This window comes from Trematomus bernacchii, unplaced genomic scaffold (genome assembly GCF_902827165.1).
Source record: "Trematomus bernacchii unplaced genomic scaffold, fTreBer1.1, whole genome shotgun sequence".
Classification (NCBI taxonomy): Eukaryota; Metazoa; Chordata; class Actinopteri; order Perciformes; family Nototheniidae; genus Trematomus; species Trematomus bernacchii.
In genome coordinates, this window is record NW_022988098.1 from 4,376,124 (window position 1) to 4,664,481 (window position 288,358).

Here is a 288,358-nt window from a genome sequence, read left to right on the forward strand (position 1 = left end):
AGGATTTGTAGTTGCAGGTAGGCTGCCTGATGCAAACCTCCTTATGAAATGCAATTGTGGGCAAAGTTACAGTAAGGTTTCAAATCAGAGTGTGATAACAGCTGGAAACTGAGCTCAGCTATCTTTCATCACTCAGTTATATTCTCAATCTCTTCAATATTGGAATTTGCATCGACTAGATCTAAAAAAAAAGCATGTTTATGATGCACCAAAAGAGAACTTCAGGTAAAGTTGCACAGTCCCGTCCAAAGCGCTCTGCTTCCATCTAGTGGTGGTGACAAACTAAAACTGTTCGCTTTACAAAAGAGAATCTGGATGCCACACTTTGAAATCCTTAAAAATAAAAACAAATTTATTAGCAATCATCACAGCGAAAGAATGCATGACATCTACAGGAGCATCTGTTGGAATAAAAATGCTATATCTTATTTACAAACTCTGCAATTGAATGTGAATTAAGTTCTGCACATGCAAATTGCAAATAGGGTATATTATTATAATAACACAGGTAACAAAGCTTTTCCACCCCGCCACCCAAATGTACAGCCCCCTCACTGCTGCTGTGGTCCCAACTATACGATCACCAGACAGAACAATGGGATATAATAGTGTCTGTAATGGATTTGTAGAAAGAATTACAGTGAAATGCAGGAGCGTTTGGGCCTGCATACAGCCTCATAGCAGAAGGGATCCAGAAACACACACATTGATAAAAGATTAACTGGCCAAGCAAGGGCAGATAAGTATTTCTAAAATCATTATCTTTCGTTAAAAAGGAAACAACTTGCCAGGTTATACATCGCTTTTTGAGACAGCGTTGCCCTTTGGCTGCTAAGGCTTCTAATAAAAAGACATCAGGATTCAGAGGAGGGCGCTAAATGCTAAATGGCATCAAGCGTCCACCATCTTCTGTTCTCCGTAACACTGGCTTCCTGTTATCCAACCCGAACAAAATGGGGATAATGAAACGGATACTGGGCACACTCCGACTGTTCAGACCATAAGAGTAAAACTAAAATCATTCAACAACCTGAGAACAGCAAGAAAACCTTTTCAAGCTACATAAAAAACATTCAATGACGCATGAACCAAAGCAAATGTAACATCTTCTCAATTACCTCATTCCGTATTTGACAGTACTGCCTTTTTCTCAAGACATCATAATGAGATCACAAAACATAACATGATTATCGCAGTGTGGCTTTAAGTGTAATCAAGGGATTTATGCTGTGTCTGAACCGAGTGTTTATTCATAATAGTGGGTTAGAAGTCGCATTGGGCAATTACTGTCTGTTGGGAACACTCGCTCAGCCGAAGGCACTTATAAAACTCTGATGACCTATTTTAGGATTTTTTTTGCCTCAGACAAAGACAACACTTCTGTTCATCTTTAAGTTATGTGTAAACATTGACTTAAGTCACTTAATAAAATGGATACCAGCAAATAAAATGCAGGCTGCAGACAGTGGGAAGATTTCATTAGGAATTAAAAAGGTAGGGATTAGCATAAACTTGCATAATTATTTGGCAATTAACTGTTAAAAACGACAATAACAACCGTGTCATGTAAACACCAAATGTTGACAAAAGGATGTTTAGATGTGGGATTAAAGGAAGTCCATCTGGGGAATATCACACTGACATCATGAGATTCTTGCAGAAGCTATTTTAAAAAGCCAGACACAGCATGTCCATATAAGGCATGACGGGTACGAATAGTCCACCTTCTCAGTACTGAAACAGCTTCTTAAATCTCCTGATATTCGGGTGGGGGTAGTGCTGTACAAGGGGGCTACACCTCTATGGTAGTGTACTGCGTGGTGCGGGGGGTGTTGGTAGTGAGCAGAGCTGGATAACTTCACAGAGGCAGAGGAAAGGATGGCTGTCGAGGTCCCATGAGCGTTAGGGGCTGAGGCCAGAGCTGCAATGGGGCGAGGGGGGGGAGGGCCTTCATCTTCAGCTTCTTCGAGACTTTGAGTGTTGGATGAGCCACTGCAGCGTGATATCTGAAAAAAAAGGGAGGAGGGGTGTTTAAAGACCGCAGCAGGGAAGTACAGATGTAGAATCATTTAAAGTCTGGTATGCTCCTTACCTATATTGTCTTTCTCTTTGCAGGAGACGGAGTAGCAGCAGATCTCCCGGTCCTGAATGGCAGAGAGGTTCCTGGAGAAGGAGAGGAGGAAACATGAAACCTCCGAGTACAAATGAGAGAGTCGTGTTAAGGCTGATGAATAAAACTCCCAGCGATACAGATGATCCATTACTTCTATCAAAACATTTGTCTTATGGAAAAACAGTGACAGCACTGGTCAGCACATGCTAAAAGGGAATTATTCTTGTAGTAAAACTGAATGGGGAAATAACAGATAAGCTCAGCTAGTACATCTGTGTATACTTTTCACTCCTACATGCAGCTCATTGCTCCGGTGTATTCTAAAAACAGTTAACTACAGAAGAAAAAATATCTGCATTTGGTGATGACTTTCTTGTTTGCACTGCAGATGGGCATGTTCATGAAATGTAATCAATATTAGGGATGATACAAGAACCAATTCGTCAGTACTGAGTCGATGCTTAAATACTGAAAACATGACGATAATTGTTTTCTATAGTACCACAGTGCCCGGTGGTAGCTACATGACTGGAGCCTAAAAGGTGTGATAGGAAATGCATTTGGGGCGCAGTAAACTCACAATTGAGACATCCAGGACGCACCCTATTTTCTCACTGATACCGATGTAGAATAGCTATTAGAAATGTAATTATAACCCGTTCTTCTTCTTCGAGTCCGTAGCAATCTCAAATGTCGTTCTGCCAGTATCGGGCACAGGCCACAGCTGATGGAGGTAGGTTCTGCCAGGTCTTCTGGACTGCACCGGGGGGCATCGGCACATTCCAGTAAGTGGGACATTGTCTGCACTGATCCACAGCTGCACGTGTCTTCTGTGGTGTAGTTCCACACTTTCATCAGTGCTTTGCACCTCCCCTGTTCCACACGCAGTCTATTGAGTGACTTCCAGGTTGTCCAGCCAAGGTCGTGGCCACTAGCAAGGCTTTCCGTTGGTTTGATTCCTCTGTCCAGCCATTCAAGAGCTCGTGTGTCATGTCTTTGCCATTCATCTTCCCAGATGTTGGTCCTTGCTGCTTGTTTGGTTGTCTGGAGGGGCAGGACTGTCTGCACAAAACTGGCTCTGGATCGGAGCCTGCGTGGGGGTGCTACATGGCCATGCAAGGGGTGTCTGATGTCTGTCTCCTGTGTTCTCCGTTCATCTTGAGCGATACCCAGTCGTCTGATGTGTGGGGGAGAGATGCCGGCTAGTGCATAGAGGCACGGGACAGGTGTTGTCTTAACGCATCCCGTGATGATGCGGCAGGTGTCATTCAAGGCTGTGTCGACCAGTTTGGTGTGACGTGATCGGCTCCAGCTTGAACAGGCATACTCTGCTGTAGAGAAACACAGGGCCATGGCAGTTGCACGGATTGTTGGTGGATCTGCGCCCCACTTGGAGTTCACTAGTTTGCGCAGGATGTTGTTGCGGGTGTTGATCTTGGCTTTGGTGTTCTCCAGGTGTTTCTTGAAGGAGAGTGTCCTATCCAGTGTAACACCAAGATACATGGGATGCGTGTGGTTGGACAGTTTGTGGCCATCCCAGGTGACGCTCAGTTCTTTTTTTTTTTTTAGCGTCTCGGTTCCTCAGGTGGAAGCTGCATAGTTGGGTTTTTGATGGGTTGGGTTTCAGGTGGTTGTTATTGTAGTAGCTTGACATTTCTTGGAGGGCACTTTCAAGGACAGGCTCAATCTTCTGGAGGTCTGCTTGTTGGGTGGTGATGCAGAGGTCGTCTGCGTAGATGAAACGCTGGCATTCTGGGGGTAATGGCTGGTCGTTTGTGTATATGTTGAAAAGGAGGGGGGCCAGTACGCTACCTTGTGGGAGGCCGTTCTTTTGGGCTTTCCACTTGCTCCTCTGGTCATTTAACTGGACGTAGAAGCGCCTGTTGTTGAGGAGGCTTTTTATGACTTGACACAGATTCAGGTCACCAGTCATGTCCAGTAGTTTCCTGACCATTGTACGGTGTTGGACTGTGTCATAGGCAGCAGAAAGATCTATGAATGCTGCTCCAGTTATTTGTTTTCCTTCAAACCCATCCTCAATGTGTTGGGTGAGGTTGAGTAGCTGTCCAGCACAGGAGCGGCCAGGACGGAAACCAGCTTGGTCTTTAGTCAGCTTGGTGTCTATGAGTGGCATGAGGCGTTGGAGTAGCAGCCTCTCGTAGAGTTTGTAAGTGATGCAGAGGAGGGAAATGGGTCAGTAGCTCTTTGGGGATGATGGGTCTTTGCCGGGTTTGGGGATTGCAACCACTTTGGCCTTTCTCCAGACAGGAGGGATGGTTTTTTGTGCCATGCATGTGTTCAGCATCTCCAGGAGCCAGGTCTTTCCGTTAGGTCCCAGGTGCTGTATCATCTCTGCCAGTATGTCATCAATCCGTGCTGCTTTTACGGGTTTCAGCTTACCCATTGCAGTTTCGAGTTCTTCTATGTCGAAGGGTTTGGTGAGAGGGCTGGCTGGTTGTGGTTGGTCTGATACCACTGTGCGATGGTGTTCTCCTGTGGGTTGGCGGCGGTGTTGGTTACGGCCGTTGGCCACCAGCTGTGATGCAACCGAGTTTGCTGTGACCGTTGTGATTATGGGTGGTGTGGTGTGGTCTTCGCCAAGACGGCGGATTGTAGCCCATGCCTTCCTGCTGTTATTTGTCATATTGGTGTTCTCTATAATTTCCTTCCAGATTTTCCTTCGTTCTCTCCAACTTCACTGATCAGGGTCTCTCCAAGTTCCATGGTGGTAGAGGAGAAAGGGTCCTTATTATATTCCTCATAGTAGGCTTTCAGCAGGTCGCTGGATGTTTCTGATAGCCCAGGAATATACTGTGTCTGGCATCCCCTGGGTATGTGATGTCTGGCTGACCTTTTTAATAAGTCTGTGAAGTTGGAGTAGTTATTGGGAAATGGTGGTATGTTAGATATGGAATGCTCCATCTCCTGTTGGAATGACAACCAGTCGGCTTTCCGTAGGTTGAACCTCCTGCGGAATGGGAGGGTGGTTGCTTGGAGAGCGGATCTAACGGTGATGGCAATTGGCCGGTGCCGGTATGGGGGATAGGTTCCAGGACTTCCTTCTCAGTTCTGGATGCAATGTCACTGCTTACGCATGCGAGGTCTGGGTTGTATCCTCGTTTCCATCTGGCGCTGTGAAAGGATTTGGGTAGTTTAGCGTTATGGATTAGGGTCAGGTGCTTGGACTCAAGCCAGGTCTCAACTTCATCTCCATCTTGGTTGTTGTTCTCATAGCCCCATGATGTACTGTGGGCATTGAAGTCGCCGATGCTGATATGGAATCTCCTCTTGCATCTTTCTGGTAGTTCTGTGTACAGAAAAGGGGTTGCGGGTGGTTTGTAGACTGATGTGACAGAGACATTTGGGGGGGCAACTGTGATGGTTTCCATGTTTCCTTCCGTAGTGTGGGTCCAGACTTCCTCAATCTTGAGGTTTGGTCTGCTGAAAACAGCTGATCCATACTGTCTGTGTCGGGTCTCAGCGACCAGTTTCATTCCAGGGATGGTAGGTCGGTGTTGTGCAGGGCCGATGTGGGTTTCCTGCATGCAGAGTATGTCAAAGCGATTGGCCATCGTTGCCAGTATCTCTGCCTTGCATCCGGAGAAACCTTCGATGTTGATTGAGACGATTGACAGTGCGGGTCCAGAGAGGGGCAGGTATCTGTGACGCTGTCGAGATCCGGCAGGCATCTTCATCATTTGATTGCGTAGGCAAGTATACAGAGATTGGCCTACAGGCAGTATCAGATTATATCCTCTCGGATGTATATCTCATTCAACCAGCGTTTCCCAGGCTGCACCACGGGGAGGTTTCTGTATGTGCAGCCCGTTTAAATGATCTTACAAAAAACAGCATCCTAACAGTGATCAAGGAGTGAATCGTCTCCATGGTACAAATCGGTATCAAACGTTGTTGACCGTCACTGGAATCGGTATTGACTATTAACATCCCTACCTTACTATGTTCTTAAAATAAATGAGTTGTATTTTGAACCTACGTTTTAAAATCTGGATTAATAAGCTGTTGCAATGTTTGAAATACTCTTAAGATATTTGTAGGAGGACTATCTATATTTAGTGGTCCCAATAATCCTTCTGACACAGATTTGTATTGCAATGGTTTTCGCCTTGACGTTTGTGTAGGATTATCCACAGAACGCATTAGTCTTGAGTGACTCACATTTTTTCAATGAGCTGCTTCTCATCAAGTGCGTTCGGCAGGTCTCGTTTGTTGCCCAGTACTAGAATCTGAAAGAGGAAGAGAACGAGAGAAAGGGCAGATCAATATCCAGCACAGCTATGCATCAGCATTATCTCAGTGTGAGCAGACAGTTTAAAGGTTTTCTTTCCACCATGTGTTTCACCAATCACAGAATCCTCACTGTGCGCAAATGACCACTTAGTGTGTCATTAGGGCTGAGTCACTACAATCCATGTATTGCATCATTACCAATTAGGGGTTTGATTCCTGAGTTACTGGACCCTCTGAAATCAAGAAGAATCTGTAAGGTCACGACAACTGTCCACTTACAGGAATTCCTTGTAGCTGTGGTTTCTCTAAAAGGTTGTGCAGTTCGTTTCTGGAAGCTTCTACCTTCTCTCGGTCTGCTGCGTCCACCATGTAACTGCAAGAGGGAAAGAAACTACTTAAAGAGAGTTTGGTCAAAACTAAAATAGCTGATTCACTAAATAAAACATTTAAATTCTTACAACATTTAGTTGTACACAATAGAGTGGTGCAGATATGACGTATTTGTATAGACCTTGAAGTTAGCATTACATGGGCTCCCACAAATAAAAGGCAATGATTTTGAAATATTGTGTAAACTAAGATCTGTGACGACACACAGCCGTATCCTATTGATTGACATACATTCAAGATAGTTAACAGGTTTTGTGCAGCAGGATAATCTTCATGTATTAACACCACTTTTATAATAGTCCAAGCTTGAATGCAACATGACTTTGCATTAACACCGCTAAGCTAATGGCGGCTAATTTGATGTAAAGTAGTCTCTTATAGCCACATGCAAGCAACCGCTGTTTTGAAGACACGTATAAGCTTCAGAAGTTACCCAGTGGGGTGTTTAGTAACATTTTTATGTCTAAAAAAAAATGAAATCTCCTTAGCTTGTGTTAACCACAGACCTTAGTCCAGGTATCAAACCAAAAACTCGTTCAAAAACATTGAGACGAGGGAACCAGGAAGTGCAGAAATACTCATTCCAGCACCACTATCATATGGAGAGAGACCAAGCCAAATATTACCATATGCAAATAAGAATTGTTTCTCATTGGATGTACCATTTCAGTTCAGTTTTTCAGAATACCAGTAAGTTCAGGAAGCCAAACAGAATACGTGCGGTCCCAAAGGCCACCTGCTGTACTTTGTAGTGTCCACAAACTTACACAATAGCATTGACTCCTCTACAGTAGCGCTCCCACATGCTTCTGAAGCGAGGCTGGCCCCCTATGTCCCATATCTGCGGGGGGGAAAACAACACACACAGTCAGAAGACCAAGGCCTCTGCAACATTTGTTTCATATATGAACCAGTCATAATGTTCCAGGGTGCAAAGCATAGAGCTCTACACTGTGGAACATAGAAATTCAGTTTAAAAGTGAAGTAATTCAGCTGGACATGTGTGCTCGTTAGCCTACCTTTATCGTCACATTGCCTTTAGTGACCTTCCGCATGTTGAAACCGACTGTGGGAATCATGTCTTCGCTGAACTGCCCTGACTGCAGAAAAAGAAAGAATGAGAAAGTTCAGGTTAGTGAATACTGCAACTCGCAACTGAAATAATTAGTGTTGAAATGGTTTTAGAAGCATTCATGTGCACCAAATTAGTCTCTTTTCAGTCTTAGTCCTTTTTAAGTTCAACCATCTCTGCATCAACAAATAAAAACACATGCCAGTATGCTTTAAGCTTAAGAGAGTCACATGAAAAGCCTAGCGAATCCTTTAACAGGAAATGATTTGATTACACGGGTCATTTTTAGCTGCTTGATATTTCAACACTTGGTCCTGAACTCCATGACTCATGATAAGATGATGGCATTTTGACAACATACAAGCTGCCTGTAACCATCCAGTGCTTTGTTGTTAAATGCCAGACACTAGCATTATCCTAAAACCCAACTCCAAGTCTGATACATATAGAAATTCAAAATATTCCAGATGACTTCTATAGCCTTGTTTGCATGGCTGACATCGAGTCTGGGCCTAGTCCAACAGTCTTAAAAGTAAAGTAGAAGGCAGCTTTGTTTAAAGCTGATCTCAGATCACCTGACATGACCACAAAAGGGCACGGAACAAGTTTGTATTCTTGAGAGGAATCCAGGAAAAGGGAGCCTATTACAGCACTGAGGCCTACAACATGACTTTCCAATAATACAGTGTGCTCTATCACCAAGAAACAGAACAAAAACACAACGTTTACCCCAAAACCACCCATAGCTAAACAAGTATTTAAGTATCAACAAGTCTCACAGTGCTAGCTATGACATGTGCCAGTTGGTGGACTCAACAACAGAGGAATATTTTAAAAGGGAGGAGGTATAAACAGGTTCTTTAGGCTTAGCATTCAATAGCATATTCCACGCAAATCTAGCTATTTACCAGTGGTGTAGTAGTAACTAAGTACATTTACTCAAGTACTATACTTAAGTACTATTTTGAGAGACTTTACTTGAGTATTTCTAGGTTTTGCTACTTTGTACTTCTTCCCCACTACAACTCAGAGGTAAATCGAGTATTTTACTCCGCTACATGCATTTAATTCCTTTATTTACTTTGCAGATTCAGATTAATAATGTGAAATATGATGCATTCAAGTGTTCTCACAGCTGGTAAAGGTGCAGCTAGTTTGAATGACTTTGTATACGTGCAGGGTAGCTTGTGAATTTACTCCAGGTGGAGCTAAAGTCTGATTTAAGGGTTGATTATATTTCACATTATTAATCCAAATCTGAAAAGTAACTAAAGATATTAAATAAATGTAGTGGAGTAAAAAAGTACACAATTTACCTCTGAATTGTAGTGGGGTACAAGTAGCAAAACATTGAAATACTCAAGTACATTACAAGAACCTCAAAATTGTACCCAAGTTCAGTACTTGAGTAAAAATTGACTTAGTTACTTTTCACCACAGCTAGCCATTTACCTAAATCTATAATGATATAGATAGCTTGCCACATGCTGGTGTTATGTCTCCAGACCTCATCCACTTTAATTAACCCTACCTAACATAAGATTTCTAGACCAGTCTGTTTCCATGTTAACTGGTTGCCTGTTGTCATATCACTGATGTTGACACACCGGCGGCTATTACACAGCACCTCGATCACATGACCGCTTCATACTTGTATGCGCAGTCATACCAACAACTCCGTCACTCTAACCAAAACAACTATTAAGCCAAACCATAACCATATGATAATTATATGTTCAAGACACAAACACTACTTAGTAATGCAGTCATGCACTTTTTGAACATTTTAACACATTTAAAGACAACTTCTCCCAGGTAAGGTGCTAGTCTGGGCCCACACCGACAGTCTTACCGCTATCACGTTGACGAAGGTAGTTTTCCCGGAGTACTGAAGTCCCACGAGCGTGAGCTCCATCTCCTCTTTCCAGAAGATCGCGCGGAACCAGTCCAGGAGCCTGTTTATCATAGCCAGCATGTTGGTTTCTCACGTTATTAGTCGCAGTGACCGTCTGGATGTGAAATTGGCTAGCAGTGCACACAGGAAGTAGCTGCTGCTGCTTTGTCATGTCATGTGATCCAAGTGTTGCTGAGGAGTGCACGGAGCTCACGGGAGCGCGCAATGAAAGCGGAACTATTTTGTAGACAAACCAGACAAACCAGTGTTGGAAGAAGTACTCCGATAATAAAAGTAGAAATACTACAGTATAAAATGACTCTGTTACAAATAAAAGTCATGCATTCAACATTTTACAGTAAAAGTACAAAAGTATATTATTACCAAAAGTAAAAGTCCATTTGAGATTCTGGTATTTGTAATTACCTGATTATTACTATTGAAGCATAGGCTACATGTCGTTAACACCGCTGGTAAAAGTAGTGCTGGATTTTTTTAACTTATAATTCGTTTATTTATTACTTTATGTTTTGTATTAGCTAATAATCTAAATATGTAAAGTAACTAGTCACCAATGTTGTCTAACAAATGTAGTAGAGTAAAAATTACAATATTCCAAAATGCAGTTGAGTAAAAGCATCAATTACCGTAAAATGGAAATACTTAAGTACTCCCAAATTGAACTAAAGTACAGTACTTGAGTAAATGTACTTCACTAAATTACACACTGACAATAACTTAACCTTTGTGAGGACAAGTGTGTGTTTTTAGACCGTCACTGACCTTCTCTGTTGGATAATTCAGGATTTTCCGCACATCTTCAAGTTCCTCATTTAATATCAGCAAACATTCAACTTAAAACAGACTAACGTTTCAACACTGATGTGTCTTCATCTCTAAAGACAAAATGCAACCACATATAGGCAACATAGAACAGGTGATCAGTTTTTATTGGATAATTGGTTGAGCATGATTTAAAATCTATTGGATAATGGATCCAAAGGTGGGAGTTGCCAATGTCAAGTACCATCCAATCAGAGCTGGAGAAAGTATTGAGATTATTTATATTCGTAAAATTACTAATACCCTACTCTAAACACGCTTACGGATAATGGTCCTGCATTAAAGCTTGTAGGCTAATGTATGCCTTTGTATAATCCGGGAAATGTATTTGTTTTGTAAAAAATGTACAGTGAGAATTGTTTGGAGTCCAAGGAGGCATCTTTACAATGCTTTTGTCCAATATAACAAAACAAAAGTTATCATAACTGAAAGAAAAGAAAGGTCAGTTGCCTCTTCTATATTTCCTCCAAATATGACAAGAATATTATCAATGTATCTTTTCCACAACTCAAACTCAATAAGGGATTACTCAAGGGCAAAATAATGCACCTGTTGATCCTCTTTTGTTTACCTTTTTATGATTTGCACAGTTGAATTTATTTTAAACCAGTAATTTTTATCCTGAGCCAAACACTACACAAAAGTCTAAACGATAAGCCTATAAGACTAAGAGGCCCTAATAGGCTTTTGGGGGGTTTCTCTTTCCTGTAGTGTGTTGTGTTTTTATGTAATTGGTCTGCAAAGGCTGAAATCCCAAAGTTCCCTCAACACGCAAATCATTGTATGATCTGAACGATTTAAACAAAGAGACAAATGTGAACCATGATGGACCAAGAAAAACTCACACAAGGCTATACGTGGTTTATTTGAAAGGCACAAATCAAAAGAGGCACAGTTATCATGGAACTGGAAAGCACCACGGTCCAGGTACAAGTGCTTTTCCATCGTTGTTTATTTAACTCGTGCTGTATGAGCAAAGTGTCACTGTGGCTATCTTCAAGTTTTTATTTTTTATTTTTTTATTTAACCAGATAAAAACATTGAGATAAAATCTCATTTTCAAGTGATCACAATCATTAAAGTGACCAAAGTGTTCTTAAACTTGACATATAAATCGCAGCAACATGACGTTCTTTCACATTTGTTCTTTTATTAGGCAGCGTTAAAAAAGCATTATCACCCTGCAAGTGCTTGATTCCCTTCTCATTGAATTTAAAATCACATGATCATTCTTTTTGATTTAATCTGCATGTAACCATGATGTGGAGTTTAGACAGCGAGGCTCACAGTCAGGTGGGGGGGCAGCCCTTGAAAGAGAGCGAGGGATCACATGAGTGAGAAAGAGTAATTACGAGTGACATATCACCCGTTCATTGCTTATTATTATTATTATGATATATTATACAAACAAATATGCATTTAATAAGTAACACATGTAATTACCTGTGGTCTGACGAGTGTATTGTACTTCTCGGGGGCTGCTGCACTCATTATAGTCGTGTAGACAGTAATTCTGGGGGTACAATCAAACACAGTGCATGAATTATAAAAACAAACTGTGTAAAAGATCATTCAGAAATGAAACCATAAATAATAATGTATGTAATCAAACTAAGGGTTGCACGATATGAGGAAGATCTGCAGAAAACTGTTAATAATAAACAGAGATAACAATATTACTATTAATAAATGAACTTCTTTTAAAAGTGCTTAAACATTCAATATACTTCTAAATTGCAACAAATTGCTTTTTGAATTAAAAAAAATAGTAAAAAAGGTTTTCCATTCTGGGGATTTAAAAATAGTTGACAACACAATCAAACACAATGCAAGAAAATGTAAAAACAAGCTGTGTGAACGATTCTTTAAAAATAAAACTATAAATAATAACATATGTAATCAAAATGAGGGCTGCACAATATTCGGAAAATATGTCATTCCTATTCATGAAAAGCGAAAACATTACTTTCCGTAAGAGAATAGTGTACGCCATTCTGCGTTTGCCCTGCTTAAAAATGCTGCTAAATAACAGCAACAAGTGAAAAATAATCACAATAATGACGATAACAATTTGAACAAATCAAATCTTTATCTACCAATAAAAAAAAGGATAATCGTTACATAATAAAGTACCTTTTTTTGTGATACTGATCTTTTTACTGTTGCAAACAAATTATGGATTGCATTACGGTACTGTAAATAGTGCAATCCTTCTTTAACCTTCAATCTTTCCATTTAAAATGTAACTATTGCTGTTCCATATGCTACTTCCTATTTGCTGAAGAATGTCAAACAAAGGCCTATTGACATTATTGCTGAGATAGGCTGAAGGGCGCTGGTATGCACACAGCTGGCCATCTCAGCAGCAGTCATGTGATTCCTTGAGACGGAGGCCGTTTCTCAATCGCGAGGATATTGGCTTCCAAACCAATATTTCAAGGATGCTACGTCATCGAGTGCCGCCGAAGGACTGTTCCAATCTCCAGCATACTTGGAATGCCACCGAGGCCGCGTCCTTGGTTTGGGGGAAATTTCGAGGCTGCACATGGGTAGACTTCGCGTCCTTAAAATCCCCACAATGCTTAGCGCATGGACCAATTTCCCCAAATCTGTGGAAGATGTAAGGCGGGGCCTCTCATATGACGCACACCTGCACACTTGCTAGCCTGTTCCACTCTTTGTTTTCCGAATGCCAGGAAGTATTCTTGCCTTGCATCTGAAGCAAGATGCTCGGCTCGGCTGTGCTACCAAGCCAGCATCCTCGCGATTGAGAAACGGCCAGTGAGACGGAACAGACAGTGATCTCCTTACCCATTACACACAGGATACAGCGACAGCACCTGGAGGACAAGACTCTGTTAGAAATCCATACATTGGGTTCAATCTGTCAGTATCTTGTGTACTTCAGCCTCAAATATTTATTAATTATCCATGCTTGCCTGATAAAGTGTCTCCATGTTGATGTGATCTTGGCCAGTTTCATTTAGTGCTTTGTTGGCTGCGTCCCTACAAAAATGACAACAGCAGATTAGACACGGTTACAGCAACAATATTGTGAATCATGTGAGATGACTCACCTCCGATGATCCCTGGCTGGAGGAGGAAGCCAGTGGTCAAAGTTCGTCTCCACTCTGTACCATCTGAAACAGGAACAAGACGTTTTATTATTCAGGCACACACCACATGCACACCTAAACGTCCTTTAGTGAAGTTATCAATTCATTTGGTTGATGCTTTCATCGAAAACTACATACAGTAGGTGAAATACACCTACTGATACAAACTTAGAAAAGATAAAGATACAAACTTAGAAAAATGCAGATGCGTTTGCTTCAAATAAGCAAAACAATCGTGCTGGTGCATTAGTTCAAACGGGCTAAACTCATGAAATGCTAACTGATATGGATAGTGAGCTTGTTTCACAATTTTGGAGCCAGGATGGCAAACTATTGCAACTATTGACTGTATTTAAATATCCTCTATACCAGGGGTTCCCAAAGTGGGGGTCGCGAGATGATTACAAAATAAAAATTGTAAATAAAAAATAATAATAATTATTAATAACGTCGTGTGCATAGACATTTTTCAGGGGCGGACTAGCCATCTGTATAATTTCCCCGCAGCGAGGCTCCACCCGTTGATAATCCACTAGCGCAGTGTTTCTCAAACTTTTTCATACCAAGGACACTTAACCAATAAAAAAACACTCACGGACCACCTAACTCCACAAATATCCAAAAACAATAGGCCTGCTTACCACTCCAACAGTACATAACAGCCTAATAATGACAGCTTAACCTTCTCTGTATCGCCTTGTCACACAATAAATCAACAATACAAATACAACTACAGATCATAAGCATTTTGTTCAAATGCGATTTAAAATGCTCGCAGGTTTTACACCTCTTATGAAATGTAGACTACATTTATTACGGAGTTTATGTCCGAGACAACAGACTACTGAGAGATATGCAAAACACACCGCATGTAGTACGACACAAACCTCCGCTGTTTTCAAAATAAAATACAGTAAAACTATGGTCGCAGGTCCAAGTTTAACTCTGAGGCCTGCATGGTCTGCCTACAAAACAAAAATAAAAAAACGTTTATGCAGCCCCAACCACAGCCTCTGATCATCAACAGACTTCATGCAATGCTTCATTGGATGCATATATTAGATAATAATCTCTATCTCACTCCTAAAACATCTAAATCTACTTTCAGCATGGATAAATGTTCATGAAATACATCCATTGTTTGTTTAAGCTTCTTGAAAATCTAAAAAACACATAGTTTTTCTAGAACAGATTACAAATCACCTGAAAATGGTACAAACAAGTGGCAACATGTTTGACGAAGGTGTTGCGCTGGGCTATATCATGAATCCCCCCCCGTTGACAGGGGTCGCCAGTCTCTGGCACCGTTATTTTGGGGGTCGCGGGCTGAAAAGTTTGGGAACCCCTGCTCTATACGGATGCACTGTTTGACATTCAGTGTCCTTTATCAACTCCTGATTGGTTTCAAGTGTTTGAGTAAAGGAGGGACATTGGGATGGACCTTAATGTACCAGATTCTCCTCAGATCCTTTATTTTGCCTACCCTCCATTGATGGGATTCAGCGGCCAGATATCAGCGGGGCCGGTTCGGTCCCTGGTGATGACGGCCCCCTCCCCAGCTCGCACCCCCCCCACGATGTAGTACACCCCGGTGATGATGGGAATCTTGGCAAGACGCATCACAGCATCCTGAAAGTCCTCTGCTTCCTCCAGCGTCTGTAGGTGGCACAGCCGCTCAGTTTCACTTCCTCGTACAGTAAACTTCCTCTTCACGCTGACTTTCATACACACTCACCTCGCGTACCAGCCAGCTGACCGGGGTCCGCCGAAAGAGGAAAGCAGAAACCACATTCTTCCACCAGTTCCACCAGTGTTCACTGCCTGATGAGCACAAACACACAGACACGAACACACAAAGAGACAATAAAGTCTGAATGTTGCACCATTTCTGGACACAACTGCTGAAATTAAGTGTGGTCTGAATTGCTGCAATGATCCATCAACATTTATAAAATAATCAGTAATAACTATTGTAATGATCAATGAAGTTATTTTTCATGCAAAAATTGCAGAAAATCCTATTTTCAGCATCAAAATTATGCCAATTTCCTGCTTTTTCTGTTATATATCATAATAAACTTCATATTCCTGGGTTTTGGACAACAAGAAAAAACATCTGCATATATCACCTTGAACGTAAAAAAACTTGCATGGACATTTTTTCTCTATTTTCTGATATTTTATAGACCAAAGAATTTGCCAAAATCAATTCATCTAAGAAATCTGATAGGAAGATTAAATTGAAGGTAAAATAATCGTTGGTTGGAGCCCTAATGGTGTTACCTCGCTGGTCACCAGAGACGGTAAACTTGTTAGGACTCTGTCCCGTCCACAGGCCAACGTAGCCAGCAAATGAAGTTCCACGGTACGCCACCTGTTTGATTGCAAATAAAACGACATATCATCGCCACATCGTTAAGCAAGGACTTTTATTCAGTTTGAATGTATTTCCTGATTCATGATTCTCAGCCATTTGTGAGGTATAGCTTGAGGAGGCACTAGAGTTCTTAAATTGCTAGGAAGACATACTGTACCTTTCCGTTCTTGAGGAAAATGACATCCATAGTGAGGTTCCTCAGAACATCATGTGGATAGTCAAGGTTCCTGCCGTGGTACACAGTCCCATTTGTGTCCTGAGCCACGATGCTAGTGCAAAATCTAAAGAAAAGCTTGTTCAGAAATTACCTTAATCCTGCAGACATTGTCTATAATAAATGTGTCATTATGAATTGAAGTCATACATACGCAGATATTTCATAGGCGAAGTTGAGAATGATGACGTCTGAGATGCTGCCCCCCATGAGAGCGGCCATGCCTCTGATCTCCCCTGCGTAAGGCTGAGGAACATACTTCTCCAGGGCCATCACGATCGGGGTGACTGCCTCATGCACCCATTTAGGAACCGTAGTGCTGCAACAAAAAACAAGAAAGCCTGTCTGTGTTAGCACTGAGACTGGAAATACACACAATAACACATTAACCATTAACTCAGAGGGTAGTTTACTGCTGATATAAAGTATTTATATGAAGTAACTTCCTTTTTATTGAGTTTTCTGCAAACAAGGTACTGTCGGTGAATCAAATGTAGGACAAGATAGATAGATAGATAGATAGATAGATAGATAGATAGATAGATACTAAAAATTACAAAATAATATTTATTCAGTAAAATGTAAATAAAGTGAAGCATGATAATAATAAAAGTAATTTAGGCTAATGTATTTAGACTTTAAAAAGGCAAGGTTAAGGCCATAGGTATGTTGGCTTTATAACGCAACTATTTGTATGCAACTTATTTTTAATAAAACAATTAAGCCTCCTTTTTGTGTACCTCCACTGATCACGTTAATAGAAAGTGAAACCATGCATTTTATGGCTCTTTAGTTACAAAACAAAGTATAATTTGATGCTAACAATACTATTATTACTAAGCCTATTTATAAATGACAACTGAAAAACATCACCTACTCACTACTCATGACTGTGTGCTGCAACACCTGGTAATAAGTACTTTCTAGAAATAAAACTTCTAATACTTTTGATAATATTACACAACAAGCAATGCAAAAAAAGGAAGCTCTAACTTACTCAATGACTTCCGCGGCGGCTTTCTTCAAGTACTCTACGTCGAAGGCTTTGGAGATAGGAGCCCACCGCAGCTCGGGGTCTTCGTCCAGGCTGATGTTCACGGTGACCGGGCTGAACTCCCCCCGGCAGGAGGCGAGGAGTCCGAGCAGCAGCAGCCCCGCAGCCCGGAGCTTCATGACGGGTCAGAGCCGAGGAGCAGAGCCGAGGAGCAGTCCGAGCTCCAGCCGATACTATAGCCTACTGAGTACTACTGATATACCACTGGGTTACAGCCAGTCTATGGTTACAGCCAAAACTGTAAGGTTACTGCAGCCGAGAACCAGAGGGGCACTTCCGGCACGAGGTTTTCAAAATTAAAGCGCAGTTAACGCGCAGGTAAGGAACAAGAACGAGACTTCCCATCGGAGGGTTTCAGAATAAAAGCTGATCAATATGTAGGCTACAGAGGGGAATTGCAGGTAGCAGGCTCGAAAAAGAAGGAGATTTCGATCAGTGTTATTTATTATCGTTAATTACACATTTAAGATTTTAATTTAGATGTAATCTATTTTACATTCTATTTCTTATCTATGCTAGTCTACACTATTTGTATGTATCCACTCTGTATTCTATGTGATATCAATTTTCTGAGACTATTTTACAATTCTCTGCTGTGAAGCACTTTGGACTGCAATTCTTGTATGAAAGGTGCTATACAAATAAAGCGTATTATCGTTATTATTATAAAAGCTCATGATCAGGTCATACTCCTACAGTTCACACAAAAGTGTAGCTTATGTGAGCAATGGATTTTACTGTATTACAGGCTTAAGGAATTAGCAGTTGCGGAAAATGCTGGTGCAATGCATTGGATACTGTATAATGTCGTTTTTTGTATTTAATAAATTAAACTGCACAGATATACTCGCCTTTATCCTACAAACATATTGGTACCACTTTACAATAAGACTACCCTTATAAAGGGTTTACGAATAGTTTGTAATTCCTTTATTAATTAGGTTGTGAACACTTTATAAATCATTAATAAGCTTTTATAAGACATGAGATAAACAGGGCAACTGTGACCGGTTGCTTGCCAAATAGTGAGCCCACATTTATCTGTACTGCTAAGCCTTATATTGGCTACTTAGCTTACTTCGTCTTCTTCATCAGCCAGCATCCTTGGTATCTGTTGTTCACGGAGTTGATTCTCACTAAGTAGCCAATATAAGGCTTAGTCATCTTGCCAAATAGTGAGCCTGTGTTGATGTATGAAAACTATGTTAGAACTGGTTTATAAATGGTTCTTAATGATTAATAAAGTGTTTATAACCTAATTCATAACCTAATTATAAACCCTTTATGAATCCTTTATAAGGGTAGTCTTATTGTAAAGTGGTGCCAACATATTTAATACACAAGGAGTTCATATCCCTGGGAAAGAATGATCTACTCTAGTAAAAAAAAAACATATTTATCTCAAAGCATTAGTTATGTAATTTTATTTTAAGGAAGAAAACAAATAGTTATTATTTTAGGGAAGTTAATATTAATTTGCACTATTGTGTAAAACAAAAATAGAATGACACAAGTCAATGCTTCACCCCTACTGCTTGTACTGCAAAGACAAAAGCAACACATTGTACCAAAAGTATCAACAGGAGGCTTATTATTATTTACTGAATGATCACTTTCACTGTTATATTAGTTGATAACTATTATTAATGCATTACCATGTGAGCAGTAGTGTTGGTCAAAGAGAAGTTAATTTACCTGCTTTATTTACCTGATATAATCATAGTCTGGTTTTTGACATATTTGAACAAACTATTCTTCACAATCATAGCTTTTTCAAAATGTAAAGGAAAAAGGTCAAACACATTTTTAGGTGTATCTGTCTTTTATTATAGTATGCTTTAAGGTCATCATGTGGGCCTATTAAACTCTGGGTGTTAACAAATACAACCAAAATACAGAAAAACAACATGTTAGCATTAGCAGCAACACAAACAGAGGACAAGTTACACATATCACACAAGTAACATGGCTTTCAGAATATTAACCCTCTGGACTGTGAACAATTCACTCTACATTTCAGACAAACAACTCCTTTTATTATGGAAAACATTTCCCCTAACCGTTCATTTCTTCAGGCTCACATTAAACATTAGAAACATTTCAGATCTTAGAGTTGTAGCAGCAGTTTGGCTAGCAGTATGGAAAGAGAGATGGCCTTATCTCCTTCTGTTGTTCACACCCAGCTGACAGGAGGCCTATATGTGTTCAGCTTGCTATTATCAGCAATAGCACACATAGCTATAGCTTGAAGTTAGAAGGGACACATGTTCTATTGTGACTGCATCAGGCTTGTATAAGTGACACTCATTCCTTACCCGTTAGCTTGGTTACAGTAAAGTTAACCTGCCCCACCCAACACCACCTACAGAGAAACTAAGGAAAGTACCATACATGTTTTAACAATATGCATTAAACATGTTATTTGAGTGTTTATGTAAAGGTTTTGACAATCGGACTACATTTTTAAGCCAAGTTAAAAGTTGAGAAACCACTGGAAGGAAATTCAATGGCAACTTTGGGACAGTTCATTGGGTGAGAACTCTGGAGAAATGTCCACTTGATTGTCCACAAGAATAATCCAACTGAATGATCCAAGAAAATAATCCAATGTCCTTCAAAAAAGTGACAATATAATCCAGGGAAAAGCAATGCTTGGTAAAAAAGAAAAACATCCAAAAGGTAAAAACTCACCCCCAGGTAAGAAGGTAAATCATACTCTGCTCAATCCTCATGGTCCTCAGAATCCACTGGTTTCACATGGCCGTCAGCAGCTCTTACTCCTCTGTCTTTCCTCACCAAACTCAATCAAACAAACATCCTTCCCCAAACAATCCCTCTCCCTTTGTGCCACCAGGCCACGCCCCCTTACACCTGTGGGGAGCAGCTCACCTGATTAACCCTTGTGGGAGGAGCCAAGTTATAGCAGGGGAAGCAGGACACATCGCATCAGGGGTTTTCCCACTATTATAAAGTATATCCCTTCACTTATGTGTGTGTTGGTGTCACAGATCTCCTCAGGATGAAGAGAGGTGGTTTCACAGCTACAATCAAAACTACTTCTCGGAACAGTTTTCAATACAAGTCATTGTAAGCTTTTTCTTCGATGACTGGAAAATGTGCCCAAAAACGTGCCCAAAAAGTCATGAATGTGTATCATAAATAATCCATGCTTTCACTCACTTTGCATGTCAAATAAAATGTTGTATTGTTGCTATTGCTATTAAAGATGAATTAATGTAATATATAGCCACAATATACATGTTTTTTTTTCAGATCTACGTTTAGGACAAAAGGTTGTTATTTTACCTTTACCTTAAAAATATTTTGAGCCTCATAAGAAATCAGATTCTCAGACATGCTGATTCTCCGCACCGCCTCGTCCACAGAGCCCAGTCTGTTCTCAGCTTCAATATCCATGGAGGACATATCCTCACTTAATCTCCATGTCATCAGCAGCCAGTGAGTCCTTTGTGACACCAATTTCAAAGTTAGACTCTTATCAGCAGCATCTCAATAACAAGGTCATTCATTCCTGTGATTCTTGGAAGTCAGAGTTTATCTCATGACAGGCTTTCTGGCTGCCTCTTCCACACTGCTGTCAGTGTGTTCTGCAGAAGTCATCAGGGTTTCCCCATCGAGGCTCCAGACACACTGCACCGGCTGGATAACAAATACGAGATACATTGAGATAGGATTGGGAATGACAGAAAACAAACAATGTGAATAAAGATTCATTTCAAATATAGGCGCATTAAGCTTAATTAACACCATCTATAGATCCCTCATCACACAAATTCTCACATCTCTTCATTGGCTCCCAATTGAGTGTATTTCATATACTGTTTTCTCATATACAATGATCAGAATCAGAAACAGGTTTATTACCAGGTAGGTTGACACATACGAGGAATTTGACTTAGTGTCATGGTGCAGACATAAAAGTAAATTATGTACAAGGTCTTGCCCATTCATGCATTTCTTAACTCTTGCATCCATATGCTGCCTTCATTTTCTGTGGATTAGCGAAACCCTTCTCTATAGCAGCTCGTAACAGTTAAACTGTATGTGTATGTTTATTATTCTTGTATCCGGTTCTTTTAAGCACTTTTAAATGTTGTTTGCTATAGCAATACACTTCTTACCTTCCTTAATGTTAATCCCCCTGCCTCTTGGTAAACTATTCAGGCTTTTCTATCGATATATCTGCCTCAAATTGTGTCAGCTATCTTTATGCTCCTGTGGGATTATAAACTCACACCCAATTTAGTTTGGCCACTAGGGGGCAGCAGAAACAAGCTGTAAACACAACAGTGTCATGTTTTATTCATACTCACTGTATGGGTTGTTCATTTAAACATCTGGGTGATAAAGCTAACATTAGCATTAGGTTTATCTTCCTTCAGCAATTGAAACAAGGTCTTGTTATAATTGCTGAATGTTTATCCATATTTTCCTTCCCCGAAATATAATTTCAAATAAAATCAAATCAGGTTTTATTTATATAGCACATTTAAAAGCGATTTTTGGTCGAGCCAAAGTGCTGTACATGTAATAAAAACACATGACTACAATCACAATTTGACTTACTTCTTAATGCTCCAGTCTGTTAACTAGCTTGTTGCTAATGTTGTCTTTTTGAAGTTTGCTGCTAAGCATGAACTGAGCAGAACCCAAAGGTTTCACGTTCAGTGGGGGATCGGTAATCCCCTTTTATTGTCTTTTAATATTTGCCAGAAGCAGTCCACGGACTCTGCATTGACAGCTTCTTCGGGTGGCAAGACTCTGATTGCTAGATATTTTTGCTCAATGTTTAGAGAATTAGCTTTAAGGTTGCACGACTTGTCAACCCATTTGTGAACGGAACTGACATTTTTAATTGAATTGTTGGATGTGTTATCTATTTTTGTCGTAGCACAAATCCGAAGAAAGTCAAAATGTGTTAATACATTTGAAAGTTAGTTTTAATAATCAAACTATTTTTGGGCACATTTGACTTTTTTTCTATAATTCATTATGTTTTAGGGGAAAAAACCCGACTCATATGTACCCCAAGAACAAAGTATGATAAGAAAATGGCTGAATCTCAGAAACTCCAAGGAGTGTGAAAACAAGATGTCATACATTACATCTCATGAACACAATGCGAGTTATTTTCTCTATGTTTTTCAAAATGTTCATGTGCTCTAAAGGCTGAACTGTTAGATAATTGCCCAAAAACTTTAACAGAATTCAAGACTAAACACCAATCAGAAAACATTTTGTTGCATTTTTACTTATCACACTATATATGTTCTTTGGGCACAAATAAATCATTAACATATTGATAAGAGCGGCTTTTAATACTTCCTAATACACAGGATAAAACAAAAAGCAAGATACAGGCAGTTATATACTTCTACTTTTTACTGATATACTTTTAATTGGGGTTCCTAAAGGCTGCATGATGTTGTCTATCAGAGATTTATACCGTGTGAATAATGTAGCCAGTGCAGTAAGAAACACACCTGCCACTAGATGGCGCTGCTACTGCATTATTGAGCACATGAGCAGGCCTTTGAAGAGAACATCTCTGTACTGTGCTGAAAATATTTCACTGATCCGTGGAGCAGATTCCAAAACACTGTTGTGATTACAAGAAAAGGAAAAAAGTCATTTCCACATATCCCAGAGAGGCAGGTGGTGAGCATATGATATAGTTATTTATCATTTTTTAAATTACAGAAGGAAACAGTAGCCAAAAGAAGCAGCTGAAGGTGGAAGAGACGGGAATTCCATATTATTAAAAATGAAAGTAGATCAAATACATTTAGTCTAAAACCTCAAATACCATTTCCATCGAGTTTGGTGTCAAGTTGCCAGACACATGTTTTGCTCCTACTCAGCACTCTTTCACTAGTGTTACTGTGTTACAATAGCTGCCATATTGTATAAAAACTATTTAAACGGTATGTGAGAGAAGTGACTAAACCACTCAATTCACATTCAGAGAAATTGTAGATTTTTACACGAAACAAAAAAGTTATTATCTCCAGTTCTGAAACTAATACAGTTGATTTTGATATTCATGAGTAAGCTAAATATCACTAAAACGTACTGTGATTAGCTCAAAATTGCACTTAAGACAGTAAAATTGTTATAAATGTAAAATATGTAATAACACCCATACAATATTTATTTGGAATGATTTACAGCCCGTAATCTAAGCCATGCTATTGATTTACAGAGGCCGCGCTGCTTTATGGGTTATGTAAGTGTTATGTAAGTACAGTATGTGTTATTATGACGAGCTGTCATGTTGTCTGGTTGCAACACGTTTCAGCAGCAGGCAGTGAAACACAAATTCCTCAGGGAGAAAAAAAGCTTTATTAATATTTTAATATATATATCAATAATACTTTATATACAAAATATGTACAACAAAACATCCTTTTGTTACATGTCAAAATAAAAATCCCAAGTACCTCTTTCTATACAAAACTATTATTTTTGTTTGAGCGTTACATTCACTCTCTCTGCCACAGACACAACATTTAAAGCAAAGAAACATTTGAACGCCTGCTGTCGTCGTGTCTGCGTCACACAAAGGCAACAGCTTGAGCTAAAGACCAGGCCTTAACTTGACCGGGAATTTGTGGGCAAAATCTGGGTTAAGCACAACGCTATATACTGTACACGTTCTCTTGGCATACAGCAACATTTCTACCTCAACCATCCTCTGGTGGCGATACGAATACACTCAGTGGGTCATGTATCAAAAATAGAGATGTATGAGTAGTATAAACAAACATAATTAAACAAGACATCACTTCACAGGAACTTTATCTAGATGCACAAATAGTCATGAGACACAAATGAAATCGTAAAAGCGCGCATAGCCACATCACTTGTCATGAGTGACACACCTCGTTCAGTGAACACCCTGAATTCTCTGAACACCGCCAACTGTTCATTTAGCTGCAAGGGATCTGAAGGGTCTAAAAGAAGTCTTTTGTGACGCCTCTCAACAATGTGTTTTTTTTGGTAACATTCTAGTCTAATCAGTGGTTTGTAGCAAGTTACAGGAGCGACAAACACTGAAGGTAGATCCTCTACGATAATTCAAGCAGCATCTACATGGGGCTTTTTGTTCAATCTTTTACATTCATTACAGAGTGGTGTCTGTGCAAAAACAAGAAGGTCCAAATAATCTTGCGGGGCCTTTTTCTGTGCCTTACATTCTGTGTTTACCTTGGACATTCAACACCGAGTGCGGAGTAGACGAACCGTACAAAAAATTGTGCGCACTCGTGTCTTTAAACTGATCATCTTCACAGTGTTTACAGGGGATCTACGAGTCTTCACGTTGCCCCTAAAAGTCCTGGAGACCATTCTGGTTCTGGGGTTAATGTTCTGCCAAACATCGGCTGTGGGTTTGAAGGGATACCAGTGCGTTTGTTGGCCTTTTTCTCAATTGGCCAACCATTGAACCCCTTCAACATTCAGAGGGCAAGATTCCAACAGGAACACAGATCAGTTCAGTCTTTGGTTTCCAAGTTCAATGGAGAGACCTGCTTTAAAGCTTTGTGAAGAGCGGGGGAGTCCTGGTAGGATACCGGAGATCCTGCCCTCCCGTGAGAGGACATGTCTTGGGTCAAGCTCCCCGGAGAACCGCTCATGCCCGGGTACATAATGGGCATGCCCCCGGGGTACCAGCACTTCTCCAGCATGGGCAGATAGGCCGCCGCTGCTGCCGCTGCAGGGGGGATGAGGTAGAAGGGGAGACAAAAGGGGGGCTGGTTGGGGGAGAAGCTCATGTAGCTGCCGGGGCCTCCTGCCATGTGACCGGAGAGCCCCTCGTCCTCTGAGGAGTCTGACCTCGACTTCTTGGCACGTGGCTCGTCGCCTTCCTGCTTTATGGCATCAGAGGTCGCCTCGGATGAGACATGCTTGCGCCCCCCCTCCTTGGCGTGGCTCTCTGACCACTGGGCTTTGGGGTCACGCTTTTCATGTTCCCCCCCATAGCCGCTGTCAGTGTCTGTGTCACTGCCGCTCTGCTCCCCCGTCACATGGGGGTAAGTCCTTTGAATGACGGGTACGCAGTTCTTCGCTGAGCCCTCAGACGCCCTCTGGGGCTCCCCGGCGGGTTTCTTCTGTTTCTCCGAAGCTTGAGGGATGGACTCCTCCGGGTGAAGGCTGCTCTGATGGTGCAGGACTTCGGCTGCTACCTTTTGGATGTGGCTGATGACATGGGAAGGAGTCAAGTCCCTGCTGCTTTCTTGGCTGGCCAGATAGTGGAGAACCTCTTTTGCGCACAAGTGGAATCCGGATCGGAACATCTCCTCGCTGTTCTCCGCACTGTCGCCTCCATGATCGCCTGAGTGAAGAGAACCACGAGGTTAAAAATAATCTTTCCTGGAAGCACTTCTGATTGATGCAACAGAGCCGTCTGGTTAATGAATAACATCTGTTGTGTTATTTACGTACACACAACATCATGCCATCAAACTTACTGATTTGCAGGTCGTTCTGCAGGGCGATGATTTTCTGCTGCTGCTGATCCAGGAGGCCACTCAGGGATTTCACATGCTTCAGAGTGAGCTCCAGCACCACAGCTTTCTCCAAATGACCCAGCGTCTAAAACAGGAAGACCTTCGATAAGCATGTTGATCTTTCTTATGTAACACATTCTGCAGCTGAACAGAGGACAAGCATCCAGCAACCGGGAAATCATGCAATCTACGCACGCACAAATGTAAAAAAAAAAAAAAGAAACCTTGAATTGATAGATAATAAAATATATAAAATTACTGTTATAAATATAATATATGTTGATCCTATCAATCCTATTAAAAGGCAAAACTTTGATATTTTTTAGGACTCCTAAACTGAACAGAGGCTGGAGAAAACAAAGTGCTGAGCAGAAGAAACATTCGGCGTGTCAGATTCCCGGGCTGTTAGCAGACATGCCATATGTAGAAGATAATACTCACTGTAAGCTTAAGATGTTCTGGCAACAAATCCTTCAGCTGGGCGATGCATTCGTTGATTCTGTCACGTCGTTTCTTCTCGATGAGTCGGTGGGGCAACTTGTATGTTTCCTGCAAAAAGGGTCAAATGTTGTCAGTGAAATCCAGGCGCTTTAAACTGATAAAGGCAGGAATATTCATGCATTTGGACTTTTATTTACCTTGTTCTCATCCACACGCTTCATTCCCCTCCTGGGTTTGTACACATAGATGGGAAACTCGATTCTTTGGCGACAAGATAACAAATAGTTAGTCTTTAGTTTTTTTATGTGTCAGGATAAAAAGTGGAAAAGAACTGAATAACATTGAAATATTGCTCTTACCCTTGCATGTCAGCTATATCCATTGATGGGTGTTTTGGCACACAGGGAGGCGGTTGCGCGCTGGTAATCCTCTCCATATTGCTAAAAGTATGAAACCCGAAGAAATGAATTTTAAAAAGCCTTCAAAACGCTCCAAATGTGTGTCTGCAGTCGCGACCAAAAATCATAGAAAAAAACCTAAATAAAGGCAAAAGTATAATGTCCTGATATCCCGGGAGTTGGGCAGTGTTGTCACCCTGAGGTCCGGACTGTAGATGTGTGTCTGGGGAAGCTCCACGCCCGGCTGGATGTGTGAGAGGAGAGAGGGTGGGTTCTGACTACGTGTTAAATAAACCCTGTGACTGCAGGCACGTCTCTGGGCTGGAGACACACACTCAACACCGTCACATGAGCCTCACGTGTTGGACGGCGCTTTCAACTGCTCACCCTCCCCGCACCACACACACACGCGCGCACGCACACATCATGCACGCGCGCACCTCCTCCCCCAGTCCTGCTGCTGGAGTACAACCCATTGGTGTAGTACTCCTCCACGGGGGCTGAGTCTCGTGTACCATGCTCCGGCTGGCGGGGCGAACCGTGTTTACAAAGACAGAAAGTAGAGCAACACTCGCTGCTCGACGGTCCAGACGCAGAGGAATATTATTATTTTAAAAGCCTTTATGTTGAATTAAAAGTAAAAAGAAACAGAAACACTGACGTCATTATTAAAACGTATATATATATATATATATATATATATATATATATATATATATATATATATATATTTTAGCATTTTAACCATGAGTTAAATGGCTGTATACACCACGAGATTCATCGACGTCATAATAAAGTCAACCCTATGTCAGATTTGGTTTCTTGTCATCATAAGGTTATGTTAGACCACACCATATATGTTGTTTTTACGAAGCTGGATAACAGAACTATTTAACAAAACAAAAATATATATGATAATATTAGTAATAACATAATTATCTTACAATAACTCAAACTATTTGGTTGTTAATACTGAGGACTTGTTATTATAATTATTTAGTTTCTTTTTAAATGTTTTATTATAAAAAATGTCATTTATTTATTTTGTATTATGTTTTGTATTGCATTAATAATCTATGAACTTTAAACCACCTGATAAAAGTGTTTTTCATAAAGCAAATAACAACTATTCGACAACAACAAAACTGACGACGATACTAGCAATATTAGTCTTATACTATTTCCAATGGTTTAGTCTTTTATAAACACTGTGCACTTAAAATATCTACTTTTAATTATTTTAATATTATTTTGTTATTTTTCTCTATGTTTAATTGAACGGACGAGACGCAATACTTTGCTCACTTTTCCTAATACGTTAGCAATAAACATTACATAAAACATACAACCTATTATAATCTCACAAAATGATTCAAACAATGTTTTTAATGCATGTTCATGTTTATTGCAGCGAATTGAGTGTGTGGCAGGGCATGCGTCACGCGCTCTGTAAAGCCTTGTAATTTAATACTGTGCCCTCTCGCTGTGTGGCACGTGCACCTGCGGCGGGATGACATTCGTTTTGTTGTGTGTTTTTTGTATAGCTCCTAAGCGCTGTGCTGATAGCAGTAAATCCTCTGTACCTGCGGGCTGTCACGTTGAGCTCCTCACGGCGGAGGGAAAAGCCGAGGAGTGTATTGGGGTAATGGGAGCAGCTCATCCCTGCCGATGACGTCACTGCGGAGATAACCGAGAGTGCCCGAGTGGTCGCTCGGTTCCACGCGCCGACGTCCCGAAACACCACATACACAGAGGGGAAAACAGGTGCAAAACAAAGGTGCGCCATACCGGAAATGAAGGCGCGGGAAAGGGTCAAACTTTGTTTTAAACCCTGATTATTAAAAGGTGGAGAAAATATAACAAGTGTCTCTAAAATCCTCCACTGCTTTTGTTCTGTTGAAAAGAAGCAACAATAAATAACATGATGTAAACAAGGGGGCAAAGGTGGAAGAAGAATCCTACTAGTACTAGTTTTTTTTAAAGTAGCAAGAGGCCTACTAACTAGTGATGGCGAAGCCAATTGGTTCGCTCATCTCATGAGGCTTCATCATGGGCTTCATTTGAACACAAACCCCCCTGTTGGTCAAAGTGTGTAAAACAGGCAGATTTGACATCTCAATAATGTGCTTTATCTCATACCGAGTTCCCAATGAGTAAAGCCTTAGAATAACTCTAAACAACGAACATAAAATCATATTTTCATGTTAACAATATTGTATTTATTCCAGTTTAATGATTGTGATTGAAAAGCCTAAGGAGGCTGGTAAACATTGCAAAGAGGGATTTGTATTCCTTAATAATATTCGTAAACTTAACCATGTTGTAGCCTGAGAAAGGCTAAACCATATCAAAGAATACATTTATTAACTACATTATGTCATTTAGCTGTATACACAAACAAAAAATAATTATTGACCAGTCGTTGAACCAGGGACCAGGGACGTGCACAGACATTTGGAGGGGCTATTGCTCTAAACTGCAAAAAGGGCCAGTCATGTGGTATTGAGGGGCAGCGAGGCTTCGTTTGTCATCGGTGACGTCACTGGCCCAAAACGATACAAGCCTCGATACAAGCTTCACAAAAAACTTCCGGGAATACTTAAACACGCTCCGAAGCCTCGGCGCAATACGTAACATCACTACTACTAACGTGTTAAAATAATATTTTTGAAAAACGTTTAAAATCCTGCATTCAACATTGGACTTTGGTTTTAAAAAAAAAAAAGATTTAGCAACAAGATATAGTTTAAAGGTGGGATAGGTAAGTTTGAGAAACCGGCTCGAGATACACTTTTTGTTATATTCCATGGAATGCTCTTAACATCCCGATAGCAATGAATATCTTAAGTGCTTTGACAAAAAATCCATAAAAAAAATGTCATCTGTGGAAGCCGTAATACTGTAAAAAGCACGACCAATCATTTTAGCCGGCCCGGCTAAAATAACTGGATGGCCTACCTGCCTGTCAGCCTTCCATCTGTGCACAAACTTATCTCGTGCCCTCATTGGTCATGTGCGCGTTCGTGTGTGTTGGAGGAGGGGCTCTATAAGGAAGTGGCAGATTTTCTCCGGTTGTGTATTTTCAAATTCTAGCGATCTCGAGCCGGTTCCTCAAACTTACCTACCCTACCTTTAAGTACAACAGTAAAAGTATGAATGCAGAATGGCCCATTTTAGAATACAAAATGATTGTATAATATGTACACAATACATGTATTCAACTGTTTATGACTTAATTGTTGCTGTTGGTACAGGTTGGGGTTATTTGAATTACTTTACATGCTGCTGGCCGGCTAGACTATAATCATTTATTTTGAATCTCTAACCTGCAGAGTAGCTATTAATTTAAGCTAAGTAACTGAATAGAAAATACAATATTTGCATCCAAATGTTACTATAAAGTAGTATTAAATGGGAATACTCAAGTAAAGCACAAGTACTTCAAAATTGTATTTAAGTTTAATACTTGGGTAAATGTACTTAGTAACTTTTCACCACTGTTGAACCATTTTCCTTTGAAATGTAATGGAATATAAAGTAGCTCTGGAGTAAATGTGCCCAGTTACTTTCCCCTATACTGCGAATAATTACCCATGTTGCTACTGTGACAATGAAATGATTATGTCACGATAAAAAGTTTGAGGGACAATGTAGTTGGCAAGAATCTACATTATGTTACTCATATGTTCAACAGATTTGATCTGATTCTGTTAGCAGTTTTTTTTAACATTCAATGTAAACCTGTGGAGGAAATAGGAGCACATTGATGAGCAACATGCATGCTCTCACTTCAATTTTAGTTTGACTCAAAGCAAAACAGCATCTTGACTCAGAGTCATTTACACTGCATTATTCTATGTTGCACACATGGTGAGAGAGACTCATCTGAAGACGAGAGAAGCTTGATAAATACTTGGCATGCAGAGAATCCTTATAGAAAGTCCCTATAAATCATATGCCAATTTAAATGCAGCCGATTATACACATTCCACTCGAATGCTGGTAGTTTCCCTGAAAGCTAAAACTTAATTCAGGACAATACAGGTTATATTAAAACTGGAAAACACCAGCTGAAATTCCTGCATCTGATTCGTGGAATTTATTTATATATTTATAGTTGTATCTAGAACAACATATACAGTGTTCATATTGGAACTGTTTTCTTCTATTTGATTTAATTTACTAAATTAGATTTGGGTAAAAATGTACAAGGTTGTATAAATAACCTTCGAGGCTGAACATTGTTAAACAATAAAGCCATTTTTTATTTTATATGGATAACTACTAACAATAAAGACAACACACATTTAAGGATAATTACATCAATTTTAATAAATAATTCTACTTTAATATACAAATAGACAGTGCTTAGATCTTTAGTTAATCTTATCATTCAGTTGTTTTTTCTCCAACTCGTTTTCTATACAAAAGCGAAGATAAGCAGCAAACTTTATGTACACATAGTAGTCAAAAAAAAAAAGCAGCATGAAAACCAACTAATACATTTTAGAGAAAATTAAAATAAAAGTTAGAGACTCAGCAAACATGTGTCAGACTTTAAACAAAGACAGAAACAGGCACAGTGGAACATGTTTGCTGGACATTATGCTAATGAAGTTTATTACAGTAACATACTCCTGAGCATTTTGTAATAGCGTGAGTGATACTGAATAAATCACACATTCTAAATGTCCTTTGGAACTGAATTAAACAAGAAAGCAAATTTACCATAAAATAAGTTAGCAGTGAGATATGAAAACACTTGATTTACACTATTGCTCTCACACAATAAATAACTATCTCTATAGAGGGTGGTAGATGTAATTAAGGAGGCCAGCTTATATAGTATTATCTCTATATTTGAGTAAGCAAAGACAACTACTCCCTATTTAATCCAGAGAAACAGAAACAAATTGGCTTTTAAATAAGACATGATCGATTGAATCAACACACCAATGAGGTTGCATATTTAAGTTATTATATATTGCACCACATACAAAAATAAGACATTTAATACTGCCCAGAATAGAAAACATTAAAATGGGACTAAATATCCTCCTGTCCAGTTCATCAAGTTCAACCAGTAAAGGCCATGTGTTGAGAAATCCCAATTTTCTTTTTTTCTACGTAGAAAACTTTTGGCACCGTTTTTCCGACCGGACTGAACAGAACGAGGTGAGTGAGCGTCACTTTTTTTTGCGTGGGGTAGAGCTACACATCGCCTTATGACTACCTATGGTACAGTGTTTCCCTACCGTTATTATGGATTACACTCAGTGCGGTACGCGTTATATGCAGAGCCGTCACTCAACCTTACGCGGGCTGCTGGGGGTTGGCGTTCATGTGCTGAGGGTGTCCCAGCAGACCAATCCGCTGCTTCTGCTTCCTCTGTTCGGTCATCTGAAGAGCACAGAAAAAAAAAAGACACATTTCCCAAAATGAATCCACCATTTTCCTCATCTTGGCTACATCCTCTGTCGATTTTACTTTACAGAAGCGAACACACGGCGCACAATGCTCCACTGATTCTTTTGAAATCCTTTCAAGCATCGTCATCCGCGCTGCTGTCTGTGACCGCTGACGAAAGCAGCACAAAACAATATACTAATACTGAAACCCAGTGAAAAGAAATTTCAAACATCAAGCAAAGCACATGAGTCATAACACAGGTGCTAACCTTTTTAGCGCCACAAACAGAAAGGGAAATTCTTCTTTCTGCCAAGAATTCACTTTTTCCTTTAAGATAAGGGGAGCATTTTACACCTCGGCACTGAAACACAACAATATTAAGAGCGAGAAGACAAAGTGGTCTTGCAATGAGTGTGTCAGGAGGAATAATTCAATGTGTTGCAGAATATATCATTAAAACACATCAGTGGACGGTGTAAACTCAGTTAGCGGAAGAATAAGAGCCTTTTTTTCAACACTATAATTGTCTAACTTAGCCAAAAGAGAACATCAGTGCCATGTTCTCTCTGAGAGGAATCAGCATTAACGTGACTGCACAATCATACTTGTTGAATCGTTGCTTCATAAAACAAGTCAAAAACAGGCCTTGCACATGTTGGATTGGGACTGAAATGTGACGCTACTGTGCCCTTCACAGCTTGCAGCAACACAATAATCATTTCCCTCTGTCTGGGTCAAAATGTCTCGGTAACATTCACTTCCTCACACGTAGTTCTCATTTCAAGGGTAAAGACATTTTTACTATTCTGTTTACTAGAACCGCCGGATTGCAGCAATTGTGCAATAAGTCTCATGTATTCTTAGGCAATGAACGGGCACTTTTCTGGTCTAAGTGTTTATTTTGCAAAAGTACTCTTTTAAAAGTCATTCTGAATTACTAATTTATTAAAGGGAGGGAAAAATAAGGATAATGTTTATTTTAAAATGTTGAAATCAAAAGTGTCAGGCATAAGGAAACTAAATGAGATGAGGAAGATGTTTTGGTTGCATTCTGAGAAGAAATTCTGAATAATATTATAGGAAAAAAGCTGAAATGTTGAGAATAAACATGTGATTTCTACCAGAGCAGATGAACTGAAAGCTCAGCTGTATTCTCTAAATATCAAAAAATGTCTAGAGAGTTTGACTTTGTTCTAGAAATGCAAAAAATACAAATAAATATGGATGTTCCTCCCTTTTATTCCCCTTACTCTGTAATCTCACTCTGCGGTCTAATGAAAAGCTATTATTTTGAATAAAATCACTGAATTCTGTGCTCTGGTAAATTCTGATTAAATGAAATCAATGAAAAAACAAACACTTAAAAAAGAATAAAATGAAATCAGATTAAGAGCCTCATGAGCTGTGTTGTGATTTGCTGTATGACTCACCACCTCATGCATTTAGAAAGTCCTGCATCTAAAGGGCAAGAGCTGCAAACAAACAAACTTTGTGCAACGTCTGCTCTCAGCATCCGTATTGAAACCCCATCAATTTCTTGTTACAGCTGAACCCACCTGCTCTTTGAGCTCCGTCAGCTGTCCTGACAGGTTGCACACCAGCTTCATGGTGGACTCCAGCTTCTCCTGCAGGCTGCGGATCTCGTTCTGCTCCCCGTCCGCATCGCTGCTCACCAGGGACATGGCCCGCATCCGAGGGAACCAGTCCAGGTTGTGGTCCTGGGGAACACACACCTGAGGGGTTAACAGCAGCCAACACAGTGACACTGATGCATCACATGCTTTATGATTTGTCTTAAGTCCATTGTAAATTGGGCAGTTGAATTCTCTGCCAGAAATATTACGTTTCTATAATTTTCAGTAGGATTATGGAAAAACGAATGGCACCCCTTTCATGAAATTTGGTGGAAGGATGTAGCATGGGCCATCAAACTACACAAAATATTTAGTTATTTAATTAAAGGGGCCCTATTCTGCTCATTTTCAGGTTCATATTAGTATTTTGTTCCTCTCATGTTTACATGCTCTAATGTTCAAAAAGCTCTTTATTTTTCTCATACTGCCTGGACAGCACCTCTTTTCACCCTCTGTCTGAAACCAGAGCCTAGTCTGCTCTGATTGGTTAGCTGTTAAACAGACCGACGTTAACCCTGTCTGTTAACGTCGGTCTGTACCGGGGGGGGGGGGGTGGGGTGGTAGTGGAGTACAGAGCTTCGTGACCACAGAGCGTGTGAACGTTGTGATCAGCTGTTTTAGCGCAGTGCTGCTGTACAGACCGACGTTAACAGCAGCCCTGTCTGTGCACACGGAGACCGACTCTGTCGTCCGGTGATCTAACCGCCTTCTGGAAAAGCTTCACAAGTACGGTCGGTATGCAAATGCGCTTTGTGACACAAGTGACGGTACGCATTTCAGATTCTTGCCGCACATGCGTACCTGCGTACCAGTTATGTGCACCCCTGCCTATAACACACTGCACAGGAAAGGGAAAACCCAGAAAGCAAAATAGGGCCCCTTTAATTACGCAAAATAGGACATTTTGGCCTGGCGGACGTCTACTCTCCGAGTACACATCCTTTTATTATCATTCGATTAAACTGGAATTCTGGAAAGAAATGGCTTTAATTTCTATGTTTTATTAGAAAAATGCTTCACACATTTGGCATCAAGAGTTAACAACTGACAAGCTCTATTTGATTAGTGTTCTTTAATGTCTTCTGCTTTAATGGCTGTGTGCTGTGATTTGAAGACTATACTATAAAAGCAATCATGAGGGACTTTCCATATTTTAATCACATGGGATGTGGGGACATTCTTCAAATCACTGTAAACAGGCCGTTCACTCATCGCTGACATGTTTTCCATCACGTCTACTCGTACCTTACGTTCAAGCATGATACAACTTACACAAAGATGTAAAACGGAGATGAGAAATAAATGTCCTAATTTGACTCGCATCACACGCTGAGATAAACACGAAGCACTTGAATTCTCAAGTGAGGCAATACAACTATCATTGGCTGTTTCATTAAGTGCTGAATAAAACTAGCCACTCTATCTGGAGGTGAGGTTTATTTTTAAGTGTGTGTGGTGAGTTACATTTGTTTCACTTAAAGCTCACCTTTTATGCTATATTTGAACAATATATTACAGTTTCATATCTATGCAAAACATGTCTCTGAAGTGTTTTGCTCAAAATATCAAACAGATCACCCATTGTAGCCCTGCCTCATAACCCTCTATTTCAGCCCTGTTACTAAAGTGCTGATTCTGGGTCTGTAGCTTCAAATGCAACCGAGCTGCTGCTGGCCACGCCCCTTTGAGCTCTGAGTCTGTGAAGAGAAGAGTGTCTAACAGCAGAAACTCGTGATTAAACGCCATATTATGTGCCAAACTACATCAAGGATTATTTCTGAAACAGTATGGAGCTCAAACACTTACTCTCTCGTGGGTTTACCACAAGGTGAGTACCTTTTTATATCTGGCTTTTTTACACATATGTTCTCCACTACAGCGGTAGCTCTGAGTGTTAGCGATGTTTGCTAATATAAAGACAGACCATATTACATCAAAAACACATCGCGCATTGTTTCTGATACAGCACATTTCCAATAGGGGACGATAGGTTGGGCCGTGGACTGAACGTTGCCAGGAGTTCAACGTAAAGCCAGCCCACATTATAGTAATGTCGTCATGACCGCAGCAAAATCTGGATCAGCTCTGTTGAACCTCCATCTTAGAGATGTGGGTACGGAGGAAAAGAGAGGTTTTTTTTGTCTTACACTGTGTGAGTCTCCTTACACACCGGGGACACGTATTTATGTATAAAAGACAGAAAAAAGTGCATTTTGCATAATAGGTGACCTTTAAGAGTACACGTTTGATATATAAGATGAAGTACTGATTCGTTCGTGTTAAAGTTAATTTGAAATATCCCCTGGCATGAACGACACCTTTGATTAGGGACTGCTGACTAAAGGTTAGAGATGTTAAAGCTTGGCATGATGTGGGCACGATCACTTTCAGTATGTGTGATGGTGTAAACTGATTACAGTAGTTAGGAACGAAAAGGCAGTTTACATAGTGGGAGGTGTGAAAATAAAATATCTTAGTCTTGGTTGTAATTTTTCTGCATGCGTTTTATACGTGATGAAATAATGAAGCAGAGTTATTATTGCGATTTTTATGAAATCACACTTACACTATTCGTTCTGGTCGACATTGTTTTAGTTGATACATTTAATTGATTTACATGCAGTTACTAAATCTCGACAGGATATAGTAGTTTTCATTATCAGTGTTGGAAAGTCCCGTTCTTGGACTTTCATTTACACGTTTAAGGGATTCTAAAGAAGCAATGCCTCTGTGTAAACCACTTTAACGTACATTAATACCTGTCATACTGTTTACTCTCCCAATGTTGTATCACTGCTGCTGCTTCACATTCATAGCAGAGAAAGAAAACAATATATATGGCCAGTCCCTGTCTGTCTACTCTTATTTATCTAAAAAAAAAAAATAATGTATATTGGAAAATCACCATATATATTTGTGATATTAATGTCTTAAAAATTGTAAAATCCCTAAAGGCTGAATCCACAAACATTAATACCAGAGGAACAAAATATTATAATAATATATTTATGCAATCCCTTTCCGTCTACTTTATTTATCTGAAACATTCTGTATCTATATCTTTGAACTGAAGAATCGCTGGTTCATGTCCCGATCGGACCAGTGTGGACTGGTAGCTTGAGAAGTGCCAGTTCACCTCCTGGTCACTGCAGAGGTGCCCTTGAGCAAGGCACCGAACCCCCCACTACCGCTCCCAATTTCGCTGTGTGTGCTGTACTGTTTGCATGTACATCTGTAACAAAATAAAGAGGGTTTCATCCACCAATTCTTCCTAAACCGAATGAAATGGATCAAAAAGTTAAGGAAAAATAAATTGACTTTCTGGTTTGTATTGGAAAATAAGACTAGTATTGAGAACCAAGTATTACATCAATACCAACAATTTATTAAGGTATCTTGAAATCTATTTTATTGTACCTTTCATGCACTTTACTTGTATTCATAAGCAACAGTGTCTCCACATGAACCCAAACACCGAGCTCAGGGTTCACTCAGGGCCACTCGGCTGCATTCTTTCACGCTCCCATCTCCTCCGGCACTCGACCACCACATGCCATTGTTATTGAGAGCTGTCTGAACCTGCTTTTTTAAAAGGCCACAGTCATGGGAACGCATGTATGTTTTACACGTCTCTATAGTCCAGTGGTTCTCAAACCTTTTCTGTCAGGGCCCCCCTTTGGAGAAAAAAAAAAAGTTGGGCCCCCCCCCCCCAACACAAATTGTCAGGCTCAGTGGCAGCGCCAGAGATTTATTTTGGGGGTGCTGTGGGGTAGCTTGACGTTTCATAGAGGGTGCTCAAACATTTAGGGTTTCCCATTGATGTACCGGTCGCTACAGTGGAATTTTCTACTGCAACAATCCCCACGCATATACACAGTGTACCCGCGACTGTTACAATGAAGGCTCGATAATCAGCTCACGGCATATAGGTGTAAGCAGGGGTAAAGTGCTATTTTTATAGGTGGTGTGTGGACCTCACATAGGGCTCCCCGGGAAGATTTTTAAATATTGAAGTTAAAAGCATCAATCTGGTGCACTTTGAGAGCAAAATGAAGAGATCTATGGATACCTCTCTCAACACCCATATGAAACAGAACTGTAAACAGATTTACTTTTTCTTTATGGATATTTTACAAATCACCCTTTTAAACTTTATTCTTTTTTTACTCTCATATAGTATTTCATAGCCGTTTTTCATTTATTCTCTTATTTTTTTATAACTATAATAAACGTGTGCCTCGGAAATAATTGTTTACATTAATGGCCCACTGAGAGAGTCCTTAGGTCACTGAGGCTCTCAGTCTGACAGGAGAGGACTCTCCTCCACTTTGTTGTTGAAAAAACTCCTTATATCCGTTAGCGTAGCTCGCTAGCACCAGAAGCTAACAACAACGATCTCCGGTACCGGTGCGCTCTCTCTCTCTCGCGCACGCACACAAAATGGCTTGTTCCACACACACACAGAGCCGAGCTTTAATGAAACACAGAGACCCAGACGTAATAGTACTGTACTGTATCATATTATTTTCGAATCAATAATTTTTCAAATTATGATTTTCTTTGTTTAATAACCATTTTTCCTCCTGGTCTGTCATGCCTCTGCGCCCCCCAGGGTGGGCGCGCCCCCCACTTTGAGAACCACTGCTATAGTCTGTCCTTCAATCTACAATATGATGCAGCATGAATGAAAGCAGAGGATGCTGAGGTTGACTGGCTAAAAACAAGCAGAACTGGTCTGGAAAAGTCCCGGAGGTTTCAGTGGTTGATACGGGGGCGTTGGGGTTGAGGTGGCCTTCAGAACCACAAACCAGTCCTGGTTCAGAGGCAGACAGAGGGGAATCACACAGCGCTAAGATGATGAACAGCACACATACACACACACACACAAATACACACATTCTGAGAAGAAGACTGCTGTTAACAAGTTCCACTTTCTGACTGCAAAGAGTCAGAGGCTGTGTTCACCTCGTTAAACTGCCCCCATACACCTTCATTCCTGAACCCTTTGCAACTATACTAATATACTTTTGTATTCCTCTCAATACATGTTTAAGTACGACATTTCTATCATTGCAGTGCTTTCATTTATTTTACAAATCAGTCTGTGGTGTTATTACATACAGTACGAACTCAATGCAAAGAAGCCCTGGTGCAAATGAAGAAAGTGACACAAAATTCAGCCAATCAGGGTTGAGATCAAGCTCTCAGGAAGTCTGCTAAGTGTCAAAGCAAATTGTCGTAGTGCCCAAACAATCGTACTACAATTTCTGTGTCAGACAAGTGAAGCCACTTGGCTCAGACATACTCCCATTGACTAACATTGGGAAATAGACTTCTGTAAATCAGTGTGTATCTTTTTAACGTTATAACAGCTAACTGAGCCGGGAGCGGACGTGACGCTGCCGTGACGCTGCCGTGACGCTGCCGTGACAGAAAGAACAGGAGGCTTAGTAAAAATACAAGTGTGTATGCTCTATGGGCCCAATGGAGGCTGAAGATTGGCTGGAGATAAGATACAATGTAAGATTTAAATGTACTTTATTAATCCCAATTTGGGAAATGTTTTTGTTGCACCAGCATAAAACAAAACAAGGCATTGCTCATAAGCTCTGGGGAATTTTGTGATCAAGAGTCAGGCCATTTTGGCTTCATGCGCAACTTTCATAGGAATAAACTGGGTCCTGCTTCCAGAGCTATACCCAGTTCTTATTATACATCCATGGTTGAATTTCTTGACCGTCACTGACGTACTGAAATTGTTGAATCAGACAAACTGCACCATGACTAGCACCCAAAGCTCTACCGCACCTCAAATTTGAACAGAGACCAGACACAAATCTATGTTTATAAATGTATGTATACAAACAATAGACTGTTCATGGTATAATCGATAAGGTCACTGCTTTATTTATGCCTATATGACATTATTTTGAGTGTGAATGGAGCAGCTACAATGGTAGCTTGAGTAACGTAGCCTGAATGATCAGATTTCCATTCAGAAAACAAGCATTTTGAGAGATTTTAGAGAATAAATAATTGAGGATCGAATACCTTCACTGTGACCTGTATTCAACACCCTAATTTCTGCTCTTATGCTTGAAAAAAAAGTATGAACTAATCATCATTTAGGGGTAATTTCCCCATTTTGCATCCTGCCGGCCACAGGCACACGTGTTGTTGTTGCAAGCCGGCCCTCTTTCCAACCTCAGTGTTTACAAATGAACCCGCTTCCAGTAAACTGAGAAGTGAAGCCACGACTTAACACTCCGGTTCAATGGAAATGACGGAAGTACATTTTTCATTTTTAAAACCGCACGGCCATGAGAGAGAAACAGGATGCTGTGTGGTTACAACAGCAACAGAAAACGTCACAGTCATGCCACAAGACACCTGACAAAAAAAATGCCTAAAAAAACCTCATCTAAACATAATGTGCAATACTCCGATCTTTTAGTGTTTATTTCCCACGGAGGCTTTACATTGGCTTTCAGGCCTGGGGCATCCTGCAGTGTTGAGTGCAGAAAGAATGACCTTTTTGTGAGCAGAGCATCATGTTTTTACAGCTCAGAGATGACATTTCACTCAGAGCCCTCCACCATTGACGTCAGTCCCAGTCATTGTCAGAGTGATCTGAATTCTACACCCCCCCACTCTCCTGTAGCTTCTTCCACGCTAATGCACCATCAAATAAATCGAAACACGGTGGGCAAGACGCAGCGCACATCGGAGGGATTCTATAAATAGTGTGAGAGACATCGGTAATAGGCTGTGTAAATTACAGCAGCAATATGTTCAAACAAAACAATCAAAAGAGGTATAATAGAAATGTATATTAACTAAATTGAGCAGTTTGATTTATACATTTCTTTAATGTAACTTTTGTATGATTTTATAATCCTTACAAAACCCAAAGCTACGAAAAGTGTGGGTAAATAAAAATGTTAATATATAAAATAAGTTAAATAAGTTACTAACTTTAATTAAGTTAAAACTGTACAACCAACAGGTCTTTACATAAAACTGTGAGTTAATTTACTTGCAAAATAATATTTTCAATTTAAAACAATTATAAGAAAATGCATTTTTATTAAGAAGAATGTCTTACTCACTTTTCACTGAAGTAAAGTATCAAACCAAATCAAACTCAACAGAAGGCACCAAAACTCAAAGTACTTATTATTGTATTAATGTGTGTATTACAGCTGGTAGAAGTGAAGCTAAATGAATTACTTTGCATACTGCAGCTGGATATTTTAACTATATGTCAATGTTTATTTATTCATTTTATAAGTCTTTTAATCTTTAAAATACATCCAAAAAGAACAAAACTAAAAAAGGTGCAAAATAGAAGTAGAAAGTAGCGTAATAGATTAGATTAGATTAGATTACTTTATTGTCATTACAAAATGCAAGCACAGTGTAACGAAATTAAGGAGGGTCTAACCAGAGTGTAAAACAGTCAGTTATATAAACAATTATCAGAAGTATGTACAAAATAAATGATAAAAAAAAATAAAGGTAAATAGATGGGAAATGTATAAATAAGAATAAATACACAGATAATAATAAATACAATGAATACAGTACTGTATATAAAACAGTAATGTACAAGGATAATTGCGCTTCAGCACAGCACACGACAACAACTACTGTAGGCAGTATGGGACAGCGTGGGGTTCATTGTAAGTAATGGGAGGGAAACTACCTAAAAAATGTACCTAAATACAAACTTGTTTGGATGTGTTCACCATATTGCACATCGTAATGGTTCAAACTAATTGAATTGATTTCTGCTTAGTCTTCACAATCTAAAATGTAATTATTTCGAAATTGCAATTTAGCATGCGTTTGTGAATGTTAAGGAAATTAAATTAAATCAATCAGAATCAGAAACGGGTTTATTACTAGGTAGGTTGACACGTACGAGGAATTTGACTTGGTGTCGTGGTGCACACATAAAAGTAAAACAAGAATTAAAAAAACACAGATAGCGAACTATTTTAACACTGTAATAACATTACAAAAAAATATAGTAAAATATAGTAAAATCTAGCAGTAATTTACATTGAAATAGAATGCAATAAAATATGTGCAGTAAGCAAACCATGTTGTCCCTTTCTCAATCTTGATCTTTGCTGTCACACTTAAATAACTAAAAGAGCATGCTTGGAAACAAACATCTCTTTGGGAACAGGACAATGCGGCCGAGCATCAAACACTTGCATGTGAAGCTGGGAGTTAATGTCGGGGATGACTGGGTCAGCTGATGGGTCACGGGGTCTTTCGCACCATGTGTGTGCATGCTTCGCTCCGCCGGCCCCTAAAGCTGCCGGTCAGAACGTGACCTTAACAAACTCCTTTAGGCTCAGTGGGGTGTAAGGTTAATGGGATGGAGGATGGGGGTTAATCCTGAGTCAGGTGGTTCCTCACAAGACCGAGTGCAGCAGATCGAGGAGAGGAAGGCAGCGGAGTGTGTGTGTCTAATGAGAAACTGCGTCAGAAAGTGACAGCAGAGCAAGTGCGTCAGGAGAGCAACCACTTCAGAAGAAAGGGGTTTTCCTCTGGCAGTTATAGACACTTATACTTGCTCATAGGTTATGAGGTTATGATGCCACCAAATAAACAATCGGGCAATTTCATTTCTGTTTTTTATTTCCACAGAGATTGTTTGGTTGAATCCACTGTGACGTAAAAAGCCAGAATTGACGAGCGTGTTTGTCGTTTCGTGTTTGTAGCGTACAACGCGAGTACTTATTTGTTGAGATCTCAAAATGTTTTTCCCACCATATCTTTGCTTGAACCTGCTACAGCTTTCTTTATTTTAAATCAGTTTAATTGCACTGTCTGACGTCCTGTTTTTGGATTTAATATTAGAAGAAATAACCGACAAAAGAAGATTATAGTACAGTATAATACACATATAGTTTATGATGAGAGGTCAATCAATTCATTCATTTAAATGAATTATTTACATATGGATTAATAGAATCAAACATATCAATGCACTTCTATATGCATGGAAAATATATATTTTTTATAATTTATTAATCTTATAAACCTGTTAATTTGACAATCCTAAAATATAATAATAATAAATCAACATTTTTTTAATAAAACCAAATAAATGAATAAATAAATCTGAAATATAAGGAAACACACTTTTTTCTTTGATGATATAATAACTATTTGTATTGACATTCTTTAAGGAGATATCCTCACACTGCTGCTTAACAAAAGCATGCGGCTTGGTCCCGCTCTGCCTATCATGAGCTGATACGCAGGGTGAGATCTGTGTGTGCTTAATGATTAAAGCAAGGCATGGCTGCTTCGGGGGATTAACACATTTTATGCCAATGGCAGACTCTGCCTGAATGCTAATTCTCCATTCACTAAATTGACTGATGTGATAATACTTTGGAAGGATTCAAGGTCACGGAGGCAGGAGATTACATAATGCAGTCCTGAGAGAAGAGAGGTAAAAAAACACACTGCCCGTCGCTGGTGGAGAAAAACAAAAAGCTGCAGCGATAAATTATTTTTCCAAACCGTAAAGCTGATATCTGGAGCCTCAGCGCCTGCAGTGCTGTTAGCAGTGAAGGTTAACCTCAGTGGAGACCACAGCAGCTGATAATAGTGTTGCACGGTGCGTCTGCATGTGTTGTTTCTGAAGCAGGAATGGTTTCCCACAGAGGTCAAAGAGGTTTATTTTGAAAACAGGGGGGCTTGAACAATGGAGGATTTGTTCACAGAAAGCACATTTTATTTAACATGTAAGGATTCATGTGCAGGGTTATCAAGATCCCTCCGCTTCACGTTTGATTTTAAGGTTTTCTTTTTGATTAATGACCGCCTCGTTGCACATTATTACACAGCCTCATACTAAATAAACCAACGACTTGACTCCCAATATGAATAGAAAATGATTTTATTGTCTTAAAAAGTATCTCAGTGCTTCCACTAAAAAGCAAAGTCTTTAAAATGGCGGCAGCCCTTATTGAGGTTTTCTGTAACTGTTCAAGTCTGTTCACATATTCTTTTCCACTAACAAGTCCTTAAAGAGTCCATACCGTGTTAATGTTTACTTCCTGTCTGTCTTCTTCTGGTGATTTCTCTGATGTCCAGCACTCTGTCTTTTAACCTCTTTCCCACTCTGCATTGTCCCTCCTTAGCAACAGTCATTGTTTTTGCTTTACAGCAGTGTGTTATCAAGTATTACCAACCTCTGTCCAAATTGACCAATCAGAATCGACTATTGAACAAAGCCGTGTAATACGACCTTTATATATACAGTCTATGAATACGACCCTATAATGGCCCCTGCTGTGAAGATGTGAAGGTATTGAATGTGTGTAGGACTTTGAAACAGATCAATGTGTGTGTGACGTCATCCTTACCCGCATCATTTCGGCCACGTAGCTCTCCGGGCCGGTGTACTCTGTGGAGTCCTTCACCTTCACTAGGACGATGAAGAACAAGTAGTGCCACATGTTGTGCTCCACTTTGATGTGTTCTTCGAAGGTGACCGTCTTATTGTCAAACTTGTCTCTCTCCAATCCTAAAAAATCACAAGGATACACCACAGTCACACACCACACATCCCAAATAAACACGGTGAAGAAACACTCTTTGTGTCGCAACATGATGTAACCGCTCTTGTGATCTAAAGAAGGATGACTAACTGAAATTGTCTCACAAGGGAATGTACACACCAAACAGGTCAGGTGAGTTCTGCTGAAAATGTCTGTCACAACAAATCCCTCTAGTGATGTTACTGTAGTTCAATGAGTAGCCAATGAGTGACTGTTTATTGACTGATGAGGCCAGTGTCTGTGTACAGTCTAACATGGTCAAGAGAGTCAGACCCATCATGCAACAGGAAGAAACACCCCTCCTCCGCAGCGGCACGGTAGCAGCAGCACTGCCATGACTAAACATTCATTCTGGGAAGAGGAGGCGTTTCGGTGTTTATGCTACTCGGAAAAAACAGCCCCCATGCTTCACAGCAAGCATCACGCTTATACAAGTGTCGTCTCAGAGCGGACCCCTCCTTTCATTCGTCTTGATTTCATTATCATTTGCAAACCTCAGCATTCACACCTGCTGATGACACTACACAGTTTTTAACAGTTGTGCTTCCCGCTTTGACTCGAATGTATCGCGGTTGGTGTTTCTGCCTTATTACATTCTAAGAAGGGATTTTGACTTCCATAGAGTGATGATTAAAATATGTGCCAAAGGTCGTGAGTCACTTTCTACTTAAGTTGACGAACCACAGTGTCGGTTGTTACTTGATGAGTAGCCAGAATACATTTAATGATGGAAAAAGTGACGGCGGTTATATGATCTTACAACAATATATGACCATGCAGAATAACAGTTCTTTTTTATTTCCCTCACCGCAAATGAAACAGGTTGTCTTTAAGATTTCCTCTTTCTTCTGCTTCTCACTCCTCAGGTCGGCAAATGTGTCGATGATGACACCAAAGATGAGGTTGAGGACGATGATGATGACCATGAAGAAGAAGAGCATGTCGTAGATCACCCGGGCTGCGAAAAGAGGCTCCTGTTGGAGACAAACAGGAGAAGATGTGTTAGAACAAGCTAAATGAGCTGGTGTTACCCTGTCATTAGTCATCATGTATCACGTATCGACCGTCAAGCACATTTTAAGCACATTTTTGAAATGTAGCAAAAAAGAAATGTGACAAAAACAACAAATACATATATATAAATTGAATAAATGAATGTTGGAGATGGAAAGTAAAAAAGGGGGGGAATGGGCTATGCTTCATACATTGCTGTAATTCGCTAGTAAACAGAGAAGTAGAAGTAAAGGTTTGAAAATGTAAAAGTCGCACTGGCCATTTCCCCCATCTTCTGGTATTTGTTTTAATTGGTTCAAGTTAAAATGTTTATTTCATGTCAGCTAATTTCCATGCCAAGTTTCATGCTATCCAAAGACAAAGCTAAGTTATTGCAATGATTCGAACGCATGAGCAGTAACATTTTGTCTTCTTTACTCTTACATGTAGGTGACTGAATAAATCAACACTAAGTAAGTTATATTAGTCATAGTGTTTGTTAACATAAGTAGAAATGAGGTATAAAGTGTTCTTAATCCTACCTTTGAGTTGTAAGATGTTACATTTAATTTCTAAAATATCTGTCTTATCAAGATTACAAAATCTCCAGTATGTTTATTGAAAAACCAAGCCCATTTACATCCAATCCTGATGCTATCACTGTGTTAACACATCGCAGTGAGTCATAATGCAATCTCTGCACACAGAATGAGGTACGAGTACACGAGCCATCCAATCAAACACAATCCGACACAACTGAAAACAGTACGGAGAATTCACATGAGTGTGAAGCTAGCTGAGGTTTATATAAGCATGTATGGGTCAAGCTTCAGATCTGACACATGTTGTGGTAGTGCACGAGCTCGTCTTCATCCTGGATAAGTACCATTAATGCTTTTTTTTCTGCCGTGTTTGAAGTTCTGAAAGTCCCCTACGCAACCTCATGACCTCAAGTCTTTCTCTCACAGACAGCCTCGTTAAGCCTGCTGCTCTCATCTGTTGCATGGAATTAACCAACCATTTTATATTTGCTTTATGCGGTCAAAAATGTTATGTTCTGTACTTTTTGAAGATTTAATTAAATAAAATGTACTCATTAAAACGTTTACTTTTTAATTTGTATTATCAGTGTTCTCCATCCACTTTAATTAAACTTAATTGAATCTGTGGTAAGGGATTGTGCAGGCATGTGATGTGTGTGTTGCATTTCAGTGGCGAGATGTCCATGACTCCTATAATCCAATAGATCTTAAACTACAACAAAGAGGGACAAATTATGAAAAAAAGGCTCATTTAGGACATTTAATTATACTGTTTTTGAAAGTCTTATCTAATCTTGGATGTGATTTTGTCCTTGTCGTGTTCCTGTGCTTTGTACCTCTTTGGATGGCTTCCTCAGGACGTCCCCAACACCTCCTCCACTCCTCAGGCCGTGACTCAGCACCGTGACAATGCACATGAGCAGCGAGTCACATGACCGCTCCTTGTCCTCGATCACCACCGCCGACGGCTGGATGGCAACAGTAGCTGTGGAGACACAACGATACTGTGAGATATCTGTCATTTCTTATAAAGAGAGTAAGTCTGCATGGCTATGACCAGCCAATGATGCCTTTAAACTTAATTGATAAAGGAGAGGATCCATTTATGATTGGTGGGTAGAGTGAACAGAAATGGTACTCAATCAATGTTTTGTTACTTTAGTTATATTGACTTATGTTGTTTTTTACACCCGTGTCGAACATGCTTAAATGATTGGATTACGTTATTATTAACATTTTTTATTTCATTGTTAAAGCTGATGCAACTTTTATTCTTAATTCTTCTTCAATTTAGATATTTAACGTCATAGTGACATCACTACAGTATGTAACACTTGCGCTAATATGGGCTAGTGCTTCAACACATTGTACGTGATAGGTTAAGGTTGACCAATCACAACAGAGCTAACCAATCAGAGCAGACTGGGCTCTTGTTTCAGGCAGTATGAGAAAAATAAAGACCTTTTTGAACATGATAGCAAGTAAACATGTCACAGTAGAGGCACAACATACAAAAATGAACCTGCAAATGTCCCTCATAGGGCCCCTTTAAAAAGGCCCGTTAATTAATTAAAGTGCCATATATAAATATAATAATATCATTATATTTACTCTTAAACACAGTTTAATCTCTTAAAACAAAAAAACAATAAAAACCTCAAACACCCCAAGAGTAACTAACCTAAGAAGAACAATTTATTTACAAAAGAAAACAGTAAAGTTCATGTTCCCAGTTAAATGTAATGTGTTACTACCCACTAAGAATTCAACTACACAAAAAAAATGGAAGATTTAAGGTCCGATACAATCCTAACTCACTTGAACCCTAATGTCACACTATTCTCAGACTTAAGGAGGGGGGTCTCTGGGGAAATAACATGTCTGGGAATTTCTCAACTATCCTCTAAAATACAAGTCACCAGACTAACATGGCCTGGTGAAGCCCAGGCGAGGTCGCGCCGCTGTGAGGACTCCGCATGGTTGGCTGATCGATTTTTAAGGTGCTGCATGTGCTCTTTGATTGGAGGCTTTCCCCATCAAGGTCAGTCGGTTTGCAAATGTTCGTTGTTTTGCTGTGAGAAGCTATGTGCGCCTTCACTGAGTGCACCCATCGACCAGCTCATACCTGATGGCAATTAATCCCTTACCTCTGACCCCAGGCCCCTACACCAGTCTAAAGCCCTGGTGTTTCCCCCCCGGCTCCCTGAAAGCCCCCAGTTGGTGCAACCGGGTTAAATCCCATGTGACCGCCCGGCTCAGGGGGACGGATCTCCTGAGTGATTGTCTGTGAACACACACACACACACACACACACACACACACACACACACACACACACACACACACACACACACACACACACACACACCACGACACACACACACACACAACACCACACACACACACACACACACACACACACACACACACACACACACACACACACACACACCACACACACACACACACACACACACACACACTACCACACACACACACACACACACGACCACACACAACACACAACACACACACCAGCACACCCACACCAACACACACACACACACACACACACACACACACACACACACACACACACACAACACACACCCACACACACACACACACACACCACACACACACACACACACACACACACACACACACACCACACACACACACACACACCACACACACACAACACACACACACACACACACACACACACACACACACACACACACACACACACACACACCTCTCTCTTACCTTGCCTCACAGCCTCTGTGGAACAGTTCTCCCCATTCTCTTTCCGGCAGACTCCACCAGAGAATAACTCTCCCACCATACTGGCTCCATGCTCTATAGAAATAATTTTTTTTAAATGTAATTAAATAAAAAAGATATAATAATACATATCATTTGAAGGTATTCAAAGACACTTATATACAGTTTAAAATTCATAAAAAAAGAAACAGTAAAAACATTAAGATACGTTTTTTTATTTGAATATAGACAGATTGGTGCAGTCACGGATGTGTTTGGGAAGTTATATCCAGAAAGAGTCATAATGCATCTACATACATATATGTGTGTGTGTGTGTGTGTGTGTGTGTTTGCTGCAGAGAAACATTCCTTGTTTCTTCTCTTAACTGTCCCCGGGGTCAGAGAAGGACGAGTTATTTATGTTCGTCCCGGTTAGGGAGTGAGAAGTAACAACCTGTTTCGTACCTAGTGTTTTGTTGGGTATCCTGTCGACATTCAGAATGAAGTCGTCTTTGAAGAAGATGTAGCCCACGATGGAGAAGAGGTAGACGAGGATAAGAGCCAGCACGGCTGTCAGGAGAATGGAGCGGCCATTGCGGGTCACACTCTTTATTACGTTCAGCAAGGTCTCCTCTCGGTACACCAGATCAAAGAGCTGGAAAAAGAGTGGATTTAGAGATTGGATTACAATATGTTCAAATGTGGACTAAGAATGACATTTTTCTGGTTTTTGGTTATACATTTGGTAAGACACCCACCACCTAATTTAATTCTCTTTGCCAACAACTATACATTAGATATGATTCATCTTTTTTTCGGAAGTGCAAGAAATGCAGTTAAATGTACAGATATACTATAAGTATATAAATATGACACATAACGAAAAACGAAAATATATACAATATAAACAGTAATATTAGGCATGAACTATGTTAAAAGTAGTCTTATATAAAAAACACTATGAAAGGTAGTGGAAAGTTTAATATAGACACACATAAATATCACACACTAGTTTTAAGTATTGACACTTTTATAAATAATATGAATGAAATATAAGTATGCGCCCAGTGTACAAAGTTTTATAAATAAAAACAAAAATGTATAATGTAAATAAAAATATGACCAATGTGCAAAGTCAGTCTCATGGTTAAATGATGTTGGTAGAGAATAGAGACAAAATTAAAACCTAGGGCCTATATGTCCAAGTGTGTTTTGTGTGTGTTCACGTACCAGCAGGCTGTAAAAGAAGACATGAACGAAGACCCCCAGGCTGCAGATGATCAGGTAGAGCAGGTGGTACAGGAACTCCACATCCATGACCATGGCCAGGTAGCCCCGTGTGAAGGTTCCCCGGTTTCCCACGAAGCTCGTCAGGAAGATTATCTTGTTACACAACTGGAGAACAATGGAGAGGGGATGTTTTTCATTGATAACAAAAATAAAGTGGATGTGGTTAAGTGGTACAGAACGTCTCAGGCTTATGCATCTATAACAGTGCCATTTCTATTAGCATCTGTAATGCTACCGCAAGTTAAAGGGGCCCTATTATGCTGATTTCTAGGTTCCTATTTGTATTTTGTGCCTCTACTGTGTCATGCTTTGATGTTTAAATCCATTTACATGCACAAAAACCTATACTACAAGAAAGGGAAAACCCCAAAAATGAGGGCCTCTTTAAAGAAGTGTGAAACGTGACATCTTGATGAATGCTTGATGTTGCTCTACACTCCTGGTAGTCGCCGTGTTAAACGTGTTTAATGTGTATTCAATGTTTGGCATGTGACTGCGCAGTTTACCAATTCCAGTCATCCATCTGCTATGCAATAAAGCATGTATAAATAAATGTGATACTGCACGTGAGGTCTGTATGATCCTCATAGCAGGGAACACACTTACATTGAAGCCCCCCAGCAGCAGCAGCGTGGGCTCCAGGCCGACAGAGAAGATGAGGCGCAGGATGGTGGAGGCGATGAGCGCCCGGATACCGTGAGGCTGAGGAAACACGATGACGATGGCCAGAGAAACCAGCATGGCCATCCACAGCAGGGCAGAGAGGTGGGGCTCCAGGGTACCTGAGGAGGAAGGAGGTCACATCAGGGAGGAAGTGTGGCTCTTTTCTTTTTCTGTTTTCGGTGCGTGTTTTCTAAATGGAGATCGGCTAAGCTAACGTTGTATATGCTCCGACCGTCCACACTCACAACAACGGCCTATACAGACATAAATAAACCAGCGACTGTACTCGCCATGACACAGGCAGTCTGTGGTTTGTACTTGTTTAACTTTTGTCTAGTTTCTGAACAGATATGAGGAGCTGTGAGCTCTGAGTGCTAACAGCTAACGGCTGTGTTGTTTTTCTGTGGTTCGCATTGAAGATGACGTCACGGCTCCGCCTACACTGCGTTACTATAGTTACTGCCCCAGCTACTAAACTGTAATGGAAACGTAGCATAAAGTGAGCCAGTCCTAACAAGGCCTAACTATACCGTACTAAGCCGAGCGAGGCCCTGCAATGGAAATGTGCCATAAGACCCCGTCCACACGGAGACGAAAACGAACCGAATTCGATATCAAAAAGTCTTCCATCCACACGGAATCGGCTCAAGAAACGTGTCCGTCCACACGAGACCGCTCGACCCGCTGGAGACGCTGTAGTACATATGCCAGGCCTGTAAGTGGCGCTGTACTTCCGCCACAAAATACACCAAAAGCAGCGAATAAGACCCCCCGAGCATGGTTGCCATGGTTGCCCTTCTGTTTATTCTCCTCGGTGGATTTAGCAACGTGTAGTTCATGTAATTCTCCATGTCCACTTGTTGCTGATGGTTGTGGTAGAGGAGCTGTAGATTCTGCACTAACATCTGTATCATGGTCAGTAGCGTCTGGAGCACGGAAGCAACCCTGTGATCCGCCATTGTTGTTGTTGTTTGCAAAACACATCAGCAATGACGCGGGGGTGAGCAGCAGAGGTGGGGAGAGGCGGAGCTATGGCGTCATCGTTATCAGGAAATGATCGTATAGGGCCGTACACACGGAGCCGTTTGGGCCCCCAGAGCGTTACGTCCGCAGATCTACCCACCTTGGGATGCGTTATCATTTGAGGGCTCCGTTTCTGTGTTTCCGTGTCGGCCTCATGTGGACGAACCGTCTATACGATAGAGAACTGTAGCGGATACAACTCGTTTCGAGCCTAAGAAATCCCATTAGATTCGCTTATGACAACAATTGTTTTGGAGTTATATTATAGAAGTAGAGCCTCTCTCTGTTTGTGTATATGTTGGTTTTTACACAACAGTTATGTGTTCATCTAAATCTATTATTTCATCTTCATGAGCACACCAGGCACTAACTCAATGCCCATCTAAATCCTATTTTTAAATATTAAAGTGCATTTATCTGTCGTTTTCTTTCCACTGAGGCTCTTAAACAGCACTCAGAGAGTCTCCCTACATCCCCTCCCTGCTGAGGCCTCCTTCTTCACGCCTCTCTGTGTACAGATCACATGACAGGTACTTGTTACATAACCCCCGGTTGGCTAAAAATACACTTGCCTGGAGCTGAAATCACCGGGGATGGTCCCGGGCGCAGCATCGTAACGCGCTGCCTGGGCGCCTGGACTTGGCAGCGAACCCAGACGCAGCAGTTTGGACGTCACACACCTACAGACTCAGACCATTCATCTCTCTCGCACGCTTACTCTGCAGCCAGGCGGAGATAGAGAGACTGACCTTTACACTAAAGCACTTACTGTACACTTCACCGAATCTAAATACAGCCTGACGTTTGCTATGTGATGAAAACTGAGATTCTACTTTACATGTGTGAGCGCCTGTGACAGGGTGGAGGGTCTGGCACTTCACCAACTTCTGATCTAGGGATACCTGACTCCACACAAACACCCAGCTGACTTAAACCACAGCACTACCCTATAGAAAGGACATAAGTTATTCAAGGTGCTTTTTTCTAGGGCTTCAGCACATCAGACCTCCACTATGAAAAAGCTCCTAACCACAGTTTATCTTCAAACAAACCACCTAGAGGAAACATCCACTGGCAGCATGTGAGTGCAGCTGATACAACAATGTTTAAGGGGACTTTCAGTGTTTATGTCCACTATAAAAATCTCCGTAATAAATGGATAGTTTGAAAGCTTTGAAGTGCGGTTGTTAGACGTACTTATCCACAGTCACAATCAAACAGATTATGACCCTTATCTAAAAAAACATTCTTGTTATTAAAGAAAATATGTAAAGTAAGTATAAAAGGACACTTTCACTGCAACAAAACTGTCACCCTTCTTTCTAAATGAGTAAATTGGAGGGACACTTTGAAGATTGTAAATTATAATTTCTGTAGATGGTGGTCCGCATGCCGACATTTGGGAGAAACAGGAAGTGGTTACCTCAAGGGGGGCTAAGCAATGTACTTCTCTGGATAGGGGTATCAGCAAAAAATGTATGGCTATTATACTTTTTTTTTGAAGTAGTGTACGCAATATTTACAAAACTTTTACCACTTTACTATACTGTCATGCAGCTCTTTACGACAGGGAACTGAAGCTGGTATATCGATCCAAGCTTTTGCTAAAGCCACCAGACTCCATTGAAACATTTATTAATATTTTAAACTGCAGAACACAGGATTATTTAGTCTGTCACTGTCTACAATGGTTTGAGTTTGCGTATGATGGGATGGTGTTTTAAAGGCTTAGTAAGCATGAACACAAATGAACTAACTAATTGAGACAGCTTTAGACCAGAACAATCCTGTCTTCTGCAAGGTTCAACTTCTGTATTGCCCCGAAGGAGACCGATTGCTTTGAAGGTAGAATAGATAACAACATAAATTAACCTGAGAGGTTGGAAAGGGCTGACAGCAAGGTGAAGGCGTGAACACATTCCAAATACAGAAAACACTTGAAATGACATGGCTCTTTTAAGTGGGCTTTTCTTTTATGAAGCAAGAATATATTTCGCTGCTGCTACTGTCCACAGCAGCTTTGCTCCCGTGTCAGTACTCCTCTGTTTCTCCAAATGTAATGAAACTGCCAAGGATACAAAGACTATGGATAATAATCCCATCAACCCCACTTAAAAGCATCCAAACTATCCCTTTAACCTACAAACAATGTGCAACCTGGAGAAGGTCACGTTTTTTGTTTCTTTTTCTAAGACTTCAGCACATCCGACCACTACTTGGAAAAGCTCCCAACCACAGTTTCCCTTCAAACAAACCACGTAGAGGAAACATCCACTGACAGACATGAGAAGGAGGCGTGCAGCTGATACAACAATCAGGGGATTTCCTGGAGTTTAACTTCCCCATACCATTTACAAGCATACCTTTAAAAGCTATTAAAATGTCTTAATTAAGTCCAAATTAAGTTCACTGGAGGAGTCTGGATCTAACATGGTTTACAGGCAGGTGGCTTGAATATTAACAGGAAGCTCATGTGAATTGGGGACACAGTGTGAATGTGTGTGTATGCATGCGTGTAGACATTGAATATTCACCATTGAGCAACTTAACAGTGGCTGAGTTTTTTTTTCTTTTTACACGACTTCACTGTCCTGGAATGAACTGTTAAGCTCCCAGAAGACCTTTGACACTTGAAACCCCATGAAGTTGCTGGAGCTATGCTAACAACCTCGGTTTTTTTTTTTCTCCCTCTCTTCTATACCGCTGTGAGGAAGTTCAAACAAAAGGGACCTCGCCGTTTGACCCCACATAGAACAATTGAAAGTGTATGCGGATCACAATGTGTGTCTTCTTTCTGCTACTCCGCACTGGAACAATGCAGGCCTTATTGGCTGCGGCTTTTCACATCCCCACAAATACTGCCCTCAAGGAGAACTAAGAAAAACAACTGAAAGGATTAAGAGAAAGCAAAACAAACAGAAAGCTGAAACTGCATGTGGAAACATGCTCCGGTTGTCACAAAAAGCATTCGGTTGTGCAGGAATTGGTTTCACTTAGACCAGGGGTCTGCAACCTTTTTGACCAAAAGAGCCATTTTGCCCCCTTTTCCAACTTTTTTTTTGTCTGGAGCCGCAAAACATATTTGATAGCTTATAAAGTTGTATATATTGTTATATCAAAACTACAGTTTTTTATTATTTATTACATTATAGAAAACTGTTTACCTCTAATAATAAACAAAGAACTCTGATAAGGAGAATACAAAGAAATACACAGGCCTACTTTAAAATAAATTAAACACAGCACTTGGGGAGTCCTCTGCACATTTCAAGAAAATAAATATAATTAAAATTGACCCACTTTGAAATAAATAAAACATATAGCTGCACCCTAAAAAGAGTTAAAGGTAGGGTAGGTAAGAATGGAGAAACCAGCTCGAGTGCGCTAGAATTTGAAAGTACACAACCGAAAAAGATCTGCCCCTTCCTTCAGACTTCCTTACAGAGCCCCTCCTCCAACACACACAAACGCGCACATGACCAATGAGGGCACGAGATAAGTTTGTGCACGAGATGGAAGGCTGACAGGCAGGTAGGCCATCCAGTTATTTTAGCCGGGCCGGCTAAAATGATTGGTCGTGCTTTTTACAGCGCTACGGCTTCCACAGATGACATATTTGTATATATTTATTGTCAAAGCATTTAATGTATTCATTGCTATCGGGATGTTAAGAGCATTCATGGAATATAACAAAAAGTGTTTCTGAAGTGAATTATCTACCCCACCTTTAACTGATTGAATTATGACTGAAGATCGTCAGCTGTGCTCCTCTTCCGTTTTTTGCCTTGATACGTAAAGGCTGCAGCACCTTTGATAACTTCTCTCCACATATCAAACATACCGGTAAGCCAGCATCGTTTGCTGTGAAAGCAGATAACTCTGTCCACGCAGAATTAAACCCTCTGTGTTCCTCCGATACTTTTATTTTCTTTGATTTATCCAAAGTTCGCTCATCGAGCCGGGGGTCAGGTTATTCACCTGCAAGAAAAGGCGCTGGCGCGGGACCGTAGCAGGATGTGACGCATATGTTAGTTGACCTAATTAAAACCGTTTTATTTATGTTTCACAGTATCACCTCAAAATACAAGATACGAAACATTTTCAACCATGCAAGACAATTTAAATAGTCCTACAAATACTTTTATTTTATTTCCTTCTTATTTTTGTCTAAGCTCAAGGGAGCCAGAGCAGAGGGCTTAAAGAGCCGCATGCGGCTCGGGAGCCGCGGGTTGCCGACCCCTGACTTAGATGTATGCCTTTGAATTCATATTATTTCTCTAAAGTCCCTCCTTGTGACCCAACACCAGAGAGGATTTTCCCAAATTAAATCTAGACATTTTGGCCACCTGACACAGCCTGACTGATCAGGGGTTAATATGGTTTTGGGTGAAAAGGTCAAATATGTTGATCCCAGAAAGAAACTCAATTACCTTGTTTTTTAGGTTTTGGAATTCCTGGAAGAATTAGCTTATTTTAAATGAATCGTATTAGTCTTGCTTTCTAATGACAAAACTCTGACTTGGAGAGTTGTTTTGTATGTAATGTATACATTTATCAACATATATTTAAGAATGCAAAGTAATTTGAACTCTCCAGGGTCAGATATTTGTTTTATTATGATGAAAACCAGGATTAATTGATATTTTATAGCTGTCCAGAGATGATAATTAACCAATTTTACCATAATGAAAGTGACAGAAGGATAGGACGATGAGATACTGAAGTAATGCGGCTTAAATTGGATTTTAAATATGTATCTTGTTTTTACAAAAGGACGTTTTGCAAATGTTTGTTTTGTGTTTTTTCTTGTGTGTGTGATGTGTGTCTTGAACAAGTCTGGGGTGCAAGTCTTTTAATCAGATAATAACATGTTTAACAAATGTATTCTGGCCATTTCAATCCGGTCGTAGATGCAATTTCTCAACTCCAACTCCATCCTTGCTTCTCAAGTGGCTAATCGAAATGTAAACAATGTTTTTTCCGGGACATTTGTTTATCTGGATATCCGCTGGACAGAAAATTAACTCTGTCAGTCCGATAGTCGATGGGTTGAGAGATGATAATGACACTGACCTTTCCTTTTCCTGCACCAATGCAACAGGTAGAACATTCAGATCCATAGAGGAAGATTGAATTCAAGCAGGCACTGTTATGGCTTTCGTAAGAGTAAAGCAAATTGAATCTGCATCTTATCATGTAGGTGTCACTTTTAGTGGTATTCTCCACAGTGAGAAGCATGGTTGGCATTTCCTGCTAGATTTTCTGATAGTATGGGGAAAAAGGACACAACCCTATCAAAACCTGGAGCAGTGTGAGAATGACACTAGAAATCTGATAGCATGTTAAGTCAAGTAACAAAGGTCAAGTATCCAATAACAGTTCAGATCCTTACAGCCAAGACAAATCCATCTTGGTCCTTTGTGATAGCACCGCAGGTCGAGATTATTATAATCTTCCGTTAAGATTACATTCTCTTCACACCTTCACACGTAGTTAAAGTCACGTTGGGAGGTGTGAGGCTACACCCAAACCACAAGCACGAGTGCACATAGTGTTCTGTACACAATGACAATGAATAATGCATCTTAGGTCTGTAATTCTGATCACATGCCAACTGCTATAAATACATGCACTCAATGAAAACATGTTTGGATGCTATTGCTCAAGTCACATCAGGAGGTATACAAGGAATCACGTGTAAAATCCTCGGGACTGCACTCCATCTTCTGTAGAGAGCTCTCATTGATTGATTGAAACAGTTAATGATTATTTTTGGAGAGTCAGTTCTTTGAAGCTCGCATAAAGCAGATATGAAGTCATGGTTGCAGAAAAAATCTCCTACAATGAGTGCTTCAGAGATTTAGCAATGCATGCCTTTAACATTGCTTGATTTAAGATGGACATTAAAAAAGAAATGACGCAGCAGAACCAGATATATTGTTTATTTGAGTCTACAAATGATTTAACCTGGCACCTTCATTTGCCAAACAGCGACTCAATCGCAATCTGGCAAGAGTTTAAGGTGTTTTGCCAGCTAATGTAGCCTGGAGCGGCTAACCACAACCAGAGATTGGGAGCTGGCTACAGAGGTCTGGTAAGCTCACTCTTTTCTAACTCCAAATGTATGAACATGTTTATTTTGGACATGTTCTCTAACTAGTAACTTTTAAAATAAATCGCAATCAGCTGTAAAAAATCACTGCCAATCCGATCTGTGTCTCACCTCTGAGACATGTTTGAGTCCAACATTTCTCAGGTCTTCATATCGGTCTTCAAAGACAGTGTTACCATTCATTGCATTATTAACAGATACAGAAGAGAAAGGTATTGCCATTTTCACACCTGGAAATCACTGTTGAAAGGTTGTGTCTGCCAGTTGGCTTCAGAAACTAGAAACTATTTATAATCCTTTAATACAAACAAAACTGTATACAGCCTTAAATGTACTGCTAGCCTGGGGTAGATGAGGCAACACTAAACCACCAAGGTTTTACCAAGAAGGCGTAAACATCCAATTTCCTTTATCTTTAATCTTTGCCGCACAGGTTTCTGGTGAAGCACAATATGTAGGCCTCCTGACACACCCCTGTCTTTGCCAGTTATTGTTTATGCCACACACTCACATTTCCGGAGCTGTTAAAGTCGCACTTATCGTGTTAACCGCATTGCACGTAAACAGAAGATCTCATTAACCTTTTGTTCACCAGTAGTAAAGGGCTTAAAGGTCCCCTATTATAGTGTTTTTCATCAATACATTACAGGTCTCAGATATATATACGAAACATGTCTCTGAAGTGTTTGGCTCCAAACACCAAACAGATCATTGCAGCATCCCATAATCCCCTCTGTTTCAGCCCTGTTTCAAAAGTGCTGATTCTCTGTCTGTTACTTCAGATGAAAATAAGGAGCCACTCCCCACGCCCCTCTGAGAGATATTTGGTTACAAAGAACACAATGGTGCTCTAGGAGGAGATTCAGGTGATAAGGTGGGGGGGGGGTTACCTTGGTTGGTTACTGGCTAATGGTGACACAAGCCAAAACATCGTTATGACATCACAAAGTGGCCAAAATCTGATCAGCTCATTTTCAGACAGGTTTTTATATAAATGGATCAGGACAAAAAGAGAGAGAATCTTTGTTCCTGAAACTTTCAGAATCTCTTTACACAGAGGGGACACATGTTGATGTAGAAGAGACATGAACAAGTGGATTTTGCATAATAGGTGACCTTTAAGGAAAGATTTAAAAAGAATAGACTTCAGCAGACTGACCTCCTCGGACGCCCTCCAGAGGGTAGAAGAAGGCCACGAGCAGGTTCATGAGGACAGCCAGGTTGAAGGAGATGCTGCTCCAGAAGGACATGTTCCTGGAACACCAGTACAGGATGGGCTGAGCTGGAGAAGGGTGTTGAAATTCACACAGTCATTAACAGTGCAATACACCAAGCATAATGTATCTAATAACGTCACAGGAATTAGCAGTACATCACACGACTGATCTGTGTTTCACACCACAACATAATTCATTTCCTAGTCATTTTTAGTCAAATGGTTGTATAATTGATATTGATGATATTTTCTTTCATGATTGGCTTCGCAACTGTCTGTCATGTTTCAGCTACACTACTTATTTTCCATCTTTTATCAGCGAGACAAAGTTGAGTGCAGATTACTTTGATGTGAAAAAAAAGCATTACATTTCTGGTGAAACACAATAATCAAACAGAATCAGAAGAAGTCTGCATGGTGCCTTTCTCAGCAACTGTAAACAAAATAATTCACTTCTTTGTCATCTACTTAAGTACACAAAACCAATTGTCATGCACATTTCACACACAGCAAACACTTTCCACACGCACACACAGCCTACTCAGACCTTGGTCAGGAGATCAGTATCGCGCCAACGCTATTTTGAGCTGTTTATGAGAAAAGAAGAACTGCCAGGGGGGACTTTTAGCAAGTCACTACATTCATCACAAGTGCTTAGCATAACATAGCGGAACAATATGATCTACTGCTGTGATGATTCATTTAGAGAGGAGAGAGGTGATGATTGTTGTCACGTGAAATCACATTATACACAAACTGTCCTCCTTCAGGCCTGACCACGGGACGAGCCACAACACAGTGCTACTTCACAGCAGTAACTGACAGAATCAACAAGGGGTGCAAGGCTCTAAGGAAAACTCAACATAGAGTTTAGTCCTGTGCGACTGTACTATTAAAGGGTAGTGAGAAAACAAATGCTTAGTTTAAAATGTAGAAGACATATGATATTCCTCGTATACATTTTGAGAAGCTACAAGCTGCAAAAACTCCTTTCCGGTCCTGAGGAAAAGTTCAATCTGAAATAGGGTACACTGAGACAATGATCCGGACAAGATATCATGCTTTCTTCCGTTTGAAAAAGCCACACAACCTCCACGAATAACACCAAGTTAAACAATGCAACCTTTAAATGTTGACTTTATCAACATCCATCCATCCATCCATCCATCTTCTCCCGCTTATCCGTGGTCGGGTCGCGGGGGTAGCAGTTCCAGCAGAGCCCCAAACTTTCCTTTCCCTGGCCACATCAACCAGCTCTGACTGGGGGATCCCAAGGCGCTCCCAGGCCAGCGAAGAGATATAATCCCTCCACCTGGTCCTAGGTCTACCCCTCGGTCTCTTCCCAGCTGGACGTGCCTGGAACACCTCCCTAGGGAGGCGCCCAGGTGGCATCCTTACTAGGTGCCCGAACACCTAATAAGGAACGACTTTATCAATATAGTTAGCTAAAATAAATAATAGTTAGCAGTGCTAACCTTATGAGTTTGGGTAAGTTAGCTCGCTATGCTAATGGCGTTAGCAAAAATAAAGTATGGTTAAAAGCTTAAATAATTACATTTAGCTTTTTGACATTGTTTTGCTTGTTGATGATGTCCTGAAATTAGCAATAGTTTGCTTACAACATCAGCTTAGCTAGGTAACACTAGCAAAGTCTTAGGGTTAGTACAAGTGATTTGTTGCTTGACATAACATTAACTAAATGTATACGTTATAGTTACATCAAATATTATGGAGGTTGTTTGGTGTGTGTTACAATGTATTAGCTATATGCTCTGTTGGCAAGGTAGTGCAATACCTTGTCAATCTAGGGGGGTTTCCCCCTGAACACACATGATAACACACATGACTTTCCCACCATGGGTCCTATTGATGGAGATGGGTTCAGCGTGGGACAGGGTCTGAGCCTGGAGCTCTGCAGCACGATGCTATGGAACATTTCCCACATAATCTTTTTCTGGATCATCTGTGAACAGTTTCTCCTGTCTTATGTTGCCGATCCCTCACATGCTGACATGGGAGCTACTGTATCCCGTTTCCACTGAACTGCTTTGATGTTTCCTCAGTAAGGTTGAGCCTGCATGAGCTTTAAAAGTAAAAGATATGAAACTAATCATGACCTCAAACTGTCAGGTGGATAAAACAGATTGACCTATTAATCCTACTAAATTACAAATCGTAAGAACATCAAGAGTGAATCCTGATTTTCCCCTGTCATTTTACAGCTATCTTTGCTGTCAACGTTTACTGTTGACTGTCCTAATTTTGCTTATAAGACAGGAATACAAATAAAAAACGTCTATATCGTTCTCCAGACAAAACAAAGCATTCTACACGTGTGACCTCTTTACACCAGTTTCTCAATGCTTTACTGTTTGCAGCTCTAAATTCCCTTTATGACTAAAATGAGGGATTATGTAAAGGTTAATACTATACTACTTAATCCTGTCCGAAAACAATTAATTTGCCTTTACATGTTTCCAGAATTACAAAAATAAACGCAGTCATATCAGAATACAGGAACTATATGTTAATTATAAAAATGAGACAATCTCGTGAATGGGCTTGCAACAAAAGACGGTTGGTGTACCGAACACAACTACCGTGTTTATCATCCACTACATCACACTCAAACACATCATTCTCTCCTGGCTGAATAAAACATCTCTATAGAAAATATGTTGTCATGCAATCATGCCTTACATTAACTAACATTGTTACAGGTGTCACAGTAATTTATATAACGGTTCTTATCAAGGTGTACATGCTCTCTCCACTTCCACTCCTCCAGGGTTCAGAGTTAAGGGATCAGAGTGCAGCCCCTTTCTCACATTCACATTTTTAGAGTGAGTTACTGGTCTTTGTTTACAATTTATTGTGGTTTAGAGAAATGTGTTAATCCTGTTAGCTCATATGTATAAGCATTACAGATGGATTAGGCTTCGGTCGGCAGCGATGACGCAATTGGTAACCATTTGAAAAAACACAAACACAGCCTCGATGACAGATTTCTAGTTAAAGTGGACCTATCATGCTATATTTGAATAATATAGTGTAGGACCATACGCCATAAGGCATATTTATACTTTTTTTTTTTCAAAATACCAAACATCATGCATTTTAGCCATGCCTCATTTCGCTCAATTTGAAAAAAAATTGCTCTGTTTTTGCAAGGGCTGATTCAGTGAGAACAGCACCACCTACAGGCCTGGCATATGTACTACAGCGTCTCCAGCGCTTTCGAACGGCAATGGCCGTGGCTGTCTCCTCCTGATTGGTGGAGTTGGCCCAATAGCCGTAGCGCCACCGTCCTGACGTCAGGACAGTGTTCAAATCTGGATCAGTTTTTATCAGATCCGTTGCAGCCCCTTTTTTAGAGATTTGGGTATGGAGGAAAATAGAGAGGGTTGTGTTTTCTGACACTTGGTGAGTTCCCTGGAACACCGGGGACACATATTCATGTATAAAAGACGTACAAAAGTGAATTTTGCATGATAGGTCCCCTTTAACTTTAAACCAGGTGATGATAAATAGTTATACATTGTTATTATTAGTTAACATTTTTGAAGTCAAGTCAAGTTTTGGCCGTAGAAATCGCCTTTTGTTGATTTATGCAGCTTAACCGTGAGACTTTTCTGGTTTGTACAACTGACACATGAAATTAAACGTGCGAGACCTGAGGGCGTATCATCTGAATGCATGATTTGTTTTTGTCGTCATATTTTGAGAACCCGGAGTGCCGAGCACTGTGCGGGTGTTATTTTTGGCGTGTGATCTTTATCAAGGTTTTCCATGGTTCTCTCAATGTTTACGCCACAGAAATAGAAGTACAATGCTTTATATTCCCTGCCTTAGCTTTTTAATAACAAGTCTCCACTGCAGACACATGTGTCATAGGTGGCTAAAGCATTTTTATCTAATGATCACATTAGAGGTGTGGAGGAAGTTTGGGAAATGTTACTAAACCTTAAGTTGGCAAATTGCCAAAGTGACATCAGGGGAATTCTGCCTCCTCTTCCTCTTCACACAAGAATCCAAGGTCAGATGGGGTGAGTCATTTATATACAAACGATCAAAAGTGGAGGAAGATATATTTTGAAAGTAAAAGCAATAATACCACAGTGTAGAATTACTAGTTATTAATGGGCTGTTTTAAAGTTCAAAAATCAACTAAAGTACATTTTTTTATGATATGAATCTGCAAATAGTAAGTAAATGATCTATGTGAATCTGTGCTGTCTGTGCTGTTTTTCATCCTCACCCTGTTGCTGTTGAACTACTGAATTTCCCCACGTGGATTAATAAAGGTCCATCTTATCTTATCTTAAATGTACAATATTTGATACTAAATTGAAGTGGAGAAGAAGTATATATTGCTATAAAAATGGAAATACTCAAGTACCTCGAAACTGCACTTGATTACTGTACTTGAGTCAATGTAGTAAGTTACTTTCCAGCACTGCAAATGATCATCTTGTGGGTGATTTTTTCCTCTAACCTAATATTTATATATGTGAAAGAGCCTTTTGGAAGAGGGGGTTCCTGCAGGGATGAAACAGGACAGCGTGTAAACCATGAAACTACAGGATATAAAGAGTTGAGGAAATATACGCACAGGGAACCGTGTTTGCGTCTCCAGTTGCCTCTTGGGTGCCTCGCAGCTTCTTCTGCCAATTCATCTCATTGAAGAGATCCTCGGAGCTCAGGAAGAAGTCATTGATCTTACTGCCTTGCTCGTCGCGCTCCGTGGTGTAGTAAACACGCAGCTTGGACTCGTTTGTGAGGAACTCGCAGATGTTTGGCACGGGGAACACGATCTGCTCCATGGTGCGATCCAGACGGACAATCTGCAGCAAACCACAGAAACAGACAACACACACTCTCTGAGACCAAAACGTTATGAACACGTACTGTTCTCTTTAAAAACACGTGTTTACAGATAGTTTATTCAAGAGATCTTCCTTGTTATTGTCACATACTGTACAATACAAATAAAAGCACTGTTTCCTTTAGATGGAGGCTGATAAACTGTGCAAACAACGAAATAACAGAACAGTGTCAACAGTCAGCATTCCTCCTTTCAAGGAAAGCGTGCACAAATTCCAAAGGGAGATGGTGGACAGCACTTTTGGCATTTTTGAGACTTGAGAGCAGAGGCCTGTACTACGAAGCCGGATTGTCGCTTAGCGAGGTAACTTCAGGGTTAACTCTGGGTTTCCGGTCCTACGACGCTGGTTCACTTCTTAGCGGGCTAGATCTCCATGGTAACTTATGCTGAACGGCTAACCTGCTCCGGTTCCAGGATAAGAGATCAACTCAGTGAAAGCACCGCCTGCTGACCAATGTGTTACCAATATTAGTATTATTTTTAGTATTTTAATATTATTTTAGTATTATTTCAGGATTATTTTAATATTATTTTGGCATTTCCTGGAGTCGTGCGTTGTATGGGACACAGGCAATGGTCTTAAAACTTAGTTTTTTAAAAAAGAATAATAAATTCCTAATTGTGACAAACATGGTGAACTCCAATTGTTAAATATACACACTGCGGGATTTGATCAACCCCAGCAGGGCCTTCCTGGGGTGAGGGTGTATTGTGATAATGGCCGAAACACTCGATGAGCCCGAGGTCCACAACTGATGATGTGTCAAATACAATTATTTTTTATCTATAGTTTATTTGTTTTAAATTTAATATATTATAATTTTTTAACATAAGGTAGGAATTTAAAAATATAATTTAAAAATAATTCAGAATTTAATCTAATATTTTAACATAAGATAGGATAACTACAAAATAGATATATAGTACCTTATATAACATCTTCTTTCACTTTTTACCCCTGCGGTTTACTCTAAAACCCCTGATCCTTTACCCCCACCCCCCGTTTCCTTCTCCTGGTCTATGGGAACGGGTTACAGAGATGCTTAGACAGGCAGGGGAGTGCATTTACGTAGACACGTGGTGCCTCCTTACCTCTGTTCCTTACCCTGTATCCTAATGTTCACCCTAGTCTAAAGAGAAAGCATTCTTGTATGCCTTTTCATCTCTGTTTCGTACTGCTTTCTTCCTACCCCGTTTCCTCTAACTATTCTAGGAGAGTGCATTTACGTAGATACGTGGTGCCTCTCTGCTTATACTTTTGACTTTCTTTCCCTTTGGGGAGTGCAATTACGTGAAGGTTAGACACGTTGTGCCTCTTCATTTGTGTCCCTGTCCCCTTCTCATAATTTCCACCCTATTCTAAGGGGAAGCATTCATGCAATGTGGTGCCTTTTCATTTCAGCTTCTTACTTTGTATTTCTTCACCCCTTTCCCTCAAACTATTTTAGGAGAGTGCATTTACGTAGACACGTTGTGCCTCTCTTCCTCTGTTTCTTACTTCTCTTTTCCTACCCCTGTTCCTCAGACCTATCCTCAGGGAGTTGACACGTTGTGCCTTTCTAAGGGTCAAAGTTCATATGGCGAGGGATTCCTTTGAGCGACACGCGCCGGCCCGTGCCTTACCGTGGACTTCTAATAGAACTGCTCGGGTCTTGATAGATTGGGTGGGGAAGTTCAGGAGATATTTGTAGCTCAGTGTGCGGAGTTTGAAGCTATCTATTACAGGATAAAGGAAATACAGAAAAACTGCCGTTGCAGGAAAGACGGCCGGCAAAAATCAACCGACTGTGTGAACGTGAAAATTAATAGAATATCACCTCCCATCTTCAGAGCAATCTGACTATTATAATATTAGCGTTAAGAAAGCTTACTTAAATATCTGCCACAACATAAGTAACCGGATCAAAGTAACATTACGTACAGTCGGCGGCATCTTAGCGAGAGCACGTTTGTTTTGGGTTGGTTAAGCCAGATCACTCAAACATATCCAGGGTATGTTGAACTGGATTCGTAGTACAGGCCTCAGGCCAACAAACACCTCATCATATGTCTCGTGTCAATGCAAAAACATGTAGCAATTCCCCCGCAGCTGACGTCCTACAATTTATCTCACATAGTGTGTAGATAATTGCAGGGCGGCGTTTCTATTTTACTTTGGAGTGAGATTCAGATACGGTGTAGTCGGTGCATTTTTACAAGACTTGGGTTGACACCCCTTTTGGGAGGGGTTTCTGTCGTGTTGCTTTGTTTTGTTTTTGTGGGTTTGAACTTTGAGCAGTATGATTAACGAGGGAAGTGTGGCGAGAGAGTTGAGAGTTGGCTGCCCTGCAATAGCAACATTTTAATAATTTTTCGGTAAACCTTTACAATTTAAAAAGTGCTAAAACCTGAGGGAGCTTGCTGATATATATTCATTTTTTTCCTATGTGTTAAAACATGGATGTGCGGCATTAGAGCTTGTAAAAATGTCAATGTTTCACAAGAATTGGTAGCTGACAATTTCGATTCTTTTTCAGTAACACTTCAAAGTAAAAAAAGTACTAGGAAAGACAGCAGGATATCCTAAACGGCACAGCACACTACAGTTCAGGCACAGTCCTGTCCACTGACCTCAATCTGCGCCGTGTGTTTGGCGTAGAACTCCAGGGCCTCGTCGCCCTCTCCGTACGTTCCCCCCGGCTTCAGCATCGCCTGCAGCTCCTTGTTGTGACGCGCCAACTGAAAAGACAACAAACACCATCGAATCAATGATAAACAGATCCATCACATCATTATGATTATTATTAAAAAAACCTATCTTTTAATTTGGGTTAACTTTGAATTGTCACTAGTATCATTGTCCATGTTTTACTGTATTTTCTTTCTGTTTTGCTTTGATTTCACATTTTTCATTTTCTTTTTTAAATTGTTTTATTTTAACATATTATCACTGTATGGTTTATCTTGTTCTGTATTCATTTTAGTATTATTTTAATATTGTTGTTATGTTTTCTGTAAAGCACTTTGGGCTGCTTTGTGCATGAAAGGTGCTATACAAATAAAGTGTATTATTATTATATTATGCGCCGCTTTCCCCTTCTACTGCACTTTTCCTTGTACATGTGATGTTTTGGTGTTGTTGTTTGTTGTTGTTTGTTTCCGTTAACTGTCAAGTGGGAACAAAGTATTTTTTTGGACGTTTTTGTGTTTCTCTTATTTTCCTACGATACTGTTATGATTGGCTGTGAATAAGAAAATATGAAGGACAGACCATCTATTTCTATTTATAATTATAATTTTCTTCTCCCTGCTCCTTTTTGGGTATGGTGTGTTTATAGAGACATGTTTTGTAAATAATTGTTATACATTAAGTTGTGCATACCATGAACGAAACAAATAAAAATGAAATAAAGACTGTTATCAGAAGTGTTTGCCTTTCATGTGTTCACGCATGGTAACTTGTGCACGTGTCGCCTCTCTGAGCCAACACTGCCCCTACTTAACGTCCGGGTACAGTACGTGCTATTTATTCTTCCTGTGAATGCACAATGTTCCGTGCATTCAACCAAAAGGCTGCGGGGGGTGTATTGATAGCGGCTGTTGCACAACTATAATTGCAGTCGTTCCTTAAATCACGTTTTCAAAAAGACACTGTGGCTATTGAGCGCTGCAGAGCCTGAGGGCTACTGAAAGAGAGGAGATGAGTGTAGGGTGGCAGAAGTATCACATGTCTTTAGCTGCCACAGGAAACAACACACTTACAGTAACGCCACTGTAAATGCATTTATGCTCTGCATCATGTTGCCATGCATGTGCTACTGAATTAACACACTTCCTCGCTGATTTTACAGAAAGTTAGTGGCTTACCTGATGCGCTAAGATGTAGATATTATGCCCGACGTTGCGTGGGGAGGCAGCGTGCTCATCCTCTCCGTCCTCCCCCTCCTGCGGCTCCTCCACCTCGATCTCCCCCTGCATGTAGGCCTTTTTGATCACTTCCACCTGCGAGAAAACACACCGTCACATAACATCCATTAGAGTGTAATAGTGATTTGAATGATATCACACGCAGCAGCTCTCATGTTGTATTTGGTTCATATCTCTCTGGGTTTTGTGTCATGTTGTAATTGTTTCTGTCTCTCTGTGTTTTGAGTTGTGTGTGTCTTTGTAGTTGTTTCATGTCTCTTTGCTGTATTTTCTGTTTCTTTGTATTTGATTTGCATATTTTTTGTATATTTCTGTTCGTTTGCATTTGGTTGTAGTTGTTTTGTCTCTGTGGTAATTGTTAGGGCTGTTCCAGGTTGGCACATGACTCTCTGTAGTTTTCTCATGTCTCTTTGTTATCATTTTGTGTCCCTTTGTAGGTGTTTCGTCTCAGTTTGTCGTCATTTTTGTTGTTTTGCGCCTTTTAAAGACTCTTTGTAGTCTTTTCCTGTTTCGTCTTAGTCGTTTAATCTCTCATGTTTTGTCTCTTTGAAGTTGGTTTAATTTTCTTTAGTCGTATGTTTTCGTTTATCAGTTTGTTTGTGGTCCTTTTGCCCGTTCCTGGTTGGAAAGTTATCCCTAATACTTACAGCCCCTTGGCCTCTGCCCGGACCCTTTTAGTAATCCATCCATGAAGACCTTGTTCTCACACATGTATGTACTGATATGTATAATCCTTTACTGTCAGGGTAATATCATTGTGTTTTATTAAAAGGTCTCATTTATTTAGAACCCAACAAAACAGAAAATAGGGCTTTGTGACCTGATACTGTAGGAAGTTTCAAAAACAGATCCTTACAGGATATGTGAAGGATAATACACACTGTCACAAAACATCCATGTAAGACTCAGAAATGTATTTGCATGATGTCTCACGCACCAGCTCTTTGGGCCTCATGTTGTACAGGATCCTCTCTGCGTTCTCGCTGTCATGGCGACTCTCCATAATTGCAAGAAGGAGCTTGGAGGCATTATTCTAGGAAAAGATGAGAGCACAGATAAGAGCACAAACAGAATCAGGTTCATTTATTTCCTAACAGGGGAATACATTTATCACCATTAAAGATGGAAATCTAATATGTAAATATTCTTACTTTTCCCTGTGGGCTTGTTATGTAATTCATAATGGATTACTTAGTTGATCATGTGTTGAAATGAAATATTTGGCAGACTTTATTTATGTCAACACCGTTTCATTTCCTGTAATTACTTGATCATATCTCAATAATTATGTTTCCAGTAATGTAACTGCCCAATTCAATGATTCATTTCTCCATTTAAAGGTGGGGTAGGTAAGTTTGAGAAACCGGCTCGAGATCGCTAGAATTTGAAAATACACAACCGGAGAAAATCTGCCACTTCCTTATAGAGCCCCTCCTCCAACACACACGAACGCGCACATGACCAATGAGGGCACGAGATAAGTTTGTGCCCCGATGGAAGGCTGACAGGCAGGTAGGCCATCCAGTTATTTTAGCCGGGCCGGCTAAAATGATTGGTCGTACTTTTTACCGTACTACGGCTTCCACAGATGACATTTTTTTATGGATTTTTTGTCAAAGCACTTAAGATATTCATTGCTATCGGGATGTTAAGAGCATTCCATGGAATATAACAAAAAGTGTATCTCGAGCCGGTTTCTCAAACTTACCTACCCCACCTTTAAATGTCACTTTTGATATTCGAATCTCTCACTAATTTTAAGAAATATCTCAAGAGACTAAAACGCCCCTTGTGTAACATTTTTGAAGTGTTTATCTTCCCCCTTTAATCAATAATGACTCACTTTGAGCTCCAGCACCAGATCCATCCTCTTCTTGCCGAGGGGGTTGATGTCATTGAGGATGAGAGCGATGATGATGTCAATGCCATTGCATTCATGAGTGGCAATGCAGTTCTGAGGAAGAAGGAAAACAAGTTCAAATGTGGACTGAAAAAGTTGTATTAAAGGGGCCCGATTATGCTTATTTTCAGGTTGATATTTGTATCTCTACTGTGACGTAAATAAACTCCCCTGTTCTTGGGATTTTAGCCTTTGCCGACCATTTACATGCACAAAAACCTATATAACACACTACAATTAAGGGAAAAGCATTACAGGGCCAGGAGTCACATTGACTTCTGTTTTTAGACAGTAAACACAATCTGTATTTTATTTACCAAAAGGTCGAAATCTTAAAGTGTTTAGCTTTTCAGAATTTGAATATCTATCAGACAATTATATATTTAATTAACATGCCTTTTCCCCAAAAGAGCTACAGTCAGTCATGAATATTTGGCTTTGAAGTCACCAGACAGATATTTTGCCAACAATATGCCACACCACAAAATGAAAAATGGCTTGTGGCCACAAAATAGTTTGGGGCAAATATGCTGGTACCATTTAACAAAGACACTTAACAGAGTTTAAAGTAATGCTCTTCCTTTTAAGAACAAAGAGTTTAGTCTAACCCTAACCCTTCTAGCTGTTTGAAGGAACTGAAATCAATTCAAACGGCGACTGCTTTTAGCCACTTGCTCGTTAAGTTATGCCAGCTTCACGCTTGCAATAAAATGAGCCCACGGCGGCTCGAACAGAGGATGCCATCGTGATGTGAGAAGAACCAAGCCATGCTAATCTGTACCAAAGAACAAACACAGGCAAACAGCCCAAAGAGAAATACTGAAGGATAATTAAAGAAAAAACCTAAAAAACCAGCAGCACTTAAACAAAAAGGTCACTTTGATATAAACTGAGGATTATTATCTCTGCCAGGTAAACCTTTATGGGATCATGCGTTTGGTCGCCTGTGTGTAATTTGTGTGTCCGCAATTACTTTGCATAATACTACTATACGCTGAACGACCTCTCATGGGTGATTCAAATGTTTCAAAACTGATTGTGTTTACTGTTGTATAGCCTGTATATAGAAGGGGCTACGAGTGTTTAACAACAGCGTCATAATCATGAGGACTTTCGGGTTCAGCCGGGCTGAAAACTAGCCTAAACTGGTCTAAACTGGTCTAAACTGGTCTGTTTTAGACCACATTTTTTGTGGCTCAAAACGTTTTCTTTTCAATTTAAACAGTAGCATCTGCTGACTAATTATTTACCATCGTATGATTCACTATATTCGGCAGCAATACAAGATGAATAATCCTCCCCTAACCCTAACCCTAAAAGTACTTATTTTGTGAAACGGCCCATTTTTAAATAATAAAGGATTATGATTGTTGATGCATTATTGTGTTTGTCCTAGCTTGTGAAGGTAGAGCTAGTTTGAATTGCTTTGTCTACGGCTGCTGGATATTTTAACCCATAATTATATGTCAATTTGTTTATTTATTAGTTGATATTTATATTTTTGGCTAATTATCTGAATCGGTAAAGAAACTAAAGCTGTCATATAAATGTAGTGGAGTAAAAAGTACAATATTGGCTTCCCAACTGTAGTGGAGTAGAAGTCTAAAGTAGCATAACATTAAAATAATAAGTACAAGCACCTCAATATTGTACAGTTCTTGAGTCAATGTACTTTATTATATTCCACCACTGGTTAAGGGCGTCTGTGTTTGCTTGCATGTTCGTGTTATTTTGTATTGATTGTTGTGCTTTTATCTTAATGTGTGCATATGTATAAATGTGTCTGTTGATTGTGTATTTATATATAGGATATACATATTTTATACATATTGTAAGGAATAAAATCAATATATATGTGGCGTAACTTTAAATTAATAACACTGTTTTATTCTGTAACCGGATGTTCACGACATTGTCGACACACTCGACTTCTGGTCTGTTCAGACGGTGTTTGTAGCATTAGCATGTAGCTAATATTATTTTGTGTACGTGAATATAAGGAGAATGACACGTGGTGTTGCACACTAAACACACTGTCTTCCACTCTCACTTATTGACGCTGCAATACTATTATTAGGGAATGTTTAGATGACCAACAGATATTAGAAGATTGTAAAACATCAGAAAACGACAGGACGTGCCTTGGACCCGCCCCCGTCGACGCTAAGCAAATAGGAGAAGACTACAGATGATAAATACGTGACACAAACAGGAAGTCGCTCTCTTTTTCCAGCCGTCCATCACAGAGACTGGAGGGAGCACACTCGGGCCTGAGTCACTCATTGCAAATTCATTGTATCATTGTACCATTGTTTTATTAAACGCTCTTTTCAACTAATCCTAAAATCAGATCGTAGAAAACCCAACAATATTTTTATATATATTTGTATTTTTGTATTCCAGATTGTGGGAAACGGCATTTCGATCTCTCAATAAAGTTGACTTTGACTTGACTGTGATGTTCTGTGTCCCTCCTCACCTGGTTCTCGTGGCAGGGCCCCTGGCAGTACTCCGTCAGGCTCTCCACCGTCTGGTTGATGAGTCCTACGTTCTTCTCGTTGATATAAAGTCCCAGCAGCCCCAGCCCCCCTGTGGTGCTCCCACAGATACAGTCCAGGAACTGAAGAGTCTCACACACCAGGTTATAGTTGTTCTTGTTGTTCTGGTTGCGCAGAAAGTTCTGGAAGTGGATGGAGAAAGAGTATACCGTAATTAGGCATATCCCTTTTCTCAGATAACCATGTTAGTGCTTTTGATTTGGGATGAGTCATCCTCCAAGCTTAGGGAATTTAAAACATTTCTTCCAGACATTTTGACTTAATATATTATATATAATATATAAAATGTCATGGAGCTCATTATAATGCATGTAAGACCAGGAGGGTTATTTTACCCTCGTTACCGTTACAATTACTATATACCTGTACAAAAATGTAATCAGTAACCCAATCTAAGTATAAAAGTATATATAATAATAAAAGAGTAATATGATTAATTTCCATTTCATTTCGATAAGCTCAATACCAAACGCAATGCAAATAAATAAAGAAAAAATGTCAATAAGATGTTTTTTTTTACGTGTATTTTTATATGTATTATGTAAGACAACAAAACAATGTGAGTTTAGTGTTTTAGTTTAAAATATGAATTCAAAGCAAACAGTATTTTGGTTTTAATAAATCAGGTGACCACCTACTGCATGAGAAAATACATTTTAAATAAAGCAGAATGAAAGTAGTCTTAATGAAAACCAAAAAGGAAAATCAGGCAGTACGTCTACCTGTAAAACATATTTTTTGATGCATTGTAATCCTGCAAGTAATCCCCGTTTTTGAAAGAAAAGTTTATTCTTACTTTAACTGTTAAGGATTACAGTTACTTTTTTTGTATCCTGCTTACGTATTCCAGTTACATTTAACCCGTTACTCCCCCAAGTGTAAGACATTACAGCAGCTAAAATATTACTCCATGTCTTTGCAAGCAACAGAAACATTTCAGTGAATTGATCATATGTGCTGCATTGCTGGCAGGAAACCAATATCTTACACCCACGCTGGGTCAGAAATGGACGAGACAGAGCGGCTCGGCACGGCGCTGACTATCATTAAACCCTGCCCGGGTGAGAAGTGCAAACTGAATCAGTGCAAGAAGGAAGTCTCCTGTCTGGGTCTGCCGGAGCTACAGCCATTACTTCACAACAACACACTCCTCATAGCGAAACCAGACCAAGACGTACCAGATATGGAAACAGCTGCATCAGGAAGTTCTGCAAATGGTGCCTTATTTTCTGACACGGTTTCGTTTCTGTATAACCGAGTGTGGTGATTCAGAACACAGGTCAGGAAATGTCATGGGGCGGCGGGGGTTTAGGCAAAACAAACAGAAACAAAACAACAAACGGGTCGTTGCGATGGCCCACCTGCAGGTCTCTGTTGTGGTTCTCGCAGAGCAGCTGCATGAGGCGCAGGATGGGCTGCATGATGGTGATGATGACGCTCATCTCTCCCTCCTCCTGGCTCTTGTCGGCCGGCGGGACGGGGGTGCCGTCGGCGGCCGCTTGGTTCTCTTCGGCTTCGGCCTCGCGGCGGTACGTGGTGAAGGCCTTCTTGGTGACGACGGTGGCCTCCACCAGCTGCTCCTTCACCTCCTCTGTCACCACGGCAACCACCGGCACGTCTTTGACTAACCGCAGACAGAGGAGAGTCAAACACAGACCATTGGAGATGAGACACAAAACCCCTTGTGGGCCCCACCGCCTCTATTACTGTACATAGGAGCAAGACACATGTGAACTTAAGTGTTATTGGGGCAGTTGTTGTTGTGGTTTTGTGTGTCTTTGTAGTTGTTTGTGTCTCTTTTTTAGTTAAGTGTCTATTTGTAGTTGTGTTACGTCTAATTTGAGTTGAGTTTGTGGTCATTTTGTGTCACTTTGTGATCGTTTATCCTCTTTTCATGTTGTGTCCCTCACACTTAGAGCTCCTAGGCCTGTGCCCTATGGACCCTTTCAGTATTTGAAATTGAAAAGACACAAATGTCTGTACAGAGTCATTACATTTTTTCTACGCTTTTTTTCATAGGAAATGTGACCTAGATTTATTTATATGAATGATTCATTTGCCAACATTTCAGACGAATAGGGCTCTATGACATGTTACTGTAAGAGGTTTATAAAATATATGTCTAAAGACACACACAGAAGACGACAGAGGTTTATTTTCAAGTGTGATGATTTCATGTGACCCTTTGGAATACGATCTCCCATTTCCAGTCGGTGGTAATCTCCTGACCTCTCACCTTTATTGCGTGATGGCGTGTCTTTGTCTGGCGGCTCCTCTTCCTTCTTCTTGCTGCCGAGGTCGCTGGTGTTGACCGACACCGTGGCTTTGATCTCCTGCTGCGCCAGCTTCATGCGCTCATAAAACACCTTGAAGAATTTTTCTGACTTATTGTCCCCCGTTAAACGTTGGAAGAAAGATTTCTGGAGAAGAATAAGAAAGTAGAGCATGTGAGATGTTCATTTTACTCCAATTACTCCACCTTTTTTGTCTTGCACTAGAGATACTAGTACTCAACTCTTTTTGATCCCTTATTCATAAAAAAAAAAAAAAAAACTAATGTTATGTCAAAATGCTAATTCAAGTTGGATACCAGCATTTCTTTTATTCTCCTTAATCAAAGAGCAAGGTCTTGAAGATCAAAGGGCATTTTTTATTAAATAACTGCCACTTCTTATCATTGTGTCTTGTAAGGTTTCTACACCGTGTTGACAGCCAGAGGTTCAGTTAGAGGCAGTTACATAAGCCTCCGCTCACCGTAAAAACCTTCTGAAAAGGCCGCCCTGGGCTCACCTGATTTTTGGGATATTGACATGCAGCCAAACTCAAATACATGCACCGACAAAGACAGAACTACACACCCTGCAGAGGACACACTACTGTAAATGCACAGAAACAAAGTGCCAATGCGACGCAGCTGAATAAACGTCTTGATATGATTTGCCTAATTTCCGTTGCAGTAAAATGTTATGTGGTTGCACTACAATACACATTTCTGCTTTTATGGGTTTTTGGACTATGCAACAATTCAGCATGAGTAAGATGCTTGCTGAATTACACAAATGGCAATCTTGTCAGTAAGCCTCATGTGCATGGAGCTGTTGTTTTTCTGCAACAGGCTCATATGTTCTGTTCCATTTTCCCTCTCCACAATCCCTCCTTACATAAGACCTGTAATCAGCCGAGTGGTTACAGTGAGGGCACACAGCGCCACAGCTATAAACGCTGTTACATCAGCCTGTGCACAGCCGAGGAGAGAGTGAGAGGAGAAGGGAGAAAGGAAAACCCTACCCTGCTTTTCAGCGCCAGAACAGAATGAAAGGAGTGTGTGGTGTGGGAGCGAGGAGGGAGGGATGGTCCCAAAATGGCAGGAGAGGTGTGTGTGTGTGTGTGTGTGTGTGTGTGTGTGTGTGTGTGTGTGTGTGTGTGTGTGTGTGTGTGTGTGTGTGTGTGTGTGTGTGTGTGTGTGTAGGGGGGTTTGATGCAAGCAGGAGATATCACAAACATAGATTCTGGGGCTGTGTTGAAAGCATGTTACATAAGATATCCAGGTTTAGCTGAACTCAGATACGTTTCTAAAAGAGAGAAAAGACCTGCATGAGGAATGACTTTAGCTGCATAGAAATGATTTGATACCGTAACAACCTATTTAGTGAGAATCTGCAGATCAAATCACCTGACAGGTCCCAAGGGTTGCAGTGCACTTAATGCATTAGGCAAATCCGAGTTGTTTTCCTTCTCTTTGTTATGCAACAGTTTCTTCCCGCTTGTCTTGCAAGCTGTTAACATCGTGTTGTTGACAAGATAGGCTCATTCGCTGATAGTGATCTGATTAAGAGACAGCAGTGGACTTATGCAACCGGGCTGACTTCTGCAGACAACAGACTACTGCAACTCCCTCCTGGCTGGTCTACCTGCATGTGCCATCCGACCTCTGCAGCTCATCCAGAATGCAGCGGCTCGTCTGGTCTTCAACCTTCCTAAATTCTCCCACACCACACCGCTCCTCCGCTCCCTTCACTGGCTTCCAGTAACTGCTAGAATCCACTTCAAGACACTGGTACTAGCGTGAATGGATCTGGCCCTTCCTACATCCAGGACATGGTTAAACCATACACCCCAGCACGTGCACTCCGCTCTGCATCGGCCAAACGGCTCGCTGCACCCTCACTGCGAGGGGGACCCAAGTTCCCATCAGCAAAAACACGTCGGTTTGCAATCCTGGCTCCAAAATGGTGGAATGAGCTCCCCATTGACATCAGGACAGCAGAAAGCTTACACATCTTCCGGCGCAGACTAAAAACTCACCTCTTTCGACTCCACTTCGAGCAATAAAAGTACTAACAAAGTACTTATATACTATCAAAGCACTTATATACTAACAAAGGACTGGCTTATCTAAAGCCTGTTGAGTAGCACTTGAAATGTTTTGGCTCTATGAAACCTGATGTACTTATATGATTCTGTTTTCTTCAAGTTTGTATCTTCTTGGTCGAATGCACTTATTGTAAGTCGCTTTGGATAAAAGCGTCAGCTAAATGTAATGTAATGTAATAATGTAATGTAACAGCTCCAGGACAGCAGCTTTACAAGGTTACCGTATTAAATAAAACTCATGACTGCGGCCGTAAAAACTCAATTTCTTTACTGATCGCAATCATCTCGTCAATACTTCTCTGTTATATATGCACAGAAACAGCATGCAACTGTTGCCCCGTGCTTTGCTACCAGTCAGTTTTTGATATTGGAAGTGATCTGGTATCTATTGGTAGTCTGAGAAGTATTGATCAATCATGTTGAATTTAGCTAAAACATAAGCACAAAATAGATGGAACAAAAATGCCCAAATGCAAATTCTGATACCGTCGGCCATCAACTGATGATAATGTTCTTATTAGCCTTAAAAGTTTAATGTAAATGTAATTTCTTAAAGCAAGGTACTGAAAGAAATGAGTACCAGTGGGACGGGAAGATGCACTTTCCTACACAAGGAAACCTGTTTCATCTTTGATAACAACCTGTTTGAGCAATCCAATTTACCCTTAACTTCTCCCCATTGAGTCATTCTGCAAAGGAAATGGTCAGTAAGCCAATCAGCCGCAGCTCTCGCCCTGAGACAGCTTAGCCTTGTACATGTCTCACTACAGAGTCATTAAGCCTCCTGGGAGCTGTGCTGATCCTGTCAGTCATGTTCGGCACATTATGTTGACGTCTCCTTTTCTACAGATTCAACATGGTGGCCTCCTTCCTGATTATTCTGCTTTCCTCCTGTTTTTATTCCCCTCTCCCTGGCTGTCAGCTGCCAAACCGCTCCTGGCATCAACACGTGCCGCTTACGTAAGGCCTGTTTACACCAGCAGCTCCCTCTTTTCTATTTTTTTATCCGTCTCCCCCTCTCGCCTTTCTAGCCTGACACCTTGGTGAGTGACAAAGCCATCTCTGTGCTCATTGGAGGGCTTTCAATGGCACACTCTGCCACCAGCGGTAACCACGGAGATTCAGTCAGACAGAGAGGTTTAAATGAAAGTGAAATGCACGAGTGAGTGTGTGTTCACAAGATAATCTGCAGGCAACGAGCCAAGAAACGTCAAATGAGTTCAGCAACAACAACAAGAGTGTAAATTCACTGATGCCACTAAAAGGCTGCACTTTTGAAGGGGATTGAAGTCATTAAACTTCTAAAAACTTTTTTAAAAGAATACCCTGCCCACTTTGTAGTTAGAAGAGTGCTGGTTAGCAGAGATGGGAGAAGTACATAGACTTGTACTTCAGTAAAAGTAGAAGTACCAGAGTGTAGGAATACTCTGTTACAAGTAAAAGTACTGTATTCAAAATGTTACTCAAGTATAACAGTATTAGCATCAAATTATACTTAAAGTAACACAAGTAAAAGTACTATTTATGCACATTGGCCCAATATAAATTACATGTTTATATTACAATGATTGATCATTAAAGTGTTATCCAAGCTAGTAAAGGTGCAGCTAGTTTGAATGACTGTGTATACTGCAGGGTAGCTTGTAAATGTTACTCAAGGTGAAATTAAAGTATTTTTTAAGTGTTGATTATATTTCACATCATCAATTTATATTTGCAAATCAACTAAAGGTAGCCTATTAAATAAATGTAGTTGAGTAAAAGTACATGATTTACCACTGAGTAAGTATCAAACTCAAATAAAAAAAATAAAAAAAATACTCAAGTAAAGTACAAGTCCCTCAAAAATTGCACTTAAGTTCAGTACTTGAGTAAATGTAATTAGTTTCTTTACACCACTAATGGTAAGTTGATGACACTGATGCCTGGAAACCCACTTTGCAGGAGCTTTTTAAAGCTTTCCAAGTAGAAGCAGTAAAGTGAACATGAACCGTGCAGAGGTAGGTGTGGTGGAGGGGGGGGGGGGGGGGGGGGGGGTAAATCACAGGCTGAGGGTATCAGGCGTGCCACAACAAGCCCGGTGAGTCAGAGCGGTGGCACCTGTTTGGTCCTGTGACAGCTCAGGATCATCAAGACAGTGGAGATGGATGGTGGGCTGGGAGGTGCGGATCTACCCTTTTTTTTCTTTCTCTCTTACATAAACACACACAAACACACACTCTCTCAAAGGGGGCTGTTTTTGGAACAAGCTCTGTAGTTTCTAAAAATATCCAGGAGTGTGTACGTGTCGGTGTGTGTGCTAATGGAGTGCACAGATGAGTATGCAACAGAGTAGTTTTAGGGCTATGATACAGTCTGAGGGCCTGGTGTCTGCTTGAGTTTCACTATAAGTGTCAGAGTGTGCTGCTTATCGCTGAACAACAACCTGCAGGGTGTGAGCCGACGTGTTAGACAACATGAAGGCTTGTCTATGATGATAGATGCAGGCGTGGTTTATATATGATTAAAACAGGTACAGTAGGTCATTAATCATATATGATAAAGATTAGCATATTTGCATCATTGTATAACTTCCTTGTCAGATTTCTTTGTAAGAATTGTTGTTGTGTTAAAACCCTGATACCAAGTCTTGTGTTTCTATGTTACGTATTAAGAAAAGGAGCTTCACCTAAAACATGCAATGAGCTAGGACATGCTAAGTGAATAGAATAATACATTTTTTCAGTGTATGGGCAGATGCTTAGATGATGAAATAAAAAAGCCTAAGTTAAAACCAAGTATTTCATTAACTACAATTATTTTTGACCCACTTGTGAATTAGTATTCAGGTAGGCTAAAATAAGGAAAGGGCTAGCAGCACCCAATAATGCAGTAACTTCACTAATAATGTAATACAATGTCCTGACTGATGATTTTAGTTTAATGCATATTTTTCTGATAATCATAGACTGTAAATAGGAAGTGGACTTAGTAACCCTGCAGCCCCCTAATGGTTTGTGCACTAGGGTTTCTATGGCATCTAATTGTAGTCTGGCCGTCGCCATCTTGGCTTTTTGACACAAAGAAGGAACAACAAGAGGGTGGAGTTCAGTACAATCACACTTCTATGAACTTAAAATGAACTCCTGTGAAATGGATAAAGTCCTAAGGCAAAAACAGTGTGCTTTTGACTTGTCAATCACAGGGTAGCCCCGCCTTAAAATATATCCTTGTTGTCTATTTTAGTCTAAATTGGACTATAATGCACCAAATACTATATTTATGCTAACTGCATTTCATTGTCTCAGTACTTGTACGCTGTGCAATGACAATAAAGATGAATCTTATCTAATCTAAATGTGAGGAAAACTTGCGATTGAGACCATAAACTCATTCGGAAAAAGATTGACTAGCTATCTAGGCCATGTTTGCAAAAATGAAATTACTGTCAAATAATAATCTTTCAGGAGGCATGGCACTAACAGTATTATTAATGTGGTATACTTTCACACTTTCTGAGAAGCGTTATCCATCGCAATATGACATCGCCAGTATAAAACCCCCCAGAAATTAATGTTATTATGCTATCAGTGATTGCATTTTTTTACATTATTGGTCAAGTAATTCCATTATTTAGTTTTATTACATTTTCGATCAGGTCGAGTGTACATTTTATCACGTTTTCAGGAAGTATCTATTTATTTTGGCAGGCTGATAAACATGTCTGTGGAGGGAATTAGTGGTGGCCTGTTTAGTGTGTTTCCCTCAAACATCATGTAGGGGGAAAGCCAGGTAACAGTGTGTATCCTTACCCGTCCCTTTATGTATTCACTAACACAGTTACCGCCATATCAGGTCCAACTCCGTAGAGCTCTGGATAAATTTATCTTAAAGCTACCCAACTGCTCTATCTTTCTCTCCTCCGCTCAATTTTCCAAGAAATGTTGTCGGCTTGGCTACGACCCTGGATAACCTCAAAAACAAATAAACAAGTCTGCTTACAGAAACCTGTGAGCTTGTTTTTGTCCTGCTTTCATTAAGACAACAAGAAACCTTCTGTCCCAAAAAGGGGGCAAGGCGGCCTGTCGTTATGTAACACAGGGAAATATGGTGCATCTGCTGATATGTTGTAAATTCACTCTGGACCATGATTGTTCAACAAAGCTCACTTGTCCCTGCGCCATGCCGAAAGAAGGAGAAAAACACCTTACTTGAATCCTGAAACAAGAAGCTTCTTTATAGCCGTGTTTCTTTCAAGCCGATAAACTGATGCAGCGTCCTCATCAAGTGCACTTTGAGGTTATTTTCAACAAGCACAGGTAAAGTTGAAAAACGTTTTACCTGTGCTGTTAGAAGTTGAGATATGTATTGCCATTTCTCTGTCTATTTGCAAATAACAAGGTGCTTTTTACCAAGAAAGCCAAAGACTGCAGGTTTTATTCCCCAGTGTACTGCAAACCAGGCCCAGGTTGACCCCTGTTGAGCATCTTTTGTCATTTAAATATGTATTTTTTTTAAATGTATGTAATAACTGGGTGTATTTAGCTATGTTTTATTTCCTGTACACACACAAAATGTTGGACTTTTGTTCACCCTGAAGTTATTTTTAAATGTTTTTCCATTTTACCTTTGAGGTTTTTGCTCGTGCATTAAAAGTGTTTAATGACAGAGGGTGTTATACAGTATTCTGTATAGTCCGTAAAACGCCCTTAGACAAATGTATAATTTGTGATATTGGGCTTTATAAATACAATTTGATTTAATAGTTTTGACTAACAAATGACACTACGGATAAAAACTGATTAGCCCCCAAGCTAGCAACAACAACAACAAGCTTTTTGAACATCAAAGCATGTAAACATGTCACAGTAGAGGCACTACATACAAATATGAACCTTAAAAATCAGCATAATAGGGCCCCTTTAAGGTGAACTGACTTTGAATGTGTTCCAGCTATTTGAAGGTAAAAAGTGAACACCCACCGAACAACTGACAGGGTCGCCAGGCTTTACAGCTTTACTGGAGGATAACCTGAATTGAAACATGATAACATTTGCTCCAAGAAGACAAAGAGCTTTGCAAATATTAGGCTGGGGGGCACAAAACAAAACAAAACAAAACAGTTCCACGCCCAGTTCAAAGTGCACGCCCCAGGCTACTCTCAGCAGTGGACACTGACCATCTGACCTAAAAGAAAGGTCCGTTGCAACAACAAATGAAGTCGATAAGTCACCTGAGATGATCTGTCCTAAGGGAGGCCACAGGGAGAGACTTCTCCTCAGATAGCACTACTGAAATATATTGGAACTCTCTGGAGGCCTGTGGGGATTTACGCCTTTTATTGCCATCTTTTAACCAGCGAAGCATGGTGTTGACAGTCTGAATGTTTGAAGGCCTCGGGCTCTGGCCTCCGTTAACCCCGGCAGAGAGGCCGGGAGCAGCTTACATAACAGGAGTCAGGCGAGTACGAGAGAGAGACAATTAACTAATGACGTGTTTCAGTAAATCACACTTTGAGGTAATTATGCTCACACAAACAACAGACTGTAAAATGCTGCCAAACAACAAGTTTAACCGTGCAGTTATTAAAAGCACTTTTTTTTTATTTAGAAAGAAATCTTCATCATGATCAGTTAGCTTAACTGCTAGTTATGGATTTAAGCACCTGAAAATAGTGCACCCGTTTCTATTAATCAAAAATGAGTGACAATCAGAATCGGAATAGATCAGAGGACTCAGACATATTCCCACCCTAAATAACAACACTATCCAAATAGGGGAGTATTATGCAACAAGACGGTTTAAGCAACACAACACAAAAGTGCACACACACACAAACCACAAAACCAGACTCCACTGAAAGACGGCTTCCAAGCAGCTCGCATTGGTCACAAATACGTGCATGCACGTTTTCTAGTATGTAGACACACGAGCCCGCATGCACATTTGTCTGCAAAGCTGAAGTAATGCAGTTGCAAACACAGCGGCTCTCTACCTGTCGCTGGGAGGTCTGCAAAGAGTTGCCTTGGCAACCCCTGTCTGGCTGTGGGGAGGCGATGTCGCATTTTGTCCGCACAGATTTGACCTCGGAGAGACTACGGTTCCTCTTCCTCTCTGACTTCCCTTTCTCCTCCACATGGCCTTAACTGACTTTTACGCCAAAACTTAAAGTGTTAATAAGTGCAAAACATTGAGATGCTATCTGCAACCGATTGTGAAACCCTAACACTAACCACAACGTTAGTTTTTTAAATGTACCCATTGCTGTACTGTCAACAGAGTACTTTCCTTTTTCCTACTCCAAGTCCTCCTTGGCCACTTATTTTTTCTGCCTTTGGTGGTGGAGCTCCAGGGGAATAACTTAAATTCTTTGCAGCACAGCTTTGAACCCTTGAGATAAAATCTTCCTGTTGAGATTCTGCTCATGCCTCTGTAAAGAAAAAGCTGTCAGGAGTCCCATTTAATTGCAGGCTGGACGTGTGAGTGTTGGACCTCATTAACACTTTCCTCTGCACCACTTGTGCTTTGAAGTGTTGTAACCAGTGACCAGCACTCACCTGAATGACCGTGTTGCCCCCCTCCAGCAGAGCGATGGCCAATAGGATGCTCTCCTGGAAGATGCGGTCGCTGGTGGCGTTCATGATGAGGTCGATGACCAGGTCAGAAGCCCCTTCTTTGTCCAGGTGGCACTGGACCTCGGCCAGACTCAGCTCCCCTCGACCTCCCACCCCGGAGCTGACAACTGTGGACGCAGAAGTGAATTATCATCAATATTAAAATGCTGATGTATTCAGATTTCAGTCAGGTTACATAATAGAAGATAGGTCACAATTCATTATCATATTTGAATACTTAATGCATCTATGAGTTTGACCATTTTGATCATACTGCAGGCTTTATGCATTTTAATGGATGTGTTGTGACAAGATGAAAAATTATGTCATTATAGTTATAGCCTACTAAAACTATGAAAAAACGCTAAAGATAACACCTAGTTCAGCTAAAAAGGAAAAGTAAGATATTGAATGTGCACTAGTATCAGTTAGTAAGAAAGCCAAATGAATTACGCCCCCCCGCACACTTAAATCAACCAATTATAGGTTACTGGGAAATATTAAGAAAATAAACCACATTTTAAATGTAGAAAATTGTTAAAATTCAATATAGATACATATAACAACTATTAAATCACCACATTTCTATCATTATAGCCACAAAAAAAAAGGAGACGACATATTGCCCAAAAGAGTCTTCAAAGTGATCCTATAATCAACAGTGTGTCCATACTTCTTCTTGGATAAAGACAAATATCTGTAATAAGAGGAGGAAGGCCTGAAGGTAATCAATGCCATCTGCTGATGACTCATCCTTGATTACAGTTCTGCTCAAACAGCTGGTTTGCTAGATAGCATCAAGTTTCCAAGAATCCTGAACAGAAGCACAGCTGACTTCGTATACAAGTTTAATTGAAGAATTGAAATGTTTTATGCCCTAAGCTAAATCCATTTAGTTATGTCAATGGAGCCCTTGCACTGCAAACTTCCAGGAAGGCCTACATAAATATGTCATCAGTACTTCAATAATTATGGCTTTAAAGAAAATAAAAAGGTCCAGAGGTTGTTTAAAGCAGGCTTATACTATATATAAGAAGATGGCGGCGCGTGCGGACGCAGCGGCCCCTCGCTCTCCCGATTGATTGTTGTGCTTTTATGTATGTCTTAATGTGTGCATATGTATAAATGTTGATATACATATATACATATTTTTATATATATTTATAATTTGTAATCGGGATTGTGGGAAACGGTATTTCGATCTTTCTGTCCCGACACACAAACTGAAAGATTGACAATAAATTTGACTGACTATATGTAGCCATATAGGGAAAAAAAAGTGTTTGCAGCATGGAATAAACAACAGGTGTATTTTCTATCCATCCGCCACAAATAACATCTGATGGCACTGCAGCAGCGGTGAGATAACAGCACCCATCAGAGCCGTCTCTGGCTGTGCGAGCCACTGAATCAACAACACATCCCATTCTAGACGGAGCATGGCTCTCTGGTCGCCTGGCAACAACACGGCCCACGTTATGCTGAGCAGAGAGTCAGTATGCTCGGAGGCAGAGCCGAGGTCCAAGGGCTTAAAGGAGTACAAGGCCATGGCTGTGAATAAGATCTCTTTTTTTTTTTCCTTTTCGCTCTCAAGCCTTAGAGATGAACGATGACTCATGGCTGTGATGAGACTCGTCGGCATGAATAAATGTCAGTTAGGAACAATCTATTCGATTTGTGAATGTCAGTCTTGATTGAGGAAAGATTGAGCAAAGTATGGATGGCGAGACGGCTTTTTTTTTTTTCTTTCTTCACAACATATCTATGGTCTTTAAATGTGTTGCTGTGAACCCGATGCACACATGCCCATGATTGCCCAAGACTGCAGATTAACGATATGTGATCCAGGTGGGCGACCGTGTGAAAGCCAACTTTAGTCAAGTGTTACCCAGCGGAAATTGCGCCTGTCGATATGACTATGCAATCTGTGACAAACATTTCCTACGTGATAAGACCTTCCACATAATCTGACAACACTTTCCTGTGAAATGTATTGAATGATTTGACATTATTTTAACTCACTACATTCACAACAGGGACCGATTTTCTCACAAAGAAATAAGTAGAACTTTTGGAGTACATTTTTTTCATTTCCATTATGCTAATTCTCAGGCTTTATTATGTTGTGCCCCTCCTGGGACATGTCTCCTTGCTTTAATGTTCAAAAAGGTCTTTCTTTTTCTCATACTGCCTCTGCTGCAGCACCTCTTTTCACCCTCTGTCTGAAACCAGAGCCCAGTCTGCTCTGATTGGTTAGCTGGCCGGCTCTGTTGTGATTGGTCAACCACTCAGAGATGTCCCACCCCTCAGCCTATCATGTACAATGTGTTGCAGCGCTAGTGGTACATAGTGATGTTACCAGAGGTGTGGACTCGAGTCACATGACTTGGACTCGATTCAGACTCGAGTCACCAATTTGATGACTTTGGACTCGACTTGACAAAATCACAAAACACTTGCGACTCGACTTGGACACCAATGACTCGGGACTTGACTTCGACTTGAGCCTTCTGACTTGAGGTGACTTGATAATTTAATTCAGAGGTCTCCAACACGCCGATCGCGAGATGCCGCTAGAAGAGCAGAATCTCCAGCCGCTGCAACTCTTGCTGAGAATCCTTGCAGGCAGGGGCGGGTCTTTATTTAGCTGGGCCACCATGCGGCCAATCATATGTGAGGACACACTAGGATCATACCATTATGTGAAAGAAGGGTGGGGGGCAGACGCTCCAAAGACAGCAGGTGTAGTGGTACAGGCCAGCTACACAGAGCCACGGGGAGACGGATTTAAATGCAAGCGCGTCGGAAAAAGTCAAGAAATTAGCGAAAACCGAAAAAAGAAGCAGCTTCTGGCTGCATTTCAATGATATTGGAGAAAGCAAAGCTGAGTGCAGGATTTGTAAAATGAAAATAACCTTCAGAGCAGGTTTTTTTTTTGGTAACCACTCAGGATTTATTGTCAGAGGTGGGAGAAGTTCAGATCTTGTACTTGAGTAAAAGTACCAGAGTGTAGGAATACTCGGTTACAATAAAAAGTCCTGCATTCAAAATGTTACAAATAAAAGTACAAAAGTATTAGCATCAAAATACAGTTAAAGTACCACCTGCAGAGGGATCTAGATTCAGGTGTTCTTTTCCCCATAGAGACCGCCTCGCTGCACATTATCCCTTGCATAAAGATAGATTGTGGTTCCCTTATAACATGTTGTACACAGTGGAAATAAACATTCTGGTTACCTCAACATCAGGGATCTTATCAATTAAACTCCTTCTGAATCAAACCGTCACGGTAGCATTACCTTACTGATCCCTCTTACAATAGAAGAAAACACGTTACTTTACCAGCAGAGAGAAAATAGATTATTACAGTATTAATGTGACTAATAAAGAGCAGTTTAATTATTAAGTATTATTCTGTTGATGGGTGTCATTACATTTGGTGAAAAGCACATAATGACTTGTTTAAGACTCGTTTTGTCAAAGTTTAGGACTTGGACTTGACTTGAACTTGCCCATCCTGACTTGAGACTTGACTTGGACTTGAGCACAAAGACTTGAGACTTGACTCGGACTTGAGCGCAAAGACTTGAGACTTGACTCGGACTTGCAAAACAATGACTTGGTCCCACCTCTGGATGTTACTATAGGCGCGTTCACACCGGAGTACTTTTCCCACAATAGTTCATCAGAACTACGATATATTTGCGTTCACACCAAAAAGCCCCAGGAACTAAAGTAGTTCAAATTAGTTCATCTGACCCGCTTTTCAGTCCCTGCTAGAGAGCAGGGACTGTCGTGGGAGAAAATAGTTCATACGTCTGATTGGCTGTGCGGAATGCAAACCACGCCCGGTTGACTCTGAATTTTTTTTTGTAAGCGGCCATTGTATTTGCTCGCTTCGGCCAGCGCACCCGAAGAGATTACTTTTGTGAAAGCAGTTATTATAGCAACACTAAATAAATCATCGGAGCGGTGGAGTGATGAGGATGTGTCGGCGCTTCTGGCGATTTACTCGGAGGACGCGAAGCGCCGCATTCAGAAGCTTCTACTGAATGCAGTTTCCGTGGCTCAGCAAAGTTAGCAGACCTGGCAAAGTCATGTCGGGACGACTACGAAGGTAAAATAAAATACATGCACTGCACTGTTTTAATCTGCACAATACTGGTCTTAGATGTACTTTTATTTGCTCAGTAGATCGAGCTAGCCATGCTAGAACTTGCTATCATAGGTCCAAGCTGGCTAACAACATCTAGCTAGCTAGCTAGCTAGCTATTCTCAGCCGTGCCCGCTATGAACATGTTTTGACTTGTGAATAAGTGTGCAATGTTCTGTAATTTGCTTCACTAACTCATGGCACTAATCGTGTGTTTCAGGCGAGGTGTTTCTCTCTGGATGAGAAACTAGTTTTCCCCTCCGGGATAAAACGATAATATAACGTTAGCAATTAGCATGCTAGCTGGACATAATGCTACCTCTAACAATACATTGTAGTTGCTATAATTTCAAGTCATTTGCAACATTCATTCTACATGTTAATGGTAAAAGCTTAAACAGTTGATTACCTGCATGCCACAAAGACTGATGTTCTAATATATTTGCACATTTATTGATTGTTATAATTGTACTCAGCCATGTTATGTTAGATGTCAATCCACTTACACTGTAACTACTCTGGCCTTAAAAGAAGGTTACACATCTAACTGATGTCCACTAATCCCTATAAAACAAAGTTCAAGCATACATTAAGCACAAAACAATAAATAAGGGCACTTTGATATTTATTTTTTATATTATTTGATCCTATCTTTTTTTTTGTGATCAAATTTTGTATTTATAAAAGAAATGGTACAATCAATAACATAAAATGCAATACATTACAAAAACAGCACAAAACTAAAGAAAGAAACAAAACCCAGTGACGTGACGTCCCTCCCCACCCACCCATCCATCCAGATCACCATCCCCATTAGATAGTTATCCTAATATGCCCTTGAGGTTCACAATGAGCGAAGTCCACATCTCTATTGTTGACTCCTTTGCCCCATGTACCCGGGCTGTCGATATTTCTAGATACGATATGTCTAGATATGTTAGAACCCAGACCTTACGTGAGAGGGAATGGGGAGGCTTCCACCGAGTCGCAACCAATTTTTTTGCTGCTGTAAGCCCGGCTAATAGTGCTCGCCTTTTGGTCAGGGTTAAACCCAGGTTGGACAGGTCGTTTAAGATAAGTGTGACAGGTGAATGAGGCACGTTAGTCTCAAATATCGCCGAAAGGTTAGAGGCAACCATCTCCCAGAATCTGGCCACTGGCGGACATTCCCAGAACATATGTAAATAAGTACCAATAGCCTCTACGTCACAGAGTGCAATTTGGATCAGCAATTATTTTCATTAAACAAAGCTTCCTAGGCGTAAGGTAAACTCTATGAGTACAATTATAATGTATGTGCTGGTGGTCAGGATTCCTAGAAGCTATTAGTATATTGGACCAGACTTCATCCCAATCAAACTCTGGATCCAGATCTGGGATATCGGCCCTCCATATCACATCTAACGCCAGAGGTCTATAAGCGTGTTGTGAAATGAACCAGTAAAGTTTGGAAACAAGGCCACTTGTACCTCTAGTGGAGTGTAGAATGTTATGAAGCGGGTGTGGTGATAGAGGACTTTGCAATGGAATACCGCTAGCCCTTAAAGCCGACCTCAACTGTAAATAAAAGAAAAAGGAGGAACGAGGTAAATCAAATTCTGTACACAGCTCCCGAAACGAACGCAGACCTTCATCTCCATAGACGTTCCCCAGTATATGAACCCCTCTCACTTTCCACTGAGGAAACTGAATGGGATGGCCACCAATCAACAATCTGGCATTGTTAAATAATGGGGAACATGGATTCCATGCATAGGGGCAGCCACATAGTTTCTCTACCGCCCTCCAGACAGACAGCAATTGTGATATAATGGGGCCGAACCTGCAACGACACTGCGCAATAGGAATGTTCGAATACAAGAGATCTTGAAGGGTGTAAGGATGCACTAGACTCTCTTCCAGGGCCCGCCATGACACTGATTCCTCAGACTGGAGCCAGGTTAATAAGGGTCTAAGCGTGAAGGCCCAATAATAGTGTTTAAAATTTGGGAGAGACAAACCCCCGGCCTGTCTGTCCCGCTGCATTGTAGAGAGCTTGATGCGAGGGCGTTTGCCTTGCCATAAAAATGTCGTCACAGCTGTCTGTAGCTTGCTCCAGTACTGAGTTGGTGGAGGAAGAGGTAGCATTGAACTAAAAAAATTAACTCTGGGTAGAATGTTCATCTTGATTATTGATACACGGCTGCGAAGTGAATTAGGCAGAGAAGACCATCTATCCAAATCAGAAATTATTTTATGAAGCGTGTTACCATAGTTATGTTTAACTATTGTCTGAATCGAGGGAAAAACGTCTATCCCCAGGTATGTAAAAGTTTTGACAACTGGGATAGATGGAGGGACAGGGGCATTGATCATTGCCTGGTTAAGGGCATCAAAGCAGATTTCTGCCAATTTATCTTAAACCCAGAAAGCTGACATATCGATCGACAATAGACAGTATTCTTGGGATACATTGTACAGCATTGCCCAAATACAATAGCACATCATCAGCATATAACGAAAGATGATGATGCGTACCATTAATGGAGATTGGGGATAACGTGGGTGACTGACGAATGGTCTGTGCCAGCGGCTCAAGTGACAGCGCAAATAGCAAGGGGCTTAGCGGACAGCCTTGCCTTGATCCTCTCGAGATAGCAAAAGATGGGGAGCATACCTTGCCTGTAAGCACCATAGCTGTTGGGTTTTTATATAGCACCTTGACCATGTCAATAAAAGGGGCGCCAAAGCCCATTGCCCCGAGTACCGACTACAAAAAGGGCCATTCTAGACGGTCGAAGGCCTTCATTGCATCAAGTGAGAGAACTGCAGCTGGGGAAGGTAGATGTTGGGCCCCATCTATGATGTGTAATAGCCTCCTTACATTGTCAGCGGCTAGCCTGGATTTTATAAAGCCTGTCTGATCGCTATGTACTAGATCCGTCATGTGAGACTGAAGGCGCCTAGCCAGCACTTTGGCATAGATCTTTACGTCAGTGTTTAAGAGTGAGAGGGGCCTGTAACTAGTACACTCTGTCGGATCCTTGCCTTTTTTAAGAAGCAAGGATAACAGGGCAGTGTTGACGTCTCTCAAAAATGAACCCTCCTTAATAGAAAATAATATCATCTCTACAAGCAAGGGGCCGAGCAAGGGCCAAAAGGTGAGATAGAATTCGGGTGGAATACCATCTGGGCCTGGCGACCTGCCCTTACGCATGTCCATTACTGCTTTCTCAATTTCGTGGTGTGTGATGGGGGCATTCCGATTTTCAGAGTCGCTGACAGAAAGAGACTCCGTTTGGATATTATTTTAAAAATCATCGCATACAGATTGGACAAAGCCACTCTCCGAACTGTACAGATCCTTGTAGAAAGAAACAAAGGTGGTGTTCACGCTCTTGGGATCGGTTAGAACAGTGCCATCTATAGATTTAACACTGAAAATATCAGCAAAATGTTCATTGGTCCGAAGCCTCAAGGCCAGCAGGTGGCTAGGTCTGGCGGAGTGGAAGTAGTAAGTCTGTCTGGTTCTGTGCATAAGAAATTCTGAACGGCGTCTGAGGAGAGAATTAATTTCTTTTTTGATCAGGTCTTTTTGGAGTGCAACAGAATCGCTGTAATGGTGTTGTAAGTTAGCATCGAGAGCAGCATACTTTAGTTCTAATGCTTCCAATTTAGCTGCACGTTCCTTGTTTCGGGTGGATGCGTACAGAGTGGTGTTGCTTCTAATAAAGCCCTTCGTTGCCTCCCACAAAATTCTCGGGTCAGACACTGACCCCTTGTTGAACCCCAAAAACTCGCGGAGGTTAGTCTCAAACTGAGACTTGTATGTTTCGTCACGCAGCAGTGAGGAGTTAAAACGCCATCTGGGAGCTCTAGTGGGGACAGCCCTAAGTGTAACAGAACAGTAGATGGGTTTGTGATCAGTCCATGTAACTGGTATATAGAAAGCCTTTCGAACATTATGAAATAGATCTTTGGACGCAAAGAGAAAATCTATCCTAGAAAAGGATTTATGTCTACCTGAGAAAAAAAAGAGTAATCTTTTATGGAAGGATTCATCACACGCCAGATGTCTATCATATTTGTTTGGGCCGCCCACCGGCGTAACGCATCAGAAGCGAGACGTTGGTCTCTACTCTCAGCCCCACCCGTTCTATCCATGTTGCTATCCCATACTGCATTGAAATCTGCGCCCATAACCAGACGAAAGCCCGTGAGATCCCGTAGAGTTTTGGTTAATTGGTCATAAAAGCCAGCCTCGAAAGTGTTGGGAGCATAGGCAGAAATCAATGCTATATTCTGCCCGTCCAGACAAATCTTGGCAATGGCCAGTCGCCCCTCCTTGTCCGTCCAAGAGCCGATCAGATCAAATTTCAGCTTGCGCCTACAAACTATCATCACACCCTTGGTCTTCGTAGGAGCAGACGAAAAGACAATAGGGTGATAGAGCCTATTTGCAAAGCGGGCCGCATCCTTGCGGAGTAAATGTGATTCCTGTATCATGGCAAAGTCAATATTTTTCTTGTGCAAAAATCCTAAAATAGTGGTCCTTTTATGTGGGATATTGAGTCCCCTGGCATTAATGGAAATCAAATTGAGATTAGTCATAAGTAGAGAAGTGTAAGAATACAATATAAAGTATAGTCACCTCAACAAGCAAGAAATGGTGATCTGGATCCCAAAAAAAACCTTCCCCAAAAAAGAAAAAACATAAAACATAAACAAACTCAAAAACAACCCAAGAAAAGTGAGGAGATACGTCCCTCCTCGACATTCCTGATAAGTCCCTAACTGGACAAATAACTCAAATCTGGGAACTCTAACTGCCTAAGAGGGGCAGCACCATCACCAACCATTAGAACAGGTGATATCTGTTAATTGCTAGACAATGATCTAACGAACTGCTGAGCAACGTGTCAGCGTAGTGAGTCATCAGAACACATGCAAAAGATCCATCACAACATCAAATAATCAAGAGAAAAATAAAAATGTGGGCAAGTAACGTAAGAACATAAATAATCAGTTTACTAAGACACAGTCCGCTGTCCATGATAACACTTATAAGTTTATAAAGTTCTGATGCACTGCATAGCCTTCTTCGGGTCGTCAAAGCGGTGCTTAGCCCCACTGGGTGCAGTGAAGGACAGTACAGCAGGGTATCCGATGCCAAACGGGATCTTAGCCGAGTGAAGTAGCCGTTTACATTCCAAAAAGGAGCGTCGCCGATCTTGCGTTGCCTTTGAGAAATCCTGGTAGAAGTTTATTTTATGGGACTTCCACCTGACATCTCCGATTTCCCTCGCGACGTTTCTTATGTGCTCCTTTTGCTGGAATCTCAGGAAACGCACCACGAAAGGTCTCGGTGGAGCCCCGGGCCTGATTGGGGCTAGAGACCTGTGAGCACGCTCCAAATCCAGGCCCCCAGGAAAATCCGTCTGAAGGATGTCCGATAGCGTTGTCTTCAGGAAGGATAAAGCATCTTTCTCCTCAGAATGCTCCGGGAATCCATAGATGCGTAAATTCACCCGCCTATCCCTATCCTCGTATTCCACCAGCTTAGCATTCAGCGTTTCTACCTCCGACGCTAGGGCTGGCGGAGAATTGCGGCGCTGGTCTTCTGTGTCTTCCAGCATATCCAGCCGGGCCTCAGCACTGGTAATTCGGGTAAGCACGTCGGCTAGCTTCTCCTCAACAGCAACAACGGCTCTCCGCGTTACCGATAGTTCTTTCCGAAGGTCAGTAAAGTGCTTTGTTTGGTCCTTAGATAGCTTTTGAAGAAGCTCAAGAATCGCGGTGTTGGTCGGCTTAGTAGCAGCCGAGTTCAACACCGTAATGTCCGGTGAGACATTCGCAGGCTTCGGGCTAGCATTAGCCTTGAGAACCAGGTGTTGTTGAGTTGCATTAACTACGGTTTTCTGATGTTTTTTAGTATTCGGCATGTTTAAATGTAACAGATGACTATTGGGACTAATAACTTGTGACCGAGATAAAAAGTATCACTGATAGTGGGATATTTAAGCAAAAATAAATGGTGATGGCGCCGGAGCCACGAACTTAAGCAGCCATCTTCCTCGACGTCCACTCAAGTCTGAATAAATAAACTTGACACATAAGTGACATACAGGTGGCGGTGAGTGTTTATGTGCGAGTGTCACTCCTGTAAGAGTTATGTGGCACTGTGTGTGCTCTATTTGATCCTATCTTATCTTCTACTTTACACCTGCATTTTGGACACTGTCCCTGCCTGCACCATGTTCAATGTTGGACAATGCTGTCTCGTTGTTGCGATTAAACTGATCTTGTATCTTGCTTATTTCACCTTAGGAAAGTGGGCACGCGATGACAGCTTCCTTGACACCATCATGGCGATGGACTGCTGTGCCATGGTCAGCAAGGAGAATGAGGACCTGCGTGCCAAGGAGATGCACGACGAACGGCTGCTGCATTCGCATATTGTTATTATGTTATGTTATTATGTTGCATTGTTGGAGAAGCCTGTGACATAAGATTTTCAACTGCATAATTACTCTGTAGCTATGTCAGATTGACAATAAAGAACCTTGAACCTTGAACCAAGGCCCAGGAATCGGACGACCAGCTGCTCATGGTGATGCAGCGCCATGCTGACTCGGCGGCGCTCCAGGTGGAGGTGTCGGCGCGCCAGGTGGAGCAACAAATTACCTTTCAGGCTGGGCTTCTGGCAGTGCAAAGCGAGCTGATTAAATCCAACAGGCCTTCAATAAAAAAATAAAAACTTGTCGTCGTTGATAAACTGTACAATGACTTGTTGGGAGGCGTGTGGTGCAGTGGTCTGGTGCGTTGGTGTTCGGATCAGGGGAGCACAGGTTCAAACCCCACTGCAGTCAACATGTCGTTGTGTCCCTGGGCAAGACACTTCACCCCAAATTGCCTACACCTGGGACAGTTAATTTTGTATTATTGTGATTATATATATATATGCCACTGTTATTAATACTGACACTTCACTTTGCACTAAGGTGTGTCTGCTGCTGAGCCTACCTATTGTTATTATATATATGTATATATATATGTTTTGATACTACTGACACTTTATTTGATATTGAAAATGTTAACTTCTATTTACATGCATACGACACACCTGGGACAGCGTGATGCTGTTATTGATATTGTCTTGAGTGTGCAATAAAAGAGAACCTACATGGCGATTAAACAGAGCCTGTATCTTACATTTTTCATTACATTTCATGTAACTAAGCTTGCTTATTATTCTGATACCATCATGTTTCATCGGTTATAAACTGGCGAAGCTTTATTTATTGTGGCTTTCAAAAAGATAATTTCATTGTATTTCAAAATGGCGTCCAACACAAGCACTATTTATTTATAGAAAGATAAATGGTTAAGTTTGTTATTACCAGTGTTGTGAGTTAAATATTTTTAATTAATTATAGTAAGGGAACATCTTAGGAGTTAGTGTAGTGAGTTTCAGAGCAGTGTAATAATTATTTGACCTAAAACTAAATGTTTTTATGAACATGGGGATTTGCTAACTTTTGATTTCCCCCATTTTACACGACACAAATGGAGGCCACTATGGGCCAAAACTAACACGTAGGTTTCTGTAGGGTTCATGGCAGACGGATGCAGTTGTTCTCAGGAGGATATATAATAAAGGTGTGTTAGCTGCTGAGCCTATTTAGTGTGCATACGACACACCTGGCACAGTTTATTCATTTCACACGTAGCGTAGCGCGTGCATGTCGTCGTCCAATCCTTTTGTCAATCCTTCTTAACCGCCTTCGCTTCCGAATCAGCATTGCTATAGAGTGGCGAAGTCACGCCCACCTACTTCCGGGTAATGGGACCTTATTTCGGAAAAATTATGCATTGAAGTCAATGGGGAGAGAAAACTTATCTTTCGATCCCGTTTGAATTGTGCCATGAATTACACATATGATGTTTGTCAATCTTAAAAAAATCATTTCCATGTCAAAAAAGTCACAGTTTGTCTTAAAACTGTTGAAATATAAGACTTTGAAAAATACGCAACTAGAAAGACTACAAATCCCAGAGTCGCGTAAGTGATGTCACAATAGCTAAGATCAGTGCCATATAGATATAATCTATCTATATGGCACTGGCTAAGATAAGATAACTTTAACAAGATGCCTGTGTGCTTAGTACCAGGTTGTTATTATACCAGCAATGGGTCTTGCTCATTCTTTCGCTTCCCGTCTGATGAAAGAGGAGTGTCTGGATCAAGCTAGCTAGTAGCTAGCACGTTAGTTAGCATTACAGCCGTGTCATTTTTATTAGCCTTAACATGAAGTAACATGAAGTAACCCAACATGTTAAACAGTAAGAGTAGTAGTCATATTTCGTGAACCCTTTGAATAGTACTGTCACCGGTGTGATCATTCTATAATACACAATTTAAGCCCGGGGGAGAAATGCTAACGCTAACGTTAGCATTGGCGATCTTCTCTACTTCATGCTATCTGCACAAATGGTTGACATTAAACATTAAAACGACCAGGCAGTTCAGAGAGAATCAAAGGAAGGCAGGCAGGCAGCTTTGCATGACATTCTTCAGGACGTGTTTCATTGTGGTGATAGTGAGGATAGTCAATCGTTTTGCTGACAGTAGTGACGGCCATCTTGGTGACGTGTGTTGTTGACCAGAGATGTAGTTCATTGAGCGTTTCACACAAACAAATGTGTTACTTCACAGTTTTACAACACTTTTCTTTTTTTTTTGACTTGCAAAATTATCTTTTAAATTGACAAACATCATATGTGTAATTCGTGGCACAATTCAAACGGGATCGAAAGATAATCTTTCTCTCTCCATTGACTTCAATACATAATTTTTCCGAAATAAGGTCCCATGGAGGTCCACCGGAAGGGGAGGGACTTCGCCACTCTATTGCATTTGACTGGTCGACGATCTGTATTTGTGTTTGCTTAAATAACGCAGACGAAGCTCATGTCTGAGGTCGGAAGGTAAACAGACGCCTCATTTACAGCAAGTGGGCGCGGGAGGTTTTTCTTCTTCTTTTTCTCTCGGTTTTTTGGCGGATTGCAACTTTAAGGTGCATACCGCCACCTACTGTACTCGCCGTGAAGTTGTTTGCGGCCTGCCAGTAAACCCAAAGCAGAAGAAGAAGAAGTGACGTCAGCGGTTCATTTGCCTAATCCACCCCCAGGAACTCATTTTGGTGTGAACGCGATCTGCTTTAGTTCATCAGAACTAAAAGAGTTCTCATGAACTATTGTGGGAAAAGTACTTGGTGTGAACGCGCCTTATGTTACAGAGGTAAACAAAGGAGTCCAATGGAGGCGTTTCGACCGCGGGGGGGGGACACACTACAGGAAATGGAAAACCTCAGAAAGCATAATAGGGCCCCCTGATTGTAAATAAATCATTCAATATCAAAACTAAATAACTGATACAAACATACTAAGTTCTTATTATTATCCATCCAATCTTGGACACCCTGAAGGATCCCAAAGCTTTGGAAAGCATCTTTCGTGAAGATCGTTCACTTTCAGTTTAGTTAAAGTTTGAATGGCCTGACTACAGCTGAAAGGTTTCACAGTTCTCTCTATCACTAAACATGTAGCAGCTGTATAAGCTCAACTATTTTAATGTTTGACTTAATTTAGTTTTGTGCTGTGCATTTAGCTTATTGTCGCACTGAAGCAGTTTTCCAGAGTAAATCATTCAAAATCAATTCATCTTATCTTTATCAGCATAACAGACACTATTGTTACACAAACACACACACACACACACACACACCTGTAGGTGTTTTCCCCGGCGCTGCAACAGCAAGTGGGCCGTTGCTGAAGGTTGTGAGGCTATCTCTCCTCGGGCCAGATTTCACGTTCCCGTAATATCGATTGACCAAGATCTGCCGCAGAGCTTCGCCCTATTAGTGAAAATGGGTGTTAGAAGATTAAACTTAAGTTACAATGTCACAGAAATTGATCAGTCACACATGGAAAACACCACAATATAAAGCTGTAATAAGTTACACGTTTACATAGAAATCTCTCTTTTGCAGAATGGATTTTTTTTGTTTCTTTTAGAAATTCTAATTTCTGCTGTACAGAAATCAGGTATCAATAGAAATGTATACAAGAATACATAAAAAAAGAGTGGAAAATCATTGGAGGCTAATCCTGAAAAGATACCTCTCTTTGAAAGATCTCAAAACACAGCATCTTCATATTTGACCTTTGCCCTCCAACCTCAGTCAGTGATGTTCAAAGGCGACACTGTGCCCTCTCTCATCTCAACATATGCTGACAGTCAGTGTTTACCCATATTGGTTTGATGTAAATCAATGCAGCGCAGTCACCTACTCAGCCCCTCCGGCCCAAACATGTCACAAAATGTCAAAGAAGAGATGAACACCCAGAGTTCAGGTCCATTCGTTGATGTGCCACACATGTTTCATATCGTATAACTGACAGGGGAGTGAGTGATGGCCATGCTGTGGAGCAGTGTGACTGTGAGGGCATCACAACAGTCAGTCAGTTGTTGGCCTGCAGCGGACCACAGCAAACCAAACGTTAGTACCTACCCTCCTTTGATCCTCCAGTTGCTTCTGGGGCTGGTTGGGATCAAGCTCCTTAAAGGTGAGGTGAGTTAGCAGAAAGCAATAAAATGTAAGAAAGAAAAAAAAAAGGCAGGAAAAGGAAATTTGGGAAAGAAATTAGAAAACAAAATAGGGTGTTAATACAGTGCAAATTAGTTTAACTTCACTAGCATGCAGGAAACAAATTAGATCGTGCAGTTAAAAGGGAAGTGGTTGTGTCAGGGAACATGCGAGGGCGAGTCAAAGTCATGCAAGGCTTCATGCAAAAAAGGACTGACATTTATTCTAAAACATCATATACCTATGTATTTATTAGTTAAATATTACATTTGGATGTCATTTTTCCTCAACTTTGTACACCCAGATGACCACTCTTGACAGTCCAGTGTGAGACAATTCAAACATTGCAGTCCACTGGAGAGCCTCCTTCATTACTTTACAGGCGAAAGAGCCAACATTATTTACATAAGAGCATGACAAAGTGCCAGAGGGGGGGAAACACAAGCCATGAGAGGTTACATAATGGAGCCATGAGTTGCTGACACACACTGTAAGCACCAATCTGGCATGGAAAAACACCTCACCCATGACTTCAACCCCCCTCCCACCCCACTGAGAAAAGGTCAGAAAACTGGAAATTATTCAAAAACTAAGAGGTGCGAGGAAAGATGAACGAGAAGCAGGAAGGAGAGAGGGAAAAATGATACGTGGACAAGTGGGAGGCGTCTCACATACAAGGGCCGATAAGTAGCATCATTCAAGCTACACAGAGGGAGTGGTATGCATGAGGGGGCCCTCAAAAGAAGAGGTATTACATAGTGATGGGATGTGACACTTATCTATAAAGATAAAGAGATGTGTGAAGTACTGTAACAATTCACATGTATCAATGGGTTTGCAGGCCAGTGGTGAGCAGACTGTAAATTCACTTAAAATCTGAGACCTTCCCTCACAGCCTGAAGAAGGATATATATGAAAGATTTCCCAGCAACTCTAAAGGATACCAAGTTACTGCACACTCCCAATTACTTGCCTAAATTTAGCTTTCCAATAGCGCAAACAGTGTGCAGCTACCGTAGAGATACTTTCTTGAGTAGACAACATCAGCTAATCCTTTTAATATTAAATTGTCTAACTTACTGTTTGCAAACAACTTCATCAGGTAACACTACAAAGCAAGCAATGCAAAGGCAATGTATTGTAGCTAAGTAACAGCTAGCTGGCTTAGCTTGCTAACGTTATCACTAGTGAAATACTATTTGAGTGTTTCGTGTAGCTTGCTAAACAACTTCACAGCTAACATAACCCATGACAGGTATTGATTTTACAAAAGGTGTACAACTAACAATTGTTTTCTAGTCAAGAGGAAGTCAACTAGCTAACTGTAACCATAGCTAAGCAAAGTTAGCCAGCCAGCTGAAACTTAGCTGCATGGAATAGATCTGCATTATCTAATCAATTATTCACAAATAATTTGCAAACAGTAAGCTAGTTAGAACCATGGAGCCAATACTTCAAATAAAATGAAGTAATATTACGAACAAAAACAATATTCTCAATAAATGATTATGATGTAATGTCACATCAGTGTTTTGGCCAGTACCCAGTATGCTCAGAAATCTTACTGCAGGTCCTAAAAGGCCACTGGTTTCACTAATAAGGATTTTCTGAAAGTTCTACATGCGCTACATGTAACACTGAACATGGGGGTAATGGGATGAAGTACATATGGGACCCATATTAGCAGTCAACAGGCTAATAGGGGTCTTTAACACACCTCAGCAGGGACTTCAGGCTCGGGTGGAGGTGCCAGCTAATTGGAAATAAAAGGATGATGATAGTCAGAGTTTGAAGATGTTGAATTAGTCATGTTGCTTCTGCTTCCAAAGAATAGCAACTTCCTTAAAAACAAACCTCTTGTCCTTAAATGGTCCCTATTTTCTCATGTAACTTTCTATATGTGGCTTTCTGATGCTCGCTAAGATTGCCAGTCACATGCAAACATGCACATGTGTGTGTGACTTAAAGAGCCAGGGGGGGGGACAGAAAAAGTACAAAAGATTGTTGATTCCCAAGACCTTGTGGAAAATGGATTGCTTGCAGTATGTAGACAATTATTTGATTTCAGCGTGTCTCGTGTCTTTATGGAGCTAGTCTAATTGGACAGCATGGATGATGAGCAGCGTTAACCTTTTGCAGCAAGAAAGCAGAACCACTGTTTTGACCTTCACCGCACTATAGGCTTTTGACTACAATGCGACACTGTGTTTAGTAATCTGTGGTTCACTATTAACATCCTGTTGCAAAGCGTGGCGGTCTGTCACTCTGCATGACAAGAAAATGCACACTCATCGGTTTGCTGATATGTACATGTATCTCTGTGTGCATGTTGGTTGATCTTAAGGAAACACCAGAGTTCATTTTGATCAAGCACATTAAGGGCACTCATTAAGGGCACTCATAAGGGTACACACTGTACAAAAAAAGTGTTATAAGTACATCGTATCCTTGTACGATATGAGCTGCAATGGGTTATAAAACTGAATGATTGTCAGTACATTTGCCAAACGACTGGAACAAATAAAACAATAAACCTGTTTAGTAAAAATAGGTTGAACTTTAAATATTTAACTGTGTGGATTGCTGTAGGTAATGGCAAGACTGTTATATAGTATGAACACATTTTTCAATTATAATAATGAAGCATAACTTACAGATTTAGTTAATTAAATATAAAATAAAATTGGATGATTGCCTATACATTCAGATTACAGTTAATACAGTTTATAGAAATCCTTAATATATACACACAACAAAAAAACCTCACTCTAGACTCTAGAGATATAATCTATTGTCACAAACTAAATAAACAACATGCAACCTCAATTGGACATACGCAACGTCTCCCTCTGAAACCCAGTCATGATGGTTTATGCTGATTCATTGTGCAACTGGACAGGAATTTCCCTCCATCAAGCCCACTTTACGTCAACACATAGATTTCCACAGAAAAAAGGTGATGTGAGAATGTTTCATGCATGCAACTGAAGCTATTTTTGACACCGCCGCTATCCTCATCTAAATCAGTTCAAAATGTAACCCGTGGTGGAAAAAAATAAGGGCAATATGTGAAACCTGACCTAATTAATATATGTAACTGTTAACCACGATCAACAGCTTGCTTGTGCTTCTTTTGGCCGCTTAAAACATTTGCATCAGCTGGATGGCTTAACCTAAAAACTGTCAGCAACAGTTCCACTGGTTTTGCTTTCCCAGAATGTGTGATAAAAACCTCCAAGGTCAAGTAAACACAATGGGATTCAGGGCAATTGCGAAAAAACAGGAGGCAGTTAAGGTCATATTATCTCACTGACCAGAAAAATCTGTATAATCATCAGGGGATGTTGCACTTTCCTCAGGGAGCTCCTCTGTTTACATTGTGATTACTGAGAGCCTTAACTCATATCCCAAAACAGACACACTGCTTTACCTCACCTCACTGGGAAGTCATAGCAGAAATTGACTGTTCATAATCAGTCAATCCTCGGGGAAAAGGGCTAGTTTTGTATACCACTCTGCTGACAGTATAACATTGGCCTGTAACAGAAGCAGACCTGAAACAATTAACAGCTGTTATGTTTGCTGAAGTGCACACACACACACACACACACACCACCCAAAGTAAACCCCCAACTTTCCCATGCCTAAGTTGAAGTTCACCATGCTACCGTCTCCTGGAAGATATCTCAGCTGCACTTTTATAGCCAATAACCACTGAAGGTTACACATCAGTGGAGAGTTTAAAATTCCAGGAAAACGGAGAAGGGGAAAAAAAAAGGGGAAAGAAAATGTTTGGCTCTTATGTAACTGCTTCCTGAGAGCTGGCTGGAGCCCAAGAATCGTGCAGCATTAAGTGAAGGAAACTGGGACAGCGCTGTGTGTTGGTGAGGCGCATCGGCAGCTCCCCCTGTTGATCAGGAAAGGAAACAACAGCTCAGAGTCTCCTGGCTTCAACCACAGGAGGATAAACCAGGACAAGCAGAGTCTATCTGAGGCCAGGTTGGCAGAGTGAGTGATGGGAGTGGCAGCTGGATATGTTGCGCACTGGCGAGGTTAGAGAAGGCCAGAAAGTAGAAGAGAAAAATGTCTCACAACTGTAAGTAAAGGAATAATATTTGTCAAAGGAGCGGTGTGCGAATGTGGTCAGAAATATGCACAAGAGGAACTGGTTATCTATAAATCTCCAGCTAAACAAATAATATCTGGTCGGGATAATGAGTAGATAAACACAGATACTGTAGAGAGAGAGCTTGTGAAACACACAGGCATAGAAATAGCCCCTTATATAACGGTGACTGCACATATGTGTTACGTGCTCAGCAAGCAGCATTACATCGTGAGAACATGGGGCATCATTTCCATCTGACCCCTGCGACCTCCTGTCTTTTCACAAACAACGGATCTCACATTCACGTGAAGAAAACACACTAACACATGCAGCGAGTGATATGATCAGGCCTGACAACGAGGGTGGCAGGCCGGGTCATGCCTTGTTTTCCCCGGGCTCGCATTTTATCGCGCTTCTATTTCTGGAGGAATGAGATAACCTCTGCTAATGGGGGAACCGCCGCTCTGCTCTATCCTGCTCTCTCACCACTCTCCCAGCATATACACACACACATACACACAAGTATGATGGGGTCTGTCAAAGAGTAGTGAAACTGACAGCTGCACTCATTCCTTGAGACCTTTGAGTGGGTGTGTTATGGTGGGTCAGAGAGCAGCAGCAGGCTAAATGCTGGGGTTACATAACAGCTATCATGGCAGTTTATCTTGGAGGAAGTTGAGGTTTTGGTCTGCCTGTGTGTCTCTGTTTGTCTGTCAGGGGAACTGTACTGTACGCTGCTGTTAATATAAGTTTGCATGAATGAGTGACATGCAGCATGTGCTGGGGAGGCGAGCGAGGGAGTATGTGTAAATACTTAGGATGCATATGGGAGGAGTTGGCGAGACAAAGAGCTGGTCTCTGAGAACAGCCCTGTTTTTGTGGAATCCGGGGATTTCCATCGCTACAGCATTTGTAAAAGGGGGAGGGAAGGAGGGAGAATGAGACTGAGAGACATAATAGAGAAACTGAGAGCATATCGCTTCCTGGCAACTCTGGAAAGACCCTTTTCCGACAATTTCCACATTTCCAGAACCAGCATTGTGTTGACTTCCCTCGCACTCACCATGCTTTTGATTAAGTGTACCGTCTCCTGCTGGTACAGATTCTCCTGCTCTGACAATACGTGCTTTTAGTTTTGATCTATTTACTGATTTCAAGAGAAGCTACCAAGAACACTTTACAGTTATCAAAAGAATCCCAACACAATGTCCACAAACTTTTTTCCGAGCATTTAACTATATGAAATAGCTCATCATAGCTGCTCACTAGCTGTTTCCATAGCGTCCTAAAGAGTTCTCATCTAAAAACCTAAACATTGTGTAAAGGCTAGTGGCTATCTTAAAGGAGCCCAATTATGCAAATATTCAGGTTTCATATTAGTATGTTCTGTCTCTCCTGTGACATGGTTACATGCTTTAATGTTCAAAAAGCTCTTTATTTTTCTCATACTGCCTGTGCTGCAGCACCTCTTTCCACCCTCTGTCTGAAACCAGAGCCCAGTCTGCTCTGATTGGTTAACATATTTGTATTGGTCAGTCGCTTAGAGATGTCCCGCCCCTTAGCCTATCACGTACAATGTGTTTGAGCGCTAGCCAATAGAAGAGCAAGCTAAAGGTGAGTGGAATAACTACTGGTATGAAAAAAGAGAACTGAAGCAATCTAAATGAGAGGAAACAGAAGCATGGACAATTTATTTTAACATCTTTGTGACTTTTACATTTACGTTTACGTTTGTTTTTATTAGCAATTGAAAAAATATCTTGTTTCTAAACACAACCCCCCAACAAACTATGAATAGAAGTCTGTGGGATTTGTTCCATCCAATGGTATTTGTCACCATTGAGGCGTGAGATATGGTTCCTCTGCAGACACACCCAAAATCCCCCAACATCTCCTCCCTATCATAAACAGAAAACCGGTTTAATCCGCTTCCTTAAGGCCAGAAGTCATGGCCACACACATATTTTTGCAATGCTCCAACATGACATACACACCACTCCAAACACTGCTCAGTGTGTTATGATCTGTTAGATGGAGAATCCCAGCTATATATACACTCACACCTGCTCTTGTAATGGTGGCGAAGGGCCACCATCCATCATAAAGGGGGCTGTGTGGCATGTAGATTAGGTGACAAGCAATATAGAAACATCTTATTGATGTTGAGCAATTAAAATAATGATAATATCAGAGATTATCAAATCAAGATAGTCAATTATGAACTAGATTACCGCCTCACGGTTGTAAATGGATTGCATTTATAGAGCTTTTTGGTCTAAGTGACCACTCAAAAGGCTTTAACAACACAAGTCATCGTTCATGCAGAGGCAGAGGCTTCCATACAAGATGGCACCTGTTGATCAGGAGTGAGAAACATTCACACACACACAGTAGGAAATGCTATAGGGAGTGTTTAGGGTGCAGTATCTTGGCAAAACGAACTTGACATGTTGACCACAGGGCCCAACAGTTGCCGTTCATATTCATGTCGGTCCAAAAAAAATCACAACTGCATAATTGTATCATAATGGACACTTGTGTGACAATTTCCATATTAGCATGTACATGTCCAAAAACATCCAAAAACGTGACTTTGATCCCCAAAGTGTTATCCGTTCAAGTGGATGTTCGTGTCTATTTGAAGATGGCGTAACCTATTTCTGTGTTCATGTGACTGAGAAGCTACACATATCTTAAATGTGACGAAGTGTGAGCAAAGTATGTGACAGTGTGTCAATTGAAAAGAATGCAACCAGAAATTGTCCCCCTTTGTTTCACGGAAACTTCAAGGCCCAAAAGTCTCACACCATTTGTGATGAGCAATCTTAGCTGCATATAGGAGAAGTAATGGACAATCTGTAAAACTGTTCTGCTACGAATACCTAATGAAGTTACTTCTTCTCTAAGAAGTGCACTCCATTACAAGTAAGTACATTGCCATACACTGTACAGGCACAACGGACAATGTTAGCTTGACATGCTATCAGTATGCTATGTTTTAACATGGGTGTTAACAAGGGGCGACTCTAACAGCCACAGACAGACTAAAATGTCTATCGCAGCACAAGCATGGTGTTAGTGGGAGACAAGTCTAAAGTACGTCACAGTAGTAAGTAAAATGATCAACCTCAGCCACATCCATCTCATCATCAAAGGCAATCAGCTGCAAGAGAAGAGGTATAGGGAGCAGAGAGTTAGTGCGGCGGGTTGGCGAGTGAAAGCTCGGTCACCAGAGTGCAAATGTGAAGCGTGACACAAACACAAGGAGAACGTAAAGTTAGTCAAGAAGAAAGCATGTGAATATATGCATAAACACTGTTTTACAGTATTGACCTTTAAGCCCATATATATTGTCATATACACGTATATATTGTACTATAATGTGAAAATGTTTTACTTTCAGTTTTTTGTTTATTTAAATATGTTATTTCATATTTTATATTTTATTGGAGATTATACTTTAACCATTCATGTTTATTATATTTTATTGATTTAGTCATTATTTAATTTGAAATGGAGCAACTGTACAAACCCAATTTCCCCTGGGATAAATAAAGTATTCTGACTTATGAAGCATTTAAGGTGATGGTAAAACTCAACACATAGCCATTAAATAAATGCGGAGGTCTTTTTTTTATGTGTCCGTTTCTTTTTGTCATAAAGCTGCAACAACAAAAGTTGTCGTAGACAGGCGCTCCCATCTCAGCCTTCAATCAATAAAAACATGTTGCTTTGAAGATTAAACAAGCAGGCTGAGGGTTTCATCAAATACACATTAGTTCCATTAGTAGCTAATGAGGTCATTAGTAATCAATGAATGCTAGGTAACATTAGTGTAAGGCATGCTTGATGTGACTGTTGGTGAAGATGTTTGATACGAGTTACTTCAATAGATTTCATGTTTTAAAAGTTCCTTAAGGAAGAAAGCAATGAGGGGATGGTCTTTTTGATTAAATATCAAAAACCTACACAGGTAGGATTAATACCTACTCTGCTGCAGTGACTTTAAAACTTACGTATGGATATTTTTTTGTGTTCAGGCTCCAGAGGCAACCAAGGAGAGCTCAGTTTCTACCTTTATTTTTACAGTTTTTCTGATCTTGTGTCTTCTAAAATGCTTGGTGCAGTGGGACAGAGGGACACTGTATATCCTGTGAAGTCTTTTATCTCATGTGGGGGGGGGGGGGGAATCTAGGCCATGACTACAAGCAGATGATGAAGAACAGGAACACAGAGGGTATTGTACCTTTTCCCCATAGCCCCGGTCTTTCGTCATCATTTCCCTCAGTGTCTGCAGCACTTTGATGCACAGGCGCTCCTCGTTCTCCTCCAGCAGCTGCTTGGTGTGTTTGATCAGCCTGGTCAGGAAAAGAGAAAGAAAAGTACGTTAACAATCGTTAAAAACACACAATTTCAATATTTTGTCTGATATCCGTCATCATACACTGATCTTGTGTTAGCCCAAAACAACAGATTTGGAGCATGAGGTCGTGACATTTTAAAAACACATGGATATGAGTGAAAGTGACCAAGTGATTAACTAAGCTTGTGAGTGTTGACACACTTTTCCACAAACTAATGTACTCCACAATGGCTGCCATAAGTAGAGAGGTAATCCCTGCAAAAACAACAACTCTGTCTCTCGCCGGCTTCCTGTAATCCATCAGAGTTCTTATCAGGCACAACAAAACACCAGGATGTAAAGGAAGGTCTCACAAATATGAATTATAATTGTTGGAGCCATTTGGATTTTTTTTAAAATTATAATGAGGATATATAAAAGGCATATTTTGAGTTGTGTTTACAAGTATGATTTATTTGAGAATTGTTAAGCCATTTATGTAATAATGTTTTGAAATTTCTCTGATCATTTTGATTACAGTTTTTCTTGAATAGACCTTTTGTTGTCACTGATTCGCCTGTATTGGGTAAGGCATTTCAAATGTGTTAAATGTTTGTGAACAAAGAACACTTCAAATGTTGACCCTGGGTGCCTCTAAACTCTACCAACGGGCCAAATTGGCAAACCTACTTCGATATGAATCCTCCACTTTCACATTTCTTGCGAGCTTCTGTGTTCTCGGGGAAGAGCAGCTCAGGACGATGGAGGACGTCCACCAGCACAGAGAGCTCGGCCTGCACCAGAGGCCTCAGTCTGTCCTCCAGCGCTGACACGATGTCCTGCAGAGCGGAGGGACACACACAGAGAGAGAGACACTGCAGTTTACCACAACACTTCGTAATCACTTACTGTTGATAGGAAGTCGCCTTAAAAGTGAAGTCAAAAGCCTGTTTTCCTTCCATAACAAGTAGGTTACTGTATACCAGGGCTACACAATGTATCAACATTTGATCACAATCGCAATTTAGACTGGTGCAATATACAAATCACAAGAAGCCCAATTATTGATGATAAATGTGAAAACAATTGCATTTTTAAATGAAGAATTGTGAAACTGCTGAGATATCCCCGTCTACAAATCATATTCTACAGACTTACAAAAAAAATATATATATATGTTGCCTTCAGATCCTCTTAAAAAAAAAGTCACACAATAATCATTTAATATAATTTTTAATGATTGTAAGAATAATGATAAAAAAAAGTATCAATCCCTCCAATATCTTGAATCATGTCGTGCACGGCTACAATTAATTATCACGCAATATTAATATGCATTACATTTTTAAGATATTCAGATTAATATGTGGTGCTGAGATAAAGTTATACCACATTTTCTCTCGACATCTGTACATGCAACTACATGCCAGAAATCCCGGTGCTATTAACGTCATATTATCTTCGAAATTGCACAACAACTAATTTAAGAGAAACCGGGGGAGATACATGTCCAGTACATTACATGTGAACTGCATTTAAAAGCAAACCATACGTATGATGCGACCACCACGTCCCACTTTCCCACGCACTTCCTGTCACATCTGGTGCTGATTAGTGTGAAAATGTGAAAATAAGTGCTGGGATACTGTGATTAAATGACTGTGTGGGTTGTGTGGTGAGTGGCATCACAAAAGAGAAATTAGTAGGTGTTGAAGAATACGTTCTAAGAAATGCTGTTCCTTGAATAAAGGCTAAAAAGAAATTAGAAGGAAATCATTTTAGGAACCACATTAACCGCTGATTGGAAATGGGTTGGTTTAGAAAAACTTGGCAAATTGACAGTATTACAAGTAGTCTCATGATTGGAATTGTTTTTTTTTTTTTATTGAAAACACAATGAGATGTCAGCCTCACTCTCACTACATGCGTCTCTGTGTGAGCAGAGGAACCAGCTGAACCGAAGCAGACGGGTCAGAGATTTCTTAGATTTCCAGTGAGTACTGAGTCACACATTACAAGAAAACAGGGTGTAGCCATGACTGAAAGCAGGATGTATTTAGAAACCACTTCTACAGTATTTTGTTTGCACTGGAATATTACCAACAACAACAACCACACACGTAGCACTTAATGTTACACCTACGGATTAACAGTCAAGATGTAACGCTAACTAAGCTAGCCGGGCTAACTCTTAATCCTTACCGTAAACATACAAGAAGGGGAATGAAAGGATATGAATATATCCTATATAAGCAACAATAAAAGATATCATTTATATCAACAAGAAGTCTAAGTGTTTCTGTTAATAATGCAATTAGTGCAAAAAGTGCCGAATCAAGTGTTAAATGGAAGTGTAATAGATTACATTATTACTTATGTACATGAAGTAGGTTCATTTGTATTGTATATGCATTATGTCTATACACAGTTTTATACAGCGTCATTAGATAATAGAAATAATTTACATTTAAAGAATAATCATATTCATGAGTCATATTTATAGGAATAATCTGAACAGTTTGAGGGTTTTAATTAGGTTTTTTTCCCAGACATGAATATAAATACAGCGTTATACAATGCTGTGCAGAATGCCGTTCAAACTATCTGCCCTATTTTTTCTTTTTTTCAATTAAGGCTTCTCTGTGCCAGACTGACAATGTCACAAATTACCGTTTTACCACTCCAGAAAGAACTGTATGTCCTGTTCCACTCTGCCCTCAGACGTGTCGCTTGTGCACTTCATAAAAGCCATTATTACTTTCCCTTAATTAAAGAGAACATTTTATGCTCATCTTCAGGTTCATCTTTGTGTTCTGTGCCTTTGGGATTTTAGCCTTTGCAGACCATTTACATGCACAAAAACCTACAGTATATAATGGCGCATTTCCACTGCAGCACATAGCACGGTTTAAGCGTGCCGCGCCAAACCCGGCCAGTTTTTTGTTGCGTTTCCACTAGGGGTAGTTCCGGCTAACGGGTACTTTTTCACAGTTTTTCTTGCTCTCCGAAATCGAGGTTCTTTCCGGGCCAACAACCGGGCTGAGTATGCTAAACTAGTGAGAGAATCGCTGGCAAGGGGGCTACAACTACAACAAAATGAACATATTTGACCGTGATTTAATTGTAATACACGTTTCAAAATGATGCCGAAGTAACAACATACTGATACCGGTTAGTAAAAACCATGAATTAATGCTTTGACAAGTCTGCAGACAGACGGCAGGCGAAAAACCTTTTAAAATGCGTGTTTTCTGAATGAAGATCGGCTAAGCTAACGCAGTATATGCTCCGACCGTCCACACTCACAACAACGGCCTATACAGACATAAATAAACCAGCGACTGTATTCGCCATGACACAGACAGTCTGTGGTTTGTACTTGTTTAACTTTTGTCTAGTTTCTGAACAGATATGAGGAGCTGTGAGCTCTGAGTGCTAACAGCTAACGGCTGTGTTGTTTTTCTGGGGTTCTCATTGAAGATGACGTCACGGCTCCGCCTACACTGCGTTACTATAGTTACTGCCCCAGTTCCTAAACTGTAATGGAAACACAGCATAAAGTGAGCCTGGCCTACCAAGGCCTAACTATACCGTACTAAGCCGTGCGAGGCCCTGCAGTGGAAATGCGCCATAACACACTTCAGGAAAGGGAAAACCCTAAAAAACATAATAAGGTCTCTTTAAATGTTTATATTGATAATGTACATAATACGCTATGCTTCGCTACCTACCTGTAGCCTCTCAATGATGTTTCTGTAGTCTTTGGAGGAGGTCAGGCCCGAGTCTCGTCTCGTTGTGTTCTTAGCAGAAAGTCTCCAGCTCAGGATGCTCTTCTGCACGACATTATTGGACTTGACGAACAAGTTGTTCACCTGACTGTCCAAGTCCACCGGGATGGCAATGGTTCTGCTTTTAGCTGGGTGGAGGTAAACACGCAGATATGTACATTTAAATGCTTTTATCATGGGTCAAAAAGTGCATTTTCTGAATAAAATAACAGAGATCGGTGGAGATGAATGGGTGGTGTGGTGTCAGCCCAGGTTCTTACCAACGTCTGAGAGAACTTTAATGCAAGCCTCCACTGAGGCCTTCTGCACAGGGTTAAGCCAGTTACAGTGGTACACCCTGAATACTCCTTGGAGAAGTTGCACAAATACTGGCTGACGGGTCTGTGAGACAGAGAGAAAGCTCATTAAATAGAGAGTAAGGTATAAAAGAAAAGAAAATACGTTATAGGACAGATTGAGGAGAGAAAACTGTGAAGAGAAAATCAGAACCAACAAAGTGACTATTGTGTTCCCGGATTAGTTTACTTTTATAACCCGAGTGCCAGAGATGTTAATGTGAGGATACTATAGCACCTATGGTGGAAGGGTCCAGTAGGTCAGCTGTTTATACCCAAATAGAGAGCAAATCTCATTTCTACCACCTTGATACTCTATCAGCTGGTCACCGCCCTAGAGTACAATAAATACCTCTGTCATCTTTCCAAGCATGGCGTCCTGTTGCGAGAAAAAGAGGATCGTGACGTCATCATGTATTGATAAAGCTCAGTAAGCAGAATTCTCAGAAAGGTAAATAAATGGGGGATCAACCACTTCTACAGGGGGCAACTTGGAACAAAACAACTCCACATAACCAGAATACAAGGAGTACATTGGGCTTGAACTGTAATGCTACACACCACCTTTACTGTACGAGGGATTTGGAAATCTATGAAGGGTGATGGTCATGATTTACTGGGAAAAATGTAGACCACAGGACGGCCAAAACCTTGTGCAACACACCCACAGATCTGGGAACAACAGAGACTGTGTGCTGACTAAGCTCTGAAACCGTAACAACCCACACAGTGAAGATACTCCTTAAAGATACTGTAGATAAACACCGAAGGGTTGGGAAACTAAATGTGGGGGAGTTTCCATTACTCACATATATGCGGCGAGCCATCTATACAGAAAAAAATATTGAATGTTAGGTATGTGAGCAGGGTTTCTCATGTCAAACAACTTAATGAGGACATATTTAGCTCATGTTCAGGTTCATATTTCTATTTCGTGCCTCAACTGTGACATGTTTTAATACATGCTTTAATGTTCAAAAATGTGCAGCAGCACCTCTTTTCACCCTCTGTCTGAAACCAGAGCCCAGTCTGCTCTGATTGGTTAAGATAAGATAAGATGGACCTTTATTAATCCCCGTGGGGAAATGCAGTAGTTCAAACAGCGACAGGGTAAGGATGAAAAACAGGACAGCACAGATTCACACAGGTTAATACAATTAATAAAATCAAAGATACAAATAAAATGAAAAACTATGAAGTAAGAAATGAATTAAAATGAGCACATATACATATTGGGTCATATAAACTCTGAAGTAAGAAATGGCCGGCTCTGTTGTGATGGGTCAACCGTTAAGAGATGTCCTGCCCCTTAGTCTATCACATACATTGTGTTGGAGCTCTAGCTAATAGAAGGTCAAGTGTTACATCGTGATGTCACTATGTTACGGAAGGACACCAACTTAGGAATTTTAGCCGTAGCAAACTATTTACATGAATAAAAACCTATATTACAAACTACAGGAAAGGGAAAACCCCAAAAAGCATAATAGGGCTCCTTTAACTTCTACTGAAATGAACATATACATGGTGTTATAGACTTTTAATTGCATGCTGCTTTTAATAGCATATTTAAAAATGCGATGGTCATCTTTCCAGATTACCTGCAGGCTGGTGCTCTGGTCAGAGAAAGGAGAGCTAAAGAAACATGTGACGATGCTCATGACCGTCTCCGTTACGTAACGCTCCAGTATGGTATCTGCATGCTTCCTGTCACTGGTGTTGTTGCACACCTAAGTAAAGGACAGAAAAATGTATATTAGTGTGACGCAGACACATTGGATCACACTTCCTGCATGTTGGCGACAGGTAACATTATGTTCTTTGCACACTGTGTTGACGTAATCACTCAAAACGCATGACGTTATGTAAAGCACTCTCCCCTCTATTGATCATCTGATAGCAGAAACACAAACAGGTTGCAGCTCACCCGACAGATGTCCACCAGGAAGTTCTCAAACAGCTTCCACATATGGTTGGAGGTGTAAATCTCCTTCATCTCCACCTCTGTGTCCACATAGCAGTGGTTCAGGAAGTTGATGTAGGCAATCTTCACCTGTTCGGACACAAAGGAAAAAGCTTTTTAGCTGAAGACACATTCATGAAGTCTGGCACACGGCAACGTCCGCCAATTCCCTCGACATGTTTTAATACAAATGTAGAGTATGCTATACGGGATGCACATGCTGTGTTGCTGTATACACTTTTATCTTTATTGGTTTTCTCTGTGGGGTAAAAACCTGCATCATGTGTCAGGCCATGTGTGTGCATCGCTGTGTTTGCCCTCACCTACTTCTGGACCTATTAGCATCATTGTTTTTGTGCACATTTATGACTTTAGGCTAAAAGGACCTCTCGTAGCTGGTTCGCAATTATTTGTAAACATATTCCAGGGAGGCTGTGGCGCAGTGGATTAGTGTGTTGATGTTCGGATCAGGGGAGCACAGGTTCAAACCCCACTGCAGTCAGCATGTCGTTGTGTCCCTGGGCAAGACACTTCACCCCAAATTGCTCCTGTGGGGATTGTCCACAGTATTGAGTATGTAAGTCGCTTTGGATAAAAGCGAAAATATAGTAACAAGTAAAAAAAAAGAAAGAATGTAATATTCTTTTAAACTGTCATTTACTGCTGACATCTTCCTCCTCCTGCAGGGTTAATTTAGCTTAAAACATCAGTTTTTACGACCATTTCTTACCTTTTTTAGGCTATTATCATTTTACCCATTAAATATTTATCATATTATCTTTTTTCATTATAATCTCACCTTGTTCTTGGACTTTAATTGGTTAAGTTGGCTCTCCCTTTACAGCCTATATTTGATTGATTCTGTATCGTGTTATCCTTATATTAATGTATATTGAGAAGTAGTAAACCAATAAAGTTTCCTTTAAAGTTTGTTTTGCCATCAGGTTCAGGGTAAAATTATGAAGACTTAGGTGTCATTGGTATGCATCAGTGTTCATGTTCAACACTTAGACATGTGCAGACAGTTTTAAACCTCATTACTCATACCTCAGGGATACAGTCTTCATGTGTGACCACCCGTACGATATCATCCAGGGGCAGCAGGGAGTTGCACTTGATCTCGGTGTAGACGTTCTTTCCCTCCGTGCAGACGGCCAGCAGCTCCACCAGGTGGATGTGGTACATCAGGTGGCTGTTTTCATCCATGCGGTCCCGCTCTGAACGCATCATCTGGACCAGGGTCTGGAAGGAGGCCCGGTCGTTGTAGAACACCAGGACGTCCTCGCCCGAGTTCACCAGCTGAGTGCGGGGAGTAACAGTAGAGAGTATGGTCTTGTTAACGAAATGTTACAGTATATCTTTCAACCTTAAACCTCAGAGTGGTGTAATGATGACTTATTTTTCTAGGCTAACCCAGAAGTACGCATCGCCAACAAGGGCTCCCTTGGCAAAAAGCAAACTGTATTTTCCATTGGATTTTGGAGGAAATAAGATCTTTGGCAAACACACATTCTTAATACTTTATGCAACTGATATTTTTAAAGCTTAAATGCAATGCACAGAAGCAAACGTTATGCTTAAAATGAACTACATTGCGGTTACCTGGCTAAGCTAAAAGCGGCTAATGTTCGCCGTGATGACGTTTAGTGTTCTCACTTAGCCACCTGTTAGCAACTGCTTTTTTTAAGACCATAAAAGACTTGGAGCAACATTTGAAGATCTATTAAGCTTGTGTTGATCCAACATAGAACATTGACTTCGAGACGAGAGAGCCCAGACGTGCTTAAATGCTAACTCATTTCTGGGTTAAGGACTCACTCCTTGCACCACTCTATTACAATAAGTACAACCAAGGGTGTAACTTTGGTTTGAGAAGTGGGGGGGACACAAAACAGGGGGTCCTCCGCAATGAAACATTTTTCTCAATTCAATTCAATTTCCTGCCTTTCTACGAATATATTAGGGACTATGGTGTTAAAAAATCCAAGAAAAATGTGTAGTATATATAATGAGAAGATTTTTGTCTTTAAATTGAAGTTAAAAGCAACAATCTGGTGCACTTTGAGAGCAAAATTAAGAGATTTATGGATACAGCTCTCAACACTCATATAAAACAGAACTGTATACATTTCAATACTCCAAAAACCATTAGAATATGCTCACAACCAACAACACATAATTGATATACTCCTCTCTCCTATCTTAAACGTACCTAGTCTGCATTCTTTCTTTTTATGTATGCATATTTTACTAATCACTCCCCTTTTAAACTGTGTTTTTTAATTTTTTTACTGACATTGGAATGATTTCTTAACTTATTTTGAACAACTATATTTAATAGATGGAAATATTTGTTTACATAGATGACCAAACTGTTTGAGACCCACTGAGATAACTTCGACTAAAGTTTACAATCTAATCACTCAGCGAGTCCTTTACATCGGCTAAACTGACGTTATCTCAGCCTCTCAGTCTTAATAAACACATTTGAAAAGTGGGGGGGACACAAACGGGATTTTGAAAAGTGGGGGGGACATGTCCCCCCTGTCCCCAGTGGAAACTACGCCCATGAGTACAACCACTCTTTTCATTGATATTACCAACACATCTGTCTTTCTGCTTTATTTTGACTCACTATCTCCTCTATATTATTAGCATACACAGATACAGTATAAAGATCATAGGACCCACTTCGGCCATCACGATGTCCTGACACTTCTTGATGAACTTGTTCTCGGCCTTTACGATGGTCTGCAGGAACTTGAGATATTGCACGTGTCGCCCGTGCGTCTCGGTGCAGTGGACAAAGTGCTGCACCACTCGCTCGTTGATCTCACTGCACAGCTGGAAGTTATTCATGAAGATGTGCTGCATGGTGATGGCCTCGAGAATCTGATAGAGTATCAAAAGGAGGGGCAGAAAGGACATTTTAGATTTGTTTTTCCAGAAGATAGTATTTTAGAAACTGCACGAATCGATCCCAATGAGTAAACCCGAGAGGCCTGTTTTACTCACCCCTGGGTTGAGAAACAAGTTGATGTGTTTGTGCATAAGAATTTGATTCTGCTGATTTCCTGCACAGAAATTCTGTAGGAACTCATGAGCCAGTTTCATGATCTCCTCCATTCTGACGTCCTCCCCCTAACGCAGATAACACAGAGTTATACTTTTTATTTACTGTACATCAATCAGAAAAGGGCAATGTCTAACAACTATGAAGGTCTTTAAAAAGGGATAGTTTACACTGAAAAATAATTATACCTGTAGCGCTACAGTTCATGAATGTTGGATAGATGTCTGCCTTCACTTGAATAAAATGGAACTAGATTGCCTTCCGTTGCGGTGCTCAAAGCTACAAATAAAACACATCAGCAATGTCTCTTTCTGGAAGTCATGACCCAGAGTTTCAAGATAATCCACAGACCTTATTGTGAGCAGTAGATGCCCACTTCCTTCTGTGCGGTGATACTGTTACGGTAAAAGTTAGTTCCTGTATGAAACTGCTCTCAACGATGTTTGTTGAATATTTTGAGTGACCAGGTCATGTTTTCTGGAAAGATACAATACTGTTGAGTTTTGTCGCTTTGAGAAACGCAAACAAAGTGCTCTGTTATGTTGGAGGAAAGGACGACATCTCTACAGCCAATATGTCCAACACTCGGTAACTCACTCCTCCTTTAGGGCTGAAATGTCCCTTTAAAAGCTTTCCTATTATTCTGCATATGCTAATAATATAATATTCAGCCGCAGTGTTGCACCTTCTCATAGGGGATCTGCAGGAGCTCCAGCACGACACTGTGAGTTCCCATGTTCCTCAGAAGCCTCTGCTGCTGCTTCCTGCTCTTCTTCCCTGAGCTGCCCTCCTGGACACACAGCTTACTGAGACGCAGCAGAATCTGAAAACAAACACAAGAGGGGTTTCAACTGCAGGCAACAAATCAGTAAAGACATAAAAATACAATATTGAAACACAAATAAACGTACCTCTTTTACAACCCTGTAGTTGTAACTGCTGGTGCTTTCTGAGTCCTTCTTGTCTGAACCAGGGGAGTCTCCCTTTTAAATAAGCAAGGATAAGTTAGGTTGTATAGCCTTACTATACCACTATCTATATTGGTATATTCATTATTTGTCTAAATGTTGAACCTTCTTTTTGTTGTCAGACTCTGAGGGTCCGTCTCCGTCCATCCCGTCTTCTCCTTGCCTCTTATAAACCCACAGCTCGGACTTCTCTACGATGGAGCGCAGCTGGTCCAGATCGGACTTGATCTGCTTGTAGTTATCCACATCCTGACTGGTCACCAGCAGCTGGACCTACATTTAGGGGGAGATTTGTATACATTTAAACCCAGAAATCCTTACATTCATCCAATTATCAGTCATTAGAACAGACAGATATGGAAATAAAGTAGGTGTGAGACGTACTTGTTTGAAGGCCATGAGCACCTCCTGCCTCTGGCTGAAGTGTCTGAAGAGCAGGTGGAGAGCTCCAGACACCAGAGGAGGGTAATCGTGCATGGTCAGGTGCAGCAGGACCCTCAGGAATGTACGACCTCCGTGGTCATCCAGATCTAGTGGAGTGTTCTCCTCACTTAAAAATTCAGAGGAGGAGAGATTACATAAACTCTTTCTTGCTTTATCTTATTTCAAAATGACTCAGGAGAGAGACTAGGAAGCTTTTGATTACCTTCCGCCGAAAATCCCCTCGGCCTGTTCTTCAATGTTCTCAAAGTCAAAATTTCCTGGAGTCATTCAAACAAAACAAAGAATCCATATTTGAAGGAAATCAATTTCAACATGTATATGTGACAGAATGTTAAATAGCTCTAATATATACTTGTCACAGCAGAAAAAGCAGGTGTACAAAATGTAATTGCTTCTCATCTGGCATCTGACCTGTGACATTATTGGAGCCGTTGGAGGCGTCTTGTGGGTTGTTCTCATCAAATTCACGTTTGAATATACACAGCAGGCAGGAGATCCTGTAGTCTAGCCGTTCATTCAAAATGAACTGAAGGAAAAGTAAAACAAGTCATGTATAAGTATGCATTATACATACAAAAGTGTTTGCCGTCAAGCAAGAGCCAGTTTCCTGAGGTCCTACCTGCAGAATCTCGATGACTTTGAGCTTGGTATCCATGACCATGATGTCCTCTCTCTCTGGTTCCACCTGAGGTTTCACCACGTCTCCCTCCGGCTGATGAGCTGGCGTTGCGGGCAACAAGCCGCCTCCTCGCAGCACCACCTGAGTCATCAGCTCCCCGACTCCATGGATGGACTTCATCACATTACTGCCAGCTACAGCACACGCAGAAACAGAGCAATCATAACAATTACATCTACAAGAATTATGAATACTTGTGTGGATTGAACCTATGTGTGTTTAGTTTGTAAATAAGGCATAATTGACTAAACATTTCAAATGTATTTAAACACATTATTACTATATTTAACAGTATTGTACTGACAAACCCATAACCCATTGTTAAAAACACAATATTACTACTATTCTGTTCTTTGATGTATGAGAGTAAATTGTGATCTATCTTTATTTTGCTTGCAGGTACTGTATCTGTACATTACTGGCAAACAAGAATTACACCAGTATTAACATGTAACATGTCTGAAACTAAGGGAAAGAAACTGAAGAAATGACTTTCTTTGTGGGTTGATGCAACATTAAACACTCTTCCCTGATTTACAGGATAGAGAGGCGAAGTCACGCCCATCTACTTCCGACCCATGGGACCTTATTTCGGAAAAATTATGTATTGAAGTCAATGGGGAGAGAAAGATGATATTTCGATCCCGTTTGAATTGTGCCACGAATTACACATATGATGTTTGCCAATCTTAAAAAATCATTTCCATGTCAAAAAAGTTTGTCGTAAAACTGTTGAAATATAAGACTATGAAAAATACGCAACTAGAAGGACTACAAATCCCAGAATCCCGGTCCCGCATGCTGGCTCTTACGAACTGACTAACTCCCCTTGTGTGTATGTACAGCTCTCAACATGCCCAGACTTGGAGTGATTTTCACCTCTTTTAATACTTTTCGCCTCATTCTGAAAGAAAGAAGTGAAATGTGCCAACGTGACGGCCGTCTTGGTGTGTGGTGCGAGATGGGAGATGTAGTTCATTGAGCAGTTTCACACCAAAAAAAGTGTTACTTCACAGTTTTACGACACTTTTTTTTTTTTTTTACTTGCAAAATTATCTTTTAAATTGGCAAACATCATATGTGTAATTCGTGGCACAATTCAAACGGGATCGAAAGATAATCTTTCTCTCCTTATTGACTTCAATACATAATTTTTCCGAAATAAGGTCCCATGGAGCTCCCCCGGAAAGGGAGGGACTTCGCCTCTATAGGGAATAAGGCCTAAAGGAGGTGGATGTTTACCTTTGTTTTCCTCTCCCTTCTCCATCTTGTTGATGGGGTAAATGGTGTTTACATGAACGCAGTCTAAAATGTTCAGTAAGATCTTGGTCAGTCGGAGCAGGTCGCTGAAGTTGTAGAAACCGAAATATATGAGGTTCCTCGCCAGGTTCACTACCTATGGACAAGATGAGATCGAAGATTTATTATGTAATCAAACCAGTGGGACGCCTTATGTGTTTATACCATCGATAAAGGAGGCAGTACCTCAAAGGTTAGTTTGTTCTTCTCCCTGTCGGCGAAGGGGATGTTCTGTGACACCACCTCCCTCAAGTAGTTCTCCACAAAATCCATTGTGAGGCAGAAGCGCTCTTTGATCTCATCCCTGGTGGTCCCATCGTTGTCGTAGCTGGGTAATCAGAGGAGAAAAACATCTTAGAGGGTGCTGGGACGTCTTTGGAATGGATTACAAGTTAATTAAAGTATTCACGGGATGAACATCCATAACATTCATCTGTTTGCAACTTAAAAAATTAAATAATTATCTAATATATCATATTACAATTACTTGTATATAGACTATTCTTTTACTATTTCTATTCTATTCTATTTTATTTGTATTTACTTTATCTGTTTTATTGTGTTGCAGTGTTGGAGGAGCCTGTGACCTAAGACGTTCATTGTCATAACTACACTGTAGCTTTGCACACATGACAATAAAAGCCTTGAATCTTGAAAAACCCACTCATCAATAGCAATCTGAGAGGGGATCTCCGACCACAGACGGGCGTATTTGACAGGCGTGACCTGCTCCTGAGGGTCTCGGTCCACATGCATGTGCAGCATGAGGCGGCAGAAGGACGCTCGCAGGTCGAAGGGAAGATCCTCATCCGACATGCAGCGCAGGATCAGATCCACATCCAGCTGACCCGAGATCTTGTTGATGGCCAGGTACTGACGGTCCAGACACATCCGGGCGAAGAGGTTCAGCTGGCACCTGGGAGCAAGCGTTTAGAGTCATTATAAGAGCATGTTTATTTGACAGCATTGTCATAGTGAATATCATTGAGTATTACTTTGTGACTATGGGGTGTTTTTCAAAAAGCAATGATTTGGAGTTGAACATCTAAAAACAAAGTCAGAAGATGATGGTTTGGTTATGTACCATTACATTAAATGTTTATGATTGCCACTTCTAAATCAGACATGTGGTTGTTTTGTTTTGAAGCCCATGGGGGACTGATTATGTTAACTTGAAAAAAATGAAAGTGCAATAATAGTCAACATTTTTATATTTTTCATAATTGTACACTTGTAGTCAATGTCACACCCCGCTGTACATCAATATTACAATTTTAATTCAAGTTTAGAAATAAGCAATATTTAGGTCAAGCTCAAAATAAGATTTTCTTAATATTTCAACCAAATTCACATTATCATTTTATTATAGTCTCACTTCAATAACTTTGAAATGTACTGCACTGGTGTATATAACCTTACTTTGACATACACTTCAATCAAAGCAATACGAACATAATCAAAGAAGTCACCTGTAGTAGCTGACCACCTCCTGGTCGTCCTTCTGGCCCTCCTTAGCATCCTGAGCTAACTCCCTGACGCTCTTACTCCGGATCTCCTTACAGTTGTCTTTCCAGAACAGCCAGACCTCCTCCTCATCCTCGGCCTCCAACGGACTCTCTCCATTTACCACCGGCTCGATCTCAAACCTCGACAGGACCAACCTGGTGAACACAGCAGTTTGTGAGTGTTAGTCAAAGTCAACTTTATTATCAATCTTACAGTTTGAGTGTACAGACAGAGGGATCGAAATACCGTTTCCCACAATCCCAAATACAATAACAAGATATATAAAAATATGTATATACCTATATACACACAATCAACAGACACATTTATACATATGACACATTTAGAAATAAATAAAAGCACAACAATCAATATATACAAATGTATGTATGAGAATGTACATTAGTGCAAGATTGTCCATAGCAGCGTGAAAAGTGTCTGGTGCTGGATTTGAGTGTCTGTGTGTGTGTGGTGTTAAAGTCCAGGTCCAGTGGGTTATATCTCAGATTAGCAGTAAAACTAGCAGTGAATAAAAATGAGAAGCTAACTTTGTTTCGATAAGGATGTCAGCATTGGAGGGGTCCAGCACAGCGGTGCAGATGAGCTCCTGTGTCACAGGGATGGACTTCTGCATGGACACGCAGAGATCTGAGAGGTAGTCCAGAAACCTGGGAACAGATTACAAGAAATTGGATGTTTCAATTATTTATTTACAATGGCAACGGATGAGTTATGAGATATGCATGTTCAATTGTTCAATTATAATACAGGCTTTAAAGTAATTTAAGCCTACTTTGTATGGTGTTTGTGTCTCTTTCTGGTCGTCTTCTGTCTTTTATGATGTTTTGAGTTCTTACGTTTTCATTTTGTGATAATTTAAAGTCTGTAATGTGGTCATTTGTTGTCACATTTCAGTCTCTCACTCTTTCTGTCCAGTTTAAATGTGAGGTCATCTTTGGCCCAGACTCCTGGGTCAGCCTGGTTCAGATCTCATCAACGGCCCTTAAAGGTCACCTATCATGCTATTTTTAGGCAATAGCATAGGTCTCAGATATATAAAAATATATGTGTATAAGTGTTTTGCTCAAAATACCAAACAGATCACCCATTCTAGCCATGCCTCATATCCCTCCATTTCACTTCCTGTTTCAAAAGTGCTGATTTGGGGTATAAAGCTTTACAAAAAAAAAAAGATTGATTAAAATAAAAAAGGAGGGGGCTGAGCTCATGCGGGAGATTGTACCGGCAGATTCTGCGGTGATAAAACGCCATATCATGGATTATCAAGGATTATTTCTGAAACAGTATGGAGCTCAAATGTTTTCTCTCTTGCCGGTTATACCACAAGGTGAGTTCCTTTTTATTTCCTGCTTCTTCACACACATGCTCTCCAGTACAGGTTAGCTCTGAGTGTTAGCGATGCTAATGTAAACATGCACCGTCCATATTACGTCCAAAACAGTCGGGCATTGTTTCTGATAGGGCCGTGGGTGCCAGCCTACATTTCCGATATTACTTCATATCGGACGCAAATCTGGATCAGCTCCGTTTTTAGAGATTTGGGTACGGAGGAAAAGAGAGAGGGTTATATTTTCTGACGCTGCGTGAGTTCCCTGACACACCGGGGACACATATTTATGTATAAAATACAACAAAAAGTGCATTTTGCATGATAGGTCTCCTTTAACAGGACTTTAACATTTCACAAGCAGTGAGCTGAACTTAGCTAAGGTCACGCACAAGCAGTTCCACTCATACTATTAAACGCAATTAAACGCCTGCAGCTAGTCCAGAACGCAGCTGCACGTCTACTCACTGGCCACAAAAAGCGTGACCACATCACCCCAATTCTGGCCTCACTACACTGGCTTCCAATTCGGTTCCGAATTTATTTTAAACTCCTTTTATTTGTTTTTAAAGCACTAAATGGGCTGGCTCCGGCCTATATAGCTGAACTCCTCCAGCGCTACACCCCAGCCAGAGCTTTAAGGTCTTCTGACCAGCTGCTGCTGGTAGTGCCCAAGACCAGGCTCAAAACCCGAGGGCACCGAGCCTTCGCAGCAGCTGGCCCGAGGCTCTGGAACACTCTGCCCCTCCATGTGAGGTCGGCCCCGACCCTAGGGTTTTTTAAATCTACACTAAAAACACACTTCTTCTCTCTGGCCTTCTAGTTAGAGCGGAGTACGACTCCTGACTTTTCCCTGTGTTTTATTTATTGTCTTTTATTTTGATTATAGAAATGTGTTTTTATGTGATTGTAGTTATTACATGTACAGCACTTTGGCCCGACCAAAAATCGCTTTTAAATGTGCTTTATAAATAAACCTTGATTTGATTTGATTTGATTTGATACTCCTCTGCACACATGTGGATGAATTGACATAGCAGCTGTAACACAAACCAATCTGACCCAGACTGCCCACACCCACTGCTCCTATCCCACTTTATGACACCAAACGGTTCCTCTCCCTTCCTTTGAGCCTCACCTCGGCTCCCGGTTCTTCCTCACTAGAGTCACAAAGGTGTCTATCTCGGCAGCAGTGATGTGTTTCTCCAGCAGCTTCCTGTTGTTGTGGAGCAGAGCTGTGATGGTGTCTTCTGCCAGCACATCGTATCCTATCTGTTTCTGCATGAAGCGGAATTGTTTGGCTATGTATTCCTGAAAAGAAAAGGAACCAGGTTACAGCTAAGAGAAGGCCCGAGTATCAGGAGTGACGTTGTTGTGACCACCAACCTGGTTCTTCCTGTAATCCTGCTGGGAATGGCGTAACACTCTGTAGCAGAGCCTGCAAATGTGTCTGAACGGAGCGTGACGTTGGTCTCCGAGTTCCTCCAGCCGCAGCATGGGACCATCGCCACTGTCTGTGAAAGGGGCTTGGAGGAGTTTGAAAATCTGGAAGGGAAATGGAGAATTTTAATTGCCAAAAAATGTTGTCATCTTAAAATGTTAGGTCTGAGGTTTAAAACCAACCTGCTTCAGGATGTTCTGCTCTCTCATGAGTTTCTGTCTCTCTCTGTTGGGTTTGTTAACCATGATCTCCAAAACATCCTGCCCACTGTTGGGGATGTCCACCACGAAGAAAACTAGATCCTCCAGGAGCTTGGTCACAAACCTGAAGAGTACAAGACCATTTTAAAAACAGGGATCCTTTGAGATATAGAGCAGCTACATCAGTGATATCTTGGTGTTTTTTTATTAGATACTCACAACTACATACATAACAAACCGTCCCCACTTACCTTCTCTCATTCTGTGTAATGGTGCCCCTTTCGAGCTTCCCAGCGATGGAGGCCAACACTTTACTCGCATCATTGGCAAAGTCTAAATCACGCACTTCAGCTGGCGGCACCGGTACGATGGCAAAAGCCTCCTTGTCTTCTTTTACTGCTGAGGTTCCAATCTGAAAAAATAAATAAAATGTGTTGGTATATCTTTTCAGTCATGCTAAACATCTTTATCTAGTCATCAGCTACTCACTCGTAACATAACAGGCTTCTCTTCCTCTTTGTCGATGGGGTTGTTGGTGCTGTGGACCCACGTGTTGGTGCACAGGTGTCTCAGCCTCACATAGGAGCTCCTAAAAGGGAAAGAGGAACAATGATGAAAAGATGATTAAAAATAAATGAAGCTGCAAGGCACTCAACAGCCACTCGTAATATCAAAGTGTGCTTTTAAGGAGTGTACCTGCTTTGAACTTCTTTGAACTTTCTACTACTGGACATGCATTGACAAGTATGACTCAGTATCTACATCATCCATTAGTAAGACATGTTTTTACACAGAGTGGTGCAGTGATGACGTATTTTTGTAGGGCAACCTGGAAGTTAGCATCGCAAGGGCTTGGTATATTGCTCCACATATTTACACAAATGTGTGATTATTGAAGTCAAATGCGATCAGCAGAAACAAAAAGCTAGTTATGCTATAAACTAGGGCTGTGCGATTATGGCAAAAATCATAATCACGATTATTTTGGTCAATAATTGATATCACGATTATTAAATACGATTATTCATTGACTTTGAAAACATCCATTTATTGAACTTTTAAATACAAATAATAATTTGAACAGTATCTTTTTAACTGTTGATTACCCTGAACGTATAATTCAACTGAAAAACCAATACAAAAATAAATGATACATAAATAATATCAAAATAATAAATACCAATAAACAAGATCAACAAATATTTTGGAGCGCACTTCAACAAGCTACTAAACATATATAAATATGATAAATACAAAAACATTTGATCAAATATGTTGCAGTGCAGTCACAACCTCGCAAAGCAAAATAATCGTTTTTTTCGATTATGTTGTTTTCGTAATTGTGGCAGGCCAAAATCGTAAATGCGATTAAAATACGATTAAAATACGATTAATTGCACAGCCCTACTATAAACTACATCATGGTTCCATGGCTGCGTCACCACCGCTAAGCTAAAAGGTGGCTAATGTTCGGCGTCATGATGTTTAGTCGTTTATTTAGTTTTTTATAAAAAATAAAAAAAAGTGTTGGACATTTACGATTTGAGTTTTTACTGACATATTTTATGTCAAAGAACAAAATGTGGAAATCTCTTCAGCTTGTATTAACAACAGACCTTATATCAGGCTTCTAACGAGAAATATGTTTAAAAAATGGACTTCTAGACGAGGGAACTGGAAGGGGTAAAAAGCTGATTAATTTCCTGGTTTAAGGACTCATTACTGTACCGCTCCATACAGGCAACATAAAAATACAAATATAGGCACAACAGCGCAATAACATGACAATACAACCTTACAAAAAAAATGGTGTGTGTGTGTCTCAAAGGTCAGCAGCAACAAGTCATGCCAAGATTAATTGTATTTATAGAGTTCCTCAAAGACATACAGTAAGAGTTGGTAGATACATGACAATGCGCATTTCGTCTTCACTTTCTGGTTACATGTCACTTGTTACATGTCATGGTTCAAATGCATTCAATCTAACCCAAGTTGCACAATAACACAAACACATTATCCGATCGTGGCAGACCAGCAACTTCTGTGTTCTGCAAAGTAAATTATAGTTTTTTTTATCATTGAGGTCTGGTAGCTTTATCTAGAGCAGAGATAGCAGCTTCCCGTCAGAAAGGGCTGTCTGACGGTAAGTTAAGCGGTGAACATAATCTAAATATAGTGTACACTTAAACTCATGTTGATTGTTTTAGGTGGGCTTTTATTTTAGGTGGTTTGAACATGTTTTCTTCACAGTGTGAATTGACCTACACTGACTGGATACGTACGTCACACAACCCCACAACAAAACATCCAAACTATCTCTTCAAAACAGTTCAATCCTTACACACCCTTTCATGACGTTTAGTATGACTGTAAATCAACACCTCTCTGACAGGGTGCCAATGAAAACAAAAGATTATGATCATAAAAACAGGATGTATCAGATTGCATCACACAGGTGCATCTAATAAACACAATAAGGTGGTACAGTGTGTACCGATATCACTTTCTATACTCAGAAGTAACACAGGAGCTGGACTTGTCAACACACTTCCATGTCAGACACAGCTTCTTCAGCCAAGAGTATGGTGTGTGTGTGTGTGTGTGTGTGTGTGTGTGTGTGTGTGTGTGTGTGTGTGTGTGTGTGTGTGTGTGTGTGTGTGTGTGTGTGTGTGTGTGTGTGTGTGTGTGTGTGTGTGTGTGTGTGTGTGTGTGTGGAGCCTTCAGGACAGACAGCAGACAGTAGACGTGGTCTTGGCAGGCGTTACGTAAACGCCCACTGAAGCTAACAGGCTTACCTTTGTGTACCAGGTTCTCAGAGGGTTTAATTAGTCCCATGGCTAAACTTTGAAGCGCAGGGTTATTTCAGGTGGGAGTGGGAGGAGCTAGCAGTGTTAGCCCGCGGCGTTTCAGACACGCACCTGACTGCATCACACAAAGGAGGCTTTGACGAGAGGCCAGGAGAGAGCATCTGTTTTTATCTGATGCGCACTGACAGGGACAAGTGCACCATTGTTGTTTTAGAAGCACACACACACAATTCTGTCAACAAGAAAAACAGGAACAACACAGAGGCTTTTTTACAAGTGTAAAGTATCATACAAAACACATCATGACAAAGCACTTTTTATAGCCATAATGTGTAAATAGTTCATTAAGAGTTAAGCTCTAAAATCATCAAAAGATAATTAATTTGCATGTGTGTATATAAAAAAAGAGAATTTAAAAATGATATATTGCATCACAGCTGATAAGAGGATAACATTATGATTACATAAGTAAACTATTTAACAGTTTATTGCACCTTTTACAATTACATTTACAAACTATTTTAAGTGTTTGTTCATAATTAAAAAAATAGAATTGTAATGGTTTTGGAAATCCCCTGTACAACTTCTATGAACATTACATAGATAAATAGAACAGAAAGGAATTACAACCATTACAAAAACGTTTAATTACCTATCAAAATATTGTTTCTAGGTGCTTTTCAAGTACTTATTAACCATTTTACAAGGTAGTCTTCAGCCTAAACTTTATAACTAACTCAAAAATATTTGTAAAGACAGTGGACAAACCAATCATCCATAGTAGCCATCTTTTAACACAAGGAAATCAAATATCAGATCATTTTCATACTTAGTGAAACTGAGGTTTTAGTATGTTAAATGTTGCTCTGTCAAATATATAATTCAGTATAACTAATTCAAAACTAAGCTGGGAGAAGAGGGCAGATATTTCATCAAACATTTAACTGCAAGATGATTTTTTTGTGGGTACACACATACGCATTGTTTACAGACACTTGTTTGTAGTTTTAGCACAGACGTGCAACAAAAATCTTTCATGGCATTTTGAAATGTTGTGATTTCCCTCTTGTGCCCACTTTCCATGCCTACTTTCAGATTGATTTCAATGACTTCCTGTTGCATGCTGGGGACTTTCCTTACTCTCCTTGGCTACTATCAAAACATCCAGAGGTGACCGGTACTTGGATGTTCACAAAGACGCACAACACGCAAAAAACACAGCCGTATTTTACGAATAAGTGAAAACACAGACAATATATACTTTGATATCTTAAGTGGGAATGTAACTAGGTGTAGGTTTTAGGTGGTGATATTAGATGATGAGAAGTGCTTTGGTTTTACGTTTCTATAACTTGTTTTGTTATAGCTTTTCATTTTTGGGGAAATAAAAGACACTGAATTGACAATTTAATGGTCAAAGTCTGCATGAAAGCCAAACATCTGCCCAAGGTAAAGCCACAAAAGTAATACACATTAAATCCCTACATAAATAATAAACCCAATAACTATGACCACACTCTTCAGAGTCTTCTCATGTTTTCTGTGATCTAACCAAACACACAATAAGTGACCGGAAGAAATAACTGGAAACGCAGAAATAACATACGATACAAAAAGTGTCCATAGAGACAAAACCAAACAAACCCTCATCCCCTCAGACACTACTGCCTTCTTAGTAATCTTCCAAATTCCCCTTTGAGTCAGATATTTTCTACACCACTTTCATTTGTTGTAGTCTTGACATCACTGTGGTCTTATTGTTAACACAATGTGTCATTTCCTTCTATTTCCAACATCCCTGGTGTTATTTTTTCAATTAAAAAGCAGAAACATGGTTCTCTTGTAGACACGATGTCATGTTTACCATCCATTCTTAGCAGTCTCCGGAAGGTGGGAACACTGGTACTGGTATTCAACAGCCCTGATACATTTTACATTAACAAACCAACACTTTTTTAATTATGTGGATGTACTGTAAGTGGAGGAAGGAGTAGTATAATTTGTGTTTCCTAAGATAGGGGTTGTATCAAGTACTTATTCATACTCAAGGAGGTTGAAACTCCCTTACACTGCAATGCTTTGCTCTGGATTTGGCAGCAAATGTATTTTAGCCTCCTTCGAAAGGGCAGATCCCAAAAAAAAAATCAATAGCTGTAGTGTAAGTAAGTGTACATTAATGCTATATTTAAATATGTCTATTGCTTTACACTATGCTGCCTTGACTGGTTAATGTGTAGGTGTTACTGATTGACTTTGGTGAAAATCAACTAACCCTTTAAAACACATAAAGTCACACAAAGTCACTCCTGACAGCTTTTCTAAACTGGGGGTGCAATCACCTTTACAGTACAAGATCGCTTTCAAACGGTCAAACTATCCCTTTAGGTCATGTCCTACCTCTGTGTGATATCTGAATGATATTTACATGTATAAAGACCCTAGGCCCTTCAGAGGAGTGTACTGAATGGTTGGTGATTAACTATACGGTACCTGGGCACCATGGAGTCCCCTCCTCTCAGAGTGGTGGGGTCCAGCTCAAAGATGGAGGAGATGTCCATGCCGTCGGGAACCGGCACCAGAGTGTACATGATCTTCTCCTGTGGAGCTCGCAGACGACCCCGTAAAGCTTCATTATCCGCATCCAGCTACAGAGAGAGAGAGCAACAGCAGTCAAACACAAAATATATAAATCATATCAATCCACAACTTTGATAAGGGGCAAAGATAATGCATGTTTTCACTCTAACGTACTACTATCCAGCTCAATTCACGCCTGAGCTCTCACTCTTGACTTATTACTGAAAACAAAACAATAAAATATTATTACTACTGACTTTTGGGTCTTATTGGCACAAAACTACAGATCCATGCCTGACCCCTAATGGTGATTCATTTTGATTGAATCAGCTGATATGGTGCTTTGGTGACACACTGTGGGGAACTACTGCTACTAAAATAAATGAAAAAACAGCCCAAATAAAAGAGTTTGTGATGATTGAGGGTGCGAAAGAGAGAGAAATTGGAAAACAAAGCAGCAAAGACATTATGACATGTGCAGTATATGATTTTTGTGCTGATTGTATGACAGTACCTGGAAATTAAAGGGTGAAAAGTCCACCACCTAGAGCAGAGAGCAGAGATGCAGCACAGAAGTGAACAGATTAGATAGAAGTGGGGAAACCAGCGTGACAAAGTGATCAGAGGAGAAGAGATGAAGTCTTACTGAGGAACGCTGCTCAGCACTCTCCTCCTCAAAGTCCTGATTCACCTGGAAAACACACTCACATGTCAAACACCCTCCAGAAAATATAAAAAATGTGGTCACTGAACCAGGCATCCAATTGACCTGAACGTCTACATCACAAAACTCTAGGTACAAGCATGTCATAGTTCTTTGCGGATTCAAACTTTAAAGGTCCCCTATAATAGTGTTTTTCATCAATATATAATAGGTCTCAGATATATACAAAACATGTCTCTGAAGTGTTTGGCTCCAAACACCAAACAGATCATTGCAACATCCCATAATCCCCTCTGTTTCAGCCCTGTTTCAAAAGTGCTGATTCTCTGTCTGTTACTTTAGATGAAAATAAGGAGCCCCTCCCCACGCCCCTCTGTGAGATATTTGGTTAAAAAGAACTCAATGGTGCTCTAGGAGGAGATTCAGGTGATAAGGTGGGGGGTGGGGGGTGGGGTTGCTGATTGGCTAATGGTTACACAAGCCAATAAATCGTTCTGACATCATAAAGTGGCCAAAATCTGATCAGCTCATTTTCAGACAGGTTTTTATATAAATGGATCAGGACAAAAAGAGAGAGAATCTTTTTTCCTGAAACTTTCAGAGTCTCTTTACACAGAGGGGACACATGTTGATGTATAAGAGACATGAAAAAGAGGGGACACATGTTGATGTAGAAGAGACATGAAAAAGTGGATTTTGCATAATAGGTGACACAACATTGTAAAGTATGCATAGATACAGAATTAGTCAGTGTGAGGTAAAAAGGTGAAGGAGTTGACACTCACCTCACCCATCTCCGCAGCCATGTAACAGCCTGTGGCCAGGTGCTTGAACCTGAACAGGCTGTTCCAGTAGCCAGCGCCCCCCCTGCAGGGGTCATGGTGGACCACCTGGAAAAATACATTTAAAAAAGGCAAAATAAAACTAATGCTGCTTTATTTGTGAAATCTTAGAATAATTATTTGTATTGTATTGCTCTTAGCCCCCCTGTCGTGTTGTTTCTCCCCCTTACCAGGTTGACATCCACCTGGATTCATCTTCTAACTTATAGACAAATGCATTTTCAAGCATTTGGACTATCTATGTTGTAAATGTATTGACTTTAAATTTACACACGACATCTATGTCTGTGGGTCCTGGGAGAGGGCCTGCTTTTGCTGGTTTCACACAAGCTTGCTGTAGTTATTGTTTATCATTTGTTCTGTGCCGTGTTGTTGTGTATTAATAATATGTACTCAATGATAGAAAATTGGTCACACAGGAAAACTAAACTAGTTTATAAAAAGGACAATAACAGACAGAGTGAATATTATCCAGACAACATGTTGTGCTTACCTCCACTTCCCACAATGCTTTGCTGCTGGTGGCAGAGGTGGCAGACTGACGGCCGGTTGTTCTGAGGAAAACATGCTGGCTCTTCCTGTGGTCGTCACAAGTGAGGAACTTCTCCTGCTCTGCGTGGAACAACCGCACTACATCGCCCTGTGACACACACACACACACACACACACACACAAAAAACACACACACGAGCACAGCGTGAAGCAGATAAAGTTACATTTATCCCACATGTCAATATTTTATTGTCATTTTTATTCTCTTGCGATCATGTTGATGATTTTTTGGATGAGTGTGTTTCTTTAATAGATCTAATATACTGTATATGCTGTTGTACAAACTTACCCCTTTAAGTATCGTCTCCTTGTTGTCACTCCATTTCATGAAGAGAGTAACTTTCCAACTCGTGTTGCAATTGACAGAATTGACCTGACAGGCAAAAGAGAGAAGTGTGTAAAAAAAACACAGTTAATGTTCTGTTATAAATGTAAAAAAAGTATGTATTGTATGGGCCTTATGTACCTCATTGCATCCTGTGTTGTCCACTAGCTGGTGGCTGCTGGCATGAAGAGGCTGACCCGCATTCACAGGGTTAAGGACTACTTTATCTCCAATCACCACCTAAAAACAGAACACATTTACATGAGTTTTTAGTTTAAATGCATTAAATACAATCGAAGAGAATCAGTTACTCTTAAGAAACAGTCTAAAATCTAGAAATAAAGAGTCATTCAGTGAAAGGCAATAGAACATTTGAAGATAAAATACTGCTGCCGAAATAGGTCCTCTGTGGGGATTGAGCACTTCACTTAAATTCTAAAAGGAAAGTATGTCACATCTCCAGATACCAGCCATCATTCTTTAATTCCCTTTCTGCACAAGGTGAACTCAACACTCAGCTATGGGAGACCAGGGCCGTTTCTCAATGTCGAGTAAACCTGCTGCAGAGCCACTATTTCAAGTATACTACGTCATCGAGTGGCGCCGAAGGACTGTTTAAATGCATGTTAAATGCCCAGCATTCGGCGCCACTCGATGACGTAGTATACTTGAAATAGTGGCTCTGCAGCAGGTGTACTCGACATTGAGAAACGGCCCATGTTACGTTGGTTCATGCAAGCCTCCAGTTCAACACTAGGAGGAGTCGTTCTCCATACTGTGAGTGAGAGAGGACAGGATCTGAAGTCCTGACCTTGAGCATCACTCACTAACCACAAAGGAATGTCAGCAGCAAGAATCAATAAAATAGAAAGTTTTGGTATTATATTTAGTATAAAACTTATTTAGTTTTATATATACAGTTTGCACACACCACTGAGTTCACACGCTTTCAAGTGAACTCTACAAGAGCCTGGAACTTAAAGGGGCCCTATTATTGTCCTTTTCACGCTAGGTTGGTCAACCGCTTTGAGAGGTCCCGCCCCTTAGCCTATCATGTACAATGTGTTTGAGCACTAGCCAATTAAAGCAGGAGTGTAACATAGTGATGTCATTATGTTATGAAGGAAACAAAGGCATCCAATGAAGGCATTTCAGGCAGGGAGGGTGGGCAGTATGGGAGAGAAACTCCCTCCAGATGGAACTTTGTGATTTTAGCCTTTGCAGACCATTTACATGCACCTATATAATACACGAAAGGAAAGGGAAAACTCCAAAAAGCATAATAGGGCCTCTGTCTCTCCATTTACTTAAAACTGGAGTTGGTTTAAACTGGAGTTGCCTGCCCTACTCATTAAATAATTAGGATAGTTTGAAAGCAGATGACGCATTTCCAAAAGTGGATTAATAAAGCTTGACTTAATTAGCAAATTAGCCATCTTACCTCAGCACTGGACTCTTAAAGCATTGTTGCACTCACAAGAGATACACACTGTAGGCACAATGTATTGTTTCAATGCAGCAGAACCTTAGGTATCATTGATTTTATTCCACGTAAACAAAAGAAAAGGCACAAGACCTGGAACTCTGATTGGGCTAATTGTCTTCTTAATGATTCTGTCTGCAAGCAGCATGTGAGGACTTCTGTTTTGTAACCCTGTGAAAAGTCTAAAAATAGATCCTTAATTTCTCCCACTGATGGTAATTAGTCTGAAGCCCCGCTCTACCCACACTGTCTCCCAGGGACCGCAGCTTGTAGAAAGGCTGGATGTAGAACCAGGATCCCTCATTTCCCGCCGAGTCCAGAGTCACCCTCATGGCATTCTTCTCCAGCAGTGCAGGTAGGCGCTTATTCACTGTCAGGTATTTGTTGCTTTTCAAATGCAGCAACTGTTGGCAAAACAAAAAAGGGGCATAACATAGTTTCAAGACAGATAACTATGACGTAATACAGACATTGGAACAATCAGAGGCTGGAATCAGATGAAAATATGTCAGTCTGGCACAACTACACACAAGGGAACACTTGACTGAAAACATGCATCTCCGGATCTCATTGGTATCTTTATTTATTTTCAAAAGTATGCAAGTCCTTCAAATGTAATGTCCTTGAATACTTCTCATGAACTCTGTTAGTTCTCCCCCTTTATAACAGTTCCCACCCTGTCAAAAAATGATCTAGCACCAACCAGACTGGAATCATATAAACTCTGCATATTTTTGAGGCCCATGGTCTGCAAAATGTAATCCTTCAAAGCGTTGTATAGTGTTAGAGACAGGGGGGGTTTGCACTGAAGAGAACACCCTATGAGCCTTTGATAGAAGCTTCAAATGTAAAAGAAATAACATTTGGTGCAGTCCTTTGCTTTTCTCAGAACAATTAACAGACTGAGAGGAGATACTTACTGAATTTGAACCACAGACTTGTAATTAAAAAAAACTATATCGGAACTGTTATGACCCTGTCTGTCAAAATTAGGACAACAAGCGAGTTCCATCGACCACTTAAGTGCACCTATGTGTATGAGTTGTTGATTAAAATATTTTCCTATGGCAAACCAGGAAACAATAGGTGCTTTGTAATTTGTATTAATAGAATGACAGTTGATTGCAACTGTGACTTCCTGAACTGTTTGTATTGTCACTAACGTGTGCATCACTGAGCAGGAATGCACGACTGTTCCTAGTTTCAGATGATCTCATACCTGTGTGCAAACCCGGGCAATGAGATAAGGAATTACAACGGACGACTTTGAAGCAAGCCTTTGTGCTGTAGCAGTTATTTAAACATGATTACAACTGAATTATATTCCGTGTCATTTAAAGTGCTCAAAAGGTTGCTCCGAAGCACCTTATCTCATTGGTTCCTGAACGCACCTGAATGACATTTCCATACTGGATGACTGTTCCCAGCAGCTTGCGGTTTTCAGACTCATTCTGCTTCTTCTCCAGGTCAGCAGCATGCTAAAACACAGAGCAGGAAACAAAGATGTTCAAGGAAACTGAGGGCATTCAATACTTGTTCTAGGAAGAATGATACTTCACATAAACACATGGCTACAGGCTTTGTGTGCCTATTCCATACACCATTATTTGCAACATAATAAAACCCGAAAAGCAGACAAAGTAAAAGTGAAGAGGACCCTTACGTGGAGTTTGGTGAGGAGGAGAGTGTCGGTGGTGCTGTTTCCTCCGGGTTTCGCCGCTTTCCAGAACTGTTTCTGTGCCGAGTATCTGTTCATAGGACACAGTTTGAAAAGGCAGTCTGCGGATAGAAGACAAGAGATAGGGAAAGAGTCAAACACATGTCAAATAAACATTATTTTTTATTAGTTTTTGTGCATGTTAATGATCTGCAAAGACTAAAATCTCTCACATACTTCCCCATGCCTGAACTGCCTCAACTGGAAATATAATACAGAGATAGCTACTGGGTCAACTCGTTTTTATTTGTTGATGCTTTCAGGAACCTCAAGCCGGTCCACATTTCCTGCCAAAGCGTTGCAGCTTAACTCATAAATGCTCATTATAAGAATAGACTCAATACAATTAGTCTTCTAGGTTTACTTGCTCACATGCCTAGCAATAATAGGTATCTGTCATTGTGCTCAGAATGATAAAAAGTGCTCAGCATATTCGTGCAACATGACAGAACAAGTTAATAAGTACAGAAAATATAAAGGTTTAATAACAAATTAAATAATCGATAAAAGACAACGTTTAAAAATAAATTTAAACAACCAGCATGGGCCAAAAAGACAGAAATATGCGTATTTGTCCTTGAGGTTTAGCTCTGCATTCTCTATACAATTTTAAAGAAAACACCTTAGGGAAACGATCTACTATAAATCACTCCACAGGATATACACATTTCATCAATTAGTCAGTGTCTCCCCATAAGGTGAAGCTATATGCTAACTGGTACAGGGGACCTGATGAGCTGAAACCAGGCTAAATGTAGCCTCTGACGCGGTCTCACTGTGAAATGCGGTCAACACAAGAGTCTCCCGGGGTTACCCATCATGGGCCGGGAGGTGGAGGACAGAAAGAGAGGAGGCCAAGGACTAATGAAGGAAGTATGGCACTGGGAGAAAACACTTCTGATGAGCAAATGAGGTTATTGAAAAGGGAGAGGAATAAACTGGGACGTATGTGTATTTCATAGGCAGAGACAAACTGTAAAGCATTAACCCATCACTGTACCCTGTATGCAAGGGCTGGTCTGCCTTCACTAACTGTACGGAGGCTCAGTCACTGGTACATTTTTATATATAAAGCCATGTTAGGGAAACTTCCATCCTACATCTGCTCCCTGACCTCACGGCGAATTGTAAGTGGCTACTGCCTGAGATCGCATGCTGTGGTTTTATTAAATGTGCCAACTGCTAGGACTGTCTTAGGGAAGATAGCATTTAGATGCGCAGCTCCACTGTCCTGGAATAGTCTGCAATTAAAATGGAAACTGAGCAATCTGGTGCCACTAAATGTTTTTAAAGCTCGGTTGGATGCTACTGAATCGGAAGCTGTTGGTACCTGTGCATGTGGATAGTATGTAAATTGTAATCCCTGTAATGCTACTGTATGATGTCCTTTTGTTGTTCTGTTTATGTTTTTAATGTTTCATGTGGAACCTACTTGAGCAGGTCTTCCTTGAAAAAGAGATCAATGATCTCAATGGGATACAACCTGGATAAATAAAGGTTTGAAATGAAATGAAATGAAGAGAGTTGGTTGATAGCAGAAAGATGATAAATGATGAGAAAATGGAAGTCAATTGATCTAGTTGTTATAGTACGATCATCAACAATGACAAGCAGCGCCGTGCTCTACTTTAAAGAGGCCCTATTGTGCTTTTTGGGGTTTTCCCTTTCCTGTGTGTTATATAGGTTATTGTGCATGTAAATGGTCGTCAAAAAAAGGCAAAACTCCCTGTGTTCCCTCCACAGGGAGTTTCTCTCCCACACACTGCCTCAACCGCCTCCATAGAATGCCACAGTGACGCGTCCTAAAACCCGGAAGTAAGTTAGCATTTTACCACTTCCGGGTCCTTCAACAAAAACCAATGCAATTTATCGATCATAAATCTATCGAAATTATAAAAGTAAGGTAGACGTGGTGGATGTGGATATTATCCGGCTGAACAAAACGTGATCTGTCTCTTCAATTTCGAGCTATAAACCAGTGATGCGTCCGGGTTTTAGGACGCGTCACTGTGGCACTCTATTGGACTCCTTTGTTTACTCCCTGAACAAAGTGACATCAGTGCATAAAACTTGCGCTTCTATTGATTTACGCTCCAACACATTGTACGGCATAGGCTAAGTGGCGAGTCATCTCTAAGCAGTTGACCAATCACAACAGAGCCGGCCAGCTAACCAATCAGAGCAGACTGGGCTCTGGTTTCAGACAGAGGGTGAAAAGAGGCCAGTATGAGAAGAAAAAAAAAAGACCTTTTTGAACATTAAAGCATGGAGACAAGTCACAGTAGAGGCACAAAATACAAATATGAACCTAAAAAACGAGCAGAATGTCACTTCTCTTGTAGAATGCATTGTTTTTGCGATAAACATTTTTTAATGTTAATCCTCACAGTTTTACCAGTTAAAAATGAAAACACCTTTAGAAAATAATCATCATCATCAATCGTGAAAATTCTCTGTGGATATAGTCATATGCCAATTTGGTTGATATCACCCAACGCTAGTTTAAACGGCTAAACAAGCTTTACAAGAGAGAACAATCCCATTGTTCTAATCACTTTAGCCATTAGGACACACCTTCTTTTATTTTTTTTGCACTTTTATTGTCATTACACAGGTACTATGTAACTAAATGGTTTCTCTGCATTTGACCCATCCTAGTGTTAGGAGCAGTGGGCTGCCATTATGATGTACGGTGCCCGGGGAGCAGTGTAGGGAACGGTGCCTTGCTCAGGGACACCTCAGTAGCACTTGGTCCTGCCGGGACTTGAACTGGTGACCTTCCAGTTGCCAAGCCAAGTCCCTATGGACCACCACCGCCCCATTCAACTGAGCACTCCCCATTTAATATAGTATGCTATATTTATATCCTCCATTTTATAAACTCTTTGTTAGTTTTGAAATGTGGCCTGTCAAAGCCGGAAAAGCCCGGTTGTAAATAATCACATTAACGATGGCTCCTTTCCATTAAGTGACAGAGTGAGCCAATATGCCCTGGAACCGGCTCACCTAAATGGAATGCAGCCGTTATTGTTTTTAAAAATCCACCTGTGCTTTTCCTGCTTTGGCCAGTCAAAATATTACATTACATTACATTACATTTAGCTGACGCTTTTATCCAAAGCGACTTACAATAAGTGCATTCGACCAAGAAGATACAAACTTGAAGAAGATAGAATCATGTAAGTACATCAGGTTTCATAGAGCCACAACATTTCAAGTGCTACTCAACAGGCTTTAGATAAGCCAGTCCTTTGTTAGTATATAAGTGCTTTGTTAGTAATTGTATTGCTCGAAGTGGAGTCGAAAGAGATGAGTTTTCAGTCTGCGCCGGAAGATGTGTAAGCTTTCTGCTGTCCTGATGTCAATGGGGAGCTCATTCCACCATTTTGGAGCCAGGATAGCAAACCCACGTGTTTTTGCTGATGGGAACTTGGGTCCCCCTCGCAGTGCGGGTGCAGCGAGCCGTTTGGCCGATGCAGAGCGGAGTGCACGTGCTGGGGTGTATGGTTTAACCATGTAGGAAGGGCCAGATCCAGATCCATTCACAGCATGGTACGCTAGTACCAGTGTCTTGAAGTGGATTCTAGCAGTTACTGGAAGCCAGTGAAGGGAGCGGAGGAGCGGCGTGGTGTGGGAGAATGTAGGAAGGTTGAAGACCAGACGAGCCGCTGCATTCTGGATGAGCTGCAGAGGTCGGATGGCACATGCAGGTAGACCAGCCAGGAGGGAGTTGCAGTAGTCTAGGCGTGAGGTGACGAGAGCCTGGACCAGAAGTTGCGTCGCTTTCTGGGTCAGGAGGGGACGTATCCTCCTGATGTTGTAAAGAGTGTATCTGCAGCAGCGGGTTGTGGCAGTGATGTTTGCAGTGAAGGACAGTTTGTTATCTAGGGTCACACCCAGATTCCTTGCAGGAATATCCAGAGAATGTTTTATTTATTATCTTTTCCCACGATTCAATGAAAAGAGAAGCGTCCATGGCATGAAAGCTACTTTTTGCCTACAATCCCGTGGTTGTCACATTTAATGGATGTGAAAGAATTTGGATACGTCACATCTGTCCTTGACAAGTCTATTCGTCTGCTATGAAAATGGGGATTTGGTTTGAGAAAGATATTAATATTTCAGAACAGAGGTTGTCACAGAAATACTGAATAAACCTCTCCTCGATCTCATTGATCCTTGATTGTAGCACGGGAATTTTATAGCTCGATGTTGATTAGTGATAGTTAAGAAAGAATTGCATTTCATATTTATATAAAATTGTCACGTCTTGGTGAACAAATCAAATCTTTTTTTTGGTTTTATGTAGGAAAAACCTGTTGGTACCCAATAAAGAAGAAGTATAGAAAAAGCACAAAATAAATTAAACATTAATATGCACCAACATCTACTTTAATTTCCAAGCAACACATTTATTCTTGGTGTACGTCAGCTGTAGTTCCAAGCATTGTGTACATGGTGTCTGCTGTATTTTAAGTAGCTTCCCTACACTGCAACATATTTCTCAGTCCTGTCCTTCGAGCTGAAATAAATTTAATAATTCATAGATACTTTTGCATACTCTGTTTTCCTAAAAAGAGGGCTCATCTGGGTTCTTCCAGTTTCTTATTATAACTATCTTTCCAACCATTCAACAGGTCTGAATAACGCCTGTGGCTCGACAGTGACAAGTCATTTGTGGGTCTTAGGGAACAAGCCTTTGGCAATGCTCAAAGTTGGTCCGGCTGTTGTTTCATAGTTTATGAACCTTTAGCTAATAGTTCAGTGTCAGGTGAGCTGCAGCACTTCCAACCTTTGCTGTCCCTGAGCTAAAGTGTGCTATTAATACTCAACAAGGATGTTCTGGTTCACTCATTAGGCCTTAATAAGAGAGGTGGGATAAGTCATGTCCTCACACTACCTAGGAGTCCTTTGAATACAGATTGAACTCATAGATGTTCTGTAATTTCTAAATGTGCCTTTAAGAGGGCCTATTGTGCTTTTGTGGGTTGTCCCTTACCTGTAGTGTGTTACATAAGGCGCGTTCACACCGGAGTACTTTTCCCCGTACTTTTCCCGTTTAGTTCCGTTAGTACCCCTTATGTCGCGTTCACACCAAAAAGAGTACTTAGTGCCGGGAACTTTTACCCCCATTTTTAGTGCCTGCTAGAGAGGTGGTACCAAAAAAGTACCAATTTCTGATTGGCTGGGCGAATTGCAAACCACGCCACGTAAAACTCTGAAAAGTTTTTTGAAGCCGCCATTGTATTTGCTGGCATTAGCATTATTAGCATTAGCATTAGCTCCGCGCACCAACGGAGAGAGACTAACTTATGGCAACACAAAAAAAAACATGGGAGCGGTGGAGTGATGAGGAGGTGTCGGCGTTCTGGTGATTTACTCGGAAGGCTTCAGCAGCTTCTACTGAAGCCAGTCCCCAACTCCGGGGACTTCTGGCCGGGGACTTCGGGTGGCAGTATACGCCGTGAAGTTGTTTGCGGCCTGCCAGTAAACCCAAAGCAGAAGAAGACGAAGTGACATCAGCGGCTCATTTGCGTAATCTTCCCTCAGGGAAAAGTACTCCGGTGTGAACGCGATTGGTACTTAGTGCCCTGGGGTACTAAGTGCCGGGGCACTAAGTACGGCAAAGTACTTGGTGTGAAAGCGGCAATAGGTTTTTGAGCATGTCAATTGTCTGCAAAGGCTCCCAAAGATCATGCTAGAGGGAGTTTCTTCACTTGCGTAAAATTGTGATATCACTATGTAACACTCGCGCTTCTATTGGTGTGTCAGACAGAGGGTGAAAAGAGGTGCTGCAGCACTGACAGTATGATAAAAATGAAGACCTTTTTGAACATTAAAGCATGGAGACATGTCACAGTAGAGACACAGAACACAATTAAGAAACAGGAAATTAGCATATTATCTACTCTTTAATAATAAATGTGGGAACAGTGAAACATGAGGGACCAAGCATTGTTCATTATTCAGTGTTGTATATCTAACAAGTTCTACTTTATGTTCTGCTTTTGCTTTGTCACGCTCATGTGAGGACTTAAAGGGCCAATAGCACGTTTATTCCGGGTTACTGTTACTGCTGCTGTCTGGTGTGAAACCACAGCTTTGAATATGATTTGAATAGCTCAGTTGGAAACCAACGTGTGTTTCGTTTCATCCACAACTGACAAGGCAGTGTAAGGATCTATACAAGAGTTGTATCATCCAGTCTATAGAAGTCATGGTGGTTCAGAAAACTAGCATGTATGCATCTGAATGCAGAGGGCAAGGCAGCCAGCAGCAGATAGCAGAGAGTAGCAGCTTGCATACCTTTAGAGCATGAGTTGAAGTATAGAATATTTGGTATGGCCATACCTGGCATTAAATAAATCATTACAGAAAGATATCCTAACTGCTTGCTCTATCCAAGTTTCTAACATAGGAAATCCTATAACAGAAGCAATCCCTAAACTCATGGTTGTGTCCTATGCTATTTTAAGAAATAGAAGATAAATAGAATCGGAGGGATGAAACCCTCTTTAATGGTCACGCATGCAGAGCACACAGCACACACAGCACACACAGTGACATGTGTTCTCTGCATTTAACCCATCCTAGTATCAGGAGTAGGGCTGCTCAATTAATCGTATTTTAATCGCAATTACGATTTTGGCTTGTTTAATAATCGTGATATCAATTATTGACCCAAATAATCGAGATTATGGTTTTTGCCATAATCGAGCAGCCCTGATCAGGAGTCTAGCACTAGTAGTAATAGTGGGCAGCTATTGCACAGCGCCCAGGGAGCAATGGGAGAGGGGGGGGAAGGGGGATGTCTGGTGCATTGCTCAAGGGCACCACGGCAGGGCCCAGGAGGTGAACTGGGACCTCTCCAAGTAGCAGTCCACACTCCGTATTTAGGTCTCTTAGGGGACTTGAACCGGCAACCCTACGGCTCCCAGTCCAAGCCCCTACTGACTGAGCCACTCCTAACAATAATTGTAAAAGGAATTCTGTCCTGCCTGCATCTGTGTCTTTGTTACATCAAAAAAGGGGAATAGTTTTGAAAATGATGACAACCAATGACAAACAAAAGATGATATCAACAACGATTATCCATCTTCCTGCTGATTTTCAACACAGATTCTTTGTTTACACTTCATCATATTAGGACATTCGAGTCAATAGTCGTTTTAATGCACTCCAAACTAATGTCTATCGTCCGAGGGACAACCTTGTTAATCCAAAGTCCTCGCGTTACCTACGATTTTGTAGAAAATTAATGATCGTACCAGTTTTTTCAGAATTTCCATGACATCCTTATATTAAACACATGAAATGCACTCCATTAAAACCTAAGCACTTCTGTCGGTTAAGCTATCATATTACTGGCAAATGCATTTCCTGGTGGATAACAAATGGACACTTGTATTAACCATAAATAATCCATCTTTGCAGCAGAGCGTACAGTAGGGACTCATTTACTATAAAAAAAAAAGGTAAATACTCATCTACCCCACGCTGTGCTCCACAGTTTGTAACCTTTCTTTTGCTCATGATTTGGCCTAGATTAAAAAAAAGGCTGCTTTGTGGTTAATATGTATCGCAGAAAGCAAATTCTATGTAGGTGAATCATCACTTTAAATGAACAAAGAAAGAGCTTCTCACTTGAAATTCACTCTAACATTATTAAAAATAATCATGTTGACACCTCCACTGGTCATGCATTGATCAAGCTCCAGCAGGGCTCACAGTCATGTTCAAACATCAAGCTAAGCCTTTTGTTTTGACAGCCATGTTAGTGTTGTCTCAGTTCTTGGAAGAATCCATGGGCAATAATCCTGTTTCCGATGAAAAGCCAGACTCTGCACCTGCTATGAACTGATGAGCAGAGTGGACTCACTGGAGCTGAAAAGTCACATGACCAGGGCTCATGCTGAGATACTGAACCAATCAACAAATCAGACAAATCAATAAATCCAGGTGTGTTTAGCAGAGATTTGACTCCATGCAGAACAGTCCTTTCTGTGGTATGTATGTGTACAGGCTTGACTCTCAGGTGGTGTTGTACTGGACCACAAACTATTGATAATCCATAAAATAAAATACCTTTGAATGTGCTGCAATCCAACGTAACAATTACCATTCAGTTCAGCACTTTTCTGCTCAACAAAAATGTTCTCAAAATATTTCATTTCATCACCAATGCTATCCTCTCCTTCAGCTACGCTAAGGCAGCGTCTACTGGGACATTTGGAATTCATCATAAGGGCTGTGTGAGGTGGAGAAAATCAGATATCAGGATATTTATATTCAATATATTCACTTCTAAAACGTACTTTTGACCATGGATATGTATTATTTGTATGCTGTCTCTTTATTCAACATGTGAGCTTACTCTTTTATTGTTTGCCTTTCCTCTGCTATGTCACCTTTTGCTGTTATTCTGTAAGTTTCCCGATGCGAGACGCATTTCTGATCAGATGTTTGGTCATATACATGGATACTGTGATATATATATATATATATATATATATATATATATATATATATATATATATATATATATATTTATATTAATGTTGATTTTCGATTGATATTAGTCAGTAATGGGAATGTAAAGTCTAAGTTGTAAAGGAAAATAAAACAGATGGTAACTTCAGTAATGACTGTAATGCAAACTGTATCCACAACACAGATACAGGACTGATATGAGAAATGTACCAAAGGCTCTTCTAAAACATAAATGAATAACTTTAAATCAATATAACTTGGCTGTACATAAACATCTTTAATTAAAATATCCCAAAAGTATTGGGTGCCATAACTCTACTGCTGCTTTCTTATGTGGACGCTGGATTTGACCTTTGGAAGCTGAGACATATTTCACGTAAACAAAAGGTGTTGGTAAATACAGATGGATGTATCTTTTTAGTTGAAAACAATAAAATACAACGAAAACAATGTATTAGTACGACGAAAATAAAATACTCTATTAACCAGTTAAGCCCTGAGCCTGTTTTTCAGGCCTCAGGCTCGAAAATGACATTCCCAGAACAAATGACCATATCTTCACTTCTAAAAGGGGTACGTTAATAATCTTTTTTCTCAAAGCAAGGTTACATCTGTGAGTTGGATGTAGAAGAGTCAGAATCAATATAGATGTTTTTTTATTTTAAAGTAAATTCAGATTGAACATAGTAAAAAAATGTAAATGATAGTGTCCGTCCAAAAATAAGCCATTACTTATAGTGAAAACCACCCTTGAATGATGGGATCGTAGACTAAAAGCTTTAGGAATCCAAACTATAACATATAATAAGTACCCTGTATCAAGATTGATGCAAAACAAGTGACATTTGACCTTTTTAGAGAGATTTAGAAAAAAACAAACACTTCTGGGGTCATTTGGGTGCATTTTCCATATCTCTGGCCCCCTCGGTCGATTTTGATGATTGACATCTCTTTTTAACCGTTAGAGCCAATAGAATCGAGGGGAAGTTCCTAAATCCATCTAAACATTACCCATTGGTGAATGAGGGATGCGCAGCCAGAATGCCCAAAACCGGAAGCTGTCATACATTCTCGTAGCTATCATAGCAGCTATATATGAAAACTCCGTTATTGACATAAATATGAAGATGGATTATCAGTAATCCTTTCAAAGTGACACAGACACATTGGATTCACCTTCAGTTAACGTTTTTATCGTTTTAATGCCAATTTTCTATTGACTTTTCTTGTTTAGTGTTCAGTATTTCTTTAGGGCTCTTCTCAATTAAAGACCCTTACAATGGTGTTAAGTCTGACCCTCATACACAGCGACACCCCTGAATACATGCAAATCAAAGAGTCAGGAAAGCTGAGACAAGTCAACAATAGAAGTGCACCGGGTCTCCACAAAAACAAAAGATGTTGTATTTTTAGCCACAGAGCTGCTAGCTAATCTGTGCCGATCACGCTGTCAGGTTAGAGCCGGTTATTAGACGTTAAGATGTAATGACAGGCTGCTGTCACGGACCTGATACTTAACTCTGCCTGGGACTACCATCAGAAACACTCCATGTGGTGCAAGCATCGTGCCCTGACAACAAAACAGAGTCTTGTTCAATGAGGCAAATTAAATGAAAAAAATGTGGGCCTTCTGGTTGGGAAATTCTTCAACCTAAGTCATAAAATGAAAATGTCTATCTTTATTGAAAAGCTAGAAGTGCCGAGTAAATGTATAATGAATGTGTGGGCTCCTGTCCTGTCATGGTGATCATTTAGGAGGGATTCTCTTTCGGTTTAACATTTTTGTTTTACTTTTATGTATGCACCACAACACCAAGTCAAATTCCTCGTACGTGTTAACCGACCTGGTAATAAACCTGTTTCTGTTTCTGTTTCTGTTTCTGATTCAGTACTGTCGCTTTGTTTTTACAAACTTATTTAACCATTTGAAATAGAATATATTCATTTTAGTCTCAGTGGGGTTTTGATATAGGAAAGGAGAGATTTGATATAGGCTAAATCCAACAAATACTATGTCAGGGAGCATTCTGTCTGTGAAAGATGTCTCTATTTGCCCTTTTTTCAAGCTGAATAACCACTAGCTTTTAGTCGTTTCTGCATTTTTTAACGAATACGTTTCTTCAAAATGAGAAAAATATATACTGATACTTAAAAGGTGGGGTATGTAATTGTAGAGAAACCAGCTCGAGTGCGCTAGAATTTGAAAGTACACAACCGGAAAAAATCTGCCCCTTCCTTCAGACTTCCTTACAGAGCCCCTCCTCCAACACACACGAACGCGCACATGACCAATGAGGGCACGAGATAAGTTTGTGCACGAGTTGGAAGGCTGACAGGCAGGTAGGCCATCCAGTTATTTTAGCCGGGCCGGCTCAGATGATTGGTCGTGCTTTTTGCAGCGCCACGGCTTCCACAGATGACATTTTTTAATGTATTTATTGTCAAAGCATTTAATGTATTCATTGCTATCGGGATGTTAAGAGCATTCCATGGAATATAACAAAAAGTGTTTCTGAAATAAATGACATACCCCACCTTTAAATGTATCTCCGTTTTTTTCTGAAAAATGACCCCAAGTACTATTATTCAAAGCTAGCCAGGTCAAAAATAACCTGATAAGGCAACATGATATACAACTAAGTTAGTTTCACAGTCAGTGAGTCTGTGTGTGCATGTTCCTGTTCCTTGTGACCATCAATCAAGAGTACCAATTATGACAATGACAGGGACATGAAAAATAAGGTCCTTCATTGTTTCCGACATAAAATAAAAGGTCAATTTAATTTCATCAATTTGGAAAGTGCACTGTTCCAAGTAAATGGAAATAGGCAGTTGTGTTATTTCACTCCTGACTAATTCACTTAAAACTTATTTTGGAAACCTGCCAACATATATATAGAAATGTATTTGTTAGGAAGTGGCAGCCAATGATGTTAGGCTCTTAGTGGCTACTATATTAGCTGCACCAGCAGGCCAGATAATCATATATTTATTTTGCGACTGATGACAGGGTCAGAATTTTCCATAAAACCGCACAATTTATCCTTCCTGTCTTATGTCAGACAGCTGTTGGTCGTGTAACGGCGTGCCAAATGTTCTTTCAAGACAGATATCTGAAAGCAACAGAGGTCATTGGCATTTATGCTAACAAATGATCATGTCTGCAGTCAAGCTCTATTTCAAATGCAGGCCTCAAACCAGATAATATGCAAATATAACTAAGCATCTCAAAACGGTTTCAGGAAACACCATTTATTTCCCAACACAGGGAAGTACCTTTCAGTGGAATGCGAGAGTAAAATGAATTTGTGGTTGATAATCGTCTAAGAGCATTTTTTTGTATCTGGTGAACAAAAAACGCCTTTAATAATTCAAGCAGATCTGGAAAAGAAATGGGCCCTTACCCAGCAGAGCCACTTAATCTACTATTGCTTTTGAGTAAAATACAACAGCAATAGAAATCAATCTGAACCAAACAACCCTTACGAAATGCAATCATCAACAACATGAGAAACAACAAATCAAAAAGACAAACAACGCCCAACTGAAATGACATAAGCCCGTTACTATGGACTGTTCTTGCCTTAAAGGGGACCTATCATGCAAAATGCAGGTTCATAATTGTATTTTGTGCCTCTACTGTGACATGTTTAAAAAAAAGGTACTTATTCTTCTCATACTTCCTGTGCCGCAGCACCTCTTTTCACCCTCTGTCTAAAACCAGAGCCCAGTCTGCTCTGATTGCTTAGCTGGCACATAATGAGTTGATATGTTTGTAGAAGAATTCAGATTCAGGTGTATTGAGAATGAAGAAACAAAGTCTACAACCAAACCTGCAGCTTGTTGTTTTGAATGTGACAACAATAAACAAAGGTATGCGGAGGGGTTTCTAAAAAGTAAAATGTTGATAGATCTTTTCCGGGAGTCAGCCGTTGAGTGGCAGTTAAAACCCAGATTAACAACAACGAGAAATGTGAGGACAAAGTGTCTGTTGTTAAAGGAGTAAGGAGGCTTGCACAATCAATGTAGGAGCAGCCGTCAGGCCAGCTAGTATGATCAGATATATCATTGACCTTTGACAGATCATTTAACAGCATAGGCACTATCATTGTTTTTCCCTTCAATGTTTGGGAATCAGAGCTGCTTTTATAACTTCTAAACTTCCCCTGACCTGTCTGGTAACACCAAACACCACATTGGAAAATAAATATGGAGGTTAAAGGAGACATATTATGCTCCATTTTAGTTCACATTTATATTTTCTGCTTCTACTGTGACATGTTTACATGCTTTAATGTTTCCTCTGTTCACCCTCTGTCTGAAACCAGAGCTCAGTCTGCTGTGATTGGTTAGCTGGCCGGCTCTGTTGTGATTTGCTAACCGCCACCAATAGAAGGGTTACAGTTACATGGTGATGTCACTATGTTACAGAAGTAAACAAAGGAGTCCAATCACAACAATAACTTTTACCTAAACTTCTAAAAAAATCAAAACTACTACAGATACAGTTGTGAAACCCTCAACTTTCTGAAAATCCTGACATTTACTACAGACATCAAGATCAATAACTGAGTTGCGAGTGATTTTGAGGCCTTACCTCTGAATTTCTTGGGTGGGTTGTTGAGGTCTCCAGTGTCGGGTTGCACCACACAGCGGTCGTCCACAAGCCTGGGGACACAGCCATCATTAGGATGAGTCAATCACTCAAAACAAATGCTATTAAAAATGTAACAATACACCCTCTAAAAGCATGATAAAACCATTAGAATCCTTATGCTAATTATGCTATGAGGTTAATAACTTAGAAGTACCCTTACAATCTAATGCGGTCTACTTTTCTTCTAAGAAATTGAAAGGAAGTATAACGTTTCTAATCTGATATACTCAAGCAATTTTGACCACTGCAACATATCCAATTACAGAAAGATAAACAGATGGACAACAGTACAATTACTAAGTATGTTTACAGCATTTTAACATGGGACAGGTCCAGGGTCTTAATATTGTTCCAGCTTTCTGGGACTAATGGATCGAAGCCGTTGTTAACAGTGTTACTAACACCTGTTTTTTACGGCTATGTCTAGTCATAATGTCGGCTGGGAAAAAGTCCAACTGTAATGCATGAATAGCAGGATTCACACTTATTTTATTGTATCAACAATGCACATCACGTTGGAGACACAGGCGAAGTCTCATCTAATATTTAAGATTTGGCAGCAACTCTCCAAGACAGGAGTTCAGTGTGATAAACTTAGCCTTGTAAATATCTGCAACATCACTGAAATAGTGCCAAACACCTCATGGAAGGAGGATTTCTGAATTTCATGACGCAAGTGAAGAGGTTTCTTATCATTTCTGCTTATAAAACGAATATAGTGTGTATTATGAAAGGATTTACGTCATGGGAGAAACTCCCAACCAAGGAGTGAGAGGTGGAAAATAAAGATTTCTGAACTTGGTCACAAGCAGATTGTAAAGTCATTGTTTTTACCTTATAGAAACCAGGCCTTTTCTCCTAATAATTACAAGTACCTTTTCCCATCGACTACCTCACCTTGTATCTACAAATATCATAATGTGTAGGTAAAAGACATATCTTTTATTAATAGCTCAATCACACCAGGTATTTGAGGGGAAACCCATCAGAGTACTATCAGATAGTAGAGCAGCAAAGAAAACACAAATCAGTAGGATGCGTTGGCCAGTCAGTAACATCTTTTTATAGCTCATGCAGTAAACTCTGCACTGCAGAAGCTCTGTGATGCTGAGGGAAGAAAACACAGCGGTGTGAGAGACTCCTCTGAAAGGGAGGAAGAGTCGTAGCCTTGATCGCATCGAGACACCGATGGGCCAAGGTCCAAAAGGGAGAGGAGCCTCAGTGGACATCTGTGTCCAAGGTCAAGAAGAAAGCTCCTCTTGCATTCTGGGATACAACAACATGGCCGTATATAGAGTGGATTAGTCCACTAGGTAATACACGGAAGTATCTCTTAAAATATATGGATTTATCGATTATCATTTGTATTATTACTACATGGCCCCTTTCCAAGCCTCAATGATTCTTCTTAGGACATTCTGCCACCAACTCCTAATTAAATTATTTATTTTTAATACAACTGATATTTTTATGGACCCAAACCCCTCTGCACTTTTATTAAGACTGCACTTCGTCAATTAAAATGCAGTTTCCCATGTTGTACTGTGTATGGTGAGTAGGGCTGCACGATATTGAAAAAAACTGACATTGCGATATTTTCTTCCCCTGCGATATATATTGCGATATGAAAAAATACAGGAATTGAAGAAAAGACATTTTTTTTTGTCCGCAAACCATCCTTTCTTGAACTTTAATGCTATACAATTGGTAATTTTTTAACGATATTTAACCGGATGAAGGATTTTAGTCACGGACTTCTGGATCTTAAGTTATCAGAGCAACAAGCTGAGCTAGCTCGGTTATCCTGCTGTGATCTGATCAAGAATGATTGTGATTGGTGGTTTGATGTGCATGCAGAGCCTGCATGTCACTCACTCAAGTACCCCTGACATGAGAGCCGCGCGAGTTTTCCTTTTGTAGCAAGCAGCAAAATAATTGTAACATGACGTGTTTGAGTTCATTTGCCTACTTAATATCGCAAAAAAATCTTGAGTCCTGCGATGTGAATATATTGCGTATGCGCAAAACGCGATTATCGTCACGACACGATATATCGTGCAGCCCTAATGGTGAGTGTTATTTTATTTTATTTGCCAGAGACACACTTTTATGTGTCAATTTAATGGACAATAAAGAATTCTGTATCTGAATCTATTTAGCTGACACTTTTATCCAGAGTGACTAATGTAGACTTCAATATTGTAGACATGCCTCCGGGAGCAAATTGGGGTTATGTATTTTTTCCAAGGACACCCGTGTTGACAGAAGGGGGAGGGGTCGATCTGCTGATTGGTAGACGCCTATATACGCCTGATTAGTTACAAACAAAATAATTATATTGCCACAACATAATGTTTTCTTCTGCCTCTCAAATATGGAGATTTTCTTATTTTTTCGTAATATAATTTTATTAAGGTGAATTTAAGAGAGGGTTAAAAAAGACATCCCCATTGGACTTTCTGGAACCGAGCTGGACATGTTTTACTATTCCCTACACTTATTAACCAATTGATCTAAAAAATACATCGATGCTGAAAATCTGTATCTTAAGACAAATCGCTTTTCAAAATCATTCATCTCCTCTGCACTCAAACTTTGAAATTCTTGATTATTTATTTACTTATTTATGGTGATGCTATGAACTATTTATCGTGTAAATTGGAACGATCCACATCCACGCTCCCGGGTGTTTCTGTGTGCTTTCTTCCTGTATGTTCCTGCCTGTGTACGTGACATAAGCTGTTCATAACCAAGTGCCCCTTGCAGGATTAATACAGTTTGATTGATTGATCCTATCTTCCTAACATCAACACACATGGTGCTATCCTCAGCTAACCAGCGGCGGTGCAGGTGGCAGCAGCCGTCTCTCAGGGGACACATCCAGTGTGCTGGCAGCTAATGAAACACCTACAGTATACACAACGGGGCTATTTATAGATCCGTCCTCTACGCTTCTCTCGTTCACGGTGAGTGCTCACAGCAGAGGTGGGTGGGGGGGGGATTGATTACTAGGCAAAACAACACTAGATCGGAAATCTGACAAATGAGCTCTGTCATGGTGGCAGTCCTCAAAGCTGTTGTTGCCATGGTGGGTGACGCAATCAGTAAGCTGGATGGATCATGAGAGAGGAAGAGGAAAAGGAGGGCTGCACGGTGTGTTGGGTGGTAAATAGAAAAGTGACATGGCAGGAGGAGGAAGATTTTAGCACTTGGGGGGAGGATAGGATAACATGAATGCTGTGAAATCTGAAAAATGGAGGCTGACATGTCGGATATATCTTTAAATTTGATTTCTGTAGTGACTTTACTTTCTAATTGTATGCCAAGATTAGCCCAATTTGCACATAATTGGGGCAGGAAGGAAGACGTCAAGTACATAGTAAATGGTGCCCAGCATGAAGCAGAAGGAGACAGGTTAATTCGAGGCCGGACTGTAAGCTGAGCACAGAATGTCAGGGAAATAAAAGCAGTGCGGGGTGAACAGCGGGATCCATCACCTCTCAAGTAACCTTACTTAACATATTTACATTTCTCGATGCCATCACTCTGTATTCGGCTCAATATTCAAAAATAGGACACAGATTAAGCGACATTTGAATACAGTCAAGCTACACGTTGATTAGCTGATCACAACTACACAATTGTACATGTATGGGGTAGTCACTGACTTTAAGGTTGAATAGACAAGCCTCATCTGTTTCATGCTTTAAACGTTTAAATTTATTTTTCTATAGCATATTCAGGTTTACTTTGTTTTTCAGATACATACAAAACACCCAGCCCTTCCAACATGGGACTACCAGGCGTCGCTATTTTACAAAACATGTCTACACTATGTGGAGCTGCCAACTGTGTAAAATATGATTAAAAGCTGCAATAATCTTAGAGCAGAGCAAGTAGTCTTGGCCTATTACTGTGGGGAAATAAATACTTGAGCTTGATTCTGAAGAGCTCAATTCAGTCCAGTAACAAAGATGGTTATTAGGGCTGTGTTTCTGCTCTTTTCCACATGCATGCATTACCTGTTTCCTTTTAGAACATCTTTACAGGCTTCAATGTTTTTAAAAACACATTATCTTTCTCAAACTATCACTCTGTATGTACCTGTATCTACGCTCTTTCTAAAACACTTTGTGTTGGCGCCTGTCTCTTTAAGAGCCCCCCGAAAAAAATGCATACACCCCTTTGTATTGGATTTGAGTGTTCTTATCTATTTTATATGAATAATTGATTGACCTGTGATACTCAAATGCGGCGAGTGGTTTTTCCTAAAGAGCAGATTCAAAAATGAACGTTTAATCTTATGCTTTCTGACCGAGGCGGCCCACAGAAAACTGACAGGGTTGTCCTATTTCAGTTTGTGGGTCGGCTGTTACTCCACTTACCCAAATGTATGTGCAAGAACAGTACAAGAGTGAGATGTCATAAAAGATCCTCTTTAAAAGATAGTGAGGCATTCTGCAATCATACATTTCTCTCTTTAACTATTAAAGGTCCCATGTCATGGCCATTTCTACTGATCATAATTCCATTGTTGAGGTCTACTAGAATAGATTTATATTGTGCAATTTTCCAAAATCACATTGGTTTCTCATAAAGCATCTCTATATAGTATGTAGTGGCCGTCTGCGAGACAGCGAGACACAGCGAAACCCAGCCCGAAACCAGCCCGAACACACACACACACACACACACACACACACCCGCAGCCTGGCTGGGAGTTTGTGTGTGTGCTCACACACACACACACACACACACACACACACACAAACTCGCCGCAGCCTCGCCGCGTCCATTTGGGTATGGGCACGTCACTGTACCCAGGAAGAAAACAATGGTAAAAGAGAAATCCCCAACGAGGCGTTCTGGGGCAGCATAGACAGGTCTTTTCTGTGTTAGAGTTTTACTCGCTACAGGGTGTACTTTGAGGGTTTGTGACTCTGCAGACCGTTTACATGCAGAAAAAGCTACATAACACACAAGGGGACGGGTAATAACTGGAAAAGCATGACATGGGACCTTTAACTCATGTGGATCTACTGAATTGTGACGTTTTTTTTAAACTGGTTTCCTTTGTTTTGCTGAAATCAGATTACATTATTCATCACAAGATGTGGAGGAACAAAAGGGTTATGTTTATTTACATCCATAATACTACCCATAATATATTACTTCGTTTCGATTTCTGTATAACAGTTTTATAGTTGTGTATTCTGCACAGTGGGACCTTTCCTGAGACTCACTCATTCAAGCTCACCTGGAATCCTGTGGCTGTAGTGTAAGGGGTTTTTTCACCCCATAAAAAAAACAAACAAGCACACTTACCCTAAAGTGCTGATAAATCCACTGGTGGAGCCCTCGGCATAAAGGGAACAAACGTCCCCAATATGGAGGAAACTGGACATCTTGTCCGACATGTTTCCTCAGGTGTGTGACTGCACCTGCAAAAGATGTACACCAAAGGTCTTTAAAGCAGTTAGTACATAAAGTGGTGCTCTATCAAACATCATTATTCAATATTTCCCTCAGCTAGTCAATTAGGACAACAACAGAAAATTAACCACTCAATTGGAATTAATTGTCCATCTTTCATTTAGGTCCTCAATGTAGATACTAATCATTGATATGTTACAGGATGATATGCCTGAGGATTCACTTTGTAAGAAGATGATTAGCTGATTCAAAGTTGTGTTTACAGCGGGGAATCCTTCATAGCTTCGAGGACACTGACTTTGCTTCTGATGGTATTTTCTGTCCAGACCATCTGATTATTTATAAGCCCATCCTCAGAGCACCACCTACTGTAAGACTACGAGTAACAATTGCAAGAAGAATATCAACTTTAACTCAAAACTATTTACATAAGACATAAACAACTTAGCTGTGAATCTAATCTATCTTTACACTAGTTATTCTTTCAAATTAAAGTGCATACTCAAAAAGACATAAATACCATATATGAGTATAAACTGCTTAACTTTCAGCTTATTCAAGTTGGACATATTAGTATGAAACACAAGCACATAATTATTTGAAATGTAACACTGCAAAACACCTGGCTGCCAAGAAAACTACATTTGGGTTTCTCTGTACACTGAGCTATTTATTATTAGCTGTGTCAAACCAATAGGCCTACATGTACTCTACATCTTAAATGTAGGTCACCATCTTTTAGTTTGTGTCCAGGTTGACATACAACCAAGACCCCAAGACCACTTAAAGAGGTCAAGTGGTCAATAATAATGTGTTTGAGCATAGTTTAAGCCTGCAATTTGGCATACAATTAGTTTGCAGCCCTATTATATCAGAAAAAAAGGTACTTAAAAATTAAGAAAGCCTAAAGTAGGCAATGTTTTCCTAAATACATGATACTTTTGTGATTCCGTTTTGTCCATAAGAAGCTGAAGGTCATATTTACCCAGATTCAGATGTTCCACACGAACAACTGAGACACATGCACTACATAAAGTTTGTAGAAGAGCCCCTTGCCACACAATGTAATGACATTTAAACGTTTTGAGACAGTGTTTCCTGAGATGCCAAATGAGACACAAACATGTTTCTGCTAGCTAAAACTAAATGTCAAAACGCCTCATTTCTCATAGCTCGACCTGCAACATAAAAACAGCAACAAATGAGCGCGTGGGCTCACTTCCTTGACAGGGATGCTCTCAGCTCAGTGACAAAATGAACAATGCCCGAGCTGGAAAACTACATAATGACTGTACCTGGCAGAAATGAAGGCGTCAAAGATGGACGGAGAGAGAACCGTGAGAAGAAGTGGGTCAGCACAGGATAATTTCCACCGCGCTATCCTCGGTTAAGTCCATGGTAGTGAAAGTCCAGGTGAGAGCAGGCTGAGCGGCGTTATCTCTGCTGAATGCGTCCTCGGCAACAATCTGCTTCTTACCTCCTCCACATGTCACCCAGGAAACGCCCCTTTCGTTACTATTTATACTGCCGCCCAGCTCTCTGGGTAATGTAGTTCTTTAGGACATGTAAACTGCTGTAACACACAGTACTGTAACTAATAATGCAAAAATAAAAAAGCATTGCTGATGGAAACAATCATTTCTGTTTAAATCTGATTTATTTTATGAAATTATTTATTAGCATACACACTCACTAAAACACATATAGGACAAAATGATGCAAATACAATGCATTGGTCATTTGCAAGTTGCTGAGGTTATTTATGTATTTATTTTTGTTTATACTGCCGCACAGCTCTCTGGGTAATGTAGTTCTTTAGGCATGTAAACTTCTGTCATATGCATTCCTGATAATTATTACTGAATTAATAAGAAGGCATTGCTGATAGAAAACAACATCTGTTTTATGTTGGATGACGACAAAGTTGTTGCTTTACTCAATTTAGTTTATTTCAATAAGGCTACTTTATTCATTCATTATGACTATTATAATTTTATTAAAAAATAAAAGGATAATAATAATGATAAAACTGTGTTTCTATTAGGCGTACTTGTATGACTGACATAATACCTAGAGCGATATATTTTGACAACTATGGATTGCAGATATTCATAGTCCTCGTAGGAGGAGACAAAACAACAAATGTTATCCTCCTTATTGCAAATATGGTGTATTTGCAGGTTGCTAGTCAATAATCACAATAACTTTGAATAAATACTGACTATAAAATGTGTTTTTATTGACCATAGTATGTGAAGGATGTACATATAGACATGTATATTTCGACATCAAAAGATGGATTTCCATGAAATTACAGTTATTCATTCTCCCAAGAGGGTCCAAATAACAAAGGGCATCCTCTACCTTGTACTCCTTCGTTGTGCACCACAAGCAGGACAAAAGTTTTAACTATCATGTAAAATATCTCCTCAACGAAAGGATGAAATTGGAGTGATCCATCATCCACAGAGTGTGTCAACTATGACTATGAAAGAAGATCCCATTACTTTTCCTATATGACCAATCATTAGCTTAAACTGTAGCCTATGTTGTGTCTATCAATAATTAGCAAATGTTTGCATGTTAACACTAAGATGGTGATGTGACCACATGACATCAAATAATTGCAATAGAAAATAATAGACACCTCTGTTAGATCATGAGCGGCATGTCCACTACTAAGTGCTAATCACATGTTGTGGGCCATGGAGAAAATGAATGACCTATCCCGTGATTAGAGGTTTTTGTCTACATTATTTCATGTATATGGTGTCAACAACAGCAGCTCACACACACTGCCTCACAAAGAGGGGGTCATGCTGTGCATGTCAAAGTGTGAAAGGACACGAGATAAAGACTTCCGTTGTGTGTGCAGGCTCCTGTCAGAAACACTGATTCAGCCACTGGCAGTCTGACTTCCAGGATTGTGTGTTTATTGTTTCCTTTTTTTTTTACAGATATTTCAGGTTCTATGCAAACAGTATCTATCAGTTTATTCTCATGTTTTTTAGTCTGGAATGTAGGCTTTGGTAAAGCTCACTACTTTGAGTGATCTGATTTGTTTGCTCTTGACCCAATAAAATCACAGTGTGACATTTTCAGCGACTGGAATTGGAACAGACTCTTGTACTGGAACATTCAGAAACTTTGTACAAAACTAAACTCCCATTTAACTTGCAATATGAACAAAATAAATTGCAGGCACACTGTCCTCACAGTGTTATTATTCCAAAACAAAGGGGCTTGCCTCCAATTTCTCCACAAAATTGTTGCATTTGAACATGTGCAAAAGCATACCTTGTTCCTACAGTAGGACTGATTGCACCATAAATGAGCAAAAATCAGCCTCAGGAAGAGATAGAGCCCTTTCATCCCTTAAGTGGGCCGAGTGGCTATAACCAAACCCATCGATGAGCTGTTAATCTGGTTTCTTGCAGATTCTGGAGGGACGATAAGAGAGGACTAAGTGGAGCTACACAAAAGGCTATTACCATAAAAGTGCTTTCCTCTTTTTATACATATCACATCGGCTTTCACCCGGCACAGTGAGGGCCTTGAGATGTTAATGGCCGCAAATTGCTATGTTTTACAAAGAAGCGATACAAGTCTTCCACACTGTGATTCATGTACTAATGTGATGCTTTCCTGGCAATGATGTAAGGGCCAGAGGTGGTATGGTGCTGTGGGGGAAAAACACTTATTACCATTGTTAGAGTTTTTTACTATAATTGTTTTATTTAAATAAATTAAATATAGATAATGTCTTAATGACACATGTATGATAATATGCCTCTGCTATTTACGCCTTTGTACAGTTAAAGTAAGAGATTCCCTATACACATTTTGAGTATAACTAATTTGTTAAAACACTGAGAAAAACAAAAATGTTGTTTAAAGTTAAAGATAATTTTGTGTGATAATCATTTTTATTTATTTTTACTTTCTATTGATATCGAGATAGTATTGTTATCTGGAATTATTTTCGCCGCCATTACTTTTTTTTGAAGATCTGATATAGTGACAGTCCTAACACCCACATAGATAATTTTTTCAGTTGGGTTTGTTGATTTGTTTATCTGTTTATCAGCAGGAGTAAAGAAAACAACGTCTGATATTTCCATTGAACTCAGTGAAAGTGTGTAGAGTTGGCCACATTTCAGTGAATAGGTGCGATTTGGGGAGAAACATTGCAGTTTCCTTCCAGTGTGCAGACATGGCCACTGGTTCCTTGTTGCTGTGAAAGTGGAATCGCGACAGGTCGACATCATGGACTCCCTGCCAAGTCCTGCAAAAGAGCGGCAGTTCTTCTTGCACTGGAGGTATATTTACTCCTATTGATAGTGTATAATCAGTAAAGCCAATGACATGTTTTCACTAATGTTAGTCTTTTGATTAATGAATTAATATTATTTTAGTTATTAATTAGAAAAGTCAAGAAGGAGAAAGGCGCTTCAACAGGGGAGTGTCTGGATGGATGGACCCTACAAAAAGTCCCGGTTGGCAAACTTTGTGTGCTGATGGAAAGTACTGTTTTTAAAAGCACAGACTTTAAAAGTGCATTTTTATTGAGTCAATTTGTTTGTTTGTGGGTTCAACTTAAAGCCACACAAGGGTGGGGCATGAAATCATTTGTAAAATGAATTTCTACTGTATATTGTAAATAAATGTGGAATTGTGTCTTTCAGAATGCTGAAGCCCTGCCAAAAGACGCAGATCCTGCCAGCGTCCAGCAGGACAAGAGCCTCAGGGTATATATTAAATAGACTGATTGGGGCGCAATTACATAATTGATTTTTTAGTCACTGTTTACTGTTGTGGTATTTTTTAAATAAACATACTAAAATTCATCACGTCTCATAACTTCTTTCTGACTGTTGTGGCAGATTAATTAATCACCTTTCATCAGGGGGGTCTGTGGGACATTTATTACCTAACAGCCATGTTCACAATATAGCAACGGTGTTTTTTGTCCCTGATGTTCAGGTAACCTTACCAAGCCATTGTAGAAAGAGCAAGAAGAGATGCATACAGTACAAGACCCGGCTGTAAATAGCTACAGTGCTTAAGATAAGATGTGCTTTTATACATCCACCATACGGGAATTACAATTTGACGCAGCAGCACAAGGCAATGAAGTTATCAAAGAAACATTTTCATAAATACCTATACATCCAAAACAGTATGTGTAGCCCGGGTGCAAATAACATTGTTACGGACACCCGGGTGTAAATAGCATTGTTAACTAGGACACCCGGGTGTAAATAGCATTGTTAACTACAGACAAAATATATTACCACTTTCATATGAGTTATGGTTTGTTTGTCTGTTTGTTCGTCTGTCAGCATGTTCACAGAAAAAAATACTAGCCAGGTTACTTTTTTAAAGGATGTTGCATGGGCCAAGATCCTTATACATTTTGTAGATTATTAGAATAATGTGGCGTATACACAAAGTCTTTTATCCACTCTCCCCTCTTGCTGGTAATGCAATAAGTCATACAATTATATGACAAATTATATCAAAAGCACTCATGTAAAAACCAACTATGCCACTCCCTTTGATGAGTCATAACGAATGCAAAAGGAAGGATGGAGCAGAAGTGCTTTGTCTCTGACACAAGTGTCTAAAAGCAATAATGTCAAAGTCATGACATTACAATATGTAAGACGCTAATCTTTATTCCACTGAAAGCATTTCCAGGCTTTGGTTAAATTTGACATAAAGTGAAAATGAAAACACATCACTGAGGACACAGTGTACAGACAAACACAGCAAACACATGGTTTGTATATTTACAAAACTGAAACTAACTGTAGCTGTGATGATCAATTTTGACGCCAGACATGGTTGCATTTGTGGCTTGACAAGCGCAATCTGTCATTATTCTCTTGGTATTTTAGTCATTATAGTACCTGTGCTACCAGAGGGGTTCATGACTGCATCTGATCTGTTTTTCAACATACAGTACATGTACGGGTCATACAAAAGGGAAAGGTTTGGCAGGAGGGAGCGATGATTCATCCCAATTGGTAATCTGACCTGTAACTGACTTTGAGACATGGGCTCCGTTTTTCTAACACAATTAACACATGGCTAACCCTTACAGTCATACAGCATCTGCATGTAGGGAAGGCATCAGATTCAGAGAGATGACACAATGCAGCCACCATCTGTGTGGGTGCACAGATTGTGAGATTCATAGTCATGCAAGTGTTCGCGAGTATTCTCGTGTACAGATTCAGGCCTTCCCTGGGCGGCGATGTGTGGGCACAATGGTCGGCAGTTTTCTCGTCTGAGGCTCCCAATAGTCCTCTGTGTGTGTGGGCCTTGCCTATAAACTAATCCTAGCATTCATCAGACATGTCAGAGTGGAGCTAAATATATTAGGAACAAAGAGTCTCATTATTCCTCTCAGAAGGAATATTCAATCTTGCTTGCATGTCAGAGAGCCAGGTCTATGTAAGTCTATGAACATTATGGCGGCTTCTTACTGCTGTTCTGGATCTGGGGAAGTTAACCACTGAAGACGTGATGCTGCTGGGAGCAAAAACACAAGATAACAGCTTATTAGCCATTTAAAGCTAAATGTAGAATACTGATAGAAGTGCTTTTCACTCTCATCTGACATCCATATTGTATGTTCTCTACAGATTTGGTAAATTACTGGAGTCTGACAACTGGACGATGAGTCAATGCTTCAGGGTCAGTCTGTAACATGGACAAATGGAAGGTGGTGGGAACTAGTGTGACATAAAAACACACTTTGACATAGCACAACGAGCATAAGACTTTCCAGCGTGCTGTGGAAAGACGGTCATTCAAAGAACTTCCTATTATCCTCTCTCTGTCGGCCAGACGTCTGCAGACATGGGATAGGAGAGCATACTGCTGAACCGTCAGCTCGAATATAAGGAATATATTGATAACTTGTTGTTCTGCTTTATTTTGAAACTTAATTTACGATGCAGCCTGTGAGTTGATATTTAGGACATTATCAGGGCTGTTGTAGGAACAAAATAAATACATTATTAAGCTGGTGGAGGGGGGTTATACCCTTAATAAAATAAGTTGTACATTAATGAGAAAAAAAATATTCACAAAGATTTAAGTGGTGATTTAATGAGAGAGAAATCATAAATTCTCAATAAAAAATAGAGAAATATTCTATTGTACTTAGAGTACATAGAGTACACGTTTATGAGATTTGGGGTCCTTTTTTCAAAATAAGATATCCAAAAGGGTGTTTTCAAAATAAATATAAAGAAATACGATTAATTGGATTATATTTACAGGAAGTATGAAACATGTTTCCTGTGTCCCTCAATAAATTATGGAAAATACATAATAAATAATTCCTGATTATGACTGATACATTGTTGTGCACCGTCAAAAGTGCTAAGTCAGTCATGTTTCATGTTGTTATTCTTGTATTGTCTTTCACTTCCTGTTTTGTTTTGTCACTCATTTGTCACGTCTCATTTCAGGTTCCTTGACTCCCTCTCCCGCGCTCATCAGCACCAGCCCCGCCCCTGATTGTTTTCACCTGTGCCCAGTTATCTCCTGTTTATATTCCCCTGTTTCCCTTTGTTTGTTATCAGTTCGTCTTGTCCTGTCCTCATGCCAGAACTCTGCTCATCAGCATTTGCTTATCTTTTTGTACGTTTTGTTCCTCACGTTGTAAACGTTTTTTGTTGAGCCTTATTGAAGCTCTTTATTTTTGTCACCTCGCAAAGACTGTTGTTCTTTTTGTATATCCTTTTTGGCAAATAAAAGTATATTGCTTATACTTTACCTCTGGCTCCCGGGTTGTGCATTTGAGTCCTTTTTCCCTTGTGAATCCAAGTTCGTAACATACATTTGAATGAAGGACATGTGTGAATTTGTATAGCACCTCAAGTAGAGCCTCAGAGTTTTGTCTGACAAACATATGACTTAATTATATCAGAGAATATGTTTTATTATTTGCTTTAAACACCAGCATTTCTACTTCTCTGTCCCTCATTTGTGATTTCTTTCCTACACCTGCCACACTATTGTTGACATGTATGTTGCTGCTACTTTATAAAAGAGAGGTCCCACCTCCTGACTTTTTGCTGCAAGACAACAGGTATTGGTACAGCACCCTAATATGAGGTAGAGATCTACTTCACTAAAAATAAAAGACAATTATGCTGGTTTAATGGCCTGCATATTCCCAGTGGAAATAGTCTGATTAGAACAGCTGCAGAGATAATCTAATTAGGCCTTGTCATTTTGTGGTACAGTACAACTTGTTGGAAAAATAATAAGTTCCACATTTTGTTCTGCATTAATTGGACCTTGATTGCGAATTATGGTGATAACATTAATGATAACATTCCCTATGCATGGTTTTCAGTTATTCATTTTCAACAAGCTGTGTATTAAAACAAAAGCGATTGACTATCCAGCCACATTCAGCTGGTCCCCATATAAACATTGTGCACGGAGATGAGGATCACTTCAGCACATCCCCTTGGTTACGGCATAATCAATATGCCAGAGCGTACACAAATGGCTGGGGAAATTATCTGCCAGTTGTTTTGATTTGTGGAGATAAATGCAAGAGGAGTTCTTTCTTAAACGCTTTCCTGTTGGAGCTAATCCCACTGAAGTAGAGCGATATCCAACGAGGTGGTGGTGTGAAGTCACCTTTTTGACCTAAAGGACATGTTTTGTAAGCTGCATTAACTGCGGGTAATCCATCGGGTTCATTAGGGTTGGACGACTTCTGGCCTAACTTTCACTACCTAGTTATCTAAACCAGTCTGTGTACAATGGTTTTTTAAAGTTCATGGCAAATATGAAGAAATCAATAAATTAACGCGAATCTTTCTGACTTTTTGCACTTTTAATTGTTAAAAAAATATCACATAATCAACTGTAGCTGCTTCAATTAGCATGAGCTTATTTGAGGAAGATGTAACAGTGAAGTAATGCTTGTTTCCAGAATTAACACAATGTTTGTGCTGGATGCTTCAAAGCTGTGACTGGACTGGTAATGGGATTGTCACAGCTTAGTTTGCACAGAAACACTCGGGATGGACTGTCTGTCAGCGAGGTGTTGCACACAACTTAAAGGGGGACTTATCATCAAACAAATCTGGAGTGCCTACCAACCTGTATAGTGTACACAAAAAACTGTCTTTTGTGTGTATCTTTGATAAGAAGGCATGAGATTCAACGCTCTGATTTGGCCCCCCTTATAATGTCACATACAGGCTCCTTAGAATTCAATATACCACTCTCTATCTGAGTATCTCCACCTACGACTACCTTTGTAAAGGTGCACCATATTTCCAACAAGCCAAAAAGAGCTGACTGGGCATTGTGGGAGGTTCTTAAAGGGACAGGCGCAAAAATAAACGGAGCGTTTCAGACACAGGTATATCTAAACAGACAGTTTGAGAAAAATAATGTGTTTTTTTAAACAATAAATCATTAAAAACCTTTTATGGAGGAAGCTCAGATTATAAGTACGAACCTGAAAATAAGCAGGATATCTTACATTTAAAAACGGTTTTACACGCACAGCAATTGTCTTCAACAACTTTCAAACATCATTGTCAACAAAGTAACATGCTCCACTAAGTATTTAGACTTATATGAGGTAAAGTAAAGACTGCAATGGGCTATAAAACAATATGTTCATTATTACATCTCTTGCCATTTTATTTACATCCTCTTAATTCCACTTAATCACCTTTAAGCACACTGAAGAGGGGATGTTCATTTTGTTCACTTTAAAATAAGTGTAGGTGTTAAGATGTGCATGTTTATAGGTCTGATCATCGGTGAGAGCAGCTGCGGAGGCGGCTTCCTGCTGAGCCTGCTGCAGGTGTCCTGGGCCAAATATATCTTAACATCTGCTATGGGAGGAACCAGTTTGAAAGAAACCCATTCAATTCCCCTCCTCTATTGATGAAGTGAAGCTGTAAAACATAACCTACTCAATTAGACACACTGTAAAAAAAAAAAGACAGGTTATAGTAAGGTATTTAGTGTGTTCGAGAGTCACATACGTTTAAAAAGAAAGCATTCTAATTATATTCTGCAGAACAAAATTGAGCCCTTGTTTTTAGTGATTTTACTATTATGAAGAAACAGTGTTTTCTATACGGACTAACCTCATGACCTCAAGGGAAGATTCAATACATGCTGTTTAATTAATATCAAGTCTTCACAGAAAAAACTGATTTCATATATTTACAACAAAGTCAAGTGTAAAAAAGAAATTCAAATTGGTCTTCTGCCTTTGCCAGCTGTTTTTTAATTATCCTTCACTTGGCTGCAGGATTCAAGGCAAGGACATCTGCTCCCCTCATCAGAGAGGCGCTCTATTTCGGAATAAATGGACTGCCAGTTGTAATTTCTCCACTAGTCACTCATCCTGAAAAAAAAGTGTCTCGCTTCTTTATCGATGTGATGCCTGGCTCTTTGTATCTTTTGTCCTTCCAGCTTCACTTGGCATTTAGACATTTAGGTGGGAGTCTTGTTATTCACCTAAATCAAAGTGTAGCTGCATGACTGTTTTTTGTAAGGATTAAACACACAATATTTAAGGAGTCAATTTGTGATCTTTAAAGAAGTTAATATGCATATTTTTTCACCTTTGGTTAAAATCTGTATGGCTCTTTTTTTAATGCTAAGATAAGCGTAGCCAATGCTTGCTGTAGCTTTACATGGAATAGGTGTATTTCAGAGTGACACCTGCAGACATACACTGCAAACCTGCCTCTTTGTTGGTTCCCCTTTTTTGCCCTTTTGTAATAAAGCCATTGCAATGTTTATCTGTGATAAACTAAAATGCAGGTTGACAGTAGAACTAAAGGTCGTAAAGTCTATGAACTGATAAACAAATTTCAGTCACACGGCAATAACTCTAGTTCAACATTTAGGAAGATTCATATGTTTCTTAAAGTGAAGTCTGCACCTACTAGAAGTGACATAAAAAGGAAATGCATATTTGGGTCACACCTTTTCTTTGAATTTACCTAAAATGAACGCTCTATTTTAAGAAGGATGAGATCATAAACGTATGATATGTTGCTTCTCTGGTTTTGGCATGATACATTATGTTGCAATATATCTAGGGGTTTCATTTATTTTGCATTTTTCAAAGTGTGGAAGTAGTCACCATGTGAAAATATAGCAATATGGCTGTCACCATATTTCTTTTGCGATCAGATATGACAGGAAAGGGTGGAGCTTAGCGCAACCGAACGATAAAATTAGGTGACCAAAGTGTTACAACACATTTCCCTGAAGTGAAAACAAATTGTGAAAGGGTAAAGGCTCTAAGAAGAAAACAAGGACAACACCCGAACCAGACAACACCGTTATATCAATCACAACATACCACTGACCTAAAGCATGCTTTGCCAATTTAATGTAAATGGTAACATAATTTGCACAATAAACATCACGCTACATGCTACGAGAAGAGCGATTGAGACCATCAACAGCAACAAATAAAGGTTTAACGGGTCAGTAAATCAAGTGAGAAGTCTCATAGACTTCTATACAAACAGATTTCCTTTTTTTTACAAATTGTAGAGTTGCTCATTGGTTTCATTTTCCTGGAAGTTGGCGCCTTGTGTTTGTTGCGTTTCCAATTTGAAGCCAAGGTGTAGTACCTCCAATACCATTTGAGATAATGAGGACGATAGTGTTGCTAAGACAGGTATTTCATTAGATGCAGGACACATTCTCTTGTCAATAAATAATTCAAAACCCCTGCGTTGTAAGGCGTCCTTGATATATTTGTTTTTTTTGTTAGCGGGGGGGGGGTGTGGAGCGGGTTCAATGGGGAAGTTCACCTCATGTGATTAGCTGGTGGTTGCTAGGTGACCATACTGGAAAGGAGCCAGCCAATTTGCAGCTGTTCAACAGTCGGGATTTGAGTCTTTGTGCTTCTGAGCCACCGCTGCTGTCCAAACCGTCTCCTGTACGCATAGCCGGTTGCTATAGGGATTACAGGGACATCTGAAAAATGACACGAGTCACGCATTTGCAGAGAGGTTGTTTTTGTTGTACTTGTAGTAGATTTGCTGAAAGGACAGTGGAATCGGTTTATCCAAAATGCACAACAAACAGGGCCTTCAATGGAAAGGATCAATGGGTTTCTTCATGTTTACAAATATCATGGACTATATAAGCAGAGGTGACATACCAAACCACTGCACACACGATTTATATGATTTATCTAAAGGGAGAAATCCTGACCCAGAACCTTCTTTACATTGCTGTACTCTGGTTTGAGAAATGCCTGTTTTTTTTTCTGTATAATCGCTGTCCTAGTTTTCTCCAGGCCAAAGGCATAGTGTATATCCAGCCACATTTCTCCACAGGGCAGTACAGTATTTCAGATATATAGCATTACAACATATATGTTCTGTACTTCTTTCTCTCAGACTGATCAGGTGTATCACACACCTTGCAGATGTCAATAACATATTGTTTTGTATTATACTTCCTGTGTATCCATATATACTACCACATTCAACTGCAATATGACGAGCTCAAATGCATAGTAAGACATTTTGAGTTAATTTAGAAGACAGATCTTCAGTAAAGCTACTGCTAGCAGCTAATTAGCTTAGCCTAGCAAAATGTCTTCTTGTGGTTCTAGGAGGGGTTATGTTCTGAAGTATTTGTTAATGCCACATTGACAACAAGATAGCAAGTTGCCGTAACCTGACTTATGGTCCAATTGTTAAAGTTGTGTTTTAATGCACTAGTGGTGACCAGATCAGGATAAATGTAAAGCCCATTTTGAAAACAAATAATTTCAGGTAGCCCTCACAGAGGAGAAAATATGGGTCAAAACAACACCACTCCACTTCCACAACCCATCAACGTGACAGCAGTCTCCGATCGGAGTCCACTCCCCCCCACCCCCACATTTATTCTCTCTCAGGCCCATTGAGGCTGCAGCACTGGTCCCATTACTGGATTATCACGGTCTCCATCCTAATTAACCCAGATGTGGATATTAATAAAATGAAAGCAGGTCTAGACTGGAAACGGGGCAGATTGAACAGAGAAGGTCCTGATTTCAGAAAGATCTGTCACACTCAAGTGGGACACCTTCGCCCCTCCTCTGATAGGGGAATAGAGTCTGTTTCTATATTAAAATACCCCCTGGCCTTTTGTAATTGGTCCCACCTCCCTTGGTGTTTGAGAGCAAATGAGAAGCTGAGAATATCCACAGGAGGGGAGGCCGCATTGCATGAAGAAAGAAGACAAATGTCAAGCTGATGGAAACATATGACAGCTATCACTTTTTGCTTTTTTTTGTTTTCTTTTTTACTTTTGTCTACATTAACTCGACCTAATTTGGGTTGCAATTAATTGTATTATTATAGTTGTGCTATTAAATGTGCTGGTAATTATATTTCATAGATCTGTCCTGCACGTGATCTGCCCGAATAATTATTTAAAGGGGCCCTATTCTGCTCATTTTCAGGTTGATATTAGCATTTCTTGCCTCTACTGTCACATGTTTACATGCTTAAAATGTTCAAAAAGGTTTTTATTTTTCTCATTCTCACTGCTTGTGCTGCTTTTTACTTGTTACGCTCCAATAGAAACCAGAGCCCAGTCTGCTCCGTTGTGATTGGTCAACCGCTTAGAGTTGTCCCGCCCCTTAGCCTATCACGTACAATGTGTTGGAGCGCTCACTACAGGAAAGGGAGACACTTAAAAAGCATATAATGACATCTTTGAAACATGTTGAGCACCATTCCTCTCATGTCTGTCAGTGCTAATGAAACTTCTTCTCCTTCATGATTCATGTGATGAGTGAGAAATGAGACTCTAATGTTCCAGGACAAGATGACAGCTGTGAATCTGGTGGGAAATACACAGAACAAGCTTCCCCTGATGGAGGGACTGGATTTTACAAGTTAAGGAACAGAACGTAACTTCAACAAGTGTCTCTCTCTGACAAATACAATTTGGTTTTCCTGCCTTGAGATTTATTTTCATTGCATCATCTTACATTGAGTGGGAGACCAGGAGACACTGGAGGGACGGACAGGAAACAATGGCGGCTCGGACGTGACTCACCCATCTGATTGTGTTTATGGTGCATTAACAAGTTGCATTGTCTTTCTCTAATGAGTGCTTAAATGAGCAGAGATGTTAGGGACACTGAAAACAGAGCAAGACCTAACTTAATAGACTAAAAAGGTTATTGGCTATAACAATTTAAACTTGAGTGGTGGGCAGATGGACAATAAAACAATACGATAATTATCGTCTTTCCAATTAATCCTTAAAAAGCATGTATTGAGATATACACTCTTTCATCGTCTATAAAACATTCTCAGAAAACCTGACCAAACTAAATTAATTTAAACTATTCACCTTAATCAGATGTTCCATCATTGGTTACATGAATGTACTGTTAACATAGTCCGGGTTTAACTGGATATATAATTGTTCTCATTTCATTTTGCACTAAATTAAATGAGAAAAAAGTATTTAATCCACACAACAATAAATGACTTTTACCACATGATTATGTCATATACACTTTTCATTTATTGAATTACCAGTTACTATCATGATTCATATCTTTACTATCAAGATACTGTATGAAATAACATGTATTGGATAGAAGATGTTGGCCATATTGCCCAGGGATAATACAAACAGACCACAAGGCTCATCTTGAATACTTTCTCCAACATTAAGAAAATCAGTCTTAACATAAAGGCTTAAACAAATAAAATATATATATATATATATGCCATTTAATTTCAGCGTTTTCCACTAATAATAGATAAATCCAATGGAAGGAATTGCACACAGCTCTTGGCCCCACAGTGGCACTCCTTTCTCTGGACCCCATGGTTATCACTCTGCGTCTCACTCTGTGTCCCAGCATCTCTCTGTGTCTCAGCATCCCTCTGTGCAGGCGCTCTGTTTCTATATCCTCCAGAGTAATCAAACGTCAGCTCCTCCTGAGCGTCGATGCTCCGCCCGGCAAACAGCGCCAGCCGGGGAACCACAGAGTGAACTCGGACCGGCTGCATGAGCAGGTTGGGCTGGCAGGAGTGGTTGAGAAAGCGTCCCACGTTTCCCACTCTGGCGGGGTCCACAAACGTCTCAGTGACAGAGCCTTCACCTGCGTGCTCCCTCACTGCGATGATGTAGTTATTGTCCTCCGCCCTTTGGGCCAGCTGTCTGCGTCTGGCCTCCTCAAAACTGATCACCTCTCCTGCGTACTCGCACACAAACGTCCCCTTTGGGATTGATTTGAGTGTCCGCACCCCCCAGCCCCTTTTTTCAGTGCTGTACACCTCCAATTTGAGTGTGAGGCCTCTCTGCACCACCCGGTTGGAGCAGGCATCGCCGCAGGAGCAGAGGGCGTTACACTCGAACACAGGGGAGCAGAAACCGGAGTGTGTTCTGTGCAGGAGTGTGTGTGTGCTGTCGTACGCCTGCCCGTGTGTCTGCAGGCAGGAGCAGCTCTCAGAGGAGCAGGAGTGGGACAGGCAGGAGCATCCGGGGAGGGTGACCTCACTGGGGTCAAGAGTGCCTCCTGGTCCCTGAACATTATCTGGAGAATACTGAAAATATGACAAGAAGAAAATACTTGATTTATCGCAAGGGGAAATTCACAGACTGAGCTACTGCCAGCACAAATAAATGTCAGGTAAAGGTTAAAAAAAACGGTAAGAAAAAAAACAGTTGTAACAATATTACAGTAGGTAAAAATATCCATGATTCCTGCACAATTCTTTATATAGCTTAAACAATTGAATGATTAATTCACAGGTTCCCGTTACTAAATAAATTGTGATGTTTAGCTGTTTGTCATATGTGATGGCAAACTGAAGGCTCTGGCTCCCAATGTACTTTTGAAGACTCTAATAAATCACTAACAACACTGCACTCTGGGAACGCAAAGCCCAAGTGAGTCTACTGTGAAAACAAATATGCAACCTTTGAATAATATTCCCTCGAGACATATCACATCAGATTTTCTCGGTTCATACTTATATATCATATCAATTTAGAGAATTCAACCATGGATCATGACATCTTGATTTATGTTTCATCAATGGATGTGCAGATGAATACATAAAAGAAAATAACAATCAGTTATCATTATCAAATACAGCTTTAGTTTCTCTTCATCACATTTTGTTATTATTATCACTTTCATGTCAATAGCATTATATATTATAATGAACAATAATGGTCTTTTAGAGCATCCTGAGCGAGGAGTGTAAACTAGGACAGCTCCTCTGGTTCTACAGAGGCAGTTATTTTTGATTTTATGTGCAGTAGTCAGAGGACTTCTCTGTAGCCGGTAATGATTTGCTGACATCTGATGGTGAAATAATGTACTTCATTTGATCACAGGTTATTGTGCATCTAATAGAGGTATTAGTTTCACTATAAAGCAAGATGTAGCTATAGACTGTATGTAGTTTAAATACATTGCATTGCATGTAGACAGAGTCAGTTCTCTTACAATACTCCAAATAGCGAAATAAGTGGTGAGCTACTAAACTCTGTTAGACTCCAATGTGTTCAACTACAGACACACTAAGTTACATTACCTGAAATTGAGGAAACGTCAGTACGGAGGACCTCTGCTCGATTAAAACAGGAACACTCTCAAGGCTGTTGCTCAAATCCACAAATCTGCAGTCAGAACTCATATCCGAAGTGTTGAATGAAACCAAACAGAAACATATGAGCTGGGATGTGAAGGCAGAAAAACTCACATTTCGAAGCTGTAACTTCCGGTAGTTAGATGACAGCCTAGCTCCATCTAGTGGCCTTTTTGTATTACTATACTACTGTAATTATAAACCGTGGTTTGACTAGGTTAAATCAAATATGCCGTCATATACTGGAGTTTGGGTTGTATCTTTAATAGTATTGTAACGGACTGGTTATAATGTTGATGTTTGATGTGTTTGTTGTTCAGAGTTTGTTTGCATTTTACAGAGTGTCAGTGAACGTGCCACTGTTTTGATGGACGGTTCTTGTGACCTGTAGCTGTGGGTTTGGGTGGGAGAGTGTTGTCTGGTTGGTTGGGGCTGGAAGAGGGAGGTTCCTGGAGGGGGAGACGCGGGAAGCGAGAGAAGAGCTAGGGGAATATGTGACGGAGAGTGAGGATATACGACAGAGTTAGTGGATTGTTTGGCGTGGTTATGGCCAACAGTAACCTGTGATCTGTATAATAAACTCCCGGATAAAGGACAAACCAAGCCTCCCTGTGTTCCTGTAGCGAGACGCTACAGTATGTAGCTGTTACCACTAGAAGTACACAAGTAAACATGGCCAAACAAATCTTAACATTGACATTTTCATTGTGTGGAAAAGTATTGTGGCAATAGAGAAAACATTGAAATATCCAGACAACTGCAGTAACGTCATATGGCCTGCAGATGGCAGGATAAGGCAAAGTACTGGTATTACTCTTGAGAACTGAATCTATGCATAGCGAGCAGGTAAAATTAAGAGAAATAAATGAGGTATCAATCTGTGAAATCGATAAAAAACATATAATGGCATATACAATTATTAAACAGAAATGTTCTTCTTAAAAGGCATAGACCTACCTTTCTTTTCTTTAAAGGGCCCATGTCATGCTTTTCCGGTTATTACCCGTCCCCTTGTGTGTTATGAAGGTTTGTATGCATGTAAACGGTCTGCAGTCAAAAACCCTCAAAGTACACCCTGTAGCGAGTAAAACTCTAACACAGAAAAGACCTGTCTATGCTGCCCCAGAACGCCTCGTTGGAGATCTCTCATTTTCCATTGTTTGCTTCCTGGGTTCTGTGACGTGTGAACACCCAAATCAACAACAAATGACCGGATTGGCCCAAATGGACCAATCTGCGGAGCACCTCACACACCAGGATCCCTTGGCTAACTAACAGGGAGTCCCCATTGACTTGCATAGAGTGGCGAAGTCACGCCCATCTACTTCCGCCCCATGGGACCTTATTTCGGAAAAATAATGTATTGAAGTCAATGGAGAGAGAAAACGTATCTTTCGATCCCGTTTGAATTGTGCCATGAATTACACATATGATGTTTGTCAATCTTAAAAAATAATTTCCATGTCAAAAAAGTCACAGTTTGTCGTAAAACTGTTGAAATGTAAGACTATGAAAAATACGTAACTAGAAAGACTACAAATCCCAGAGTCGCGTAAGTGATGTCACAATTGTTTTCCTCCACTGAGATAAGAGATAGCTAAGATCAGCGCCATATAGATATAATCTATCTATATCGCGCTGGCTAAGATAAGATAACTTTAACAAGATGCCTGTGTGCTTAGTACCAGGTTGTTATTATACCAGCAATGGGTCTTGCTCGTTCTTTCGCTTCCCGTCTGATGAAAGGACCAGGAGTACTCTGGATCAAGCTAGCTAGTAGCTAGCACGTTAGTTAGCATTACAGCCTTGTCATTTTTATTAGCCTTAACATGAAGTAACATTAAGTAACCCACAATGTTAAACAGTAAGAGTAGTAGTCATATTTCGTGAACCCTTTGAAGAGTACTGTCACCGGTGTGATCATTCTATAATACACAATTTAAGCCCGGGGGAGAAATGCTAATGCTAGCGCTAGCGATCTTCTCTACTTCATGCTATCTGCACAAATGGTTGACATTAAACATTAAAACGACCAGGCGAAATCAAAGGAAGGCAGGCAGGCAGCTTTGCATGACATTCTTCAGGACGTGTTTCATTGTGGTGATAGTGAGGGTAGTCAATCGTTTTGTTGACAAGACAGTAGTGACGGCCATCTTGGTGATGTGTGTTGTTGACCAGAGATGTAGTTCATTGAGCGTTTCACACAAACAAATGTGTTACTTCACAGTTTTACGACACATTTTTTTTTTTTTGACTTGCAAAATTATCTTTTAAATTGACAAACATCATATGTGTAATTCGTGGCACAATTCAAACGGGATCGAAAGATAATCTTTCTCTCTCCATTGACTTCAATACATAATTTTTCCGAAATAAGGTCCCATGGAGGTCCACCGGAAGGGGAGAGACTTCGCCACTCTATAGAGCTCCCTGAACGCTGGTAATAGACGAGTTGGGATGGCGGAGAAATGCTCTCCGCAGACCCATTCTCACAGCGTTATAAACCTTTTTCTTACTCAATATCAAGCCACACTTATTGTTTTTACTTCGGCTGTGAGAGTTTGTGTGTGCTCAGGATGAGTTTCGCTTGTTCTCGCTGTATCGCCGACCCGGAAACCCGTCCGCTCCTCGCAGCAGTTCGCAGCAGCGGCGAGCAGCAATGAGCCTTGCAACGTCCCGACCAATCAGAGCACACTGGGCTCACAGGGAGGGGGGGGCAGGAGCTCCAACAAGCCGTTTAGGACAGAGAGTGAATACACATACTATACAGAGATGATGTATGAGAAACCAATGTGATTTTGGAAAATTGCACAATTTAAATCTATTCTAGTAGACCTCAACAATGGAAATATGATCAGTAGAAATGGCCATGTCATGGGACCTTTAAGGTTGAATCCTTGTTTTACACTCTTCGTCTTTCACTCCCTTTCTAAAGATAAACGCATGAAATCCCAAAGAACATACTGTACAGTATAGACTATCCGACATGAGCAGTGTTCATTGAATTAGCTTCCTATTGTCCGAAGATTTTAGACGGCTGTACAATTGATGTTTTTTCCGTGAATGTATGGTCTCCAGAGTGGAGAATCAATATGCATTTTGTTTTTCTGTGGATAAAGAAAGTTCTTCATGCCCAACCTTTCTATGATGTTGCCATGTGTAATTCATACGCAGTGGTTTAGTCTCTGCGGGTCATCTGAGGCAGATGGGGGGGAGGTCACACTGTCAGCTGGCATTTCCACGCTGCACACAAGTGACCAAGGACTTTCCTTTGAGAATCAGCCTTCATCTTTGTCCTTGGGCAATATTAGAGCTGTCAGTTGTTAGTCAAGCATCTAAGTTTCACAGATTGCATACTCAATCACACGCTGAGATGTTAGAAGAAAGTATTTGACAATAAAGTCAATGATAGATTGACAGAAGTGACAACAACAGAGGTTGATGTTGAACAGAAAGTGGGCGTCATGACTCAACCTTTGTGCTACACAATCAAATCTTTCAAGATGAAACAGCTTTCAGAATACATTACAGACAATTTGTGCCATGATAGTTTAGTTTGTTTGCAGATTGGAATATGATTAGTTTCGGTTCATAAAATATTAGACCAAATACAAATGATGACCCGCATAAGGATCACCAAACTGATTACAATTAAATCTGAGGCGTACATGAATATCTGTACCAGAATACATGGCAATCCATCCAATACTTACATTTTTAACTCAAACACACACATGTCAACTTCATGTTGGTGCAAGAGGGAATTCTAGGATTCATCCTCTGGGAATATTGAATGTATGTATATAATGTATTGCCAGTCCATCATATAGATGCAGTATTTTTGACAGTTTTAGTAAAAACTTTGACCAGCTGGTGATGCTGCAGAATAAGTCAGGGTGTAAACAACTAGGGTTCATCCACTGGGGGACATGAATGCCGACCTTTTCCAAGAGTATTGGACTGACTGACTGACAAACTGATATTGCCGTCCCAAGAGATGCTGCTAGCTTTGATAAAAATAACCCTGGTTTCTATGGGGCTGAAGCTCAATGTGGATATAAAAAAGGTATTAGACTCACTTTCATAAATCCACCAACTCATAATTCAGTGGACATGATTTTTACGTCTAATTAACAATATTTTTGTGAAAGCTAACTAAAAGAAAACAACTTGTGTTATTTAAATTAGGCTTTGAGGCACAAAACCATTCTCTCCATATTTTCTTGTTTGCCAATTTTAAGGAGTAAAAGTTGCATACTCTGCCTCATGTACCACATATCTTCAAGAAGTATTATATTGTATTTTCCATTTCCTCACTCATATGGTTTGTTTTAGCAACATTTTGAACGTTTCACGTTGATTTGTGAACGTGTCCATTAATTGAATAATATATGTACATTCGTTTTTTTATTGTAGTCTTTAAAATTGCCCCTCGAGTATATAACTTGACATTGGTTCTCATTGTGTCCACTTACAATCGGTTGAGACGGACTCCCTTTCTCCAGATGAGGCCGAACGTTGGGGGTACTTTGGTTTAATGAGAACACACACACACACACACACGCACGCACGCACGCACGCACGCACACACGCACGCACGCACGCACGCACGCACGCACGCACGCACGCACACACACACACACACACACACACACACACACACACACACACACACACACACACACACTTGGTTGGGGAGATAATGAACCAAAAGCGTGCGCATGTTCTCAGGGGAGATTATCAACAACAGTCCAGCACTCCCTCTGCTACTGTGCTGATTGACTCGGCCTCAAATTGGCTGCGATGCTTCTTCTCCTTGTGAGGAGTGAGGCCCACTGGATGCTCTCCGTCTGCTCTGACAGTGGAGAACAAAGGATATATCAAAGGTTTCCCTCTCCTGCCTTTGTCAGCTTGAGTAGGCATGATTATAATGAGTTGACCTCAGAGGAGCACAAAGGGGATTTTTCTGATTATACCAGTGAGTTCAAAGGCCATCAAAGGCATTGCAACAAACAGAGACGCAGATGTATGTAGAGACTTGGAACGGAGTGGAAAAAGTAAGGATTGGAAAACGATCGAGAACCAGAATGGCACTAGAAGAGTTTAGACCTCTGTAAAATCAGTGCCATATCTTGGATTGTAACCAGAAGTGATTCGATCGAACTTTATTGTCATTGCATAGTACAAGTGCTGAGACAACAAAACACAGTCTTACAGCATCTAACCAGAAGTGCAGTACAGTGAAATATAATGCGTGTATCAGGCCCATTTTCAAATCTGCCCACTCTATGCCCTTCCACCAAGTTTTATGAAAATCAGGCTAGTAGTTTTTCCGTAATGTAGTTGACAAACAAACCGAAAACATCACCACCTTGCCGTAGGTTATCAAGGTAAGAAACATTAATAAGAAAGTTTCAAGCACACTAACAAACAAAACATTCAAACTTTTGAGTGGAATAACAATTCACCCATGGGACTCCTGGGTTCGTTCATCTGCTGCAAGGCTCACAGGTGTTTATCAGCATCCTGAGGCACACAACAGATTTAGCTCTTCACTCTGAGTTTGGGAATGCTAGAAAGTTTGACAAAGACACAGGTTACTTTACTGTACACAGCTAAACAAGAGTTGTATTTCTTTATTAAAACTTGTCCTAAGTAAAAGCTTTACCATTGGCTGCTTGGTTGTGCCACCGCAGAGAAGGTCATGTTGAGCAGAAACATTTCTTAATGTGTTTCCATTTATGCATTGATACAGAGAGACACTGTATCTAAAAGTATTCTGTAAACACCTTTGATTCTAAAATGTCAACAGTACCGGCCTTCGGAAGAACACATATTTATATTTGAATATAACGACATTTCAGAAAACTTTCAATACAAAAATGAACTGTCTCAACAAAGCTGATTAATCCAATAGGGATGTTTCATGGTGATATCTATTAGTTATAATGTTAACCATATTCCACTGTCTCTCCTTACACATAAGCATCTACAAAGAGCAACATGGCTTGCATAAAAGTGATTTTTTATCCTGGGGGAAATTGGGTTCTGTTGTTCCATATTACAATTTATTAAAATAAAAGATAAAAAAATAATACAATATATAAAAAAAATAAGAAGCAATACAAATAAAAATAAAATATCATAAAAACAGTAAACATTTAAAGTAAAGATATCCAATAAAAGATCAAACAAAAATATATAATGTTATGTTCTATATAATATGCAAACAAATCCTCAACAATGAAGGTAAAGGGCTATGACAGTAGTTCATAACGTCTGCAGCAATCAATGCACATCTTTTTCAGATGTTGAACTCTCCAATCAATACCCTTTGTCTAATTCCACTTATCCAGCTTTGTGTCAGTTTCGGTGTTTTGAATAGGGTTTTATAATCAGTGAGCACTTTCTCAGCAGGACCCATTATTCTGTCTAAAGGACAAAAAAAAAGGCTCTCTGTTTGTTCCAAAGACATGTTCACTTTGCCTTGTCAAACTCAGTTATTGTATTTAAATCCTGCTGATCAGTTCATGTGTTTTAGTAGCACTACCTGTCAGTCACGGGTTATGAGCAGCTCCAGAAACCCTCGGTTCACTGAGCTATAAAAACATGGGGTTTCACATCCTCTGTAACTGTCAGCAGTGGTAACAGAAACAGTGTGTGTAGTCTGTGTACTCACCGTTCACTGCTCATTTTCAGCACCTCTTCAGTAATGATCATGCATTTTAACTGCCTCCACATTTCTCCGGGCTGTCACTACATTCTGAAGCATGCACATTAAAATGGGTTGTCAATAAGAAGTCCATTTGTGCCAATTGCAGTGCAGAATGATAACAACGCACAGCAATGAATGCCCTTTAATGTAATGTCATCATCATGAAAATGGAAAAATATGAAAAAGCATTTGAACTATGGTAGGCAATTTCTATTTTGTTCCTTGCATAACATGTACAATTCTTTGTGAAAGTATTTACTATTGCCTGGAGCTAAATATGTTAAAATGTTTAAATGACAGTCTCTAATTTTACTGTTCTCCATAATTGAAATTCAATTTTAAAATAATTGTCTTTGACCTGAAACAGCATGCTCCTCAGGTTAATCAGACAAGAGTCTTAAACCATGACTTAAGCACAGTGGTACCTCGAAATATACATTTTTACCTCATGAATCCATGGCAGGGAAGGGCAAGACTAGACAAAACTGAACAGGACTTTCCAAGGGACGACATTCAAGGATCTCACAAAGATTAACAAAAGACAAGGACTTAAATACAAGCAGAACTACTCGCATATAAAAGACATAGCTGGATAGGGCAGACACAAGGGAAGAAGGTGAATATACACAAATATAGGGATTAAAAACAGACATTCCAGAGCTTTTTTTTAAAATACTGTAAAAAAGGAAACACAATGAAAAATCATGACCTTTTACCATGTAAGTAAAGACTTTACCAGATTCAAAATATGTCAGGTTAGCATGAATCGTGATCAATTAATCCATTTAAGCTCAGAAAGGCCGGATTGGTAAAATCAATACTTTCTTATCACTGTCTCTCATGTTCTGATGTTAATAAAGGTCTTCATAAAGGCAGGACTCGTTTGGGTTCTGTATGTCAACAGATGGTCGACCTTTTCTGACCTGCTTCTAATGTCACCATCGTACAGCAGAAAAAGTCAGAAGCAGCATAAGGTCAGGCCAACATCTGAAGATAACATTGTTATGCCAGGCTCAAATCTATGGAAGCTGCCACTGGGGAGAAAAATATAGAAATTAGATATAAGTCAAATATTGAGAATTCTCATTATTTTGAGATGCTCAGTCATTATTCTGAGATAAAAATGACTTACAAGATCATTTGCTTCTCTTAGTGGCGGAAATTGACTACCATACACATCTGCTGGCTTTCCTTTGTTGTAATAAAAAATGCCCATAGGAACATATAATGCAATGTTTGTACAGTTTTTATGGAGTAATCAATAGAGAAATGGGCTGAGGCCATTGTATCTTTTTCTTTTTCGTTCATGTCATACAAAGCAGAGCGTTGTCTGTAAAATTGTTTACCCATCGCATGTGCTTACTAAAATAGTCTTTTGTTTATTAGCCTTGTATATTCTGTTTCCCATGGATTGTTATGACATACAGTAACTACAGAGCACTGGATATGCCTGTTTGAATAAAGACACCGTGACAGAAGATGGAATAAGCATGAGGCAGCGAGACTTAACACATATTCACACCAACAGTTTCTGCAGGCAGAACGCAGAGCTGTTTAATTGGGCCCTGGGAGAATACATCAGAACAATCCCTGCAACAATTCATTATGCATTTAACAGATTATTCATAATCCTGAAATGCATTGTGTTTCCAGACTTCTGTTATCTTTCCCACAGTACTCCTCCAGTATCCAGGTATAGAAGCAATAAGGTTAATTGTACAGCACTTTGGCTCGACCAAAAATCGTTTATAAATGTGCTATATAAATAAAACTTGATTTAATTTGATTTGATTTGATCACAATGCAGTCCTTGACAAACTAATATTCTTTCCAGGTGATTGTATTCCTCACAGCGCAAACTTAATTTATGTGTTAGAAAAGGCTTGAATAAACAACAATGCCAGCTTTGACTGTGGACTGGATTCTCCAGGCTGTCGAGAGATGTCCCATTACTCTTCAAAGAGATTTCATGTTTTGTTGACACTGGTGGCACTAATAGCCTCATGCCTCCATGCTGCAGAGACTGAGATGTTTGTTTTATCACCATTGTCATGATCATTTCACTGATGAGTGACCATTCTTGGAATAGGCTGTTTGCATTCTGGTTGTTTTTTTGTAAAGATGATTCAAGCGCACTATGCTAATATCTTTCTAAAGATTCGTGTTTACCTTTCCAGGAAAGGATTTCCATGCCTCCGAACTGTGCCAGCACATCAAATATTTACTAGCAGGTGTTGAACAATGGTATGCACCAATGATGAAAACTAATGTAAGCATAATTCATCAAGACCATGAGTCTACAGCATAGGTCTACAGTCACTGAATCAACATTTAGAGGATGTACTATTGCACAGTGTTGCTTTGAGCTATAAGTTAACGTCAGCTTGCTAACATGCTTGCAATGACATCGCTAATGTGCTGATGTTCAGCAGGTAAAGTGTTACCATGTTAGGCATGTGTACCTGCATGCACCGCTCTGCTCTACTTGACCTAGCAGCGTCTCCTGAAATTGCCGTGAGATCATCTTCAATGTGAGAATTCAATGGCAACAAGCAGAGAAAGGTCTGCACTTCCTCAATTGTACGGCGTAGTGTACATAGTGTCCAATATAGCTTTGCAGGATATCATTTTTTTAATTGGAGGGGTTTAAAAACGTTGGTAGCTTGGGTATTTAAAAATGTCTGTTCTACAGGGTGTCCCATGTCAAGCTAGTGATGCTTCTTTCTGACCAATCAGTGGCCTGCAGTGTTGTGACACCTTTGAGTATCAGCTAAGGTAGCTTTGAAACATGACCTAGGTTGTATTAATAAAAAGAAACAGGTACCATGTACTATCCACATCTTTTGCTAATGGAAAACAAAAGAAGATTACGTTGAGAAAAGCTCCAAAGCTGATGTTTTTGCTATACAAATTAAATTATTCTTACCAACAAAAGTCGATGGCCGGCAGGCAAATCCAGGAGCTTCAACTTTACCACCTTCTGCACAGCACCAGCCATCAAATGCTCGCTGTGTAACAAGCACTTTGTGAGTAGTTAAATATATGTTTGTACGTGTGAGAATTGGGGAATAATAACAAGCATACAGGTGCTGTCTCTGCAGGGCGGGAAGAGGTGTGATGTCACACCCACACTCTCCCTGTAACAACGAATGTGACTAATTGATCAACTCTAGTTATACATGCCTTCTCAGGCTCCGTTTACACGGAGACGAAACGGAGAACGAACCGAATTCGATATCAAAAAAGTCTTCCGTCCACACGGAATCGGCTCAAGAAACCACACGAGACCGCTCGACCCGCTGGAGACGCTGTAGTACATATGCCGGGCCTGTAAGTGGCGCTGTACTTCCGCCACAATATACACCAAAAGCAGCGAGTAAGACCCCCGAGCATGGTTGCCATGGTTGCCTGGTTGCCCTTCTGGTTATTCTCCGGAGAACTACATGGAGTGGAGTGCACCAGCTGGGCGTAAGCTGGCCGTAACTCTACGTCCGACGTAGAACCGAAGGTTAAGACCAAACTAAAGTTATGACTAGTGCACCACTTAGACTTAAGCCCTGTATGCGTTGCGCCCGGGTGTAACTTTTACGTCTAGTAGCCTTGAGCAGGCGTAAATCGGACAGACAGACTAGTATCCATAGTAATGTAAAACAGGCAAGAAGGAAAATAACGATGGCAGGGCGTCTTGTTTACAGGTTTAACAATGAAAGGGCATTAAGAAGAGAAAGAGTCGTCCGTGATCGAACAAACCCACTGGACATCTATTCGGACAGTGACCTGATAGAGAGGTTCGTTTCGGCAGACAAGCCCTTTTTGATTTAATCGAGGAGATCTCGTCTCGTAAGTCATTTTTATAATATATAAAAGGCCAGCCTTTTAATGTAGATAGGCTAGATTGTTTTTTGCTCTAACTTAACAAACTGGGCCTTTTTTGTGTAGGTTTCACTGCCTCCACAGTGAAATGCGAATGCACCCTGAGCGCGTCTGCGTGATCATTGCTGCCACTGCGCTGCTGCACAACGTCTGGTGAAAAAGAGAATCCCCCTTCCGATGCAAGGAGAATTTGTACTGGAGGCGGATGAGAACCCTGTGGCTCCTGGCATCCGTGAAGATATCGGTGGACGACTTACCCGCAATCACATAATAAACAACCTATAGCCCTGTATATTTGTAATATGAACGCTGTTTTTTTGCAATTGCATTTCAATAAGCTCTCATTAATTGTGACCACATATTTTCATTAGGCCGTTTTATAGCCTATTTTATTAAAAAAACACACAGAAGAACATTAAATAACAACATTTGGAGAACTATTAACATGAAATTATGATAAAAACAAGTAGGCTACAACAAATATGATTAAAGAATGGTGAATGACACATTGTCTTCTTCAGTGATTCTTTGCTGATTCTTAAGAATTATAATTTGGAGTCTTAATTTCTCCTTCTCCAGCTCAATTTTGTCATGTTCCGCTCTCAGTTTTGCGGTCTCCACCTCCACACGAACGATCTCTTTCTCCACCAGTTCCCGCTGTAGCTCTGTAAAATCCATCTTTCTTTTTCGGGGTGTGGGCGTCATTTGCGATTCCTCTTGAGTCATCGCTGACGCTGTGGGTGTGGGACTTCCCTCTTCTCTGCGGTCCTCTGAGTCTGAAAAATGTCAAGTTACTGTCAGTTACTGTCAACCCTGTGATACGCCATTGTGGTTGTTGTTGGCGAAACGCATCAGCAATGACGCGGGTGACGCGGAGGTGAGCAGGAGAGGTGGGGAGAGGCGGGGCTATCCCGCCATTGTTATCAGGAAATGATCGTATAGGACGTACACACGGAGCCGTTTGGCCCCCCAGAGCGTTTCATCCGCAGATCTACCCACCTTGGGAGCCGTTATCACAGGGCTATCGGATCGGGCTCCGTTTCCGCGGTTCCGTTACGGCCTCGCGTGGACCCGTCCATACGATAGAGAACTGTAGCGGATACAACCTGTTTCGTCTCCGTGTAAACGTGGCCTCAGTGTCTTGGACAAACTGCTCAACCCTAACCCTAAACCTAAATCTAACCTAGCCCTAACCCTTAATTACCTCTGTTAAAAGGTGTTGATTGCCCAAATACAGGGATCAAGGAGCCAGGGTACTCGGACCCATTAAAAGCAGTGAGCTGTGTCGATTATAAGAAGGCAAATAGTCTCACTTCAGTTTCATTCACTTAGCTGCCATCCTTTATTTTTCCCGCAACGTGAAATGTACCTATGAATGTACTCAGCATTGGCGAGGTCTGTTAAGATTGTAAAATAAAACTACAATTTCAACTTCAATGGTTACAGTTGAACTACTCATTTAAGGATACAATGTGCTGAATTATTATATAATATATTATTATATCATATAACACTGCACAGGGAATTTCCTTGTAACTGAACCTCAGCAGGAGAAAATGTAGGAAACAGATAAAACAGCATAGTTTTAGTTGTAAAAACATAACTAGTTTGTCCATTTCATACATTCACAAACCTCCCCTGAAGACAAGAAAAGAAGGAGTACTTACACATCATCACTTCACCCTTTGCCCCCACCGGGGAGTAATCTTGTGAGAGGAAAAGCACCTGTCAATTAGGAAGAGGAACATGTCACCGGCTTGCTGTCAGATGTGACCTTGTGTGGGGTGATGCATGTCAGGGTGTAATCAGAAGAGGATGTTTGAAAGTTAATCCTCATTTTATATTCCCTCTGCATTGAGTAGGTGGAGCAGCTATTTGTGTTTAAGAGGCTGGTATTAATATTAGATAGCAGGAGTAACAGTATAAGCCGTGCGTGGGACTCACTCAGCTACTGTATCTGTATACTCTATCGTCTGACTGCCAGACAGTTTTAAAGGGCCCATGTCATGGCCATTTCCACTGATCATAATTCCATTGTTGAGGTCTACTAGAATAGATTTATATTGTGCATTTTTCCAAACTCACATTGGTTTCTCATACAGCATCTCTGTAAACTACGTGTATTCACTGAATTTCACTCTCTGCCTTTAACGGCTCGTTGTAGCTCCAATAGCTCCAGCCCCCACCCTCCCTGTGAGCACAGTGTGCTCTAACGGCTCCGCGGACGTAACGTAACGGCTCCACGGATTGGTCCGAAATGGAAGAATCAAATGGACAATGACGTATCTCCAACGAGGCGTTTTGGGGAGGTATTTTCTGTGTTAGAGTTTTACTCGCTACAGGGTGTACTTTGAGGGTTTGTGACACCGTTTACATGCATACAAACCTTCATAACACACAAGGGGACGGGTAATAACCGGAAAAGCATGACATGGGCCCTTTAAGTACAGTCAGCAGGCAGCGAATGGTTTCATCTGATGGCTGGAACTGTGAGGTTTACCACCAATAGAACGAGGCCTGTCTTGTTTATGGATTAGCTGCTGTCAGGAAACTCTCGATTGGTCATAAACAACAGTATTTACCAAGTAACTGTGTTGTATTTCACTGACTGTCAATATTCTCCTGGGCAGGCTGTTGACCAAGTGTTAAGGATTGCTTAAAACAGTCTTTTTGTCTGCTGTAATGTAATTTGTAAACACAACTCATAAAACATTACAGTAGAAAAACCAAGGGTCACTTCCTAGGCTAAGTAGCTCAAGCATGGACTGATGAGGTTGCATAGTTTGTGAGGTTACATATTTAACATTTAAGAAAAGTCCTGTTCATGACAATTATATTGTGTGTTGCACATTTGCCACACAACAGGATGGTTAGAGCTTATCCTCAAAGTGTTAGATCTTGTAATTTTTAAAGTTACAGTCTTAAATATCTCCATTTTCGTTCTCTTTGGTAGTGCCTATTTCCAAAAGCACAATAGGGCACCTTTCAGATACGTACCTAAATTATTTATTTCAACCCAAAACGTGACCTTTTCTAAACCTAACTTATCAGATCAAGGTTTAATTAAAACTGGGACTGTAATCTGGGAGAAAATATGTTTCCCTCAAAACACAATTGAGCAAACAGTTTCATTACCAAGAGAAAAAGCTGTGTTGTCAGCGGTGTATGCAGGTGAACAGTGATGGATCTCATTTTAATTCATTCCTCAGTGCTCAAAGGTCAACTACTCCTTCACCCTCACTTTGGTTTATCCTCTGCTCTCAAACCAGGCTCTCAATCTTTTAAGGTTTAAGTGGAGGGAGAGCTTCAGGAGGTTCTGGGTCACACTGTCCTCCTGCCTTCTCACTGTATGGAGATTAAATTCTGATTAATTTCTCTCAGCGACTGTAGCAGGTAAGAAATCAGCTGAGAACGGTGAGGAAAAGTCCCTCCATAGGCTGAGAGAACTGGCAAATATTTGCATAATTACACTTTCTTTTGCTCAGACAGTATTTGTCCAGTCTCTGCAGTTTTTATAGTTTACCTCATGCATGATGAAAGACAAAGAGCCATGAAGCTGCAGCTGCGGAGCAATCTGTGCCACTCTCCTTCCCCTTCAGTGCAGAGATGCAGCTTTTCTCGCTCCACACCTTTGAAAGCGTACACGATGTTTTAGTGCTTTCCCACCTGCGGGGTGTTGACCTTGTCAGTGGTATTTCAGGCTCGGAGGACTTCTTTCACTTGGCTGCCGGCACCCGCAGGTGGATTGGAGGGAGTGGTTGTCATGGAAACAGGCCACTGGGATGGGACACGGTTGCAGGCTCCGGCACACGCTTTGAAAAGCTTTCATTGATAGCTGTCCCAATGAGCTGATTTCCGGTCTGTTACTAGGCTACCCACCGAGGCGGCACAAAGGCTCGTCCCTTGTGCAGATAAAAGGGACGGCAGCGGATTTTTCAAAGTGGCAGTTTTAATGTGCAGGTTTAACAAATGCCAGACATCAGTGGCTTTGCCCTCCTCTGTCCATCATTGTCAGCACAGGATACAAGTCTCCCTAAGGGCTCCATGACATTCACTGACATTTTTCCTCAGTGTCTACGGACATCTCTATACACGAACAGAAGCAGTAGTATGAGACAGAATATAATTCAATTTCCTCATCAGTATTTCTTGAGGCAGAATGCACACAAAGCCAAATCTGTGAAGCATAATATGTGTCAGTAACACTTATTTGACCAACTATTAAGAATTTCTAAACAATTCACTCAAAGGAATGGAACCCAAGGTTTTATAAAACGTCAAAGAATCACACAAAGAAAAAAGGACATTTTTATTTGTTGAATGTGATCTATCAAAGAGTATTTCCAAACACTTTCACATCATATGTGTTATCTCTATTGTTGGGAATTGAGAAAAAGACAATATTTGTAAGGGATTGTGTATGTTATTTTTTGTTCCTGTATTGCTTTTTCAACCCCAATCATGTCCCGGGTAAGGCCCAGACACACCAGGCCGAAATCGGCCGTTTTCGTTAGTCGGACGACGAAGCGTGCCCTGTCGCCCAAACTCAATTTGGTGCCTTATTTGGCCTTTCACGGCCGACGCATGGCCGATTCAACATGTTGAATCGGCCGTGCGTCGGACACAGGCAGTCGGACCAAGAAATCACTCTGATTGGCTGTTCAGCTAGCGAATCAGTGCATGAGAAGCGAAACGGTTGCTTGAGAATGTCTTCCACAAGCAACACTCCAATGGCTGATAGTTCCAGTACCGCACAAAATATGTTTTCGATGGACGAGAGTGAAAATGGAACGCACACGCTATTTGTTGTTTGTTTAGATCACGCAGTCTGTTCTTCTTCTCTGTCTTCCGGTTGTTGCCTCTTTTGAATGACGAATACACACTACCGCCGCCTGCTGGTAAGGAGAGTTATTGCCACTCACGCATGCGCAGTTCGTACGTGCTCGGCTGAAGTCTTTGCGGTGTGTTCCGGTGCGACACATGGCCAAGACGCAGGAGAACACGTCGACGCAACAGTCGGCGTCGGCGTCAGCGAGTTCTCTGGTGACTGCTTGGTGTGTCAGGGCCTTAAGGGTTAATCAGTAGTTGGAATCAGTTATTATGAAAGTGAAGAAGTGTTTAAGAAAATAATTGACAAAAATACATGTGATAACAAGCCTGTTGCTTTATATGTGTGATATTATTTTGCTAGTCATTTATTAAACACCAGTTGTGGATACTTCACAAGAAAAGGAAGGAACGAGAACGATCATGTTGTCACAGGAGACTAATCGAAGATTGTGTGATTGCACCACAAAGCCCAGACCTGTCAATCAACATCTGGGCACTGGAGATCCACTCTTCTAGACAGAGAGCCACAGCGACTGAGTTTTGCTTTGCAACATATAACTGTCTTACTAGATATTGCAGAGAATGCAAATGGGTGTATTATATGAGTTTACTGAAAGAGAGCCAGCCTATAATGTTATATCAAATGGAAATCCAACATCACACAATGATGAATAATTTGCATCATCAGACATGCTTTAAAGTTCGTTCCCCACACAATGCAAAATGCTTAGCACATGAATCATTTGGCTGCAGTCTGTACTTGCTGTAACTGTCCATTATCCATAATCACCACCTCCCTCAATCTCAGCTGAATTATGCTCCTTATGTGGCTTCCTTTAAAGCTTTGAAGATACGAAGGTATGTCTGCTACAATATAACAGACAGTGAACAAATCATGCAGGCACTGAATCCACTGTCTTGGTTTTGAGCGACACATTTCCTTGTTTTTTAAGTAACTGTATGTACTCCGAGGCATATTGTGCAGTAATTATATTGCACCAGGACTAGAATTTAAATTATTCGCTGATAATTGCTTTGCCGAGGCAAACACACTGCACACACAAAGATGCACACTTGTATCTTTCTTTCTCTCTCAACTCGGAGATTGTAACCAAAGACCTACAGCTATGCTTGTCATTCTGTATTTAATAATCCCAATGTTACTATGAGATAATGATTTTTCTTTACAGCTCCGGTTTAGGCTTCAAGCTCTTGTTTCAACCTTTAAATGTTTGTTTCTGCAGGGCATGTTTATTAAATACACACTGAACATCATTTTAAACTCTATGTTATTTAAGAATGACACTTGGTGTTGAAATCAAGGTTTTAAAAATATGAGGAAAAAAGATTTTATTGAATTTGCCCCCCAATAAACAACATGTTTGTGTCTGTAAACCACAACAAAACCAGTGATTGTAGACATATTCTAGCAAAATAAGAAAAGAAATATTTAAGAAGTTTAAAAAGCCTTACATCTATTTACCTAGTTCATAACATTCATATTTCTATTGCTGGTTTACAGTAGCTGCTCTGCAAACTTAAAGTCTAAATTAAACATACTTATTATGTTATTGTAATCATTGAATGTACAAAAAGTAAAACAAGTCATAGCTGATACAACATTACAGAGGAATTGCTAACATTATTCAATAGACAGTATATCAAGTCTAAACGTACTTTGTCAGCTTATATTTGAGTTGATAGACAAATTAGTATATATATATATATATTTCAGTGCACAACAGTCAACAGTGAAACTGTTTTACAAGAGAAAGAAAGATTGGCAGTCTAACATATCGCCATAGAAACATGTCAAAAACAGGTAGGATTTCAGCTCTTCATTTGCTTGCGTATGCTGAATCCGTGACAGTGCTCATGCTGTGTTTGTTAAAACAAGTACTAAAAATAAAGCACAGTGACTACTAAGTTCAGGAAGCTAAATAACGCTGCCATATTGTGTCAAAATGGGCAAGAGTTAAAAAGGCAATATGCTAAACTAAAAATCCCAGTTCGTCCTTCGCTTTCAAAAAGCAAGTCTGAGAGAACCAAAAAAACAAACAGGAAACATGAAAGAAAAAATGATTGACTTGAGTTAAATTACACAAAGAAGCAAACATGTATATTTGTGCTCCTGAAATGTCTCTTTTTCTCCCACTGGATAGAAGATCTCACCACATGTAATAGCTGCGCGTGGTGTCCACCTGAATGGTTTTGGTCTCAGATGAGCCCTCTTTCTCCTTCTCACTGTCTGTCTCCCACAAGTTGATAAGAGGAGGGTACAACTCGTTTAGCGGTATTGACGAGGTTTTCTGCATGTACTTTTTCAGAGAATGGTGATAGTTTTTCCTCTTCCACCGCTTGGCAATGTAAATTCCCAGTGAGGCCAGACTGATGATTGCAAACATTGTTCCCATAACTGCAGCAAGAGCTGTGTTGGTCCCTTGTTCGGATATTTCCACAGCGAAGGGGGCTTGCCTTGTCGTAACATTCACACAGGATCTCTGTGTTTGTTGGCGGATGTTGGACACGCTGAGGCACACTTCGTACTCAGTTGCTGGTTGTAAATGCGTAAGGTTGTACTCGTGGACATCAACAGGAACCCTGGCAGTGTAAGTAATATGTGGATTGTCTATTTTCATGGTGGCAGAAGACCACTTGAGATTAGAAGTCATTACATTGGAGTTTATTTTCCAGGACACCAGGATAGAGTGAGCCTCTGTTTGTTTGACGTAGATACTCATGAGCTGAGTGCTGTCTAACAGAGTGCCGTTCACCCGTATAGCTGTCACTCTTGTGTCAGCTCCCTGGGAATTTTGCGCCACACAGGTGTATCTGCCAGATTCTTCAACTTGGATACGAGAAATTCTTAATGTCCCTTCCTTGCTGAGGCTATACTTGTCAGATAAGGTGTCCATCATTACCTTGATCCCCATTGGTGTCACCCAATAGATTTCAGGCTCTGGCTGGGACATCGCTCTGCAGTCCAAGTCCAACGTCATGCCAATATCAAGGTTCAGGTGGCTTGGGAATGTATCATGTGAAATCAAGGGCAGGCACTGGTTTGCTAAATTATGTTGGAGTACCTCCCGCACAGGCAATCCCCTTACTTCTGTTGGAAGGGCACAAAACATGGATAGTGGTTCCATGAAACGGACGGTGGTTTTGTTGGAGCTCATCCACTGAATGACGCAGTCACACCGCAGAGGATTGGTGTGGATGCTAATCTCACGCAAGTTAGGGAGAGAATCCACTGTGGACTGATAGAGGGCATTCAGGGCGTTGTTATTCAGCATTAGACTCTCCAAGGCTGGGACATCACGAAAGGCCTGACGGTTGATGTAAGATAACTTGGGGTTGTTTGTAGCCTCAAGCTTTGAGAGCTCAGGAAGATTGTCCAGAGAATACCGGTCAATAGAAACCAGCTCTCCCATGTTGTTGATACCCAGTTCCTTCAATCTCAGCATGTTCTTGAAGTCTCCTTCCTGAATCTTATGCACTGGGTTTTTGTTCAAATCCAAGAACTTGAGGTTAGGTAGTTTCTGAAGTGCTCTCTGAGGAACTTGGACCAGCTTATTGTCATAGAAAGAGAGACTCTCAAGATTGTCAAGTCCCACAAAGGCATTACCAGGGACGTCGGTCAAATCCATCCCAGCCAAAACCAGGCTTCTAAGGTTGCCCAGTGGCTTGAAATTGAAGTCCATTATTCCAACCACTGGGTTCTCCCCAATCATTAGTATTTCTAAGTTGGGCGTGGATTCAAACCACTGGCCGTTAATGGCCGTGAGCTTGTTGGAGTTGAGGTGCAGCCTGAGCAAGTTGTGCAGCCCAAATAAGGCATTGGCAGAAATGGTGTTGATCTGATTGTGGTTAATGTAGAGCTCCTGCAGGTTGCTAAGGTCCTGCAGAGAGTAGTCTGGCATTTCTGTGATCTGGTTCTCTTCCAGATGAAGCGTGGTGAGCTGGGACATATTGTTAAGGCCAACATCCCGAATGTTACTGAAGTTGTTCTGGGACAAGTCCAGCTCGGTCAGGTTGTAGAGCTGCTCCAGTTCATCATTGGTCCTACCAATGTAGTTGCTTTGTAGGAGGATAACCTGAGTGTCACTGGAGAGGTTTGCCGGTATACGTGTTAGGCGAAGGTCATTGCAGTCCACAGTGATGGCCTCTCTGTAGGTGGACTGGGGGGTAAACCAGGGCCGGATCTCACATACACACAGCTGAGGGCACTCATTGCTCTGGACGAAGGATAGTCCTAACGAAACCAATATCAGGCCAGAAAAAGCCTGGCCTAGAAGTGGGCAGTCTAACCTCCGTCTAGCCATGCTGGGGTAGCAAAGGAGGAGGGGCTGATGATTTTAGGAGAAAGTTTGTTGTAGTCATCAACCAGACTTTCTGCTTATTAGGTCTTTCAGTGCAGTGAGATGGAGTTGAATCAGGAGTCGAATTACATCAAGATCTTGAAGCCCCAGAGTTATCTGGAAAACAAAATCAAAGAGTATGTCAATGTACAGAAAACAGTATCTACAGCATGTTCACAATTAAGGATACACAATAATGTTTTAAGCAATGCTATCAGCATCGGATATTTCTGTCAATATCAGTCTGTTGATAACTGATTTTCTATTGAATCAGCCAAAGGTCAACATCATCATTTTTGAGTAAAATATCTCAGAAACAATTGCAGTGATAACCATGAAATTTGTCATACAACAAAGTAAAAGTGTTAACTCTACTTTATAAACAAATACCTGCATCAGCGTGTAACCATTGTCATTAAAGCATGTTAGCATGATGATGTTTGCATTTAATTCAGGACGCTACTTGGTCAATGTACAGCCTCAAAGAGCAGCTAGCATGACCTCTAGACTTTTTGAATGTAAAAATAACTGGAATACAAAATAATTGTTCATGTTTTTCTTTAAAGAAAACAATTCCTTAACGGACTGAACACAACACCTGCTTCTCAACAGTCATTGGGAGAATGTGAGTTATGTGCTGTATTTACAGTTTTGAGAAAATGCAAGTTCAGCTCATTACAATGCCTGCTCTGAACTGCTTGGAAACACATCAAGTTCCATTGAGGGCTTTTATCTACCCAGGCCCATAAGGACTCGATCATTAGCATCTCTGAACATTATTCAACACCATGAGAAATCAGTCTGTGCCAAGCTCAAAAGAAAGCAAAAAAAGAATGTGCGTCTACATTTACATTTTTAATGCAACTTCTTCAGCATTCTGAATTTAGGGCAAACATGAAAACAAAAAAGTTTTCAGACGGCCTAGAATTCATTCTAGTATTTGGTACAGATGGAAAATTGTCAAAACTTTGGGGAAACTCTGAAACTTACAAAGAGGGATTTCATGAGAGGGTCTGATCTCAGCAATTGGAAAATGCAAGCTATCGAGTGGTAACATGGGCATCTGTGTATCCTTATGACAGTAACACTTACTCCAGAGACTTGGAGTGTATAGCATTCAATGTAGCATACAATACACTGCTTCTTATTAAGACTAGTGCTACATTTTAAAGCTATCATTGTCTATGAATACATGGGCATTATAGAAAAATAACTCTTTGTCAACGGATGACGTCAATGTAGGTCTGGCAGGGTGTCCCACGTCTTGGTCCAGACTGAAATATCTATTGAATGGATTACCATTCAATTAAATGTAGACATCCATGGTGTCTTTTTATGTAACTTCCAATTTATTAAAAAAAGATTGTAACACTTTATATTAAGGTACAAAAATTCACCACCAACTAGTTGTTAATTAACATGCATATTAGCAGTATATTGGCTCTTTATTAGTCATTATAAAACACTTATTAATGCCTTATTCTACATGACCATATTCTACAAGTAATAGGCCATTAGTTGAGAGTTTTTCCTCAATAACCCTCTAATTAGTGCTTATTTATTGCAAGTAAGGAAGTTGTTGTACATGAGTTTTGGTCTTACAGTAATATCCGCTGCTCAATATGGGCCTAATAAGGCAGCAGTACCACAAGAATAGTAATTCTCCCATATTAACACTTAACAAATATGATCTATTCTTATGTAACAAGACATGAAACTTTAAGTGTTAGTTGTTTCTAAATAACTCCAAATGTGGTATTTATATCTAAGAATATGTTTTGGGGTATTGACAGTTCAGCTACCAATAGCAAGGTGATATTGACCTGTATGTTTCATATTTGCACATTTATATTTTTGTAAAATGTGTACTGAAGGTTAGACAGGAAACCGGGTACAGGAAGTAGGAGAAAGTAAATTGAATAGCATGGCAGTAGAGACTGCTACTAATTTTCCCTATGCAACCTGAATAGTAAAAGGTCAAGTCCGTCAGAAAGCAATGACTGTAAGTGTAAGTGTAAGCCTTAGCATTAGTAACATGTATTGTGTTTATGTGATGACATTTGGAGATGTTTAAACACAATGAGAAAATGCGTTAGCATTCGCGCTTGCGTTAGCATACACGCTAGCGTTAGCCATACTAGCCTGTATACGCTTATTGCACAGCTAGCATTAGCTATATTTACCTTGTTTACACTTAGCGGTCCTATGTGTTAATCTGTGTATGTTACACTTGCATGTATGAGATCATTAAGTGCCTTGTAACTTTTTTTATAGTTTCACTCCATTTGAATGTCAGTGGACTGCAAATAAGTCAATAAAGGAGCATGGCTGCTCATTCCCTGGCTCTCAAAAGAGTTTGGCTGTTCACACTGAGACAGTAAAACACAGAGAGAGAACAGTACACCTATTGTGTAAGTACATACAAGCACAGTATGATCACAAATACATACAAATCAGTTTTTATGAAAAAGTACAGGCTGCATATCATGTGTTCTCAGCCTTGGAGAAACTTGACATGTTTTGGTACATGTGTCTGAACCTCTCTTTAGTGGTTAATTAATAAAACAGATATTTCAACTTGTGCCTACTTTGTTCATGTACTGTTGAGGTTAATTTCAGTAGTTGTGTGCTATGATGTATTTACAAAGTGTGAAGAGGAGGCAACTTTAGAATAGGGAACCTGTTCAGGTCAATTAGAGTCAAACTACTAGCTTATTGGTTATGAAAAAGACTTCACTTTAAAATAGGGAACATATTCTTAGATAAAAATACCTAATTTTGAGTTATTTAGACTTAATTAACACTTATAGTTTCATGTCTTGTTACATAAGAATAGATCATATTTGTTAAGTGTTATTATGGGAGAATTACTATTCTTGTGGGACTACTGCCTTATTAGGCCCATATTGAGCAGAGTATATTAAGACCAAAACTCATGTACAACAACTTCCTTACTTGCAATAAATAAGCACTAATTAGAGGGTTGTTGAGGAAAAACTCTCAACTAAGGGCCTATTAATTGTAGAATATGGTCATGTAGAATAAGGCATTAATAAGTGTTTTATAATGACTAATAAAGAGCCAATATACTGCTAATATGCATGTTAATTAACAACTAGTTGATGGTGAATTTGTGCTCCTTAATATAAAGTGTTACCAAAAATATATTTGATATGTTTGTCGACCTCTGTTTGTTTGGGATGTCATTACATTATGTGGTATGAAATGTCAGATGACTGCTGATGAACCTGACTTTGCAGTTACATTTTTCTAATGGACAAAGTTAATCGTCAGCAATATGTAGACTGCTCATTGAATATTGAGTTAATTAATGTGAAGATCTGTGTTATTGAGAACGTTTAATTGATTACTAGTGTTTGGTTTATCACCGTGGGTTGGTTGGATAGTTAACCACGCCTGCCATCAGAGTGCTTATCTGCATATTAGTACATTTATTACATACTGGGATTGGAACATTTAAAAAAGTTGGCATTTGATTGCCATTTGCAATCAGACAATAACATTCCCTGCAGAAGGATTTGTAAAAAAACTTTTGTGATCCTTTCAGGGCAAAATCTTAGTTGGTCCAGAACTTTGGTTTATGATTAAATAAATAAACAACTGCAATCAGCATCATGTACTTTCTGTTTTGTTATTTTTGGTTAATATTGGCATTTAAACATACTATACTAAGAAAATAGTCATAGTAAACATTATACCGCAATATATTATTTTAAAGATTTTAGCATGGACTCTTAGTCTTGTTAATGATGTAAACCATGGCTTACATATTCCTTTCATCCCATTGACATGATATATGTGTATCACTCTCTAAATGACTTTGCTGACGTGCAAATATTATATAGACACACTTTTCCTATGCAACCCTTTTATCCCTCACTATTGTTTATTAATAGGATTAGATTGCTGGCGCTTCTTTGACAAGAATGTGCACTTGGAGTATCCTACATCAACAGACATGTCAATTCTTCATTAGGTCTATTTACTGCACTTAAGGTGACCCCCCCCATCCAGGGCAGAGCCATACGGCAGCGCTATAGCACCACACAGCTTTATGGTCAACACCAGCTTAAAAATAGCACTTAAGAGGCTTTCAAACAAGAGAGTTGACTAATTCATCACATGCAAACTGCCTGGCAACAGCACCATGGAGACAGAACACAGCTCTGTTCCTCCTATACTGGGGACTCCCTATGGGACGGGGCGGGGCACGTCTGACAAAGGGATACAGTATCTTGTCTTTAAACTATAGCACTGTATGTTGTGTCGTGTCTGCGCCAGTCTGGATTAGTATATGCTGAAGTGGAGATTAGCTCGAGGCAGTGTACTAGATTTGAACCCAGAGGAGAGAAACAGGTCACATCAGTTTAATTACAAGCCAATAAAAGCAATATTTCTGTGAGATCTATGACAGTTATGGCAATGAGAAACAGTGTTAATTGATTGGTAATCACACTTTAAAACTAATGCCTCAGGGGCTTTTTGTAATTCTGCCAGTGACTAAATATTCTGTCCAAAATGATTTCAGTTTTTAACAGTATTGAAAACAATGTGTGAAGAAAAGAAAACTGATATGTTATAGATGTTTGTTTGTACTGTCCATGCACCACAGTTATCAATAAAGAAAACCTTCATAGAAAGTTTCTGACATGCTATTTTCTACCAGCATGCATCATTTACATTTAAAGTAACCTTGTATATTTTTTCAGGTTAGACTACTAGAATAACAACATTTTTAGATTTCTTTTTTTGCCTTTTTTTGCTAACTAAACTAAAAAGGCTGATTCAGGAAGTAAATAATCAAAAGAAAACGCTTAATATCAAAACTAGAATACAGCTGGTCTTATATATATATTTTTAAATAAAAACACTACTCACAAATGGCTTTAAAAAATGTAATACATCAAGATGATAAGCCAGGTATCTTAAAAAACATAATTTTCAGCATTAATATAATTCTATTCTATTTACCACAAATGGGGTTAATCTTAGATTCCCCTCATTTGGTAAGTGCTTTGTCTGTGATCCCCTTTATGAAATGTAAGATTAAGAATTGTGTGATCCTATTTAAAACTGAATGCAAAAAATATGACACACTTGTCAAACTGAAGTGAAAAGTAAGTTAGCTGAAGTTTTAACAAACTGCTGTTCTGATGTAACAATGAACACAAGAAAAAGAACAGTGTCAACATCTTGTTGGTTGATATGTCAACATCAACAACTAAACGCTGTCTGGGACATCCTGACACAGGCTTCACATGTCTATTGTGATCCCAGAGCCACAGGAAAACTTAAATATCACAGCAGGTGGGAGAACACAACACCAAAGGCAGGAAGGCTGTCAGCGGAAAACACAAAGGTTGAAACCACGGCCAACTTTGAACCTGTGACAGGGATAAATCGAATAAATATCAAAAGCTTCAGGCAGAAGGTCTGTCGTCTAAAGCACCATCTAACAATACCTGCAGTAGGATGCAGGATCCCTTTGTATTTGTCCCTCTAGAGCAGGGGTGGGCAATTATTTTTTCCATGGGGCCACATGAGAAACTGAAAATATTGTGGAGGGCCGGGCCAAAAGGCTGAACTCAATTCTGCATAATATTAATTGTATTTCTTTATAAAAAGCAGTAAATAGCATTGTTTTTGACAAGCTGGTAAGAGTATATGTTATAGTTAAGCAATGAAAAAGTGAGGTTGCCTTACAAAAAAATGTCATTTATTAAATCAAATTTCCCAAAACAATGGTAAACAAAATGAACGTTTTTCACCATTTGTGACTCATATTAGTGAACATTTTCAGTCACATTCACTCAAACACATTTTGAGTTTCATTTACTGTTGGAAAGAGGTTCTTAGCATTCTAAAGACATCACAATATTGTCTTTGTACTCCAAATATTAAGCAAGATACATCATATTGAACTGTCACTAAACATCACTGAACTGTGATTTTGAGAAAAAGGCTTCCAAAGAAAGTGTCCCAGTTCACTGCTAGTTGGTGCCTTTACATGCCAACATTTGTAGTCTAACCACCTCATTTGGTGTTTTTAAGTTCTCTTTTCTTGTTCAGTGAGAGAAATCTAGTCTCTGCTGGGCTTTAACGAGTGCATCAAAGTCAGGTTGAATGTCTGAGGTGGAGATGCGAAGCACAGCTGACAGATGATCATCAGTGAGAGAGGATCTATACCTGGATTTCGTAAACTTCATAATTGAAAATGTTTGTTCACATATGTAGGTCGAGCCAAAGAGAACCAACATCTTCTGAGCATGTCTCCTCATGTTTGGAAAGTTCTCCTCCTTGAGAGAAGAGTAGAAATCCAGCAGAGATCCTGACTTAAAGTGCTCTGCCAGTACTGCATCAGACTGCAGGTCGATGAGTTCCAGCTGAACATCACTGGGTGCATTATCCACACTGCAGGTAAAGGGAGAGGAAATCAGGTGCATTTCATCCTCGATTTTTCTGAGATCTTCAAATCGCCTTGAAAACTCACCATGCAATGCTCCCAACATGGATGAGTACCTGCGGCGGTGATCAGCTGATGGTGTGACTTCTTTCAGGGTTTGCATGTGAGTGAGATTGTTGCTCTCCAGTTGGCTTGAAAGAAACTGCATCTTTGTCATGAAAGCCTTCACCAGGCTGTGCATTTCATGAACAAAAAGGCCCTTGCCTTGCAGTTTGGTATTCAGTTCATTCATCAGTGCAGTCACATCAACAGCAAATGCAAAATCTGCCATCCAGTCCTCATCTGAGAGCTCTGGGAAGTCTTTGCCTTTCTTCTCACAAAACTCTCGAATCTCTGCTTTCAGGTCCCAAACTCTTTTTAGCACTTTGCCCAGGCTGAGCCATCTGATAGCTGTGTGGTAGCCGATGTCACGATGCTCAGTCTCATGCTCCTCCAAAAGTGCGATAAACTGTCTGTGGTTCAAAGCTCTTGCCCTGATGAAGTTTACTATTTTAGTAACAACATCAATAACATGGTTAATGTTTAGCACTGACTTGCACAACACATGTTGGTGTATAATACAATGCAAAAATACCAGTTTCTGATCCGCGTCGATTTCAGTCACTTTATCTTGCATACGTTTCAAAAGTCCGACATTTTTTCCGGTAAGATTTGGACAACCGTCCGTTGTGACACCTGCCAGTCTGTCCCATTTCAGTCCCAGCGTGTCCATGCACTCGTTTACCTCCGTGAACAGATCGCTCCCTGTAGTCGTCCCTTTCATCGACCGCATTGCTGCCAGCTCCTCCGTAATCTTGAAGTCCGGTGTTATCCCGCGGACGAATACGAGTAACTGGGCTGTGTCGCGGACATCACAGCTCTCGTCCAAAGCCAAGGAGAAAAAGTCGTAACTTGCCACTTCACGTTGCAGCTGAAGCTCCAGATTCCCCGCAATGTCCTCGATCCTTCTAGTCACGGTTCGCCTGGACAGCGGGACTTGCTCAAATGCGGCTTTTTTTTCAGGGCATATTAGTGCTGCAGAGTCCACCAAGCACTCTTTGACAAACTCCCCCTCCGAGAACGGCTTACTGTTTTTAGCAATTTTGTGGGATATCACAAAGCTGGTCATGGTTGCTGCATCACTGGATGTGTGAAGCTTGGTAAAAAAGCCTTGCTGCTTTTGCAGCTTAGCTAGCAAAGCTTCCGATGTCCGCGCCCTTTCAGCGTCAGTCAAGTTTTTATATTTCTCCGCGTGTTTCGTCTCGTAATGTCGACTCACATTGTACTCCTTAAACACGGCGATCTGCTCCCCGCAAACTAAACACACGGTTTTACCTCCGACTTCAGTAAATAAATACTTAGCAGTCCAATTTTTGTTGAAAACCCTGCATTCAGCATCTACCTTTCTTTTTTTAGCGGACATTTTTTGAGGGCTAAAGTCGTCTTGTGACAAGGATCCAATAATGTGCACGTCTTGATATACGTATTGCGTCATTATGCACGTGAATAAAAAACAACTTCAAAATAAAAGCAATGCAGCTTTAGTCCATGCATGAGGTAAAGTTAGAAAATATGTTTATTTTGTAATTTCCAATTAGCCTTACACGGGCCGGTCAGAGTCAACCAAAGGGCCGTATGTGGCCCGGGGGCCGTACAATGCCCAGGTCTGCTCTAGAGTGTAGCTTTTACCAATCATCAAAGATTTTACTTTTTAGGGGGAACGTGTTTTGACACTAAAGCCACAGATATGGATCAGGAAATGAATCTGAATATGTAAATGTATCATCTTTTAAACAAGATGACCTGTCATTTGCTTACTTTTCAGCAGCTGTCCCATTTCCGTGTGATTTTCTATCAGTGCTCGCCATCAGAGGGTTGGTACTCGTAAAGTAAATGGAGCTGAAAGAGCACTAATTACCAAAGCAGGTAACCATATAAAAGGACATTTTGGATGTTTTAAAGTAGGGCGATATGAGGTACTTATCCATAGTTAATGTGCTGCAGTAGATGGCATCAACACCCAATGATTTGTAACCTATAGAGTGTTCATCATACTCAATTGGAGGGCATGTGAAGGAAATGCAATGAGCTGATGATATCCTCACACAAGCCAGGATTACATCCCTTTTAATTGTGTAACCTAAACCCCAACCATAACTACCACAAAATACCATCCATACTGTACATAATGCTAGAATATTACACTGCATACACAATGTGGTAAGATCTCCCTAAATTAAAGTTGTCAGACTGCAGACATTTTAGACTTAAGAGTTTGTGTTATTTGGTTATTTTGAGTAATTGGACATTATTACTAGTAACTACAGTGAATCCTAACTCGATGGGCTACCCTCAAAGCTGGGAACTTTTCATGGCCCAAGTAGCGAAAGTCAAATGAATTATGTACAGAAGGCTGCTATTTCCACTCTGAACACACCTGACAGCCATGGAAAAGCTCACTTTCATTGCATCTCATTAAAGACAATGATCCCTGTCATTTCCAGTTGGGAAACTGTCACTTGCATTGATCCAAATTTTTAATTGGAAAGATGTCACTTCCGAAAGACTTTGCCTAAAAATATCCACATGCCTCTGTGGGTGGTACAGTAACAACGTTCTTATTACTTGCCAGCATCAAGCAGTTGAGTCTAGTTTTTCGCCAAAAAACTGAAATGAATTGATGTTGTGCCAATGCTTGATAATGACAATTACAGCTCATTCAAACTAAGTGCTCAGAATTTGAATTGTTACCAGAAGAAGAGAGTTTGGAAACCCTAAGTACTAGGGATGTCCCGATCACCTTTTTTTGCTCCCGATCCGATTCCAATCATTTGATTTTGACAATCTGCCGATACCGATTTTTCCCGATCCGATCTTTATGCAATGCATTAAGAGAAAAAAAAAGTTAAAAGATAACGGCTGGTCATCCAACGCGATGAATTCAGCTATCTTGGCTGTTATTTTTTTGGCCTTTTCACTGTTCTGGGGCAGTTTATCTTTCCTTTTAAAAGTCTCTGAAAGTGTCGGTTGTTTCAGTGCCGTTACCTGAGTGGCCGCTGTGTACTCGTCGTGTTGTTGTTGGGGTTTGTATTAGATTGGTCGTGTTGAACGTAGCTCTGTTCTTTCCACCACGCGGAACCTCCACCTTGCAAACATTGCATCTGGCTGTTACACTGCCTTCGCTTTCAATTTTATAATACTTCCAAACTCTTGACATTTTCTCTGTCCCGACTCCCGAGTCACCAGCTGAACGTAGCCTCTTGTTAGCTTACTGCTACTATTAGACACTGCGCCCTGCCCACTCTGTTGCCAGATTTGAGAGAAATAAGCAACCAGGTCTATGAAAACAAGCCCAAAAGAAGCAACACATACATGATGTTGTGTAATTTTAAACCAAAACTAAGGCCTCAGGATGACTTTAAGATGTGAACATGGTCATTTTTGTTTTGTAACATTAAATAAAATAATAAAAATATTTTATAAAAAAAAAAAAGATTCCCGATCCCCGATTTTTTTCTCCCGATTCCGATCTTTTGAAAATCACGTGATCGGCTCCGATCCCCGATCACGTGATCGGATCGGGACATCTCTACTAAGTACTCATCACAGAAACTGTAGAAACATGTATGTGATGAATACTTAGGGTTGAATGATCCAGATGCATATGTGAGGGTTAGGTTAGCTTAGGTTAACAGAATATGTGAACGCCTTTTACAGATAAAGTGTCAGTCTGTTCGATTGTGTCCACACTAGATTACAAATTCCTGTCTGAGTCAGCCTTAGGACGCTCATTGTGAAGGAAATCCTCCCTTGAATGCGATAAGAATTGAGAGGGACATGAGAAAAATGTGATTTCCACTGGATAACAAGAGTCTTGCATTAGGGAAACACTCACACATATAACCTCTCTTGCCAAGGTCTAACTTTTGACATTAGTTTTCTCAACACAGAAATGAGGGAAAACAAATGACAGGTGCGACAAAGTGAGATAAACAACCTTGGGGAGCCTATAAACACATCGTGTCACAAAGCCAACAAAATGGAGGTGACAAAAAAAACTTCGGAATCAGATGAGAGAACCTGAGTGACAAAGAAACTCAACAAGGGGGAATATGTTAAATAGAGAACAAACTGGTACTGTGACAAGAAGACTAAATCAGAGGAAAACACACCTAATATATAAAGTGAGAACTCAACTGTCAACCTTTCCTTATCCGTCTCCATCTTAGAGTTTGGATTTGAAGAGGGTTTGTATGAGGTTCATTGCGGGGACAGCATCAAATCGCATTTTAGCATCCTAACAAAAGATCTATATCAGTTTAAGTGTACGCTATTTCTAACATCTCTACAGGTTTACATTGCCATCAGACAACACTTTTTCACAATAAACTGAAGCAGCTATCTCTGATGTCGCAAAAGCCACCAGACTCCATTTAATAAAACAGCTTATTTAACATTTTGACATTGCAGAGAACAGAAATGTTGCTGCCTCAGTTGGTTAGATAAACTGTTATGAGCTTGATTTTTCAGAGCTGTCCTTTCTTTTAGGTGGATAAAATATGTTTTGTAGCCTCTGTTGAAAGCATTACTTTGCTTGGTTCTCTTATCTGTGTCTCTGAACTGGGGGCATGCTGACCACCGTTTACTGAAGGTACACACTGATTATAGGTACCTCGTACAACCCTACTTTAAAACATTAAAACTTTTACCTAAATAGAACAAAGCTCATATTACACCCTCCTGGGAAGCTCGAATCAAGCAGATTCAAGCCAAATAATAACTGCACCCTTGGAGACTATAGTGATGGAAACCGTATATTTTTCCTAGGATGATAAGAGATTTGGGACTCCAATGTGCCAACAATGGGTTGATTCTTTCCCTCCTGCCTCTAATTCTCTCTCCATTCCCTCCCTCTGAGGGTTTAATATAACACACTCTACATCCTCGCAGGATTCTCAATAAGCAGAAGTTGAAAAATGAGCCCATATAATTTTACACGATGCTTGTGGCAGGTTTCCTGTGGATCTGCTGTCGCCCATCCTGAGCACAACAGAGAGGAAAGAGTGTGTTCAGTAAAACTATATGGATAGCTTCCCCCGACACATGCAAACAATATGTTAAGTAACCCACATAATGACAAGTAGATCAATATTTGAAGAGAGATGTGCCTGCTTACACTCCTCTGGATTTCCTCCATATGTGAATATGGGGGGGTTGTCCCTGCGTGAGACCTGCAGATCTAAGAGGACAAAGAGCTAATTCCTCAGCCCTTCTTATAGGAATAATAGTGAAGGCTCAATAACCCTGCACCCCCTCCTCACCCTGCCTTATACCCTGGGGACATCATGTTGGTGGTGGGGGTTGAAGCCCTTTACCCCCTCCCATGAGCCCTGCTGTCTCCTAAAAAGCCTGCACACACACACACACACACACACACACACACACACACACACACACACACACACACACACACACACACACACACACACACACCACACACACACACACACACACACACACACACACACACACACACACACACACACACACACACACACACACACACACACACACACACACACACACACACACACACACACACACACACACACACACACACACACACACACACACACCTGCCTACAACACACACACCCTTTTGTCACACCATAGCTTCATGAACAAGTTGAAAAGAAAAAAGACATCTTGAGTGTGTGTTTGTGTATGCTGTGTGTGTGTGTGTGTGTGTGTGTGTGTGTGTGTGTGTGTGTGTGTGTCTGTGTGTGTGTGTGTGTGTGTGTGTGTGTGTGTGTGTGTGTGTACTTTGTCTATGTAAGACAGGATGCCCCCTTGGGGGAACAAAAAAAAAGAGAATCAGGTGATCTGCCCCCTCCTGATCATTCATTTTAAAGATGATTTCCTGCGAGCTTCAAAATGTTTGACAGGTTCAGGCGATAACAGCAGATTGGCTTCACCTCTAAAAAGGACAAAACTAAGACGCAACTGCACATAAATAGGGCTGCAAATAAAGAATACTTTCATTATAGACTTCTGATTATAATTCTGGTTTGGTATAGTAATTATTTGGTCTATCTAGTTCCTCAAAGTCTAAGTAGGCTTGGATGTCTTTAAATGGCTTGTTTTGTCTGAACAAAACAAGAAGCTAAATGAAAAAAAACGGAGACAAACAGGAATTATCCACATTTTAGAAGCTGAAAAACAGTATTTTCTGCCACTTTTGCATTAAAACTAACGTCACCCATTAATTGATTAATAAAAAAGCAGGCAATATTCAAACAATCGATTAATCGTCGTATCCTCACACCTTCAAACACAATGAGACAAGCTGTTTTCTTGTCCTGTTTAACAGACTAATAGATGTTATGCTCATTATTTCTGTGAGTGTTTTATTTGACCCAGGAGTCCACAGAGAAAAGAGGACTCTCAGCACTTTGTTGTTATGAGAGGTCATAATACAGAGAAACAGAGCACATTAAAAATAAACCGCTTTTAGTACCCTAACATTTTCTACAGTGTGTCCCTGTGGCTAAAGTTGAGTGATGCCAGTCAGCCATCACAAAAGCGCAACAGCTGCAGCGACAGACAGAAGCAGCGTCGGTGAGCCACAATGGACCCCCTGCCAATGCAACCCCATTCTCACCATAGCATCTCCTCCACCGAGGGCCTTGACTGTGTCAAGACTTTTTTTGTTGCTTATAGAGCGGAGGAATCGAGACATCTGCCGACGTACTTAAACATTAATATGCAAATCACATTTACACAACGTCGCGCTGCACTCGGCTCGTGCTGGCGCGGCAAGTACCGCAACGAGATCAAAGTTTGTTTTCATGTGGAATATGATTTGACGCATAGTTAACGGGTTGATGGGTTTGATCACATATGCTGTTAGGTTAAAATGTTCTAATGTAGATTTAAAACAGATTTTAAGTCTGAAATGATCAAGCCCGACTGTTTTTATGTACAAAAAATGATTATGCCCTTGAGTGCGTCTGCATCCTAAATGCATCCCAACTCATTGCCTTGCAGGGATAATGATGGTTTTAAACATGAAAACAACAAATATGAGCTACCAAAATTGAGGATTGTATACGACACGGCTGCCAACCACAACACTTAACATATTTTTCCATGCATTTAATAAAAAAACTACCAGCAGAGGAAACCCTGCCTCTCCTTCCCTGAGGACTCTCACCTTGTTGGCATTCCAGTCCGATGTTCCCATGCGCACAGCTCCTTTATCCAGAACCACGCGTCAATACGATCAATGTTATTGTGGCTTCTCAAACAGCACGAGTACACATATTCCTGTATCCCATTGGGGTTCAGCTGTCTGCAGCGCGTGTATCCAGATCAGTCACAGGGCGCCTCGGAGGGAGGCATGGTGCACGGAGATCTCCAACCTGCTGCAACCCAACAGACAACCGGTGTGTCTCCCCGATATTCCTCCGCTGCTGCTGCTCCTATGGATGGGAGACGAACAATGATAAAAACACCTGGCGCTGTGCAGACCAGTCAGCTGATTCTCCGGCAGGCGATTGGCTGAGAGCAGCTGTCTGTCACTGCGGGCCAAAGCAAAGCAGAGCACCATCTGCTCCGGGCTTGTTGTGATGAGAACAAAGGCAGGAGAGGGCGGCGGGGCATGGGTGAGGGGGGGGATTGTGGTAGGTTCGATGGGGGGTGGTACATGGTATTACTGCAGGGTTTCCTAAATCTTTGAGCCTCTCTAAACACAAACCTTTGGGATTTGTTGATGAGTTACATTTCTAGATATTTTGTTTTTAATGATTGAGTTTATCTCTTGTTAGCAAACTCTGCCATATAGTTCCCAAACGGTGACATTTTTTCTCATTTAATGCTGACTAAGTGCATGCCCAAAATTGTCTTGACGACCAAATGTCCACCACAGCATCTAACAAGCGCCCCCCAAAGTTTCCAAAGACTAAACATGTGAGGCTGAAATATGGGGAAATATATAAGAAAAAAAGTGAGAAAGGCAGAATATGTGTAATGTTGTCCGATGTTGTGGAATAAGATTTTACCTCATAATAGCTATAAGAGGTTTGTAATTGGATATAAAACCACCAATTATTGATTAATGTGCTTCCTTTTGCTTATCATCAAGTTTAAAAATGGCCAGAACAATCTCAAAAAGTAAATTGTATTTTAATGAGACATTTGTTACACAATTCAGTTATAAATTACTTGAAACTTACAATTCATACCAGTCGATTTAAATAACTTAAACGTTTTTTTGAGTAACACATTTTTCCTTCTGAAATATTGTTTGTGGTGTCTGTAATTTGGAGATGATCGATCATTCATTTAAAAAAAATACGAGCACTATCACTTTAATGTGTTCTGGGTTCTGCTCATTAAAAATAAAAATTGTATTGGGTGCACCATTGTCTTCTAGTTGAAAACAATAGAATACACATCAGCAAATCTCACCACAATGTCCACTATGATGAAAGCGGTAACATGCATAATTAATGCTATAATCTAACCAGTCGTGCATTTTACACGCGATACAATGAAACAGCAGGATAATCACATGCACAAAAAACTACCCACAGGCCATTAAAGTATCATGCAGTGACCTTTGAGTACAATTTCATCTGAATACAGGATCACATTAAACTGCAGCTCAGGCTGAAAAGTATCCCGGCTCCATTAGCTTTGTGCGACCATGTATGATGACATCTGTATAGCATTAGCGCCATTTGAAGAATCCATTTGTCCCAAAGTACATGGCAACTGCAGCAAATCAAAAGACGAGATGTGAAGGGGTTGAAGTGTAGAGGCCATGAATGAATAATTGCACTTCAGTCCAGAGACTCAAAACCCAATCCACCTTTTGAAGCCACCTTCCATTGAACCCCGTCTAAAGAACATGACAACTGGGCCAAATTATTTCTGTGTCTGTGTTGAAAATAATTTGTTTCTCAGCAAATGCCCGCTTTTTCTTGGCACAGACCTGTTGGAAAACGGCATGCTCTTTCCTCTAGAATTAATTATATCCATGAGTGTCCTTCACTTTGAAGCAGCACAGTCCTAATGCACTCCTTCAGTGTGTGTTCTTCAAATCTCAGGCACCGAAGGTAAACTCAAATGCAAACACTTATGTCAAGCACTGAATTTAGAAAAGGTACAAACATATTCGTGTGTGTTGTTAACTCCCTCAGTACCTAGCTAGTTTGTAAGGGAACAGAACATATGACATAGTTTACCCAGAATAAAGGATAGTTGAAATGGTTCAAATTGGTTAAAAGTTATTTATAAAAACCTTAAATAGTGAGTTAATGCTAGCTTGAAATGCTAAGCTAATGTGGCGGATCGAAATATCATTATATTAAATTAGATGTTTAAAGGAGACAAAGAACTGAAACAAGGCAATGCTTTACTTTTGATCAAAACCCCTCATTTCACAAGTTATCAAGACACACAGGTTTGTTGAGGGAGGGACAGATAAGTGTTTCAAAATACTCAGGAAATGGTTGCCGCAAAATAAAATGGCTAGTTAGTTAGTTATTACAAAATGAGTTTTAAACATATGTATTTCAAATCTAATATTTAAAAGTCTATGAATATGATGAAGAGAAACCAAAACTAAAGTGGGCTGAGGCCTGTAAATGGGGTGGCAGGATACTTCAAGTGAAGCTAGGGTGCTACCATACTCACCAATTAAGAAATATTTAGTCAGTAGTGATCACAGCTTAATCACCATCAGCGCTGAAAAAGGAAACATTTTACGCATCATGTTAGGATTTAGTGATGGATCAGGCACTACATCTTGTGATTTCAAGTTTTCTCAGATCAGTAACATAAGCTAGGATCATGAACAGCACACATACAGGGGCGCCGCCAGGGATTTTGGGCCCCATGAAAAGATAATCACATTGGTTACTTTTCTTAATGTTCTAAAATTATTTGGGACCCTGTCAGTCACGGGCCCTTAGAATTGTCCTAACTTTTCACCCCCTTACGGCGCCCCTGCACACATACAGAGGCTCACCTGGGAAGTGTAACCACAAAGTCCTATACAAAAAAATTAAGCTTAATTTGTTGTTTGATTGTTTTTGTTTAGCTTTTGAAGTAATATCAGGTCTACTGTACTTCCTCTACTCCTGTACCCTGCCTGCATTGCCTTACCCTGATGGCTGTTTTTGCCCCATTGTATGTATTTTGTATATTTATTATGGTTAAACGAAGCTAAGCTAGATTCCTTCTCCTATACTTTTCTATGGATAATCTGATGAGCACAAGGTCTCTCTGTAAAACCCTGTCTTGTACAGAGTCGACACGTCCTGCATCCTGGAGATCTACAAAAGGCGCTTTCACACCGGAGTACTTTTCCAAGTATAGTTCCGATATAGTTCCGATATAGTTCCGAAAATGTGCGTTCACACCAAAAAAATCTGGAACTAGAACTTAGTTCATGAGAACCTTTCCACCCCCTTTTCAGTCCCTGCTAGAGAGCAGGTACTTTCATGGGAGAAAAAGGTTCCCATTTCTGATTGGCTGGGCGGATTGCAAACCACGCCCTGTAAAACTCCCAAAAAGTTTTGTGAAGCCGCCATTTTATTATCCTCGCATTAGCATTATTAGCATTAGCATTAGCCCAGCGCACAAACGGAGAGAGACTAACTTATGGCAACACAAAATAAAACATGGGAGCGGTGGAGTGATGAGGAGGTGTCGGCGTTCTGGCGATTTACTCGGAAGGCTTCAGTAGAAGCTGCTGGGAGTCCCAGCAGCTTCTACTGAAGCCAGTCCCCAACTCCGGGGACTTCCGGCCGGGGACTTTGGGCGGCAGTATACGCCGTGAAGTTGTTTGCGGCCTGCCAGTAAACCCAAAGCAGAAGAAGAAGAAGTGACGTCAGCGGCTTCATTTGACTAATCCTCCCCCAGGGACTTATTCCGGTGTGAACGCGATCTGCTCTTTAGTTCATCAGAACTTTCCTGGGAAGAAAAGAGCCTGTAGAACATCTCAAGAGCCGGGGGAATACTTGTTTTGTTTTAAGAGGCCCTGACCAGCCAGGCCTAAAAAAATAGGTTACCATACAACGAAAACTCACCGTCAATAACAATTTGAAGGGAAAAGCAATTCCTCCCGGGTTACATTTGTTTTCAACATATTGCAAATAGACGATTCTTATCAAAGTCTGTGCACGTCGGAGTAGGGGAGGCAGTTTGGGAAGATGGATGGGTCAAACAAACACAAGACTTTAAACGTATCACGTCATTTATGGGACAAACACAGGTCTTACACTCAAAACACAGCAGTTTGTGTCCGGAGTGAAACTGAGTCAACGTTGACTTATTTAACATGAACATTTACTTAATTTACATCACGTACGTAACTTACAAAACATACTCAACTTACGTGATTTGGACCATGATTTTTCATCACTAAACCTGATCAAGTAGTGTTTCTTGCTTAAACCGGAACAAATGTTTTAATTCACAACCTAAACTGCGTGTTTAAAACTGCGACAATAATCAGAGAAAAAATACATTTCCCTCCAAATGTGTTTCTGAGGTTGCAGTTTGGTTGTATTGCAACGTGATTATTTGCACTATGCTTGCATCATCATATGTTAACCCTCATCGAGCTTGAACAAGTGACCCTTGTTTGACTAACCCTCCAATGGTGTCAAATTTAAAGCCATCAATTTGTGTACTTCTATCAATCTGTCAAAAGATTAGCAACCCATGTTTTGTCTCAATCTTTCACTGTTTGTATTCACAATGTGAAATCCTGCCATCAGTCCTCAGTTTGGCAGTTGTGCTGTGGTCTTTTTATGTTGTCTGTTTTTCCAGTCAGACAATGTCAACAAGAACAAAAATACCTCTTTTTGGGAGAGTAGATCAACAACTTGTATTCAGCTGTGCACAAATATACTACTGTATGTTGTGTTGTTACCATTTTGGGCTGGTTAAGTCTGGCTTCTGTTAGTTAGAGTAACCGGTGTGGTTTGTATGTGTCGACAGGATATCATGCCACTATCTCTCTTGTGATCACAGGTCATTACAACTGATAAAAAGGGGCATGGGTGGACTTACAATGTTTGTTTCTATCCTTCCTGTTTAGGTGGGGATGTGATGAAATAAATGTATAGCTTGTAAAGCCTTTTTTCACTTTATTACGACAAGTTTTTAATGAAAGCGTCTCCTCCTCCCCATCACCCCAGGTGGTGAAACTCTGCAGCCTTTCTGTGTTCGGAGTATTGAGTTCTGCTATTGATCGCCTGTGTTTACTTGTGTAGTAAACACTGGCTTTATCAGGCCTTGTCATCTCCTCAGTGGTTGAGACACTGTGCATGCTAAGCTTTAGATAACATAACCCGCTTCAAAAGAGGCTCGGCAACACACACATTTGGTGCCTCCTGCAAACTTTAATCTCTCTGGAGCAGGGTTACACAAAAAGTTGTTTTCCCCTCATGACTGCCAGGTGCAATCAGATGATAGCTTTGTTTAGCGGCAACTTAGAGGCAAGTAACATCAATGAAATGAGTCTGTGCGATAGGAATGCTTATGCACGCTGCACAACTTCTTGTTTTAAGGCGGAAAACAAATATGGATAATCTCCCAGCGGAGGCAGCATGTGAAATAATAGAAGTATATTGTTTAATATCTCCACAGCTCTGCAGAGGGGAGAGGGCTATAAATAGAGAGAAACACACAAATGCTTCTCTTTTTCAGGTAGTGTCAAGTGGACGGGAGTGGGGGGTGTTAGGAAGGCGCGGGTGTGAAAATGATTGAGGGCCAGAGCCGGGCGAATGCAGGTCCGATGTGATGTGGCATTTAGCTGGCGAGCCTCCGGGGGGTCAGGCTGTCAGAAGGACTGACAGTCAGCTGAGCGAGAGCTAGGTGAAGCTGCAGCAGACGGAGGGGATCACTCCCAACTCTCATTTAGTGTGACTCACTGTGGCACAGGAGAGGAGGAGGAAGGAAAAAGGCACACGTCTGCCAAATTTGCACAAAGTGAGTTGTTATTTGTTGCTTATTTTTAGCCAACAGTTTGGTGCTTGCCTTCACTGCTGTGGGGGCTAAACTTATGTTGTATAACCTGTGCAATTATTAAACTGTGTACTTATTCTACTGTACACTTCATGCAATATTTTGTATTTTCAGCTTTAATATCATTATGAATAATAATTAGTGGTGTCACAGGAATAACCATTTGTATTGCTTCAATCACAATAATAGTTTCTGAATAGTCTGGATTAATCACACATTTAAAATACTTCTATTTACTTGTATGTTGGGGGGAAATACACCAGATACACATGTGGTGTTTCAGTAAAGTAATGCAGGACAAACTGGTAAGAGAAATCTGAGTTTTTTTAACTTTTTGATAACATCCCAGCTTAGTTTTGATGATTTCTGAATATTTAGTATAACTGTAAATCAGACCATTTTCTGTCCCTTATCTAAAGCATGGACACATTCAAGGTGAGTCGCTGTGATCGCCCTCTGTTTAATGAGCATAACACAACCCATGCCTGTATATTATTATTCTCTCTGCTGCTATCATACTGCGAGCACTTTCTCCCACTCCTCTGCAAATTCATGAAACTGGGGCATGCTTTAGCAAAATGCCTTTCCTCCGTTTTCACCAGACCTAAAGAGAACGAGTGCAGAACATTTGTCATGGATTAGGTGTGCCGTTACACAGAGCAAGTTATGGCTGCGTCCGATGTCCAAGGATCGCAGTCAGTGCACGGTCTCCGGTTACTTTCTCTGCCTTTTCAGTGCCATTCAATTCATGTTAAACATCAGCACTGAAGTTACGAGACGAAATTGGGGTCAAACTTGGTGATGTGATTCATTTGAGGTGAGTTTTTGTACCGAGTTAAGGTCTCCAGATTTGTTGCAAGGTAACACTTTAACATTGACAGCCCTAATACTTTTACATCAGAGTAAACATTGTTATATACACATGTTTACATATTTATTGTTCTTATCGTACACCGTGCACATTATTACTTTATCTTCTTGGGTTCTTTTTCAATTTCATTTTATTATAAAATGGAGCAACTGTTACAAAATCTTCCCCTCGGGATAAATAAAGTATTCTTATTCCGATGAGGGGTGTACCACACATTTTGCCCGCCATGTTCCTGAGGGTGAATTCTTGTATAAACCATCTGCCTCTAGATGATGATGTCTTCATCTGCCGCCCAGCTCTTCCTCCCTCTTCCTCCCTCTTCCTCCCTCTTCCTCCCTCTTCCTCGCTCTCTGTTCTGTTAATCTCCAGTCAGCCTCACAGCTCACGTTGCCGTTTCCTCCGGCAGGCCAGGCTATCCTCCCAGGGCTTGTTCAACTGTCTGCTTTTCTGCTTAGCACGGATTTCTCCTTCATAATGCACCAACGCAGAGGTTAGGATGCACCTCACTGGCTGCTGGAAGAGGATTTTATTCTGATTTGATTTTCAGAGACAGACAAGGGATTGAGACAGACCTCAGAGGGAGGAGCCACTGAAGGACTGGGGACAGATTTGTACTTGAATCTGTTACCTGAGGCTGTGATGGTGCACAACACTGATATGCTGCTGTAGAGATTAACCCACATCTCCTGTTAATAATCCATCACAAGCTGTATGCAGGTGAAATAACAATTGTAATAAAAAAAGAGGGACATAGACTTATTCTAAGGCTCATATTAGTATGTTGTGCCTCTACTCTGACTTGTTTCCATGCTTTAATGTTGAAAAAGTGTTTTATTTTTCTCATACTGCCTGTGCTCCAGCACCTCTTTTCCCCCTCTGTCTGAAACCAGAGCTCAGTCTGCTTACATTCAATGTGTTGAAGCGCTAGCCAATAGAATCGCGAGTGTTACAAAGTGATGTCATTATGTTACGAAAGCAAACAAAGGAGTCCAGCTGAGGCGTTGCAGGCCGGGGGAGTGTATGGGAGAGAAACTCTCAATCACTATTACAATTTTCTTGTCAACAAAAACCAGAACAAATGAGAAAATATATCAACTAATGTTGCACAATTGTTCACGTGAACATATTTATTTGTCTATTTTCCTCAAACGTATTATTTTCTTTTATGAATGTTAAAGTTTTGCATAATCCTTTTACCAAATGTGTTTATTTTATGTTCAGACTTAAGTCAGACGATATAGGTTTCAGAATAATGGGCACTTGAGACAATGGCATGGCATCATTTTAAACATTGTCGGAAACATTTGGGATAATTTAAGGACACAATTTAAGTGCATATAATATCTCTTTAGAAATTTGAAAGCAGAAATATCACATATTATATCTTTATTTATGGTATTGCATGTTTCTATTTCCCCCCTGATATACTGCAGGTCATTTAGTGATCCTTTTATCTGCTTATGTTGCATCTTTATACATTCAATAAAAACCAACATTGAGGATATGCATGCATGGGCATGTTCTGGAGATGAACACCCTCCCTCTCCATTTTTCTCACCGTTGTATAAATACACACAAGTGACACGACGTACTCTCTGCACAGTCTGGTAACATGCAGCTCCTGGAGATAATACATCACCTTCAACAGCACGCAGACGGAGACATTACAGGTTGAAGGTGAGAAGGTCAATGGGAGGTAGTGAGCTCACAGTTAGTCAGCTGATGGTTGCTCAACTAACTGTGGTTGCCGGGCAGATCTGGCAGCTTTATATTGGTTACACAGCCTGATCACTTTCTCACTTGTGCTTTTTTGGTCCTGTTTTTTTTCACCTCCTTTCAGCAGCACTCTCTCCATGTAACATATTTGAGAGGTGTTTCATTACTTAGTCACTTTCCTCACTGGTATTAGTCACACATCAAAGCAATAAGGCTTACAGTATGTACACGTAAAAATACAAATTCAGACCCCTACATAGCATATGTTTAAAAAAAATAAAAGCAAAACGTGCCTCCAAATGTCTCTTGCTGTATGTGGTGGAGGGACGTGGGCTTTGGGATATGAATAAGCAAACACATAGGAGGGTTTCTCTGTACTCTGTCAACTGGGTGTGACAATGGCAGAGGAACAATCCTGAATCTGGAGGCGTCTCCCATCTCATCCCGAGAGAGCGGGCATCCTTTGCACCAGTGAAAAAGTGAATTTACACCACAACATGCACAGGAACACCGTCTTTAAATATTAATAACATCTGCCTAGTAACCAAACACGAGCTCTCTATGGGATGCTCTATTTCCCACCGAGCAGAAGACATGTCAAGCTTGAGAGAAAGGTCAGCTGCTCACTCAAATGGATGGAGGAATCAAAGAGGTGGAGATAAATCACCACCAATGAAATTCATATATTCCCACATGGAGAGCCAAAGACAGATCAAAATCCACCTGATAATACGCTCTCTGCTTCAGCCCCTGTGGTGGATATGCTCCTGTGATCACTGAGCTCCTGCAGGGGAGAGTTAGCTGTGAGAGTGATGTGTGAATGGATGGTCCATTTCAGGAAACACTCTGGTGAAAATCACTTTCTCATATTTGTAATCTCGCTGCAGGAGCCTGAGAGCAGAGAGGTAATTGTAGCAGGTTAGCTGCAGCCTTCAATTTCCCACAAGGAACTAAAATATCTGAAATTCAGATATTCAGAGTTGATTTCTCACCACTTTGATGTGTAGCACTGCATCTAGGCAAAGCTATGCTACTAGTGTGTTTTTTAAATGAAATGCAGTTTTAGGTATTAGGGCAGAAATCCTCTTTGTAGCCAAATGTCGTGCAAACTCATCCTTAATCCATATAATCTCATCAGCATGATATTATGTCTGCTCAGACTCTGGTTGTAAACATCGCTTTGTTTGACATCATTGTGCCACTTTCCTACTGTTGTTTATTTGGGTGGCGATTTCAAATCTGTTCTACGTCATGTGACGCAATAGTAACATTCGGGAGTTTGGCCTGTTCTGCTTTAAGAACTTGTCTTCTTGAAACTGTTTCAAATAAAATATCTAAAATACACATTTAGCCATATAACCCTTTTGTCTATTCACATGGGTAGATTTATCTTATTTACAAAAAGTTAGAGTATCATAATGCCTCATTTTTAATAATTAAACATTTCAGGACATTTGAAATACAAAGGCTATTTTTCTTAATGTAGGTAACCAACTGGGAAAGATCATGTTGATATCTATTAGTAAACCATTTGATACTTTTAGTCTTTTGCAATATGCATGGAATTTTACATTGGATGTCTTTAAAGCCTGTTTTTCTCCAATTTAATTGTTCTCATAAATTGAGGCAGAATAAGATTTTGAAGCTGGATTTATCAAATATTCAGATTCTGTCCGAAAATGTAAGCAAATGAGCACAAATTCAATAATATAATATCACGTTTGCGTATTTGAAGACCCTGGTAATATAAATGTATTCAAATGTTTCACCTAATTCACCTGTACTGTCTCCAACGGCTGTACTCATTATTTTATGATATGATTTATGACCGTAAACATTTAGAAACTGCTTAAAAAAGCTGATTCAAATGAGTTTGGATAAAGAAAAAGCAGCTAAAACATAAACTTATATATATTTAAATGTCAAGTTCTGTTAAAATCCAAAAATAAAAAACACGAGATCATTTTTTGTGTGTGTGTTACGAACACTGCTCAGTCATGCTAACAACCTTGAGCATGAGATAACTTTCCAAATCTGACTCAGCAGGTGAAAGTGACCTTGAAATGTTCTCAAGGCCACTCCATAGAGTTGCACCATAGACTCTCAGTGGGTCGGTAAATCTCAGGGGAAAGTTTTCTGCCCGCTTTGGGGGTTTTGTTGTCCTTCTCTGACCCTGGATCGCACCACCTGACTGCAGAGGACTTCCATCTAGTGCTGGGAAGTCAACACATCCTCTGTATAGTTATTTTCTCCTCCACTGAACATTTAGCATTTAGACATGGTAATTAGGGAATCGGTAAAGACTAAACAGAATCATTTATCCTAAAATACCACTAAAGATCCATACTTGTAACTGAGTGTCTCCCAACTACCACCCACCCAAAACTAAACGTCATCCATCCACTGGATCTAACTTGAAAATAAGTGCGTGTTCAAGTCTGTGTCTTCTTATTGTATCCGATAAATAGCTGCCATTAAACAGGCTGTAAAGGGTACACAACGGGGGTGATTACACCTGCTGGGCACAATGCAGCTCTTTTAAACACATTTGCAAAAGAGGATTGGGTATATGTTCACCCCCTACCCCCCACCTCAAATAACTGGCTCAGAGAGAAGGAGCTTAAAAGGCCGACCTCATGGGGATCAAACATAGAGTCGGCGGACCAAGTAGCAGCCTGCCTAACAGCGTGAGATCTCACCATGGACCGGGCGATCGGCTGCCTCCCCCAACAGGCCATTAAACTGCTCTTCAAACAGACACCATCTCTACTTCTTGCTATTTTTTTAATAAGATCTGTTGTCCATACAGTCATTGAACCTGCTGTCAATGCCAGTCTGCTAATACTGGTCTGATTACACAGAGCAGTAACAAAGAATATGTACCTGATATATACTTGATGATTAACAGATGATTGGCTATAAAACAAATATTTAACAGGCATCTCAACATTGTAGTTCTGTAGTTGGATAGCCAAAGAATCCTTCATTAGCATTTAAGAAATTAGTATTACTATTAGTATAGAGGCCAAATAGCAAAGGTAAAATACTGTTGCACAGAAAGTGTACTTTGATATTTCCTTTTTTACAATCTGTATTAAATCCGTTCCCTATTTTTTGTATAATACTATAGCTAATTTTAATGCTGAGTTGCTTCTTTTTGTATTGTGTCCAACAAAGAATTTGACAAGAAACGAAAAAATAAACCATTAATGAATCAATTTACTAAGTTTTAGTACTTAGTAATTTTTTTAAGTAATAATCTGGAATGTCGGTTCAATCACTATCCATCTGAGGTAACATTTCCCTGAAAAAATTACAAAAGTAAAACCCGTAAACACACCTGCAATTACTATTAATATTATCAACATTGTGTCCAACAAAGCTAACCATCTTATGTCATGCTATTGGCTCTGTGGGGGGGAAGCTTAGGCACCGTTATGCTTTGAGCTAAATGCTAAAAACAGCTTGCTCACAATGAAAATGCTAACATGCTGGCAAAGAAAATGAATTGGCATCTGTACAAATGTAAGTTTAGTAGACTTGTTTCTTAGTTCTTTAGATGCTTTTTTATTTTAGTACTCTTACTTGCAGTATTTTCACAATGTGGTATCCCTACTTGTACTTAAAGTGGACCTATTATGCTATATTGGAAAAATATATTGTACCCCTCTTTTACTGCTCTGTTAGAGAAACGCGGATTTTGGGTCCTTAGCTTGAAAAAAATAAAAAGAGGAGGCGGAGCTAATGCCTGATCAGAATTCTACCGGAGATAAAGTTACATTCTGCTGTATCCTACCATCCTGTTCTAAACCACATCAAGGATTATTTCTGAAACAGTATGGAGCTCAAATGCTTTTTTTCTTGCGGGTTTATCACAAGGTGAGTTCCTTTTTTTATTTCCTGCTTTTTAAACACATGTGCTCTAAAGCAGGGGTTCCCAACCTTTATTGTGCCAAGGACCGGTAGATACATTAAAAAAAAATCGCGGACCAGTTGTCAATTTTAACTGATTTTAATATTTACTCACCACCAGCAGGTAGCAACAGAGGCTAATTGTATGTAACAGCCTGAACAAATACTAGAACAATATGCATCCAAAACATATTAACAAAGTTTAAAAAAGAACCGGTGTTGTTTTTTGGTTTTTCGGAAAACCAAAAAAACGATGTTATTCAGTTTTTAAACCAAAACGGGAAAACAGATAAATCAACGTTTTGGTTTTGTTTGATTGATTTACGGATAATCCAGTGAATGCTGGGAAAACGAGGAGAAGGCGCATTATGAAGGAGGTGTCCGGTCGCCTGTGTGTGTGTGTGTGTGTGTGTGTGTGTGTGTGTGTGTGTGTGTGTGTGTGTGTGTGTGTGTGTGTGTGTGTGTGTGTGTGTGTGTGTGTGTGTGTGTGTGACAGACACTGGCATTTGTTTTCAGAAGATATTATGATAGTGTCGTTCGTTCCGGTGCACTCCCGACAGCATTTAGCACTACATCGAGATTAAGATTAAACTAATTTATTTTGGGAACAGCCGCATATATGCCGGTGTCGGACAGACACAAACACACCGAACACACAGAGCTGAGCTGAGCAGAGCACATACACACACACATCATGCGCCTTGGTGACTGACTGGACATCTCCTTCATAAAACTAATAAAAGGGGGAGTAATCGGGCAGTTCGATGTGTGTAGATGTGTGTGTGGTTAACACGTAGCAGCCTGCAGTCACTCTAAACTGTTCTGATTAAGTTAAACACAGCGAAGGCGGTGCGTAAAAAGGCACAGCTCTTTACCGAGTAGGCTACGTCCCGCTGGAGGAAGGAGGGTTTCCTTCTATAAAACAGCTGCGGGCAGCAGATACCGTGAGAGTCCCGGACATTAATTCATAGATCAAGGCAGACTGGTTTACTCTCCTGTTTTGCCAATCCGGTGCTTAAACAAATAGCTCTACACCCCTGGCCGACATGTCCTTAAAATGAAGTCCGAGTTTGAAATCTATCCCAAATAATGTATGCACCACCATTTCCCCACATAAACATAACAGTCTGCAATCAAACGGTTGTCTCCTGTGCGCTCCTCTTCCTACTTGGCGCACCGGTAACATTCTCGTGCGCACAAGAGGCTGAGACCTTAGGCTGAGCCGCCGAATCCCTCGGAACATCATAAAAGCCATTTTCAACGGTTTTCTGGTGAAAGATTAACTAGCTACTGGATGAAATAATATGACTGGTGGCATAGGTGCGAAAATTAAACACTTTTTAAAAAAAATATTATGATAAAATATTTTTATATATTTATAATTCTGTAAATATTACAATAAACTCACAGCTATTTCGCGGCCCAGCAGTAACACCTCCGCGGCCCGGTACCGGTCCGCGGACCGGGGGTTGGGAACCCCTGCTCTAAAGTACAGGTTAGCTCTGGGTGTTAGCGAGGCTTGCTAATGTAAACAAAGACGAGATTACGTCCAAAACACGTCAGGCATTGTTTCTGATAGCAACTTTCTGTGGGTCCGCCGCCGATTTGACGTCAGATCGGCAGCAAATCTGTATCCGCTCGTCGTACCCACGTTTTTAAAAGATTTGGGTATGGAGGAAAAGAGAAAGGGTTTTATTTTCTGACGCTGCGTGAGTTCCCCGACGCACCGGGGACACATAGTTATGTATAAAAGACATCAAAAAGTGCATTTTGCATGATAGGTCCCCTTTAACTTAAGGCTCTGAATACTCTCTCCAACACTGATTATCAGGCAGGAAAGTGTGAGAGTCAGCTGTGGTGGAGCTGTGGGGACTTTGTGCAGCGATGACTTGCATTTCTATAATGCTTTTGCATAAATCTGGGACCAACAAGTGGAACTGATGCCATGTAAGGTCTGGCAGGGTTGCCCTTTGAGGCAGAAAAAAGGCAGCAGAGAAAGAGGCTTGTGTATTTGCATTCCTCAGGGGAACAGATGGAGCGTCTGTCATCCATATGCATGAGGCGGGCGGCTGCCAGCCTATCACCTTGACCCCTGCTATGGGACTGTGACCTTGGACTCAATGGAGGAGAATGGGACCAGTCTGAGATGTGCTGGTGAGACTCGTGACTTAGGCTGAATTAGTGATTGAGACTGTGGAGGAATGGCGCTATGCTCTCCGACACCTGCCCCGTCGTGTGCAATTCATGTTAGGAAATTATGGATGGAGGGGAGAAGAAGTCGGGAAATGTCACAAAGATGCTTTTGTGTCTGAGGCAGATGTCTTGGAAAAGTTTTTAGAGAGGCATGGAGGGTAGGATATATCCAGGATGATGTGTTCTCAAAAGGATGTGTTGAGATGATTCCTCTTTTTACCGTTCTGGTCAAACCCTACAAATAACTGGGTAACTGGAAAGGATAAAATAGCTAAATATATATTTAATTTGTTCCTCTTCTTGTGTCTTTCCCATTATTTCTTTGTGCTTTTATTGTGTTTTTTACTTTTATTTCTTTTTTCTACTTACGTGTATGTTTTATTAATGTTAAAAAAAAAAAAATTCACGAATAAAATAAAAATAGAAGACAGACTAAAATCCAATAAAAACAGGTGTCCACTAATAGTAATTATAATAATTTGTATTTATTTAAGAACAAACAATAATGTAATGTAACATTTTCTGTTAATAAGTTTGGCCTCCACTGTATGCGTGATCAAATCCAATAAAAGGAGGTTTCTACTGCTAACAGAAAAGTGATTTCTTGATTATGCAATGTATTCTTATTATTCTACACCATCTGAACAGTCTTTACCTAAATTAACTTGAAATGAAACAATGGTGCAATGCTCCCATAATTTCTCGGACATGCTCGACAAATTAAAGGTAGCCACTTAATCATATAATTAACCTTTACACTGTTCCACAGAAACTGAAAACAATCACAGTGAAAAATGCAGCAGGACCGACTGCCATCCATAATTTAAATGAACTTTTCACAGGGCTGTCTCGCCCCTTGTTTGCTCCCTTCTGTGGAAACAGATTTATCCCACAGTGATTGAAATTTAATTTCCACTCTTCAAAGGCCCCGCTGCCTCAGAATGCCAATGGGGGTGACCTTTGCATAAAAAAAGATGGAGGCTCCGCTCAGTGACATGCCATTTTGTTACAACACGACAGAAGAATGAGTGATATCTCAAAATATGTCAGCCGATAGATTTCCAGGTTATGTTATTAATGTTCATCCGGTGATACAAGTGTAACCTTTTTATGAGGGAAACTAAAATGTCCTAAGCTCTTGCCTCCATCCCACGTGAAGAAGACACTAACAATTGGCTTTCTTTCTTAGTGGGAAAGGTTAATCAGCATTTATTCTCGGGACAAATGACTCTGAATTTGTCACCAGTGTTTATCAGCTCCAGCTTCAGTTGGAAGTGAAGGAAACATACTGTCTACCCTGGTGGTCACTTTCACAATGTCCACTCCTTTATTGGGGTGATGCTATATGCCAGGGGTCGGCAACCCCCTGGCATATATCATCACCATTGGCACGCGGCACCGTAACCAGTGGCACACTAGGAATAAGTGGAATAAGTGTGCAAAATATTGACCTTTTATTTTCGGATCCTGAACGAGACCGCCGCCAGAGCACGTCTCCCCGTTACCTGCAGAAGGAAGCCATGCACGCAACGCAGCCCCGCTCTCTTTAACTCCAGGTGACTTTCTGCCGCTTTCCTCCGTGGTGCAGGGCTGATCGTTTCACCACAGAGGAAAGCACTTCACAAATTGCAGTACCCATAAGGAGCTGTACAAATGCTGCAGTTTTTGCGTGGCTGTGTCTTTAGTTGAAAGCCCAGTGGCGATCTGCTCATCTCTCATCGAAATAACATGCTACAAAGGGGCGGACTGGCCATCTGTGTGTTCTGGAGAATCACAGAACGGACGATCGTCCTTATTATTATGCCGTTCAAACCAATTATTTAAATTTGTTTGTTAAATTCGGCATCATGTAAGTTGCGCTGACAGGTCCACACACTGCTTCCCCGCAGCGAGGCTCCCTCCGATAATTCATGATCGTTGGCACGCTGATAAAATAATTTTTTTTTAATGGCACTTCATATCAAAAAGGTTGCCGACCCCTGCTATATGCTATGTGGAAACTTCATCAACTCTGTGTCATTTTGCCACCAATTCTCTCCGTCTCCATCCAAGCAGTGTTCACAAGTCCTTCCAAATTAGTTGAAACTAGGTTTGACTGAGAGACTGAATAGGTAACCAAACATAAGACATATTAGTACAGCGGATAAGCTCTCATATTATAACAATTGTGCATTTTATGAGAAAAGCATGACATTTCTAACATAGTTAGAGCATACCATAAGGTTTATTTTCAGATGTGGAGGGAAGTCAGATTTGACCCGTGAGGACCGTGAGAGGTCAAATCCAAGATGGCCACCAGTCTCTCGGGTCAAATGTTCAAACACGCTTAATTTTGGAACCAAACATTGTAGAAAAACATTTAAGGTGTCATATCCAACTAAATTAGGGATGCCCAATCATTTGGTGATACTTTTGAGATCGCCAGAATTCAAGAAAATGAATTTAGTTGAAGATAAAGGTAGAAATTGACCAAAAATAAGCTGTCAATCAGTTGAAATTTGGTGTGTGTGTGTGTGTGTGTGTGTGTGTGTGTGTGTGTGTGTGTGTGTGTGTGTGTGTGTGTGTGTGTGTGTGTGTGTGTGTGTGTGTGTGTGTGTGTGTGTGTGTGTGTGTGTGATGTGGTATATCCAACTAAATTAGGGATGCCCAATCATTTGATGATACTTTTGAGATCGCCAGAATTCAAGAAAATGCATTTAGGTGAAGATAAAGGTAGAAATTGACCAAAAATTAGCTGTCAATCAGTTGAAATTTGCTAAATGTGTGTGTGTGGTATATTCCAGTGGATTTATGGTCACCCAGCGCTAGCATTACTACAGAGACTGGAGGAATATGGCTTTACTTGGCACAGTCTGCATGCTGATGAAAACATTTGTTTTTGTCTTCAAATACATACTAACATGATTGTGACGAGCATCATATTTGTTCCCCGCCCAACTCTCTAAGTCTAAGTGCTTGAACTCCGTGACAGGAGGATGAAGTATGTATAAATGGATGGAACTATCAACAAAACAGCGTTTTATTCCCCAATGTCATATTTAATAGAAAAATAATAATAATGTAAACCAAAGAGGGAGATGGAAAACAGTTCCATGTAGAGCACAAACAGCTCTCTTAACCCTCGCTGTTAACAAAGGGCTGCACTGAACTAAAAGGTTCACCGCTGTCCCTTTCCACTTATAGAGGGTTGGGGTTCGATTCCCTGCCTGTCAACCTATAAAGCCAAGGTAGCGCAGCTTTTTTTCTGTTCTTTAGTGGCTCACATGGACATTTAGAGGTCATGCAAAGAAAGGGTTATGTATGTTGTGTGTGTGGCAGAGAGAACATTGGCAAAGGGGATTTGTTTGTCCTAGCATGGCTGTACAATTACAAATACAAAGGTTTACCCATTTAGACTCCATGGCATGGAGAAAAAAACTCATTTTAAATGACTCTAAGGATATAACAAGTTTTAGAAAATTGAAAGATTGATGGATTTTTGCCCACATGCGGTAAACATCTTAATTGAATTTTCTATGTGCAACATGAGGACAATAACCACAAGTGTACTCGCAGTACCTTTTTTCTCTGGCACTGAAGTTGCAAGGTTTCAGCATGTTGTCCCTCTCTAAACCTTTCTGTTCCCCATTCTTCTTTCTCCAATAAGTGGTGCATCATTATTTTTCTATTAAATATGACATTGGGGAATAAAACGCTGTTGTTTTGTTGATAGTTCCATCCATTTATACATACTTCATCCTCCTGTCACGGAGTTCAAGCACTTAGAGAGTTGGGCGGGGAGCAAATATTATGCTCGTCACAATCATGTAAGTATGTATTTGAAGACAAAAACAAATGTTTGCTTCAGCATGCAGACTGTGCCAAGTAAAGCCATATTCCTCCAGTCTCTGTATTAATGCTAGCGCTGGGTGACCACACACACACACACACACACACACACACACACACACACACACACACACACACACACACACACACCAAATTTCAACTGATTGACAGCTTATTTTTGGTCAATTTCTACCTTTATCTTCACCTAAATGCATTTTCTTGAATTCTGGCGATCTCAAAAGTATCACCAAATGATTGGGCATCCCTAATTTAGTTGGATATGACACCTTAAATGTTTTTCTACAATGTTTGGTTCCAAAATTAAGCGTGTTTGAACATTTGACCCGAGAGACTGGCGGCCATCTTGGATTTGACCTCTCACGGTCCTCACAGGTCAAATCTGACTTCCCTCCACATCTGAAAATAAACCTTATGGTATGCACTAACTATGTTAGAAATGTCATGCTTTTCTCATAAAATGCACAATTGTTGTGCTTATCCGCTGTACTATATGTTTCATCTTCACGTCAAATGCATATTTTCTACTTTTTAATTTCTATTTTGATATGTTTCAAATTTTTGAAATGTTTATTTCTACTCTTTTAATTTCTAATGATGTGCAATGCCTTGTTTTTTATGCTGCTGCAACGCAAACATTTCCCAATTTGGGATCAATAAAGTACATCTTATCTAATAGGAACCAAAAATACAGTTACGTTGAAGTTGCACTCAATTGCATTTTGATAAAGTGCCATTTTGAATACAACTTTTTTTTACAGGATTCCCTTCAACACATTAACTTCAATGAAAACATTTCTCTACTAAAATATTTTTTTATGGTGATTAATTGTCTCTTTGTTGTAATTTTCTGTCTCTTTGCAGCTGTTTTCCATCTAATTGTAGGACTCTTTAAAGTAAAGACACTACATACCGATATACACCTGAACATCAGCAGGAGAGGACTCTTTAAAGTAGAGACACTACATACTGATATACAGTACACCCTGAACATCAGCAGGAGAGAGCTCTTTAAAGTAGAGGGACTACGTACACCTGAACATCAGCAGGAGAGGACTCTTTAAAGTAAAGACACTACATACTGATATACACCTGAACATCAGCAGGAGAGGACTCTTTAAAGTAGAGACACTACATACTGATATACTGTACACCTGGACATCAGCAGAAATGTAAAAAAAAATCTACTTTTGCTGGTGCTGTTGCATTTAAAATCAAATAGTTGACTAAAACAAACTTGAAAGAAATCAAATACATAGTGTTGTTTTTTCATTTGTTTATATTTATTATGATAATTGTTGAATGTAAACAAGGTAATAAAGTAAGTACTGAAGTAGCTTTAAGTCAGTGTATTGATCAGGGCAGAGCCAGGTGAGCTAAAGTCACTCAATACAAAGGTAACTTGACAAAAACAGGAGGAACAAACGAGAAAGAATTCTAGTGTTATTTTGAATTTGAATGTCTTTGTATTGATTGTTATTATTAGTTGAATTCTCAGACTAAATCTCTGGTGACTTGAAATTAAAAGCAAGAAGCTAAACTTAGACAGGAGAAACAAACGTGAAATAAATCAAACGTGTCAGTATTGTTATCATTATGATTATTATTTTTTTATTGATTGACAAGACTTTAACTTAACAAGAAAACAATGGACTAAACATAAATATAGAAATGTACTATTAAGTAAATATGAAAAATATAAGATACATATAAAAATGGACTATTAACTAAACATGATAAATATAACATAAATATAAAAATGAACTATTAAGTAAATATGAAAAATATAACTTAAATATGAAAATGAACACTATAAACCAAACATGACGATATAACATAAACCTGATAACTTGTAATGACTAAATGTTCCTCTTATTTAGGGGTGCTAGAAGCAAAGGAATAGTTTATTTATTTTAATATTAAGGTTGTTTTTTTGCCCCTAGTGGCTAAAACTGCACATCACTGTGAGTCTCTTCTGGAACCTTTGTTGATGTCTAACCAGATCTAATAACTGTTAAGTGTTTAAATATATATCCTGACTGGCTGTGAGTATATGTTGTTGCTCACTCACTTTGAGCTTTAGACTGTACTTGAAATGTTTTAATGTCTTACTAATTTTTGATGTTGTGAGTTTGTTTTTTAAAGTTTTTAAAGCCGATGTCAGGGCTGCCTTTGAGTCTTATGTTTTCCTTTTTAGTCATCGTTGATGTTTGGGCGGATACAAGAAAAGGAATTGATGAATCTTCTCCACCGTGGTGTTGTCCTCCTCTGCGTTGTTGGGATCGGCTCATTGGTTTGCTCAGGTGGATCCACCCTCACTTCCTGTTCCACCTCCAACTCCACCTTTACCTCCACAAGCTCCTCCTTCACCACGCAGGGTGCCTTTGGTGGTTTTTTCAGCTGTTTCTTCAGCAAGGCCGCTATCTCTGCATCCTTTTCCTCAACACAACGTTCCTTCTTTTGTTCCAGTTCCTGGTTTCTATCATGCAAAGCAACTATCTCTGCATCCTTTTCCTCAACACAACGTTCCTTCTGTTGTTCCAGTTTGTGGTTTCTCTCATGCAAAGCAACTATCTCTGCATCCTTCTCCTCCACACAACGTTCCTTCTGTTCTTCCAGTTCCTGGTTTCTCTCATGCAAAGCGACTATCTCTGCATCCTTCTCCTCCACACAACGTTCCTTCTGTTGTTCCAGTTCATGGTTTCTCTCATGCAAAGCAACTATCTCTGCATCCTTCTCCTCCACACAACGTTCCTTCTCTTGTTTGAGTTCCTGGTTTGTCTTTTGCAAGGCAGCCATCTCTGCATCCTTCTCCTCAACACAGGGTTCTTTCAGTTGTTTGAGATCCTGGTTTGCCTTTCTCAAGGTGGCCATCACTGCTTTGTCCTTCTCGTGCATCTTGAGGAGCTTTCCATATTTCATGTTCAGTTCCTCATTGTTTCCGCGCAATACTTTCTTCTCAATTTCCAGGGCATTCATTTTAACATCATGCCTCACTTCTGGTTCCACCTCCACTTTCACCTCCACATCCTCCTTCTTGTCCACCTTCTCCTCAACACAACGCTCCTTCTCTTGCTTCAGTGTTTGGTTTTCCTTCAGCAAAGCAGCTATCTCTGCATCTTTCTCCTCAACGCAACGCAACTTTTGTTGTTTGAGTACCTGGTTTGTTGTTTGCAAGGCGGCCATCTTTGCCTCCTCCTTAACACAACGCTCCTTCAGTTTTGTGAGTTCCTGGTTTCTCTCACGCAAATCAGCTATCTTTACAGCTTTGTCAACACAATGATCCTTTTGTTGTTGGAGTTCCTGGTTTCTCTCACGCAGAGCAGCTACCTCTACAGATTTCTCCTCAAGACAACGCTCCTTTTGTTGTTTGAGTTCTTGGTTAGTCTTTTGCAAGGCAGCTATCTCTTTATCCTTCTCCTCCACACAACGCTGCTTCTGTTGTTGGAGTTCCTGATTTGTCTCACGCAAAGCAGCCATCTCTACACCTTGCTCCTCAACACAGGGTTCTTTCAGTTGTTTGAGTTCCTGGTTTGCCTTTCTCAAGGCAGCCATCTCGGCTTCGACCTTCTTGTGTGACCTCTGGAGGTTTCTGTATTTCATGTTCAGGTCCTCATTGTTGACGCGCAAGACGTTCTGCTCAATTTCCTGGGCTTTCACTTTCACATTGTGCTTAAACAGCAAAGCTGATTTCTCTGTATATGCTTTGAGCATCGCTTCCTTCTTTTTAGTGCCTTCAATCTCAAGCTTATCCCTTAAAGTCCTCTCCTGCTCCAGCAACAACTTCATTTCCTGATTTTCTTTTTGCAGAATCTCGAGCTTGACTGCCAGCTCATCTCTATTGTTCATCTCCATCTCTACCGCTGTGACGAAATGACCTGTTGTTTAGCAAACTAAATGTAATTGTTCGACTGAATTAACGTCACAAAAATCCCACAAAAGTTGAGTTCACTTGTGAAGATTATCTCGCTAAAAAACACTGCAAGTATCCCTAATGTTTGCTTGCAACAAAACCTATTTCTGCAATGATCTGACACTAGCTGGACAAATTGCTTCTGTCTGCTGCTCTGGTGCTCTGATGCTCTGATGAATTCTAGAAGATCAATGCAGAATTCAGAATTCTACATGAAGGCAAAAGATGATGTCATAATTCTGAAGGTTCCATTCCAAATAACGAGTGAAGGACATCAGCTGACAGGAAGTAAGAATGGAACCATGCTGTTGCCTAGCAACGCAATTGTGTTTAGATAATATAAAGAAATGTAAACAATCGAAATGCTTTATTAATTCCAATGGGAAGTAAGCAACATGTTCTATTATTAGTACAGCGGATAAGCTCTCATATTATAACAATTGTGCATTTTATGAGAAAAGCATGACATTTCTAACATAGTTAGAGCATACCATAAGGTTTATTTTCAGATGTGGAGGGAAGTCAGATTTGACCCGTGAGGACCGTGAGAGGTCAAATCCAAGATGGCCACCAGTCTCTCGGGTCAAATGTTCAAACACGCTTAATTTTGGAACCAAACATTGTAGAAAAACATTTAAGGTGTCATATCCAACTAAATTAGGGATGCCCAATCATTTGGTGATACTTTTGAGATCGCCAGAATTCAAGAAAATGAATTTAGTTGAAGATAAAGGTAGAAATTGACCAAAAATAAGCTGTCAATCAGTTGAAATTTGGTGTGTGTGTGTGTGTGTGTGTGTGTGTGTGTGTGTGTGTGTGTGTGTGTGTGTGTGTGTGTGTGTGTGATGTGGTATATCCAACTAAATTAGGGATGCCCAATCATTTGATGATACTTTTGAGATCGCCAGAATTCAAGAAAATGCATTTAGGTGAAGATAAAGGTAGAAATTGACCAAAAATTAGCTGTCAATCAGTTGAAATTTGCTAAATGTGTGTGTGTGGTATATTCCAGTGGATTTATGGTCACCCAGCGCTAGCATTACTACAGAGACTGGAGGAATATGGCTTTACTTGGCACAGTCTGCATGCTGATGAAAACATTTGTTTTTGTCTTCAAATACATACTAACATGATTGTGACGAGCATCATATTTGTTCCCCGCCCAACTCTCTAAGTCTAAGTGCTTGAACTCCGTGACAGGAGGATGAAGTATGTATAAATGGATGGAACTATCAACAAAACAGCGTTTTATTCCCCAATGTCATATTTAATAGAAAAATAATAATAATGTAAACCAAAGAGGGAGATGGAAAACAGTTCCATGTAGAGCACAAACAGCTCTCTTAACCCTCGCTGTTAACAAAGGGCTGCACTGAACTAAAGGTTCACCGCTGTCCCTTTCCACTTATAGAGGGTTGGGGTTCGATTCCCTGCCTGTCCACCTATAAAGCCAAGGTAGCGCAGCTTTTTTTCTGTTCTTTAGTGGCTCACATGGACATTTAGAGGTCATGCAAAGAAAGGGTTATGTATGTTGTGTGTGTGGCAGAGAGAACATTGGCAAAGGGGATTTGTTTGTCCTAGCATGGCTGTACAATTACAAATACAAAGGTTTACCCATTTAGACTCCATGGCATGGAGAAAAAAACTCATTTTAAATGACTCTAAGGATATAACAAGTTTTAGAAAATTGAAAGATTGATGGATTTTTGCCCACATGCGGTAAACATCTTAATTGAATTTTCTATGTGCAACATGAGGACAATAACCACAAGTGTACTCGCAGTACCTTTTTTCTCTGGCACTGAAGTTGCAAGGTTTCAGCATGTTGTCCCTCTCTAAACCTTTCTGTTCCCCATTCTTCTTTCTCCAATAAGTGGTGCATCATTATTTTTCTATTAAATATGACATTGGGGAATAAAACGCTGTTGTTTTGTTGATAGTTCCATCCATTTATACATACTTCATCCTCCTGTCACGGAGTTCAAGCACTTAGAGAGTTGGGCGGGGAGCAAATATTATGCTCGTCACAATCATGTAAGTATGTATTTGAAGACAAAAACAAATGTTTGCTTCAGCATGCAGACTGTGCCAAGTAAAGCCATATTCCTCCAGTCTCTGTATTAATGCTAGCGCTGGGTGACCACACACACACACACACACACACACACACACACACACACACCAAATTTCAACTGATTGACAGCTTATTTTTGGTCAATTTCTACCTTTATCTTCACCTAAATGCATTTTCTTGAATTCTGGCGATCTCAAAAGTATCACCAAATGATTGGGCATCCCTAATTTAGTTGGATATGACACCTTAAATGTTTTTCTACAATGTTTGGTTCCAAAATTAAGCGTGTTTGAACATTTGACCCGAGAGACTGGCGGCCATCTTGGATTTGACCTCTCACGGTCCTCACAGGTCAAATCTGACTTCCCTCCACATCTGAAAATAAACCTTATGGTATGCACTAACTATGTTAGAAATGTCATGCTTTTCTCATAAAATGCACAATTGTTGTGCTTATCCGCTGTACTATATGTTTCATCTTCACGTCAAATGCATATTTTCTACTTTTTAATTTCTATTTTGATATGTTTCAAATTTTTGAAATGTTTATTTCTACTCTTTTAATTTCTAATGATGTGCAATGCCTTGTTTTTTATGCTGCTGCAACGCAAACATTTCCCAATTTGGGATCAATAAAGTACATCTTATCTAATAGGAACCAAAAATACAGTTACGTTGAAGTTGCACTCAATTGCATTTTGATAAAGTGCCATTTTGAATACAACTTTTTTTTACAGGATTCCCTTCAACACATTAACTTCAATGAAAACATTTCTCTACTAAAATATTTTTTTATGGTGATTAATTGTCTCTTTGTTGTAATTTTCTGTCTCTTTGCAGCTGTTTTCCATCTAATTGTAGGACTCTTTAAAGTAAAGACACTACATACCGATATACACCTGAACATCAGCAGGAGAGGACTCTTTAAAGTAGAGACACTACATACTGATATACAGTACACCCTGAACATCAGCAGGAGAGAGCTCTTTAAAGTAGAGGGACTACGTACACCTGAACATCAGCAGGAGAGGACTCTTTAAAGTAAAGACACTACATACTGATATACACCTGAACATCAGCAGGAGAGGACTCTTTAAAGTAGAGACACTACATACTGATATACTGTACACCTGGACATCAGCAGAAATGTAAAAAAAAATCTACTTTTGCTGGTGCTGTTGCATTTAAAATCAAATAGTTGACTAAAACAAACTTGAAAGAAATCAAATACATAGTGTTGTTTTTTCATTTGTTTATATTTATTATGATAATTGTTGAATGTAAACAAGGTAATAAAGTAAGTACTGAAGTAGCTTTAAGTCAGTGTATTGATCAGGGCAGAGCCAGGTGAGCTAAAGTCACTCAATACAAAGGTAACTTGACAAAAACAGGAGGAACAAACGAGAAAGAATTCTAGTGTTATTTTGAATTTGAATGTCTTTGTATTGATTGTTATTATTAGTTGAATTCTCAGACTAAATCTCTGGTGACTTGAAATTAAAAGCAAGAAGCTAAACTTAGACAGGAGAAACAAACGTGAAATAAATCAAACGTGTCAGTATTGTTATCATTATGATTATTATTTTTTTATTGATTGACAAGACTTTAACTTAACAAGAAAACAATGGACTAAACATAAATATAGAAATGTACTATTAAGTAAATATGAAAAATATAAGATACATATAAAAATGGACTATTAACTAAACATGATAAATATAACATAAATATAAAAATGAACTATTAAGTAAATATGAAAAATATAACTTAAATATGAAAATGAACACTATAAACCAAACATGACGATATAACATAAACCTGATAACTTGTAATGACTAAATGTTCCTCTTATTTAGGGGTGCTAGAAGCAAAGGAATAGTTTATTTATTTTAATATTAAGGTTGTTTTTTTGCCCCTAGTGGCTAAAACTGCACATCACTGTGAGTCTCTTCTGGAACCTTTGTTGATGTCTAACCAGATCTAATAACTGTTAAGTGTTTAAATATATATCCTGACTGGCTGTGAGTATATGTTGTTGCTCACTCACTTTGAGCTTTAGACTGTACTTGAAATGTTTTAATGTCTTACTAATTTTTGATGTTGTGAGTTTGTTTTTTAAAGTTTTTAAAGCCGATGTCAGGGCTGCCTTTGAGTCTTATGTTTTCCTTTTTAGTCATCGTTGATGTTTGGGCGGATACAAGAAAAGGAATTGATGAATCTTCTCCACCGTGGTGTTGTCCTCCTCTGCGTTGTTGGGATCGGCTCATTGGTTTGCTCAGGTGGATCCACCCTCACTTCCTGTTCCACCTCCAACTCCACCTTTACCTCCACAAGCTCCTCCTTCACCACGCAGGGTGCCTTTGGTGGTTTTTTCAGCTGTTTCTTCAGCAAGGCCGCTATCTCTGCATCCTTTTCCTCAACACAACGTTCCTTCTTTTGTTCCAGTTCCTGGTTTCTATCATGCAAAGCAACTATCTCTGCATCCTTTTCCTCAACACAACGTTCCTTCTGTTGTTCCAGTTTGTGGTTTCTCTCATGCAAAGCAACTATCTCTGCATCCTTCTCCTCCACACAACGTTCCTTCTGTTCTTCCAGTTCCTGGTTTCTCTCATGCAAAGCGACTATCTCTGCATCCTTCTCCTCCACACAACGTTCCTTCTGTTGTTCCAGTTCATGGTTTCTCTCATGCAAAGCAACTATCTCTGCATCCTTCTCCTCCACACAACGTTCCTTCTCTTGTTTGAGTTCCTGGTTTGTCTTTTGCAAGGCAGCCATCTCTGCATCCTTCTCCTCAACACAGGGTTCTTTCAGTTGTTTGAGATCCTGGTTTGCCTTTCTCAAGGTGGCCATCACTGCTTTGTCCTTCTCGTGCATCTTGAGGAGCTTTCCATATTTCATGTTCAGTTCCTCATTGTTTCCGCGCAATACTTTCTTCTCAATTTCCAGGGCATTCATTTTAACATCATGCCTCACTTCTGGTTCCACCTCCACTTTCACCTCCACATCCTCCTTCTTGTCCACCTTCTCCTCAACACAACGCTCCTTCTCTTGCTTCAGTGTTTGGTTTTCCTTCAGCAAAGCAGCTATCTCTGCATCTTTCTCCTCAACGCAACGCAACTTTTGTTGTTTGAGTACCTGGTTTGTTGTTTGCAAGGCGGCCATCTTTGCCTCCTCCTTAACACAACGCTCCTTCAGTTTTGTGAGTTCCTGGTTTCTCTCACGCAAATCAGCTATCTTTACAGCTTTGTCAACACAATGATCCTTTTGTTGTTGGAGTTCCTGGTTTCTCTCACGCAGAGCAGCTACCTCTACAGATTTCTCCTCAAGACAACGCTCCTTTTGTTGTTTGAGTTCTTGGTTAGTCTTTTGCAAGGCAGCTATCTCTTTATCCTTCTCCTCCACACAACGCTGCTTCTGTTGTTGGAGTTCCTGATTTGTCTCACGCAAAGCAGCCATCTCTACACCTTGCTCCTCAACACAGGGTTCTTTCAGTTGTTTGAGTTCCTGGTTTGCCTTTCTCAAGGCAGCCATCTCGGCTTCGACCTTCTTGTGTGACCTCTGGAGGTTTCTGTATTTCATGTTCAGGTCCTCATTGTTGACGCGCAAGACGTTCTGCTCAATTTCCTGGGCTTTCACTTTCACATTGTGCTTAAACAGCAAAGCTGATTTCTCTGTATATGCTTTGAGCATCGCTTCCTTCTTTTTAGTGCCTTCAATCTCAAGCTTATCCCTTAAAGTCCTCTCCTGCTCCAGCAACAACTTCATTTCCTGATTTTCTTTTTGCAGAATCTCGAGCTTGACTGCCAGCTCATCTCTATTGTTCATCTCCATCTCTACCGCTGTGACGAAATGACCTGTTGTTTAGCAAACTAAATGTAATTGTTCGACTGAATTAACGTCACAAAAATCCCACAAAAGTTGAGTTCACTTGTGAAGATTATCTCGCTAAAAAACACTGCAAGTATCCCTAATGTTTGCTTGCAACAAAACCTATTTCTGCAATGATCTGACACTAGCTGGACAAATTGCTTCTGTCTGCTGCTCTGGTGCTCTGATGCTCTGATGCTCTGATGAATTCTAGAAGATCAATGCAGAATTCAGAATTCTACATGAAGGCAAAAGATGATGTCATAATTCTGAAGGTTCCATTCCAAATAACGAGTGAAGGACATCAGCTGACAGGAAGTAAGAATGGAACCATGCTGTTGCCTAGCAACGCAATTGTGTTTAGATAATATAAAGAAATGTAAACAATCGAAATGCTTTATTAATTCCAATGGGAAGTAAGCAACATGTTCTATTATTAGTACAGCGGATAAGCTCTCATATTATAACAATTGTGCATTTTATGAGAAAAGCATGACATTTCTAACATAGTTAGAGGCATACCATAAGGTTTATTTTCAGATGTGGAGGGAAGTCAGATTTGACCCGTGAGGACCGTGAGAGGTCAAATCCAAGATGGCCACCAGTCTCTCGGGTCAAATGTTCAAACACGCTTAATTTTGGAACCAAACATTGTAGAAAAACATTTAAGGTGTCATATCCAACTAAATTAGGGATGCCCAATCATTTGGTGATACTTTTGAGATCGCCAGAATTCAAGAAAATGAATTTAGTTGAAGATAAAGGTAGAAATTGACCAAAAATAAGCTGTCAATCAGTTGAAATTTGGTGTGTGTGTGTGTGTGTGTGTGTGTGTGTGTGTGTGTGTGTGTGTGTGTGTGTGTGTGTGTGTGTGTGTGTGTGTGTGTGTGTGTGTGTGATGTGGTATATCCAACTAAATTAGGGATGCCCAATCATTTGATGATACTTTTGAGATCGCCAGAATTCAAGAAAATGCATTTAGGTGAAGATAAAGGTAGAAATTGACCAAAAATTAGCTGTCAATCAGTTGAAATTTGCTAAATGTGTGTGTGTGGTATATTCCAGTGGATTTATGGTCACCCAGCGCTAGCATTACTACAGAGACTGGAGGAATATGGCTTTACTTGGCACAGTCTGCATGCTGATGAAAACATTTGTTTTTGTCTTCAAATACATACTAACATGATTGTGACGAGCATCATATTTGTTCCCCGCCCTAACTCTCTAAGTCTAAGTGCTTGAACTCCGTGACAGGAGGATGAAGTATGTATAAATGGATGGAACTATCAACAAAACAGCGTTTTATTCCCCAATGTCATATTTAATAGAAAAATAATAATAATGTAAACCAAAGAGGGAGATGGAAAACAGTTCCATGTAGAGCACAAACAGCTCTCTTAACCCTCGCTGTTAACAAAGGGCTGCACTGAACTAAAAGGTTCACCGCTGTCCCTTTCCACTTATAGAGGGTTGGGGTTCGATTCCCTGCCTGTCAACCTATAAAGCCAAGGTAGCGCAGCTTTTTTTCTGTTCTTTAGTGGCTCACATGGACATTTAGAGGTCATGCAAAGAAAGGGTTATGTATGTTGTGTGTGTGGCAGAGAGAACATTGGCAAAGGGGATTTGTTTGTCCTAGCATGGCTGTACAATTACAAATACAAAGGTTTACCCATTTAGACTCCATGGCATGGAGAAAAAAACTCATTTTAAATGACTCTAAGGATATAACAAGTTTTAGAAAATTGAAAGATTGATGGATTTTTGCCCACATGCGGTAAACATCTTAATTGAATTTTCTATGTGCAACATGAGGACAATAACCACAAGTGTACTCGCAGTACCTTTTTTCTCTGGCACTGAAGTTGCAAGGTTTCAGCATGTTGTCCCTCTCTAAACCTTTCTGTTCCCCATTCTTCTTTCTCCAATAAGTGGTGCATCATTATTTTTCTATTAAATATGACATTGGGGAATAAAACGCTGTTGTTTTGTTGATAGTTCCATCCATTTATACATACTTCATCCTCCTGTCACGGAGTTCAAGCACTTAGAGAGTTGGGCGGGGAGCAAATATTATGCTCGTCACAATCATGTAAGTATGTATTTGAAGACAAAAACAAATGTTTGCTTCAGCATGCAGACTGTGCCAAGTAAAGCCATATTCCTCCAGTCTCTGTATTAATGCTAGCGCTGGGTGACCACACACACACACACACACACACACACACACACACACACACACACACACACACACACACACCAAATTTCAACTGATTGACAGCTTATTTTTGGTCAATTTCTACCTTTATCTTCACCTAAATGCATTTTCTTGAATTCTGGCGATCTCAAAAGTATCACCAAATGATTGGGCATCCCTAATTTAGTTGGATATGACACCTTAAATGTTTTTCTACAATGTTTGGTTCCAAAATTAAGCGTGTTTGAACATTTGACCCGAGAGACTGGCGGCCATCTTGGATTTGACCTCTCACGGTCCTCACAGGTCAAATCTGACTTCCCTCCACATCTGAAAATAAACCTTATGGTATGCACTAACTATGTTAGAAATGTCATGCTTTTCTCATAAAATGCACAATTGTTGTGCTTATCCGCTGTACTATATACACTGTTCACAAACAAATGTTTCTGGCTCATTACATACGGTGGCCGACAGGTGCAAACTCGCTACAGTTATCGCTACAAATGCTGCAGGTGTGTTGTCTAGTTGGTGAAGTTGTTTCTTCATTTGCCTTTGTGTTTTGGCACATTAGTGTTTTTATATTTGCTTTGTTTGTGAAGGTGCAATTCGTTTCACCTCAAGGAAGTGTTTTGGGTCGTTGTAGCGCGTTTGCACCTGTCAGCCACCATACAGGTTGTGATGCTGAAAGTAACACACCAGATAGAAATACAGGCACACTCGTCGTCTTGGAGTCATGGATTTAAGAAAGGAGTATTTCCCCCTAATTTTGGTGTTAAAAACAGTATAAAACAATCCAAAATCAGATGACTTTTTTAAACTACAGCAATTATATTGTCTAACAGGTGTGTATTACAGTGCATTTGAATTATACACAACACAGATATTTAATTTATACTAAATATGTAATTTACTGTGCGTCTGGACGGCTTTCCACTTCATATTCCAATAATATTAAGTAAAATGACAGCTCTTTGTTTTTTATTTCAATTTTATGTAGATAGTTTTCTTAATTTTTTGTTATAATAGTATTTTAAATAATTATGGTTTTACTAGTTTTCTTACAACTTAATTTCTCTTACTGTGTTTCTGTTAGCAACATTAGCAGCAAATTCCTTGTATATGTCAACCTACTTAGCAATACAACTGATAGTGATTATGATGGACTAGGTAAAGCTTTGATTTACAAAAAGCTGGGACATCCTGGAATTTAACTAAACCTCTAACTAGTTCAGAGCTGTTTGAGACTAAACTAAAACAAACACAATAAGGCTCACATCTATTATCGTCATTGTACAGATTCTTTACAAAGTACTCCAGGGATCACTGATGATTAATGAAGACGTAACGTTTCCTTTATATAGAATCATATGGGATATAAGCTCCCCTTTCGATTCCTACACTTAACTTTATTTAACCGCTGCAGTATATCACTTGTTTGACTGCAACATATTTGTCAGTATTCCCAGAGCAGACTCCGACAACACATTTGTCACGGCAGGGATTCCCATGTGGAAGGAGGGAGTGTGGCTGCTCTGACTGTGCGCCGACGTGCATCCTGAGGAGGAGGGAAGCTGGCAGTAAAAACCAGGGCATGGTGCCATTGTGAAGCTAAAACAAGAAGTTTGCCTCACAGCCAGAGCAGGGGGGGGGGGAAAGTTCTCTGTGTAGAAATATGAAGTGGGTCTCCTTGAAAACTCACGACGCTGAGGCAAGAGGAACAAAGAGACACAGAGTGGGAGATGACACTGAGCGTTGAGTGCATGAGAGCATAGAAATAGGAGAGTAAGTAAGGGTTACATGGCTAAATACCAAATAAACCAACCACTTGACCCAATATATTGATTTTAAATGATTTTATTGGTTTAAAAATGATCGTATTGCTTCAACACAAAAGCTGGAACTGCGGAGACAACATTGTAACTTAAAATGACGGCAGCTTTGAACAAGATTTTCAAGGTCTGTTCATATTTTATTTTCCCATTAACCAGTCTTTGAACAATAGGAGAGGCTACACCATGTTTCTGTTAGTGTTGACTTCCTGTCTGTCTTCTTCTGCTGTTCCCTTATGTTCAATTCCACTTCAGCTGACCCTCTTCCCTTCTCTTGATCTGTTTTTCTTTTCTCAACTGCGGAAAGTTTAGCTATCATGAATCCAAATGTAGTTCTCTCCACAAATATAAAAATGAATATTCAAAAAGTACTCCGTGGTGTTTTTATCCACGGCTGACGTTAAATCGAAGGGACTTCTTTCTGCGGATTTATATGACTGCACATAGTCACTTGATACTCCATAGCAACGGTCTTTTCTCCTTAGCAGCAGCCTGTTAGCTAAAGATTATAACCCCTGTAACCTGCAATTGACCAATCAAAATAGCGGTGTAATATGTCCTTTAAACACCTGATAGTAGCAATCATGTTGCTGCTGGACAGTATATCTTGTCAGATATTCTATATGGCAGCAGGCCACAAAAATAATTTTACTCCCAGAATTAGCATATCTAATTAAATGTTCCAGCAGCAGAAGCATAATTAATTAAAGCCCCCACATACAATTCTGTGACAAATAGGATAATGTCTTAGTGCTGCGGGAGTTCTCACTCTCTCTCTCTCTCTCTCTCCCTCTGTCTGTCTGTCTGTCTGTCTGTCTGTCTGTCTGTCTGTCTGTCTGTCTGTCTGTGTGTGTGTGTGTGTGTGTGTGTGTGTGTGTGTGTGTGTGTGTGTGTGTGTGTGTGTGTGTGTGTGTGTATTTCAGCTCATCTCTCACCACTGTCTCAAGAGTCTCTACATAACGAACATATTATTGTGAGATAAGAAGAATCTAAAGGGTTACATTGACTGCCATAATTGAATAAAGGTGCTGCCTGTCAACATTTTTTATTAAAGGCCAATCCTATTAAACTATTAAAACGATAATATTGACAAACAATAAGTATTAAGACTTCTGCCAGTTCCTTTTATGTTGTGTACAACATAATGTACTAAATTAAACACATATGGTAATTTATTTGACAAAACAAGCTGATAAATGAAGGTTCTGTACCAGAGGGTTAACAAATGAAACGCAGATGAATAACAACACATTTAAAAATATTCTATTCCCTAAAGCAATGCAAGGAGAAATAAGAAAATTAGCACATGTGTTTCTACTTCTAAAAACAGTGAGGTCTGGTCTGTTGGTTATCCAGAGTATGTTGTTTCTAGGACACATCGCTGCTGTTCAATTGAAGTGTCATTTTTTTATGAAACAAGCTGCCAGAACTTCTGAACGCATAGTAAATGAAACTTCCTGCATGTTAAGGCACCATTGTTGTTGCATGAACACCATGGTCCAATCAGAGGGTTGAGTGAGACAATGTTTTCTGTTTTTTTGTGTATTTTGTATGACCTGATCCCTATCGATATTCCAATACAGGACCATGAGGATGTGGGCATACCAACTATTAACTTTTACATAGAGTTATGTGAGCAGTAATATGTGTCTCATGTGGATCATGATGTCACGTACACACACACACACACACACACACACACACACACACACACACACACACACACACACACACACACACACACACACACACACACACACACACACACACACACACACACACACACACACTGTATGTATGTATGTATATATATAAAGACAGCAGTGTTCAAGGACAGCGATCAGTCTGGAGAGCTGCAGTAGCACCAAGCAGAGCAATCAGTCCATCACAGAGGATCTGGGGAAGCTCAATGGTGATCAATACTATCTCTGTCAGCTCCTCCTCACCTGGGGGAAGGACACACCGCTGCTGCAGACTGTCCTGGAGGAGGTTCATGATCACCTCCATGCATTCAGAGTATTACCAAGTGAGGAAATGTTTACAATAATATTGTCTGAGGTCAAATTCATTAACCGTTTTAGTTCAAAACGTATACAATGCTTCAGAGGAAAAATTAGATATCAGAATCAGTCTCATTGCCAAGTAGGTTAACACATACAAGACATTTGCTTTAGTTTGTATGGTGTATACAAAAACACAGTATAAGAAGATAAATTGCGAGAAAAATACCCAAAAACTATTATAAAAACGTTTTGTTACATAAAAATTATAGAGAAATATTATTATACAAAAAACTTAGTACAGTATAATATGACAAAACACTCGTAAAAATACAATGAAATGTGTGCAGTATTCAGATGAAAAGAGGAGAGCTGTGCAGATATTAAAGGCGATATCTTTATAGCTCGTAGAGTTATTTACGAGATTCCTGTTATTAAAATTAACAAGAAATCGTGGTGTGCAATAATGTAATGCATAGTTTTTATGAAGGGGGGTAAATGTCGGTAATAAAAGTTTGACCTGCATAATTATTAATAATGATTCACAATGTTTCAATTAAAGTGTATTAAAGACTCCAATTATGAAAAGTTTTTGTTTATTGGAATTCATTTTTCATTGTTAGCAAAGAGCAGGTTATTGACTGACAGGCCCCTGCATTACTTCCCCCTCCGTTTGTCACAGGTGTTAAAAATCTCCGTCTCATGTGCCGCTTCAATCACACAAATAATGGGCGTAAGAAATGCAAATAGCCTCCATCAGTGCATGTGGCCTCGGAGAGATACAGCGTGTCCAAAGGAAACAAATGATGAGGGCAAAAATACCCTCTAATTAGCCGAGAGCAGATGTCCTTCATATTCTCTCTTTGCAGGAATTCAAAGCAAGGAAGATTTTCAGAGAGTGACCACACACCAGGACCAGATCCATCCAAATAGACACCGACTGTTTATGCCACTTCACCTGCCACAATCATATCTCCTTAGGTATGACCAGACGGCGGTCGCTGGGGGGCCAGGCCTACCCATCCAGGATTGTGGCCCTCCCAGGAGAAATCAGTGTTATTATTGTCAATGAGTAGACCATGGATGTAAAGTATATTAAAAGAACGTGTAAGCCCGAACATATTTGTAATGTAAGCTGAAGAGATATATATATATATATGTGAGATAGTCGTAACATTACAGTCTGTCAGAAAAAACGCATATTTAATGATCAAAATAAACATGCGTTTTTGCGGTAATGTTACACATTTACATTTTTCAGTGATTGATATATATATATATTATGTAAATGAGTAGCCTGAACACATAAATAAGCATCAAAATACCCCCGAAACCGCCTTTAGAGGTGCGGGTAGCGTGAATGCTTATATTGTTCCTACTTTATCACTCTACTGGGCCGAAACCGGTTCAACGTATTGGCAACACCCTGGAAAAATGTGTTTCCATTTCTTAAATGTGAATATATATCTTTGTTTTCAGGTCAGTGAAATTGAAGGTGCACCTATGCTACGTGTAGATTGGGAATTATGCTTGTAATTCATCAGAAAGCTCAATAAACTGATGTCCCAGGGCCACCTATTATTTTTGCATTTGTCCCGCCCTCTCTAATCGAATACCACCCATGGATTTAGGTCTGTTGCCAGGTCTGGGTTTGACTCTATTTGGATGGAAAACTAACCACTTATAGTGAAAGCTGACCAACACATCTGTTTTCATTCGACAACATAAATGGCTTCTTAATACTGACTCAACTTAAGCCATCTTTTTCTACTATTTCACTTTTTATTTGGCTCTTACACTTCCCTTTGATGACCCTGAAATAGCTGAAACATGTACCTACACAGAATAAGACTATCACAGTTTTAGCGTAGTTTCCTCAGCCTATGACCTGAAGCCTTACATTTCCCACGAGAACTAAATCCACCTCACAACCACCTCTTTCCCCATTTCACGTACTTTCCTCCAAGCAAGTAATTAAAATGCTAATGTTACAATATCTACTTTAAAAGGACACCACTACTGTATGTATCCATTCACAACCCAAACAGCATAAATTAATAAATATGCATACAACATGTAAGACTACACTAGCATATTTAAATATCAAAGCACCACACATTTGCATATGAAGAGATAGTATTTCTACTACTGATAGATATTCAAAGATGAATGAAGCCAACCTCCCATGTGTTTAATATGTATTAACAGCATGCATTGGGACGTTATTCACAATATGAAGATACTACCATTCATTATAAAGGAATAAATCAGTTTACATTTGACCTTGTGGATATATTTAGAAGCTATTGCACAACCTTGCGGACGTTTTTATGTGAACATTGCTCATCTCCTTTTCAGGATACATTGTTAATTTTGACACCTGACTTTAAATGTAGCTTTTAACAAAATCTTTCTTTGAATTGCTTTTTAGTTTTGTTCATTGTTATGAAAGACAGACGCGACAAGAAACCAGAAAGCTACCAACTGCAAAGAGGAAATTGGGACATTTCAATTGCCATAATTAAGACAAAATAAAGAGTAAAATCCTAAACTAAGGATGAGTACTGCGGTGAGAGCAGCAAACGAGAGAGAGGCTCCTTCTCCTTCAGCTTCCCTTTTATATGGCTCATTAGTGCAGGAGCACCTGAGCAGAGGGAGCAAAGAAGGCAAAGAACGGGTGGAGCGGGTAGAAAGCAATGCTATGTAACATTTTGTGTTACGATATGTTTCATAACAAAATACTTCACTTATTTTAACCAAATGCTTGATCTTCTTTCTAAAACGAATGACTTAGTTTTGTACCTAAAGCTAGCTTACCATGAATGTTTGGCGGTAAACCTTACTTAACTGAAACCTAACCAAATTGTGACCATCTGGTGAAATAATGAGTCCTTGAACCTTGAATTGGAAAAATCTGGAGTCAGCGTTTTGACTGTGTTTGTGGTTAGAAGCCTGAAATAATGTATGTGCTTAACACAAGCTTAATAGATTTTCACATTTTGTTCTATGACATAAAATACATCAGTAAATACCCCCACTTCGTGAAGTTATCATCATGCCGAACAACCTCCACCTTTAGCTTTGCCGGGTAAATGAAGAACCACGTGACTGTCACGCACTTTGTTTATAGCCTAACATTGGTATTCCTTACGATGCTAACTTACCTATAAAAACACCTCATCACTGCATTTCTTAGCAAACCCAGTCCATCAAATAAGGATGGACAGTTTATTTGGTTTATAAAATAGCTTTCTTTGTCCTTTTTTACTGCTCAAGGCTGCTTTTACTTGAGAATGTTTAGACTGTGGGATTGCTAATTTAGTAAAAGATCTGAGTACTTTTTCCACCACTGATGATTCAGTTATTAAAGACACAAGACATATGCATCGTTTTACTGTAAAATAATTATCTGGATATTTTCAGAGGGCGTGGGTGGCCATATTCAGGAATGTTTCATTTGTGTTTCACATCTATTTTTAAGCTTAGCATGCTCTCGCCCACTTTTTTTTATGTTGCTGGCCAAAAAATGGGGGTGTCCAATCAGCAGCAGACTTGTGGTTGGCCACTGTTGTATTTAATGAAGAGAAATGGCAGTACAAAGTGGAGATAGTGTTTTGTATAGATAGTGCAGGATTTTGGGTTCGAAGTCAGTGGCTCTGTGGATCTTTGTATCCTGATGGAGCACAACACAGCTGCTACTTGTGCTGCTTTCTGGCCTCTGGCCAGCCACCCTCTCTGATGAGCGTTTAGTATTCAGCTGATGCTCATGAAGTGCTGCCCATAAACAGAGAAGCACTCAGAAGCAAAGACTGCTCTCTGATTACTCGCACCATACCAGCAGCAGGTTGCTCAAAAAGAAATTCACCATGTTTTGTTCATCATTTGATTTACAAATTATGCAGCTGTTGGCTATTTATTCCCTTACTGACAGGTGGGGTCTGAAAGAAGACATTTTACGGCGTTCATCAAGGTCCAGTGGTGGAAGAATACTCCATTACAATGACTAAGTTGAGTACTAAGTTCAGTAACTAAAGTTAAAAGTACTCATCATGCAGAATGGCGTTTTGTAATTGTGTTGTCCTACAAATATATAAGACTTTTATAATGTTGTAATCGATGTCAATGTGAAGCAAATTAAGGATACTTTATGTATTTGGTGTAAGAGTTGTGCAGGAATGAGTCCTAAAACCTGGAAATACATTTTGAACGTGTTTGTTTGGTTGAAAGCTTGTTCATTTATATATTATAAAACAGCGGTTGCGTCATCAAGTCGAATATTAATTTAGCGTTAGCGACACGTAGCCATGTGACCCGGATGTAGTTTGTTTGTAGCCTAATCTTAGCTTTCTTCTTCGGCCGATTGTATTTACACTTTCTTCAGGGTCGGCCTACGAAAATACGTCATCACTCCCCACCAAGAGGTCTCCGCAGGCAGTCTTGTTTTTTCAGCACTAAATGATCACCTGCTTCTTCTTTAACGTGAAGACTTCTGCAGGTGGAGAAAGACAGAAACAGAGAAAGGAAGAAGAAGTTGGGGCAAAGTTGGAGTAGGGAAAAGTCCTGTTGGAGACGTGCTGACAGGGCCTTGGCTGTGATGGAGAGAGCCCATCACTTCTCTGGCTCATCTTGTCACGCACTCCTCCCATCATCGCAGGGCTTACCGTCAGCAGCAGAACGAGGCCATGTGGGTGAGCGATGGACGCTGTGTCACTCCTGCCCTCTTCTGGTCCTGTAGATTGATTCCCCTGACAGGAGTCCCCCACCCCCCATAAAAAGAAAAAAGAGAGAATGATGACATGAAGACAAAGTAAGTGTCTCAAGCAACATTGGTTTCGACTGAAAGAACAAAAGTCAGAGGCAAACGAGGTAAACAGATTTAAAGGGGCCTTATCATGTTTTTGGGGCGTTTTTCTCACAGGATGTTCTTTTCAAACCAAATGTGACAGTCAGCTAAGCAGTAAATGCAAGTGCAGTTACACAAATGTATTTTCACTGGACCAAACTCTGAGAAACAACTAATGAGAATGGATTGGAGAATTACTATAAACCCTTATTATACAAGCAAATAATGTTTAGCAATTTTAACACTATATATCCTAGCTTAAAAACAGGTTATAGGTACTACAGTACATTTTTAGGCCACTTTGTCAACACGCTGAAATGAAAACAAAATTGTTGAAAGAGCTTAACGTCTTAATCAGAAAGATGTGGCGGCTAACCAAAACAACCTTTAACCCATGTGCTTAATTTATCTTCTAAACCTAAACTCACAGAAGAAGATCTGACGGGCGACGAGGACACCTGATCTCAAGCAGGACTCTCCTCCAAGAGGAAATGGGGATATTTGGTAGCTATAAATGCTCTTTTATGGGATCATTTGGCGTATGGAGCCCACAATGGCATGTATAGACGGCATTGTCTCCATGGAGATGTGATGGGGACGGGCCCTGTAAATCAAAGGGAGTAAAAATGGAAGCTGATTCACATTAGTGACGGCTAATTAGCTCATAGCAATGACGGCTGGAAGCTGTCTGCTGCTCGCTGGGGCCGTATGTCTCCTGAACGGGACCTCCGGAGGCTCAGGAGAAGATCCAGCTTTATGCTTTCATGGGTCATTTTACATATCCCCGGGGGAGCACTGAAAATGACACAGTTTAAGATTTTTTCGCAAAACAGAAGAAATATACTGATGTGGGTGAAGAGCACAAATGAGAACAAGCTGACCTCATGCTGTTTGTCCCATAAAAACACATGTTTGGTTCTTGTCCAAAAGGCAGCTAGCAGGGTGGGAGGGCTACAGCTCTTTTATCAAGTCTGGTTACGGCTTCCTGCTCTCTCAATCCACTTTCTCGGCTATTCGCTTTGCTGGCAGAGGAAGCAGGATCCAGCAGGACTCTCAGCGTGGATGATTAATTCTGAAGGCCCTTTCTTGTATAGAGGACCTCTGCACGGCTCATAGATGCAATGTGTTCTGTCAGGCCTTTGAAATTCAAAGGACGTCTTCCACTTTGTGTCCCACTGACAGCTTTGAAAGTTCTCATAAAAGAGATGGGACCGACACAAGCTGAAGGAGAACAGAAAGGCAGAATCAACTTCATCCCAAAAATAGATGACAGCACAAAAACGAAAGGACGCAAATAGAAAATCAAAAAGCTACTTGACTAAAGCGTGTCTAAAGTTTTGAAATGTATAGGAGCATGGCTATTTTGGTACTGGCACTGCCATTTTTAATATACAGAAATGTCTACCACCTGCCGGTTTTACAGTTGTTAAAATAAATGTCACCCTGTAGCTATTTTTCATACTATTCCATACCAAGGTCTAAAAAAGAACACAAATTAAATGTTTCTGTATATTTTATTGACACAAACTTGCTAGAAACATTGTGTTGCATATACACATTTGCATGACTGAACTGAACAACTTATTGATGATAAATAACTGTTTTGATGCGTTTCACTCTTTGAACGCACTGCTCTTGTCTTCAATAACATCCACTTTTCCATAGACAAAGACGGAATCTAAGTGTTAGTATTATTAGATCTTAGCGCTGTATTCGACAAAGTCTACCCTAGAATTGTACTAGACCAGCTGGAAAACTGGGTGTGACTTTCTGGCACAATCAAAAAAAACATCAGAATGGAAAAATATGACATGTGGGGTTCCTCAAGGCTCCATCCTGGGGCCTCTAATCTTGAACATTTGCATGATTCCACTGAGGTAATTGTATTTTAACTCAAGGAGGGACTAAGAAAAGCCAGCACTTAGCTTCAATCGGCAATCATAAAAAACACAGGAAAGGTCCGAAACGTAGGTGTAGTGATGGAGCAGCTGTACTATGAGATGGATGCTTATGTCAGGCATACTAACATGCGTACATCTTGTTCATAAGTGGTGGCTGGAGTATTCTTACAGTCTGAAGAAAATGATTTTCCTTACACTGTGATCCTCAATCTTCAATCAGTCTTTCAGTGAAATAGACATACGGACAGGGAGAAACTGTCTGGTGCTCTTTGCTTTGACTTCCTTTCGCCAATGAATACAAATTCTGGCTTGTTGTCTTTGTTTTTAGAGTGAGGAGATGGCAGGTTGTTGCTGTAAGTGGAAGACGCAAATGAGCGCAGAGCAACAGAGGCAGCATGTGTCTTAAACGAGAAAGAACTGTTTGATCAAATCTATATTTTTTTGTTTAGATTAAATATAGAAAAATATAGAAAAATATACATTGTGCCAAGTCTTATATAATAGTTTCCACGGACATAGGAAATATTGTTTGAGGCAAGTTATTTATTTTTCATTGGCTCAAGCTATAGAGTATAGATGTGAACCATTACCCTAAATTGTTTTAACTGGTTGAACGAAATACTTTTATCATTATGGGTTTGGGAGCTGTTCTTGGTGCTGGTACTGTTCTTGGTGCTGGTACTGGTATTGGTGCTAGTACTGGTGTCGGTGCCGGTACTGGTCTTGGTGCTGGTACTGGTTTTGGTGCTAGTACTGGTTTTGGTGCTGAAACTGGTGTCGGTGCTGGTACTGGTCTTGGTGCTGGTACTGGTCTTGGTGCTGGTACTGGTGTTGGTGCTGGTACTGGTGTCAGTGCTGGTACTGGTGTCTGTGCTGGTACTGGTCTTGGTGCTGGTACTGGTGTCGGTGCTGGTACTGGTGTCGGTGCTGGCACTGGTTTCGGTGCTGGTGCAGAAGCAGCAACTAAAGGGACTGTCTGTAAACACAAAGGGCAAATAAATGATTATTACCTATGGCAAAAATGTGCATAGACGAAGTATAGACCAGTATTGTGGGAGCTATCTTGATGGGCAATACAAATATGTAAATGTCAAATTTACTCCGGATCCTAATAAATAGCTAAGCCTATCAGTGTTTGAACCCTTTTTGTTCTCTTTCTTGCCTTGTCATTTTTATGGGTCTTCTTGTTTATAACATCCAAAATGAGGGTCATATCTTTGCTTGCACGTTTCAGTATTTTACCGTGAATGTATTGTTACCATCTGTTATATCTTAAGAGGCTCTATCATGCTTTTTTGGGTTTTCCTTTCCCTGTATTGTGTAGTGCTCCAACACATTAAAGGCTTCTCAATTCTCAAATTTCCCCTCCTCAACTCCTCAACTCCTCGGTCCTCCGGTAGTGACCCGGAAATGGATTTCAGCGCGCCATGTTGAAGGACATCTAATTTCTCTAAATGCACATCGAGGACCGAGCATCGAGCATCGAGGAGGCTCTCTGGAGGAGCTATAATCGAGGATACACTGATGGATCCTCCACGGCTCCTCCGTGAATGTATTTCCGGCAACAGAGATGTTTCAAAGAGTCGTGACGCACGGCCGGACTGATCTCAGCCAATGACAGCTCTGCATGCATCCCCTGGATATTATTTTATTAACTGCTTTAATCGTGACGCGATGTTTACAGTGAGAACAGCTGTGAGGTCCGTGCAGAAAGCAGAGCAGTGTACAATATATATCACTCAGTATAACAGGCCTACTCTCTTTATTTGCTTTAGTTTAGTAGATATCTACAAACAAAGAGTCGATATTTTTCTAAAACCATTTATTGCTTCACATAATAAAATACACAACGGCTGTATCCTGATATTATATGCTTTAGGAGCTGTAGGTGCGTGTACAGTGTGTAGGTGCGTGTTGTACAGTGTGTAGGTGTGTGTTGTACAGTGTGTAGGTGTGTGTTTTACAGTGTGTAGGTGCGTGTTGTACAGTGCGTAGATGCGGCGGACAGACAGGTCTCAGTTGGTTTGGTGTCCTATGCTTACTTTTAATACTTCTGTAAATAAAACTTTTGGCCCGTAATTTTAATTCCCCATTTCAGCGACCAGAGAGGGTGGGGGGGGGGGGGTGCATAACGTAACACGATCAGTCTCTGATCGTGTTACGTTATTATGATAGTGCTCTCATACTTGTTTGATTCTGAAATTGTATATATCTATATAAATATATGTGTGTGTATATGTCCGCATCTGTAGCCTGTTATTGTCTCATTATACCGCACTGTGAATGAATTAAAAGTAAATATATAAGTCGTCATGAACACATCTGTCCATCAGACAGAGGGCTGCTGTGCCTCCTGTCATCATTAATGGATGTCTCTTTAAAATGACCGCTCAGAAGAGAGGATTTCTCATTTCTCTAACCGCCTGCTGCTTCCACTCCTCTCTCCTCGGTTCCCCTCCTCGAGTCCTCCGCTCGCATCTCCTGTGGGCGGGACTAAGACACGAGGAGGGGAGTCGAGGAGGGGAAATTAGAGATTTGAGAAGCCTTCCTTGTATGTGGTAGGCTAAGGGGCGGGACATCTCTAAGCGGCTGACCAATCACAACAGAGCTGGCCAGCTAACGAATCAGAGCAGACTGGGCTCTGGTTTCAGACAGAGGGTGAAAAGAGGTGCTGCAGCACAGGCAGTATGAGAAAAATAAAGCTTTTTGAACATTAGAGCATGGAGACATGTCACAGTAGAGACACAAAATACTGATATACACCTAAACATCAGCAGGAGAGGACTCTTTAAAGTAGAGACACTACATACTGATATACACCTGAACATCAGCAGGAGAGGACTCTTTAAAGTAGAGACACTACATACTGATATACACCTGAACATCAGCAGGAGAGGACTCTTTAAAGTAGAGACACTACATACTGATATACACCTGAACATCAGCAGGAGAGGACTCTTTACATTACATTACTGTACATGTTACTTGTTAGACGCTTTTATCCAAAGTGTCTTACATACTCAATACTGTGGACAATCCCCACAGGAGCAATTTGGGGTGAAGTGTCTTGCCCAGGGACACAACGACATGCTGACTGCAGTCACGTTTGAACCTGTGCTCCCCAGATCCGAACACCAACACACTAGTCCACTGCACCGTCGCTAAAGTAGAGACACTACATACTGATATACACCTGAACATCAGCAGGATAGGACTCTTTAAAGTAGAGTCACTACATATACACCTGAACATCAGCAGGAGAGGACTCTTTAAAGTAGAGTCACTACATATACACCTGAACATCAGCAGGAGAGGACTCTTTAAAGTAGAGTCACTACATATACACCTGAACATCAGCAGGAGAGGACTCTTTAAAGTAGAGACACTACATACTGACATACACCTGAACATCAGCAGGAGAGGACTCTTTAAAGTAGAGACACTACATACTGATATCTATAAAGGCTTTATCACATTTAAAGGTAGGGTAGGTAAGTTTGAGAAACCGGCTCGAGATCGCTAGAATTTGAAAATACACAACCGGAGAAAATCTGCCACTTCCTTATAGAGCCCCTCCTCCAACACACACGAACGCGCACATGACCAATGAGGGCACGAGATAAGTTTGTGCACAGATGGAAGGCTGACAGGCAGGTAAGCCATCCAGTTACTTTAGCCGGGCCGGCTAAAATGATTGGTCGTACTTTTTACAGTATTACGGCTTCCACAGATGACATGTTTTTATGGATTTTTTGTCAAAGCACTTAAGATATTCATTGCTATCGGGATGTTAAGAGCATTCCATGGAATATAACAAAAAGTGTATCTTGAGCCGGTTTCTCAAACTTACCTACCCTACCTTTAACTTAGATACAGAGCTGTGAAATAATACAGTAAGTGATTGGCCAGGACGCATCCCTTGGGCATGCAGCATGAAACTTACTAAAATAAGATTTCATCTGAGTAACCAGACTGGCTTTTTCTGATTTCTGTTTTTCTGCTGTCTTGGAAGCTTGCTAGTGTGATTCGGATTAAACAAGGTGTAACCTGGGGATCTATATGTATGAAACTAATCTTTATGGCCAGTCACAATTGCCTGTAGTACCTGTAGTATTAGATATAAATGTGTAAGTAACTAGAAATACACCTGTTGGTGTTTTTGTGTGCTTGCATCTCAGATCCCTACCCTTCAAAGACCTGTGACCTACAAGGAGAACTTTTCATATTATTTTATATAGTCCAATATGATTGATGTTGCTGAACATTATGAATACCTTGTATCCTGTTTGAGACATCTGTGTCTTGTCCCAGTGATCCGGTACAGTGCCTGGTTGAGCGAGAGGCCTTCTGTTGTTATAAAGCAAAGAAGAATAAGGGTTAGTTTCATCTTATGGTGGTTTCAATAACAATGTTCCATAAGTTGGTCCAACATATTTTACTTTGGATATCGCACCTTGTGTTCTTTGCCCTGACATCAGCTGTAGAGACGAACTGGGGCCGTCTTTTCACAACCCTCTTTGTGCCGTACTGCTTGTTTGTTTGGCTCATGTCTGCGGAACAGAAAAAGATTATTGTACTGCTTTAATGTTTGAAACTTAAAAAAACTCCATTGCGCAATATTTGTTTACTCTGGAAACTGAGGGAGTATGCCTGTGAGCCGGCGCTGAACTCCACCACATCTTTGGCATTGTCCAGAAACTTCTGCTCCAGCTCAGCACTGCCAGTGTCTGCTGCGCCGTGCCCACCAGACTGAAACACAGAACAGTCCATTCCTCACAACTCTGCTGAAGGGGTAGGTGACCAATCAGGAGCCAGATGGTATGGTATGCAAATAGACTACTGCCTAATCGCCAACAACAATAGATCAAATATATACTGTCAACTCGAATGTCAGTCAAATTACATTATGAGATTGCATCTCATAATGTGTTTATAAAGAACAGTGCGGAAACATCACTTGTTTGCGTTTTCTCTAAGAATTAAATGATACCAATCTCATGGTTGCTTGCCAACTATAAAGGTAGTCCCAGCAGCCATTTGATGTATTACAAGCAAGGGCCAACCTCAGGCTGTAAAAAGTGAAGCAAATGTTAAAATCTCCATTGCTAATGAAAATAAGTCTATTATATCAGACCCTGATTCTGACTGGATTCATTACCTCTCCGTAAACATTGCAAACATGAGATTATGGTCTCAATCGGAGGGATTCAAGTCAGCTGGTTTTGAGTTCATGAAAGTTTGTAAATTGTAGCATTTTGGTCACCTCAAAATATCATATTCAGCGTTGGGTTCTACGCCATAATTTTGTGTCACTTCTGGTCCCGCATTTAACAACTTCGAGACCCTAATGATTAAAAAAAGGGCTATAAAAGTGTTCATACTGAGTCGTTTTTTTTGTTATGTTTATTTATAAAATAAATTATATGCTGATTTACAGACATCTCTTTCCCAATGTAAGACAATAGGAAAAAGTATTTTTTGGCCGGGTGCCGTCACAGGCTGATACAGAACTTGTAGTATTTTGGCCACGAAAACTCGCTTCAACGTCCGGTGCACTTCCTGTGGGCTTGGTGAGATCACAGTGACTACATCCAGGGGTTAAATTGGGCCGGGGCTGTCCGGGGCTCAGCCCCGGCACATAGGATGATGCTCTAACGTCATCACCCTGCCGCAGCACCGCCCGGACTCCGCTGCTCCTCTGCGGCTCCTCCGTGCAGAGAGGATCTTTGACACATCCAAGACTGTGATAAAAAAAACAGCCAGTCTCCAGATATGTATTATATTGAAAATAACTAACTTTCTCAGTTTTTATCATGAAAAACCACAGTGATTCATGTATTCAAAATGGCATTTAAAGGGTTAAAATCCTATAAAACTATTACATATTTGGTATTTTTGATTAAGGCTGAAGTTGCTTTAAAGATAGAACCCAAAAAAGTGGTGAAAAAAACATTTTAATATAATGTTTTTATCAAAGATTTTGGCAGTGGACATTTTTGTCCCGAATGGTCAATTAGGGTAGTCAATCTTTTACACAGTGAATTACAGAACCATTAGAAAATGTTTATATATCGAGAAAAATAGCCTTGTTACAAAAAAATCCTGCCATTTGCAGTAACACAACCAAAGTTATTGCCAAATTAAAACGTGAAAAATGACCCAATTGGACAAAGTGATACCGGACGTTTAAATATCATGTTTTAGGCGCGGGCTGATTTGACCACGGATCACGGCCGACACAGGACCGTCCTCATCTGCGCTCTTATTTTTTAAGACAACTTCCGGTAGCAGAATATGAAAAAAATTGTGTTTTTTCGTTTCTGTTTACCCATGGTTTTATTTTTTGTTTTGAGAAGTAGAAAACGAAAATCATCCAGTTTTTTAAGTTTAGTAAATCCCTTTTTGACCATGATAAGGAAAAAAAACGAAAATTAAATATCCACTCGTCTTTGAATATCCTTTTCTGAAAATAAATCCAATGACCAAAACATACACTGACTGTTTTAGTTGATGGTAGGCACATTGGACAGAACCAAGATCGCCTTCTTCATGTTTCCAGTCTTAGATCAGCTAAGCCAGGGATGGGCAACTTGGATGGTGGTGGGGGCCATATAATTTATGTACTGGCCACCAGGGGGCCGCAGATTCACTTGGAACTCACACACACACAAATTCCATGTATTGTATAATTATTAACAAATATACTAAGTCTGACATCTTCATTGACATTTTACAATCTTTCAGGGAACATCCTCTAATAAGCTCACAAAACAAATATCAGTTCACAGAAATGTTATTTAATTTGTACAAGTGGCATGTTTGTATTGAACAGGTTATTTAACAGTGGAATACAACTATTTTAAACTATTGGAAAGCACGGGAAATGTGTGTGCATCAAGATTAAATATTAAGATGACATAAACATGAAGTCATGAACACTAACCCAGACATTAGTTGTCTAACTTGAACCTATCCCTAGATTCCACCGGGTCCGTCTGCGCCGCGTTGCGGTTTTGGTCCGGCCTCCTCCGGCGTCATACCCTACCAGGCGCGTTTCAGAAGCATTTCAGAAGCGGAGCGTCTTGCCTGCCGGCTCGCAGTTTTTGTTGATTTGGGCATATTTCCTGGACAGGCTACTTTGTACAGACAAAGTTAATAATAATTGTAATATTCCAGTTATAAACGACATGAATCAAAGATGTGTTGCTGTATTTTAGTGGCAAAAAAATGCATTCGTCATCATAATTATATATATATATATATATAATATATATTATATATATAATTTACACAGTGCCTGTAAACCGGAGGAGAACGCTGGCATTTATCTTCCTACTTGAAAGACTACGGAGGGATAGGGTCTGCAAAATTAGTTTGTGTGTGTGTATATATAGCTCTGAACGTTCCACTTCCTGCCTGCCCGACCTTACGTTACGGCTGCGCCTCGACAAAAATAGGATTCGATCCTAATTTTAGAGGAGCCCTGCGCCGAGCCGCTTCTGGGACGCTTCTGAGCCGTAACGCGCCGCGTGTGGTGGAATAGCACCAAGCCGCAAACTCTGGGGAAGAGCCGGGACGCCAATACGGAAGTGCCACAAACTGCAGTTCATATATTGGCCGATAGGCGATGACTGCAGAAAGGAGCAATTTCCATAGACCCCCATGTTAAAATGCTCAATTTCACAGCAGAAAAAAAAACGTTTCTAGCCCTGGCTGCAATACATTTTATTATGTATATAGTTAGATTCCACCTTCATGATTATGAATCTGTGAGTGAATTGTTTTCTAACATGACCCTTTTATTTATATTAGGTCTTAAAGTTTTTGCATAAATTAGGGCGTGGTCACATTGAGTGACAGCTCTGTCAAGTGACTGCTGCTGTTAGCTTCTTGTCTCTCTGCTAGCTGCTCCGTCTCCGTGAAGCTACAGGGACTCTGCCTGCTGAGTTCATCCAGGGAACACAACTTGACCCCGGCCGTGTTTGTTTGTTCTTCATGCTTATATATCGGACTATTGTGACTCGCTCTGCGGTTAAAACAGACGGTGCATGAATGCCGTTTTGCGGTAAGTGAAATTTGAGTACTTATGTGTTTATGATTTTAATCAGCTACGTAATGAATGTTAAGGCTTGGGTTCGCGTGTAAGCGAGTGGTAGCTCCATCGGTGCTAACGATGCTAATCGTAGCCTCCAAGTTAACTTAAAACCATAGACCGTATATATAAAGGTTAAAACGAAATAGACAAGTGTTAAGCGTTAAGTGGGATAATACTGGAGAACAAAAGGCTTCTGTTTGAGGTTGATAAAATAAGGTCATCCTTGTAACTTAGAGAGATATTTTATTATGTAGGTAGGAACTGTATGCATCGCTAAGGTTAATTTAAATTGGCTATGCTCGAGTATGTAGACAAGCTAACGTCGAAGTAGTGTATGTGAAATCAACCTCACAATAAGATGTGTGTATATTACAATTATTAATGTCATATTTCAAGATGATTACTTAGATTACAATATGGTTGGTTGAGCTGGAGTTCATTATTGAGCTTACACGTTAACATCACAGTCATCTGAAGAACGAACCCAAACCTTGTTGTTTTTATTAATTGCATTACCAAATTGGTATCAAATAAACAGTAAGCATTGGTAACACAACTTCCAAAGTTACAGTAAAATAAAAAGGACCCTGACTCGGGCAATACACAATCCAACATGTTCAACAGAAGATAATCAGTTATATTGTTTGTACACATGGTACTTTACATATATATCTGTTTGTTTAAAGTGTGCAGGTGATGCAGACAGGATGGACCAGAGAGTGAGAGACAGAACTGGACTCCTCACAGCAGTGAACTTCAGCACAGGTACAAATACTCTTTTTTCATACTGTACAAAGAATCAAGAAAGATATTGGTTTAAATAAATGAAGTATTGACTTTAATACACTGCTATACATTCCATTAAACAATACTAAATACTAGATCACCTACACATCAGTGAAGTTGAGGGTTTTTTCCATGCAAAGGGTTACATTTAGATGTTAACAAGCAATATGACTGTCAGCTTTCTAATTTAAGGTATTGAAGGCAAAGATATTTAACGCATAGTGACAACTGCTATTTATCTCTCAATATTGTCTGTAAAAACGTGGTAAAAGTTATTCTTTCAGTGAGACAACAGAGCAAGCTTCTACAGTTGCACTAAGTTTTGATAACAGTTAAATATTATTTTGATAATAAAATACATTTCAATGTTGATGAATTTCATACTGTTCATTCATAATCTGATTGTCTTTGTAGCTCACTGTTGAAATAAAAAAAAACATTACAATTACAAAATAATTATATCTACAGCCCCTAAACACAAACACACCTCTTTCATAAATAACACACTTGTTCTGCAATAATATGTTTTATGTTTCCTGTAATTTTTGTTCGGAAAGGACATGCCTGAAAGACACAACTCAGCATCTCCTCCTTCTCTGAGGGTCAAGAAGAACATCCAAGAGGAAAATGAAAAGCTGATGTTATGAGATGTTAAGACCAGTACAGGACATTCACTAAGAAACTACTTTTATTGTGAAAACACAGTCAGCTGATCGAATGCACCTATTTCCACATCTACACTCCATCAGCTGATTATTTCTATTTGCCTCACTTTATGAGCTTCACAACATGTACCTTGTACTGCAGAGTTTGCAACGCAAATAAATGGGGCCAATCTTCAGTCGGATGTGAATGTGTAATCTAACATTTTCAGTCAGAATAATGGACAAAAGGAGTGCAAATACAAATTAAATTTATTGAAATGTGAACCAAAAGTTAATCAAACATGTTTTAAATAAAAAGCACATATGGACAGAAGGTGTAAACCTATTAAATGTATAAGTAAACACATTTAGTCAAATAAAGTGACAGACAAGGCCTGTGCAGGTGGTATCAGCTATGCATGGGCTCCTCCATCAGGTCTGATCCTCCTCACAGAGGAAAGACCCTCAGTCCTCTCCAAACCAAACCAACAGACTGGACGTCCATCACACGGAGGTTTCTCCCTGAAGTCTCTGCAGCTCTCTGGACACCACACTGTCTCAATCCATCCACACTGAATATGAGAGGGGAAAAATGAAAATAATAAATGCTTTAGACAATAAGAAATATAAAAGTGAACCGTTGAGTTGCTCAGTTTTTTTAGATTGTCAATACTATTACTGTATAACTAATATCTCAGGTTAAGAGGCACCTTCAAATAAAGATTGGTCTTTAAATACATTTTGTCTTTTGAATTGTTTGTCTAAAGTCAAGGATCTAGAACTGGTACTTATAGTTTTAATGATACAGTCTGGTTATAATGCTGTTTGGAGGAGGCCTCACAGGTAAGAGCACTAACTAGCTATCATCACATGCACCTTAGCTTAACTTAAAAGTATTAAACGTATAATTAAGTGATGGCAAAATATAAATAACTAATGTCATGCAAACATATTAATATTTGCTTGATTCCAGTGTTGCATTTAGCACATTGCATACAAACGTTAAGGGATTTTAAGATTCTGAAGTATTATGCTAAAAACTCAACTTAGATTATTATTTATAGTTTTGCTGAATAGTCTCATGTCCGCTTACCTTAGAAACGTACAATGCGACGGTAGTGTGCAGATGGGGAGCATGTTAGCTTAGCTTGGTAGCTTGAGCTAGCTCTGTTACTTCCAGCTCGGAGGCAGCAGGTCCCGCCTCGGCTCCGCTTCTCTTTGCCCTTATTTGGAGCAGGCGGGAGTGGAACTCTGACGCCACTGTTGAGCCGTTAGTGGCCGACTCCGCCTACTAAGGGCTTCTCGGCAACTCTGCAGAATCCTATGGGTGACGTCACGGACCCTAAGTCAATTTATATATACAGTCTATGAATAGCACCCATTGACTAGAGTGGCCGCGATCGCCGTGAGCACCGCGGCGCAGCCGTAATGCTGTGTTCACACCGGACGCGATGCGACGTTTGGGGGCGGCGCGATTACATGTAAAGTCAATGCAGAGACGTGGACAGACGCGAATTCGCTCCGACGGCGCGCATGAAGCGGTGGACGCGGCGCGAATCACACGATTGAGGCGATTGAACGGTGCCGCGTTAAACGCGAGAGTTCAATTTTTTCAACTCGAGCGTCAAATTCACATGACGCGTTCTCGCGGAAGCCAATCAGCGGTGAGGATCTCAGCCGCCGTCACTGACGTTCAACCACACAACATCAGCCGTTAGCTGTTAGCAGTTAGCACACAGAGCTCACAGCTCCTCATATCCGTTCAGAAACTGGACAAAAGTTAAACAAGTACAAACCACAGACTGTCTGTGTCATGGTGAATACAGTCGCTGCTTATTTATGTCTGTAGGCCGTTGTTATGAGTGTGGAATGAGCATATACAACGTTAGCTTAGCCTGGTTGACCCGATCTTCATTCAGAAAACAAGCATTTTAAAAGGTGTTTTGCCTGCCGTCTTGTCTGCAGACTTGTCAAAGCATTAATTCATGGTTGTTACTAACCGGTATCAGTATGTTGTTACTTCGGCATCATTTAGAAACGTGTATTACAATTTAATCACCGTAAAATATGTTCATTTGTTGTAGTTGTAGCTCCCGAGCCAGCGCGTCTTGTTTGAATGATGCGAGTAAACACAGCTGGCAGCCGCGGTGAACCTCCAGCGTTTAGAGCGATGCGATAGGAGCGATTAGAGCGAAGCGAATAGTCGCATCGCGTCCGGTGTGAACGCAGCATAACGCGCCCGTAACGCGCCGCAGCCGGACCCGGTGGAATCTGCATTCCCCTTATTCCACAATAAGGGGAATGTCAACACAGACACCTGTCAACCCGCACTCTGCTGTTCCTCAGCGCCGATCCCCCTCCCTCTCGCTGAAATGATGAATGAAAAGCGTATAGTAACCATAGATAACACGGCAGGGTCCGTGACAGTTTGTTTTCATCTGATTTCAAATAAACATAGTTTTGGTTTTTAGAATATTAAACTTGTTTCGCCAAATTCAGATGACAAATACAACTTTGAAGCTTGTAATTACAAGTGGTAACTTAACGTCACAGCAGGCATAACAACAGCCGGTGTTTCTTGTGAGTGTTTCCCCGGGAAACAAACACAATACACACAAAAGCGTCACAGATTATTTCACGGTATTTGGCTGCCGAACAAAATAATGTACGCAGCTCACGACGTAACTAGGAGTCTAGTGGACGCATGCGGCCCCCGGGCCGCCATTTGCCCATCCCTGAGCTAAGCTAACATATTTGCGTAAAGACATAATTGAGTAGTATCAATGTTTCAATCCAACTCTCTGCAAGAACGCACATATGCATATTTTCCTGTTAACACTTTTAAACCTTTATTTCTCTATTCACCACTCTAAAATAAAGTCAAATGTATGCCATTCTGCTCAAATCTATGCTATGCTAACCTCTTTCCTCAGAGATGCTGCACGTGGAGCCATAAAACAAGAGATTACAATCTAATTAATGTGAAGGGTAGCATTTCAAGCTAAGCTATTCAAGAGAAAGAAGGAACGTCTTCTATAAACCAAAAACAGGACAAAGAAGGTAGTTAACACATGACGAGACCATAGGCTCGTCTCAATACCCCTCCTCGACTCCTCTCTTCCCCTCCTCCGGGACTTGACCCGGAAATCGATCAAGACACGCCATGTTGAAGGACGTCCCAATAGAGTGGCGAAGTCACGCCCACCTACTTCCGGGTAATGGGACCTTATTTCGGAAAAATTATGCATTGAAGTCAATGGGGAGAGAAAACGTATCTTTCGATCCCGTTTGAATTGTGCCATGAATTACACATATGATGTTTGTCAATCTTAAAAAATAATTTCCATGTCAAAAAAGTCACAGTTTGTCGTAAAACTGTTGAAATATAAGACTATGAAAAATACGTAACTAGAAAGACTACAAATCCCAGAGTCGCGTAAGTGATGTCACAATTGTTTTCCTCCACCATTCAGATACCTAAAATCAGCGCAATATAGATATAATCTATCTATATGGCGCTGGCTAAGATAAGATAACTTTAACAAGATGCCTGTGTGCTTAGTACCAGGTTGTTATTATACCAGCAATGGGTCTTGCTCGTTCTTTTGCTTCCCGTCTGATGAAAGGACCAGGAGTGGCTTGATCAAGTTAGCTACCTAGCTAGTAGCTAGCACGTTAGTTAGCATTACAGCCTTGTCATTTTTATTAGCCTTAACATGAAGTAACATTAAGTAACCCAAAATGTTAAACAGTAAGAGTAGTAGTCATATTTCGTGAACCCTTTGAATAGTACTGTCACCGGTGTGATCATTCTATAATACACCATTTAAGCCCGGGGGAGAAATGCTAACGCTAACGTTAGCATCGGCGATCTTCTCTACTTCATGCTATCTGCACAAATGGTTGACATTAAACATTAAAACGACCAGGCAGTTCAGAGAGAATCAAAGGAAGGCAGGCAGGCAGCTTTGCATGACATTCTTCAGGACGTGTTTCATTCTGGTGATAGTGAGGATAGTCAATCGTTTTGTTGACAAGACAGTAGTGACGGCCATCTTGGTGACGTGTGTTGTTGACCAGAGATGTAGTTCATTGAGCGTTTCACACAAACAAATGTGTTACTTCACAGTTTTACGACACATTTTTTTTTTTTTGACTTGCAAAATTATCTTTTAAATTGACAAACATCATATGTGTAATTCGTGGCACAATTCAAACGGGATCGAAAGATAATCTTTCTCTCTCCATTGACTTCAATACATAATTTTTCCGAAATAAGGTCCCATGGAGGTCCACCGGAAGGGGAGGGACTTCGCCACTCTATAGCTGAAATGCACACGGAGGAGTCGAGGAGGGGTGAGGGAGGAGGGGTGCGGGAGGAGACGAAAGGGAGGATACACGAGAGCAGACTACGCGGAAGTGTTTTCACTACTCGCGTATAAAAGCCCCGCCCCCACCTTCACAGCTGGTCGATTTCAAGAGAGGAAAACGGAGAACTGGAAGAATGAGTGGAAAAGCGTCACATAAATGTCTAAGTGCTCACAGCTCCGTGGGAATTATTATGTGCAATTAATTTCTTAAGGTTATACTAACAATTTAAGTCATGTTTAATGATCTTGAACGTCACTAAAACATAGCTATTAAGAAAGCTATTTCATAAATGGCTAGATCTTGATAAATAACAATTATTTGTTTTGTTTTGTGTTAAAATATTGAGTAGTTAAATTATTTAAAATGCACAGTCCTGAATGTGGGTTTGTGGTGAATGTGGGGATCTACAGGACACACATGTTCAGAGTAAAGGCTTTCACATTATTATAATTATAATTTTATTGAAATGTACATTTTACACCAAAACGGAACACAAAAGCAGGACCAACCATCATACATTGAATTCCTTGACTAACAAGAGAAAGATTCATTCATTTAAATACATATTTAACAACAAATGGGCCGGTTCTAAGGGGTTATTCAGTTAAGCCCGATGAGAGGGGATACAGCTGTGCACATGTCATCATTAACAGACGTCGTTTAAGAGTGACGTTTGAGTGAACGAGGACATCCCAATTAATACCTGAGGACTCCTCTGTCCTCGCGTCACCTCCTCGTGTCTCTCGCTCGCATCTTACGGAGGCGGAGCTAAGACGCAAGGAAGGGACGCGAGTGAGGGAAAGGAGGAGTCGAGGAGGGGTATTGAGACGAGGCTCATGAGTGGGAAGTACAATATTAAGAAGGCTAACATTATGAATTCCACTTAATAGCAAACCTTGGAAAGGGTCGTTGTACGCTTGCAAAATGTCACTGAAATAGAGGTAAAGTGGCTATTTTTTGCCCATACCAGCTTTACTAGCTTAGCTTTCAGAGGCATGTTGTCAGTATGCATATCCTCAGTTAACCATTGGCTTCCACTGTTTGCTAACTCACTGTTATCTATGAGGAACTGTTCCTATGTTCACAGGGTTCTTATGGCAGAGTTATGACTTCAACCTTTGATCTGCCACATGTAATGATCACATCATTTACACCTCGATTAGCTGCTATCTAATGTAGGGCTGGGGAGACTGAAGATCCGTATTGCAGAATATTTTCCATATGGAATAACAAAAAGAAAGGCAGAATTTCTATAAACATTGATAAGAGGAGCTTTAACAGAAATAAGAAATGTAAAGCTCATCAATTCACGTCAATCGACAGGTGCAATGTGTTCTGATGTCACAGTATTTAAATTCCTGTCATAAACGTATGTCTAGATTATAACCTCTAAATCACACTAAAAAGGACTCCAGTTACTCACATGTGAAGCGTACATGTTCCAGGCTGCACGCTCATCCTCCCAGTACCAAACCCACTCGGTGGTGTGGAGGAAGCTGACATCCACCAGAGAGTTTGAGGTGGAGAGTCGGCGTACTTTGTTCGCTCCTTGGGTCATCGTGTCAAAGTGCACAGGCAGGCTGCTGCTACTGGGAACAGCAAAAATAATCATTTAATTTCTACGATATCATTCATTTACACCACGGAATAACATCTCCTAAAACTACAGAAACCATTGATGTCAGTGGAGAGTACCTGTACGTGTTCTTTGGGTCACAGTAGTCCTTCTCAATGGTCTCATTATCAGGCAGGGCAGTCCACTGATCATCCAGCAGCACCTGCCATCTGTACGGCATCTTGTCGTGGGCTTTATAACATAGCTCGTCTGAGAAGACATGGTCAAGAGGTGGGCAATATGGCCCAAATTATTTTTAACTCTTTGATTTTTTCGTATCATGGTAACACTGGGTGTTTCTCAATCTCGAGTACGCTTGCTTGGTAGCACATGTCTTCCGAGCGTCTTGCTTTAGAAGCGAGGCAAGAATACTTCCTGGCATTCGGAAAACGAAGAGTGGAACAGGCGAGCAAGTGTGCAGGTGTGCGTCATACGAGAGGCCCCGCCTTACATTTTCCACCACAGATTTGGGGAAATTGGTCCGTGCGCAAAGCATTGTGGGGATTTTAAGACCGCGGAGTCTATACATGTGCAGCCTCGACATTTCTCCAAACGAAGTACGCCGGGCTCGGTAGAATTCCAAGTATGCTGGACATTGGAACAGTACTTCGGCGGCATTCGATGACGTAGTATGCTTGAAATAGTGGCTTTGGAGCAGCTTTACTCGAGATTGAGAAACACCCAGTATATATCACGATAGAGTAATTATTCTGTAACCATAACTGTACTTATTATTATTTAACATATAAATAATAGCCTTACTTTAGTCAGTGCAATATAAAGAAATAAAAACAAATATAATCACAATTTCTGCTTCAGTACAACAAAAGGATTTGCTCATATTTATTTCAAATAGCTGACAAAACACTGTCAGAATATGTAGTCATGTTACAGAGTTAGTCTCGTTGCCAGTCCTATTGTGAATTTGGAAATGTTGAGTACCCCAGAGTTTTATGTTAGAAATGTATAGTACTGGTCTCCAGCACATAGAAACGGCTGAATGCTAACCTGCATATGTTGGGCAATTTGCGAAATTAGTATAGGTTGCAATAATTAGCATGAATTAACATTATAGCCTATGCAAGTAATAGTTAAAAAATGTGGTCTTGTGGGTAATTGAGGATACTGAGTCCATTTCTGACATTTTCGTAATAATCAGTATAATGATTACTGTTTCTGATAATGCTCTATGATGTATCAATGATTACTCACCCTCATGTTTACAGTGTCCTTTGATGAAGAACATGCATATCTCAGTTTTATCTAAAGGAAACAGACAGAGGTGGGTTATAAAGCCGTTCCATTTCAGACAGCTCTTTCAAAAACACTCAATGAAAGCGGGCGTAGTTTACCTCTGACAGGAGTCAGTCTTCTTTTGGCTCCATCCTCACTGTTTGCGTCGTCGCTGACAGACTCAGGGTCAGCAGTAGCCCGGCTCCTGTTCAGCGGTTGATGGTTGCCCCTGTCTCCACCTCTCCCTCGGACAGACGCTGAGGTTTTATTCAGATTGGGATTTCTGCTCTTTCCATCGTCGCTGCTGGCATTGGTGTCGTTGGCAGCAGCAGAGACGTCGCTGTACGGGGAGGTAGGTCTCTGATCTTCGCTCAGGCCATCTTCGGTGTACAGATTAAAGGTTTCAGGGTCAGCAAATATGTCATCAGTGGAACGGGTCGACTGGTTGCCTTGATTTCCTCTGTTGCCCAGGTTGCCTCTGTTCCCCCTGAAGCCCCTGTTGCCTCGGTTGCCCATGTTGCCTCGGTTGCCTGGGTTGCCCCGGAAACCAGCTCTCCCTCTCCCTCTCCCTCTTTGCCAATCTCTCTGTGGAATCAGACCATCGGCGCCGCTGGCATCAGGTTCGCCCTGTCTGTCGGCGTACTTCAGAGCCATTATGTTGGCATAGACAAACCTCAACGAGGGAAAGAGTTGGTCCGGCACGCCTCTGTAAGACAGGCTCTTTTGTGGCTGTGGAGCGGTAAAATCATGGTTCTTGATGCAGCTGCAGACGCTGTTCAGGTACTTCTCACAGATGTGCAATCTTCTGCAATTATCGCCCTCTTGACACAGGCCCATCCGCCCACCACCATTGTTGTAATTATAACATATCTGGTGTAAAGAGGAAAGGTTGTTACAATCATGCAAAGAAAAAAATCAAGGAAAAATGTTGTAAGCTACAACAATACATTTAATTATTTTAATATTAAGGATCAAATGTAAGTCTATAGAAAGCTGATACAGAATTAGCTTGATGTAAGGGTTGAACCTGATTCTGTCCTTTTTATTCAAATCAGATTTGGCCTTTCATTACGAAGAAATTACAATTTGTTATTTTCTTTTTTCTGCTCAGTGGTCAGTCGATGCTGGTTGTCCCTGGCCATTGCATTTCCTAATGTAGCGGTGGAAGATGGGCTTGGAAGGGCCGGGTGAGGGGGGTTATAACAGCCTTTATCTGGACTTTGTCACTTCCTGGGACTGTGGACTTATTGCTCGCTGCGCCCTCCCCCCTGTTGGGAGGGACTGGGCATCTGTTGTGACTAACACAGACCCAGTGGAGGGATGTCCTTCAAATATAGCTTACAATGTGAATTATTTTAGCGAACACTCCCTCTGCTTGATAAGAAATATAAAGAAGTGTATACTGACAGATTCTTTTTTTTTAAATGGATGATTCGACTCATGCACCTTTGCGAGGGTGCAGACAGACTAAAGTTAGGGACAGTTTCAATGTTGGCACTATATCTTGGGACCTGTTGATCAGTGCTACAAATAACCTTTTCTTTTCCACACCTGGCTGGGCCAACATTCTGAATCAAAAACCATCTGATCTGAGAAACGTCTCTGGATGAATCTTCTGTACCTGAGGCAGGAGCCAGGTGTCGTTCTGCAGCAGCAGGGTGCACAGCTCGCTCCGGCTCAGGATCTCCAGACCATGCTCAGTCAGCTTCGCTGCATTGCGGACAGAGTCCAGGCAATGGGGGAATCTGCATCCAATCCTGTCATCAAAAAACACAATCCACAGAGTACAATCATGAGTTTAAATATGAAATATAGAGTTGTTATGGAAAACAATAAAAATGGAACAACCATACATTTCATTCAAGAACAATGACTATTGAATGATGAATGAATATTATTGTTGCATTACTTTAAAAGTGCAGAAGGGTCATTAACATTAAACATTAAACATTAAATTGACATTATATCCACCATCTGACAAAATATCATCACAATTTAGTAAATAATTAGGCATTTTAGGAAATGTATTTGTTTACGTTACATGTCACTTGTTAGATGCTTTTACCCAAAGCGACTTACATACTGTACATACTGGGCAATCCCCACAGGAGCAACTTAGGGTGAAGTGCCTTGCCCAAGGACAAAGCGGTATGCTGACAGCAGCGGGATTTGAACCAGATCCCCTGATCCGAAGATCAACGCACACTGAGCCACAACCTACTTGGCTCAGCTAACCATTTACTTTCTGATCATAATACAATGATATTGCTCTCATGGACAATATGTGGCTCAAACCAGAAGCTGGTAATCATAGTTTAGCATAAACAGAAATGTCCTTTTATTCTTTTAAACTAACAGGGACAAGAGGGATACGTAGCAAGAGCAAGAGACACTGAATGTGTTGATGTCAGCCGTCTGCTGAACTACTGTAACACAAACCACTACACTGGGAATAGGATTTATAATAGGAAATATCGCGGAACATGTACATATACATGTTTCTGTTCAGAGCCTCTCTTTGTAAGGGCATTTATATATCACACATACTTTATTCATTTCGGATGCAAAACAGCTGACAGATGACCCGGAAATGCTGATATTGATGGCTGCTGCTGTTGCTAATCCTCCACAGATGGCCAGACTCCCCAGAATGCACGGCACTTGCCATTCCCTATAGATGCCAATACATCTAAACACTTGATCTTTAATGTTACTTTATTAAAGTATAGATAAGCTGCAATTATTGCTCTTTAGAAGTGGAGCCCTGATGAACGCATCTGTGTGCTTTTTTTGTATTTGATGTGTAAAACGTGGAGATGGCAGCAGTTTGTTCAAAGTGTACATGGGAGCTTGGTGGACTTTTTGTCACTCAGATCACTATTGGGCCCCGTTGGTGGGTCCGTTTGATATGATGAAGGCAATCGAGCAGTCTTGACTTATTTTGATACTGAAATCTTTTGAAATTATTTGAATAGAGTGTATATTTTGGGTTTTAGAGCAGTTTTTAAATCTTTTTTCTGAAGATTTTAAGGAGCCTCTACACCTCTACACTCACTGATGATGTCACGCACTCTAGCCCTGAAGAGTCTGTCCAATAGACACCCGGTATAACATCGAAAACGGCCTGAAAATGTACCTAAACGTTGAGAAGTAAAAAACTGCAAAAAGATATAAAAAAGCTGAATACTAATGTAATAGCTGAAGGTCTTGTGACCATTGTAAAGTTGGAAGGAAGTCTCTAGCTGAAAGTATGTGGAAGGAGTAGCATTTTTCTCAAGGTGTAGGTAAAAGAGGATCTGAAGGGTTCTCCCATTGAGTTACATGTTAAAAAAAGAGTTTAAAAAGCTGAATATTTAAAAAGTTGAAAAAGTTTTGAAATGTTTTTAAGTTTCCCATCATGTGCTGAAAAGGCTGAATATTTAGATATTTGAATAGTTTCTGTAGCTGAAAGTAGGCTGAAGTTATTTGACGGCATAAAATGGGGGTGAAATAAGAAGATTAAAGAAACAGAACAACAATAGTGGAATGCTGTTGCACAGCATTGACACTAATTATCTACACACCATATTTAGCTTGTAGACACAGGAGTAAATGTATAAGCTATTTTCACAAAATCTCAGATAACACTCAAGTATCAGTATTGTAACTTTGAATTTACTTAAAAGTCTAAAGGACCCTCATGTCAATGTTTTAAAACTAGCCTGTAAGCTACATTCTCTGTTGACCCCGCTTCACAATACACTCAGTATTCAAATTTGATGTGAATACTGAGTGTATTGTGAAGCGGGGTCAACAGAGAATGCACCTTCTTCGCAAACTGAACTCTTTCTCTGTCAGGCCTTTCATTCTTTGTCGTTTTTACCAAGCATTCATTGAGAGCCTTATTTGTTTTTCTTTTACCTGCTGGTTCCATAGCCTTACACTGAAAGACAGGAACAGCCTGAACAGCATTGTTAAAACCTGCTCCAAGATCATCGGCGTGAAACAGAGAGACTTAGGCCCCACTCACACGGGAACGTTTGCGTTTATGCACAGTATGCGTATTCAAAAAAGTCTTCCGTTCACATGCATTCGTTTCATTTAACGTGTCTGTTCAAACGAGGCCGCTGGAAACGCTGTAGTACATATGCCGGGACTGTAAGTGGCGCTGTAACTTCCGCCAAAATACACCAAAAGCAGCGAAGAAGAGCAGCCCGAGCAGCCCCGCAGCAATGTTGCCATGGCTACCCTTCTGTTTAAGCCCCGCGGTGTATTTAGCAACATGTAGTTCATGTAATTCTCCATGTCCACTTGTTGCTGATGGTTGTGGTAGAGGAGCTGTAGATTTTGCACTAATATCTGTAGCATGGTCAGTAGCAGTAGCACTAGCAGTAGCTACTGACAGGAGGAAGTGTGTGTGGCGATTGCTGGTATTCAGCGGGATATAGTAATTTCCTCAGCATATGGATAAATGCAACGGGAAGTTAACTGAAAGAAACCGAATCTGTGGATATTGCATCGACCGACCAAGAAGCACGTCTCTGTGGAGAGGACACGCTCAGAAAGAGAGATATTCTCTACAAACACCGGGTGAGATCCTCCTTTGTCAATATAATGGATCAATGCATGAAATCTGACTCTGTTTATTTTGTTTAAGGAGTATATTGGGCGTTAACAATTCTGGTTTGCATTTTATAATATTATTTCATTCAAGAACCCCTTGTGCGTTTAATTAACACAGCTATTTTTGATAGTTGCTACAGCAGTGAGCAGGAGAGGTGGGGAGAGGTGGGGCTATCGCTATTTTTTCAGGAAATATTCGTATAGAGGTGATTACACGGACTCGGTTGACCCCCCAGAGCGTTTTGTTTGCAAATCTATCCACCTTGGGACCCGTTATCGTTTGTGGGGTCAGTTTCTATCGGCCTCGTGTAAATAATAGGGCTATACGCACGCGAAACTATGCAGATACAAGCAGTTTTCTCCTCGTGTAAACGGCGCCTTAAATTCCTTCTGTAACCTACAGCATTCTGAACTCTCCAGGTCATGTACTTTCACATGAATTTCGTCTGTTGCCATCAGGGCGTAGATATGCTCTACCTGATCAAAGGACTAATCGCTTTTCAAAATCATTCATCCCTTCTGCACTCAAACTTTTTAATTCTTGAAAGGCTTTTAACTTGATTATTTATTTATTTATTTATTATTGTTATGCTATGAACTATTTATAGTGTAAATTGGAATTATCCACATCTGTGCTCCCGGGTGTATCTGTGTGTGTTTTCTTCTTGTATGTTCCTGCCTGTGTACATGACATAAACTGCTGCTCATAACCAATTGCCCCTTGCGGGATTAATAAAGTTGTTGAATTGAATTGAATTTAATAGTCTGGCGCATTTTGATGACAGCGCCGTTGGCAAATGTGAACTTGCAAGCCAAGCCTCAGGGAGTTTCTTCTGGGCTTCACTTTATGCAGAAATTAATTGGAAAGAAATTTGGCTGGTTGGAAATAAATTGTTTCACAATGATAAAGTTAAAAAGGTATCACTTAAACATTTTACATACAATATATCCTTTAAAAAAGTCACAAGAGAGTCAGTGGCGGCCGGCCCATAGTGGCGCTAGGGGCGCCGCCCCCCCTCTTCCCACATTAAAAATAAAAAAAATAAAAAAAAATATATATTTATTTTTTATTTTTAATAAACAAGGTAAATATGATATAATTGGTATCAGTAAAATGTATAATCTACAATAAAATCTCGTTTAAAATTGTGTTACGATGTCTAAAGTTACTGATAAGTCACATGTTTCCTGCCTGGCCTTGCCCGTGTATCATTACTCCCTCTCGCCTGGGCGCTATGCACAGCGCCCAGATGAGAGTGCAGCAAGTGCAGCAGAAGACAACTGTTGCTATCTTTAAACTATGCCGCCGAAACATAATTTCAGCCAATCAGCGTCGTCAAATCTGATAGTCACAGGGCTCCTACGTGAGCGCCCGGTGCAGTCTGTGAGTTGTTTGGACTCGTATCCAAGGAGACAAAACAGGAAGCTGTCATACACTCTGGAAGCTACCATTAGCAGCTAATGAAAACTCCGTTTTTGACATAAAAATGGAATTATGGATCATCAATCATTTTTCAAAGTGACAGACACATTGGATTAACCTATGGATTAACCTTGAGCTGCGTTTTTCTCGTTTTTGATCAGAATTGTTATTCTGCAAAAGGTGAGCATATCTCCATGTTTTGCTACCTAAAGCTACGTTGTGTGATGTCTGTATTTGCTTCCCCTGTCGCGAGTTCTGATCGCTCAGTGATGATACTTATATTTCTAGAATTTGTGGAATCTCAGCTTGTAAGCTTGTTTGTGCATATCCGATAAATATATCGATTGATTTATACCTAGAGTGCGTTAGCATTTTTTCGCTCAGGGCTCATTTAGACGCTTCTTGTGAGACTTGTGTTTTGTTTCGGTAAACATGGTTCATATCATCAGTTAGATGCGTTTCCTCTGAGTAGGACACATGAATAGTTTATTACATTTTAAGAAGCCCTGAGACACAGTTCCGTGAGAAAAAAAACGGGGGAAAAAAGCCCCTTAACAGGTTAAATGGGAATTAAATCAGTGTTCCCAAAGCCCCGGTGTTCTGCAGTTTGTGTGGGCATACTGTACTGTTGCACAGTTTATGCTGTAGAAACTATGTCCAGGACAAGGTGTTTGGAAGTTTTGGAAGATTCATAGCTCTAACCACACTGAAGTTATGGAGGTATTGATCAGTCTTCTCATATTTTTAAGCCTCAAATTGTCCTTCCCCCCCTCTAACATCACCAGAAGTCATAATTTAAGGGGTCTTTTCTAAAAAAAAATTAGGATAATACTAGGGGACCCCCCTAGTATTCTTTGATCACCATTTCCACAGCCCCACCTAAAATATTTTCCACCAGCCGCCACTGAAGAGAGGTTTGAAATTGATATTGACTATTCTGGAATAAAGGGAAGAAGAAAAAGAAAAGTCAAGAGTGCCTGAACGCACCACGTGCTGCCTTTAAAAACAGGTAATTCAATTATGCAAACACATCACATTAATAATAACCCTGAACAACCCTGTGGTCTTTTCTCTGTTAGTTGAATCGAAATAATGTTATTTAGGAAATCAATCACTTCGCCTCAATTCCCAGAAGCCTATCATAGTGCATTGCTAAACCTTTAAATCTGCTCTCTCCCCTTCCTCAGTTGTCATCTCAGCTGACTCAACGCAGCCCTCCTCCACCCCTTCCACCTTCCTTTCTTCTAAGTGGCGGGCCAGGGCATTCTATCAAGGAGAATACCTTGGTTGAAGGATATTCTACCCAGAGACCCAGAACAATATTGATTGGTTGCATTTCATTTCTAACACAAAACCACTCAAATGCGCAGTGCATGGACCGAGAAAGACAAACAAATCAACGTAACACTGTAATATTACAGATCAACAACACAGATACGATTGTCATTTATTCATATTATTTTCATTTTATTTATATAATTAAATAGATTTTTTGTTTTATCTGAGTGTTCCTGGGTATTCTCTGAATACCTTGAAGGCCCTGACGTTTCACCACTGCATTACATGCATCTGTGTATAACACAAATAAAAGATTAACTGAAAAATAAGTGACGAATGAATGCAAAATCCAGGATTCGACAACCCAACCATCAAAAAGACAACATAGAATAGCGGACTATACGTTCAAATCATAGACTGTATATGGTTCAAATGCGCGTTCCCATGTAAAGGGGTGCATTTCACGACGGGGGTGCATAATTTGACACAACACCGGCAATAAATATATAGGCTATTGTTACATCAAAAGAAAACTTGTCTCTCCTGGTTGAACTGTGTTTACCACCGACAGGATCCGGTAAGGAGGAAGTTTTTACACAGGTCCAGCCCAGTGCACGCGCCCGGACAGCCCTTCAAGTGGCACAGCCTCAGCCGGGTCCGCGCCACCACCTTCGGCTGGTCGAACGGAAAAACCAAGGCGAACTTCTCTCGGTTACTGAATATGTCATCCGTAGCGTCGCCTGAGCCGAGGTTACACCGCAGCTCCTCAGTGTCCACTGATCCCTGATTAGCGCAGATAAACTTTAATATTTCTGACTCTCGCTCCATTATTGTTCACCCTCTTCCTGTTGTCCTGCTCCCAGCTGAACCAAACCAACCAGACAGCAACTGCAGCTCGGTATCATTTCTGATGGTTGGAAACCGAAACTTAACTATTTTCAGCCAGCAGGAACGAATGCTGTAATGCTGCCCTCCTAATCTGGAGGGCGTTGAAGGGTTATATGACCACATGCCGTCCTGTATTCATATCAGTCAACATTCTCACGGCGTTTACACTAATTGCGCCGCATAAGCGCATAATAGTGCGCCGCATTTGCGCTTCAGATGAGGAGGTGAGGCCCCTTCATAACTGCATGAACCCGTATGGCACAATACAACTCAGACTGGCTTACCTGCACGTCAATCAAGTGGCAAACGCCATAGTAAGGATGGATGTTACTGCTAACTTCAAAAAATATATTAATATTCTTTTCTTCTTTTTTTTTCAATGCCATGCGATCTACCCACTATACCTTTGCGATCGAAGAATAGAGGTCATTCCTTCTGGAGAAATGTAAGAACCTTGGAGAATCTGAAATAGAAGCAATGAATCTGTGCTAAAGGCTTGTAGTGGACTATGTGGTGGACATGATCATTATTATCTGTTCATTTGTCAATCATCATAGGTAGTTGGTTTAGCACAGTGCACCATCTATGGGGGGGGGGGAATTGCTCCAGTTGTTTGAGTGGAAATGACTTATTGTGCAGCAGTTAAATCCATTTAAAGCAGTGTTAATGTTTTTTTGGACACTGGAGGGTAGCGCAACCTGCTTTAAATACAACGGTGGAACTTCATCAACCAGACCTACTAAAATGTTATAACTCTTTAAAAGCTCCCTCATGGTTTCTGCTAATGGCGCACAGTTTGTCAAGCAGACCACACGGCCACGAAAAGCTTAAATATCCCTTTTACAATACACTGGGGCAATTTTAGAAGCCATTAACATCAATAAAGAAGAACACTATGGCTTTAAGGATCCTAAATGTCTTACAATTATACCAAGCACAATGTTCATATGGTTGTATTCTGAAGAGGTTTTTTTTATATCAGCCTGGCTGTGAGATAAAGGGAGGATAAAAGCAGATTCCAGCACACAATCTGATGGATTTATACATGCCATAATCCAAGTGATTTTCAAGAGCTGCACGTAATTATTGACAGCCACCACACACATCACAAAGCACACAATGAATGTTGCTTTGTTGGATTTCAGCGATGCATTGCTCATTAATACAGTTCATAAATGAAGTCCCCTCCTCATTGCAGAGAAGAACATACTGCAACACTGATCCCAAATGCAGCTTCAAAAGCACATACAGCCATGAAGTAAAAGAAGACATGAGGTGTCTGCATATATTTGAAAATGTAACATCTCAGTACATGCAAGTTCCACATGCTCCATAAACTTGGACAAAAAACATGTTGTGCTAACATGCATATTCTATTTTTTCATTTTTTTTCATAAAATCCCTTGGTAAAGTGAAATGTAATCATGTCCTATTCAAGTCTATCAGTATAGTCATTGACTGACTTACAAAAGAAACAAATGAAAAACAAAAGCCATTTTCCTGGAATCTAAGAAAGCGCAGATGCGACAGGATTAGGGGGATATTTATGTACACAATTACACCTGGCAACTGTCCAGTTTACTCTGCTGACCACAGAACAGCAACAGAGCTAAGAAATGGGAGATGAGTCTCATATAACAATTTAACCATCAGTGTTTGCAACAGGATCACTGAAGGTGTTGTAAAAGGCATCCACAAACAGTGAAGACAACATTTTGTTAGCAGTAGAATTAATCATGGCACCAGCAGTGAACGGAATCAAAAGCACATCCACAAAAAGGTTTTAAGTTATAGTCTTTACTACTTACTTTACAGGAAACTGTCAAAAACACTCAACTAACTAAATTAGTTGAACAAAGCAAGGTAGAAAAACTCTCCATCAGGTGTTTGACCCTGAAAGGGCAATGGGTTTTTGACCGCAGGAGGCATTACAAGTTTGTTATATAAATAGCTAAAGATCATGCATTTTATTATATCAGACATCTATAGCCTTGGCTTACTGTACAAATTGCAGTTTTTACTTCAACAGTCAGTCATTTTCTAATGTTTGTCCTACATGCTATTTTTCGGATTTACTGCAACAACAAAAAAAGCATGTTGATCCTTAAACTGCCTCACAGCAGGTGATGATAAACTGTCTGATTAGGACAGCGATGGAAATAGATGTCGCCCGTTCTACTGGAACTACGGATCAATGATCTCTCCACTCTTCACTGTGATTTGCATTTGTGAGCCAACTAATTATTCATACAGTGTCACTTGCTGAATTATCAGTATATTTCACCAAAAACACGCAGACTCTCTTTAAATATGAATTTGACGTAGATCAAAATGCTTCTCCTGTAACACATTTGGATGCAAAGCTACGCAGCTTTAAATGCATCATATAACACACAAATATAGCTCTATAAAGCACTTTGCTGCAGTGCCACAGCTGTTTAAGTGACTGATAGAAAAACAGCGAGACTTGTAAGCACCTGTTCCACAAGAACTGATATAACACCTCCGTAAGCACTATTCACAGGTAGCTTCCTTTAATTAAGACTTTGGAAAAGTGAAAAGACTGTGAACATACATGTGTGAGAACCTGTCAGCAGCCTGGAAGTTGTTGCCTCACGTTCCCATTAAATTCAAAATGCAACGCTACAACACACTTTCTTCTCCCACTGAGAATCACACCCAAAAGAAACACATACTTTATTCATGCCTTTGTTGAGGAATCATTGTACAACACATGGACAAACACAAACAACTAACAGTAACAAGCTGAAAGCCTAAACTTTAAGGAGGCCCTTTTATGCTTTTAGGGGGTTTTCTCTTTGCGTGCTAAATCGTTTTTTGTGCATGTAAATGGACTGCAAACGTAAAGACTCCAAAGTCCCCCCCCCCCCCCCCCCCCCCCCGTCCTGCCTGAAACGCCAATATTGGACTTGTTTGTTTGCACCTGTAACATAATTAAATCACTTTGTAACACTTACATTTCTATCGGCTAGCGATCCCACACATTGTAAATGATAGTCGAAGGGGTTGGACATATCTGAGCAACTGACCAATCACAACAGAGCCGGCCAGCTAACCAATCAGAGCAGACTGGGATCTGGTTTCAGACAGAGGGTGAAAAGAGGTGCTGCAGCACAGGCAGTATGAGAAAAATAAAGAGCTTTTTGAAGTGTTTAACATTCAAAAGGAACAAAATACAAACCTGAAAACTAGCATAATATTTCCTCTTTAACCCTGGCCACTCTTCTGCAGAGTTCTGTGTGCTGTCCATGCTGCTTTCCACCAACTCATGGGGCTAACAAAGACACTATCTGTATTTCGCACACATTTTGAGGATGATGCTCTTTTTTTTAAAACAGATTACCAGCGGGTAAAGGATGTCGTGTATCATTTCAACGTCCCATGTCACATGGCCCTATTTGACCCGCTCTCGTTCAGGGATCATGTCTGTGGTGTCTGCAGCAGCGGGAGGTCGGATTTAATCCCAAACTCTGGACTGCTTGTTGTTGACACTGCAGGGAAGCAGGAGCCCTGAGGTACCCCAGAAGATAACACATCTCCCCCTCAATGATTGAACACAGAGAATAAGTGAAAAAATATGAAGCATGTGATCAATTATTCACCCGGCTCCATGCATTATTGACTTGGCAAGCTGGAACATTTATAGGTACATTGTTGTCTGACCGAAAACAAGAAAAACCTGCAAATACTGCCTGTGTATTTCCTTGAACGACCCTCTATAGTTTGCTGAGGGAGGTCAATTGTTTGATTGAGTGTTTGTCTGTTTGATCGCCTTCAATCGCGACACATTTAGTCTAGTTCATTTGTTTTCCTCCCCGCATTGATTACCACGAGCTCTGGGGCAGATCCAGTGAACGGGACGGCCTATCATCTCCATCATCAATATGCATGTCTGGCTCTCCTGACCTTGAGAGGGTAAACAGACGAGACGAGATCAAAACATCTTCCCGAGCACACTTCCCCGGTTGTTTCCTAAGGGCGTTTAGTGATAAATCCCTCTTCCCCTGCGCACAGTAGGTGAACTTGTACAGTAACTGTGTGTGGTTGCATCACCAGGGATTCTGCCGTGCTCCGCTAATGCGATTCGAAGCTGTGAGTTTAAGGAATTTCTAATGAGAGGAGCGTCTTCACAGCAAATCAGTGTAAGCCTCAGGCACATCAAAAGGGGCGTCAGATTTCGAAGGGAAACTGATGAATATTCTGCATGGCAGCTGTGACTTTGACAAAGACGGGAAAAAAAGTGCATTTTTGAGTACGTTTTGCCCGCTGCGTGTCAACTTCACAGCAAAGCATATTCTGTATTTATTAACTAAGAAGACAGGAGTTGAGGCCCAGTGGAACGGTAACCAAGAGACATGTGCAAGATGTGCTGGTGAATTATTATATGTTATTTAATTGTGTCATTCTAAAGAGTCTAATATGCAAGTGTTACATAGTGATGTCACTAGGTGTTTCAGGGCAGTGTGTGGGAGAGAAACTCCCTCTGGAGGGACCATTTGGATTTTAGCCTTTCCAGACCATTCACATGCACACAAAACTATATTACACACTACAGGAAAAATAAACCCCCCTAAAAAAGCTCACAAAAAAACAATGCATTCTTAAACAGGCATATTATAATATTGTATCTGTGTCTGTTTCTGTAGATAAAAACGTGTTATTAAATTACTGTATGACCAAATAAACATCCGTGCTTCCAAATGCTCTTATAGTTAAACATCTTAAATTAAGTGTTAAGACAAATAGCCATATGTGCCTCGAACAGTCTAAACTATCATCACCCCATTTAAGACTATATGCACCGACACTGCAGTTTACAATCTCTAACATAATAATTTCATAACGATCACTTTGCTTTTAAGAGGATTTCCACATCCCACAACACTGTACAGCGATCACCTCCCTCGCCTGGCGCGCAGCCCAGGATTTCTGAGGCAGCAGCATCCTGTGGGAGGGGATCTCTGCCGGGAGCCCAGTCACAAATCACACTGTCAATTGTACACATGTCGAGGGGGGCCACATTGAATCACACCAGGCAATTTCAGAGTTGACTCCATGTTACCAGTGTTTCTTCAAAGGTAATTGGATAAGCTGTCAGCTATAGCGTCACGAAAAGAGCTGAAGTTCACTACATTTGGTCCGGACCAAGGGAAAAAATGATCATGGTACAAGTTCAAGTTGACATACCTGGAGCTTGAGGACCCTTTGCCTAAAACTAGCCACTCTCTGGGGGCGGCTCGACAAGCACTTTAAATGACATCATCATGGCCTTGTACAGATCCTATCTTAGAAAGTGATAAAGAGCAGATATTGTGCTCATTTTCAGGTTCATATTCATATTACATGCCATAATGTTCAAAAAAGGTCTTTATTTTTCTCATACTGCCTGTATGTACTACCTCTTTTCACCCTCTGTCTGAAACCAGAGCCCAGCCTGCTCTGATTGGTTAGCTAGGCGGCTCTGTTTTGATTGGTCAACCACTTAGAGATATAATGGAAATGTCCCGCCCTTTAACCTATGACGTACAATGTGTTGTAATGCTAAGTGTTGGGGATGAGAAACTCCCTCTGGAGGGATTTGGAATTTAGTCTTTGCAGACCATTTACATGCACACAATCCTATTTAACACATTAGGGGAAAGGGAAGACCCAAAAAGCATAATAGGGCCTCTTTAAATGGCGGTTATTGAGAGGGGTATGATAGGTAAAAGGTCCCAATCTAGCCCGATGCATTGCAGTTCTAATGTGTGCGCTGTGCACTCAGCTACCAAGGCACTACGAGACTGCTCTATTAGTGTAGCATAGAAATTATAGCCATTGCCCTTCTGGAGCGTCAAATGCCAAACATTTGAGTCATGAAGGTTGGGTCAACAAAATGTGATTCAACATGACAGCACTCTTTATGTTTCCTAATGACGGTCAATGTTTGTTCTTTATAGCTGTGACCATAACACTTAACCAAATTCTTTTTTACGTAAACTGAACCTTAGAAGATACATATAAGCAGCCATTTATTCAATTTAGGTAGTAAACATGACATTTGTTTTGATGTGATGCGTTATTTAACGGTTTTTCTAGCAGATGTTCTTCACTGAGACAATTAATGTTCTGTGTTGGATATCCTTGTTCATATTCATCTCAGTGGAAGAACATTCATAACCAGATGAAGATGATTGATTCATTCTGCAGATGTGATCCATGTTGGAAATGTTCATCTTGGCATGGGGCTGAGCCGATGAAGTGTTAGAGCACTGTGTTCAAAAGTTATAATGAGATTTGACAGTGTTGTTTTTACATTTTAATTTATGAAGTCATGTGGATAAGACTCGGAGCAATAAACACCCCACTGAGTCTAAATGCTATTTTAAAAGCCGATCTTTGCCATATGTCTTCTGTGTTTTTCTCTTGGAAGATGTGAAAGTAAGTGAAAATGAAACACCAGCGTTTCTATAATTAGAAGTGATTTGCGAGTGGTGTTTTTACCTCCTGTGCCTCATTTAGTTAAACTGCAAAAGTAAGAAGGCTTTAAAAGCTTGTTCTCAGACAATCATAACAAACAGGTTTCATATTTCTTCCGATTTAGTTTGAAGTTTTTGTTTGAAATGTTTGATTACATGTAGCTCTGTCAGGTCATCTGAAACATCTCTGCACAGATCGGTGATCAACACAATGTTAGCTTCAGCCCAATAAAGGTAAGATTTTCTGACAGCCTCTCGGAGAAAGTGGAGCACAGAAATAAAAACGTCAGCATTCCAAAAATAAAGCCATCACAGCTTTGCTTTAGTGCAGGGGTGTCAAACTCAAGGCCCGGGGGCCAAATCTGGCCCGTGACTTCATTTTCTGTGGCCCCACAAGAGCTTGCAAATAATATGATATGTTTATTATACGGTTACATGATGATTTACAGAAGCACGTTGCCCATAAACTACATGTCCCACAATGCATCTCAAATTTGACTTTTTTCTCAGAACTTGACTTTTTTTCTTCAAAATATTCCCCTTTTCTTAGAATTTGCCTTTTTCTCAGAATTGGACATTTTTTTCAAATGTCATTTCTTTTTTTTTCTTTTTACTTTTTTTCTAGAATTTGGCTTTTCTTTTTAAATCATTTTGTGACATTCTCACTGAAGAGACTTGCAATTATTTGCCCTACTGTAGGCTTCTGCTGTCAGACGTAGTTAATTATGAAGTTATTACCCTAACTGATATTAATCCAATGCACAGGCAATCATGTAATATAATACATTATTTTATATTAAATATTTATATATGTATTTTTATATAGTCTTATATATAAAACTGGCCCTTTGAGTGCAACCATGATGCTAATGTGGCCGAGATGAAATTGAGTTTGCCACCCCTGCTTTAGTGTATCCGTTTAATTTATTGTCAAAAGCGTTGCTGTTTGAAATGACAGGGCCTTGAATTCTTCTTAATGCTGTCAATCGATTGAAAACGTATCATGATTAATCACAAGTTTAAATTAACTTACATTTGGGGGAGGTAAAACAAATACTGTACAAGTGTGGCGTTGTAATAAAGAAATGCGAGGGTGTTTGACCTTATTATAACATGGTTCCTGAATGATGGGCATGAATTACATGAATTGATGCAATGGCACCATATTTAAGAGATTGCATAATATCATGAGATAAGGCAAAGGCCAAATAAATCAGACTTTTCCAAACATTCTTTAAACTTGGCTATTTTATTCTAAGTCAAACATTTTGATTTTAACAATCTGAAAAAAGAAAATTAGCAAAGTATCCTCAAATTAACATTCATGAGTCCCTTCTTTAACAAGGCTCAAATAACTGTTGGTATTGTCTTAACCTCAGCTGTGAAATAGCTACAGCTGTTAAGTTCCCTAAAACTCTAGCGTATATGGGAAGGAACAAAATAATGAAAAAAACAAGTGGAAAAGAGAAAACTGCATCGTCAATCAAAATATGTTGGTTAATAACTTGAAGAAAACAAGGCTCACCGGCCATCTCAAAAGACAACCTGAGGACAACTTTCTTAAAGAACAGAAAGCATCATTTGTACAACCAGATGATTATAATAATTATCAGTTATTGTATCAGTATTAGTTACAAAAATCCATATTGTATTTGTAATATATATATAAAGTTATATGAATCATGTGTCCCGGATCCTGCATCCTGAGTCCTGGATCCTGAGTCCTGGATCCTGAGTCCTGGATCCTCTATCCTAAATTCTGAATTTGAGTCCTGGATTTCGAGTCGTGGCTGAACCTGTCTCTCTGGTCCTGCCTGACTCTCATCATACTACTTCTCTGATGGCTCCCACAGGATTGTTGACATCCTCGTGGATTCATCTTCATATTACAGACACATGCATTTCCAAACATTTGGTCTACCTATGTTGTAAATGTATTATCTTTTCAATTTACACACGGCATCTATTGCACGTCTGTCCGTCCTGGGAGAGGGATCCCTCCTCTGTTGCTCTCCCTGAGGTTTCTCCCATGTTCCCCTTTAAACTGTGGGGTTTTTCTTTGGAAGTTTTTCCTTGTATGATGTGAGGGTCTCAGGACAGAGGGTGTCGTATTGTCATACTGATATTCTGTACAAACTGTGAAGTCCACTGAGACAAATGTAACATTTGTGATATTGGGCTATATAAATAAACATTGATTGATTGATTGAAAGTTGTGAAAACATCTGACCCTATCTTAGGAGCCTGATCATGTATTTTGTATTGTTTTTACGTAGAGATCATACTCTGTCTTTGGTTGCGAGCTTTTAATCTGTTGGCTTTCATTTAAGATGACCTTCCTTCAAGAACGAAATATTGTTGATCTCTTCGTACCTTGCAGCAAAATAAAATGTTAGCCAAACCCCCAAAGCAAATAACATCCACACAGAGCTGTAAGCTGAGTCACGTTCTTCTAATGTTATAGCTCTCTTCCCAAATGACATCCCACAGTGCATGCAGACAGTAATCGGATTAGCCGTGGTCTTGAGAAGACAAACATAACATGTTGTGCTCCATCCAAAGACTTCCCCTTTAGCCATCGTCTTCATCAGGGGCCATTGTGCCTTATCGCCTCTCCTCAGGGGCCTTTCCTCTGTCTCTGAGGCCATAACGCTCGTCGCCAAACCAATTTACCAACATCTAACAATCCAATCACTTCCACAATGTGTCTGTGTCAATGTCACAGACAGGGGACACTGTTGTCAAATGATCTTTGAAATGCAATGGATTGATGGAGGAAATAATTGAATTGCACACTATAAACGCCTCATGGAAACAGCCTGCTCACCTGCACGGCAGAAAAAATAAAGATACAACTTTGTAGAACCGCTAACTCAATGTTTTAGAAACATATATATTACTCGACTCCTTCCCTCTGTATTGCTTTTGAAATCCAGTATACCGCTGCAGGGGAGAGACAGTATTGATTGCCATGATGGCTGCCTGAGGAATACTAGTTTGTAATAACAGCTTGAAGGCATGTCCTGGCCTGACTCCACTACCCCTGCAGAGCCAATATGCGATGAGCAGGGCTCCAGGCAGGAAGCACATCAATAATTCACTGTGATCTCACTCTGGCCCACATGTAATATCGCTCGTATCCCTGATGGTTCCACCAAAAGACAGAAAGTGTTCTGTTTTACTCGTCCAGGGGGAGCCCTCTGCGGTGATCTGAGCAGGAAGCTGTGCTACCTTCCTCTGGACTAGACTCAGGTTAAAGCTTGAAAAACGTAAGAAAAATGTTGGACTCATCAATATGCATTTAATACATGAGGCAGTGCTGCAGGAGGGGGGAAATCACAGCATGACTGAACAATTAAAGCAGCAAATCATGCCGGAAAACCAAATCATTTCCTTAAACCACTGCAGTGCTAACTACCTGAAGTTATCACCTGCAGGTTAACCCTTTACTGTATACACTTGATACAGTACGAGCAAAACACATACATACTCTCTATATGTACATATTTGATCTTATATTTTAAGGTAATACCACATTTTGGTTGGTCAGAAAAAAAACTCAGGGTGCGTCAATTGATTATTGTCGGAACCACAGGCAATAAGTAATGAAACCTAAAAAGAAACATAATTTAGATAAATGTGCTTTGTGATGTTGCCCACAGTGGAAGCCCCAAGTGAATGTTTTCTCTTTTCGTTACTGTTAAATAAAACCAAAGTAGTTATATGTTGGCATAGTTGGTGGACTGGAGTTCAGCCTTTATCCCAAGTGATTACGTTTTACGTAAAACCTTGATCTGATTACCATGTTGATGTTTGCAAAGGCAGTGCCTCCTCCCAAAGGGTCATATTTACCCTGATTGATTCCTGGTAAATAAAAGGTCATACTAAATGACTATGTCATGTCGCAATAAGATAAGAAGTGAAAAATAATGTAATTTAAAAAAAAGATAATCCAAGGTACGAGTCTTTCCTATATAATCAAATTAACCAATTGTCATGCGCTCAATTGAACACAGCCAATACTGTCCACTGTTTTAAAATGCTGTGGAGAGCGAGTTTCTTAAGATACAGTGAAGATCCTGATATCCAATAAAACTACCAGACAAATCTATTGATACCATACCGATAATATCTTGATACAGTAGCTTGTTGGAAAGTGCCATAAAATCGCTGCCAATTTAGGTTTATTTCTGATAAATACAGTTGGCCGAAAATTGCAAATATAACATTGGATTAGTAAACATTGGCAAGTTGCTGCAAAAGTTTTCCCCTTTAACTTGTCTGCTCTAAAATACACTCCAAAGTAAGGCTGTTTTCTCTCTAAATCGTCCCTCTAGCTCATCTTGTAATGCTTGACATGTTCACTGGAGGACATCAACCTTCTTGGATATTTTTATCTGATCAGCTTTGTTGTGGTAAAATCCCCTGTTATTAATGACAGACATGTTCTCCCCGGCCAATCAGTGTAAAAGGAGATGACAGATGGAGATAGGTTGTGTGAAGAAGCCTCTCATCAGTCTTTCCTCTGCAGGGTGACGGGGGCATGAAGCTGTCATTTTCATTCGCCATGCTGCTTGCTCATCTTTTCCGTTCACAACTCAATCCACACCTCAATCCACACCATGGCTGCTCCGCTTGGCTGCAATGCTGGATTTGTGTCTTGATCTGCTGTTTTGAAATTCATATGACATGTATGTGATATCCGTAGTTTAAGCTTGGATAGTTGTGAGATCATTTGAATGAAACAACAGATTTTCATTACACTATATTGCCAATTTACAGAACTGTGCATTTCCCATCACAACAAAGCTTTGCCTCGCCACAAACGTGGTCAATAATGCGTTGACTTCGGGTCTATTGAACTGTAAGTGGTCAAATCTCATGTCATATACTGGATTTTAGAACTAATAAGGCAGTTTCATGCTTAAAATCTATGTTTTTCTTCTGCAGTTCGGTAGAGAAGCAGAGCTGCAAACCTAGCTTTTGCTAAAGTTTTCATACTGTTAAAATAAGGAGGTAAGAAAGAACACAGTACACAAAAGTGTATGGTTAAAAGTGGCTACAAACTCAACAATAAGTCAAGTGAAAAAAGCAGTGCAACACCGTTATAGGCAACCAAATAAAACATACAGATAATTAGATTTTTTTTTTTTAAACGTACCTATTTCTCTAGGTTTAGAACTAATTTATTACATTTGGTGTTATGGAAGTAGAAAACTCAACACAATATAACATAGGTTCACTATTTAATGGCATTATAATGTCGAAATGCTAAATATTATACCATTAAGTTCTCATTCCCCGGGGAGTGTTGCAGTGAAGATGTAAAGTATATGTTATCTGCCTGAACTCACTTACCTCTGTGCTTGTGACCTGCATGTTGGAGGAGAGAGAATAACTTGTATATAGGACTTACTTTGTTTATGAATTTGGCAGAGTGGTAAAGTGAGAGTGATTGACAGCTGATGTCACAACAGAGGATGGAGATGAACCAGAATGCATAATGGTAACGTTCACTGACGGATGCGGCGGGATGCCATCACTCGACCATAGTGACAGTACAAGCCTCCTTCATATTTCTATTTTGTGCCTCTACTGTGACATGCAGGGCCGTCCCTGGCCAACATGAGGCCCCACGCAAAGTTATATGATGAGGCCCTCTGTTTCGCGAGCGGGGGGGGAGGGAGGTGCTAGTGGTGCTAGTGGAGCCTCAATAATTGCGCTCTAATTACTAATTACCCTCCGCAAGGTGAGCAGTCTGCATGATCGGCCTGTAGGGAGGGACGGCCCTGGTGACATGTCTCCATGCTTTAATGTTCAAAAAGCTCTTTATTTTTCTCATACTGTCTGTTGTGATTGGTCAACTGTTTAGAGATGTCCCACCCCTTAGCCTATCATGTACAATGTGTTGGAGCGCTAGCCAATAGAAGCGCAAGTGTTACATAGTGATGTCACCATTTTACTGAGTTTAACAAAGGAGTGCTAACATTTCAGCCTCTTGTGTGAACAACAACACATTAGAAAATGGTTTGAGGGATTCTCCTGACAAAACATTTTCATAAACACAGGAAAGAAAACTGTCTAAATCAGATATACAAAATGGATAGCCAGATTTTCTTTCTGTCTTATTGCCTCTCACAGCTTCCATAGATTTAGTAGTTATGTGGCAAAAAGAAATAAACAAGCAAACCACAATCTGTGGCATATTCGTGATAAGACACCAAACAGATTCACTTAAGGACTGCTGGATAGGAAGCTTTTCTTCACTGCTGCCTTTGTCTGCTTGTATTGTGAAATTAGCTTGGTCAGCAAAAGGATCAGCCCAATGTTCCTTTCCTTTCTCACCGTCTGAATGTGGCCCTGTGAATAATCTGGATATATAATACACACTAAGTGACAGCCTCTCTCTGCCAGCCTCCTCTGCCTCCATCCGAGGTGGAGATAATACTGCTTTAAAACCCTTCTTCATCTGTCAGCTACAGTTGTCCCATTGATGGTTAACATGCATCTGATAGAGACACACTGGCGGTGTTCACAAAGTGCTGAATCATGTGTGGTATTGACATCCTGGGCTCTGACCTTGGAGGGTGTCTAGCGAGACCTGATTGATGGCGGATAGATGCCAAACACAACAAAGATAGAGTGATCGATCTGACCGGAGCCCTCACTGATCTCTGCTGAGGCCCAAAGTCTTACATCACATTAGTTTGTTTTGTTACACTGCACTATGCTTGTGTTTGACTCCTATAAGATGTCTAATATCAACCCTTTTTCACTTAAGGAACAGCGAACACACTTGGACATGTTGGGGTCTTATGCAAAGATTGTCAATGACATTATGTCCAATCAATAAATAAACATAAAAGGTGAGATGAGTATTGATATTAAAGTGTTCCTGTGTCCTTTGTTGTTTTCAAGATCATGACTAAAGCTCAGGCGGAGGGATTATCTCACTGACTGATCCAATTGAGGGGACAATTATCCACAGCTGTCATTTAAATGATCACCACATGATCATGATGCTTGTGTGTCCTCGCTATAAATGACAGCACTGACATCTCCTGGACGAACAGCAAACCTGCAGGAGTGAAAATACAATATATGCACATCAATGTTTATTTTATTTATGCAATCGGATTTCAATTTGTGGGCATGTCTACCTGTCTACATCTACAAGAACTCTTTAAAACATGTTTTAACCATTCTTTAATATGAAAGACATTTTTGAAAAGCAATGTCTTTTCAATGCTTTGGGTTAATGTCATTTTTTAGGTGCTGACAAGAAATGTCCTCTAGAGGGTAGTCTTGTCTTTTTATTACAGATCAATAAATGATAATGTGTACTACATAAAGCTTAGTCTCTGTATAAACAAACTATAACTGATAATGACTGAAGAATACATTTTGACCATTTTGCTTTAGTGTTTTTGCGTATTTTGACTATAAATTCATTTTCTTAATCTGATAACTCTAGAATACATTCTGTATTGTTATAGATTTCAAAATATATTTTCTAATGGTCAAGGCTTTCTCCGCTGTATCATGTATTTTTTATAGCAGGAAGATTGTTTTAAAGACTTAAAGCCTAATTGTTCTCAAACTCTTTTAACTAAATGATCTTAAACCCAAGGTATTATTATTATAATGAGTCTGTCTGCTGGCCCGTACCCAGGATTTCGTAAATACCGAGGTCCAAAACATGCTAGCGCAGCTCAGGGGCAGGCCCCCCCAAATTATTTTGTGCACACAAAAGCATTTTACTCTGGGCTCAGCAGGTGAGCTTTGAACTTTGTCCAAGATAGTCGTACTGTCACCAAAATCACACTGGTGTTTGCTTTCCCCCTGTAGTTTGTGCACACAAAAGCATTTTACTCAGCATATATACATATATATTTGTATTATTCTTTGCCTTTCAAAAGCATTACATCATTATTTACACAACACGAAAATAACTCAATGATGTAGGCTACTTAGTTGTGCATTGCCGCCACCGCCAGTAAATGGAAGTAGCTATACGGAGAACACTGTTAATTGTGTGCAGTTATTTCACGAGTTTTATTATACACACCTCGAAAAGATTATGAGGTCCGGACCTTATGGCGCATTTCCATTGCAGCGCGTAGCTCGCTTTAAGCGTGCCGTGTCGTGCCGTCCCCTTTTTTGGTTGTGCTTCCACTAGGCCTCGTTCCGGCGCGGCACGGCGCGGGGCCACTTTTTCCCCTCTTTTCTGGCCCTAGAAAATTGTGGTTCTATCGGGGCCAACAAACAGGGCTGAGTCGGGCTGAGTATGCTAAACTAGAGAGAGGAGCGCTGGCAAGAGGGCTAGAACTACAACAAGATGGACATATTTGACCGTGATTTAATTGTAATACACGTTTCAAAATGATGCCGAAGTAACAACATACTGATACCGGTTAGTAAAAACCATGAATTAATGCTTTGTCAAGTCTGCAGACAGACGGCAGGCGAAAAACCTTTTAAAATTCGTGTTTTTCTAGATGGAGATTGGCTAAGCTAACGCAGTATATGCCCCGACCGTCCACACTCACAACAACGGCCTATACAGACATAAATACAGCAGCGACTGTATTCACCATGACACAGGCAGTCTGTGGTTTGTACTTGTTTAACTTTTGTCGAGTTTCTGAACATATATAAGGAGCTGTGAGCTCTGAGTGCTCACAGCTAACGGCTGTGAGCACTCTGGATTTCTGGATTTCTCATTGAAGATGACGTCACGGCTCCGCCTACACTGCGTTACTATAGTAACTACCCCAGTTCCTAAACTGTAATGGAAGCGCAGCATGAAGTGAGTCGGCCCTGTTAAGGCCCAACGCGGCCAAGCCGTACCGAGCCGTACCGAGTGTGGCCGAGGCCGACCGTGTAGTGGAAATGCGCCATTAGTGACCTCAATGGTGGGTACGGCCATGTCTGTATCTGTATGTATGTTTTCACGGAACCACTATATTCAGAATCAAAAATGTGTCCTCTGCTCAGAGAAAATGTATTTAAAACCTCCCTTAAACTAATTAAACCTAGCACATACTAAAGTTTACAAAAGCAGAAATGAGACCTAAACTAACAGAAAATGTTGCGTAGTTGACAGTTAAGTGACTACTTACGTGACGTGACGTGATTCAAGATGGCGCCTGTGTCGGCTCGCCGCTCGCTCAGCTCTCTCCCTTTAGCTATCCTGTTTTTGTTTTATGTTTGTCAGAATGTCTCTGCTCTGCTCGTTTATGATCGCCAAGCTCTCCTCCACCTCAGACCCTCACTGGAGTTGATATTGCTGCCCAAACCTACATCTGGCAACCATAAATCGTCCCCCCCCCCTCTACTGTCGGATATCCCCACTTACCTGCGCCGGTCGCCCTGCATCCTGCCTCGCCGAAAGCGCTTTCGACGACGGGGAAAGCGTGGTGGTGCACTGGTCCATCTTAAGGCATACCTGACGGCTTCTTCTGTGAATTATCCACGCCTCGGATGTCATGGCCCTCCCGCTGCACGCCATGTGAGGGATCGGTGGATTCGCCCCGTTTTTCCGGAGCTCCGGACTCTGATGGGCCCGCTGGCAGCTCCTCCTGCCCGACTGACTGCTCCCGGCCCGCGCGGCGTTCAACACGCACATCTTCGTCAGCTGAGACGCACTACACCTTCGGCAAGCCCGGAGCGAAAACTTTGCATGGCTTTGCTAAATGCTAGGTCGATAGCAAACAAAACGTTCCTGCTAAACGACTTTTTCACCTCTCGTGAACTGGATTTTATGTTCCTGACGGAGACCTGGGTCCACGCTGGCGAGTATACACCGTTCTCTGAACTTCTTCCTCCTGACTGTACATTCTTCAGCTCCCCCCGTGCCACTGGCCATGGTGGGGGCATAGCATCAGTGTTTAGAGCTAGCCTCCAATGCCGATTGCTTCACCCTGTAACTAGCTATGCCAGCTTTGAGTTGCAGCTTTTTGAACTGAACCCGGCCTCGCCTATACTCTGCGCAGTCGTGTATCGTCCGCCAAAGTGTAATAAGGATTTCATAAATGACTTTTCTGACTTTCTGTCCGGGATCATGGTGAAATATGATCGTGTTTTGATCTCCGGAGACTTCAATGTCAATGTGTGTTGCGAGTCCAAACCTCTGGTTAGGGACTTTTTAAATCTCCTTGATTCTTTTGGTCTCGTTCAGTCCGTGGCTGGCCCAACACACAAAAAAGGACACACTTTGGACTTAGTATTATCGTTTGGACTGTCTGTATCTGTGGATGAAATATGTGCAACAACGCGTATCTCAGACCATTTACCGGTTCTGTTTACAACCTACATCCCTTCCGCAGGAGTCAAATCACGTGCCCCGGCGCGTCGTCTGCGTTCGATTAACCCCTTGACTGCCTCACAGTTCTCTGATGTTTTTAATGCTTCTCCGATCTGTAAATTAGATGTGAACTGTGCTTTTAATGCTGATGAGCTTATCTCCATGTTTGACTTGACATGCACACTAATACTGGATTCTGTTGCTCCTTTTACGCTTAGACGCACCAAAGTTCTCTCAGAGCCGTGGCTCAATGACTGTACTCGTGCTCTCAGACGCGCTTGCAGGCGTGCAGAGAGAAAATGGAAAAAGGATAAACTCCATGTCTCCCTAGAAATCCTTCGTGCTTGCCTTTCTGACTACCAGACGGCAGTCAAAGCAGCCAAAACAGAGCACATTTCTCTGTTAATCTCCAAAAACAGCCATAAACCTCAGGTTCTTTTTAATGTCCTCAACTCTATCATTAATCCCTGTGATGTTTCTTCTATTGTCCCATCGACTACTCTCTGTGATACATTTCTTACATTTTTTATTGAAAAGGTATCTGCTCTTAGGCTAGCCCACACTAGTGCTACCCCAGATCCTGCTCCTTTTCTGTGCCCTGCTGTCCTTGACCACTTTGAGCCTGTATCCCTCTCTTCTCTCTCGGATGTAGTCAAGCACCTGCGGCCGACAAACTGCACCTCAGACAGCATTCCCTCTCGCCTTCTCAGAGATGTTTTAGGATCAGTTGGAGCAAGTATTTTATTACTTTTAAACACCTCTCTTACCTCAGGATGTGTCCCAGCTGCCTTCAAACATGCCGTGGTTAAGCCACTCCTTAAAAAGAAAAATCTCAGACCAATCAGAGAGTTGCATGGAAATACACGTGTGCTTGTGTCATTCAAGCTCGGCTCTGTGTGTGTGTGGCAATAGCGTCAGACTGAGGGGCTCAGGTGAGCTAAAGGACTCTCTGAGTGTTTAGATATAGTTCACTTTAGTCTAAGTTATCTTAGTGGGTCTCAAAAGGTTTTGTCACAAATTATTCAAAAGATTATTTCCGCGGCACACCTTCATATGATCATTATAGTTATACACACAATAAGAGAAAAAATGAAAAACAGGTATGAAATACTATATGACAGTAAAACAAGAATACAGTTTAAAAGGGGAGTGATTTGTAAAATATCCATAAAGAAAAAGTTCATCTGTTTACAGTTCTGTTTCATATGGGTGCTGAGAGAGGTATCCATAGATCTCTTCATGTTGCTCTCAAAGTGCACCAGATTGATGCATTTAACTTCAATATTTAAAAACATATATTCCCGGGGGAGCATCCCCCCGGACCCCCCAGAGGAGGTGAGGTCCGCCCCCCACTCATAAAAAAAGAGCACTTTACCCCTGCCTATATGCCGTGAGCTGATTATCGAGCCTTCATTGTAACAGTAATTCAGATGCAGCCTATATAAAAGGCCTCAAATTGGAAGCACTGTCTGCGCCGTCTTTTTCACTCAATTCTGCAATAGGTAGATCTCGCCTTTCACCTAGGCCGAGGTTGGTGATCTTGGGCTTAAAAAGGTTGGTGACCACTGCTCTAGAGGGTAGTCTTGTCTTTTTATTACAGATCAATAAATGATAATGTGTACTACATAAAGCTTAGTCTCTGTATAAACAAACTATAACTGATAATGACTGAAGAATACATTTTGACCATTTTGCTTTAGTGTTTTTGCGTATTTTGACTATAAATTAATTTTCTTAATCTGATAACTCTAGAATACATTCTGTATTGTTATAGATTTCAAAACATATTTTCTAATGGTCAAGGCTTTCTCCGCTGTATCATGTATTTTTTTATAGCAGGAAGATTGTTTTAAAGACTTAAAGCCTAATTGTTCTGAAACTCTTTTAACTAAATGATCTTAAACCCAAGGTATTATTATTATAATGAGTCTGTCTGCTGGCCCGTACCCAGGATTTCGTAAATATCGAGGTCCAAAACATCGAGGCCCCCCCAAATTATTTTGTGCACACAAAAGCATTTTACTCTGGGCTCAGCAGGTGAGAAACTAAAGAGGGGCTTCCACATGTGGCAGACCAGGTGTTGGTGCTGTCGGATTTGGCACCCCCACTATAACTTTGTCCAAGATAGTTGTACTGTCCCCAAAATCACACTGGTGTTTGCTTTCCCCCTGTAGTTTGTGCACACAAAAGCATTTTACTCAGCATATATACATATATATATATTTGTATTATTCTTTGCCTTTCAAAAGCATTACATCATTATTTACACAACACGAAAATAACTCAATGAAAAGTACTGCGGCTGTTTGATGATAAATTGATGTTGTCTTCTTCTGTTTGCTTTAATGTAGGCTACTTAGTTGTGCATTGCCGCCACCGCCAGTAAATGGAAGTAGCTATACGGAGAACACTGTTAATTGTGTGCAGTTATTTCACGAGTTTTATTATACACACCTCGAAAAGATTACAGAGGTCCGGACCTTAGTGACCTCAATGGTGGGTACGGCCATGTCTGTATCTGTATGTATGTTTTCACGGAACCACTATATTCAGAATCAAAAATGTGTCCTCTGCTCAGAGA

At 40.4% G+C, this 288,358-nt stretch overlaps 7 protein-coding genes across 14 annotated transcripts; all 7 read right to left on the bottom strand.

Moving 5' to 3' along the window:
* Positions 1–330: 330 nt before the first annotated feature.
* Positions 331–9,934, bottom strand: LOC117475448 (ADP-ribosylation factor-like protein 8B). Its single transcript, XM_034121657.1, has 7 exons — positions 9,679–9,934; positions 7,774–7,854; positions 7,522–7,595; positions 6,644–6,737; positions 6,293–6,360; positions 2,093–2,163; positions 331–2,006 (listed from the first exon to the last, which is right to left on the bottom strand). The coding sequence occupies exons 1-7, from the start codon at positions 9,799–9,801 to the stop codon at positions 1,957–1,959; spliced, it is 561 nt and encodes a 186-aa protein (XP_033977548.1). The 5' UTR covers positions 9,802–9,934; the 3' UTR covers positions 331–1,956.
* A 1,470-nt stretch (positions 9,935–11,404) lies between these two features.
* LOC117475449 (N-acylethanolamine-hydrolyzing acid amidase-like) lies at positions 11,405–17,600 on the bottom strand. The gene is made up of 11 exons (XM_034121658.1): positions 17,268–17,600; positions 16,425–16,589; positions 16,214–16,337; positions 15,963–16,053; positions 15,415–15,500; positions 15,163–15,335; positions 13,641–13,703; positions 13,503–13,569; positions 13,375–13,403; positions 12,007–12,076; positions 11,405–11,870 (listed from the first exon to the last, which is right to left on the bottom strand). Exons 1-11 carry the CDS (start codon positions 17,441–17,443, stop codon positions 11,853–11,855), a joined length of 1,062 nt encoding a protein of 353 aa, XP_033977549.1. The 5' UTR covers positions 17,444–17,600; the 3' UTR covers positions 11,405–11,852.
* A 6,068-nt stretch (positions 17,601–23,668) lies between these two features.
* Positions 23,669–27,045, bottom strand: bhlhe40 (basic helix-loop-helix family, member e40). The gene is made up of 5 exons (XM_034121759.1): positions 26,653–27,045; positions 26,491–26,554; positions 26,294–26,401; positions 25,814–25,937; positions 23,669–25,677 (listed from the first exon to the last, which is right to left on the bottom strand). Exons 1-5 carry the CDS (start codon positions 26,727–26,729, stop codon positions 24,839–24,841), a joined length of 1,212 nt encoding a protein of 403 aa, XP_033977650.1. The 5' UTR covers positions 26,730–27,045; the 3' UTR covers positions 23,669–24,838.
* Positions 27,046–30,997: 3,952 nt separating this feature from the next.
* On the bottom strand, positions 30,998–154,422 carry itpr1b (inositol 1,4,5-trisphosphate receptor, type 1b). Of its 6 annotated transcripts, XM_034121610.1 has the most exons (64): positions 154,262–154,422; positions 152,859–152,974; positions 147,474–147,544; positions 134,333–134,448; positions 134,061–134,147; positions 132,915–133,073; positions 131,328–131,426; positions 131,151–131,234; positions 130,803–130,949; positions 130,253–130,357; positions 129,450–129,494; positions 129,318–129,347; positions 128,717–128,871; positions 123,909–124,008; positions 123,671–123,831; positions 123,402–123,543; positions 123,165–123,323; positions 122,917–123,089; positions 120,979–121,098; positions 120,394–120,585; positions 119,589–119,840; positions 119,111–119,252; positions 118,868–119,021; positions 117,566–117,759; positions 117,358–117,472; positions 117,149–117,203; positions 116,887–117,052; positions 116,608–116,775; positions 116,446–116,517; positions 116,220–116,357; positions 115,477–115,602; positions 115,153–115,353; positions 113,509–113,760; positions 112,426–112,551; positions 112,100–112,228; positions 111,308–111,325; positions 110,851–110,877; positions 110,424–110,544; positions 110,107–110,291; positions 107,066–107,214; positions 106,280–106,391; positions 105,161–105,196; positions 99,643–99,678; positions 97,851–97,898; positions 97,064–97,193; positions 83,088–83,272; positions 74,414–74,597; positions 73,539–73,801; positions 72,099–72,299; positions 69,563–69,673; positions 68,657–68,752; positions 67,660–67,794; positions 66,424–66,531; positions 63,541–63,772; positions 58,872–58,994; positions 50,521–50,696; positions 49,855–50,019; positions 49,090–49,279; positions 48,628–48,720; positions 46,695–46,843; positions 45,132–45,297; positions 44,129–44,289; positions 33,657–33,818; positions 30,998–32,091 (listed from the first exon to the last, which is right to left on the bottom strand). In XM_034121610.1, exons 2-64 carry the CDS (start codon positions 152,948–152,950, stop codon positions 32,005–32,007), a joined length of 8,376 nt encoding a protein of 2,791 aa, XP_033977501.1. In that variant the 5' UTR covers positions 152,951–152,974; positions 154,262–154,422; the 3' UTR covers positions 30,998–32,004. The 6 variants fall into 6 exon arrangements, with proteins under 6 accessions (XP_033977501.1, XP_033977505.1, XP_033977506.1 ...); XM_034121611.1 differs by lacking the exons at positions 99,643–99,678; positions 105,161–105,196 and having other exon boundaries at positions 31,840–32,091; XM_034121612.1 differs by lacking the exons at positions 97,851–97,898; positions 99,643–99,678; positions 105,161–105,196 and having other exon boundaries at positions 31,840–32,091.
* Positions 154,423–167,505: 13,083 nt separating this feature from the next.
* Positions 167,506–169,743, bottom strand: setmar (SET domain and mariner transposase fusion gene). The gene is made up of 2 exons (XM_034121872.1): positions 169,562–169,743; positions 167,506–168,562 (listed from the first exon to the last, which is right to left on the bottom strand). The coding sequence occupies exons 1-2, from the start codon at positions 169,661–169,663 to the stop codon at positions 167,750–167,752; spliced, it is 915 nt and encodes a 304-aa protein (XP_033977763.1). The 5' UTR covers positions 169,664–169,743; the 3' UTR covers positions 167,506–167,749.
* A 16,623-nt stretch (positions 169,744–186,366) lies between these two features.
* Positions 186,367–203,331, bottom strand: lrrn1 (leucine rich repeat neuronal 1). The gene is made up of 2 exons (XM_034122014.1): positions 203,068–203,331; positions 186,367–189,508 (listed from the first exon to the last, which is right to left on the bottom strand). The coding sequence occupies exon 2, from the start codon at positions 189,353–189,355 to the stop codon at positions 187,202–187,204; it is 2,154 nt and encodes a 717-aa protein (XP_033977905.1). The 5' UTR covers positions 189,356–189,508; positions 203,068–203,331; the 3' UTR covers positions 186,367–187,201.
* A 40,320-nt stretch (positions 203,332–243,651) lies between these two features.
* Positions 243,652–269,104, bottom strand: LOC117475634 (protein mono-ADP-ribosyltransferase PARP12-like). Of its 3 annotated transcripts, none has more exons than XM_034121947.1 (10): positions 268,667–269,104; positions 262,423–262,558; positions 260,921–261,671; positions 260,781–260,831; positions 259,649–259,778; positions 259,377–259,539; positions 248,686–248,806; positions 248,511–248,607; positions 248,332–248,404; positions 243,652–245,033 (listed from the first exon to the last, which is right to left on the bottom strand). In XM_034121947.1, exons 1-10 carry the CDS (start codon positions 268,930–268,932, stop codon positions 244,659–244,661), a joined length of 2,163 nt encoding a protein of 720 aa, XP_033977838.1. In that variant the 5' UTR covers positions 268,933–269,104; the 3' UTR covers positions 243,652–244,658. The 3 variants fall into 3 exon arrangements, with proteins under 3 accessions (XP_033977838.1, XP_033977837.1, XP_033977839.1); XM_034121946.1 differs by having other exon boundaries at positions 259,377–259,542; positions 268,667–269,102; XM_034121948.1 differs by having other exon boundaries at positions 259,377–259,542; positions 268,626–268,759.
* Between the last annotated feature and the right edge of the window lie 19,254 nt (positions 269,105–288,358).

Coding starts and splice junctions, on each gene's coding strand:
- LOC117475448 (XM_034121657.1), bottom strand. CDS start 9,801: ATGCTGGCTATGATAAACAGGCTCCTGGACTGGTTCCGCGCGATCTTC. Junction 6,361..6,643: donor CACAGCTACAAGGAATTCCT/GTAAGTGGACAG, acceptor TTCCTCTTTCAG/ATTCTAGTACTGGGCAACAA. Junction 2,164..6,292: donor AAGCAGCTCATTGAAAAAAT/GTGAGTCACTCA, acceptor CTCCTTCTCCAG/GAACCTCTCTGCCATTCAGG.
- LOC117475449 (XM_034121658.1), bottom strand. CDS start 17,443: ATGAAGCTCCGGGCTGCGGGGCTGCTGCTGCTCGGACTCCTCGCCTCC. Junction 16,590..17,267: donor GCCGCCGCGGAAGTCATTGA/GTAAGTTAGAGC, acceptor TTTTTGTTGCAG/CACTACGGTTCCTAAATGGG. Junction 13,704..15,162: donor CTGAATCCCATCAATGGAGG/GTAGGCAAAATA, acceptor TTCCTGTTTCAG/ATGGTACAGAGTGGAGACGA.
- bhlhe40 (XM_034121759.1), bottom strand. CDS start 26,729: ATGGAGAGGATTACCAGCGCGCAACCGCCTCCCTGTGTGCCAAAACAC. Junction 26,402..26,490: donor AGCGTGTGGATGAGAACAAG/GTAAATAAAAGT, acceptor CCCTTTTTGCAG/GAAACATACAAGTTGCCCCA. Junction 25,678..25,813: donor GCAGAACGACCTGCAAATCA/GTAAGTTTGATG, acceptor CTCTTCACTCAG/GCGATCATGGAGGCGACAGT.
- itpr1b (XM_034121610.1), bottom strand. CDS start 152,950: ATGTCGGACAAGATGTCCAGTTTCCTCCATATTGGGGACGTTTGTTCC. Junction 133,074..134,060: donor AGTATGGAAATGTCATTCAG/GTGCGTTCAGGA, acceptor TTTTGCCAACAG/TTGCTGCATTTGAAAAGCAA. Junction 45,298..46,694: donor TGAGGAAGCCATCCAAAGAG/GTACAAAGCACA, acceptor TGTCTCCAACAG/GAGCCTCTTTTCGCAGCCCG.
- setmar (XM_034121872.1), bottom strand. CDS start 169,663: ATGAGTTCTGACTGCAGATTTGTGGATTTGAGCAACAGCCTTGAGAGT. Junction 168,563..169,561: donor TGACGTTTCCTCAATTTCAG/GTAATGTAACTT, acceptor TCATATTTTCAG/TATTCTCCAGATAATGTTCA.
- lrrn1 (XM_034122014.1), bottom strand. CDS start 189,355: ATGGCTAGACGGAGGTTAGACTGCCCACTTCTAGGCCAGGCTTTTTCT.
- LOC117475634 (XM_034121946.1), bottom strand. CDS start 268,932: ATGGAGCGAGAGTCAGAAATATTAAAGTTTATCTGCGCTAATCAGGGA. Junction 260,832..260,920: donor AAGACTGACTCCTGTCAGAG/GTAAACTACGCC, acceptor TGTTTCCTTTAG/ATAAAACTGAGATATGCATG. Junction 248,608..248,685: donor ATACTCCCTCAGTTTCCAGA/GTAAACAAATAT, acceptor TCTGTTCCGCAG/ACATGAGCCAAACAAACAAG.